The 284322-nt window shown below is 42.8% G+C and overlaps 1 protein-coding gene across 1 annotated transcript; it reads left to right on the forward strand.

The window, feature by feature from the left end:
- The first annotated feature begins 36423 nt into the window (after positions 1 to 36423).
- LOC130492892 (multiple PDZ domain protein-like) lies at positions 36424 to 239295 on the forward strand. The gene is made up of 48 exons (XM_056866653.1): positions 36424 to 36444; positions 37898 to 38064; positions 53795 to 54016; positions 54704 to 54843; positions 63211 to 63424; positions 65020 to 65148; positions 71845 to 72048; positions 76304 to 76307; positions 81035 to 81148; positions 81996 to 82084; positions 85149 to 85344; positions 97066 to 97155; positions 100203 to 100285; positions 102801 to 102947; positions 119998 to 120147; positions 122407 to 122595; positions 124554 to 124763; positions 129146 to 129262; positions 136332 to 136493; positions 139790 to 140071; positions 155252 to 155375; positions 156866 to 157064; positions 162891 to 162995; positions 169686 to 169781; positions 189614 to 189791; positions 191864 to 191974; positions 192752 to 192835; positions 195637 to 195738; positions 202402 to 202558; positions 203083 to 203279; positions 206679 to 206770; positions 207065 to 207146; positions 207469 to 207549; positions 210213 to 210302; positions 210399 to 210473; positions 211223 to 211406; positions 213542 to 213687; positions 213902 to 213985; positions 214146 to 214339; positions 216773 to 216920; positions 218349 to 218435; positions 219878 to 219974; positions 221110 to 221153; positions 224876 to 224998; positions 227585 to 227689; positions 232005 to 232117; positions 238160 to 238283; positions 239126 to 239295. The coding sequence occupies exons 1-48, from the start codon at positions 36429 to 36431 to the stop codon at positions 239270 to 239272; spliced, it is 6294 nt and encodes a 2097-aa protein (XP_056722631.1). The 5' UTR covers positions 36424 to 36428; the 3' UTR covers positions 239273 to 239295.
- The last annotated feature ends 45027 nt before the right edge of the window (positions 239296 to 284322 follow it).

Genomic DNA, 284322 nt, shown 5'->3' on the forward strand with positions numbered 1-284322 from the left:
AGTGTTGATGCCTGGCCACCACACATAATGTCATCCTGACAATACCCGGGTGGCAGGCATGCAGGGACTCCAGGACTCTAGTGCGACCTAGCTTCCCCAGAGGGGACAGCCCTTGTGCACCAAGAGTTTGTGCTGGCGGGTGGCAAAGGGCACGAACTCTGCATCCAGCTGGCCTACCGGCCACCCCCTCCACACCCAGTTCAGAACGTGGGTGTCATAGGTCAGCCTGCTGGGGCTTCCTCAGATGAGGAAGACCTTGAAATTGAAGGCTATGAAAGAGAAGAGCAGCCTCAGGCAGAGTACTCCCTATGTCTGCAGCCACCTAGGACTGAAGACTCACCTGTGTCAGAGGTCCAACCACAGGCAGGGCCACCAGAGAGCCCCCCAAAGCCGCTGGAACACAGACACAAGAGACTCAGGGCACAGATTCATGAGAAAAGAAGTGCTAGATTGCAGGCCCAGAAAGGTACATTCCCTGCCGGCAGCAATGAAGATAATGAGCTTGACCAGGCAGGGAGTGCTGAGATGGGATAACCAGCAACAGCTGGTTCCCCATAGGCCTACTTTAAGTCATCAAGTAGGCTTGGCTGTTGTGCAAGCAACTTGTCACCAGCCTCTGTGTATCAGCCTTGTCCCCCTGATATACTTTGGATTCCTGGTATCCTGACTTCTTAGACTGACTCTGACTAACGCCTTGGACTGCCCTTGCCTGTATTGATATCGTGGAATCTGCCTGAACTGTGAATGACCTTGGACTGCTTCCCAGACCACGCTTCCAGCCCTCACTCCTTGCCTGCAACATGACAGCGGGCGAGGAGGTGATCTTTGGCGGAGTGGGCTGTGATGTTAGACGTGTGCAGCGGCGGCTCAGGTAGGGTCTCTAGGAGCATAACGTCATGAGCCGGTGACAGATCAGTGTTGGAGTAAGCCACAGGCAGGCGGCTGAGGGCAACGGCATGGCTGATCCCATGGCCGGGCCGGTGGTGAAGCTCGAATGTGTAGGTGTTCAGGAAAATGGACCAGAGCATGTGGGGAACAGGATCTGCGGCATCTGGCAATCCAGAACAAACAGGCCCAGGAGAGGCTTGTGGTCAGTGATGATGGTGAATGGCCAGCCGTAGATGAAATCGTGGAACTTCTTAACCCCCGCATCGACCACTAGTACCTCCTTATTGATCTGGGCGTAGTTGCGCTCAGTCAGAGATAGGGTCCGAGAGTAGTATACGATCGTGACCTCCTGCCCGTCTGGTAACTTCTGGCTCAAAATCACACCGATGCTCATTGAAATGAACAAAGAGGCTGGACGAGGACAGCAGGGCCTTGGCGGCCTCGAACGCGCATTGTTGTGGCTGCCCCCAGGACCACGGGACTGACTTGTCGAGGAGCCGATGCAGGGGCTCAGCAACAGAAGCTTTGTTAGGCAGGAACGCATGATAAAAGTTCAGGAGGCCTAGGAAGGCCTGGAGTTCCTGCTTAGTTTTGAACATCGGGGCATTATGGATAGCCCTGACCTTGGCGGGAGTTGGTTGGATCCCGGCAGTGTCGATGAGGTACCCCAGGAACTCCACTTGTGGCATGCCCAGCTGGCACTTCTCCTGCTTCACCGGGAGGCCGGCATCTTTGAAATGGCCGAGGATTTGATGGACTGGACCCAGCAGTTCCGCTTCCGAGCTGCCTGCGACCAGGACATCATCGAAGTACGGGATGACTCCTGGCAGTCCCTTGAGGAGGTCTTCCATGAGGTTTTGGAAGATGCCCGGGGCCATGCTGACTCCGAACTGTAGGCGATTCACCCAGAGAAAGCGAGAAGGGAGTAAAAGAGATGTGAATGCAGAGAGACCTATGTGGTGAAAGAATATATTTAAAAATGTCATATGGGAAGAGATCTGCTTGGGTACAAAGTGAAAGAGAGCATCGTGTGATGTGGAGAGCAAGAGAGGGAGACAATGTGGGGAAAGCAGGAAATGGAGTAGCTAGAAAAAAGAGAATAGGTTTCAGAGAGTTGAACGTGATTTGAGAAATGTTACCATTCCTATGGCTGACTTGCAAAGTTATGAAACACTAACCTAGAAGCACTAGAGGGAGGTGCCTATTACAGGGGAGGCTGGGAAAAAAGGTTTTGGGCCTGGGAACAAGAAGAAAGAAAGGAGGGAAGAGGACTCCAAGATGGAGGCGCAGCTAGAGGAGAAGCTGGGTTTTTTTCCCTCCTGATGTTATGGGGAATTGAGAGAAGAAAACAGCCGGGGACAAAGAGAACACCAGCTGGCAGAAGAGTGGCCATCTTCTGGACTGAGTCTTTAAGTCAGAGTGTCACTGGGACTTTGCTGTGACTGTGAGGAAAAGTGGTTTCTCTCAGGAACTGTGAGGAGAGTGGAACCTGTCTGCTGCTTGTGAGTCAGAACTCAGAGACTAAAGAGACTTCCTCCCCTTTGCCCACTAAGAGGCTTATCACACCAACAATTTACAGCCTATTATCATCGAGCTCGGTGTGTGTGTTTTGGATGTGTATTCTTCATTTCCGATTGCACCGTGCCTGTTAAGACTGCTCCCAAGTCTGTTTATCGTCATATCGCAAGGAGGAGCGTGGGGGAGCACTGCGTCATGTCTATGTCGCTGATGCTTCCCTGCATTCCCTCCCCTTTTTTTCACGCATGTGCAATATCATTGATCCGAAGGAGCCCTGTACGCCATTAAGAATTGCCTCATTTGCACGGCAGGGAAACCCTAATCACAACCTATGCAGGCATTCCTCCCCCCCCCCGGCAAAAAAACCCCCAAAATGAGCCGTTACTTGCACAGTGCTAATCACAAAGCTGCTGTCTTTTTGGGTATTGGTCCAACGATCTTGCATTTTTTTGTTGGGACGAGCACATTAAAAAAAATTTTTGAGAGCAGGAAGGCATACGGGAGAAAGGGAGGAACAGGCAGGGAGAAACTTTGTGCCGGCAGGAGAGCCCTGACGTGTGTGTGTGTGTGTGTGTGCGGGCGCTCTATCCCTCAGTCTCTCTCCCTTCCTTCTCCTGCTGCTTTTCCCTCCCACATCTGCCGCTCACAGCAATTTCGCTACTTTTCCAACCCTCGCCCTCCTCTGCATTTCTTCCCCCTCAAGCCCACGAACCGTTTACAAAATCCACTTCAAGGACATTCCATATGAGGGAAATGTTTGATTGGGACCCTGCACAAATAAAAATAATTGATCTAATGTTCAAACGTTCCTGTGTTCCTTTGTAAGACCACAAGCACTTGTGTGTGTGTGTGTGTGTGGGGAATTAAGTAACAATAATGATTGGTGGATGCAAACAGGAGGGGAGGGGGAAGGTGGGATGGGAGAAGAAAGGCTTTTCATTGGGTGTTGCAAAAAGAGGGGATGAGAACTGAATAGTGTATGTAACTGAACGCACCCCTTGGATTGCCGGTTTTGAAACGACATAACGAAATACAACGTGGTATAGGCGTTTTGGGAAAAAACAGATGCCTGGTGCTTCCAAAGCGTTTCCAAAACGAAATGGGAGGTCTGAGGTGCGATCTAACCTGGATAACACGTTTTTTTAAACGTAGTATATACTGAGTGCGTTAGGCCCCAGACTATGAGATGGGTTAATATAATAGTTATTCTTACTGTTTGTTTCACACTTCTAATTTGACTTTACTGTTCCCCTCCCCTCTCAATAAATGTTACTTATTTAAGTATTCAAATGTTTCAGGTTTTGAATGGGGCATCTAAAATCCTGTGGTCACTAACCTGGCCCTTTTTACTACAAAAAGGGTTACAGGGGAAAAGCAAGAAATGGAGTAGCTGGAAAAATGAGAATAGGTTTCAGAGAGTTGAAAGTGATTTGAGAAATGTTACCCTTCCTATGGCTCTGACCTCGCGTTCTCTGTGGCTTGGATTTCTTGGGACCTGCATCCATTAGCCCCCTTTCCCTGCTCTTTCCCAGGGATGCCAGATGATCCAAAAAGCAAAGCAGTGTGGATATGCAGACATGTTTTACAGCATGCAGATTAAAAAAACACTTTGTAAGATCTATAGATCTACCTGTTCTTAAATAAGCAGGAACTGTTATTTTCACTCTCTCTTAATCTCTGAATTGCCAATTTACAGATCTCTTTGCACCTTCATCTTTTTTATAATTTTTTTTATTTTTATAACATAAAACAAAACAAATACAATAATAAAAAGAAAATACAAAGAAAATACAAAAGAGTATCAATTATATGCTCTAATTAATACATTCATTGTAACTTTGTAGCACCTACATCTTTGACGCCCCCTTCAGTTTCTTTGTTTTTGCTGTTTGTTTTCAGCCCCTAGCTCTTCTATCTTATCTTCTCTCAGCACAATAACAAATAAATGCACCAAAAGGCTTTAACTCTTCTAGTTCACTGCTAAACATCAACCTAGATGAAACTCAAGAGAAATTCATGCCATTTGGATTGCTGATACTGCTGCAGGAAATACCCATGCCACATGGGAGATAACCCTGGAGAAACAGTGCTGCAGAGGAAAAAGGCCATGTTAGGGCTTCATTTAGTGTCCAGGTACATTATCTTTCCAACAATAGTCAATTGTGCAAAGGCTCCTAAGATTTATCACCATCTAAGTAATCACTACATCTAATAATAGATGTGCTGACCTCTGTGTGGATAAAAGCTGCACAATAGGATGATCCATAGACAAGGTAGGGGTCTCCACCTATTCAAGAGATTCCCCACGTACGCAGGAAAATATGACAGAACAGGTGTCAGTTAAAAGGGAACGGGAGAGAAAGAAATTAGCCTGCTCAAGCCACTGAGAGCTGGAAATTGTGTGTGTGTGTGGGGTGTGTGTGTGAGAGTGGCTGGGGAAATTGTATAAACAGCAACGCCACTCCAGAGATGGCTACATCAGTCCCAGGATTTCTGTTCATTGTCTTGTGATTTTTAAAAGAATCAGAATGTAGAATTCACAACCAGAGTTGTGAATTACTGTGTTTCCTATATACTTATATATTGAGCTCCCCACTTAAGTACTCCCCTTAATAGAGTGGTGAAACTTAATTGTAATTGTACAAATTCATATTATAAATCATATACATTTTATTGTTACGGCCATTGACCGGCACAAAACAACAGAGCAGTGCAAGTACCCATACAACACCAGTAAAAACAACAATAAAAAGGGAAAACAAAAATATATTATAAATCATTGCTATAAGGTTTGTGATTTTGATAGGTAAATTATACTCTAAATTGTAGTCTACCTTCTGTCTGTGTCTAGTTTTGCATTTTTGTACACACACAAACACACTTTGCAACGCTAGCCATATCCCAAAATCCAGGTCATTGTGAATTCCCTTGATCATGTGATGTCCTCAGTTTAATCTATTAGCTGCTTGCTTCGTCATCCAAGCACCATCTGTTTCTCAACTGTAACAGGAAGGCTGAGTGTGGAGAAGGAATGCATCTATGAACCCAGAAATGACTATTGCACCGATGAGCCCCATCATGTCACATGTTCCACCTGGACTATGACCCTTGAGCTCTTTCTGGAGAAACATTTTGAATAGAGCAGTCTGCAACTGGAGCATGACAAATCTGTGGTCACCTTGGAGAAAGCAGGGCTGTTTTTAAATTAGCCTTAATCTGACCAAACCAGACATTCCTTTTAGGTATTTTGTGTCTGAATGATCTATGATAATGTTAATAGGTTTTGTCACTTATTTGGATACACTACACTAGCCAAGGACAAGGCCTGTGGTTTTATACAATCATGTTTGGTATAAAGAAATTCTCCTTTATTTTTCTGAAATTTCTAATTATTTTGTTTTGCAATTATAAATAATTAACATCCCTTTAATGTTTGTTTTGCACTACCTTAAGGGCTGTATTTTTTTTTAACCCCAGGCATATGTGTAACCTCCAGCAGAAAATTAAGAGATGTATCCAGGGGAAGCTGTGTTCCTAAAAAACCTCTTAAAATGCAAATCTATGCAATACTCATGCCAAACTAGCTGCTTCAGTAAGTGAAACTAATGTGCTATACTTGCCATTACAATAATCCCCAAAATGGAATGTATCCCCAAAAGCAAAGTTCTGAATTCTAACTTATCATGGCAGTAAAGAAGATACTACCAAAATAACAAACTTTTTGTAACTATTAAGCTGAGTTTTTATGTGAAAACTGAGAAGACTGCTACTAAATATAAATTTCTAATTTTGTAATGCAAGTGATCCGAGATATTTAAGGATGTTTTTACAGCACGTGTGTCATTAGAGTGAAACTGAACTCCATTGTCTCTTGGCTGAACCAGAATGAACTCACATCAGTCATCCCTATTGCAAACTACACATCTACAAGAACCAGGTCTGTTTAATCAGTTGAATTTGATGGTATGGATGTATTCCCAAAGTTAGCACTGCTGTTACCTGAAAATAATGGATCTGCCTTATAACAAGGCAGACCATATACTCCAGCCCAGCATTGGGCGTTAACGCATGGCTAGGTCGTCATTTGTTTGTTCCTGTTGTGTCTCATGCTTTCCAATCCCGCGATCAAAAAACTGAACGCATGGGGCAACAGGGACAAACAAATGACAACCTAGCCATGAAGAAGGTGCACCTTCCCCACCGGGAGAAGCCACTGCGCGGCTCCGTCGGCAGCAGCAGCAGGGGCACCTTTCCACCCCCCGGACCCCGCGCCTCTTTCTCTCCCCCTGCTCCTGTGCCCTTCTCTGCCTCCCCCTGGGGTTTCAGCCCACCTTCTAGCAGCCTGGAGCACAGAGCCCCACCATCAGAGGCGGAGCAGTGGCGGATCCTTCCGGTGCCAACGACGCACACTTCCAGCCACCTCCCCCTGCAGTCTTGGGGAACAGAATTGTTTTGGCCTGGTGCTTAAAATAAAGCAACATAGGTGCAGGGTGAGGGGGAGCTCACCACCTCTCTAAGCAGCTGATTCCATTGTCAAACAACTCTTACTGTAAAAGATTTTTTCCTAATATTCAGCCGGTACCTTTCTGCCCTCAATTTAAATCCATTATTGCGAGTCCTACCTTCTGCTGCCAACAGGAACAGCTCCGTGCCCTCCTCTAAGTGCCCTTCAAATACTTAAAGAGAGCAATCATGGCCCCCCTCAGCCTCCTCTTCTCCAGACTAAGCATTTCCAACTCCTTCAGCCTTTACTGATAGGGCTTTGTCTCCAAGACCCTAATCATCCTTGTCGCTCTCCTCTGCCCCCGCTTGATTCTGTCCACATCTTTTTTGAATTGAGGCCCCCAGAACCGCACACAATACTCCAGGTGCGGCCTGATCAATGCAGTATACAGCGGAGCTATGACATCTTGTGATTTGGATGTTATGCCTCTGTTGATGCACCTCAATATCGCATTAGCCTTTTTTGTCGCTGCATCACACTGGCTGCTCATGTTTAACTTATGGTCCACCCGTACCCCAAGATCTTGTTAACACACACTGCTACCCAGCTACAAGGGAAGCAGCAATTTCAGCAGGAGGGTCCAGAAACTTCCACGAACTTCCCTGTTAAGGAGAAGTAGATCTGGGTGTCATTTGCTTATTGGTGCCACCTTACTCCAAATCCTGATGATCTGTGCTAGAAGCTTTGTGTAGATGTTAAACAGCCTGGGGGACAAGATGGAACCCCGAAGCAGCCCACAGCATAAATACCATGGGGCTGAGCAACAGTCCTCTAGCACTAACTTCTGGAATCAGGCAGTCAGGTAACAGCAGAACCACCAAAGCACAGTAGCCTCTGCTCTCAGCTCAACCAGCTTCTCCAGAAAGATACAAAGATCAATGGTATCGAACGCTTCAGAGGTCCAGGAGAATCAACAAGGACACACTACCCCTGACACTGTCCCAGAAAAGATAATCTAAAAAGGCAACCAAGGCCGTATCCACCCCAAACCCAGGCCTGAATCCTGACTGAAGTGGGTCTAGAGATAGTTAATCTCCTCCAAGATCACCTGAAACTGTGTGGCCACCACCCACTTGAGAATTTTGCCCAAATATGGAATGTTGGCCACTGGGCGGTAGTAGTTCAGGTCAGTGGGATCCAGGGATGTCTTCTTCAGAAAGGGTTGCACAACCCTTCCTCAGACAAGTGTTTATTACCTCCTGGACCCAACTGACCAATTCAGCCTGACTCAATACCTAAAACCATGTAGAATAAGTGTAGAGACTAGAGGTGGTGGGATTCACACTTCTGAGCAGCTTGTCCACTTTCATCAGGCCTCACTATGGCCAATGTTGGACTATTGTTAAGACATTTCTGTCCTGTTATCACTTGAAGACGGAAAATATTTCCTACCAGAAGAACAATAATGTGCACAAAGTATCTAGTTATCTTTGGCTTGTGTGCCAGTTGCATACCTTCGTGAAAGAGCCTTGGTTACTCACCGTGAAGGCTTCTTCTGCTCTGGGATACGGAGGCCATCTTAAGAGCGGGTGTTTCCTCTTCCTCTTGTTCCGGGAGGCAGGACCTAAAACTTTAACTGCCTATCCCTGGAGGGAACGCCCCCGCCCTTTTCAGTCAAAAAACTTTCCGAGCAAGGAGCTTAACCGTTAAAACATAGAACAGTAAGTAAAGAACAGTAAACAGATATAGTAGAAATGCATTAGTTGTAACTGTAACTATAATCATGTTAATAAAATTTATACGTAAATCTAACTTGAAATCTGTGCCAATCAAATTTTATTCGTGCTAATTTGTATAGCATTCTCCCTAATTTACTTAGACGTCTGGGCGGGCAAGATGGCCTCCGTATCCCAGAGCAGAAGAAGCCTTCACGGTGAGTAACCAAGGCTCTTTCTCGCTCTGGGAGAGGAGGCCATCTTAAGAGTGGGACTTAAAAGAGCTGTCCCTGCCCGGGTGGGATCAGACGTCGTGGAGAACACTCTGAAGAACCCGCCTGCCAAAGGCGGCATCAGCTGAGGCATAGAGATTTATTTTGTAATGTCTCACAAATGTAGAGACAGAAGACCATGTAGCGGCCTTACAAATCTCCTCTAACGGAGCTCTGCGGTCGAAGGCTGCTGATGTGGCTGCGCTTCTGACTGAGTGGGCTGTTAGGCCAGCAGGTACTGGGATTTTTGCCGCTTTGTAAGCCTGAGAAATGCATTGAGTAATAATGCGACTGATGGAACTGCGGGACATGGGTTTACCCTTGTTTGGAGCTGACAGATTAATGAAGAGGGCATCAGATACTCTGATGTGTTCTGTACGGGCAATGTAGATGCGCAGGGCTCGTCTGAGATCTAAGGTATGCCAGATTTTCTCTTGTGGCGCTTTTGGATTTGGACAGAAAGAGGGAAGAACTACATCCTGATGTCTGTGAAAATTGGAGTTGACTTTAGGGATAAAGGAAGGGTCAGGAGCCAGGACTACTTTGTCTTTGTGGAATGTACAAAGACCCGGTCTGATGGATAGGGCCCCTAATTCTGAGACCCGCCTGGCTGACGTGACTGCTGTTAGAAATAGAGTTTTCATTCTTAGACAGCTTAAAGTGACAGACTTTAGCGGCTCAAAGGGGGGTCGTGTAAGGGCCGTTAAGACCGTATGTAGGCTCCAGGTAGGGAATCTATGTTTAACCGGAGGAGAAACCAGAGTAAGTCCCCTTAGAAATGCCTTAATATGTGGATGTCTAGTTAAGGTGTAGCCTGATACTTTAGGAACAATAGTGGCAATTGCTGACAGCTGACGGCGTAATGTGGCAGGGGACAAGCTCTGTCTTCGATCATCTTGTAAAAAGGCCAATATTTTAGAAACGTGTGGTTTGATGGGGTCAACGTGCTTCCTCTGGCACCATCTAACGAATGCCTTCCACGTGGTGTTATAAATTCGTTTTGTAGAAGGTCTTCGAGCAGCAAGGATAGTTTCTGTTATTTCTGTGTCGTATCCCAGCTTTAGGAGGCGACTCCTCTCAATACCCAGGCGGTCAGCTTGTACCAACCTGGATCTGGATGATGGATTGGTCCCTGAAGGAGGAGATCCGGTCGAAGTGGAAGCGTCCATGGTTTTGTGATGGACATTTCTAGCAGAGTGGGGAACCATGGGCGACGCGGCCAATAAGGAGCCACCAGGATGACTGTGGCTTGAAGCAGGTTGATTCGCCTGAGGACTCTGGGAAGGAGTGGGAATGGAGGGAAGGCATATAGCAGCCCCGATGGCCATGGTGCTGTGAGCGCATCTGTCTGTTCCGCTCCTGTCTGGACATATCTGGTGTAATATCTTGGGAGCAGATGATTTTTGTTCGACGCAAAGAGATCTACTATGGGCGTGCCGCACTGAACTGTCAGTAGTTGGAAAACTTCGCGATTCAGGGACCACTCTGCTTCGTTGAGATTTTGTCTGCTGAGCCAGTCTGCGTCTACATTGAGGACTCCCTGAATGTGTTCTGCTGTTATGGAGCATAGATTGGTCTCCGCCCAGAACAGAATCCTTAGAGCTTCTTGGTGTAGCGTAGATGATCGAGAGCCCCCCTGTTTGTTCAGGTGAGCTTTCGCCGCCACATTGTCCGTTCTCACCAGTACGTCCTTCCCTGATAGATGATGCTTGAAGTGCCGGAGGGCATAGTAAATTGCACGGATCTCTAGAGCGTTGATGTTCATCCGCTGTTCTTGTGTTGACCAAGTGCCTTGAGCTGGAATACTCTTCAGGGTGGCTCCCCAGCCTTTGAGAGATGCATCCGTGAACAGCTGAATTGGTGGCTGTCGTATGTAGCAAACCCCTTTCTGTAGATTTTCTGGAAAGGTCCACCACTTGAGACTGCGCCTTGTCGCTGAGGAGAGAAGCAGGGATTTGTTCCTCTTTATCAGGATGTCCTTCTGGTAGATTTTTAGGAACCACTGCAGAGGCCTGGAGTGGAGGCGTGCCCACTGCACTGCAGGGATGCAGGAAATCATCAGACCCTGTAGTTTGGCCAGGGTCATGAGGCGGACTGTGGTTGCTTGTATAGTTGTTTTCGCCAGAGTGCAGATTTTTTGAATTTTGTCTGGAGGTAAGACGAAGGAGTTGTTGTTGGTGTCGATGTACACTCCTAGATGTCGTAGATGACGAGTGGGTTGGAGATGGCTTTTCTTTTGGTTGATTAGAAAGCCGTGGTTGTGTAATAGTTGTAGAACAATCCTTGTGTGTTGGACGCTTTGTTCTTCTGAGGACGAGCAGATTAGGATGTCGTCGAGGTAGGGATGGATTCTTACGCCCTCTTGACGTGCTAAGGCGACCAAGGTCACCAGGACCTTGGTGAAGACCCGAGGAGCTGAACCTAACCCGAAGGGAAGTGCCTTGAACTGGTAATGGCGACCGTGGTGCAGGAACCTGAGAAATCGTCTGTGATCTGGATGAATGGCGATGTGCAGGTAGGCCTCTGTTAAGTCCACAGAGGACAGGAAGTCTCCGGGTCTTAAGGCTTCTGCTATGGAGTTTAAGGTCTCCATCCTGAATCGTCTGTATGTTACGTGTTTGTTCAGGTACTTCAAATCGAGGATGGCTCGCCATCCTCCGTCTCTCTTTGGCACGGTAAAGAACACTGAATATATGCCCAACGATTGTTCCGATGGGTCCACATATTCTATTGCCTTTATTTCCAAAAGGTGCTGAATTGCTGCCAATGTTCTGAGTCTCTTGTCCGATTGACGGGACACAGGGGACACCACCAGCCGATCTCTTGGTAACTTGGAAAACTGAATTCGGTAGCCGTGGGTCACTATCTGTAAAACCCAATGGTCTGGATGGGAGGTAGACCATTGGTTGTGGAATAGGCTGAGCCTGCCCCCCACAGGTTCGCGTTTGGCGTCACTGTCTAGGTTGACGAAAGGACTTGTCTCCTCTGTCATTTTGAAAATTGCTAGATCTGGAGTTCCTAGAGAAGCGCCCCCCTCTACGAAAGGAACCCCTGTTGTAGCTCCACTGGCCTCTTCTCTGTTCTGGTCTGTATCTTGAGTACGGGTGAAAGGGACGAAAGGAAGTATGATTAGAGAATCCCTTAGAATCCTTACGTAGGCTTCTGGGTAGGTACTTTTTCTTGTCTTTAGATTCGACTAATATTTCTTCTAACTTTTCCCCAAACAGTTTCTTGCCCTGGTAGGGGTATCCCATCAGTACAGATTTGGATCTGTGTTCGGTTTGCCATGGCCGCAACCATAAGCCTCTCCTAGCTGCATCTGCAGTAGCTAGTGCCCGTGCTGAGAAGCACATAGTGTCAAGAGTGGAGTCAGCCAGGAAGGATACAGCCTTCAAAATTCTAGAAACTCCTTCCATAGCACTTCTGTCTTCCTCTGGAATGAGCTTTGCTAATTTTCTAGTCCAGACTATAGCCGCTCTGGATACTAGGGCGGATGTGATGGATGAGCTAATGGCCAGAGCTGAGGCCTCATGGGATTTTTTACAGGCCAGTTCAGTCTTTCTATCAGCTGGATCCTTTATTGAAACTAGGCCCTCTTCTGTGACTGCATCAGAAGAATGTAAGGCAGTAATGGGGCTTTCCACTAGGGGGAGCTTTAGTAACTCAGAAGCAGTAGGGGCCACATTATATAGCTTTTTAGTAATTGGAGGGAATTGTTTCCCCCCCATTGGTTTCTCCCATTCCCCCTGCAACAGAGATAGAAAATAATCTGGCACAGGAACCACTCTATCAGTAACATTATGCATATGGAAAAATTCTTTTGCCCCTTTTTTCTTTTCTTGGGAAGGATTTGAGTCATCAGTCAGGTCAAGAGCTGCTAATGCTTTTGCTAAGAAGGGTTGAAATTCCTCAGCCTCAAAAAGTCTAGTCTGCTTGGTAGGCTGGGGCGTAGGATCTTCCCCTTCAGAAAACTCACCCTCCTCCCTGTCTGAAAGGTCATTATCAGATGAGAAAGGCGAAGTCGCCTGTTCTAACTGTTGGGGCTGAGAGGTAGAGTTAGCCTTTAAGGCTGCTTTGGTGGGCCATCCGCCGCCAGCCTGTGACGTGCGCGGATTATTTTGCTCCCCACCTCCCGACTGAGTAGTTGCCCGAGGGTCAGGAACCTTAAGATTTGGGGCTTGTAATCCGCTGATTGAAGGGGGGGGAGGGGAGTTGAACTGCTCTTAGCCCATCTGAGAACGCGTCTCTAATTAAAGACGCCAACTCCGCTCTTAAAAGAGCAATTTCGCTTGCCACCGATTGGGAGGGTAAGGGGGGGGGAGTACATCACCAGTCTCAGGCGCGGCCAGCACGGGATTCTTGGGTGGCGAGACGCCAACAGCCTCATCTGCGGATCGTCCGCTTGTGGAGGGGATAGCGGCCGAAGCCGTTGTTTTCCCCCGGCTGTTCCCGGCTCCGGAGCCCTTGTCTTTTCCTTTCTGTATTGCCGCAGCCGCGACCGATGCGCGGGCACGAGCGGCGGAGAGGAGGCGTTTAGCGCTGCCTTGATGAGAGGAGCCTCTCTTGCGCTTTGTAGAAGATTTCTTTGATTTGCCTTTTGAGTCACTAGAGTGACTGTTTGAAGGCAAGTCCCGGTCAACCGGCATAGCCTGGAGTAATTCCGGGACCAAATCCCCCTCAGAAATATAATTGTCCGATTGTTCGGACGCCATTTTGTTTTGGCGGGAAGGAGCCACAAAAAACTGTTCTGCACCTAGCCTCAAGAGAGACAGAGACAGAAGGAAGAAAAGGTTTTTTTTTTTTTTAATAGGTTAGAATTTGAAATAGAATAGGATAGAAATATAGAAATTAGAGATAAGAATTTTTAGAAATAGCTCAAAGGAAGAGAGCCGTGATTACACTGCTCTCCCGGACGAGGCAGGAACAAGACTGAAAAGGGCGGGGGCGTTCCCTCCAGGGATAGGCAGTTAAAGTTTTAGGTCCTGCCTCCCGGAACAAGAGGAAGAGGAAACACCCGCTCTTAAGGTGGCCTCCTCTCCCAGAGCGAGAAAGAACCTGATCTTGCTACCATCATTAATGCTTTGGTAATATTACTGCAATGGGGTTTCCTATGCAAAGCACTCAGAAATGTCAAGGGTTCAAAAATGGTGTCTTGGTTGTTAACATTGTATAGCGCTCACTGTATTCAGCCTGTGCTGAAGAATATGCATAGTACTGGCTTGTTTCTGATTGTAACCTAAGCAGTCTGGGACCATCAGCTGCTATCTGGATCTACTTGTGTATTAAAATAATCTGTGCATACCTTCCTCTTGGTAACTGCCACTTTCAGAAAGAAGATGGATACCAGGCACAACCGTGCTGTCTATATTGTGGAATTATTTTTCTATGTACATTAGTTTAGCACTGACATAGTCTTTTAAAGCATTTATTACAAATTTACTTTGGTGGCCCCTTAAATTTTATTTTATTTTGGAGGACTGCACAGTATGTGTTATTTCTGAGCATTCGTATTTTTGGTGTTTTTTATTTTAGTAATGCTGCTATTGTGTTTTTAAAATGTATTTGTGTTTTAAGTTTCCAATGCTGGCAAAGAGGTGGGATATAAATGTTTTAAAATAAATAGGTGGAAGTTGTCAATTGTTAGAGAGCATTCCTATCCTCTTCAAGTATGTTGGACAGTTTCCCAGATAATCAGACAGAGGGACAGGTAAAGTTAGGTTGGCTGTTTGGTGAGAAGGAGGAAGGGGAGAGGCTATGCGGGATTTCAGGGAAAGGAAAGAGGAAATAGTTGGGGGAAATGAAACGAGATGCCCCTTGCAAGTCCTCGCAGGTTTCTACTTGTTGCTGGGTACTCATTTTATCGACCTCGGAAGGATGGAAGGCTGAGTCAACCTTGAGCCAGCTACCTGAAACCAACTTCTATCGGGATCGAACTCAGGTCGTGAGCAGAGCTTTTGACTGTGTGCCACGAGGCTCCTATCTCCATCAATGGTCATTTCTGCATGGGCGTTTTACCTGACGTTCGTTGCTCGCTGGACTCACACTTTCCTATTGGGAATTTCTGCACTGGCAGCCTCCCAGGCTCAAATCAAGTCCCGCCCTTTTGAATGCTGCTCTGTAATTGGCTCACTTCGCCCAGCTCGCTATGAAAGATAATCACCCCCCCAAAAAACCCAACTGCCGCATAAAAAAGCATTTTAAGAATGAAAAACAAAAAATGGAGAAATCTGAAAGGGGAGGGGAGAAATCCAAGCCTCGTTTTTAAAAAGCCTTTTTTTTTAATTTGCTCAGAAAGAGCTCTGAGGTAGCAGGAAGCACTCAAATCCCTGCCTCTTTACATGCTGCTTCGTGATTGGCTGTTTCCTCTGTTTTTCCTTCTGCACTGAGATTTGAGCCGGGCTGAGCTCAGGCTAGAGGGAAAAGTTGGATTAGCAGAGGAATGGAAAGAGCCGGACATTGTTAGGGCTGGCAGCGAGTTCATGTCTCATGGAAGGAAAATACGTGCATAATTCCAAGGAATATCCAAGTCAGACAGGGAGTGAACATGAGTCCAAGTACCCATGTATAATAGGCCAATAAGACATTTTTATTGTGGGGCTATCACCATTTTTCCAGCACTTAATCTATACCATCAGAGACTATGTGAATCATAGTTATAACGAGTGTTTAATGTTGTTATATGAATGCCAAAAAGACCTATTAGATGGTGCCTCTGATATCACTAGTAACAAATAACACATCTTTATCATTTTGTGATTGAACATTCTATTTTTAAAAAACATTTTAAAAAATGTCTTTGGAGGCTTAGTATGAACTCCATTAAAAAAATTTTTGGCAGCATATGCTTTTGTAAAGCCGTAGCTTCTTTTAAGGCTATGAATCACCCCTCTCTGACACCTGAGGTAGTCATGTCTTTGAAAAACTGACATGTATATATACCGGCATCCTCCCTGTGCCTGATATGAAGACAGGCTATTTTTGCCATTAGTACTGTATTAGGACAGGTGTATGTAGCTATGTATAGCACTGAAGAAAACATCAGTTTTATTTTCATAATTTGAAAAGGCCCTCAGTAGCTAGCCATTTCTTTCATAGAATAAGAGCAGATAATAGTTTTTTCACTTCCTCAAAATTTCTATGAGGCATCATTTGTGGTGTGCTCTCAACCCAGTATTTATTTATTTATTTCATTTATATGCCACCTTTTTCCCCACTGGGGAACCAGAGTGGCTTACATCATTCTTTCCGCCATTTTATCCTCACAACAACCCTGTGAGATAAGTTAGGCTGAGACTGCGTGACTATAGCCAGGTTTCAAAAACTCTTTAAAAAAGGTATGCCACTAGGACAAAATAAATGTATGTATAAATGGAGAGCAAAAAAAAAGATTCCATCAAACCAAGGCCTATCACAAGTGGCTTAACAGGTTTTAAATACTCACTTTGGAGCCCCGTGGTGCACAGTGGTAAGCTGCACTACTGCAGTCAAAGCTCTGCTCAGGGCGGAAGTCGGTAGCCAGAGCAAGGTTGACTCAGCCTTCCATCCTTCTGAGATCGGTAAAATGAGTACCCAGCTTGCTGGGGGTAAAGAGTAGATGATTGGGGAAGGCAATGGCAAACCACCCTGTATACATAGTCTGCCTAGCAAATGTTATGATGACATCACCCCAAGGCTCAGTATTGACCTGGTGCTTGCACAGGGGACTACCTCTACCTTATTTTGGAGCTGTACCTAGTTTTTCTTCAAGTACAGACACTTTTAAGTATGATTTAAAATTATTCCTCATTAGGTGTCCTGTTGGATCAGAGCAGTGATCCATTTAGCTCAGCATCCATTTTCATATGATGGCCAGCCAAATGCCCTGGAGGGCTAACCAAGAGGGCACAGAGGCCAATATATTCTTCTGATGTTGCCTCTTAGCACTGGCTTTCACAGGTTCCCTTTAGTCCCCAAGGTTAGTAGCAATTGATTTTAGCTTCCATGAATCTGTCTAATCTCCTTTTAGAGCTGTCTATGCTTGTGGCTGCCACTACATTCGCTGGCCGCAAATCCCACCGTTGAATAACTTGAGTGAAGAAGCCTTAGGATGACAAACGTAACATATGTAGAAAAGGGCAAGAGTCCAGTAGCACCTTAAAGACTAACAAAAATATTTTCTGGCAGGGTATGAGCTTTCGTGAGCCACAGCTCCCTTCTTCAAAATCAGCTAGAACGTGAATCCATCCGTCTTTAAGTAGAGGAGAGTGAATTCAGACAAGCATCAGTATGTAAATGCTAACAGTATGTCAATGTGAATAGCAGGCGCGATGGGATTAGGTGCGGTATGCAGAAGAGTCTGTGATGTCCAGGGGAGAGATGGGTGCGGAGAAATCAGCATAACATAACGTCACGTCAGTCGGGTCGTTGGCCCCAAACGGTGTGCTGCATCTTTCCTCGCTCCTTTTCGAAAGAAAGAAAGAAAGAAAGAAAGAAAGAAAGAAAGTCGGTTAACTTTCCAAGGTCTGTCTTGTCCTCAGCCCGAACAGCTAGCAATTGGTAGGGCACCTTCTGGGCCCCTCCTGCCGCCGCTCGCTGCTGCTGCTGCTGTTGTCATGGTTCCTCCTTTGCTGGCAGGTCTCACTCCCGCTGCTGGGCTTGGCTCAAGAACGTCTAGCAACTGGAAAGGGGTAGGCGGAGGGGGGTTGGCGTCCAGCCGCCTGAAGGCCGGGCAGGATTAAGTTTCACGCCCGCCTGCGTGTTATCCGGCAGCTCTCTTCTCAGGGCCGTTACTCGTCAGAAAGGGAGGAGGAAACAGGAGGACGCTTCGCTCCAACTCAACCGATTTAGAAACATTGTTAAGAGTAACGATTTAGATTTTAAGAACTGCAATCCGATTTCGGCGCGAAGCCTTGTCCTGGATTAGAAATCAAACGCCGAGGCGACAATAAAAGTTATCCAAAAAGATAAAAGAGGAGGAGAGAGGGGAAGTCAACGTCACTAATACGAACCAATTAGGTCTATAGAATAGAGAAATATGGTTGATCTCGTATCATTATCTTTAATGAAGGATGGAAACCACTGTACTATAAAAAAACAATTAAAAAATGCTATATAAAAAAAAGGGGGAGGGGGAAAAAGGCAAGGGGGGGCCTCCCGCCAAGACAGTATCGCCTCAGCTTCTTCTCCACCCCCTCAAAGAAAGGAAAAAAAGCCGGAGGGGGGAGGGGGTTCTCCTTGGAGAAACGGCCCAACCGGGTCAGTTTCATGCGGCAGAGCTGCGAACCCGAGGGGGGCGGGGTACGAGGGGGGCGGGGGGACCGCTCGGAACGCCGAGCCACCACCAGCAGCAGCAGCAGCCCCAGCAACGCGAGAGGCTCCTCCCGGCACGAGGCGCCCAGACCGCCGCGCTCTCTTTTGTTCCAGCTGCTGTGAGGCGCTTTGCTAACCCCTTTTTCTCCCCCGGGAGGGTGCGGGAGGTGGCGCTTGCGCTCCTTTACCCCCCCCCCTTTTACAAAGGCGACGGTATAATAATAACCACCAGCCTCTTCCACGAGTCGCGGGGAGGGGCTGCCCGTGGGTACGCCAGGCCTTGCATCGGGGTGTGTGTGGGTCTGGGGAGGGGGGTGAGCTGTTTGCTGGCTTGAGCTGCCCGGATTAGGCCGCCTGTTGCTGCTTCTTGAGCTGGACGTGGCAAAGTTCCAGCGGCGGGTTCTGCATGCTGGGGGCGGGGGAGTTGTGGGGGGGGGGTTTAACTCTGCGTACTCACTTGACTGCTGCAGGAGCGCAGGGAGGGCTGGTCGGTCGGTTCTGCTTCAGCGCCGGCCTCGGGTAGGAAGGCGATGGATGTCAACCAAAGCACTGTTTCCACTGGCTGTTTTCCTGTGTGTGTGTGTGTGTGTGTGGCTTTTTATTATTGCAAGGAGTCTCTGCTGCTTGTAGGCTTTCCCATCTAGCCCGCCTCCCTCCCGTGTGGCCCCTTTTTTAAAAAAATTACTTTTTATTGCTTTTTCCGTAATAACACAATCCATCTTATTCAGTATTTCATAAAGCTTATCTTTCCATATGTTAGTAAATAGCAATATATAGCTTAATGTATACTTTTATTGTTAAATACATCTAATAGTTTGGACTCCCCCCAGCTTCCTTTTACCTATTCATAATCTAGTCACTCCTTTATATTACAAATTTTCTATTCTTACTAGACTAGTATATAATTATTTATAATTTTCTGTTTATTCCTACTATCCATTATACACCCACTGTCATATATAACCTAATCGCTACTATTGTCAATTGAAATTAAAGAAAAATTAAAAATGCTAGTAGGTTACATAATAACTCCCGAGAAAAGGATAGATCTATAAATTCTTTACATTGATAAGTAATTGTTATTCCCCCACACCTCCCCTTTCTCCCATCATTTCAGTACCCTCCAACCCTGTAACCCTTCTTGAGCGACTTTTTCTGTCTAGGATTTCTGTTGTTTTTTTCTTGCTTTCTTGGTATAGTCTCTTGGTGACCATGGTTTCCAGTTACTGCTTCTTGCAAACTTGGGTTTTCATCCTGTCGTGCTTGGCCCTTTTGTGTCCCCGGTGCAAACAGCTCCGCTCATGCTCAGCCACCCCCTGTGTGACACGCAACTTTCTTTGCGTTGAGTTTTTTGGGCAAGGCTGGGGCGGAGAAAAGCATCTCGCGCTGGCCTGCCATATAGTCTCAAGCCGATGGGAAAGGAGTTGGAGGTTTGAGAGAGGAAGGTGGTGGGGGAAGGGACCACCTTGCATGCGCAGTTGCCTGGGGAGAAGGCAATGAGGCAGAAGCATAGGAGCATCCTCCACAGGCACAAGAGCCTGGCTGGCCTACCAGTCTTGTTTTCTCCATGTAGCAACTGCAGAGAAGTAGATGGAGCCAAGAACTCCATGCTTCAAATCAAAGCCATGGAGCATTTCTACTTTGGGCAGGAGCCAGTGTGGAGCGAACACTCCATTTGCGTCAGAGATACACTTCACAAGCTTTACTTCTAGTTTCTTGTGCTTACAATTCGCTGTTAAACAATAGCACAAAACAGAGTTCACTTCCTTTCCTCTTTAAATACATGTTTAGCAGTATAGTTAGGATTCTAATTTGCTATTGCAGAAAATTAAATCAAGGAGCTGACAATTGTACCAGTTTTAATTAGTTCAGAAAAGAATGGGGTGAATTTGTGGATGCAAGAATTAGGTTAATGCTACATACATGTGTTCCTGAGCTTGCACACTGTGATAATTCACAACAGCAAATACTGTCTGATCTCTTATTGACAAGGCTCAATAGATAAACTCTTGTGTGACAGTGTAAATGAAAAAGTAGGGAAATCAATTTTTATCATACTTGAAGCAATCATATTAAGTATTGAGGGTAACTAAGTTGTGTTAAATGATCATGATCTGTACTTTTAATTGTCTATCCAGCTCTTATCTTTGTTTACAAATCAGCTGGTTATTATATATAAAATCATTCTCATGTAATGAATATTTATATAGTATACATCCCTTCCACTGGACAAGGTGCAAAATATCTTCCTAATTCAACAGTGGGATAGTATAAGCAATCTATGCCAAGTATTTTTTAAGTTTTTTAAGATAATTGCATATCTGTAGTAAGAACATAGGCCCCAATTCAGTACAGCAATAAGTGTACATATGCCCACTGATTTTAGAGCACTTAACTTTTGGGGGTAGATTGTGATTGTTGAGTTTAAGTGGAATGCACAGTATGTCATAATCATCAATGTCTTCTCTTTTTGAAAATTCCCGTTAGCAAATTTCAGTGCTGTTCTCTGGAGATGATGTCATTGGAGTGTTAAACATTCTGTAGAAATAGGATGTTGCTAACAAGTTCACATATTTGGCCATCTTCTTGGTGGGTTCAGAATAATTTATAGGTTTGCCAATAAAGGGTGGACTCTTTTCTCGACTAACTCTGCAGATCCTGTGGGCATTTTGTGTAAGACATTGAAAATTATGTTGTATGTGGCATTTTGTTTCTAATTGTTGTAATTCTTAATCTAGTTAAAAAAACCTCTGCATTGATAGACAGTTAGTTTGAGAGAAATAGCTGTATTATAGCGAAACCAAGAAAGATTCATGTGGCATGTTAATCAGAGAGGTAGTGGACAACCCCCAACAGGAGAATGCTTCCTTTCCCTCCCTCCTCCTTTTACACAAGATTCAACAATTAGTTGCTTACAATTTCATGGCATACCATACTTTTTATTGTGCCAAAATCACTGTTCTCTTACCTCCAAACCAGGACTAAAATGTAGTTTGGAACCCTGGTTTGGAAGGAGAGGCATAAATCATAGTTTGTGATTTAAACAACATGTCAAATTATGATTTGCTGAAAAGGTTAAAGTAACTAATTTCTGAGGTAACTGTGAGAGTAGAGGAACAAGGGGGTGCATGAATCTGGGGATTTCTAAGGCTTGTCATGGAAACTTTTCATTTTGTTAACATGAGAATCTTCCTAGTTTATCTTCCTAGTTTCATCAACTGCTGCAGTGAAACAATGACATATCTTATTAATACAGAAGCTTGTGTTCCTTTGGTTGTTTGTTTCTCTTTTATTTCCAACAGAGCAATAAGCATTTATATTTATTCTTATTTTTCTTAATTGATAAATGTGCTCCTCAAACCTTGCATTGTAAGTATTGACACATTTCCCCACTGTGAACTGTAAATCATTTTCCTGTCCTGAGTTAAAAGAGAAATCTGCAGAAATGTCATGTCAGGGAAAGAATAATAGCACTGATTTAAATGCTAGTATAGCTAACCTTTACTAGCATTTAAATAAGTATAGGTAACCTTGCCCTGACCTGGATGGCCCAGGCTAGCCTGATCTCGTCAGATCTCACAAGCTAAGCAGGGTCAGCCCTAGTTAGTATTTGTAAGGGAGACCACCAAGGAATACCAGGGTTGCTGTGCAGGGGAAGGCACTGGCAAACCACCTCTGTTAGTCTGTTGCCATGAAAACCCCAAAAGGGGGTCGCCAGAAGTCGGCTGCGACTTGAGGGCACTTTACACACACATAGGTAACCTTTACTTTCCCTCTGGCTCGTTACATTTTTAGCATCCATATGCAACAGATCAATGAATTCTTTCTATGATATATTAACCAGAGTTATATGTATTAGGTTAATGTCTAGCACACACAGGCCACACTTTAATCATTGAATTAAAGACAATTATAAGAAGTTTCCCCGGTCCAGGCTTTCAAGAATAAAGTTCAGGTATTTATGGGTTTATAGCAGCGTGTGTTATGGCATTTGTTAATTCAGTTGAATTCTGTAAATCAGCTGATTAAATATTTTTAATGTCCATTCCTCTGATGTTTTATTATTCTTTTCTGATCTTAGAGCTTTTATCAGCAGTGTGTTGTGAAAGTGTATCCTGGATATAACTTCACTTGTTTTGAGGTATTTTTTATTATTGGTTTAAAATATTTATATGATGACCATTTGATTGGTCAAAACATTATTGAAGAGTCAAATATTGTTAACTAGTGATCAACCATTGAAAGTATTAGAACTGTAAGAGAGTTATGATATTGGTAGAAATCTAAGTTGGCTTCCTGGAAGCTATTAACATAAATTCTGAACTGTTATAATTATTGTTAGATGTAAATAATGCTTTGCAAATATAAATAACATACTAGCCATACTCAAGTGATTTATTGGTATGTATTTGGAAACCTCACCTTTAAAGAGTTACAGATTTTGCACATCTATGTTCAAAGACAAAAACTAATTGTTAAATATGATTAAACTGTAGGTCAGGGTGTGTGTGCATACACCATAGAGCCTACATGACTGAAGAGCCTGGAGCCTTCACTTCATACAGCTTTTCACTCCATGGAATGCTTTCTCATGTTCAAATATTGTCAATTTGTTGGCAGTATCTGACAATTCAGTTCATCAGCACTCCAAACCTGCCATTCTCAAAGCAAATTGATTAATAAAAAAGTAATAATTATTATAAAGCAAACTGTCACTAAATAACAAAAATGTATTTCCTTTTATTTGTATTTACATCTTGCTATGATAATTTAAGATTTGACAAGTTAAGGGACCAAATTGTAGTGCCAGATGGGAAATAATTAGCTGTACAATGCCAGCGCTCATGAAAGGTTACATTTTTGTTTGCTTTGTAAAAGAACATTCATCACTGACAAAAAGTGTCCTTCAAAACAATTTAGCTATGGATTGTAATATATAATTATTTGGGCTAATCATAATATTTTATAATTACTACTGATAGTTCTGGCCTGGATGGCCCAGGTTAGCCCAATCATGTCAGATCTCAGAAGCTAAGGAGGGTTGGCACTAGTTAGTATTTGGATGGGAGACCATCAAGGAATACTAGGGTCACTATGTAGTGTCAGGAAATGGCAAACCACCCCTCAACATCTCTTGCCTTGAAAATCCCAGGGGTTAACACATACACATAAGCTGCCTTCTACTGAATCAGACCCTTGGTCCATCAAAGTCAGTATTGTCTACTCAGACCGGCAGCGGCTCTCCAAGGTCTCAGGCAGAGGTCTTTCCCATCACCTACCTGCCTAGTCCCTTTAACTGGAGATGCCGGGGATTGAACCTGGGACCTTCTGCATTCCAAGCAGATGCTCTACCACTGAGCCACGGTTGCTATAAGTTGGCTGTGACTTGATGGCACTTTTAACCACCACTAATTGTTGCATGATAAGAAATATTCTAGTATACTTTTTGCAGATTTTTGCGATATCTTTACCTGTCAAATACACTGTATCACTTGTAGTATAGGTACACAACATTGCTTTCTATAGGATGCGCAGTTGCAGGTGTCTCCTGGCATCATTCTGATGCAACTAATCATGCATTAATACATTTTAGAAGTGTAACTTGAGATGAATTGGGGAAATAATGTAAAACATGGATATGAAGATCTTTTGAGAGCAGTTGCATTAGGGTATAAACGTATAAGCTAACCATTCCCCATTCTTGAATATATATTTGTCTTTTTTAGCATTATATTTAGTTGATATTGCAATGATATTTGCAAGTAACAGAATGTTTTACATAGTCACTAGTGAAAATCCCTAAAAAAAAGTTATTAACGAAAAAAACAAGTTTTTCTATTATAAGAGGTTTTATAAGTTTTACTAAATGTAACATTTACTAAATGTTGTAAATGATCCAATGGGTGTATATTATTATTTTCTACATGTTTATATAAAGCAGGGTGTATTTGATTTAAATCACTAGTCAGTAAGACTTGATTTAAATCATGGTTTTTTTACAGAAAGACTCATTCTTGCTGGTATAATAATATTTACAACCAGATGAAAGTTTCATTTTTGGAATAATAAATTTTCAGAGTAGTTTTTACAGTTATATCAAAAATTACTGATTTGGTTATACTATTAGAAATACATAGACAGATAATTATAAAATTATTGCGAGGAAGAGGAACTTCATCTTCGGTCTTCAGTGCAGCCCCACATAGGACTGCGCCTGCACACAGGCGTGCCACTGGCCTGATTTTCTAGCGAATACACTTTTTAACAACCAGGGGGAGCTCTTCTCCCCATCTCCACGACGCTGCCCCCCCACAGCATCACATGGCTAAGGGAGGAATCTTCCCCTGTCCCTCAGTTCCTTTCTTGCCACCTCCGTGTCTGGTTGATCTCTAGTGCGTTCTAAGCAAATATCGGAAAAGAAAGATTCTATTTTGTACAGACTGAGGCAGTACATTGACCTAGTCTGCAGGATTGCAAGGTCGCCGGTGATCCCTTACGGGGATGGCATTGGTTCCAGTATTCTGAGCCAAATCAACAGAATACCCAAGGATATGGCCTCTAAGGCCCTGTTCAAGAAATGCGAGGAATGTTCAACTAAGATGACTCACACAGATGAGCATCAGTTGTGTCTAATGTGACTGGGTGAATCACATAACGTGCAGGCTTGCAAGGTATGTGTGAACTTTACCCCCAAGGCCAGAGCAGACAGGGCAGCTCGCCTCAAGGCAGCCCTCTGGCAAAGGGCAATGATGCCTCCCACCCAGAACGAGACAGTAGCTGGACTGTCCTCACCGCAGTCGGCCCCTCCGGAGGTCAGGGGTGGTGAAGTGGCATCTGCCCATTCGGCCGGATCGACTAGGGCGGTTCCGGCCTTGGTTCCGGGGGAAGGGCCCACCACTTCTGTGCAACCCCCCCATGGCCACTTCGAAGCGTAAGGAGAAACAGGGATGAGTCAGAGCCGGTTCCTAAGAAGCACCGCGACAAGAGCAAGCACAGGGAAAGGACTATTAAAAAAAAAAAAGACAGGGGAGCCTCTCGTGCGGACCCCATCCCTGAGATCGAGCTTACCTTCACATTCGTTTTTGGTCATGGTTCCGGACATCCTGTTTTCCAATGAGGTGGAGCCAATGCCCATTATGCTGGAGCTGACAGTGGAACCGATAGCCCAGGCCCAACCCCTCACCCCAGTTCAAATCCAGGACTGGATTGAGTTCTGTTGGATCCAACAGTTTGAGAGGTCTGCAGGACAATTCCAGCGTCCTTTGCCTCCTCCCAGCAGGGGATTGCATCCCCCATTTACTCAGCTGACAGAGTACAATGAGTCGGAACCGGACATGGACAGACCATCCATCCTTGGTTCCGAGACTTACTTGGGTGCATCCCCAGATGACGGGGGGGGGGGGGACCTGGCTTCACCCTAGCTAGTGAGGACATTAGGTTACATACTGAGCAGATGTTGCGTATGGCAGATGCCTTGGATATCAACATTTATACATTCCAAGAAAAACCCAGGGATAAGATATTGAGCAGATTGCACTCTGAGGCTCCCGCTGTAGAGTCTTTCCCGGCCCTTGAGGGGCTCACGGAGCTCAAGGACACTATCTGCAAGAGGCCAGCATCAGCCCCTCCATCTTCAAGGAAACTGGAAGGCCTCTATAGGATCAAGCCGGGGGCTGCAGATTTCCTTTCCGCCCACCCCCCTCCCTCATCTGTTGTGGCCACAGAAATGCAGGCCAAGCAGAGAGTGGGACAGCACTTGTCCCCAGCAGACAAGGAAAGCAGGCACCTGGATTCCCTGGGTCGCCATGTCTACACTGCTGCAGCGTTGAATTTCAAGGTAGCCAATTATCAAACTATAATGGCAGGTTACCAGCTCTTTCTGTGGGAGAATGTGGCTGCACACCTCCATAACATACCAGAGGAATTCAGATCCTCTATACAAACTATTCAAGCAGAAGCTGCTGCACTCTCTAAGCAGGAGATCTCCGCGAGAAGACACTGTGCGGAGGTGGCAGTCAGGGCACTAATGGCAGGGGTAACGATCCACCGACATGCCTGGCTTCGTACCATGGCCCTCCCGCTACACACTAGGGTCCAGGTGGAGGATCTGCCGTTCAAAGGGGAGACCCTGTTTGCGACCTCAACAATGGAATTCCTGAAAAACATGACGGAGGAGAGAAAGATGGCAAGATCCTATGGTGTCCTGCCATACGGGCAGGGCAGGGATAAACAACCGTACAAGCAGCAAGGCTACAGCAAATCGTTCTTTAGGGGAAGCAAGTTTCAACGCCCTCAGGTACCATTCTATCAGTATCCTCAGCAAAGGTTTTTTCAGCAACAGCAGCAGTTCTACCCTTCTTACCACCAGCAACAAGGGGGTAGACGCAAAGGAGGTGCTAGGCCTAGATCCACCCCTCCCCCTCAACAAAACCAGAAGGAGCAGGGGCACAATCAGAGATTCTGCCTGTACCAATTGGTTCCATTGGAGGAGAAGCCCTTTGGGTGTCGGCTGGTCCGTTTATATTCCCAAAGGACCAAAATCTGTTCTGAATCATGGGTGTTACAAATTGTAGCATCTGGTTATCGTTTAGAGTTTAAACATGTTCCAGTGTTGAGTCGGCCCAAGACAACTCCCTTCCAGAGCTAGCAGCTCCATTAAGGGACCTGCTAAGTAAAGGGGCAGTGGAAAAAGTTGAAAGTTATAACTCTGGCTAGGGTTTCCATTCTAGAATGTTTGTAATAGAGAAAAAAGATGGGGGATGCAGAGCCATCTTAGATCTGACAGAACTAATTAAATTTTTAAGAATTTCCAATTTTAGAATGGTTTCCCTCCCTGAAGTTATTGAGTTACTCACGGAAGTTTCTTGGTTTGGGGTGATAGACCTCAATGATGTATATTTTCATATAGCAATCCACCTGGGCTTTAGGAAGTATCCGAGATTCAGGTACAGTATGGGCAGGACACTTATCAATACACGGTCCTGCCTTTTGGGTTATCCACAGCCCCGTGAGTGTTCACCAAATGCATGGCGGTGGTAGCATACCTGAGGACACAAGGTTGCTGTCTGTTACCTTATTTAGATTATTGGTTGCTGGCTGCTGATTCAGCAGAGGCTCTGAGTAAGCAAATGGATCTGGTGGTTCAGACATGCACTAACCTAGGGTTAATGATGAACTGGGAAAAATCGAGACTCCAGCCCCTCCAGAGAATACGTGGGTGCAGTCCTAGATTCGAGACAGGCCCGAGCATTCCTACCTGGAGAGAGAGCGATAGCCCTTAGAGGCTTAATTCGCTCTATCAGCCCGGCCGATTCAACGCCTCTTGGGCTTAATGGCCTCCACAACAGCTGTGGTAGAAATGGCCAGACTATGAGGGATCTCCAGAATTGGTTTGTTAGAAGATATAACCCCAAGGTTCTCCCACAACATCATCACTTATCAATCCCCAGATCAGTAGTAAAATCACTGGACTGGTGGTTGGTTGATGAGAATTTGTTCTCCGGTGTTCAGTTCGGGGTTTGGTCCCCACACAGTATGGTGACCACAGATGGTTCCCGGATGGGTTGGGGTGCACATATGGGTACCAAATCGGTGCATGCACAATGGGAGGAGAATGTCAAAAATCTCCATATTAATGTGTTGGAACTACATGCGGTGAGGTTTGCCTTAACTTCCTTTACAGGTATGCTTCGGGGCAAACGAGTGTTAATCCAAACAGACAATACCTTAGTGGTATACTACATCAACAAGCAAGGGGGGACAGGGTCACTCCCCCTGTGCAGGGAAGCGCAGGCTACCTGGCACTTAGCTCTATCTTACCACATGAAAATCAGGGCAATTCACATTGCTGGGGTTCAGAATGTCCTAGCAGACCGTCTCAGTCGCTATTTTCGCACAAATCATGAGTGGTCTATCCGCCCACATTACCTGGAGCTGATCTTCAGTTGCTGGGGTGTCCCAGAAGTAGACCTCTTTGCTGCCAGGGGCAACAGGAAGGCAATTCATTTCTGTTCCATAGCGGGACACGACCCAAGATCCTTGGGCAATGCATTCCAGATCGCTTGGGAGGGAAAATTATTCTATGCCTTCCCTCCTTTCCCCCTAATCCCCAGAGTCTTAAGGAAGATAGTAGCAGACCACTCATAGATCATAGTGGTGGCCCCATCATGGCCTCGACAGGTTTGGTACTCTCTACTCCAGAGGTTGGCAGGCCCAAACAGATGGGAACTTCCACAAGCTCCAGACCTCCTGGAGTGGGAGGGGATGGGCCATCACGAGATATCCCAACTGCACCTCACGGCCTGTCTGGTGGATCTCCAGCTATAGGTCTATCAGCAGCAGTGCATCAGGTGCTGCTGCAATCTCGGAAACCCTCAACCAGAAAGTCCTATGAGAGGAAGTGGCAGGGGTTCGAAGAGTGGGCACAGGAACCATTTACCTGTGAAGTGGGTAAGGTTCTAGACTACCTTCTATTGTTGGCGAAAAGGGGGTTAGCGGTGTCTTCAATAAAGATACACTTGGCTGCGATTTCGGCCTCGCATGTAGATGTTGAGAGAAAGACCCTGTTCTCCCACGCATTGGTTAAGCGTTTCCTAAAGGGCCTCTTTAACGTGTACCCCCTGAGACCTAGGATAGTTCCACAATGGTCTTTAGTGCTGTCCAAGTTGCTGTCAGCCCCTTTTGAGCCCATGGTATCCTGTTCCTTGAGTCACCTCTCCATGAAAGTGGCATTCCTAGTGGCGATTACATCAACCAGGAGGGTTGGAGAACTAGCAGCCCTTAGGATTGATCCTCCCTTCCTCAAGATATTTCAGGACAAGGTCACCTTGCACCCTAGTTGGGATTTTCTTCCCAAGGTGGTATCTAGGTTTGATCTAGCCCAGGACATATCCCTCCTGGTATTCTGCTCACAAGGTTGCACTTCTGGAGTATTCTGCTCACAAGGTTGCACTTTCATTTTTACTGCTTGCCCCTCCCTCTTCACTCTTAGCTACTTGTGCAGATCTATTCCACTTCAAACAATCAATTCATTGAACCTCTTGGAATTTAGCACTTAAGAGGTAAGAGGTTAAGTGTATATAGAATTGCAAAGGAACAATGAGATTAAGATTTTTTCCTTAACTCTCTATGTTTATTTTATAGCATTTTTTGCTGTGAAGAAGAGGCATCTCTGCCCACACAAATTCACTTTTGAGAACTGCAAAAACAAGCATCTGTGATGATATCTTCTTGTTAGAAAAACTGCCCCAAATAATCCTACAGAAACCTCTGGAAGAGCATGACACTGTGGCCATTTATGCTTGGTAATTAGCAGCGCGTTCCAGGCTGAATTGCCCGCATATTTTTTTGAATTTTTCATGCGGAACTGCCATTTTGGAAGTGACTGCAAAGCTGGCCCCTTTAACATGACCTTTGGTGTTTGCTCCGCCCCCACCGCGAAGAACCCCCTGAGGGAACCATGCAAAATAACAGTGGCACGTTAGCTATGCACATGCTACTGGCTATGCAAACAGGAATGAAGGAAAGGGCGAGTGGGATGTGTGGAATTTCTCCTTTTGTGTTGGGACTGTGAATAGGCATTTTTGAAGTCACATTTTAAAAAAGCTTTGAGCGAGCATCAAAATTGACCATGCATAAATGGACTGTGAATGGATTAATGGAATTCATTTACCAAAAAATTTAAACATTGCATAAATATAAAGCCTCATGCTACATAATTAAAGACTAATCCTTATTTCCTGATGAATAGCCTTTGGACTATAATGTATCATTAAAAGAAAACTATCTTTAGATAGATTTTTCCTCCAAATCATTTTATTTTAAAAAATCAAATTTAAATTAAAAACCCAATTTTTAAATTTTTAAAAAATCATTAATTTTTTATGCACCCTTATATAAAGTAGGCAATGGGGTTAGAAGGGTGTGCCTTTGTTAAGGATTGCCTTGTGACACTATAAACTTCTTATTTACACAAAGCAATTAACATTAGAAAAGAAGTAGCATGATACACTGCATTTTTGCATTGCTTTTTATGTTGCCCCTGTAAAAATACAGAAGGCACAATTGATTGGTTTTTATTTATTTAATAATTTAAAATGTTTCTATGGCGCCTTCCAGATTACAGACCAGATTACAAAATTCTTAAAGAGACGGGACATGGTGGTCATGGGAGATTTTAATTACCCGGATATCTGTTGGAAGTCCAACTCTGCTAAAAATGCAAGATCCAATAAATTCCTGACTTGTCTCGCTGACAACTTCCTTTTCCAGAAAGTGGACAGGGAAACAAGGGGATCTGCTATCTTAGATTTGAGTCTCACCAACAGGGAAGAACTGGTTGATGAGGTTAAAGTAGTAGGCACTTTGGGTAGTAGTGACCATGTAATCTTGGAATTTACAATCTTGGAGAAAGGAAAAACTCTGTAGTCAGACATAGGTTGGACTGTAGGAGAGCTAATTTTAACAAATTTAAATTTATGCTGGGTAGAATCCCATGGTCAGAAATACTTAAGGAGAAGGGAGTTCAAGAAGGGTGGGAGTATCTTAAAAATGAAATAGTGAAGGCGCAATCACTAACCATTCCTATGAGAAAGAAAAATGGTAGGAGCCTAAAGAGGCCAGGGTGGCTCCATAAACAGCTTTTTAAAGATTTGAGAAATAAAAAAGGCTCCTTTAGGAAGTGGCCTTATAACCAAAGAGGAATATAAACAAATAACTAGTGCTTGTAGGGAGAGTGTTAGGAAAGCTAAAGGTCAGTATGAGCTTAGGCTAGCGAGAGATGCTAAACAACAAAAAAAGGTTCTTTTCCTGTGTGTGGGTGTGTTAAGTGCCGTCAAGTCGCTTTCGACACATGGCAACCCTATGAATCAAAGTGCTCCAAAATGTCCTATCTTTGACAGCCTTGCTCAGATCTTGCAAATTGAGGGCTGTGGCTTCCTTTATTGAGTCCATCCATCTCTTGTTGGGTCTTCCTCTTTTCCTACTGCCCTTAACTTTGCCCATCGTATGGTCTTTTCCAGTGACTCTTCTCATAATGTGACCAAAATACGATAGCCTCAGTTTAGTCATTTTAGCTTCTAGGGTCAGTTCAGGCTTGGTTTGATCTATAACGCACAGATTTTTTTTTGGCAGTCCACAATATCCCTAACACTTTCCTCCAACACCACATTTCAAAGGAATCTACTTCTTCCTATCAGCTTTCTTCAATGTCCAGCTTTCACACCCATACATAGTAATAGGGAATACAATGGCATGAATTAACCTAATCTTGGTGGCCAGTGACACATCCTTACACTTCAGCATCTTTTCTAGCTCCTTCATGGCTGCCCTTCCCAGTCTCAATCTCCTTATTTCTTGACTGCAGTCTCCTTTTTGGTTGATGATGGAGCCAAGGAATAGAAAGTCTTCAACAATTTCAATTTCCTCATTGTCAACCTTAAAGTTGTGTAAGTCTCCTGTAGTCATTACTTTTGTCTTCTTGATGTTCAGCTATAGTCCTAATGTGGCACTTTCTCTTTTAACTTTCAGCAGTAGTCGTTTCAAATATTCACTATTTTCTGCCAGTAATGTAGTATCATCGGCATATCTCAAATTGTTAATGTTCCGCCCTCCAGTTTTCACTCCACCTTCATCTAAATCTAATCCAGCTTTCCTAATTATATGTTCTGCATATAGATTGAAGAGATAGGGAGATAAAATACATCTTTGTCTAACACCTTTGCCAATTGGAAACCATTCCGTTTCTCCATATTCTGTTCTAACCATGGCCTCTTGTCCAGAGTACAGGTTACAAGTCAAAACGATCAGATGTAATGGCACACCCATTTCATATAAAACCAGCCATAGCTTTTTGTGATCCACACAGTCAAAAGCTTTGCTGTAATCTATGAAACACAAGCTGATTTTCTTCTGAAATTCTCTGGTTTGCTCCAGTAACCAACGTATATTTGCAATATGATCTCTAGTGCCTCTTCCTTTTCTGAAACCAGCTTGAACATCAGGCATTTTTCGTTCCATATATGGTAACAGACTTTGCTGTAAGATTTTGAGCATCACTTTACTTGCATGAGAAATTCATGTGATGGTCCGATAGTTGCTGCAATTTTTCATGTCTCCTTTCTTGGGAATTGGAATGTAAATGCATCATTTCCAGTCTGTGAGCCATTGTTTTGTTTTCCATATTTGTTGGCATATTCTTGTCAAGATTTTGATGGACTCCATTTCTGTGGCTTGGAATAGCTCTATTAATCTGCTCCTGGTGCTTTGTTTCTCCCAATTGCTCTCAGTGCAGCTTTCACTTCACTTTCTAAAACCGTAGGTTCTTCTTCAAAAGATTCTTCTTGGAAGGAATCTCATTCTTTCATCTTTTCTGTATAATTCTTCATGGTATTGTTCCCACATTTTCTTTATTTTGTCTGGTTAATGTATTTCCATGCTGATCATTCAGCATGCCTAACCGTGCTTTAAATTTCCCTTTGATTTCTTGGATCTTGTGGAACAGATCTCTTGTTTTTCCTTTTTTGTTCTCCTCTATTTCTTTACACTGGTTATTATAATAGTTTTGGTTGTCTCTACGTGAGAGTCGCTGGAACGTTGCCCTTAGACTTTTGATTCTGTTTCTGTCACCTTCTACTTTTGCTTCTTGTCTATATTTGACAATTTTAAGAGTTTCCTCAGACATCCATCAAGGCTTTTCCTTTTTTTTGGCTACAGGAATAGTCTTTGCACATTATTCCTTGATAATATCTCTAGTTTCTACCCATAGTTCTTCTGGTTTACATTCACTTGAACTCAGTAATGCAAATCTGTTCTTTACATGGTTTTAAACTTCAGGAATATTGCTTACATTGTATTTTGGGGCTATGAACGTTCTGGTGTTTTTCTTAAGCTTTATCTGGATTTTCGATATTAACAATTCATGATCTGTACCATAGTCAGCTCCTGGTCTTGTTTTTGCTGAAAGAATACAGGTTCTCCATGTTCTGCTTCCAATTATGTAATATATTTGGATTCTATACTTTCCCTCTGGTGATGTCCATGTATACAATCGTCTATTTGGTTGCCTGAAACGTGTTTGCAATGAACAAATCGTTGTCTTCACAGAATTCTATGAGTCGTTCTCCTGCTTCATTCTGTGCTCCTAGCCCAAACATGCCAACAACATTTGATTTTGCTTTGTTTTCTACTTTTGCATTCCAGTCACCTATGATTATCAGCGTATATTGTTTAGGTGTGTGATCAATTTCTTCCTGAACACTTGCGTAAAAACTTTCAGTTTCTTCCTCATCAGCATCTGTAGTTGGGGCATAAACTTGAATGATGCTTATGTTGATAGGCTTTCCCTGAAGTCTGATTGATATTATTGGGTCAGACTTTGCATTATAGCTCCTCACTGCCTTTGCTACATCTTGCCTCACTATTAAAGCAACTCCGTTTCTTCTGTTTTTGTCATTCCCTGAGTAAAACACACTGTGATTTTCTGATTGAAAATGTCCTAATCCAGTCCATTTTAGTTCACTTACTCCCAGAATCAAAATGTTTAAATGTTCCATTTCTTGTTTTACAATTTCAAGCTTACCTTGATTCATGCTTCTCAAATTCCATGTTTCTGTTATATGTGTTGAATAGCTTTAGACTTTCCTTTTGCATCCTTTTCCTATGTACAGAGTAAGAACAAGGACAAGATAAGCCCATTGAGGGGACAGGAAAGTGAAATTATAACAGGAAATGAAGAGAGGGCAGAATTCCTCAATTCCTACTTTTCTTCAGTGTTTTCTTGCAAGACAAGTGGTGCTCAACACAGCATGAACAGAACACATGATGAGGGAAGGGATTTGCAGATGAGGATTGGCATTGGGGTAGTGCACAAACACCAAGTTTCTTTCAATGAAACAAAGTCCTCAGGGCCAGATGAATTGCATCCAAGGGTACTCAAAGAACTTGCATGTGTAATTTCTGAGCCTCTGTCCATTATGTTTGAGAATTCTTGGAGAACCAGTGAGGGGCCAGAAGATTGGAGGCAGGCAAATGTTGTCCCCATCTTCAAGAAGGGGAAAAAGGAGGATCTGAGTAACTACCGACCCATCAGCTTGAATTCTATATCGGCAAAGGTATTTGAACAAATCATCAAACAGTCAGTCCTTGAGCTTTTAGAAAGGATGGATCTGATTACTAAGAGCCAGCATGGTTTTCTCAGGAACAAGTCATGTCAGTCTAACCGTATCTCCTTTTGCTGGATCAGGGGATGCTATAGACATAGTTTATCTTGATTTCAGTAAGGCTTTTGGTAAGGCTCCACGTAGTATTCTTATTGACAAATTGGGAAAATGTGGTTTAGATCCTATTTCTGTTAGGTGGATCTGTAACTGGTTGACAGATCGCACCCAAGGATTGCTTGTTAATGGTTCCTCATCCACTTGGAGAAAAGTGACTAGTGGAGTTCCTCAGGGATCTGTCCTGGGCCCTGTGTTGTTCAATATCTTTATAAATGATTTGGATGAAGGAATAGAGGGGATGCTTATTAAATTTGCAGATGATACAAAATTGGAAGGGGTAGCAAATATGGTAGAAAACAGGCAGGATGATCTTGACAGGCTGGAGAATTGGGCTATAACTAATAAAATGCACTTCAACAAAAATAAATGTAAAGTTCTGCATTTAGGTAGGAAAAATCAAATGCATTATTATAAAATGGGGGAGACTTGTCTGAGCAGTGGTGTGTGCGAAAAGGATCTTGGGATCTTAGTAAACCAAACACTGAACATGAGTCAGCAGTGTGATGTGGTAGCTAAAAAGGCAAATGCAATCTTGGGCTGTATCAGGAGAAGTATAGTGTCCAGATCACGTGAAGTGATGGTATCACTTTACTCTGCTCTGGTTAGACCTCACTTAGAGTATTGTGTTCAGCTTTGGGCACCACAATTTAAGAAAGATGTAGACAAGCAGAAATGGGTCCAGAGGAGGGCAACCAAGATGGTGAGGGGTTTGGAGACCAAGTCCTATGAGGAAAGGTTGAAGGAGCTGGGTATGTTTAGCCTGAAGAGGGGATATGATAACTGAGGAGAGGTGGTATGATAACCATCTTTAAGTACTTGAAGGGCTGTCATATAGAGGAGGGAGAGTGCTGAGTTATTTTCTGTTGCTCCAGAAGGTCGGACCAGAACCAACGAGTTGAAATAAAATCAAAAGAGTTCTCCCATTGAGCTCGGAGGACATCTTCATTGGCGGGAGTTTTCCTTCCTATGCTCAGGGAGGCAGGATCTAAAAGCCTTTGCTTCCTGTCCCCTGGGCTAGGACCACCGTCTGGTTTCCAGTTCTCCTCCTGCCTCAGAGGGAGAAGCAGTGCTAGGAGTTGGCTCCATAGCGACTTTCCTTTCTCACTAGCAAATTCTTTGTCTGTTCCAAGTTTAGTATCTCTTTCTTCCTGTCCGTTTGTATTCTTCTCTCTATTTGGGTCTTCTGGTCTATTCCTTTTGTGCCCGGCAGCGCTTCTGTGACCTGTGAAAGTTAAACATTAAAGTGTCTGGTAATGAAGCATACTGACGCTTCTGGCTAGACACTCTTAGACACAAAAGAATATTCATAGTTGTTAGAGGACAGTTTTCAAAGCATGTTTCCTTTTTGAAAAAATAGCTGGAATGGTATATAATAGGTAACATAACCACAAAATACTCAAAATATAAAATTTTATTGTTAGAGGTCCCTCAGCTGCTCTTTGGGAAGAGACTCCAGTACAAAATCTTGGCCAGAGAGTATGGGTACCTCAGTTCCACACCACTTCTCTGGATCCTTATTAATAGCCCCTTCTATCCATTTACATCTTCCCCAGCAGCCATCTTCCTGCAGTCCTCTTTCCATTAGGCTTTTGCTCCCTGTTTTGGTAAACTGGAAATGGCGTTTACAATACCAAATGGCCTAATGTCTAGTAAAGGAAAAATAAGCCATTGTTTAATTTTTCTGTGCCAGCGCAGAGCTTACAGTAGGATGCCAGAGCAGTCTCTCAAAATGTAGTATTATAATGCCGTTACAGTGACATGAAAACAACGCAAGTACTTGGGATCAGGTTGTAAATTAGTTTGGTATAGTTTACATTTTTCTATGCAAAGAAGCGCATGAAGTGTAACTGAAATAGATTCTGCAAGAACTGGGAGCCTTGAATGCAAGTTTGACAGAGTAATCAGTGGTTTTCAGTTCTGTTTTTAAGGTTTAATTTTTAAAATCCTTTCCCCCCCTCTTTCCTTTATTCTAGAAAGACCTTTGTATTGACAGCCATTTGGTGAAGTGGAAATTGAGCAAGTGGAAGCCATGTTGGAAACAATAGGTAAGACTTGAAGTTAAAAGATATATTTGCACACTTAAAGTCAATTTGATTTTTCATTTTAAAGGTCTGTGCTGAACTGCATTGCCTTATTTTTTAATTTAAATTAAAGAGAGACATGAGATATTCATTAGTAAACATTATACTGGCCGACTGCTGTAAATAAAAGTATCTTATCATTAGTAAACAATTCACTGAGTCCAGTAATGCAAATTTCGTAGTATGTTATAGAGGATCAGGCTGTTCAACTATTATTATTTTTATAAGCATTTTATTAAATTTATTGTTAACAAAATTACAATAAACAAAATAAAGAAAAAGGAAAAAATAAAAAACACAGACGAAAATATGCTTCTGTTTTCATTTGTATTGAGTATAAATCTAATTAAGAAATTACAACCTGTTCTCTAGCTACATATACAAAATTATTTTGAATAGCTGTTCAACTTTTAGTTGCATTTGTACAACTAATTTGAAAATGCTGTAAATTAAATTAACATCGAAGTGTTGTATGCAAGTCTTATTTTTATTACTTATACTTACAAATTAGATATAGCTGTAAATTAGAAAATTATGATTTCTCAATAATTTAAATAAAAGATTAGATCCTGCCAATTATTTTTTATGTACAACAGGGGTGATTTTTGCCAGTTCCCCATTTCGCAGCAGACCTCCAACTTCCTCTTTGTGTTATTCCTTGAAGTCCCCCAGCCCCACAGCAGCATTTTAGGGAACATTTTGTGCTGCAACAGGAGGGAAAAGGCAAACAAGTCACACTCCATTGATGGAAATCCTTCTGTCCGGAGATTTTCATTGGGATCCAAACTAGTTTTTCCTGTGCTTCACTGTGTATGCACTAATTTTTACTGGTATGGCTCAGTTCTGTCCTGTCTTATGGTGGCTTCACTTTATCACTGTTCTCACTGCAAGAAAAAGTGGGTGTAAACAATATTGACCTTGCTCTAGTGAATGGTTCAACATACATTAATTGTGGATCAGAACAATTTGGGAGAGCAACAAAATCTGGATTGCCATGTTGAAGCAATGGGATGTTGTCCTTTGCAAGATCAGGAATGGACCTAAAAGAATCAGGTCCATGTAACCTCTGTGTTAAAAGGCCAAGGGAGATAGTAGTTGATACTCAATATCAGTGTCTAGATAGGATTGATGATTGAGCATAGTCTCTGCTATGGAAATGGTCTAAAACAGGCAACCAAACAATGGATAGGATAAGGTGAAGTCAGCCTTACTGGGACATCAAGATCCAAAATATGTGATGGAAAGCCAAAGGGCCAGAGCATAAGTTGTGTTCTGTAGAGCTGTTTATATGTATATAATGGATTTCTGAATTGTTCAAACAATATGATAGAGAGAAAGTTAAAGTAACTGGTCATGTCTTGCAGCATATACAATTATTAGAAGAACAGGGCACTAAGTAAAATGTATATTTTGACAGATACTCACCGGGCCCTCCAGGCAGTGGAGCGCCTACAAGCGAAACTGCGGGAACGGGGTGATACGGCAAATGAGGAAAAATTGAGTTTGCTGAAATCAGTGCTGCAAAGCCCTTTGTTCAACCAAATCCTGAATCTTCAGGCTTCACTTCCACAGCCAAGAGATCAGGTAGGACAGCAGCATCTCCGGGGCAAAGGAAATGCTGATAAGAAGTTGTAAACCCTTTTATCTGATAACTGTCTGTGTCACCTTAAGCAGGCAAAATGGTTGTTAAGCAGCAAAAAAACAAATTTCTCAGTATGAAAGCTATTTTCCAACGTTTCCATTGAACTCAGTAAATTTTGCTATTTTAGAAAAAGATAGGTATGCAGATTTCTCCAAGGGTTTTGATTACATTACCTGTGTGAGTACTACGGTGTAAGCATAGTTATGATACCTTTCTAGTGCTGTATTTTTACCAAACTGTTTTGGTCAATAAATAGCTTACAGTACACATTTTTAAGTAGTTCTAGACTTACAACCCATTCCTCTGTGGGGTGGTTAGACGGTGCCTGGAGGCGGTGCAGTTGTGCTGCCCCCAGAGCGGCTAACTGCCAGTGCAGCAAGCTGAAAAATGAATTAAAAATTATTGTTAGCAAAAAAAACCTGTGGAACTTCCTGTAGAGTTCTATGTGGCTGCACCACGATTTTGCACGCATAACTCGCCACCTGCAAAATTGCAGCTCCTCCGCAGGAATACCTTCCAGGACGCTGGCATGAGCAGTTGCGTCAGACGTACGCTGCCAGGGAGGTGGCGCGGGTGCAGGAGGCTCGCTCTGCTGTGCCCCGGGGCCGGCATAAGTTGCCCTGTGCCAGCATCTGTGCCAGTTCTCACGGCGCAAGTGGTATGGACGCTGGTGTAGGGATCAGCTAGTTCCTATGTGGCTCCGCCCCCCCCGTCAGGAGTGCCTGTACGTCTAAGCAGGACTATTTACTGTATTTCAAGTGGCAAAGTGTTGTCTGGTGCGAGTACTTGCCATGTTAATATTAACCTTCAATGCATGAATGAGAAGATTTTTCTTAAAAAAACAACTTTTCCCCAGCGCTCTGGAGGACTTATCCCATAAAGCTTGACAAACTTCTTAAAGGAAGTTGTAGAATTCAACACTTTTAAAAGAGAACTATAGACATAAACAGCTAGATAGCCTCAATAATTTTTAGATGGTTTGGAGTCAGAACTCTAAGGCCAGTCAGTTCTGAAAGGAATACAATGCAAACATAGAATCAGCATTGCTGATTGCTACCATAGCCCACCGGAAGAAGGGGCTTAAACCTTCCCTCCATGTCATTTTCCCTGAAATAGCCCTGGTGCGTCACTATTTTCCATTGGGGGAACTGACAAGTAGCCATATGCACTTTTCAAAGCGACAAATAGCCACTTTCTTGGGGTGTTTCAAGTGGGGGAAATGGTATAGAGTAAGGTTCAAGTCCCTTCTTCCTGAGCACTGCAGTCCTGAACTAAATCGGGGGCACAGAGCTCCGAGATCATGTTTGTGGCCCAGCTTGGGGATGTACCCAGGAAATATATAACATATAGTTAGTCCCTCAGGAGACCATTGTATCAAGAGCAAATGGAAAATGAAAGAGATCTCAGGGCATGGCTTGGGTTCTGGACTATGCACTGTGGTACCTTGGTTAAACCAAAATGCTTGGGCCACTTGATAGTGGAAATGCAAAAATGTCCTAGCAGTTTTGCCCATCACTCCACTACTTTTGTTTCCTCTGCAATGGTCTGGAAAGGACTCTTCCCTTTACTAGTCCTTGGTGTGTAGAGAGGCTTCATTCCTAGCTCGTACCCTGCCAGAAATTTTGTTAATCTTTAAGGTGCTGCTGGACTCTTGCTCTTTTCTACTGCTACAGGCAGACTAACATGGCTACCTATTGTGAACTAGTACATTATGTGAGCTTTGTTCAGTGGCCAGAACTTTTAAGAAGATACTTTTGTTGACATTGTGAGAGGAGTACAGTCCATTTCTTAATTTTGCCACTACAGAAAAAAAATGAAGGCTAATATTCAGTCCTGCTTGCATATATCACGTGAAACAAATAAATATGTGTCTGCATGTTCGGTATCTAATAGGGCGTGTTTTAAAAGAGAAAATATACATAGAATCATAGAGTTGGAAGGAACCACCAGGGTCATCTAGTCCAACCCCCTGCACAATGCAGGAAACTCACAACTACCTCCCCCCTACACCCCCAGTGACCCCCACTCCATGTCTAGAAGATGGCCAATATATATTGGTCAGTGGCCATCAGCAGACGTACAGATGTGGTTAAATCTGGTCCACTGAAACAAGTAAATTTAAGGCATACTTAGCATAATAGCAATATACATCTTGGCCATTAACTACCTTTCCAAAAGTATAAACATTAAAAGCTCTATTGTTGCTTTTTTGAGGATGGGTAGTGTTAGAGGCTATGGCTTTTCCATATCAGCTGAAGAAAGAATTGCTTTATTCTGAGCTCCTGTTTTCACTATTACAGTTTGCATTTCTATGCTATCTACTTTCTGTTCTCTTTTATATTTATTTTGGGATTAGTTAGGAAAGAATTTCTTTCGTAGACATGGAGTTCCGTCACCTAAGTCCTAAGTGTTGGAAAAATCAAAGCTTTTGTATTTAGTGGATTGAATTTTATTTTTGTAAATGCACTTCACTTCCTTATTGATTCTCTGCATGTTTTATTACCTGTGCTGAGATGCCTATTGATAGGTGCCTTGTAAGCTTTTTCATTAAATAAATGAGATTTGTTGCTTATGTTGAGAGAGCTAGGAATGAAGCTGAATCGAATCAATGCCCTCTTTCAGAGTGAGAAAGTGGTACCCTGCCTTCAGTGTTCATTTGCATGTCAGTATACTAAAAGCAAGCCCATATTTTTTCCTCTGCGTATTGCTATTCTTTATTGGATGTTTGTTTTCTAACTCTGATGCCACGGCAAAAACCCGGTGTTTGAAGATAAGGGAGCAAAAAAAAACAAACACCATTATGCTCATGTGAACATCTCAAGTCTTAATTTTATTTTTAAATAATTTAAAATATTTAAATACTTAAGCAGTACTCACTCAGTACTGGCAAGCCACCCTCCCTCTATCAGTATTTGTTTCTCTTTTCTCTATAGGAAAAGCTCAAAGCAGTGCTAATGAGAAAAATCCCTTTCCTTGGCTGGGCAACATTCTTCAAATTTTTTCTTGCAAGTTTGAAGATAGATTTTTACAGGGTGGAAAAGTACTGGCTGCAATGTAAGGGCCTTGCCAGCTTTCTTATGCATCCCTTTCAACTCCTGTTTTTACTTCCTTTGTTATTTTTGTTAACTATTTTATTATTTCATAGTCTCTACATTAAGAATTTCATTGAGACTTAACCACATTTGCTTTTTCTTGATTTGTAGCCAGTGCACAGTTTATTGAGAGAAAAGATTCAGGCTTATCCTATATTCCTTTTGTGAAGAGAAAAACGAAAATCTGAAGAATATTGTATTTGAAAAGGACACTCTAGCCAGTTGGTTTTGTTGGAAGACAGTTCAGAAATTACTCTAAATTGTAGAACTATATGTGCTACCTTTGTAATAGTAGTTAAACATGATGTGGTACAATCTAACTTGGGTCATGGCAAATCTCTACAAAGAGCAAAATGTGACTACCAGCAACTATAATATAAAGATAATAAATATAATTATAACCATTCTCATAGTGTAAGTTTTATGCTTTCTTTCCCACCCAGTCACAGGCGGATTATACTTCTTCCACAGGGAGATCTGCCTCTAGCTTTATAAACCATGAGTTAGATCCATCAAAGAGAAATCAATCCAAGTGTAGTTTTCAGAAAGTAGTGGGAAAGCATTTTAAGCTTCCAGGACATTTTGGATGTTGCTGATCTGAGGGTTACTGTTCTTCTACAAAAGATGTTCAAAGGGAGAATCCAATGTGAAAGTGCTGAATTAGGATTGATCAAGAAGCTCTACATTAAGTCTTCTCAAAGTTTGAAGAAAAACTTGGGTTTCTTCATTCACTATAGGTGCTAATAGCTTAATAATAGCTTTCCAGGTGTTAATTAGTTAAGTTATACTTTTTTAAAGTCTCACTAATGCCCTTACTGGGTCTGTTCTGATGTTTCTCACTTCACTTCCCTTGATTAGATCTGATTTTATGTTAATCCTCCTCTGTCCATCTTTCAGCAGTAGGAAGTGTTCCTTTCCCCACTCTGAATAGACTGACTTGGCTTTGATTGGCTATTTCTTCTCTTTGTAACATTGCCCTACTCCTGCCTTTATGTTGCTTGTGGACTCTAATATGGAGAACCATTTTTGATTCCCCACTCCTCCACATGAAACCTGCTGGGTGACCTTGGGCCAGTCACAGTTCTCTCAGAACTCTCAGCCTACGTGGAGGCAGGCAATAGCAAACCACTTGCAAACATCTCTTGCCTTGAAAACCCTATGGGGTCGCCATAAGTCAGCTGTGACTTGACGGCACGCCCCCCACATACAAGTGCCACTGGACTTCTGTTTCATTTTGAAACTGCTGGAAATGCTACTAAGTGAGGGTGTCTCTACGGGGTAGCTGTGGCTTGAAAGAGCTGATCATGTAGAGCATCTGCACCAGCACCATACATTGCTTGTGGTGGCTACTTGAAGATTGTTGAGAGTGTTGTGGAGGTCAATACGGTGATCAGCTCTCATCAGACTCAGAAAAGCAAGGGAGCTGCTGCTACTCAGAACTGTTTCTATTTGATGGTTGAGACATGGGTGCTTCTTGCGCGGCTTCTGGCAGCCACAGTAGTAGGAAAAAGGTGATAGTATTCCTGTTTTACATGGAGAAGGTAGTTGCATCATCGTGTTGTTTTTAAACACAAACAGGAAAGCAAAAAGTTTTAGAAATAACCACTAATGCTGATTTCTGTTTCCTAAAATGCTGACTTGCAAGAAATGCAATTGAAGTAGAATTTTTAAATTAGGTATCATTTCAAACAACCAATTGAAAGTAGCATTTGATTGCAATATAGATTTAACTGTACTACCCAATGTACATTTTATCCTATATTGTGCCATCAGAGAATTTTTTTCAATTTCCTGCTAAATTATGCCAATATCACAGATGCTATATACAGTAAAGGGGAAAGCAATTGTGGTTAATTAGCATAAAGCAGTATATAAAACAACGCAATATTCTCTTTATACAGTACTTACGTAATCACATTCCTATAAAGCTGCCTCATGATACAGTTATGGTGGCTTTATTGGTGTAAAACAGAACAGTTTATATGCAGTGAAAAGAAATACTCCTTATAATTGCAGAAAGCATCTTTGTATGTAGCAGTGAACTTCAAACTACTTTGGATGTGTCGTGTCAATGTGAAAAACACTTAAGATAGTCCCGGCTATGAGAACTATCACTGACTACTTCAATTATTCACTCAGTGTTCTCCTTAGTAAACCTCCCCACCAAACCAGACTGGCCTAAAGTCACAGATCTCCTTTCATGTTTAAAAGACAGACAGGTGTGCATGGCCCTAAAATGGGGTGAGGACAGGTTTTTGAAATCTATCTTGAATGTGCTAATAATGCAAGGTTGGGTGAACCCAATCCCAGAGCATGTGGAAGTTCATTCATTCATTAGATTTCATTAGGCTTCATTAGATTAGATTAATTAGATTTGAAGAGCGGAACATGCTCTCTCCTTTCTGTGTGGCTCAAATCTGAACTGGAACTGCATGCTGCTCTTATTTAGCTTTTAGACAACTGAAGATCTGTGGTCTTTATCATGTTAATATTGGCCCTTTATTTACTATAACACAACTGAAATATTATACCAGGGGAAATTAATGGTATTGAATATACATTTTCAGGTAGTTTGAATTACTAGAGTTATGTAAATTTGAATCAGACGTGCAGAAAGGAAGTTGCAACATTGATGAACTACATTACTATAATTTATGTAAATATATCTGTTTTATTATTATGGTTTTATTATCATTGTGTTAAAAACACAGGGCCTACAATGTAGGCTAGCTAAAAACAATAAACATTAACATACAACACATTCATAGATTATCTATATCTCTATACAATGACCAAATTAAGACCAGACACATTTTGGCTTTATCTACGCCTTCCTCAGTGGTCATACATAAAATTATTATATAATACACACCCTGACATCTCCATTAATGTAATACAAGGTTAAAATATGTAAACCACTTTTGGAAAGAGAAAAACAAGGATAAAAATGTCAATTAGTATATGTTTCATAAAGATTTTTCTTTTTATACAAAACATATATTTTTTTAAAAAAATTGTTGAAATTACATGGTTACCTTTTAGTATGTGTGGCTTTGTGTAGGAATGTTTATTCCATGTGTATTATTACATGGCCCACAGCTCACACCTGGATCAAAACAGATATATATTGAAAAATATTATTCTGAAAAATATTAAATTGTACTGTCCATAAATGAATATTTTATCTGTACCTCCTCCCTTTCCTTAGAGCTGTCCCAAATTTCCTATTAAAACAGACCTTGTGTATATGATGTCAAGCTTCTCAGGATGTGTATACATCAACAAGCATGAAAAATAAAATGGCACAATCACTAGTCTGTTCAGTTAATATGCCCCTGTAGAGGATGATGCAATCACACCCCTGTATGGCCTTATGCCAGAGCAGTGAGGGATGGGGGGCGGGGGAGAAGGAAGAGGGAAGGAGAAACATGCAAGAAGAGCAATTTTTTTTTTTTGCAGATTCATCGACTTAGTTAAATACAACATCTCCAGTTTGCTGACTCATTCAGACCTTCTGGTGTAATTGTCTGTAGGTGATAAATCCAGAAAGTTTCCTTTCTCAGTAGACTGTGTTTAGAGTTGGAAAGAAGATGGCAAAATGAGTTGGAAAGATAAGATGTCTGTAACCCAGAATCTCAGTTGCTTCTCTGTGTGTCCTGTTGTTATGAAGTGCTTAACCGATGGCGTATTCATTTTCTTAGTTCTAATACAATATCTATGCTCATTCACCCTTGTTTTTACATTTCTAGCTGTCATTCCAACATACATCAAGTCACAAGAACATTTAATAATGTAAATTACTCCTACTGAGTTACAATTGTAAAATGAATTTATATTATAAGTCCTACTCTTGCTGGAATCTTGAAACATTTTCCTTCTTACTGCACTCTCACATACGTAACAATGTCCACATGGAAAAAAAACCTTTTGGTGTTGTCTGGGTTATCCCATTTATCACTACCTGCTATATCTGGTATACTTAATACTAATTTATCTCTGACGCTTTTAGCCCTTCTGGTGGTAAAAAGAGGGAGGTTGTTACATCTCGGGTTGTTAAGCCAAAAGTGCCAGTGCTTAAATATAATATTCTGCACTGATTTGTATGTGGCATTATATGTTAGGGGGATGATCATCCTGTCATTCTTACGTTCTGTGCTTTTGGGGGTCAGCAAGGTTTCCCTTGGTGTGTTGCTAGCACAAAACCATGCCCTTTTCAATATTCTTCATGAATAACCCCTTGCTTCCAGTTGTTGGAAAAATATCTTTGCTTGCCTCTGGAACCCTTCTTCCATACTGTAATTCCTTTTGATTCTCAATAATTGTGAATAGGGTAGGTTTCTTTTTAAAGGATGTGGGTGAAAGCTGTCTCCTGCTAGATAAGAATTAGCGTCAGTGGGCTTTCTATACACCTCTGTCTGTAGGGTGTACCCCATTCTAGTAATTTTCACATTCAGGAAATGAATTCAGGATTTGTCAAAGGTCATCTCAAATTTAATGATATTGTGGATGGTGTTAATCTATTGGCCAAACTTAATAAGGGATTCCTTGGGTCCCTCCCATATACTTCTTACATAATGCATGGGGTTGTTTAGTTGTCTATAGGCCTCTGTGATGTAGTCCTCTCTACCCCAGATTACTATAGCTCCTCCTTTGTCTGCTGGTTTGATAATAATTTCTTTTCTTTGGCTGAGCTGTTCTAATGCCTGGCCTTCAAATTTATTCAAATTGTGCCAAACTGGTATATCTCTTTGCTCCAATAATTTTAATCCTTCCAGTACCAGCTTCTGGAAAGCTAATATCCTAGGATTGGTAGTAGATGGATTAAATGTAGACTTAAATTTCAAATGTTCTCCTTTTTTATCCATATCTCCCATTTCTTTGTTAATGTTTTTAAAAAATCTGCCAACCTAATTTTTCTGAATAAACTATGAATTTCAACCATTAATTGAAAGTTATTCCATGGGGGTGTGGGAATGAAAGAAAGACTGTTTCTTAATACTTGGAGTTCCCATCAGTATGTTAAATTTTGGAAAGGTGAACTATCTGTAATTTCTCAAATTCCTCTGTTTGTATCTTGTTCTGGATTTCTGTCGTTTGTATCTCTTTCCTGATCTCAATTCTCGGCCCTAAAAAATTATTGTGATGATCATTCCTCCTGAATGAAGAATGGTTCCAGTTATGCTGGGGAGATGTATTTATATCTATACTGGTCCCCTCCCCAGATGGACTGCTTTTATCAAGATCAGAACTTATACTAAGGGTAGTATCAAAAGAAACTGTTCTTTTGTATGAACTATGCTTCTGTGATGGCCATTCATAAATTCTACCTTCCTCGTAGTCCCTCAAATCTCTTTGGATTTTTAAAAATTTAATCTCTTTAGGTTCCAAAACTTATTTGTGATTATTTATTTATTTATTTATTTATTTATTTATTTATTTATTTATTTATTATTTCCATATGTTACCCCGCTCTTCCTGGCCAAAGCCAGGCTCAGTGCGCCTTACAGAATATAAAAGTCATATTAATCAATAAAAGCAGTAAAACATTTTAAAATAGCCCTATAAAATCATAATCAGGCCCTGCAGAACTCTTTGAGGTCCCACAGGGCCCTGGTCTTGCTAGTGAGGCTATTCCACCAGGCAGGGGCCAGAGCAGAGAAAGCCCTGGCCCTGGTCAAGGCCAGCCGGATGCTTCTCGGGCCGGGGACCACCAAAAGATTGTTATTAGCTGAACAAAGAGTCCTCTGGGGAACATACCAGGATAGGCTGTCCCGCAGATATGAAGATCCCAGACCGTGTAAGGCTTTAAAAGTATTAACCAGCACCTTGAATCTGACCCGATATTCCAGCTGGAGCCAGTGCAGCTGTTTAAGCACTGGAGTGATATGAGCCCGCGACGAGGACCCAGTAAGCAGCCTTGCTGTGGCATTTTGTACCAGCTGGAGTTTTCGAGTCAGCCTCAAGGGCAGCCCTATGCAGAGCGAGCTACAGTAGTCTAGCCTGGAGGTGACCGTCGCATGGATCAATGTAGCTAAGTCAGGGGGGGAGAGGTAAGGCACCAACTGCCGGGCCCGGTGGAGATGGAAAAAAGCTGACTGGGCAGCAGCTGTGACCTGGGCCTCCATAGATAAGGAGGCATCCAAGGTCACACCCAGACTCCTGACAGCGGGCACAGGTGTTAGTGGCACGCTGTCAAGAGCCGGGAGTTGGCACCCCGCCCCAAGGCCGCCCCGGCTGAGCCACAGGACCTCCTTCGATGGATTTAACTTCAGCCGGCTTTGCCTCAACCACCCCGTCATGGCATCCAAGCACCTGGCCAGTGGGTCTGAGACAGAGTCTGGATGGCTGTCCATCAACAGATAAAGCTGGGTGTCATCAGCATACTGATGACATCCCAACACGAAACTCAGGACAAGCTGGGCAAGAGGACGCATGTAGATGTTAAATAACATAGGGGAGAGGATTGCACCTTGCGGCACCCCACACACCAAAGGACGTGGCTGCGACACCTCCTCCCCTAGCATCACTCTCTGTCCCCAACCACGGAGAAAAGAGCTCAGCCATTGAAGGGCTAAGCCCAATGTCGGCAAGACAGTGGTCTAGAAGATCATGATCGACCACGTCGAAGGCTGCTGATAGATCCAATAATAGCAGCCCCGCCCCGCCCCGATCCAGCTGTCAAAGGAGATCGTCTGTGAGGGCGACCAGAGCTGTCTCTGCCCCATGGCCAGGGCAGAAGCCAGACTGGAATGGGTCCAAAACTGATGCTTCATCCAGGAAGACCTGGAGCTGCTCGGCCACCGCTCTCTCAACTATATAACCAAACTTTCTGTCTTTTCATTCAATTCTTGCTCAGTAAAGCTTGCCCTGATTTTATCCTTTTGGACCCGAAAATATTGATCTTTTCAATATTCCTGAAGTCCAATACCAATATAATACTCAGATTCTGGTTTTTTGGGGTGAATCTGAATTTTTTTGGGGTCCATTACTCCCTATGGGGAAATTTTCCAGGTGGCTGAAGGTGTTGTTTTTGAAGGTACAGGAACCAAAATGCCAGCAGATGTGCTGGTGCCTGTTCTATAAACAACTCTGAAATTTCAAGTAGATTAGACCCAATTCTATGGGCCCCTAAACAAGGTGTCTCCAGCTGTTGCCCATTATTTCTCACAGAGACAGGACATGGTGGTCATGGGAGATTTTAATTACCCAGATATCTGTTGGAAGTCCAACTTTGCTAAAAATGCAAGATCCAATAAATTCCTGACTTGTCTTGCTGACAACTTCCTATTCCAGAAAGTGGACAGGGAAACAAGGGGATCTGCTATCTTTGATTCTCAGCAACAGGGAAGAACTGGTTGATGAGGATAAAGTGGTAGGCACTCTGGGTAGTAGTGTCCATGTAATCTTGGAATTTACAAGCTTGGGGAAAGGAAAAAATGTACAAAGTCAGACATATAGATTGGACTTTAGGAGAGCTAATTTTAACAAACCTAAACTTATGCTGGACAGAATCCCATGGTCAGAAATACTTAAGGAAAAGGGAGTTCAAGAAGGGTGGGAGTTTCTTAAAAATGAAATAGTGAAGGCGCAATCACAAACCGTTCCTATGAGAAGGAAAAATGGGAGGAGCCCAAAGAGGTCAGGGTGGCTCCATAAACAGCTTTTTAAAGATTTGAGAAATAAAAAAAAGACTTAGGAAGTGGAAGAAGGGCCTTATAACCAAAGAGGAATATAAACAAATAACTAGTGCTTGTAGGGAGAGTGTTAGGAAAGCTAAAGCTCAGTATGAGCTTAGGCTAGCTAGAAATGCTAAACACAACAAAAAAGGGTTCTTTTCCTATGTACAAAGTAAGAATAAGAACAAGGACAAGATAAGCCCATTGCAGGGACCAGAAAGTGAAATTGTAACAAGAGATGAAGAGAGGGCAGAACTCCTCAATTGCTTCTTTTCCTCAGTCTTGCGAGGGAAGCGGTGCTCAATATGCCATAAACATGAGGGAAGGGATTTGCAGCCGAGGATAGGCATTGGGCTAGTGCACAAATCCCTAATTTCTTTAAATGAAACAAAGTCCTCAGGGCCAGATGAATTGCAACCAAGGGTACTCAAAGAACTTGCAGATGTAATTTCTGAGCCTCTGTCCATTATTTTTGAGAAGTCTTGGAGAACAGGTGAGGTGCCAAAATATTGGAGGTGGGCAAATGTTGTTCCCATGTTCAAGAAGGGGAAAAAGGAGGATCCGGGTAACTACCGACTCATCAGCTTGACTTCTATACCGGGAAATGTTTTTGGACAAATCATCGAACTGTCAGTCCTTGAGCATTTAAAAAGGATGGATCTGATTACTAAGAGCCAGAACGGGTTTCTCAGGAACAAGTCATGTAAGACTAATTGTATCACCTTTTGCTGGTTCAGGGGAATGCTGTAGACATAGTTTATCTTGATTTCAGTAAGAATTTTGATAAGGTTCCCCATAATATTCTTGTTGACAAATTGGGAAAATGTGGTTTAGATCCTATTTCTGTTAGGCGGATCTGTAACTGGTTGACTGATCGTACCCAAAGAGTGCTTGTTAATTGTTCCTCATCCACTTGGAGAGAAGTGACTAGTGGAGTGCCTCAGGGATCTGTCCTGAACCCTGTGTTGTTCAGCATCTTTATAAATGATTTGGATGAAGGAATAGAGGGGATGCTTATAAAATTTGCAGATGATACTAAATTGGGAGGGGTAGCAAATACAGTAGAAGACAGAACCAGGATACAGGATGATCTTGACAGGCTGGAGAATTGGGCTAAAACTAATAAAATGCACTTCAGCAAAGATAAATCAAATGCCTAATTATAGGATGGGGGAGACTTGTCTGAGCAGTAGTGTGTGTGAAAAGGATCTTGGGGTCTTAGTGGACCAAACACTGAACATGAGTCAGCAGTGTGATGCGGTAGCTAAAAAGGCAAATGCAATTTGCGCTGTATCAATGGAAGTATAGTGTCCAGATCACACAAAGTGATAGTATCACTTTACTCTGCTCTGGTTAGACCTCACGTAGAGTATTGTGTTCAGTTCTGGGCACCGCAGTTTAAGAAAGTTGTAGACAAGCAGGAATGTGTCCAGAGAAGGGCAACAAAGATGTTGAGGGGTCTGGAGACCAAGTCCTACGAGGAAAGGTTGAAGGAACTGGGTATGTTTAGCCTGAAAATGAGAAGACTGAGAGAAGATATGATAACCATCTTCAAGTACTTGAAAAGCTGTAATATAGAGGATAGTGCCTAGTTTTTTTCTGTTGCTCCAGAAGGTTGGACTAGAACCAATGGGTTGAAATTAAATCAAAAAGAGTTTTCAGCTAAACATTAGGAAGAACTTTCTAACAGTTAAGAATGGTTCCTCGGTAGAACAGGCTTCCTTGGGAGGTGGTAAGTTTTCCTTCTCTGGAGGTTTTTAAGAAGAGGTTAGATGGCCATCTGTCAGCAATGCTGATTCTATGACCTTAAGCAGATGATGAGAGGGAGGGCATCTTGGCCATCTTCTGGGCATGGAGTAGGGGTCACTGGGGATAGTTGTGAATGTCCTGCATTGTGCAGGGGGTTGGACTAGATGACCCTGGTGGTCCCTTCCATCTCTATGATTCTGTGATTCTAATACTGTCACTAATGTGCAAGTTGCCTAGGTATGACACTTAAATAATGGTTCACCATTTAAGAATCACTAAGGTCCCTTCCAGCTCTATGATTTCCTATGGAGGTTGGGGGAAGACAAGAAAAAAGAACCCTCCAAGCTGCTTCCAGGCAAAAGCTATGCCTCCAAGCAGCAAACACTGGTCAAATCATGCCTCCCATGGAAGAACCAACGCCACAAGCCCAACAGAACCATTGCAGAACCCAGTAATCCTACTAGAACCATAAACTCATGTGCCAAACCAAATGGAAGCAAAATCAAACCAGAGAATCTCTGCAGTGGCAACTCCTGGTGGTGGGCACTTTTGATAGCCCAACAAAATCTAGGGCAGTGTACAGAAATCTAGCAGAACCCAGGGTCACTGTGACAGTGCAAGCCCAACAGAACCAATGTCAAACCAGAAAATATCCACCATAGAAACTGAAGGTGGAGGGGGACTTTTGAAAGACTAGCAAAACCAATGACAGTGTACTGATACCCAACAGAACCTAGGGCCACTGTGGCAGTGCAAGCCAAGCAGAATGAATGACAGTGTTCAGAATGCCTAGCAGAACCCAGGGGCAATCTGGCAGTGCAAGCCCAACAGAACCAATGTCAAACTAGAGAATCTCTGGAGTGAAGGTGGAGGGGCACTTTTGCAATCTCAGCAGAACAAATGACAATGTACACAATGCCCAGCAGAACCCAGTGCCACTGTGGCAGTTCAGGCTCAACAGAACCAAAGAGAAACCATAGCAGAACAAATCCAGCCACTGAGCCACTGTGTAAAAACTGGGAAGGGGACACAAAGCAACTCTTGCAAAGAAAAGAAAAACCTCGAAACTGACAAATACACCTGGAACCTACAGAAGCAGCCTGGCAAGCCTACAGTACTTGCCCAAGATGCAAAAACAAAGGGGGGAAAAGAAAAAGAAAAGAAAAAACAGTTCCCGGGAGCCTGCAAATGCTGGCTCCCAATCAGCCTAGTAAATTCCAACTGATTCTGGGCCATTTTTTCAGTTCCCTGAAAACTCCAAGATATATTTGGGAGACCCTGGATATACCTGAAAAATACCAATAAAGTAATTTTGGGTATATTTTCTGCTCAGGTGTATCCAAATGCACACCCCTACTTCCCATGGTATGATTCCATGTCACTGCATTAGGTGGGTAAATACTGCAGCTCTGTCGGTGGGAGCAATGCAAAAGGCCCTTTCCTCTTCATTATTCCCCCCCCCCCTTGCCAGTTGGTGATTAGCTCTACTCTCATGGTCCTTATGTTCATACATATACTGGGATGCACCAAAGGTAAACAGCTCCGTTGCCACTGAGAGTCTGTGTGATTATGCTAAAAAGAATCAGTTTGGGAGGAGGCTTTTTTAGAGGGTTGGGGGTGGGGCTGGAGATGTCAGAAGCATATGTACCATTACTGATAAGTTAACTACCAGGTCACCTCTCCTCATGCTACTGAGCACAGTACTAACACAGCAAGAAAACAGCAAGAAATGATTGACTGATTCTAATCCTTGTATGGTTTATGGAGCTCATGGAATAACCTTGTACCAGTCTCTCTAGAAAATCCTGTAGAAATAACAATTGAGTATGCATGTATCCAGGGATGCACACTCTGTGAGATCACATCCTTGTACATATCTTTAGTTACTTACCATTGCCAAAAAGATGCATTCATATATATAAAGTTTGGTGTGTGTGTGTTTGCGTGTGTATATATATTTATATAAAGATTGTTGAACTATTTTTTTTTGTTTTGGCTGGTTTTATTGCCCCCTTCTGTGCCCTACAATTTGTGAGCAGAAGCCAGAAGCCACTTTGCCTTTGTCTTTTTACATTAAGCTAATCCCCTTTGAATTTGCAACTCAATTTATTTAATTAGCTTTAAAAATAAAGATCATTAGAGTGGAGTGCCACTATAAATTACTATGGACAGGTTAGTAGTCAATAATACATCAGTATTCTGCTATAGTCCATACCAAAGTCTTTTAAAATGTCTTTCAAGACTTGTAATACTCTAGACCTGCACAATTTAAGATTTTGCTTTCATTCCTCTTTTTTATGACTGATCAGAAGTTTTACCAGGATGCTAAATGCCTCTTCTTTTCCTTTAGGTTTTTGAAGGTGCAGGAAGAGATGTTTCTTCTTACTAAAGCTATTTCTGTTTTTGAATTAGCTGAACTGCTATGTTATTTCCTAAAAGAAGAGAGAGACATTACTTAATTAGTCATCAGGGGTTGTGATTTGTTAAACCAGCGAAGACTTGTCTTTATTTTCCATTCCAAAAAGGCAGCTCTTAATCTTCTTAAGAGAACATTAAGCCATCTTGCCTAGTATTCTGTCTCTGATGGACAGTGAGACCAAAAGAACCCCCAGGTTGCTGTGGAATGACCTTTCCCTCTTGCTGATATCGGTTTTTATGATATTACATTTCACTAGTCCTGGAGACAGTCCAGCCCAAGTTAAGTACCTGTAAGACCCTTTGATTTTATTGGGATTTTTTTCAAGCTGTAACTTTCCAATATAAATCAGTTGGACTTAAAATACTTTAACTTGAATAGATCATTTCCTGTCCCCCCCCCCGTAAGTATAAAAGTAAACAGAGACACCAAGGATGCTTGTGTTTGTAATTTCACAAAGGCCAGACTGATAGGAGTGTACACTTGAGTTTCTGCTTGTCCAGTGGCCAAACTGCCCCTAATATTGAACAGACAAGGGAAGCCCTTCACAGACAGGACCTCCTGTCTGCACGGTGCCTGTAGAATTTGCTGCATCTGCAATTAACACTTATGCCACTACTCTGAACCATATTTTGTTATGCAGTGATTCTGTGAAGTTTTAACTCAGTTTGGAGGGGTTGATGATGGCTTGTTCTTCTTTGCTTCCCAACTAAAATACAACATTTCACAACATTTTTAGGTAAACATTGCACCTTCAGTGCCCTCATCTGGTGAACTCCTGCAGCTTCCCCATCATAGTACTATTGTGGGTTCTTCACTCCATAATGAATCCTATCTGTTGGCTCAGCAGAATGGCAACCTTTCTAGTGGGCCAGGAGTAGCTGCACGGTCCACCACCCCTCAGATTAATGGGAAGTCCTCTAGTGATGAATTTGAATTATTGATCAGAAATATGGCGCAGGTAAGATGTTGTACCTCAGATTAATTAATTGTTTGGCACTATGCCCTGGTGCTCAACTGTGACTGCTCAACTGTAAGGTGATTGACAACATCCCATGAGTTTGCATCCTCCTCTTCTTTCCCTTATTCTCCCCTCTGTGATTAGTGTTACATCTGAACTGTTGTTAATGGTAACCATAGATAGTCCAAACCACAGGTGGCAAATCTGCATCTAACCATGATGGCAAATTTTGGTTTTTTAAAAGCTATTGTCAATATCAATGAAGGATGCTGGGGTAAAGCTAATCATTGCTCTGAAAAGGAAAGGGAGGGGGAAAACACCTGTACAAGAGGGGAAAGAGTGTCTATGAGCCCATGGGACATCCTATTCACTTAACCATGGAGATGCAGGAATTGTTTGTTAGTTTGCATCAACCTATTTTATTTGTTATTTGTTTCTTGCATTTTTATTTTTCCCCATATCCTGTTCTAACATCATATTTTGAGTCAGTCATCTTGGTGTGGTTTTTCTGTAGAAAGATGACCAGGAAATTTGACATTCAAATTATTGAAGGAAATGATCTCTGTATAACCTGTATTACTTTAAAGAGTTTCATTGAACATGCATGCATTTTTCAATCACTTCCCTTGAGGTACATTTGAATTTATTTCAAAGTGGTACTTTCTTACTCATTGTGTTTGCTAACAGGGCCGCCTTGTTGAGACTATAGAGCTTGTGAAACCTCCAAGTGGTGGCCTAGGCTTTAGTGTCGTTGGCCTGAAAAGTGAATACAGAGGTGAACTGGGCATATTTGTGCAGGAGATTCAAGAGGGGAATGTGGCACACAGGTAAGATTGCTGATTCATACTTTCCAAAAGAGAAGGAAAACTACACCAAGCAATGTGTCAGCAAACCAAAAAACAAAAAAAGGTCCAGGGTGACTGGTAACATCTTTATTGTCATGTACAGCTCCTACATGTTTTGCTTTTAAAGCTTCATCGTGGAATCAGAGATAGAATAGAATAGAATCATAGAGTTGGAAGGAGCTAAACAGGCCATCTAGTCCAACCCCCTACTCTGACAAGCCTCTTGTTATCGCCGCTGATAACAACCATAAATCTCTCTGGGAAACACTAGAGTAATATATGTCAACTCTGATGGATAAATATTCTGAGGCAGCTCTCCTTATGGGTGGAGATTTTAATGCAAGATTGGGTAGCAACAACAATAGTTTGGGTAAGATCATGAATTGAAATGACGAGGATTCTACACCGCTTCCTTTCAAGACAATCAAAAGATCAGGTCATTAATCAAGCCAAGCAGCATTCAGCAGATTGATGCTCTAGTTTTAATCTTGACATCTTAAATGGTTCTAGCCAATATGATCCACAAGGGGGAATATACTTACGTCTCGCCTCGTGGTTGCAGTGTCATAGATTATATCATTATTTAAAAGGAGCTGAGGGACTTCATTACCAATTTTACAATAGGCGATCGAACGGAAAGTGACCACCTACCAATCTTACTGTCCCTTAAGTTCGATTATGATCCAGAAAATTCCTCTCCTTCCCATTCAGATATTCCACACCATCACAATCTTAAAAGGATGAAATGGACATCTGACTATCAGATCCAAATTAATCAATGGCTGTCCAGTAATAGCGCTTTACAGCTAAATCTTAAGCTATCTAGCGCAAAGAGCATGACAGAGGCTCTCCTATCTTATAACACCATTATCACAAACTTAGAGTGCTTCTCACAACCCTTTAGAGATAACTCCAAGGGAGATAAGGTTTGCCCTTGGTTTGATAGAGAATGCTCTAATGCAAAAAAGGAACTACGTTTATTGTTCCACCAAATCCGCTCTGGATCATGTACTTGGCCTATCTCTAGATACTACAAACTGAGGAAGAAATGTCAAGCCCTCTGAATTCAGAAGAAACACACCTACTCTTTAGAGAAATGGTCCCAACTTCATAATGCACATAAAAGCAAAAATGATAAAGAGTTTTGGACCATGATATCTAGGCCACGCCTAGTGGGAATTCTAATTTCCACACGCATCTAGTGGGAATTCTAATTTCCACACGCATCTAGTGGGAATTCTAATTTCCTTATATCAGCCCAGAAATGGGTCTCTCATTATACTACCCTTTTTAACGACCTACTTTCTGTTGGTCTCGATAGAGAATCACTTGACTGCCCAGATATACCTGAATGGCCGCCTGTCTCCTCAAAGGAGATATGTGATCTCATAACTAGCCTTAAACCAAACAAAGCCCCGGGCCCCGATGGTATACCCGCAGAACTTATCAAGAATAATATAGATTGGTGGGCTGATCCCCTTGCTCGACTATTAGATTCTTGGCTAAATTCTATTATAATACCAATTTTTTAAAAAGGTATTCTGACAGCTCCTGAGAATTATCGGCCAATAAGTTTACTCTCCATATTAGGGAAACTGTATTCCAAACATATGCAACTAAAGCTATCTGAATGGATGAGCGCTCAAAATCTTCCAGGGAAAGAACAAATTGGATTGGGGGCGAATCATTCGACCTTAGACCACTGTATCACACTGTCTTTCCTGGCTGAAAAATACCTGCACTTCCCCAAAGGGAAGTTATATGCTACCTTTATAGATCTTTGGGGCGCTTTTGACTCTATTATCAGGCCTGCCCTTTGGGAGAAATTGCAAAAACTGCTAGTAGATCGACGCCTTTTATGGCTACTGCGTAAACTCCATCTTTCAAACACTTGTCAGGTTAAAGTGGATAATAAAGGGTCTCTGACTAAAAAGATTCCGGTAACAAAAGGAGTGAAGCAAGGTTGCATTTTAGCTCCAGCCCTGTTTAATCTATTTCTTTCAGATCTCCCCTCGCATATGTCTAGTTAGGAAAATCATCCCCGAAATTGTATTGTATGCGGATGACTCATACAATAGAATGGGAACGGATAACGCATGCTTTCCTATACTAGAGTAGGTATGAAGCGATCTTTGCTACCTTTTGCATCTTACTGCAATATAAATTTTTTAAATATTAATTATACCAAAACTAAAACTCTAGTTTTCTCCAGATCATGGAAACGGGCAGTCTGGAGAATTGGTGATAAGGAAATCAAACAAGTTAAAACATTCAGATATTTGGGGATTCTTTTCTCTGATAAACTGAACTGGTCTATACATAGGGAACAGCACCCTTGTCTCAACTAAGAGCAAGCTGTCAGCTATTACCTGATTTTTCTATCAAAAAGGAAACCAATTTGTACCAGCTGCTAAAAGAATATTTCAGGCCACGATAATTCCACACCTATTGTACTCTGTGTGGATTCAAGCTTTTAACAAGGGGGTGGAATGGACAAATCTGATTTTTTTGTGGCTCATACTTGGTATTCCCAACTCAGTTGGATACCTTACACTCTGTGTCTTCATCTTATTGAATCTAGAGCCTGGATTTCTACCATTAAGTTCTTTTCGTGCTCCCTCAAATAGCCTTATAGCTGGTTTGGTTGCAGATCCTTATGTTTCCAAATGGTCCCAATTCATAGAAAGGAAAATCAACTCTTTTGGCATTGATATAGAGGCATTGGCAAATTCTAAGGAAGCTCATATTCTTCGGATGATCACAGGGAGAATTTGGGACATGGAATTGCAGGAAATAAATGTCGAGCGCATTAAAGAGCTTGATTATAACAGCACTACTTTTCGTGCTCACCGCGTTTGTTCATCCCAGTTCTTCGGAATACCACCACCACGTGGTTTGCCTGCTTATACATATTATTTGACAACTCCTCATCTTTCTAGAGCCTTCTGTTTAGCTAGATTGAATGCTAACCCCTCTATGGTTACTCAGGGCAGAATTTTGAATATACCATATCCAGACATGACCTGTCCTTGCTCTTCTGGCTCTATCCTTGCTCTTAAGGGCTCACTAGTTCATGCCCTTTTGGAATGCCACTTTTTTGTCCTCTCTTTTCCAAAAAGAACAATGGCTGAATACTTTTCCGACTTGACCCATCCCTCCCAGCGCAGAGCCTTTATGTTAGCCAGATTAAACACATTCCCATCAGCCATAGTTTCTGGTAGATATCGGGGTATTCCCCAGAACAAAAGACTTTGCAACTGTCAGTTGAGAGAATCAGAATCAGTAGAGGACATTCTTTTATATTGCCCCCTGTATTATAAACAACGTCTAGAACTAATTAACCCTCACATTATGTCCTTAAAAATCCAGCATATTATAGGATCAAATTTTTATTAGCGGACAGGACACCTGTTGTTTTCGAACCTGTGGCAGAGTTTCTGGCGATTGTTATTAAAAACAAAAACAAAAAACAAGAGGGTAAGGAAATAAATAAAACCAACTGAGACAATTTATAGATACTAGGTACCAATACATAAAAGGATGCTAGTGTTAGTTGGAATTAGCTGTGGTTCTTATCTGTTGTCTGGAAGAATGTATTATTACAGCGTTTAAACTGAAGAGTTTTAATTTGATAGTCATGCTTTAGTTGGATCGTTGTATATGAGACCCTTCTGAGCGAGATGGAGTACATTTATGCACTCTTGTTATTATTGTCATGGCAATAAAGGTTACTGAAACTGAACTGACAAACCTTTTCTTAAGCCTCTGTTTGTCCAGCCTCTGCTTAAAGACTGCCAGTGAGGGGGAGCTCACCACCTCTCTAGGTAGCTGATTCCAATGTCAAACAACTCTTACTGTAAACATTTTTTCCTAATATCCAGCCGGTACATGTCCTCCCGCAATTTAAACCCATTATTGCGAGTCCTATCCTCTGCTGCCAACTGGAACATCTCCCTGCCCTCCTCAAAGTGACAACCCTTCAAATACTGAAAGAGAGCAATCATGTCCCCCCTCAACCTTCTCTTCTCCAGACTAAACATTCTCAAGTCCCTCAGCCTTTCCTCATAGGGCTTGGTCTCCAGGCCCCTGATCATCCTTGTCGCTCTCCTCTGCATCCATTCAATTCTGTCCACATGCTTTTTGAATTGAGGCCTTGAATTGAATTGAACTGTACACAATACTCCAGGTACGGCCTGACCAATGGAGTGTACAGTGGAACGATGAAGGAGAAGAGTTGGTTTTTATACTCCGCTTTTCTCTACTTTTAAGGAGTCTCAAAGCGGCTTACAATCGCCTTCTCTTCCTCTCCCCACAACAGCCACCTTGTTTGTTTTGGGTTTTTAAATGTTTTTTTAAAATGTCATTTTATGTATTTCATAGAAGGGATACAGAAGGGAAAAATGCAGGGATAGGGGAACCGTCTACGGATAAAATATGTATAAAAAATTACAGCATAATTACCACTTTTGTTTCTCTGGTTAATCAAATAGAGTATCCTATAACATTATCTTTTGGTTTTTCTACTAGGAAATAACTTTACTGTGCTTTAACCAATGTTTACACCTTTTAATCTACTACTGTTATTATAGGGTTTCAGCTATTAGTTTTTATATATCTATAAAACAGTTTCCATTTTTCACTAAACTGAGAGTTTCCTCATCAGTTGTATTCATCATGTGTGTCAGTTTAGCCATTGTGGCATACTCCATCATTTTATCTTTCCAATCGTCTACATCTGGCAAAGTTGGTTGTCTCCACCTTCTTGTGAGAATGACTCTCGCCGCTGTTGCAGCATATTTGAATAAATCTTTTAGTTGCAAGGTCAGTTCCGATGGCATTATGCCGAGTAGGAAACTCTTGGGGTTCAAAGACTGAATTTTTGCTGAAGCATGTTTTGCAGTTCATTATGGATCTTTTTCCAATATGATTGCAGCTGTGGACAAGTCCACCAGACATGAAAGTAAGAGCCATCTGCCTCCTGACATCTCCAACATGCTCCTTGTTTTCCTTTGGCATTGCCCATCTTTTGGATTGTATTAGAAGTGAGGTACCATCTGTAAAACGTTTTATACCAGTTTTCTTTTACTTCTTGGCTAGAGGTGAACTTCAGGTCCATTGTGCATAATTTCTCCCACATTTCCATTGTTACCATTTCTCTGAAGTTCTGCATCCATTTGATCATATTTGTCTTTACTTGTTCCGTTTCTGTGTCATATCTTAACAACAGTTTGTAAATCTTTCCAAGAAGATGATCGTTGTTCATTATTATTGTTTCAAATTCCGTTAATGAGCTCATCATACCCATTTTCAAACAGTCTTCTTTAAGCTTGGACCTCAGTTGAAGATACGTTAGCCAGGTCAGATTGCTAATTTATTTTTTAAGCGTTTGTAAACTCTTAATTTCTCCATCTTTGTCGACCATATCCTGATATGTGAGAAGAGGATTGTTCTTCCAAACAAGGTCTTCTTGATATGCCTTAAGTGGTAATATTATAGGAGGCAGTGAGGGACTAATTTTTTTTTGTAACTGTGCCATACTTTTAATAATGCTGGTAGCTCTCCTCTGCATCCACTCAATTCTGTCCACATGCTTTTTGAATTGAGGCCTCCTGAACTGCACACAATACTCCAGATGCGGCCTGACCAATGGAGTGTACAGTGGAACGATGAAGAAGAAGAGTTGGTTTTTATACCCCGCTTTTCTCTACTTTTAAGGAGTCTCAAAGCGGCTTACAATCGCCTTCCCCACAACAGCCACCTTGTGAGGTAGGTGAGGCTGAGAGAGTTCTGAGAAAACTGTGACTAGCCCAAGGTCACCCAGCAGGCTTCATGTGTAGGAGTGGGGAAGCAAACCTGGTTCACCAGATTAGAGTCCGCCTCTCATGTGGAGGATTGGGGAATCAAACCCAGTTCTCCGGATTAGAGTCCTCCGCTCTTAACCACTATCCCACACTGGCTCTTGCGATTTGGATGATGTGCCTCTGTTGATACACCCCAAGATCGCATTAGCTTTTTTGTTGTTGCATCACACTGGCTGCTCGTATTTAACTTATGGTCCACCCGTACCCATTCACACACACTGCTACCCAGAAGTCTATCCCCCATCCAGTATGCATGTTGCTCATTTTTGTTACCCAGCTGTAGAACTCTGCACTTATCCTTGTTGAATTGCATCTTGTTCACATCCGCCCACTTTTCCAGTGTGTTCAGATCTCGTTGAATTCTATCTCTATCTTCTGGTGTGTCTACTGCTCCTCCTAATTCCCAGCTCAGCTGGTGAAGAGGAGCCTTGTAATTCAAAGTCTTACAGCCCCACCTCTCAACAGCCAACAGCCGAGGGTGGAGCCAGCAATCAACCCCAGGCAAACCCCAGGCAAACAGGCCCTCTTAGCAACAACTCGCCAGCAGCTCTGTCTCCTGCTCTAACTCTCAGCTCATCTGCCTCAGCTGTGACCCAGCAATTTGTTGTGGAAAGGTTCAGCAAAAAGAACTCTGTTCTCCCTGATCAAACTTTAATGGCAAAATGCATAAGGACTGTAAATGACAATGAAAATGTCACCAGTCACCTTGCATGTTTTTTCCTTTTTTGGTTTGCTGATGCCTACTTTCTTCATGTTTTGGGGAAGGGAACAGCTTATAAAAGGAATGCAACTATGAGTCATGAATGAGGGAAAGAGATTGAGAGTTGGTGGTCCAGCACATACTGTGCATGCGGAAGGTGCCGGATTCAGTCCTCAGCATCTCTAATAAAAGGATCCCAGGCGGGAGGTGTTTCAGAAAGATCTTTCTGTAAAACTCTGCAGAGCCAGTACCAATTAGAGTAGGTTGGAGCAGACGTTTTCATCGTCTATTTACATGGTTTACTCGTATTATTTAGTTATTTATATTCATCTATTTCCATGAATATGAGAAAATAAATTTTCTGGGCTGGGCTATAAAATTTTGTTTCCATGCAAGCAGTCTGCATTCTTGTGTTCAGAACAATAAACAGAAATACATTTTTATGTTTGAATAAGATAATGATGGACCCATGTTAAAAAAACAGATTTGCAGTGCATTCTTGAGGTGAGGGGCCAAAAGTTACTTGGAGGCAGCGTGACCCCGCTGCCAGCATAAGTGGCCTCTTATCATGGAATAAGACACACTTATGCTGGCAATGGGGGCAGCTCCTTCGGCGCCTGGGTGCCTCGGACCTGCACGCTGCCCCTCTGATGCTGCAGTCTCTCCAGGACTTAAATCTCAGAAGGGATATGTGGTGCCAGCATGGGGGTGGGTGTTCCTGGGGCATTCCTGGGGGCGGAGCTGACAGTAGTCAGCTTCCAAAGCCCCCCCAGCCCGGGAATGCCCCCTCCAGCAACAACATCACTGTTTGCTATGGGGGGAAAAATCCCCATTTTCTTTTTAAAAGGCTTTTTGAACCCTTGTGATAGCTGGGAAACCCCTTCGGAGGCGCCGCAGCAGCGCCTCGGCTACATTGTCCCCGGCCACCACAAGCCTCAGGAATGAGCTGTTGGTGTAGTGCTGTTAGTGTTGCTGCTCTGCTGGAGTCAACAAATTGTATTCATCCTGCAGACTAAACCAAAATATTTTGCTGTCTTGCCACATTCATGGACACACTTTCCCCCATTCTAGTTGGGAGAGAGTTCAGCATGACCGTAGCTCTCCCACGCAGCACATGAGATTTACCTTTGACTGTTTGTGTCCAATGTGCTTTACATTTGTACATTCTGAAAATTTAAGCTATTCTCTCCTTAAAGTAGCACAAATTAGACTCACAGCTTGATTTAAAGATTTGACTTTACATGGTATGATTTAAATGTAAAGGAGGAAAATGGCTTTGTAGCATAGGTGCTTTATGGGTAATAAATAATACTAAAGATTTCCCCCCCTTCTTTATGGCTCGATGAAAGTTTTCTTGCAAGTAAACTTTGCAAGTGAACAATGAATATTCAACATTTTTATGCTGAACAGAGCATAACATTTGGCAGGCTAAGCAGCAGGCTCAAAGTTTAGGGTACTGTTCCCAGGCTATATGTGGAGAAAGCTGGGGGGCAATCTACATGTAATATGCTTATTCTCAGGTGGGGGTTGCAGAGAGCAGGAGCTAGCTGTGGGGTGAAGTCTGGAGAAAGTGGCAGTGGGATTAGCTTCAAAGGGAGCTGATTGCCAGGGTGCCAAGACAGCTGCTTACGGAAGAACTGCTGGGAAAGATTTTTTTAAAATAGCTGGAGGAAATAGAAAAAAACAGGATTAAATGAAGCCATTGTAGAAAAAAACTCAAAAATTGTTGTAATTTTAAGTGGCAACATTTACTGTTTATTTCTTTACTTTTTGCATACCTTGTAACAGAGATGGAAGGCTGCAGGAAGCAGATCAAATTCTTGCTATAAACAGGCAAGCCCTTGATCAAACAATTACACATCAACAGGCTATTGGCATCCTACAGAAAGCAAAAGATAGTGTCCAGCTGGTTGTGGCTAGGGGCTCTTTGCCTCAGCTCATCAATCCTGTTGTTTCTCGGTCTCCGTCAGTTGCTAGCACAATCTCAGCCCACTCCAATCAGGTGAGTACATCAGACACACAGGGAAAATGAGTATATCTTCTTTTTATTCTCAGCTTGTGGGTGGTTGCAGTTTAAGTGCTACTCTTTGTACTTTTGCAGATTAATGGTTCTTCCTCAAGTTAAAATATTTTTCACAATATCTTCTTCCTGCATTTTAAGCAGACAGTTAAGTTGCATCTGCAGAGAAAACCTCTGACACACTTGGTTTTGTCTTTCAACACAGATCCAGGATCATGGGAACTATTCAAGGCCACAGTGCAGGCAGCATGACTGCTTTTGGTAGAGGTGACGTCCTGCGAGGGCCATAATGTTTTTAACGGGCTCCTCATAGCGTCATCCCCATCACTCAGAAGACAAAATGCTGGGGTGGAGACATTCCATGTGCTTTGCTTTGCCACATGAGTAGAATCATAGAGTTGGAAGGGACCACCAGGGTCATCAAGTCCAACCCCCTGCACAATGCAGGAAATTCCAAACTATCTCCCCGCCACACCTGCAGTGACCCATACTCCATGCCCAGAAGATGGCCAAGGTGCCCTCTCTCATGATCTGCCTAAGGTAATAGAAGTACCTTTGCTGACAGATGACCATCTAGCCTCTGCTTAACAACCTCCAGGGAAGGAGAGTTTACCACCTCCCAAAGAAGCTTGTTCCACTGAGGAACCGCTCTAACTGTTAGAAAATTCTTCCTAATGTCTAAGGAAAGCCTTTGTGACATAGATGAGGCTTTCAATGGCAAGCAGGCTGCCTGCCAGTAGATGTGACTAGTGCTTTGGATTTTTTTTTTTTACCAACATCTTCCTTTCCATGTATGGATTGTAGCACTTCGTACACAGCTGAGGTTCTCCATATTTAGGATGCAGTCAGGCAGGGGATCATGGTGGGTGGTGCACAACGCATTGGTCTAATGTGCGGTGAATTAGTGCATTTCAGGCAAACCCCCCCCCCCCCCCCGTTTCACTATGTTTCAGGGCCAAACCAAATTACATACTGGGAATTTGTGATCAGAGATCCCAACTTTTTGTGTGTGTGGAAAAAATGCAGCTATTAGGGCCATAGCACCCCAATTCTGATCTAGATCACATTGCAAGGAGAGATGGGTTTAAGCCTTTCTCCTCCTGTGCTGTTTTTCTGACATGAAACAGTCCTGGATCTGTTTCAGGTTGGAAATACGGCACTGGGGAGGGAGGCTTAACCCCACCCCACCCTTGTGTTGTGGAAAATGCTTGTGGATTTCTTTTCCATTGCAATGAAGTCGGGTTTTTATCTATCTTTACTGAAGCAGGTGATGAGGGGAAGGATCATTCTTATCAACAAAAATAAATGTTGATTCCTGGACCCCATACTATGCTGAATTGTTGGGATCTTAGATACTATTTGATCTGCTGTTGAATATAGTTGGAATGGAGAACCTACCACAATGATTGATCATGGGTAAATGCAGGAAGCTGGGCACATAACACTGAAATATTTAGTATTTGGTATGTGCAAATAAGCCTTGATGAATGTCTGCGTTTCCATAGCACTAGAAATGGGGTAACTTTAATGTTCTCTTCAGTGTTTCATGAGCTTATTTTTAATTTCTGTCTTTGCAGGTTCACTGGCAGCATGTAGAGACCATTGAGTTGGTGAATGATGGATCAGGTCTGGGATTTGGGATAGTTGGCGGAAAATCAACTGGAGTGATAGTTAAAACTATCCTTCCAGGAGGAATAGCTGATCAGGTACATTCCAGCTGTTCTTGTTTACTGTGTCAGTGATAGAGATGTGACTGGTTCCAGGGAATAGTCTGAAGGGACATAGTCCTATAATCTAGTTGAAATTTAATAGATCTTATTGCCTCAGTGGAGACTGCCTGTGTGTACTCCTTTGAGTTGTAAGGAATCAAATCAGAATATAAATGTAATAAATCAAATGGGGGTTTCCAGAACATTTTGACTCTGATAACTAACCAGACACATTGTAAAAAATTATCTGATACTCTAAATCAGTGGTTCCCAAACTTTTTGAATCATGGAGCATTTTTCAGGAGAGAAATTAGTCACAGAGCACTAATTTTCACCTAGAATCTATGTACTAAACCGAATGACAGTAGTATTTTTCTTTCCAATTTATTTGCAGAGCACCAAGTGCTCCATGGAGCACAGTTTGGAAACCGCTGCCCTAAACCAACTGGGATCTGATTTAGAAAATAACTACATTATAGCCAAAAAATATTTGAATTGAAATATTTGACTACCAAAAAAATCGCTAAAAAACAATGTGTGGGATTTAAATAGCATAGTGAAATAAATATAATTTTTTTGCTCTGAGGAGGGCATTATTGGGTTATTTCCTTCTGTTGCTCAGGGAGGCAGGAACAAAAAAAAACTCAACACTTCCTAATTCCTGAGGTAAATGACCCATCCCTCCGCCTTATCTCTAGTTTGTTTCCTGCCTTGTATAGGGAGAGCAGCTTGCACAGCCCTCTGCTGTGCTTTAGGATTTTAGGAAATTTACCTTATCTGAAGACTCCAACCCTCATTCTGCTGACAAGTTAAAAAGATCTAAGGAGTTCTTTCATAGGCACTCCACCACTTCAAGGGCAATCCCAGTGCCAGATTATTTCACCACCCTGCTGAAGGGGGAATGGGAGAAGCCCTTGGCAAATAAAACAATTTCCAGCAATTACAAAGAAGTTTTACTCCTTATCCAATACCACCACACAGTTGATGCAGGTCCCCCTAGTGGAGGCCCTGGTCACAGCACTCCACTCCTTTGATCTCATTGCCAGAGATGTCTTGGGGACCATCAAAGATCTGCTGGATAGAAAGGCAGAGCTCGCCATCAAAAGGGCACATGAAGCCTCTGCAATGGTGATTAGTGCCTCCATCACCTCCACTCTCATTTCCAGAGCCATCATAGTGTGGACATGCAAGTTGGGTCATCTTATTCCTGAGGGTAATAACAGCGTCTTAGAAGGAGTCTCTAGGGCAGACTCTACTCTCAACACCATGTCCTTCTCGGCACAGGCACTGGCCACACAATCTGCAGCCAGGAGGGCTTTGTGGCTTTGCCCATGGCAAGCCGACCCATGATCCAAATCTGAGCTGATGGGGTTCCCCTACCAAGGTGGCAAGCTATTTGGGGAGCTGCTGGAATCCATACTTGTGGAATCTGATAAGAAGAAGTCCTTACCCAAAAGGGTGTGAAGGGAGTACAAGGTTTACTCTTCTCATTCCTTTCGCTCCTCCCACTCTCTCCTCCGATTCTGCAATGATCAAAGAAGGGGCCAATGGGCGCCCTCCAGAGGATCCTTTTGCTGGGGAGGCCGTCTTTCTAGAACAACACGCTACTCCCAAGTCCAGACAGATCTGCCAACAACTCCCATCCAGCAAAGCAGTGGCACCACTCCACCACCAGTAGGAGGATGGTTGAGCCTCTTCACCAGCTGTTGGGCAGCTGCCCAAGCAGACATCGGGTACTCCAGATAGTCAGTCAAGGATATCTAATAGAATTCTCCCATACCCCTCCATATCACCTCATCCCTTCCCCCCAACCTCTCAAAAGAGACAAGCTTCTTTGCACCACCTCTGCAGTACAACACATGGACATTCTGGCCATTGAATGTGTCATTCCATCAGAACGTTTCTCAGGCGTATACTCCGTGTTTTTCATGGTACCCAAGAGGAACGGGAACTGGTGTGCCATTCTGGATCTGAAGTTCGTCAACCGCCATATCAGCCAGAAGCGCTTCAGGATGGAAACTCTACAGTCCATAACAGAGGCTCTACATCCAGGTTCCTTCCTCACATCCATCGATCTCACCGAGGCGTACCTCCATATCCCCATCCACCCCAGTCACTGTAGATTCCTGAGATTCCTCTTTCAGGAGAAACATTTCCAATTCTGGGCATTACCATTTGGACTTTCTTCAGTACTAATGATCTTTACAAAGGTCCTTGTGACTTTGGTGGCTCTAATTTGCAAACAGGGTGTCAGATACGGGTGTATCTGGACAACATACTAATATGTGCCTGTTCCCGGGACCAGAGGTACTCACATACACAGCTAGTTCTGCAACTAGCTGCTGGAAGATCACGGGTTCTTAATCAACTGGGACAAAAGTCATCTGGAGCACTCTAAGGCTTCTCCACCTGGGAGTCCTGATAGACACAACCCAAAACCCCATCTTCCTACCACAAGAGAAAGTAGACAAAATTTCTTCCATAGCCAGATGGACTTGGAGGTCACAGACTGCTCAGCTCATGGCCTTTGCCAGGCGACAGGGTCTTATGATCTCCTGCATTCCTGCGGTCCCTTGGGCTAGGTTCCATGCGTGGCCCCTGCAGTGGCTTCTTTGACCACATCAACTGGACATTCTAAAAAAGAAGAACAAGAAGCTTCTCCTCTCCCAGGAGACACGACAAAGCCTCAGTTGGTGGACCATCTTGAACAACCTATCCAAGGGCCTCCAGTACCTGGACAACTCTCCGAGTCAGTTATTCACCGACGCAGGCCTATCAGGCTGGGGAGCTATCTTCCTGGACCAACTGGCACAGGGATTATGGAGCCTACCAGAGAAAAGTCTGAATATCAATGCCCTCGAGATCAGGGCCATTCTAAAGGCACTTCATCACTTTGGGCCTCAGCTCTCAGGCAAGCACCTGCTCATCAAGACAGACAACGTGGCAACAAAGGCCCACATGAACAAGCAGGGTGGATCTCGCTCTTCCATCCTTCACAAGGAGGCCAAGCTAGTCCTCTCCTGGGCGGAGAACCATCTGGCCTCCATTGTGGTGGAACATATACAGGGAGCCCTGAATGTGCAAGCGGACTGGCTAAGCCACCAACATCTGGACAAGGCAGATTGGGAAGTGAATTCAGAAGTCTTAAATCAGTTAACACAAACTCTCTGTTCTCCTCTGGTGGACCTGTTTGCCTCATCACACAATCATCAACTCCTGAGGTTCTTCTCCCGCTACCAACAACACGACACGGAGAAGACAGACACGCTCTTGGCCCCATGGCCTCTGGGACTTCTTTACGCGTTCCCTCTGCTCCCCCTAATTCCAAGGGTATTCTTTCGCATTCACCTCCTCAAAGCCACAGTGCTACTGATTGCTCCAGACTGGCCAAGATGGCCATGGTATCCAGCCCTCTATGAAATGTCCTTTCAGAATCCCTGGAGGCTTCTGGTGAGGCAGGACCTGCTGCTCCAGGGACCGAGTTGCCATCCAGACCCAGGGTGGTACAAGTTGACCGCCTGGTCATTGAGAGACGAAGGTTATTATCGCTTGGGTATGATTCCAACATAAAGACGTCCTTCCACTCACCGCATTTATAATGTCACCCGGAAGGCATATGTCACCTAGTGCCGTAGCAAGTCGATAGACCCACTTAAACCAAAGGTGGGTAACATTTCTGCCCTTTCTCCAGGAGGGCTGATGACTGGACCTAAATGTCGCAGCCATGCGTAGACAGCTGGCGGTCATTGCCACGCTGGTCCCTCATGTTTTGGGATACCCTCTGCCAAAACACCCTCATATCAAGGCATTCCTGTGAGGAGTTGCAGCCACTTCCCCAGCAGTGGTTCATAGGTTTTCCACCTGGAAGCTTCATATCATTCTCTCAGCTCTCACGAGATCACCATCCAAACCTCTTTGTACAGTTGACCTCAAGTGGCTCAGGATGAAGGTCCTGTTCTTAACAGCTATAACTTCGGCATGCGGAGTTTCAGAATTAGGAGCCTTATCCATCAGGCCCAGCCTATGCATGTTCCACAAGGACAAAGTGGTCCGCAGACTGAACTCCCACTTTCACCTGGAACAGGAAATCGTGCTGCCATCCTTTTCTCCAGACCCTAGACTGGTGCGGGAAAGAGATTGGCACTCTTTAGACCTCAGAAGAACTCTGTGTATATATATTAGGCAAACACAAACCATCAGAATGGCAGATTCTTTATTTATCACACTCACGGCTCCCAACAGGGGAAAAGCCATGTCCAGAGCTTTCATCAGCTACAATGTCAAATGCTGCATAGCAGAGGCTCACAAATACAGCAGCTTGCTGGTTCCTCCAGGAATCATGGCTCACTCCGTTAGAAGTGCAGCCACCTCAGCCGCATTCTACCACCATGTATCATTGGAGGATATATGTCATGCGGCTACGTGGTCGTCCGTTTCAACGTTTGTGTGCCACTACAAAATCCATCTCCTTTCGTCTGCGGATGCTTCATTTGGAAGAAAAGTGCTGCAGAGTGTGGAGGGAAGTAACTAGACCCACCCGGGCATGGGATGGAGCTCTTGTAAGTCCCAATCTGAAGATGCCCCCCTACTCAGAGCGAGGATGAGCTTTGGACTACTTGCAGTGAAGGCTCCTGCTCTGCGGTATGGAAGGCATCTTCCCCTCCCAACAGTTACTCACAGCAACCAATTTTTTTAAAGTACTGATCTCAAACTCATCTACACAGGTTACACAGTATTTAGGAAGGACTAGGCAATGTCATGTTTCCCATTCGTTCCTTAACTCTTTCAACTAAGTTCTTGTTCTGACTTATAGTTCTCTAGATGTTGTATGTTTAGAAACTTCCATTATTGCACGTTTAGGGTCTTCTGATTGGACCCATGAAGTTCTCTGTTTTTTGCCTTCCTGTCTTTTATTAGTTATCACAGCTCGGCAACGTCTGGAGCTAAGGCAGAGGGAGGGGTCATTTTACTCAGGAGACAGGAAATGTTGAGTTTTTTGTTCCTGCCTCCCTGAGAAAGAGAAGGAAATAACCCAATAATGCCCTCCTCTGTACCTTAGAGCAGAAGGGGCCTTCACGGTAAGTAGTACAAGGCACGTTTTATTTGGAAATGTAGTTTATTGGAATACATGTTTCAAGACATGACAGCTCAACACTTTCCTTAAATAATTTACATCTGAAAGAAAAAAACAAAACACTGAAAACATAACTCATTTTTAAGAGTTGCATGTGTTGGCCTTTGATGTACTTCAGGAATGTTTACCTTTCAGCTACCCCAACAGGACTGGTATTGTTTCCATTCAGTATATTGTGCATAAATTTCATGAAACACTGCAGTTTTAGTTTTCCTCAGAAAAACTATAGGAGATAACATGTTACACAATGGAGATTTTGTATTACATACAATTAATTTTCTGTTCCACATCACTGATCAGTGCTACGAAATTATGGAAACATTTGTGAATAATGTGTGTTTTTTCATCCTTTTTGGGGGAAAATAGGGGGTGCTAGTATGTTATATGGAGAAATAGTTATCTTTATGATGGGTGATGCCTATCCACTCAGAATGCAATTGACTGTTAATTCCTTGGGGATGACACTTAAACTTGTGAAAGTCCCAGCCAGACTCAGTTTAGTAGCATTACACACATGTAATTGGTGACAAATATAAATGTTGTATGAATACCATTGGAAATTGTTAGCTGTCCCTTTCTCACACTCAGATTGCCCAGGTGGTATGGAAAGAATAGGAAAGAAAAAAGAGTGGCTTGGATCCTGTTATCTGCCAGCAGAAAGCACTGATGGTCCAGTAGCTTTCCTGTCCTCCTCTTCCTGGGAGGCCTTTCTGGCCCTGGGAAAGTTTATTCCCAGGATTGAAGGACTCATGTGCATTAAAGTTGTGCTGGATGGATAGCTGTATTGGGAAGCGGGGAGGAAATGAGATTGCCTATTCTGCTTCTTGTGTGAGTGGAACTTGGCCTATGGAAAATAAAGGAGTTGTTTTGTCCCTTCCCCCTCCCTTCTGCAGCTGCCTGACCCCTCCAAGGGGAGGGAAAAGTGAAGAAGACCCTGCAATCCTCAGGGTTTGCAAAAAGCTGCACCCCCTTCCACTATAGATTTCTGATTCATCTCCCAAGCTGTTTCTGGGGTTTCTCTTTCCCACAGAAGCAATATTGTGGGGGGATTTTGGATTGCAGTTGGAGGGGTGAATCTGAGAAGCCCTGGTCTGCATATGGAAATCATTACCATTTTGGGGATCCAATCCATATATTGCTCTGTTGCTTGCCACCGGGAGATTATTTGCCTTAGGCTAAGTCCTTTTTCTTCTGCCCTATGGAGGCCTTTTCTTCCTCTCTATTAATCTTGCTTATTGTTATGCATAATGTATGCATAGTGAGCTGGGTTGCTAGGTATCCCAACAGTGGAAGGTAACTTGGTTTGCCATTCTGTGGGCTTGTGAATTGCTACACATTCATCCTGGTTGCAACATGAACCCCTTCATACATATACTTATGACTGGGTTGGGGAGTTTCCACACCAAAGGCTTTTAGTAAAAGTAGCAAAAGTGGCAGAAACAAAAACCTACACAACATGTTGTCACAATTAACATACTGTACAATAGTAATTCATTCTAGTAGATCATTTGACTTCCTTTATTGTCACTCGTTAAGCAATTGGCTTCTTCCCAATCCAGCATGGTAGGCTCTGCAGTGGAGACCACATCTTGAAAATCGGTGATACAGACTTGGCTGGAATGAGCAGTGAGCAAGTAGCACAAGTCCTGAGACAGTGTGGGAACAGAGTGAAGTTGGTTATAGCCAGAGGTCCAGTAGAGGAGCCAGTGCCACCAGCAGTCCCTCCAGGCACCCCAGTACAAACTTGCATGCCAGATAACCAGGTAAGAACAGACAAGATACATTTAAGGAAATTCTCTGGAAACTCAGAATCCAGTGGTGGTTCATTGTTATGTGGGTGGCCGTATTCGTACGTAGACCTTAAACATGTAAAAGGAGGGTAATTTACCATCATACAATTTAAAAATCTTTTCCAGTAGTCAGTAGGAAGTCTGTGCACCAGCGACTTTGGGAGCCAGACAAAGAAATATGCAAATAATTTCTAACCCACTAACCTCAATGTGCTACTTGAATGGTGCTTTAACAGAAGCTGAGCAATCAGTGTATTGCAACACCTCCCACATACTCTGTGGCAGCTCTTTAGCTCCAGATGGATTATTAAAACTGTTTCTCCAATATGCATTTCTTCTCCTGCTTCCCATATTCACCTCAACCTCCGCGGAATCCATCAGGCAGCTGCTCTCAGTGCCAGCCGGCACACAGCTGCAGCTCTTCACCTAGGTCAGCTGCCACAACCTCAGCTGCTGCTAGCCATGTGCCAACTAGCCAGCTGCCATCTTCATTGGATGCAGTACTCTTCATTTCTGTTTTTCTGTGCTGGCTATCTTCCTTTACTCCCTGAAAAATGCCCCTTATTTACCAAAGCCCTCTACCTTCTGCCTGCTCCTGAGTCACAAATGACTCCTTAACATTCTGAAAAGACACCAAGGGCAAATGTGGCTAATAATATAGGAAATGAAAGAGGATTTGGGGTTGGCTGTGTGTGTGTTTATACAAAGAAATACAATTGAGTAGAATAACGCCGATATTCCTGCATTTGTTTAAGAACATATCCACCCCCATCAATTCTAACAACAGCCTCAGTGTTCTCTGTAGTTTATGTGACAGCTGTTTGGTAAGACACTTCAGTTAACTTGATTTTATTTGGTGGAAAGAGGTGCTCTGCAGTTGAACTGTAATAAGTAAAGGAGGTAAAGAAAGAATACATGACAAAAGTTTTTGCCGGTGGCATAATTTATTTCTGTGGCTTTATTAATTTTTATTTTAAATTTCTTTTTTTGTCCTTCCTGATTTCAGGCATAATTCTCCATACATATCAAATGCATTGTTTTGGGGAAACTAGCTTGCAAATAAGCACTCTTTCCTTAAATTTCACATTGATTTTATACCAATTGCTTTTCCAAGGCAACCTAGTATCTTTTCCTATTTGATTTTCATGAAGTAGTTGTAATAATCAAACTGCTGTTAGTTCCTGGGTCATTTTTAATTTGACATTTTAGTTTGCCAGGATTTTGCCCGTCTTCAGGATTTAGTCTTTAGCTCAACATCTGTCAGCAATGCTAATTTTATGACCTTAAGCAGATAATGAGAGGGAGGGCATCTTGGCTATCTTCTGGGCATGGAGTATGGGTCACTGGGTGTGTGTGGGGGAGGTAGTTGTGAATTTCCTACATTGTGCAGGGGGTTGGACTAGATGACCCTGGTGGTCCGTTCCAACTCTGTGATTCTAATACTGTCACTAATGTGCAAGGTGCCTAGGTATGACACTTAAATAATGGCTCACCATTTAAGAATAACTTCTTAAAGCAAACTATGTAAAGGTTTGGGGAGAAATTGAAAAAGATTTGAATCGTTGGATAAAGATGAATAATTCATGGTTGGGCAGAGTATCAATAATGAAAATGAACGTTTTACCAAGACTGAACTTTTTGTTCAAAAATATAAATTGGTTAGCATACCTCCAGCTGAGGTCAAGACTGAAAGAAGATTGCTTAAAAACTGGAGCTCTGAGAGAGCAGACAGTTTGAAAGAACAATAACGAAACACAGTGACCATTTATTAGGAAGAATTTACAAACTGCTAATAAAATATGACTCAGAAATGGAACAAGTAAAAACAAATATGATTAAATGGATGCAGAACCTTGGCGAGATAGTTCCGATAAAAACAGGAGAAATTATTCACCTCGGATTTAAAGTTCACTGTTAGCCAAGAAGTGAGAGAAAACTGGTATAAAATGTTTTACAGATGGCATTTGACTCCCAACATGTTACAGAAGATCAACAACCCAAGGGATAAAAAAGGAGAATGTTGGAAATGCTAAGTATCTGACGGCTCCTACTTCCATGTCTGGTGGACCTGTCCAAAAATACAACAATACTGGAATAAGATCCACAAAGAGCTCCAGGGCATATTTCATGAAGACTTTAATATCGATCTGAAATGTTTCCTGCTTAGTATAATGCCACTTGACCTATCCTCACTATTTAAAGATATATTCAAATGTGCCACAATGGCGGCGAGAGTTGTGCTTGCAAGAATATGAAAACAAACAAGCACGCCAGATATAGACGAATGGAAAGATAAGATGTTAGAATATGCAAATATGGCAAAAATGAGTTTTATGATGAATAAAACAGGATGAAACTATGGACCAGTTCAATGAAAAATGGCAACCATTTCATAGATATATGTCAGTAGTGAGTTAAAAACAGTACAAATAATAAGTAGCTATTATGACTATAAGCTTGTTACAGAATACTTTTTAATTACTGAATCCGGTATCCAATCATAGTTAAAAATGATTAGTTACGTTTTTAAAAGGTTAGTACAATACTAAAAACAGTATGTTTAGGTACTTTCTAAATGTATAACCAATCTATATATCCATTATTGTATCAACCAAAGGCTTTGTTTGAGTAATAATTGATTGTAGATGGGACCCCCCCTCCCTTCCTTTTTACCTTTTGTATCCTATACCTGAAAAATAATAAAACTCTATAAAAAAAATAATCACTAAGGAAATAAGAAATAAAGGAAGGTGGCATTTTGGTTCAAATCAGAGACTTTAAAATCTGTGCTTCTAATGGGGAAACTTGCCAAATAAATTGGAACATTTTGCATCCTCAGGATAGTTTTTTGAAGTGTTCTCATAAGTCCATACTTGCGGTTCTAAGGGCAGGGGCAGCACCGTAGCGGAAACAGGAGAGGAAATGAATACAGTGGCACAATGAAATGGGTTAACAAAGGCCACAGCTTTATCAATTACAGCAGATAGAGCATTGGTGAAGCATAGGGCATGGATCCATGCATCGGGCAACCACCCTGTTGGTTAATGAACAAATCCAGGCATTGGGCAACCACCCTGTTGGCTGATAGACATCACCAACCTGAGTGTTGGGAGCAAACCGGAGTGGCGAACCAGTGGTTCCACTAGGGCGCAGACCTGTAAGTGGTACTTTTGCCACACGGGAGTGGAGTCAACAACAGCCCCCCGAACTGGGCATCTGCAGTACGACTCGACCCCAAGACCCCTTATGTGGGTCCCCAAACGGGGAAGGCAGGCACGCCGGTGCAGCCTCTCCCTAAATGGAACCTGCCCAATGCCAAAACCGACAAAGAGCAGGACAACCACCCAGTTCCCTCCAAAGCTCCTACTGCTGCAATCAGCAAAGAAGAGAGTCCTGCATTCGATGAAGCAACAGGTCCTGATCCCACAGGACAAATGAACGTCATCTGGCTGGTATAATGCAGCTTGCCAGAAAGAATTGTCCAGGTAACCGATCACCAAACCGCTGATCAATTTTACAAAAAGGCCTACAGCCTTGCACACCTTTCTCCAGATGAAGTCAACTGTTGCTGGAGCATCAGTGTTTCGGCAAAGTTGCCACTCAAGAGCTGAAATCAAATCAGTCAGGTGCCTGGCAGCCTGGGGTGTAACTCCCAAAGGGCAGCCACCATAGCCAGTAAAAGGTCAATCCCCTTACAACCAGGCAGGTCATTCTCCTGGGTTGAATTATGAGGGTATCGGGGGGGGGGGTAATGTGTGACATTGTACATGACAGTAGGCTTGAAGGAATCCCAGAGTATGCCATGGCAACTGATCCAACTAATTTGTACCTGGCGATCTGGGCCCAAAGAAACACCGTAACTGTAGCATAGCAGCTAGCCCAATGGACTATGCTAGGTCCGACAATCCAAACCGATCTCAAAGAACTTGAGAAGAAAACAAAAGGAGCATGGCAGCTTGTGCATTCAGGTGCTCTTTCAAGTGGATATAAGCCTTGTTTGCAGAGGCCCCCAGCAACTGATCACTGGGTGACAAACTTCTCCCTGCCACCAAGGTGGCAGCCCCAATCCTGAATGAATGGGCCCCAAACTCTTTAGAAGAAAAAGGGGAGTCCTCCCAGCCCTGAATGGCAGGCTGCACAACAAGGGGCAGAGTAGCCATGCACCTTACTGTAGCCACAAGGCGCAATGCCATGGTCCTGGCCGAAAGGCTCTGTTCCCTCAAAGAAGCGGGGTACTGGAGGACCGTGTCCTGAGATCCTGGCCAGGAAGTGCTGTGGCAAATGCCATCACCTTCCCAACGTCCTGTAAGTACAAGTGCAGTGCTGATGGATCAATTGAGTTAAATACGCTGCAAAATCAGCTGTTGCCAAGGGCACACAGGTCCTCTGGGAAGAGGTCCGGGGGCTGGTTCACTTTTGGGTGTCAGTGTTCAAAACCTCACGTCCTGAAAGCGAGGCAACAAGTCCGCAATGTTATCGAGACCTGGAATATACATAGCTGAAAACGAGGTGTTATAGGGTCAGGCATGAAAGGACAAACCTGTGCACAAGGCGCATGAACAGCTCAGAGCATGGGGACTGCCGGTTAGTGATTCGGACCACGGCCTGGATACCACACCAAAAAAAGACCTTCGGGTCAGAGAGGGCGTCCCCGCATATGGTAACTGCAACCCAGCTTGGAAACATTTTGAGAAACGTAAGTTCCTGCAGCATCCCTGACTGCACCCGTGCCACAGGTCACCCTTGAGAACACATTTATGTCCAGAGACATAAACCCCTAATTGATGCTTCCCCCGCCGCATCAGAATGAACCTACAAGGAAGAACTGAGATCTTGGAGTTACTGCCATGATGAAATGCCATTGAAATTGGCCAAGATTGACTGCTCAAACCTGTAAATCCATTTTTATGCCTTTTGTGATTCTAACATGGTGATGGGGAGACCTGGCTCTGGCTATGGACTTGGCAAGCAGAGTGCAGATGCCTGGCCTGGCCGAACCATTCTTACATGCAAAGTTGAGGTGTCCTAAGAGGACCTGTATCTCCCCGAGTGTGCACTTTTCTTGGCTAAGACCAAGGTAATGAGGGCCTGAAGGGTGGCCAGTTTTCTATGGTAACTTGAGGTGCCTGAAACGGAATTGAGTAAACTAGGCGCATGCTGGGGCCCAAGTTATTCCAGGAGCAAGAGATACCCTTCACTCGCCCACCAAGACCTGGAAGGCCAAGAGGAAAGATTCGCATGCCACGATATCCGCAGGGCCCCAAATACAAAATCATCCAGGTAACGTGGTGGGAGTGGGTGCACACTTTAAAGGCCCACTCCAATAAGGTGCTAACAGCCTCAAAGTCAGCACAAGAAACAGAGCAGCCCATCGGCATAGCCTTGTCCACATACCATAGGCCATCAAGCTTGAAAACCCAGCAAGTAATGGTCAACCAGGTTCACTGGCAGTAGCCGGAATGCTGACTTGGCTCCCCACTCCACATGACCTCATCATGATTCTGCATGAACAAGTGGTGGCCACCGTACAGTGAAAAGTCTTGAGGTATGGCATCATTGATAGAAGAGCCCCGAGGGTAGGACAAGTGAGGTATTAGTCTGTACTCTCCAGGGATCTTTTTTGGAGCCCCCTATAGGTGACACCCTAAGGTTAGGAAAGGGAGGGGTCTGAAAAAGGGGGGTTTGGCAGCCCCCAGGTGGTGCATTCTTTAGCTTCCTTGTCTGCAACCTCAGGCAGCTTGTGGGCTGATTGCAACTTGGTAGAAATGAAAAAGGTGGGGGGAGGGCCAGGGAAAACAAACCTAAAAACCCCAAGGAAAACCAAGGGGAATGTGGCGGCTGAGCCAGAAACAGAGAAGTTTCAGACGAATGCACAACGTAAGACCAAGGGAGATTGGAGGCAGGTTATTCACAAGAGCCAGTGTTGGAAGCTGAGGCGTAGCCTGGTCCCCTACCATCCCACTGTTATTAGGAAGGGGGTCACCCTGAAGGGCAGCTGGCCAGAATGAGTGTGGGGGCAGGATGGCCTGAGCTGGAGGCTGAAACAGTTATCACAATTGTGCTCATATTGGCACCATGGTGCTGGCACTTCTTGTGATTATATTCCCAGCACAACTTGCAATTTGCTTCCTCTCTCAACGCGTTCCTGACCTGCCTGCCAAGTGGGACCATGTGTGCTTGCTGAGCAATGCACACTTCTGAAAAGCCTCTAGAGAAGTTTGCATTGTCTACCTACCATCTATTTAATTTCCATTCCACTCTGTAGGGTAGCCAGCTGCCTGGAAAAAAATTATCCTGTCTGTTTAATGGAGGGCTAATGTGTAGAAATGGGCAGTTGAACTTTTCATAGCATGAAGGTAAATAATATTATCTAGGAAATAAGGCTGTAAAATGCCCTGACCTGGATAGCCCAGGCTCAGGAGCAAGGCAGGGTGGCCCCAGTCCGCACCCAGATGGAGCCCACATGGAAACACCAGGATCATCAGGGAGTGCCAGGCAATGGCAAACCACACCCAAATGACCCCCTCCCCGAAATCCCACAGGGTCACCCTGTGAGAGAAAAACCAGGCTGTTTTTAACTCAACCCTGCCTCAACTTATATATACTTATAAAGAGTGACTGGATCAAGAGGAAGGCCATGTGGCTGGGAGTTTGCAAGCAATCGGAGCGTTGCTGCAGGAGGCGAGGTGGATTGGGCAGGGGCATGGGCCGCAGTTTTAATCCTACATGCAAGCAGAACCACAGGACTTAATCCCCCTCACACACTTTTTTCCAGCCTTCATGTCTTCCTCAATCCTCCATTTGGGTTTTTTGTTTTTGTTCTTTATTTATTTTGTGATTTATTTATTCCTATGTTCTATGGCTTGATTGTCTCCCTTGCAGTTAATAGCACACAAGTTGTCATTTCTCCCCCCCCCCCACCACTTTTTTTTAATCTACTCTATTTTATCATCTCCGATTTATCTCCTCTTTGGTTTTGTTTTGGGTGCCAGATCGGCTCACTTGCAGTTAAGAGCACACAAGTTGTGATTGGGGCTAGCCCCCACACCCCAGCCTTCTTATTTCACTCAATCCCTCCATCCTTTGTTTGGACTTTGGTTTTGTTTTGCTGTTTGATCATTTCATTTGCAGTTAATACCACACAAGTTGTTGATGGGGACTGACACCCCCCCCCCCCCAGCCTTCTGCATGACTAGATGTTGTTGATGATCCTGTTCTGCCTATGTTTTTCAAGAGGTTGCAAGTTTTTTTACGGTAAATGGTTAACAATTACTGATGACTCATGGGTTTTGAATATTGTGCATTTTGTTTATTTGATCCACTCTCCTCCCTCTTGTGGATCAGACGGCTCCACAAGAGTTATTATGTGAGGTGGAGGAACTGGTCTCTAAGGGTGCTGTCCAGGTTGTCCCACCCACTGGTCAACTCTACAATTTTTACTCCAGATATTTTCTGGTTGATAAAAAAGATAGTGGTAAACGCCCAATTTTGGACCTTAGAGCACTAAATTGACACATCCACATGAGGAAGTTTAGGATGCTCTTGCTACAGGAGGTGCTCCCTTTACTATCACATTGCATGTGGTTTGCAGTCCTAAATCTTAAGGATGCTTACTTTCATGTATCCATCCATCCTTCCTGTAGTAAATTTCTCAGGTTCCAGTGTGATGGGAAGATTGATTAATTTAATGTTTTGCCTTTCGGCTTGGCTACAGCTCCCCGTGTCTTCACCAAGGTGGTAGCAGAAGTAGTTGAGTATCTAGCTACCAAGGGATGCACTATTTTTCCCTACCTCGATGACTGGCTACTTGTAGGGGAATCCGGTGAGGATTTGTCGGTTTCCATTGACCTGGTCCTGAACACACTGTCATCTTTGGGTCTGGTAATTAACCGCAAGAAGTCTAGGTTGACTCCAGTGAGAAGGATAGACTTTATTGGCGCAGTCTTTGATGCGGACACTGTTTCGGCCTTACTAAATAACACTTTCCCCCAGTTATGGCCCCAGCTCCCCCATGGAGTCTTAAATTCGTTCTTTCTCAGTTGATGCTTAAGCCCTTCGAGCCTATGGCTTCATGCTACCTTGCCCTCTTATCCTACAAGACCACCTTTTTAGTAGCGATCACTTCGGCCCTCAGAGTGAGTGACCTGAGAGCACTCAGATTCGACCCTCCTTTCACCAAATTTTATTATAACAGAGTGGTCCTGAGGCCTAGCCTGGAGTTCTTACCTGTGGTCTCTAAATTCCATCTATCACAAGATATAGTTCTCCTTACCTTTTCCCCCGAGCCCCAGTCCTCGTCCAGAAGGCAGCTACACTCACTGGATGTACGTAAGGCTTTATTGTTTTATCTGAACAGAGTTGAAGAGTTTAGACGAGATAATAACTTGTTTATTTGTTGTAGTGGTGTTAATAAGGGGAAGGCAGTCTCCACCCAGTCTTTATCTAGGTGGGTGACATCTGCGATAAGGTTGACGTATGAGGGGGCAGGAGTCCAGTGTCCCATCCAGGTCCATGCCCACTCTACAAGGGCACAAGCTTGTAGCTTTCTGGTCTTGAACAATTTCAGTTTCCTCATTGTCAACCTTAATTCTCCTTTAGTCATTACTGTTGTCTTCTTGATGTTCAGCTTTAGTCCTTCTTTGGTACTTTCTCCTTTAACTTTCAGCAGTAGTTGTTTCAAGTCTTCGCTATTTTCTGCCAGTAATGTAGTATCATCGGCATATCTCAAATTGTTAATGTTGCTCCCCCCCAATTTTCACTCCACCTTCATCTAAATCTAATCCAGTTTTTCTAATGATATGTTCCGCAGCATTCTGGTGAGGAATGTTATCTATGCAATTTGTCTGCTTGGATGAGATGTATAACTACTATTGTCAATTCATGTAAAGACTGGCTTTAGAGAACATAACAACAGTTAAAACTTTATATATTTTATTCTTTTTTTTTTCTAAGAGCGAAGAAGAGACAAATGTTGGAAATGACACAGATGGAACCACATTTGATGTGGAGCTTACAAAAAACATCCAAGGATTAGGGATAACTATTGCTGGCTACATTGGAGACAAAATCTCAGGTAATATTAATAGTAGATCGCAAATATAACGCTGATTTTCCCATCCTTATACCCTCCTAGTTTTCTACATTGGCTGTTTAGCTAAGTCAGTGGGCTTGGAACTGTGTCTCTTTGTTCAAGATTGCACCATGAGTTTTTGAAGTGATGTTCTAACAGTGCAATTCTAAGCAGAGTTACACCCTTCTAAGTTGATTGAAATCAGTGGACCAATGGTGTAACTCTGGATATGATTGCACTGTAAATCTTTAAAAGTACAGAAGGATTTATGTGGAGTCAGATTTTTTGGGGGAAAAAAGGTTTTTTTTAACTGATGGTTGTGCAGATTGGAATAGCTTGATGCATTGTTCATTTACTTTGTAAAAAACAAAGGGTTCTGCAAAAATCCCTGCTTCTTTTGAATGTTCACATTACCTCTTAGTAACTAGAAGCCTTGGGGTGACCTCCTCACTCATAGTATTTGTAGCATGTAGAAGTTGTCCAGGCACTAGAACTGTAATGTATGAGTGAGACTAACATATTTTGAAGGATGCGTACATTATCATAATAAATGTACATAAGCCAAGGAGCCTATGGTTGGAGTTTCCTGCCTGCAAATGTTTAAAAGTATATATTTGCCCCCAATATTAAGACTTTAGATGAAAGTGGCTTCAGTGAACCTGCACTGGCTGACATTATAGTACTTTAGGTTAAATGCTCTGATGAGAATATATCACACAGTTGTGGGAACCAAAGTTGTGATAGACTGTTGAGTGGTGGTTTACAGACACAGGGCAATTGGAGGGTTATGCTGATATAGTAGTGGCTCAAATGTAGTATTCATTACTTGACCTTTAATTCCAAATCACAGAACCTTCTGGCATTTTTGTAAAGAGTATCACAAAAGGCAGCGCAGTTGAACATGATGGTAGAATCCATATTGGAGATCAAATTATAGCGGTACGTAATCATGTCTATATTGCTTACTCTTGCAAATGCATGGTTGTAGAAAAGTATTTTAAGAGATTTTTTAATATAACTAGACATTACCTATTTTGATGGACTGTGTACCCTATCGTATACATTTACTAGCTGGAAAATAGAATTATGCCTTCACTAGTCTTCAAAATTGTTTGCTCAATAAAAGGTTAAGTGCAGCTGTGGTATTTAACACTGCAATCCTAAACTGTGCCTGTCTGACTAAATTCTTTTCTTCAATTGACTTAAGAGGGTATAACTTTCCTTTGGATTCCACTGTTATACATGTGTAGTACCTACATTGCTAGATACTGTTTGTTACAAGCATAGCTGTCTTTCTTGTGCTTTCTACTGCTAATATGCTTTTTGGAAACTAATGCAGATGTTAATATTAATTGTACTCCTATATAGTCAGAAATGTAATTGCTCTGTTTGCCCTCTACAGTTTTTCCTGTAGATCATTATTTTATTGTTACAGTAGCCACTGATAACTAGGGTTGACAGCTCTAGCTTTGGAAATACCTGCAGATTTTGGGGTTGGAGCCTGGGGAAAGTGGGGTTTGTGGATGGGAGGGACCTCAGCAGGGTACAATGCCATAGAGGCCACCCCTCAAAGTGCCGTTTTCTCCTGGGGAACTGATCTTTGTTGTCTGTAGAGATCATAGAAACATAGAGTTGGAAGGGACCACCAGGGTCATCTAGTCCAACCCCCTGCACAATGCAGGAAATTCACAACTGCCTCCCCCCCACACTCCCAGTGACCATGCCCAGTAGATGGCCAAGGTATCCTTCTCATGATCTGCCTAAGGTCATAGCATCAGAATTGCTGACAGATGGCCATCTAACTTCTTCTTAAAAACCTCCAGGGAAGAAAAGCTTACCACCTCCCGAGGAAGCCTGTTCCACTGAGGAACCGCTCTGACTGTTGGAAAATTCTTCCTAATGTCTAGCCGGAAACTCTTTTGATTTAATTTCAAGCCGTTGGTTCTGGTCCGACCTTCTGGAGCAACAGAAAACAACTCAGCACCATCTTCTATATGACAGCCCTTCAAGTACTTGAAGATTGTTATATTCCCTCTCAGTCTTCTCTTCTACACCCAGCTCCTTCAACCTTTCCTCATAGAACTTGGTCTCCAGACCCCTTACCATCTTTGTTGCCCTCCTCTGCACCCATTCCAGCTTGTCTACATCTTTCTTAAATTGCGGTGCCCAAAGCTGAACACAATACTCCAGGTGAGGTCGAACCAGAGCAGAGAAAAGCAATACCATCACTTTGCGTGATCTGGACACTATACTTCTGTTGATACGGCCCAAGATTGCATTTGCCTTTTTAGCTACTGCATCACACTGCTGACTCATGTTCAGTGTTTGGGCTACTAAAACCCCAAGATCCTTTTCGCACACACTGCTGCTAAGACAAATCTCCCCCATCCTATAATTAGGCATTTGATTTTTCCTACCTAAATGCAGGACTTTACATTTATTTTTGTTGAAGTGCATTTTATTAGATTTAGCTAATACAACTATTATTATTTCTCCAGCCTGTTAAGATCATTCTTTATCCTGGCTCTGTCTTCTACCGTATTTGTTACCCCTCCCAATTTAGTATCATCTGCAAATTTTATAAGCATCCCCTCTATTCCTTCATACAAATCATTTATAAAAATGTTGACCACACAGGGCCCAGGACTGATCCCTGAGGCACTCCACTAGTCACTTCTCTCCAAGTGGATGAGGAACCATTAACAAGCATTCTTTGGGGGCGATCTGTCAACCAGTTACAGATCCACCTAACAGAAATAGGATCTAAACCACATTTTCCAAATTTGTCAACAAGAATATTATGGGGAACCTTATCAAAAGCCTTACTGAAATCAAGATAAACTATGTCTACAGCATTCCCCTGATCCAACAAGGTAGTAACTTTTTCAAAAAAGGAGATAAGATTAGTCTGACATGACTTGTTCTTGAGCAACCTGTGCTGGGTCTTAGTGATCAGATCCATCCTTCCTAAATGCTCAAGGACTGATTGTTTGATGATTTGTTCAAAAGCTTTTCCTGATAGAGAAGTCAAGGTGATGGGTCGGTAGTTACCTGGATCCTTCCCTCATAATATGTTCTGTTTATGCCATGTTGAGCAGCATTTCACTCGCAAGAAAAGACTGAGGAAAAGTAGGAATTGAGGAGTTCTGCCCTCTCTTCATCTCCTGTTACAATTTCACTTTCTGGTCCCCGCAATGGGCTTATCTTGTTCGTGTTCTTATTCCTACTCTGTACATAGGAAAATAACCCTTTTTAAATTGTGTTTACCATCTCTCGCTAGCCTAAGCTCATACTGAGCTTTAGCTTTCCTAACACTCTCCCTACAAGCACTAGTTATTTGTTTATATTCCACAGACCTTGCATGTTACAGCCTCAGCTCCCTCACTAGCCACACTGCTTTGATCCATTGCTGAAGTTGTTCAGTGACTTTCCTGCACTTCCCTGATAGTTCCCCTGACAAACTGCCTCTCAAGACTCCCTGCTTCAGAAGCAAAAACACCCAACAGATATAAAATGTAGAAACTTGTCAACTGCTATAGGGCCCCCAGGCCGAACCCCCAGGCTAAGAGCCACAGTTGTAATAGTGGGAGATCTCCAGGCCCCACCTGAAAATTTGCATCCCTACTGATAACATGACCATGTCAGACTGCTATTAGCACATGGTCAGCTATACCACGATATTATTTATCCAACAATAGAAACTGAACTGTGGACTGATAAGGTTATGATGGGAAATATGTATGTAAACTCAGCCTTGTGAGTTATAAATACTGAAAGCAGAATAAATCAGAATGTGGTTTTTAGCGGGAGATACGTATATAATATTTCAGAGATGTGACAGTAGAGCAATGGATTTTAAAAAAACAGGTAGCTGGAGATCAGAACAAGAATATTTTGCAGATGGCTCAAACGGGGTTTGGCTCATTTTGAATGACACAGTTGTATATTATTTTCCCCTTCTTCTAGTAGGCTGTGGGAAATTATCATATGTTTAATCCTTCAGGTGGATGGAACAAATCTTCAGGGTTTTACTAACCAGCAAGCTGTGGAAGTTCTGCGGCACACTGGCCAAACAGTCCGGCTCACATTGATTAGAAGAGGCCTTAAGCAGGAAAATCACATCCCGCCCCATGAGGACTTCAGTGCTGCTGCTGAAAAGGATTTAATTTTCCAAACTATGGATATTGGCAAAGGAAAAGGTAATTAAGATTGGCTTTGCTTTGAGTGAGCTGGATTTTATTTTCTCTTCTGCAGCATGTAAAACTGGGGGTGGGAACCAGACCCTTCCAGACCCGTACTTTTTAAATTTAAGCTTTGAAATTAATACAGTATTTCTATAAAGTTTTTTTTTTAATTTCCCCGGATTCTTAGAGCCAAAGAAAGTGTCAAGAGGGAGCTCATAGTTTTGTAGAGGAGGCAAAGAGTTCTAGCTGGAGGATCAGAGAGCTGGAGATCCTTCTTTCGTTCACAGTGCAAACACAGTCTTTTAGGTAGGGACATAGCTTAGTAGGGGAACACATTTTTTACAAGCAGATCTCAGACACATTTTTTGCAAGCAGAAGATCTCAGACTCATTTCCTAGAATCTCTGTTTTAAAATGGATCTCAAGTAACAGGTTTGAAAGATGCATTTGTCTGAGACCTTCAGAGCTGCTGCTACTCATTAGGCTATATGGACCAAGAGGCTGATGTTATTATTTTTTTAAAAAAACAATTCTATTATTTTCCATAATATCATATTCAGGCATTTCAACAATTGATAACAATCATCAACAACGAGAAAAAGAGAAAATATAATATTGTTGAAAATACATTTTATCTTTAAATAAAAATTGAAACGTCCCCTTCACCCCCCTCCATCTTATTATAAATTTATGTACTCTTTTTTATAAAAATTCTAATCCTAATAGTATTTTATGTAATTAAGTATAGATTCTTGTTTACTATTGATTAAATTGTAATTAGGTACAATTTAAAAACATAGATTTTATTATTTCAGATTAACCATAGTATAGTAATTATAACAATTAATTATTAGGTATTATTTATAATAGTAAAAAATGGATTAGATCAATGAATAACCTTTGAGCGTCCCCATTTGAAACTCATTTTCACAGTAAACCCTCCACGCCTCCCATTCACCCATAAATTGTACATTGTCTTTTTGGTTTATCAATTCAGTAAGTTTTGCCATTTCCATCAATTCTAACATCTTTTGTATCCAGTCTTTTTTGTCTGGTATTTCCATTGTCTTCCATTTAGCTGCATATATTAATCTTGCAGCAGTGGTGGCATAAAAGAGGCTGATGTTATAAGCCAGCTTCACATGTTCATGTTTAAGCACTTTTACACTATTTCACTACTAACAAGTGCATTGCTCACTTAGCAAGACCAGGTTTCTGTAGTAGTGACGTTGAGACTGGAATATATAATGTGCTGTGAGAATTTAGGCTTTAATCAAAATATCAAGCTGGAGCCTTGTATGGCTTTTTGATGTCACCACAAGTAAACTTTTACATGTCGTTTTCTTGCCAGTCCAGTGCCTAATTGAGTGAGGGGGCTCCTGAGCCCATGACTTCTACCCCTGCCTGGACGCACTTGTGTAACCCACAGAATGCGTACGCTAAGAAACAACACAGTGACTCAACGTTGGGTGGAATGGCCACAAATTTATTGATTGTAGCAGCAAGGCATTGGCATGGCATGGGGACGTTATCCTTCCCATCGACCTTCCCATCTGCAGGCTGGTGTGCTTCTCCCAGCCTGAGTGCTGGGCCAATTAGAGATGGCAGTATCTGAGACACACGAGGACGGATGCCAGCTGTGTGGTCCCCTGCCACTTGGTAGGAGCCCATCCTGACAGCCCACAGCAAGGCCTGCCCCCCCGACAGCCCTTGAGCTGGACTTGTCCCTGGCAGCCCCCAGCTTGGCATGTCCTCTTCAGGCCTCCCCCAAAATCTTTTAATGGGATCCTTCACATGGGGAAAAGGGGCACGTAGGCCGGCTTTCCCCCCCAAACTGGATCCTGTCCCGATGCCAACCGCCACAAGAGCCGGACGGGACCTCCCCCAGGCCCCGGCCGACTCCCGCCAACGCCTAGCACTGCAACCAAGTCTGTAGGCCATGGCGGATGTTGTGCAGCCAAATGTCTGTCCCCCAAGAAGAGGTGGACCCCATCCAAGGCGATGCGTAATGTCTGGATGATGTATCACTTGGCCTCCCAGAGCAACGGCCTCCTTGCCAATAGCTGACGTGACCTTCTGCCTGGCCCTATACACTTTCTCAGGATGCACCGCACCTCGCCAAGACCATCTCTCCAACAGGTCAGGCCACAGGAAGCTAGTGCTGCGCCATTCTGTCGCCAGGGCCCTCAGGTCACCTGCAGCCGCCGCTCGCAGGTCATTGCCGCATCTCGTTCCCAAATCGTTCTTGCCAAGCTGAGTAACCAGGGTGTCAGGAGGCCCACCAGCAGCTGCTTTTCTCTGGATCGTAGGGACCAGTGCTCCCCACTTTATGCCACAACATCCCAGCCATGACACGCAGGTCCTCCATCCCTAAGTAGCATCCCCATCTGGACGATTCCGTGTACTTCCCAGCCCAATGTACGATACTGTGCCCACAAATCCAAACATGGAGAGCTCGTCGTGCTGCAACTTAAACAAAAAAGGCTGCAACTTAAAAACAAAGACAGTTAACCAGCACCCCACCCTTAAGGTCTGATGTAAACCTTTCATGCGCCAGAACGCCACCTACCAATGGCCATGATCGCAGACTCTGTCAACCCCAAGCCTGCTGCTGTTGTGGTGGCCTCAATCCAGAATGAATGAGGGCTGTACATCCCTGAAGGAAGCCCAATCTTTGTCAGACAGGTGCGCAATACACTGGCAAATTGGTACTGCGTCAAGGGTGACCCATCAGCATACACCAACAGTGGCCCACTACCCCAAGGCCGCACAGCCATGAAGGCAGTCATAGATCGCGTGGGACACGGTGCATGCGCAGGTGCTGCTCCCAGCTTAACCACTGCCCCCCAACCCTGCTGGTCGGTCTTGGACTATCTGATGCCAAAGTGTATTTCCCCACCCTTAAACATGATGTCTGAAACCTTCAATGCTTGGCCAGAAATATCCCCCCGGGAACCCGCCACCAGTTCCCCCACCCAGAATGCTCCATAGAAAGCAACCACAAATGCTACTTCTAACAAGTCTGCTTCATAATGAGACCTGCTGACTTCCTGGAGAGCACTAACTATCTTGGACAGGAGGGCGTGATAGGTCTGCGCAAATCAGGCTGGCGAAGTGATGTACGCCGCTACCCCTCTACTGCCCTTCTAGTCACAAAGGAAGCACAGGGGTCAGGGTGACCATATGCCCTACTAAAAAAAAAAAAGATAGCTGCCATATGGCCACTAATTGTTCTAGGTGCCGTCCCCTGCTCCCTGAGACTGGCCAGGTATCTCAGCATGATCTCCTGTGACGCTGGCCAAGTGGGAGACCCATCATTCATAGCAGCAAACAACAAAAATGCAGAGGCAACTGAGGTATACAACTTTAGTGTGGCCGGAGCTATAGACTGGAAGACCCCTTCCATTACAGTCTGTCGTCAATGGTCCAAAGCTCCTCCTGGAAAGGATCCAAATGCTGGTTTGCCTCTGGGGCCAGATTGCGGAATCTCTCTTCCTGGAGGCAAGACAAATTGTCTGCTAATTCATTTTCCACCCTGGCCACATGCCTAGCCGTGAAAGTGATGTTAGCCTCCAGGCAGGTCAAGACAAACCTACACATGAGGTGCATCGCTCTATCAGATTTTGAAGATTGTTTGTTAATAGCATGCACTGCGGCCAAATTATCGCACCAGAACAGTACCTTTCTATTGTGGAACATGTCTCGCCAGATGACCACTGTAACCAGAATAGGAAACAGCTCCAGGAAGGTCAAATCCCTTGCAATCTCAGAACCTAACCAGTGTGTGGGCCACGGCTGGGCGCACCAATGCCCATTAGAATAAACCCCCAAACCCACTCCTCCGGCCATGTCGGACTGTACCTGCAATGCCCCCCCCCCCCAAATCAAGCAGCATTTGCCAAATGGACACCCTGTTGAATTTCTGCAGGAACAAACACCATACCCCAAGATCCTCCTTCACCCCCCCTCGTGATTCTTACTTTGTGGTGCGGCCATGACGCATGTGCCTGGTAAGGCGTGCATAGAAAGGCCATCCCAGTGTCACTACGCAACAAGCAAACTTCAGATGCCCCACCAGGGACTGCAATTCCCTCAAAGTGCACTTATCACATACTAAGAAAGGGAGACCAAAGCCTGCAACGCCAATAACTTGTCCTCAGGAAGGCGTGAAACCCCTGCCATGGAATCGAGTTCTGTACCCAAATAAACCAGTTTTGTGGTGGGGCCCTCCGTTTTCTCCTGGGACCCCTAATTCCTCTGTTACCTTGCGAAAAGCCTTCAGAACGCTTGCACATGCTTCCGTGCCCGCTTCTCCCAGAAAAAGAAAATCATCCAGGTAGTGCATGATGTGCAGGGAGCCTGCCCTGTCCTTAACTGCCCATTCCAAAAAGGTACTGAATTTCTCAAATTCCGCACAGGTTACAGAGCAGCCCATTGGTATCGCCTTATTCATGTACCGCTTGTCTCCCACCTTAAACCCCAGCAAACAAAAATCATCTGGGTGTACCGGAAGTAACCGGAAGGCAGCTTGAATGTCACATTTGGCCATGAGAGCACCACGCCCGCAAGCCAAGGCTAAACGGACCGCTTGATCGAATGAGGCATACAGCACCGTATTCTGGGGGTATGGCCTCATTCACTGACGCTCCACGTGGATATGACAAGTGGTGGATAAGGCAAAATTCCCCCAGGTGTCAAGCCTTGACATGAGTAAAGGCTCTTGACATGAGTTAGACCAGTTCCTGGCTTCGCGTCAAGCTCTGGTTCTCATGCCAGTAGCATCTGTGTACAGTTTCGTTCGTCCTGTTTGCCCCACAGCTGTGCTGATGTTTAGTCTCTCTTTCCTGGGAACCACTTATCTCCGGGCTGCTTGCCCATGTTTACTTTCTCAGCCTGTATTGCATTTAAATATGTAACCTGTCTATATTCCCCCATTACCAGCCTCACCTTCATATAAGCAGTCAGTTCTTCTATCTGTCTTTTTGCTCCTAATAAAAGTATTACTGCTTCAGGAATACCTGCCTGGATGAGCTTGCTTATGGGATGCTAGGGACAGACGCCTGATCCTGGCATTAGGCTGGCAATGGGGGATCCTGACACCGGGAACTTCTTGGGAACCACCCCCAGCGGAGACACTGTAAGGTTGGGTAATGGAGGCTCCTTGAAGGGGCCCGCTACCCATCCAGCTGCACATTCCTTTCTAACTTTTCCCTCCACCACCCTGGGCATCTCCCAGGCAGATTTCAAATTACCAGGGTCCATGGCAACCCTGGGGCCTGTAAATGGGATTCTGAAACCTTGCGTGAACCCATCCCAAATAAACTTAGTGGAAGCCCTGAAGGGGTACCCAACCAACCTCATCCATAAGGCCTCACGCTTGATGGGGGTCTCAGGCAGGCCTCCCAAAGGAGTTACTTCATTTTCCCTCCCCTGCAGCTCTGCCAGCCCCCCTTCTTTCTTAGCGGAGGGCCGGCCTCCCCGAAAGGGCTGTGACTTGGAGCAGGATGCTTTTGAGTGATGTGCTGCACAAAGTTCACATGTGTTCATATTTGCATTTAGCCCGACTACAAGAACCCCAGCTATATTCCCAGCAAATTTTCTTAGAAGCCTTCCTCTTAGAGCCCCATTTCCCACTTTTTGCAACATCCGACTTGCCCTTCATGTGCGGATTAACCACCAAACTCCAAATACTATTATTAACCAGATCCCAGCGCGTCTTCGCATTATAGGAGGCCTTCTTTCTAAATTTTTTGTCATATTCCAGGGCAGCTGCTTCACCGGCTATCTCAGCAGCCCTTTCAATATACGACGAATAGTTCCAAAGGTGCCATCCCCTTTTTGGGTAGGCCATAGTGACTACTCCCGCGTACACCCCGAAGCCCTTGCGCCATCTTTTTAGCGTCTTCTCGCCAGGCTCCCCTTTTTGGTCCTTTGTGGCTGAGCTGTCGCCCCTCCCTTTTACTGATTCTGGCTTGATACATCAACATAAAAACCCTCTAGTATTTTTTCCCAAACCTTGCAGGGAAGGTGCAGGCCCAGAGGGTTATTGTCTTCCTTAAATGTAGATTTGACCTTGCCCTTCCTCCCCTTGTTCTCAGGTTCCCAAACAGCTTTTATCCCACCTTCGCTATCTGAGTCCTCCTCCAACCTCCTGTGCCAGGCCCAAGCCGGTAGGCCAGGCACATCTGAGGCAGTGCGCCAACTGGAGCGCTGTCAGATTCATCCTCAGATGATGACTCACCTGATGATCCACCGCTGTCTGATTCACCACCAGGCCTCTTCCCATTCTTTCTGCTCTGACGCCTCTTCTTGCCACCCTTCCTGCATCCCTGCTTACACCTTTCCCGTGAGTGCGACTCACTGGAGCTGCTGGAGCAGGAACTGCTAGAACTGCTGGAGCTGGAGGATGAATCCTTCCTTTTTCTGTGGCGAACCCCAACAGGACGGCTTCTGGATGCCCTGTCCTGTATGCGTGCTGTATCTGCTGCCGTAGCTAGGAATGTTTGGGCCTTGAGCTGCCCAACTTCATTGACCATCTGTTCCACCACCTTGGTGAGGCCTTGAAGCGAACGCCCCGGTGTCTCAGCAGAAGCCTCAGCCCGTGAAGCGGCACTGCCTTCTCCCAAAGCAGGGGGTCGTCGTGCCTTGGGGGCCAGTGCCTCCCAAGGCTTCCTAGGCTTCCTGAAGCGGGTCAGTGCGTTTCAGTGCCTATGCTCTTAGAATCGACCCCTTCCTGAGAAGAAGTATGTTGTCTTATTCAGTTAGACTTCTAATAAGCAGGACTCAACTGCTTTCTTACCGAAGTAAGCTTTTTATTGAATTGCTTCAATAATATGTAAAATATATAAAATATGTACAATTTTAACATAATGTAGTATGTATTTATGTAGATGGTTACAAAGTCTTAAAATGTTACAAAAGTTGAGACATTATGAGTCTTAAACATGTTTATGTTGCAAGCCATCTTAAACAATCTCTATTTTATATCTCTATTTGAGAGTATCAAACCTTAAATGATAATAACATATTATTCATATTCATCATTCAAATAATATAACAGTTACAGAAACTTGTAAAAATGGTTAGTTCAGTCAATGAGATCTGATTTAGTTAAAAGTATCTTAATTAAAAATAAAATGACTAAACTGAGGCTATCGTATTTTGGTCACGTCATGAGACGACAAGAGTCACTGGAAAAAACAGTCATGCTAGGAAAAGTTGAGGGCAGCAGGAAAAGAGGAAGACCCAACAAGAGATGGATTGACTCAATAAAGGAAGCCACAGCCTTCAATTTGCAAGATCTGAGCAAGGCTGTCAAAGACAGGACATTTTGGAGGACTTTCATTCATAGGGTCGCCATGAGTCAGAAGCGACTTGATGGCACTTAACACACACACACACACACACACACACACAAGTAGGCATACTTTACCCAATCATATCATCTGTGAAACTCCCCAGTACAGCAGGATTAGAGAGTTCTGAGATCATGCTAAGATATGGTAGAACTCTAAGACACTCCATTGTTGTTGGAGTCTCTGAGAATCTCTGGTATATGTAAAGACCAGAGAAATCTCTGAGTATTCTCTGAGTTCATGTAAGAACTGAGTCTAGGAGTCTCTCTGTTTTATGCAAAGATCAGAGAGATCTGTGTGTGAACCCCTAGTTCAGTCAAGAACTAGAAAGCTCCATGAACCTTTAATCCATGCAAAGATTAAAGAGTTCTGTGTAAGACCTCCTAGCTGAGAGGCTAGGAAAGTCTAAGAACTTCCTGTCCATAAGAACTGGAGTGCTCATGCAAGGGCTAGATAGATCTTAGTGAAAACTCCTTAATCCATGCTAGAATTAAGGAGATCTCAGTGTCTCCATACAAGGGATGGAGAGATCTATCAGAAGTGAGCTAGGGAGCTCTTAGAACCTCCAAGTTTACACAAAGACTTGGATCTAAGCTCCTCCAGTCCATGGGAACTGGAAAGCTCTAAGAGCCTCAATCCACACAAGGATCAAGGTCTGAGAGCTTACATCCCATGCAAGGGATGGAGAGATCCATAAGTATCCAACCTACGCAAAGGTTGGAGATCTATAAGCTCTCTCTTTTGGGCTAGAAAGCTTCTTCTTGTATATGTTTTTGAGATCTGGTTTTCCTGATTTTTCTTTTTATTGATATACTTCTAGTAAAATATGTGTAAATGCAGATTATCTAATCTTTAACACTTCTATAAAAACTCTTATAAAAATACAATGTATGTATTACAATGTATGCAGTAAAAGCAAGCAAGTCTTACATACTATTCAGTTTCAAAATCCAACTTCTAAAATATAACAGTCAAATTATTCTGATTCAGTTCAAAGTATCTAATTCATAAAGTCTAGAGTAAAGTATTTAAGCCATACATACCATTCAGCCTTTTCTGAGAGCCTTTTGGAAGGTTCTGATTCTCTAGCTGTACTGTGGCTGTATTTATAGTGTTTCAAACTCATTAAGAGTGAAGGGAAATCTTTTATCCCCACTTTCAAACAACATTTTTATCTATCAGGAGGAATACCTTTTATTCCCTCTATCAGATATACTGAGCAGTGCAGTAATGTCTTAGTTGCAGCTGTTCAGTTCTCCATAACCATATATGGGCTTCCTTTCCTTTCAGTCTATTTTGCTTAAAGTATAAACACTCATTTCTGAGTTCCATGATCACGTTATATACTTAATTTTTATATCATCCTCTTCGTTAGTACAATATGCATTAAATGAGACCATTTAGAAATCTGAAGCACAATGTTTAACTATATAACTTATAAAACACAATTATTGCTTACATTGTCACTTTGTGACCATCTGTTAGTAACACACAGCCTTGAGCAGATTACAGAAGGCAAGAAAGCATATTACTTGATAGGACTGCAGGAACCTTTAATGCCTTTAAGTTATAAAAAGCACAGTTTAAGCTATTAATGCACTCTTAGTACATTAAGATATCTTGAGACCTTGAGAAGGGCAAAAGTGTTCTGCTTTTGAGATTCTGACAGCTGGCAACTGAATCAGAAAAGTGATTTTAGTTACATCTTACTGATAGATGGAAGGTGCTCTGCTCTTCCCCCTTCAAGGACAAGATCAGAGTGACATAGTTAGTTAGCTCTTAAAAGAGCTGACCTTGAGAGAATTCTGTCAGCCTGTACTAAGGACATTTGCATTACACAGGCTTTTCATTATACATTACACAAAGCTCTGCAGTATGTGGCTCAGTTTGCATGTTATATTTAATCTCTATATGGAATTAATTCTGCACATGTTCACAAAATACCATAATTATGTCAGAGACCGTGACACATTCTTCTGTAATTCATTCATATTTAAACTTAAAACCCAATATAACATTATGCAACACTGTTTGATAATGTTTTCAGTAATTTACAGCTCTATACCGTCATTGTTAGTGACAGCTTGGATTCCGGAAACTTAGTTTCTAAGAGTCTCTTGGCCAGTATTCCAAAAGGAGTTACATGGTCAGACATGTCTAGGCTTGCCTAGTTTCAAATGAAAGACAAGCCTCTAATGGTGTTTTAGTAACTTTAAATAGGAAAATTCTACAAATCCATCTATTCCATGTGTTTCTATAAGCTTCTATATGGCATATATGTCCTGGCCTATAACACCCCCAACCCAACCTCGAGTGTGAGGAGGTGAAGGGTCTTTTCTAGATGCCTTCTTAGTAGCCTTGGTCTTCTTAGGTGGCATGGCAACAAGGTGGCCTGATTTCTCCCCCAAAAATTGTGAATCACCTTGCTGAATAGTCCAGCCAGGCAGCAGAGGTAACCTACCATTTGAGAAGGGAAAAACAAGGTAGGCGAACCCCCCCAAAGGGAAAGGCTCACAAAGTAGCGATTCAGCAAAGACATGGTCTAGCCCTGCGCCTATGAGCCCTTCCCCCCAGTGTGAGGCTCAAATTAGTGATTCAGCAGAAGGCTGGGAGTAGCCCTGAGCCAGAGCCCCAAGTGTAAGGCCCGGCAAGAAAACCAGTGATTCAGCCAACAGGCGGGGGTGAGCCCAGCACCCTAAGCCCCCACCCCCACTTGTATGGTTCGCCAAAAAATCCCTGTGCCTTCCCTTCTTTAATGCCGGGGGGAAACTGCTCAGCAAAGCAGCCTGTTCAGGCTACACTGAGGTAGAAGGAATCCCAAGAAGAGGGGGGAAACAAGCCCACCCCCGATGCAGCCGGCCGCCCTCGTTGGCAGCCCCTTATTGGTGTCCTGCCAAAGCTCCAAGTTCCATTGCCGCTGCTGCACTCCTGCCGCGCCTTCGTCCTTTCGCTGCTCCTTGATGCTTCTTCTTCCAGTGCCTTCGGCCCTTCAGGCCAGTGAGATCAGCTCTTCTCGGCTTCACAAGCAGAAGCCGACTGAGAGCTGAGCTGTGCATGGCCTCCTTATACACAGAGAAGCCGGACCTGAGTGAAAACACCCAGGTCTGGCTTCCAGGAGGCCTGCCCCTTTGGGAGCCTCAGTCTGATTGGCCCGTTTCAAACCAATGGCTGCCCATGCGGCAAAGCACGCGCCGTCGGTGCTGAGCTGCAGCATTCGCACTCTGCCGGCAGCCTGACCCAAACCCTCGGGGGCCCCACTCTGGCCGGCTTCCCTGCACTCCCCTGGAGCTCCTGCAGCCACCAGCCTCCCCGGACCTTCAGCTCACTCGCCCCCCCCGGACCCCAGCCCAGGCAGGCAAACTGGGGCTCTGCAGGGTAAGTCGGAGCCTCACTTATGCTGACAGTTGCCTCATGATATTTACTTAGAATACTTCATCAGCTTCTGATGACTACAAAGTGGTACATTTTACCAAGTTGGGGAACAATTGAAAAAACATGTTCCTTAAGAAAAAAACGGCAGATGGAACTAATATGATTTTTTAAAATCATATTACAAATGAATGTAAAAATGTAGCTTCAGATAATGAATTTCAGTGATGTTCCCTCACAGGGTTTCTTACCTTCTAGCTTGGGGCCCAAACACATGTGCTTCAAAACTGACCGTTAAGACTAAGGCTGTTATAAGTAGAATTCTTCCCATTCTGGCCACCATTGAATGATTCATGTGCAGGACAAGGGCCAAATTCTAGACTATTTGATATTTTTTTCCTATATCTTTGGGTGACTGCTCAGGAGATCACCCACTCTGGAGCTCCTGCATAGGCTGGAAAGGGAGAAGCATAAATGTAATAGCTACTTTTGTATTCTTGTATATTTTAATCACAGTGTTTGTGTGGTGGGGTGGAAGAATAGCTTTGTTTCCATTTTAGGAGTCAACTTTTAGATGTGCAGCAGTTGCTTATTTATGTTGATTATACTGTCAATCCAAGGCATAGCTGCTTATTCCTTGTTAATCTGCAATAAAGGAGTTTGACTGAATACTTTTCTTTCTTTCTTTCTTTTTGCATTTTTACCCCACCCTCCCCAGCCCAAAGCCTCTTTTAGGGCTTTGAGGTTGAAAAAACTTCCTATTGTGTTGCAAATCAAGAGGACAGTTTTTCTTTATATATAATGGTCTTGTATATATCGATTTTTTAATTCTAAAAATCTTGCATTATTTGATAGCTTCTTCTGTACATCTGTTGAAAAGCCCATTCATAGTTTGATAGTTTAGGGAAAAGCCAAGAAGTTCCTATTACCAGTGAAAGCACACAACACATTACATTTCTTATCACAGAAATCCTTATTATGGAGCTGTTGAGGTTCTTCTTCTTCTTTTCCAGAAAGCTATGAGAGAGAGAAAGAAGCTCCATTATTGACATGCAGTACCAGTGTGGTTCACATTGGAGAAGATGTTAGTCCACAGCAATCAGGTCTGTGTTAATGACTTCTAGTAGCATTTTCCCTTTGTTGAAACATACTGGTGTGTGACTCCTGGCTCTTGCCTTGCTTTTTTTCTTCTAGATATGTATTAAAAGGGCACAGTAGCAGTCTCAAGAGTTTATCCTTTGTCTTAAAAATCTTGGAAAATTTGTGGTGAGGTAAAATGTGCAAATCTGTATTGGAAGGGTGGGGGCTGAAGACAGTTCTAGAATTCCCCATACATAGTTCTTTGCCTGGAATAAACAATATGTTCCGACACTAGCTATTAGTGTCTTGTAGTGGTTAGTAGCTTGTAGTGGTTAAGAGCGGTGGTTTGGAGCGGTGGAATCTGATCTGGAGAACTGGGTTTGATTCCCCACTCCTCCACATGAGCGGCGGAGGCTAATCTGCTGAACTGGACTTGTTTCCCCACTCCTACACACGAAGCCAGCTGGCTGACCTTGGGCAAGTCATGTTCTCTCAGCTTCATCTACCTCACAGGGTGTCTGTTGTGGAGAGGGGAAGGGAAGGTGATTGTAAGCCAGTTTGAGTCTCCCTTAAGTGGTAGAGAAAGTCTGCATATAAAAACCAACTCTTCTTCTTCTTCTTCTTTTAAAGGGTCATTTAAACATAGAAGCAGTTTCTGGAATATTAAAAATAGTCCTCTGCCCACAGTTGATAGCTTAGACACTTCTTTGTCAATAGGCGTAGTGGTTAGATCCAAAATTTCTGCTCTGCTGGCATTATCTTAGTTACACTAGTGGAGCGGTATTTAGCAGAGGGGGGTAATTTTTTCCAATTCCCCCCTTTCTGCTTCAGACCCCCTCACTGTTTGTTTCCAGATCCCCAGGAGAGGAATTCTAGGGGCCATAGTAAAAGGCAGCCCTGACCTCGAGGCTAGCCTGATCTTGTCAGATCTCAGAAGGTAAGCAGAATCAGCCCTGGTTAGTATTTGGATGGGTGACTACCAAGGAATTCTGGGATTGCCATGCAGTGGCAGGCAATGGCAAACCACCTCTGTTAATCTCCTGCCTTGAAAACCCTATGGGGTCACCATAAGTCAGCTATGACTTGATGGTAAAAAAAGAAAAAGAAAAAAAAAAGTAAGAGGCAGCAGGAAAGTCCCACTCCATAAGTTTTGGTCTGCTTGTGTGACTTCAGATTTCAGTCCGATAATTACGACTGTTAAAAATATGTTGGCTGAAATAAATTCTGCCTACTGCTGAAGCCATTGGGAAAACTCTCATTGATATAAGTTGCTTTAGTAATCACTTATCTCTGGATAGCTAAAGCAGTTCATGTCTTTCGTCTGAAGCATGTATACCTAATATGTGACACATCAAACTGAACTAACCACCAGCCATGAATAGCAGCCCACTAGATATGAAGTCTACCTAGCGATTGTCTGCCTGAGTTTGCAAAATCATGCACCTATGGACTGTGTTTGGCTTGGTGGGTCACCACTTGCATGGGCCTGCTTTAAAATATAAAATTCTTATAGTTGCTTAGGTTGCTACATGTGTGCTGACATAACAATAGTGTTCACATTTTCTGCTCTTTCTCCACTTCTGTGGTATTATCATTGTTCTTCCTTTATACTTATTTTTCATTCATTCTTCCTTGTATTCTTCATCCTTGAGACAAACCACCAGTCGCTCAGGTTTACCATTGTGACTGGGCACCTCATTATGTTTCTCACAGCATTCTCCCTCTCTCTTGCTGTCTTTTCTAAAGAACATGCTTGTTGTACATTTGGACAGTGTGTTTCTTTCTTGTGTTTTGGATGAGCTAAATCTATCAGAAGTGGACCTATACTCACAAACTTGCATTCTTCCACTGCCCTCTAGGGACCATATTTTAACATTATCCTCTGAAATGGAGGGCATAGTTTTGAGAGGGAAAAGCATAAATTGGTCATGCATATTGAGACTACTCAGTGTGTCCTTGCAGGTAGCTGTATTTTGATATTTAGGCATGCCAGTTGTAAACATGGTTACTTTGATTTGCCTGTGTCTCTCAGCAAAAAGCCATGTTCGAAGCCTATTAATTATTAAGGACATTTGGAAAACTCCATAACCATAACACACAGCAGTTAATAAAGACTGGTGGTGCTTTGGTGATTTTACTCCTGTAAAAATCACACTAGCAGTGCCTGACAGCATGCTAGTGTTGTGTTATAAAAATTATGCAGCAGTTCTAAGTTTTTGTAAAAAAAATAAATTGTTTTTGATTGCCATCCTTAGCTTTGCAAAAGCCAGAAATATGTTAAAAATTGTACTGTATCTTTTAGTTGCTGGGTCATATTTCCAATTGAAAGAGAGTGTAACAATTAAATGTATTGAATTGTCTTGTATTTTTAAGTAGTATAAAAATATATAATAAAATAGTTGTTTAGAGAATGGTTGTGCCATAGGGAAGACAGAAGGTGCATATAATTTCTACATTCACAGAAACAAGAAGGAGCAGCAGAGAATAGCCAGAGAGAGACCTACTTATTCAGGAAGTTAAGACTAGTTCAATTAGCATTCTTTGGAAGAGAGGAGATGAAAGGAGATCCTTGAGGTAATGCAGCTGTGAATAGAATAGCCATGGTAAGTGCTAAAAGGCTGCTGCTTGATGTAATGCAACTCTGAAATTGAATAGCCAGGGTAAGTGGGGAAATGTTGTTTGGGTTAGTGTCAAATGTATAGACAAAGTGGTGGTTTAGGAATCCTCCTAAAAGAAATTTTATGATCAACTGCTTATCTTGTGACTTCTTAACTGCTGTGTAGGTCTTGAAAAGAACCAATTGAATCCCAAACATGTTTTAGACTTCTGAAACGCTGCTTAGATTGATTTGTGAAAGTGCCGCACTGGTGCAGCAGTGTTGTTTTCGATTTTCTAACAAAATCCAATAAGGATAAAGGCTGTACAGTAGACACTTTTTTCATTGTACATAAATGGGACAGATACAAAGGAGAAGCAAAGTCCAGCACAATCCAACCATTATCTGAACAGCACCAACAAGGTTATGAATGACATATTTTTAGTTGCTGAACTTCTTAACTGCATTTTTCAGGTTTTCAGCTATTTTCCACAGAAGAAGAAGAGGCATTGCAGAACAAGTGGCAGAGGATTGTAGGGACAAATTATGAGGTTGTGGTATGTAAACTCAGGGTCTTGCTGTATTGTTAATAAGTTCTATTTAGTGCTTATAGGGAGGTCTCTCATTTTTTTTAAAGAAGTTTGCATTAGTCTTTTTAAAGTTTAAACTTGTAAAACAAAAATCCTAACATATTTCTGTACAAACAGAAAATAAAATAGAGGGTTTCAGGCAAAACAATTTGTACTATGCTTCTTTTGCTAATAACCCTTAGAACGTTACTGATTTAGTGTAAATCTGGTGTGTAGATAGCAGGTGTCTCAAAACAAAAGAAATGGGAGACCTCTTTATTTCACTACATGTATACCATATAAATATGTAGTGGGGAGTCAGGGCTCCTTGCAGCTTTCATATATGTTGGAACAAATTTACATCTGCCTTACCCTTTACAGGGTATCTATAGCTGATAAGGAACTGGCCTCGTACAATTTTTTATATAAGATTCCACAAAATGTATTTGAGACTCTAACTCATTATTTATATCACATAGGACTATTAATGGGAGATTTCATCCCCTGTTCATCCCAGAAAAATCACGTATAAATTTTACATTTCCATTATGCCTCATATACTTTTTAGGCCTCTTAATGTGAAAATGCCTTCAGTTTTGCAAAATGTACTTACCCAGACTACAAGTTATAGAGAAGTCTATGATGAGGCCTCCCAATGTTTCCATTAATGCTCAACACGAGCTACAAGGGGCCTGTTTTCCATTGGGACCACAGTGCTGGGTACAGAAGCATTTAACCCTTTCTCACCATGATGATTCCCTGACAGCAATTGGGTCTGAAGCTGCTCTTAGCCAACGTAGGGGACAAGCACTTGTATTGTCTTTATATTTTTTCCTGCCACTTCTAATAGCAACTTGGGAGGGAGGATTCCTATTGGGGAAATGCCATGGGAATTCCTGTGTCCCAATGCCATGGCTCTAATCCATATCAGCCTACCAATCACAGATTGCTCAAGTAACATGTCATTTGACCTTCAGACCTCTGAATTGGTATAAAGAACAATAAGACAATGTAAACATACCAATAACCTGAAATTTATCTTCCTTTGTATCAAACTGATACCTATAGTTTGAATCTAAAGTGATCCCCTTCCCCAAGGTCAATGGTGCTTAAAGAAAGCGTGTACTGGATTTCAGGCAATGGGTTTAATTCTGAGAGATTTACAGTCTTTATACTGTTTTTCACAAGAGTAGCATATGAGCAAGTATGGTCCTTCCACACAAGGAAAGTACAGAGAAAAACAAATGAGACTGATAGTACAATTCTAAGTAGAGTCATACCCTTTTAAGTCCAGTGAAGTCAGTGGACTTAGGAGGGTGTAACTCTGCTTAGGATGGCTCTGTAAGCTTAACTTTGATTTAAATATAATATTATGGATTCTGACTATGAAATTATTAATAGATTGCTGAATCGAAAAGGAAAAGGGCATTCAAATTAAGCAGTATTCAAAGTCTTGCTTTCTAGAATTCCATGTCCACAGTAGCTGCTTTAAATGTGTGGATTGAGAATGGTATGGTTGAAATTGAAGTGGGACCATTGATCCACTAAACTCCAATTTTATTTCTTCACCTACACACTCAGACCAGCCTGTGCCATCCAGGCCATAGTGTGCCAGAGAGCTAGTATCCTAGCGAAATTGTCACAGCATTGAACATCCAAGGTGACTCACACTAAGTAGGCAATCATATCCCTTATTTAGCTGTTATTTTACTTGTAGTTGAGCAACAGCCTATCCTTTGTCTAGCTTGTGTGGCGCATTTTAGAATTTATAGCAATTCCTGTACTTGGGCCAAGATGGTCCAAGTAGCATCTGTGGTATTATGACCTTGAACATACCCAGCATTCCTAAGAAGGGCATTTAAGCATAATTCAGTGGCCAGGGTCATTGCTACAACTCTCTTTCACATACTAGCACAGATGTTTTTTTCACTTGGGAATTAGCAACCCATAGAGGATTATATTGCCAGATGTGCATCCTGTGTGTGCTTCACTGCTTCCAGGGGGGTGATGACAGTGTGCAATATTGGTGTCGAATGTGCCATCCAGGGCTTTTACGATACGTTGGAGACATTTCCGTTCCATAATACTGTATTTGTTAGTCATTGTTTCTATGGCACCCATGGAAGCTGACTTCTGCTGTAGCGGAAGGTGTGGGGCCTTTGTGGATTTGTTCCATTTATTTGTAACTTCCTCTGACTACCTTTCATCTCTGGGGCAGCTGTAGCTACCAGCATCAGTTACCCTTTGCAAAGGAGAATGGGACGTTACAGCTGGCTGCTCCCTTTCAACCTACATTGTGATTCAATCTTGTTTTGATGTGAGAAATCAATGAGAAGGGATGGTGTTTGAAAGAAGGGAGCTTGTAGCTTAGGAAGTCAAGCATCTGTGGTGAAATGCTATGGTTGATGCTTTGAAATCTACTGTGCCCTTGTATGTGTGACTGTAATTTTAAAAACAACAGACTTACAGCATTCTGCTGATTCATTATTTGTACTCTTTCCAGGTAGCTCATGTGAACAAGTTTAGTGAAAGCAGCGGACTAGGGATAAGCTTAGAAGCAACAGTGGGACATCACTTTATTCGATCTGTTTTGCCAGAAGGACCAGTTGGACGATGTAGCAAGCTGTTTAGCGGAGATGAATTACTGGAAGTATGAAAACAATTTCTGATTTACTTAAACTCTCTACTTACAACAAATTCTGCTGAACTTTTGTGTTTCTGTTATTTGTGCATGTAGATATTGGTGTTTCTTCAAATAGGGAGCTGGTGGAGGAAAAATCTCGCTAGTGGTATGAAAAAGACTTCTCACAACAATGGTGTGTGTGCAGATTCACAATTATGGGCAAGAAGGTGCTATGAACTTCTGTGCAAAATGCATTCATATGAATGCAGTTTGTAAAAAACAAACACCCACAGATCTGTCGAAGGCTTTCACGGTCAGAGTTCATTGGTTCTTGTAAGTTATCCGGGCTGTGTAACCGTGGTCTTGGTATTTTCTTTCCTGACGTTTCGCCAGCAGCTGTGGCAGGCATCTTCAGAGGAGTAACACTGAAGGACAGTGTCTCTTGACACTGAGAGACACTGTCCTTCAGTGTTACTCCTCTGAAGATGCCTGCCACAGCTGCTGGCGAAACGTCAGGAAAGAAAATACTAAGACCACAGTTACACAGCCCGGATAACCTACAAGAACCAACCCACAGATCTGCTCTCTTAAACAAGTTTCATTCAGTGGTACTTGAGGACAAGAAGTTCCCAATGGATGATGACAATGGTGACAAAAATTCAAACTGAGTTTTAGAAATCCCTTCTGTGTATTTTTGTTACATGCCTCTTGTGCTGCTGCAGGGTCTCAGCAATGCTTCTTGGGGCACCATATTTTATAAAGTTGCCCTGGCTCATGCCTTGGGCTGCAAGGAAACCAAAATATATGACAGTTAGGGGTTTCATTTTGTTTTTATTTATTGGGAGGTTTACTGTTTTACAAAAATTAAAATTCATGTTGATCTTATAAGTAATAATTTTGGCTTGAGAACTGAAGATGTTTGTGAACTCTCAGTTCGTCCTCTTGTTTCATTCACTGGGAGCACAGTGGGGGGTGGTAGCTGCGCCATGGCCGGGGACTGTGCAGCCGAGCCACCTCCTAAGCAGGGAGGTTCTCCCAACCCCCGTGGAACTGCTGTATGCAGCTCAATGGGCTGCGCGTACTTTTTCATTGGTGTAAGTTCACGCTGAAAGGGCTCAGGGAACTGCCAGCCCCGCCCTGGGGATGCACCGGTGTGTGCGGTGCCCATGCGTGGCTCCACTGCACCACTCCCGGTGCCAGCATAAGTGCTCTGGCATCGTCGTAAATGCCTCTTACACTGGCACAAGTGGTATTTATGCCAGCACCGGGGTCATGCTGCTTCCTCAGCACTTTCTGCCCCCCTTGTGGATTGTGCTGTGGATTGGCAATGTGAACCAGCACTGCCCTGGTTTGAACTGGAGAAGATGAAGCAGACAGAGAACCTCCAGGCTCATCTGTTCTTGAATGTATGGTGTACAAAGCAAGGAGACTTCAGATGATGCACAGGGCATTGATTTCAATGCATATAAAAGGGTATAACTCTGCTTAGGACTGCACTGTCATTGTTGTACAGTGTCATGTGAATAGAGTCATAATGAAGTTATTCATTCATTGTCAAGTTTGTTCACCTTCAGTTAAAGGCAGGAGGATTATGTGTAATATGCTTGGTTTGGCATCAAGATTGCTTAGAATATTGACTTTTATTTTAAAATGTTTTTTAATGAAAAGTTTCTAGTTCTCAAGAATTGCTCAGAGGGGAAGAATATTTTACTGATTTTACTAAGCAGTTGCAGTTGCCTCACTGCTCATAGCCAAAACTTTCCCTTGTTTGTTTGTTTGTTTAACCTGAAAATGGGTAACAGTCAAAATACATCAAAGCACATTAAAATCATGCTCAACGTGTTCAGTATAAAATATATAAATAAAACTATAGAGAACACCAAATTAACTGCAGCAACAAAAACAGTTTCAGGAATTCCCATCTGTTATCACCAAATCAAATAATTCCTCAACATATTTTTAATGACCTCTAGATTTGTACAGTTTTGGCATTTCAACAATGTGCTTTGCATAAAATATTTACTTACTGACTTCATTGATAGACCACATTTCTCACTCTCTGAAGGTGCATTACACACAGGAAAACATTAACAATATATAATCAAGCAGTATAAATACAATAAATGGTGCCACAAAATGGGATTAAAATTAGAAAAGTTTACTAAACAGTATATTGCATACAATAAAATAGTGTAATATATATAACAAATAATGAAACAAATCATAATAGAGAAACAGTGTATACAACAAAAAATAGCAATGAAAGCTAGGTTGAGTATGACCCAGTTCCCTATTCAGAATATGAGCAGATCATAGACATTTGGCTGCTTTTCCCTGGCCATATTAATTAGGCCTAGTAATTAAATACACTTTCTTACATTATCTGAAACAAGGCCACAAACTCACCACTAGAGGGTCTTTTCACCCTCTAAATGTTTTTTGGTTTTAAAATGTTGAAACAAACTCAGCCTTTTACTTTGTGCTGTTTTGTATTTTTGTACTGTTCGCAGCAGTCATTTCCTGAATCAGCTGCTCCTTTTGACTACAGCAGAGTTTCATTTTTGTCACTTTGTAATCCCAGAAAGTCAAGGACTGCACAGCAAATGTAATGGTATGACAGAACTTATCTACATGGTGACATTAGTGAAGGCAAATGAAACCATATTGCCCTCAGTTTGAAATCTCAGTGCAGTACTAGTTACACCAGAATAGGGTCGTGTGGAAAAAAAAACACTCAGTAAATTTCGGGTTCAGGTTTATTGGGCCTAATTTTTCCATTAAACCCAGGATAAGCTGTATACCCATACCGGTAAAGGAGTATTTCGTCTTTATTTCCGGGTTTACGAGAAAAGAAATCTCCAGTCCATTATAGTGTATGGGGATTTTTTCCCAAGCTCCTTTGGGGGCATCAAATTTGCAGCATAGCTGCAAGAGACTCTCCCTAGATGGACTCCGAAGTTTGGTGAACGTTGGGACGGGGCTCAATTTTATAGGTCCGTAAAGGGGGTCACCCCCATCCTCCAGGCATTTGCAAGCCCAGCTGTCCATTGGTTTTCAGGTTGAGAAGTTGATCTTCGTGGCTTCTGTACGGTCCCGCATGGGATCTGCACTTGCACAGTCCAGCTGCGGAAAACAGACTAGAAAGCTTTTAGGAGCTTCAGAGCACCTGGAGCGCTCCCCCTCTCTCCGTCCCAGGCCAAGAGCGAGCCAGCTTCCCGCCCAATGGTCACGTGACGGAGGGGGGAGGAGCACTCCTCCCTCAGTTCTCTGTTCGTCGCCTTGGAGAGAGCACAAGCTTTGTTTCAGAGCATCTTTTCTGTTACCTCAGGAAAAAATTCTCTTTAGGATTTTATTTCTTTTTTGACAATATGGTTTTATTTTAACTAATGTGCCAACTGTAGAAATACTGTAACACAGCATAATGACTGTTGTTCTGTTTGAGAGATTTGTGCCTTTTCTTTTACTTCAGAAAGGTTTTTTTCTCTTCAGGATTTTTTTTTTTTTGCCAATATGGTTTTATTTAAACAAATGTGCCATCTTGTCACCCTCTCATTTTTTTTATAAGTCATTCATGCTGTGTTGTGAGAGAAATCAATAACAGTGGTCAGTATTTCTTCATAAGGACTTGGTGTTCACTTCAGAGACCCCTGTCAAAAAGATGAACAGCCATGTAGTCTACTCTGATGTCACCTCGGCGCTGTGACTTGCAGTCTCCAGTTTGAATGTCTATGAGGAAACCCGGCTTGAGTATAGTCCAAAATAATAATGGTGGTTCTGTTTGAGAGATTAGTGTCTTTTCTTTTACTTCAGAAAAGTTTTTCTCTTCAGGATTTGATTTCCTTTGTGCCAATATGGCTTTATTTAATAAATGTGCCAGATATAGAATGAGTATGACACAAAATAATGAATGTTGTTCTATTTAAGAGATTCTCTTTTTTTTGCCAATATGGCTTTATTTAACAAATATGACAAGTGTACATTGAGTATGGCACAAAATAATGATGGTTGTAATGTCTGAGAGATTTGTGTATTTTCTTCTACCTCAGAAAAGTTTTCTCTCAGCGTTTGATTTCTGTTTTGGCCCGTATGTCTTTATTTAACAATTCTGCCAAATGTAGAATGAGTATTCCACAAACTAATGGTCTGTTTCGGATACTTATTTCATCTTGTCACCCTCTCATTTTTTTACAAGTCATTCAGGCTGTGTTGTGAGAGAAATTCGGAGACCCCAGTCAAAAAGATGAACAGCCGTGTAGTCTTCTTTGATGTCACCTCGGCGCTGTGACTTGCAGTCTCCAGTTTGAATGTCTGTGAGGAAACCAGGCTTTACTAATGCAACCCTTTTTTACAGTTGCACTAGGGGCTCTGTCCCCAGTTATGTGCATGAATGACATCTCAAAGTTGACAGGCTCCATGGAAAGCCTGCTAGTCTACAGCACTAGGGGATGAGTCCCCCATGACGTGCAGAGAGGAGGTCACGAGATCAAACAATTCCAAGGACGGTTGACTCCGTCAGGCCCAACGGATTGTGCTCAATGCCGATCTGAGGCACCATCTCTTCAACGTCTATCCACATTGCATGACATACAGAGAGGAGTTCTCGAGGTCGAACAATTCCAAGGAGGTGGGAACGTCTATCCCTTCTCCGGATGAAAAGCCCCTTGACATTGGTTCTCCTCTGACACACCAACACGATAGCCACCTGGCTCTCATTGACGTCATACACCAATGCCTCCTCGGTGCTGAGAGTACCGTGTCATCGCCATCATACATGGATGCCTTCTCAGTGCCTAGACGACCATGTCTTCGACGTTATACACCGATACCTCCTTGGTGCCAAGATGAGCATGTCATCGACGTCATACACTGATGCCTCCTCGGTGCTGAGTGGGATAAGCAGGGGTCAAGCTTAGGCTGAAACATTGTCCAACATGTGGGGAAGGCGTCTCAGCCAGTTTGCGTCCCCCCATGTCGGCAGAGCCATCTTTTCTCCCTTCTTGGGTTGCTTGCTTAGGAATCCAGACACCCATGGGTGCATAGACACTCATCCCTTCTGTGACAAGCATCTCCCCCAACCCCAAAGTCGACTGACATGCCCACCTTGACATCAGGGAGGGAGGGCTTATGGGCCACATCATCTAAATGTGCAGCCCAATTTGATGGATTCCATCAGTGATCCTGCGTGTCCCACCCACAGGGTTGTTCAGCTCTATTCAAAGCAATTAATCTGGAGGCATAGGTTTGGAAGAATTGATACTCTCCCTCAGATTTGAAGTTGGATCTGACATGGGGTGTGTTATGCAAAGTCTATATGGTATACATTTGGCTTACCTCTTTTTTATAGCCAAACTTTCACTTAGAAGGTGGGAAATGTATATAAAGCTAAAGAGGATGCTGGATTCCTCTTACAGTATCCCTCACCTAGTTCATGGTTGCTGGGATACTTCTATCTTAATAGGGCTCAGGTTCCCAGGTTTTTTTTCCTTGAGTTGCTGGGGCTGCCCTTTTTGAGTCTGGGCAGGAATTCTGAATCTTCCTGTTAAGGGCAAAACACTTTTCAGTGTTAGGACTGTAATTAGCCTAAGCAAATTATATACACTTTCTGGTAAGTCCTTGTACACATTGTGTTTACCCAGCATCAGGGGAGACTCCCCCAGCTCACAGGGTGTTATGAGTTTCCACGGATGTTTCATACAGGGCATGTTACTGTTATGTGCTGAATGGTGTTCTTCACCGTCCAAGGCGCTGGGTTCCTTCCATTTGAGTTCATTGCAGCTGAGGCCTATTGCATTTGCTCCCTGCTGTCAGCAGGTGGTGCTGTGGATCTGTAATTGGATTACTGGTGTTAGGAAAATTCATTTTACCAGTCCTGCAGGTTTGTCTGCCTATAGTCTCCTGATCTCTATGCAGCGTGGGTTTGCTAGTTGATCTTGTGTAATCCCAATTGCTACCTACTCGAGTGATAGCATTCTTGGCAGCTACTTTGAATGTCTTTTCAGTTAAGCCATTAGCAGTGTAATGGCCCATGACCTTTTCAGTCTCTGGTAACTGCATGATTTATCTGCAAATGTATATAAAATCTTTAAAGGAATTTTTTGCATCACCATTGCTACTGGACTTGGTGCTAGGGTATCTACCTAGTGTTTTAAAAACAAACAAACAAACCCTAATGGTTTCACCTTGGTTCCGAAACTGGGGAGAATACCGCTCTCTGTGTATTGTGGATCATCGGTCTAAGACCATTAGACCTCTATTTGCCGAGTTTACAAAACAGGGGTTTCAAGAGAACATACAACAACATCAACAACAAAAATGCTTTCCCAGTCTTTGTCCCCTAGTACAGTTGGGATTATTGCATATCCCTTTGGTTCCTGCTCCTTCCCATACTAATGGTACAGATCCTGGCTGATAGGGCGAGTGTTATACTGATATCACCTCAGGGCATAGTCTTCCTATATCCAGAGCTATGTTGTATTCTCTCTGGTACTGAGGTTCTCACAGCACTTGTTTAAAGGCTGGCTGTACAGGTGGTGGGAATAGTCTACTCTGTTACAGATTTCCCGAGCAGACAGGTTTTGTCAATCCACAAGTAGTTCCTCACACTTTGTGCCCTGTTTTCCCTTTTAAGGGAATACAGTTTTTTTCTGGTGGAGTCCTATTGTCGCAAGTGCCGATGCAAAATGTCCCTGTCTTACTCCAGGACACTGGCTGCCATGAGGCCTTTGGGGATGATTTCGTGTTATGCTGGTCACATTTTCTATTGCTGCTGCCTTTTTCTTGTTTTCCCTGGCTCCACAGAACCAGGGCACCAGTGATGCTCACAGGTCCCTGCTGGTCAGAATGTTTTTCTGTTTCCCACTCTGTGGATTACTTCTGATGGAGACTTGGTGTACTTCCTCAAGAAGAGGATCTGATCATGGCATGGCCCCTACTCTGTCACAATTTCCCTTCACTACATCAGGCAGCGTGGTGGTCCCAACAATCAGATGGGACCTAAAATTACAAAGGTTGTTGATGGCATTACGTGTACTGCCCACTTGACCGTCTTATGCTGCCAAGTCAGCTTGATTTTTGTATGATCAGGTTCAGATGGCCTGCAACCTCATACTCCACTATTATGTGGGGTGTATTATTACTCATACTCATTAAATTATACTGGTCCGGCTGTTACTTCCGTAAAGCACATTTGGCGGTCAACTCAATCCTCTATGTCCTGATTAATTCTTGCTCAATATTTGTAGCACTGGTGTGCTAATGACTTTGAGGGGCTTGGCTAGTCATTTTTCCTACGCTAATGCCCCCTATTCTTCTTTGAAGTTTATATAGTGCTGTTGCCAGTTATGCATAAAACTTTCAGTCCAATGGCAATGTCTAACCTGGTTTTCTTTCATCCTGCAAGGTGCCATTTCTGGTTGCTATCATTTTGACCAAAATGATGGGGACTTATTGGTCTGTTATCACTTTCCATCTGGTTAATGTGGTATTACCTAGCTTGGAATTCGACCTAGGGCAGTGTTCCATTTCCATGTTCGGGACATTGCCTAACCTCTTTTCTTCTGAATTCTCAGTTGCTAACTGAGCAATTGCTTCATTCACTCAATTCCAGAAGACCTTGTCTTTCAGGTTCAGTACAGCTGTTTACGGTGCATAGAAGGCAGAAGCAGCTGCTTCTTTGGAAACTGCTTCTGAGTGGGTGGGCGCTGTAAGACTTTGTGTTGATAGCACTGCTGAACTAAACTGTCCTCTCCATGTGGAGGCCCCTTGCAACAGCGCTCATGTCTCTTTCACTGCTTTCTTTGCCATGACTGATCTCCGAGATTTCTGTAAAGTGGCAACCTGGTTCTTCCATCCACATTCCTCTGGCATTGCCCTGTAGAGGTGGATTCCGGGGGGAAGCAGCTGTTTGGGAGAGTTGTCTTTTAATTTGGTGACAAGCCCACACCAGCCTCCATGGTAGGTGAGCTTTCTATTCTCCCATGCAGGACTGCACAGAAGCCACGAAGATGAAAAACAATGTTGCACTTACCTGTAACTGTTGTTCATCGAGTTGTCTTCTGTGCAGCAACGCATCCCTCCCTCCTTTCCCTGCTGTGGGCTACTGTTTAGTGGCTATTGTGGTCTTCCATGGCGATGAAAAGAGAACTGAGGGAGGAGCAGTCCTCTCTCCCGTCATGTGACCATTGGGCAGGAAGCCAGCTTGCTCTTGGCTTGGGATGGAGGGGAGGGGGAGTGTTCCAGGCTCTCTTAAGCTCCTAAAAGCTTTCTAGTCAGTTATCCATGGCTGGCCTGCACAAGCGCAGATCCTATGTGGGACTGCACAGAAGACCACTCGATGAACAACAGTTATAAAGCCTCTACTCGAGACGACCTTCAGCTTGAGGGCAGGTTTTCAGGGAGGTGGTGGTGACCAAGGTCATGACTAAGGCAGCTCTTGTGTTTTTTAATAAAGATTTTTATTTTTTCACAAATAAACATGAAAAGAACAATACATAGATTTACATAGACCAAAGAAAAAAACATGATAACAAGACTACATAGACCAAAGACAAGAAGCCATGCATGAACTTCATTTGCTAACCCCAATGGGGGCATCACTGCATTCCATTAAATTCTCTGCTCATTGAAACACAAAATATTGGTTTACCTAATTAAATTACTTATTTTACAGTCAGAGGTTTTCCCGAAATGAAGTAACAAAGTACCCAACACCTTACTAAATTCTTCCTTCACCTTACAACCTTGAATTACTCTGATAATAGAAGTAATTTTTTCCAAAATCATAAACATTCTTATTTTCTGTCGCCACCTGTTCAACGTAATATTTTCTGCTGTTTTCCAATTTGCAGCAATTACCAACCTTGCTGCTATGAACAAAAAAACTTACTAATGTTTTCTGTATACAATTCCCATTTTCGTTCAAAAATAGATTCAAAAGAGCAATCTGCACTGTGGGTTCTATTTTTTCTTTGATAATTGCCTCAATTACCTTAAAAATTTCTTTCCAAACTTTTTGTGTGACTGGACAGTCCCACCACATATGAATAAAAGTACCAATTTCCTCACATCTTCTCCAACAATTCCTATCTACTTCCTTATTTATAAGATGTAATTTTTGTGGGCTAAAGTACCATTTCTGCAATACTTTTATACCATGTTCCTGAATTTTCATGGATATTGATTTAAAAGGGGGTCTTTTAAAAATTCCCTTCCACTCCTCATTCAAATTTATTTTTAGCTCCCCTTCCCATATCCTCTTTAATGATGATGCAGTTTTATTTTTCTGATCGATTAATATCTTGTATATTCTTGAAATCAATTTCTTTTCCTTTACATCAATCTTATCAACTAATTCCTCAAAGTCATTCAATGGCTTTTTTCATTTGTTCTTGTATTTCCTTCTTACTCAAAAAAGAAGTTATTTGATATTTCCATAACCAATGGCTTTGTTTAGGGAGGAAAGCCATTAAATCGAAGCCCATTAAATCTCCCTCCTCTTCTGTCATTTTCTTGATGTTTTTTTAAAACATCCTTTTATCAAGAATCCTTTCAAATTCCCTTTCCTTTTTTTTTTAATTTTTTATTGAGTTTTATAATATACAAAAAAAAATTATAACAACAAAAAAAAGGGGGGGAAAGCATAAAATAACAATAAAAAAAGAACCAGAAGTATCAATATATATTCATTAATACATTTTTTTTAAATATAATTTTTGAATCTTATAAGATACCCCCTTTCCCACCACCCATCCCCTCGTGTGACCCTTCACCTGACTTCCGCAGACGTGTCATATCAGTTTTAAAATTACAGTTATGTATATAATGTATAGATATTAAAAAGAAACCTATTTTCTATAACTCACTAAATAGCTTTATAAAATCCGTTTTTGCCAGTTTATCCCAATATGTGGCGGCCTTTTTCCACGTATTTTTAAATTCTTCCATATCCTTTCCATGAAGGAATTCCGTTAATTTGGCCATCCTCATATAAGTCCATAATTTCTCTCTCCAATCATTTATTGAAGGTTTATTCGCTTGCTTCCAAATTTTTGCAATTACAATTCCTGCAGCAGCAAAACTATATTGACAAATAATTCTGTCATTTTTATTCAAATTTTCTTGTGGTATTCCTAATAAACAAAATGCCGGCTTTCTTTTTACACTAATATTAATCAAATTATTAGTTTCTTTTACAACTTTTATCCAATTTTTTTTAATTTTTTTGCATGTCCACCATGCATGCATAAAGGTACCTCTTTCCTTACCACATTTCCAACATAAATCCGTCTCCCCTTTTTTCATTTTAGCTATCATCACAGGTGTAATATACCATCTATAAAACATTTTATATAAATTTTCTTTAATTTCATTCGTAATTGTAAATTTAAACTCCCTTTTCCATAATCTTTCCCAAACATCCAAATCTACATTAAATCCTAATTCCCTCATCCATTTCACCATTACTGGTTTAATTCTTTCCTGTTCCAAATTAATTTCACTTAATAGTTTATATATTCTACCAATCATACCTTTATTTCCCTTCTCTAGTATTTTTTCTAAATTAGATTTAGATTTGTTAAAACCCAATTGCTTATCTTTATTAAATATATCTTTTAATTTGTAATACATGAACCAGTCTTTAATATTAAGTTCTTCCTTACTTTTTAACTCCCATTCTCCATCTTTAAATTTTATAATTTCACTATATCTATCCACATCTAGATTTAAATGACTTCCTCTCTTCATATATGCTTCTATTGGTCTAATCCATCCTGGAGTCCTAACTTCCAAAACCCTTTTGTATTTATTCCAAATTTGAAATAATCCTTTTCTAACAATATGTATATAAAAATCTTTATTTATCTTTTGCTTTTCGTACCATAAATATGCATGCCATCCAAAACACAGGTTAAAACCTTCCAATTCTAAAAGTTTAATATTATCTAATAATATCCAAGTCTTTAACCAAGTAAAGCAGGCTGCTTCATAATACATTCTTAAATCCGGTAACCCTAACCCACCTGTTTCTTTTAATTCAATTAAATTGTTATAGGCAATCCTATGTTTTTCCTTTCCCCATAAAAAATTTAAAATGTCTCTTCAAATTCTAAATATTTTAACCCCTTTTATAATTGGTAAATTTTGAAACAAAAAAAGCATTCTAGGCAAAACCATCATTTTAACCACAGCAATTCTTCCCCATAGTGTTAATGGTATCCTTCTCCAATTTTCTAAATCTTTAGTAATTTGTTGCCATATTTTAACATAATTATTTTTAAATAAATTTAAATTATTTGAGGTTAACCATATACCCAAATATTTTATTTTCGATTCAATTGAAAATCCCGAATGTTGTAATAGTTCTTGCTGCTGCAACAACGTCATTTTTTTAACCAGTATTTTCGTTTTATTTTTATTTATTTTGAATCCTGCAAGTTTTCCATAAACCTCCAAAGTTTTATTCCATTCATCAATTTGATTATTAGGATTAGATAAAAAACAAACTATATCATCAGCATATGCTTTTACCTTAAAATGATTTTTCCCAACTTTGTAACCAGTCAGTTTTACATTATTTCTAATCTTATTCAATAAAACTTCTAATACTAATATAAACAATAAGGGTGACAGCGGACATCCCTGTCTTGTGCCCCTTTGAATTTCAAATTGTGACGTCATGCATCCATTAATTAACAATCTAGCTGTTTGATAAGTATAAATTTTATCAATAGCTATTTGAATTTTTTTACCAAAACCCATATATTCTATTACTTTTTTCATAAATTTCCAATTTATATTATCAAATGCTTTTTCTGCGTCTAAAAAAATCATTGCAATAGATTCAGTAGTAGATTCTGTATTTTCTATAATATCTAACACCACTCTTACATTTTGATTAATTTGTCTACCTGGGAGAAATCCAGCCTGATCTTCATGTATAACCTGATTCAGTACAATTTTAAGTCTGTTTGCTAAAATAGCTACAAACAATTTGTAATCATTATTCAATAAAGAAATTGGTCTATAATTTTTGACATCCAACAAATCCGTGTTTAGTTTTGGTATTAACACTATATTTGCTTGTTTCCAAGTATGTGGGATGGAACCCTTCTGCAAACATTGATTCATCACTTTCAGCAAATGTGGAGCCAATTGTTCTATAAAAGTTTTATAATAAATTGCTGTAAAACCATCTTCTCCTGGAGATTTATTTAATTTACTTTTTCCAATAACTGTTCTTAATTCCTCCATTGTTATATCCGAATCTAATAAATCTTTATTTTCTTGGGATAACTGAACCCAATCAAAATTATTTAAATAAACATCTATTTCCCTCTCTAATTCTACATTCTGTCTATATAAATTTGAATAATAATCCCTAAATGTTTCCATAATTTTCTGTTTATCACTTGTTATTTTCCCATCTTTCTTAATTTTCAGTATTGGTAATTTCCTCTCCTTAGATTTAATTTGCCACGCTAATAATTTACCAGGTTTATTGGCGTGTTCAAAAAATTTATGTCTGTTAAACATAATTTTTTTCTATTTCGGAAGTTAATAAAAATTCATATTGAAGTTGTAACTTTTTTATTCTTTCCAACTGTTCTTTCTTTAATACTTTATCTTGCAGTTTTCTAAGCTGTCTCTCTCCTTGTTTAATTTCTTCTAAGATCTTTCTTTTTTGCCTCTCCTTCTCTTTAAACCATCTTGAATTTTGCTGTATCAGAAGTCCTCTAATTACTGACTTACTAGCATCCCACACTATTTCATCTGATACATCTTTATCTACATTTTCTAAAAAAAAATTCTGTATATCTACCTTTAACTTATCCACTATTTTCTTATTTTTCAGTAAGTATTCATTTATTGCCCATGGTTTATTTCTTCTATCTTCGAAATGAATTCTAATCAAAAGTGCATTATGGTCAGACAATACCTTAGGTAAAATTTCCGGAGTTTCCGACCAACCTGTAATACTTTTAGAAAGCCAGAACATATCTATTCTTGAATGAGAAGAATGTCTAGATGAATAAAAAGTATATCCCTTTTTCTTACCATTTAACAATCTCCATATATCAAACATTTCCCATTGTTCAATAAGATTATTAAAAATACCTGGTAGCTTACCCTCACATTTACCCTTTTTCTTCTTTGAGGATCTATCCAACCTAGGTTCCATAACCCCATTAAAGTCTCCCATCCATATCATTTTATCAAACGCATATTCTGCTAGTATCAATGCTAAATTATCATAAAATGTTTTTTGATTAATATTGGGTGCGTAAATACCAACTAACAAATTTTTTTGGATGCCAGCGACAATTTCCACCAAAAGGACCCTCCCTTCTCTATCCGTAAATACCACCTTGGGCTCCATTAGTGAGGGGATATACATTGCTAAACCATTTATTTTTTTGTTCTCATTACATGATGTAAATAATTTGCCAAGTTTTGCATGTTCCAATCTTACGACATCCTTTGGTAAAATATGAGTTTCCTGTAAACAAAAAATATTAGCTTTTGATTTTTGTAAATGATAAAAGATTTTTTTCCTTTTGTTGGGAGAATTCAAACCATTAACATTCCATGACATTATTTGTAACATTTCAATATTCACTCGAACCCCTTTCTTTATTCTTTATTATTATTCTATAACCAATCCCCTTCATACCCTCCCCCTCCTCCTCCTCCAGTAATTTCACTGTTCAGCCATCTTCTTCCTCCTCCGGTGACGATGTTTCACCCCCCCACTTGCTTCTGTTGCTTTTTCTTCTTCAGGAACCTCTTTTCCAACAAGTTCTTTCGTTGTTTGTTGTGGTGGCTTGCGTAGATCCCCTCCATATCTTCTCAAAAATTGATCCGCTTTGACAGTGTCTGTGATCTTGAATCTTTTGGCTTTGTACATAAATGAGATGCCCTGTGGAAATTCCCATCGATGTTGGATTCCATTGTATCTGAGTCTTTCCACAATCTCTGCAAACTCTTTTCTTTTCCTCAGCAGTCGTCCCGGGATCTCCTTCATCAATCTCATCGGTATATCTTCAACAGTAAATGGTGTCTGATAGTGTTTATTCAAAATTAGATCCCGATGACTTCTGGAAAAAAATTGCACCAAACAATCCCGTGGAACTTTGTATTTGGTCGCGTATGCAGAGTTGACTCTGTAGGCTGTTATAATCATACCTTCCACAATCTCTTCCTCCTCCTGAAGAAAAACAGCACACAGTCTTTTCAGATAATTTTTTAAATCTTTTCCTTCAATTCTTTCTCTGAGCCCACGTATGCGAATCCAACTCTCTTTTATCTTCAATTCTAACATTGCTGTGTGGTCATCTCATTTTTCTTTTCTCTCAACACCCGCCTCCATTGCCATCTCTAAGCCATCAACTCTTTTTTTAGTGTCTTTATTATCTTTTGAGTATTTCTTAACTTTCTCTTCCAATGTATTCTGTCTTACTGTCAAAGTTGATATGGAGTCTTGCAGCGCTGAAATAGCAACAGTATTTTGCCCAACCACTGCTGTATTTTGAAGCAAGCCTTGTTTGACTGATTCCACCTCCAGCTTTACAGATGTCATATCTTGTTTTAATGAAGTCATTTCCTGCTTCATAGCTGTCATCTCCTGGAGGGTCTTTGCCAGCAACTCTTGTATAGAGTTCAATGTAGCATCAGATTTTTTTGCCATCTTTGCTGTTACTGAGACCAATGTGGTTGGTGAAGAAACTGGTGAAACCACTGGACTAGGGATGGAAGCTCTTCTGTAAGGCAGCAGTGATTGTTGAAGCTGCAGCTGTTTAGGTTCTTTAATAAGTCCTTTGGGGTGTTTTTCTGAATCTTTTTTTTCTTTCTCCTTTCCTTTCTCCTTTTCCTTATCTCCCATTCCAACTTGCAACGGCTGTTTATAATCCAAAAGACAGGTAGAGGGGGAGAGAAGCTGTAATTTACATCCTCGTCTTAAGAGTCATTTGCCACTGAATGGTTATTCATTGCTCAGATAATTAGCACATTAGCACAAACTTGTTTATTCAGCTGTTTCCTGCCAGATTTAACACCTTCAAAGCTTTGCTTAGCTCAGATCAATCCGTTTGCCTGGCAAATCTGAATGAGTTTTAAGTGCGCAACAGCTGGCAAAAATCCAAGTTTCACTTTTAGCTCGTTAGTGAGTCTAGAATACAATCCAGCTTGCTTTCAAACTCTTCTTAACACTGACAGACACCTCAGTGTAACTTATTTAAATTTGCTTCATAAAAGAAAAAAAGGAACCTTTAAATGAATCCAAGCCTCCCCTCCGTGCCGGCTCTTTAAAATGGCGCTCGCTCCTCCGCTCTCTCGTCCGAGCATTCCGTCGCCGCTACAGAGGCAACGGCCGCTCCCAGGATGAGGAGCCTGCCAGCGCGCCGATCAGCATCCCCCTCTTCCCCGGGGGCGCCGTGAGCCCGGTGTCAAGGGGGGAGGTTTCCCTCCCCCCGGGGCTACTTTCGAGCCGGAGGCTGCTTTGAAGGCTGCTTTGAAGGTTCAGCCAGGATCCGGAAGTCTCAAATTCCCTTTCCTAACCTCTTAAGACCTCAAAATATGGATGGAAGACAAAAGGTATTAAGGGGGGGGGGAGGAAGCCGGATAGAAATTCTTTTTCCATTTGTCCCAACACATAATCGGGCTATATAACGTAGACCAAGGGGTTGTATTTAAATTCTTCCCTCTCTTATTTTGAAACAGTGCTTGAAGGCCACCTGCTTTTTCTAAATAATACAGATCCATATTTAACTTACTTCATTCTTTAGATAAAGAGACCAATGGAATACTATGTCTTAATTGATATGCTGTATAATATAATGTAATATTTGTTATACCCCAACCCCCCTTACCAGGTGCGCTATATCTTAACAACTTGGCAGATCTTGGATTTTTAACCTGAAAAATATAATGGTCAATTTGTTTTTGCCAATCCCTCAAACTTTTCTCCTCTATATGCCATGGCAGCGCATAAAATAAATATGATATCTTTGGGATGATAAACATTTTAACCCATGTAATGCGTGTGAAAATACTACTATTTTTCTTTTCCCATTCCTTCAAATCATGATTTATTTGCTTCCAGAGTACCCTATAATTATAATTATATACTTTATTCAAATTTTGTGGGATAGTGATCCCTAAATATTTAAAACTTTTTTTGCACCAGGCAGCTCTTGCAAAGGAGATTGCTCATCCACGTGGGTGAGGAGTTTTCTTCAAAAGCCCCATAAGTAGCTGTAGCAGTGGGTGTTTTTTAATTGGAGGGTATATCCATCCAGATGGGACTGGATAAATCCCATTTTTTAAAACAACCCTTCCAGACTAGTTTGGTCAGACCAAGTTGGCTCTGATTACACGACCCCTACCTCAAAAGGGGTCAAAGATAGAAAAATGGCAGAAACCAGTCAAAGATAGAAAAATGGGAAAGCCCAGAGCTGTGCATCTGAGCAAAGATGAATAGCCGAAACCTGGAAAAACTGAATATCACCTATTCAGCTTCGGGCAGATTCCCAGGTTTTGGTATTCGGTTGACCTAAAACCTGAATATTGCAAAAAAGGCTAATTTCGGGTTTATTTTTGTTTGGGTATATCAATATGCACAACCTTACACCAAAATGCACATTGGATTATGGCTTCCTATGGACAATAGCTGCACTTGGATGTGCATCCAAATGTACATTACAATGTGTGTTACAGCAGATGTGCACCATCTTATTATGCCACTGTGGTTTTGTTGCTGGAACACCTGCTGATTGGCAAGGTCATGGAAATGCAAACACTTTCATGTTATTTCAAGCAGCCCTTCCCCCAAAATTACTTTTTTGAAGCATGTGAAAAGATTTACAAAATTTGGATCCCTAGTATGACTGATCCCTTTTCTTTGTTACGTGAAATGTTTTTTCTGGTCCCACCATCTACATGTGTGGTATGTTGTGTATCCCATTGACAGAAATATATACACATATTCACAGTCTGGACTTTATTTTAGCATATATTGACTGTGTTTTTCCTTTAAAAGTGTCTCCTTAATGTCTTTATTAAATATTTTGTTTTCTGTCCACAGGTAAATGGAATATCTTTGCTTGGAGAAAATCACAAGGATGTTGTAAATATTTTAAAAGAACTTCCCATCAAGGTAACAATGGTGTGTTGCCGTGCAGCTGCTCCACCTATTAGTCAGTCCATATTGGATGAATCTCAGATGACAGAGCAGGTAATATAAATACATGTGTTGTGTGTGTGTGTGTGCTGTGCCTGTTCTATAGATTGGCCTATTGGGGCCAAACATGGATGAGCAATCAGGAGGCTTCCACAGAGAACAGGTGAAATCTACGCTTATTCTGCCTGTGAGTGCCCGAGCTGGTACGTACTGTCAGAGCCATTCCAAGCACTCACCCTGCTCTGGCTTCTCCTTCTCTTATGGCCCCAACAAGGGACATAATTGCAAGGACATAATTGCCACAACAAGGACATAATTGCCACAACTCACTCCAGAACAGTCACTGGATAGCTGCCTTGGTTGTGTTTCTTCTTGGTTGCTTCTCCGGAGAGAAAGTGGGATCTTACAGCAAAGATACAGAGAAAAAATACAGTGATAAGCTTTTCGCTCATAAGTCAGCTGCAGCCTTGTGACTTCTTTGCATTTGTAAAATGTGAACAGTGAAGAATCTTGTCAACTTGTAAAGACATTTTTGTGTTCTCCTAACACTTGTGTCAGCTATTGGTTATATTAATAAACATACCAGTGTGGATTCCAATCATCTTATTACTCTGGTTATAACAAAAGCTTCATTTATTATTAAATGGTTCAACATCAGTGGTAGCTGGTTGGGGTGGTGGCGTGCGGGAAATGGCTTCTGTCACTTAATGTCCCCTGTTCTGCTTCGTTGCCTCAGCAGCCATCGTTGCTTGAAGGAAGCCATTCTAGAGCGTAAAGCCTTGATGTAATTTAAGAGTTAATACCATTTATACATGAGCCCTGTGGTGCAGAGTGGTAAGCTGCAGTACTGCAATCTGCTCATGACCTGAGTTCGATCCCAATAGAAGTTGGTTTCAGGTAGCTGGCTCAAGGTTGACTCAGCCTTCTATCCTTCCGAGGTCGGTAAAATGAGTACCCAGCTTGCTGGGGGTAAAGGGAAGGTGACTGGGAAAGGCACTGGCAAACCACCCCATAAACAAAGTCTGCCTAGTAAACGTTGGGATGTGATGTCACCCCATGGGTCAAGAATGACCCAGTGCTTGCACCGGGGACCGTTACCTTTACCTACCATTTGTACAGAATAACTACAGTGGAGTATCCAAAAAACAAATGGTGGGAATGTAGACATCTTTGAAGTAGGGAAAAATAGGATCAGAATAATTCAGATAAATAGGGTTTTACTTTTTTAAAGAGTGAGTCCAAAGCACCATCTGGAGTCTTACATTTGGGCTTGAATTTGGAATGCTTGGTTTAAATCCCTACTTTAGATTCACAGGGTGACTTCAGTCAAAGTACTGTGGTTATTTTAGAAGTTCCCAAGGTCCTTGGTAGGCCCAGCAGGATTTTTTCCCCCTTTGAATGCCAGATCCATCTATGCTTTTGAAGCCCCCTTCAGTTTCAAAGCAGTTTGGGAGGCTGGCATTGAAGAAATTCAAGTGAAAGAAGGGCGTACTGAAAAAGCTGTACACTTATTCAGATCTAGACCAGTGTCTAAAAATAATAGTGATCTCCCTCCTAGTGTTTTTTTGTGAAGACAAGCAAGTTAGAAATTGTCTGGCATTTCGTGGAGCAGAACTACTGTGCAAACAATAAATCATAATGAATTTGGTTGCTGCAAAATACTATGGACGTAAATATCTAATTGAAAATAAAATAAAAATGTACATGTGTGTCTGCAGAAGTTTGGAATGCAGAGATGACTGGAAGTACAAAAACAAAACACTCTTCTGCTTCCTGTTCTCCACATATCTTTATGACATTTGAAATGAAATTTGTTCATGTCTTTTTTCTTCACTGCTTATTAGTCTATTCATACAATGAAAGCTTGTATAGTTGATGATTTCAGATGATAGAAAATGTGTAGGGAAATCACTCAAGGCTTCCTGGTTAGCTTTTGCTCAATACTCAGATCCACATTTAGTCTGCAATACTGGGGGGGGGGGGGGATTAGTCCCAATGATTCAGTAGGATTGATGCCTATTTAAATATGTTTGAATCAGTTTGCTGCATTCTTTTTGGGTCTTTTCTTTGAAAATGCATATTTGATGTAGAAGTTCTGGATGGAGAAGTGTTATGTGATACTTTGACTCCCACATATTTTATAATATAGTAACATTTAATGCAATCTCTTCAGATTGTATCCTTAAATACTAATGAAATATAATCAATAATCTTTTCTAAGAAGAGTGGAATTTGTTGTAAATTTCTGTAAGTATTATTCTTACATATTTTTAACATATTTATTTCTTACGTATTCTTCTTAATTTTTTCTAGCCTCACATAGATCTTGGTGGACTACTTGGTTCGTCAGAGACAGATGATGTTGATTTGGAAATGGCTAATATAGGCCAGAACACTGATGATGCTCAGGGATCTTCTTTGGCAATGTGGGAAACTGAAATACAGCAAATTGAGCTAGAGAAAGGGAGCATGGGACTTGGCTTTAGCATATTGGATTACCAGGTAATTTTTGAATTCTTTATTTCACAGAAAGGAAATACATACTTCAGTATATTTTGTCCCCTCCAAATAAAATTTGGAGGCAATGTAAAGACCAGATCGTATTGCCAAAACTGATTTTTGTTCTTTCATTCCAAATTGATTGTCTCATACCATGGATAAGAAAAAAAAATTGTGCCTGGAGAAAGCCCGTTATATAAAACTGCATTAACATCCCAGGCCTTTGATAATATGCATTTCATTAATCACCTAATAGTAGCATAACTCTTGATAAGATGACTATACTGAAGAGCATATTATAAAAAATTACAGTTGCCATGATAATCTTCAGTATTTAATTTCTTTTGAGGATAAAGTAATCTTCTTGGTACTAGTATCCTATACCCTACCCTTCTTATGACTGATGCTGTCCAACTTGATTTCCATCAAGGTGGGGCAATGGGTGGGTGGTTGATGGCTAGATGGGCTTTTCTGCATGCTCTACACCTCTGATTTTCTTGGCAGTCGATCCACAATCATTGGAATCAGTCTGGGTTTGGTTCTTCCACACATCTGCCCTCTCTATGCATTTTCATAGTTGTGGAGTCAGTTTATTGTCTACTTGCCTTAAATAACCAGGTTTTTCAAGGGAGGGTGCTGTCATCATTAGTGTCCTCATCAGTGGTGCACCACACCTCCCCCTTTTTATTTTTTGTGCATACTTATATCAATATATTGATAGCATGGCTGCATTTTGTAAAAGGCACTAAAATATTGATATATGGGTATAGTGCTGTTCAGCAGGTTCTTTGAATTCCCAGCGCTCATTTTAAAAAAGTAAGTCTCTGGACCTTTCCCTTGTAGATAAATGTCTTTTTCCTTATATCCCTGCAAGGTAAGGGACTAGAGGCTTACTTTAAAAAAAATGAAAGCTGGGAATTCAGAGAACCTGCTGGACCTGTCATTAAAAAGATATAGCGATATTTTAGTGCCATTTAAAAAAGAATAAAAAATGAAACCATTTGTCTTGAGGGGGCTGGAGAGGGAGTAATTTAACAATGACTACTATCTAATCAGCAAAAAGTGGGCTGGAGGTGGGTGGGACAAAGAAAGCCAACAGATGCCTTACACATGGGGGAAATGGTGTCTCAATTCAGCTCCCAGAAATAGTTTGGGGTAAAAGTGATCTCAGAAGATCTGAAAAAGGGAAACAAACAAACAAAAACTAAGTGAAAACTAAGGGCACAAAAATGTGTGTGGAAGTAAAGGGATAAACTGAAGTAGTATGGTGCCAGAATCCATAAAAAACCCTTGCAGAAAAGCCCAATGTGTAAACTATTAGTTTAGTCTGCATTATTTATTATGGACTTAGGGGTGGACAGTGTAATGTATGGGACTATATTGGAAAGAACATGTGGAGTGTTTTAATCACAGGTTTATAAAAAGGGCTTTGTAGTGCTTAATTCATAAATGGAGGGTTTTTGTCATTGATCAGTAAGTTGCTTCTCAGATGCACTTGAAGTGCTTTTCCACAAATGTTTTAAAGCTTAAATGACGTATTTTTACTGTTTTTTCAATGTTATATTTGGGTATGATTAAGTATTAATTATAGGGAGGCACTTATCACGAGAAGCCATTCAGTTAATCACTGCCTGGAATTGCCAGTCTTTCAGCATACCTGAACACTTTCATATGCCTGAGTAGGGCTAGAACGAAGAAATGTTTCACATTATTTGTCACAGTATGTTATTTAGTTCAACAGATAATACAATTTTAATTATGTTGTGTTTTCTTGTGTGCGTGGGAGCTCCCATGCAAGAATAGGATCACCAGTAATATTAGTGTTTGGGGAAAGTACATGTTTGCCTTGAAAGAAAATGATAAGGACCTTAGACACTGTCTTTCATGGTAAATCTTTGCGCATATCTTTACATTGAACGAATAACATTGGTTTTCTTCTCCTTTTACCCTTCTTTAATAAGGACCCAGTGGACCCTGCCAACACAGTGATTGTGATCCGCTCCCTTGTTCCTGGGGGAATTGCTGAACAGGATGGCAGGCTCCTTCCAGGAGACAGGCTCATGTTTGTTAATGACATCAACTTGGAAAACGGCAGCTTGGAGGAAGCTGTGCAAGCACTGAAAGGAGCACCTGTGGGAACAGTTAGAATAGGAGTCGCTAAGCCATTGCCTGTAAGGATGTTAACTTTATATGTGTGTATTTTGCTGTAGAAACTATACATGACACACACATCACTTTCTTACCAGTCAGTGACTCATCACTGTATGTGTGAACTGTGTGTCTGCATAAAGGGCAGCTGACTTATAGCAACCCCTTAAGGGGTTTTCAAGGCAAGAGACTAGCAGAGGTGGTTTGCCATTGCCTTCCTTTACATAGCAACCCTGGAATTCTTTGATTATTTCCCACCTAAATACTAACCAGGGCTGACCCTGCTTACCTTCCAAGATCTGATGAGATTGGGCTGGATTGGGTCATCCAGATCAGGGCTGTGTGAAGTGACTCCATTGAAAAAGGCTGAGTTTGAGGTGATGTGAAGTTCTGTCTGTGGTGAGTCATCAGTGACAACTTACCGAAACGTGCAAGTCACTTCTCGATGCTGCAGTTTGAAGCGATGAACATGTATTTGTGAACTAGTCCACTCTACCTCTAATTAGGGCTGTCGATTCGGTTCGTCCCAAACCGAAAAACAGCCGAATTTCCCCTGATTCGGCAGTTTTTAGTTCAAATGGAACTGAACTAAAAAAAAACGGGAAAATGGGGAGCCAAATTCAGCGAGTTTGGAGTGTTCGGCGAATAAATTCAGCAAATTCGGGGTTCGGTGCAGCAGCATAACTGTCAGTTAGTAAGCAGCATTCTCCCGCGGCCAATCGGTGGCCAAGCTGGGTCTTCTTCTTCAGTCACGATTGAGTGCATGAGCCCAGCTGCTGTGCGGCCCGGGGAGAGAAAGAGAGAGAATCTGTTTGTGTGTGAGAGAGATCCCCGTTGGGGGGGGGGTGCGTGTGCACATTCGAGCCATTCCGTGGCTGCAGGGGGCGCATTTTTGGGGATAGAGCCCCCAAACTTTCAGCATAGCTTCAGAGGACCCTTTTTGCAAGAACTCCCAAGTTTTGTAAAGATTGGATCGGGGGGGCGAAATATGGGGCCAGGAAGGGGTCCTTAATGTGCATCTCTGACAATGGGGGTTTGCAATTAGCAGAGCTTGCCTCCCACGCCCAAAGCTCCCAGCCCCGACAAACAGCTGAGCTGCGGGGAGCAAGGGCGGGGCAGGTGCGAAGAAGATGGAACAGAAGACATCCACAGTAAGACCCATTTTGGGGCTTTTCTCTATAATTTTTCTCCTGTGTGAGTGTGTGGGTGGGGGGAGGCTGAGTCTGTGTATGTGTGGGGAGGGAGCAGTTTCTGTGGGGGGGGAAGCCAAAGGGGGTTTCGCCCCTTCTGCCTGGGGGTGTATGCCCCCTCGAGTCTCTCTCCCTGGTTTGAGTGGGGGGGCTTCAGTTGTGTGTCCTCAGGTTTTCCCTCATTCATAAGATCGGTTAGGTCTATTTTGATGCTTGCTCAAAACTGTTTTTCAAATTGTGACTTAAAGAATGCATTTGCCTGGTCCCGAGTCCGATGCAAAAGGGGAAATTCCACCCCCTCCTGCTCCTTATGCATAGCTAGCGTGCTTCTGTCCCTTTCCATGGTTTGCAAACTCCCAGGCGTCACGTGTTGCTTTGCATGGTTGCAAACGTGTTGCTTTGCATGGTTTGCATGGTTGCAAACATGTTGCTTTGCATGGTTTGCAAACTTCTTCGCACCTGTCCCGCCTTGCTTTCCCAGCTCAGCTATTTGTCGGGGCTGGGAGCTTTGGGAGTAGGCGGCAAGCTCTGCTAATTGCAAACCCCCATTGTCAGAGATGCACATTAAGGAGGGGGGACCCCTTTCGGGGCCCATATCTCAGCCCCCCAGCCCAATCTTCACAAAACTTGGGGGTTCTTGCAAGAAGGGTCCCCTCAAGCTATGCTGAAAGTTTGGGACCTCTACCCCCACAAATGCCCCCCCCCCGGAGCCACGGAAAGGCACGATTGTGTTTTTAATAGCTTCATTCGGCCGAATTTTTCCCTGAACTCTGGATCTCATGCTGAATTGCACGGACCTGAAGCAGGGGAGTTCGGACTTCGGCATTTCCCAAATAAAAACGGGCCAAATTTTGCCGAAAACGGATTTTACTGAATTTTTTTTTCAACAGCCCTACCTCTAATTTGAAGGGGGAAAAAACCTCTGAGATTTATGGAAACAGTGTTGTCATCTAGTAGCATATTGTTCTGGCTTGGGAACAAGCTTCATTGGGAATGGAAATGTTAAGGTTCTCTTTCCCTCCCCAAAATTAAGAAATCTTACCTTTGGGGACACTTTGGTTCCCCCCCCCCCTATTTTTGTTGTGCTTCCCTTAGCTTTATAAGAATAAACTGAACATTCGTATTTCAAAAACATGAATGTATTATTTTTTCAATAGCTTCTCTACAAACATGAGATTCTTGACTGTGTGCATGATACTGCTAGTTTTTATTTTAAAAAGATACATAATCCACATGTGTGAGAATAGATGAATTGTGCAGCTGGTTTGTTCTCGCTCTGAGCAAGGAGGGCATCTTGAAACATTGGGTTATTCCCATTGGTTGCTCGGGGAGGCAGGAACAAAAACCTTCAACTTCCTGTCTCCTCTTGAGGGAATAAGCCCCTCCTCCTCCTCAGTTTTGTTTCCTGCCTTGCATGGGGAAGCAGCTTTTCAGCAGAGCTCTGCTACTTTTGCTTTCTTTCCGGAACCTCACCTTGTTCTTACCAGAAGACCTCATCGTGGGATTGCCAGTTGAACCAGTATATACATGTCATCTAGTTATCGAAAAATATCTAAAAATTCACAGTGAGCACTGTTGCAGTGAAAGTGTTGCAAAATGGATTTCCTGTATTCTTGAGCCATCATCTTTACAAAAAAAAAAAGTTGAAGTAAAGCAAAGGAGAATGTTCTGATTGCGTAGGATTCTGGGAATTTTATTTATTTAATTTGTATTCCACTCTTCTTCCAAGGAGATCTGGGTTGTGCACATTGTGCCTTCCCTCCTTCTTTTATATTTTAACAATGACCCTTCAGTATAGGTTAAGTTGAGAGATAGTGGCTGGCTGAAGATTAATTTCTTGATTATGGAAGGATTTGAACTCAGATTTTCCGTACCAGTCCAATATATTAACTACTATACCACAATGAGATTAGTTTTAAACATATTTTTTCCAGATCTCTTGTGAGCCTACTCTGTAGCACCTTGTGTATTAAAAATACTGATATAGGCCAACAGATGCAATCCTTCTGAAAACTACTAAGCCTTGATATATAGTAGTTTTTGAAAGAGTTGAAGATGCTGTGAGAATGGCATTGAATCTCATGGTAGGTGGATGTGTGTACATTTCTTTGTCCCAGTGATGGCCTATTCATAGATTACCCTCCTAAACAATTTACCCAATTTCCCTTTATCCCTTCCCCAGCAGTTCTTCTTATCTCTATTCAGTTCAGAGACAATTTCTTATAAATTAGTGGTCTTCAACCATGAGTTGGGGCCCTTAGTTTCGTTGCAGAGCCCTGCCTGCTTAGTTGCAAGCTCTTCAAGAGTCGGTGTTGTTTGCTACCGTTTGGAAAGACCAGCTTCTAATATGCATATGTAGAGAGCAAGGGCACCATGGCTGTTACTACTTTTTGCACAAATGTTGAGAGGAATAGCAGGATGGTGAGATGGATTCATTTAGTGATGGAGAGGATTCCTCCAGGGCTCTGACCCTTGCCTTGTTCCTCATATGGTATTCCTCCTGGTGTCAGCTCTCCATATTGTTTCCTGTCCCATGGTCTGTGGGTCTGCTGCCCATAGTCCTGGTTTTGACACTGGTGACATAATAATTCTGGCTTCCTGTTTTCCTGTCACATAACTCTGATGTTACGTATTTACAGCTGGTATAGAAAGATTGAAGACCTCTGTTTTAAATGAGTCCATGTCCCACATTTTATGATCTCCACGTTAACTCCATTAAGCAAAACATTGTTATAAAAATAACGGAAACAAGGATTATGCTGGACCAAATATTTTCCTACTTTATCATGTTTATAATGAAAATAGCAATGATGGGGGTAAAAAGCAGTTTGTAGCAGGTTTATGTTTAGATAACTTTCTCAACAGCTAGAGTCATAATCTTGTTGGGTAGAGCTATTTATAATTAAGCTGGTTTATACTTTATATTAGAGGTAAATGTTAATGATTTCAATGGGAATTACTTCCAAGCAATTGTTTTTAGGGTCTGGGAGTAAATTCACTGGCACTAAATAGGGTTAAGTCCATAAATAGGGTTATATAATTTTCCAAGCCATTCACATTATTGTATATGCCTAGGACTATAATATCATTTCCAGTGATCTGTCCTCTTGAGTTTCACAAATCATTCTTCTTTCTAAAATTCCCTTAATATTACTCACTTTGCATGTCCTGAATACTGGCCATCCTCCAACTCAAGAGCTTCATTCTTTCTGCAGCTTTCACCAGAAGAGGGCTGTGTTCCTGCTAAGGAAGATTCCTTTTTCTACACTGCCGAGTCCTTTGAGGTGGAAGGGCAAGCTGATTCAGCCCTCTTCCATGCTGAGCTGGCTCTGGTTAGTGGCCCCTTCCTTACCATGATAACATGTGCAAACCTTTGAAATCTGTGTCTGTGAATTGTTCAGTCCTTTGTCTACAAAGTGGGAACAGTCTTCATTCTGTAATGTTAAGATGTATTTTTAAAAGTTAAACTTTGAAGATTGTGGCTTAGTGGGACTAGATGCTGATAATAGATGTTTTCTTGTACATTAAGAATGGATGCTCTGGCCAGTGACATTTTATCTAGAGTAAATCTAGAGTAATACTTCAGATTAGGTTTCGAAAGCTAAGATAAATGCACATTGCTCATTTTGATAAACCTGTTTCTGTACACAAGAAGCAAATTTAGGCTGCAATACTGTACTCTTAGAGTTCATTGCTGAGCCTTGGGGGCTGAACGTTTGCAAGCAGGGACAATGCAAAGTGCGAGCAATTCTGCTCAAGGGCAGCCACAGATCCCTTCTCTGTAGGAGATGCCTTCCAACTGGATTGGGGAGGGGTCTGGTGTACGCATTCCCCCCAATCCCTCTTCTATCAAGGATGGTGGGGAAAATTGGGACAGCCATCCTGTTAGCACCCATGTGGCCAAGAAGACCATGGTTCCCCATACTGTGGGGCCTCTCCCACGGGAACTTCATTCGCCTTCCTCTTTGCCCAGACCTTCTGTCTGTAGGCCCAGTGAGACATCATGACTTAGAATCATTACACCTCACAGCCTGGCTCATCAGACAGTGACAGAGTTTTATGAACAGGTGGCAAATGTTCTTATTTTGGCCAGGAAGCCCTCCACCAGACAGACGTATTCTCTTAAGTGGAAAAGATTTCTTTCTTAGTGTCACGACAAGGAGATTAACCCCTTTTCTTGCCCCTTGGGAAAGATCTTTGAGTATTTGTTGGTGTTGAAAAACATGGGTCTGGCTAATTGCTCCGTGTCACTGTTCACTTGTCCCTGGTCCTAAATGTCATGCTAGGCAAACCATTTGAGCCATTAGCCTCATGTGACGAAACCCTTCTGTCCTATAAAGTGGTATTTCTGGTAGCTGTCACATCATCTACATGCACTTAGACCTGACCCACCATTTCTCCATATCCACCCTAACAAGGTTATCCTCAGGACTAGTTTGCACCAGCTCCTTAAAATTGTATCCAAGTTTCATACCTCTCAGGAGGTTAACTTACCAACCTTCTTTCCGAACCCAGGGTCAGCTAAAGAAAGGCAACTACACTCACTTGATGTGAGGAGCTTTATTGCTTTACATAGACAGAACAGGTTCATTCAGGCAAGATCCTAACCTGTTCATCAGTTTTAGAGGACCAAATAAGGGTAAAGCAGCTACAGCGCAATCTTTGTCACACTTGATTGTCAAGGCCATATGATTGGCCTATCAGGTGGCTCACTGAGAATGTCCGCTGGAGATCCGTGCCCATTCCACCAGGGCATTAGCTTCTTCAGTGCCTTTCTCTTTTTCAGTTGACATCCAGGATGTTTGTAAGGCTGCCACATGGTCCTCACCATTAACGTTCATCAGGCACTATGCCATTGATGTTGCTGCTTCTTCCTATGCTTCTGTAGGGAAAGCCGTTTTACAGTGTGTGTTAAAATGAAGTATTATGTCAGTATAAATAAACTATTTGCAGTCTCACTCCCGCCTCCTGAGTGTTAGCTTGCTATACTCCCATGTGGGACTGCACAGACGCCACAAAGATGTAAAACAACGTTGCACTTAACTGTAACTGTTGTTCATCGAGTGGTCCTCTGTGCAGGCACACATCCCTCCCTCCTATTCCGCTGTGGACTGCTTCAGACATTTCCTTGGAGCTCTCCGCAGCGGCGACGGGAGAACCGAGGGATGACCGACCCCCTCCCCTTTGCCACGTGACTGTTCCAGCGGGAAGAGCTGTTGCTGGGCAGAGAATGGGCGAAGGGGGGAGGGGAGTCATCCCTTCCAGAAGCTTTCTACACAGAAATTCTCCATACCTGGCCTGCGCATGCGCAGATCCCATGTGTGCCTGCACAGAGGACCAGTAGATGCGCAACAGTTACGTTGTTTTTACTGTGCTGTTGCACTGTTCCATTCATTAAAACAACAACAACCATGCAGTAGAGGATTGTCCAATAGCAAAATTTGTTATTTTGTTTATACGTGTTTTATTTCAATGTTTTGGAAATTTAGAATTCATTTTCAGTCTTCTGTGCAGTTCCATATTTGGGACTATGCCTGCATAGGCCTACAGTCGGCAGACTTTTTCTAGCCTCCTACATACAACAGGGGCGCCCCTCCCCCTCTGAGCAAGTGGCATGGATTTTCCCACCAAAACCGTCACGTGCTCGGGGGGGGGGGACCTCCTTCCTCTCAGTTCCTTTTCTGCCACTGTTGTGTGTGGATGTTTCTCTCTAGGTGCTGTGAGTTTTTGCTCTTCGAGTGATTTATTTCTCTTGAATTTTTTTCATCGTTGTGCTTGTTGGGGTTTGCTCAGGACTGTGCTAATTATCTCGGTTGAGATAGCTTTGGCTGACCTAACTTTCCGTTCCCCGACCTCTGATCCAGCCTCAAGCCTTCCGATGTTATGGCCTCTAAAGCACTTTTTAAGAAGTGTAATCAATGTAGCACTAAAATGCCTCATTTGGATGAACATGAGGAGTGCTTGCGCTGTCTGGGGGAAGAGCACAATGTTCAGACCTGTGCTGTCTGCTTGAAGTTTACCCCCAAAGCCTGCTCTGATAGGGCTTTCCAGTTGAAGGCAGCGCTGTGGAAAACGGCCTTAAAATTGGTCTCTGCATGGGTTGACGCTCCACAGAGGCCAGCTTCTGTCCAGTCGGCTCCTATCCAGTCCCCGTCTGATGTGATGGCTGAATCTGTGTCAGTAAAATCGATGTCAACCTCATCTTGGAAGCCAACCAAGTGGCTTGGTCTATTGGTTCCAGACAAACCATCAGTTCCAACGGTTCTGGGGACGTTGCCATTGGCTCCGACGGTTCTGAGTACATCTGCCTCGCTTCTGATGGTTCCAGGCCCCTCTGGTTTGGTTCTAAACATTATGGCTCCTCTTCAGCTGCACACCACTCTGCTGAACCTTCTGCAAAGAAACAGGAACAAAAATTAAAACATAAGGAGAAGGATAGGTCCTCAAAGAAGAGGAAAGAATCCACACACCTAGGACACCTTCCCTCTGTTCTGATTCGCCGGTTCATTCCCTATCTGATCTAGAGATAGAAGGCTCTATACAGGAGGTCATGGACCCCCAACAGGTGCTTCCACTGCAGGGACCACAACCTGATCCACCTTCTCAGACTCCCTCAGTACTCCTTTCCCCATCTCATATTCTGGGGTAGATAGAGTTCTGCCAGCAGAAGGGGCTGGACTTGGCTGGAAGACCTCTGCCACAGGTCTCGTTAGGGGAAAGTTCCCCTAATGAGAAGGTGGGTGACAAGGAACCATCCTCTCCTAATCAAGACCCACATCTTCACAGCGATCAGATGATAAGGATGGCCAAGGATCTTGATATTGACATATCTACCTCTGACATCAGGCCCAAAGACAAAATCTTGAGCAGGATATACACAGACTCCCCAGGTATTGTAGCATTCTCTCTTCTGGAGGGTGTACAGGATATCACTGTGCCTATTTTTTTTAAAAAAAACAACAAACCTTCATCTACGCCTGCTACAGTATGTAAAGTGAAGAACCTCTATAGAATCAAGCCAGATCCTACAGATCTTGCAATTCATCCTCCTCCGTCCTCTATCATTACTGAGGAGATGTAAGTGAAACAACACCTGTCTACAACCATGGACAAAGAGAGCAAGCCCTTGGATGCCATCGAGAGGAAGATCTACTCCTTGATGGCACTTAACATTCGGATCTCCAATTACCAAGCAATAATGGGGGCTTATCAACTTTTCCTGTGAGAAAAGCTTTTTCTTCACCTCGATAACCTGTGAAGGAGTCCAGGGCTGCAATTCTGCTGGTCCAGTCTGAAGCCATCTAATTGTCTTTGCCGGAGATTGCTGCTGATGTAGCGACTTGGACCCTAGCCTCTGCAGTGACCCTGAGACGGCATGCCTGGTTGAGGAATACAGCATTACCAACTGAAACACGGGCGAAAATTGAAGATGTGCCTTTTGAAGGTCTCACCCTGATAGTAGCCAAAACAAATGAGTCCCTCAAAGAAAATCAAACAAACAGACTATGAAGTCATATGGATCATTCTCTCTTCTGCACCCTTCAGAGATCGCTTTCAACCTTGACAACAGGGATTCTCTGCTCCATTCTACAGGCCATAGTTATCAGCATAGCTACATCAACAACCGTATCCTTGACAGTATCAACCTCCATACTTCTCAGGGTGGCAAACGCAGGCCAACCAACAGGCCCAGTTCAGGTTCAGCACCTCCTCCTCCCAAAGAGCAACATCAGCAGGGGTGAAAATTCTGATGACCATCCAGTCTCAAGGAGAATCCCCCTTTTTTTGGACTGGCTGAGCTGCTTCCTTCTGAGTGGAAGACAATCTGCACTAATAATTGGGTGTTACACATTGTTTGTCACGGTTACTTGTTGGAGTTTAAACAGTTCATTGTTGTGGCTTTTGTGCAGTCCCTTCGCTCAGGCAACCTTCTTGCCCAAACGGTCACATGATGAAGGGGGAGGGAGCTCTCCTCCCTCAGTTCTCTTTCTGCCGCCACAGGAAGAGAACGTGCTTCTGGTAAGCTCTTCGACTTACCTCACAATCGCTTCATTCGATTTGCCTTATATCGGGCATGGAGCCCAAGAAAAGTGAGAAAGTTCCTTTATTTAAGAATTGCCACACTTGTGGCACTAAAATGGCCAAAAACAACAGTCATTCTGATTGCCTTCTTTGTCTTGGAAAGGGGCATATTCCCTCTTGTAAGGCCTGTGCCAAGCTTACAGCCAAGACACTGCAGGTCCGATCTTTGCGATTGAAGGCCCATTTGTATGAGGAATCCCTTCAGCCAGATCCTCCTGCCAAGTCCTCTAAGCGCCCGCTTTCGGCAATCTAATGACTCTTATCCTGTGGACACCATTATGGACATCTTACATGCCTCAGATGCGGGCTCTGTAGCTCTCCCTATGATTAAGAGCATTCTTGATATTGTAAATGCTAATTGGGCAAAACCAGCCTCAGTGGCATCGACTAAGAAGGCTGAAAATCTTTATAAGATAAGGCGTGAAGGGGGTCAATTCCTCTATCATCATCCCCCACCTAATTCTATGGTGGTGGAAGCGTTGCCCGGGAAATACAGGTTAGGTTCGCACTCCTCCCCTCAGGTTAGGGAGGGCTGCAAGTTGGATTCTCTAGGCCGCAAAGTGTATACCTCCAGTGCCATTGCCTTGAGAATTTCAAATTTCTTGGCGGTTATGGTGCGCTACCAGTACTCACTGTGGGATAGGATACTCCATTCTTAAAAATTTTCCCTGAGAGAGTAGTGTTACATCCTAGTTTGGAATTTCTCCCCAAAGTTGTATCTAGTTTTCACTTGGTCCAGTACATCACTTTGACAGTGTTTCCCCCTCCCCTTCTAATGAGGCCAAGAGGGTGTTACATGCCATTGATGTAAGGCGGGCCCTTCTGAACTATCTACACAGGACAAAGGCATTTAGGTTGGACAAAGACTTGTTTCTTTGCTATGCTTGCCCCAACAAGGGGAGATCTGCTTCTGCTCAAACTATTTCCAGGTGGGTTGTGGCTGCCATCTGGTCTACATACCGTGCTGCTGGAAAGAAGTGCCCTTTGGAGGTTAAAGCCCATTCTACACGTGCCCAAGGGTCATTGGCAGCGTTCCATCATAAGGTTCCTCTAGTGGACATCTGCAGAGCTGCTACCTGGTCAGATGGTGATATATTTGTCAAGCACTATTCTCTTGACCTGCAAGCAAGGAAGGAGGCTGATGTGGGAAAAGCAGTGTTTCAGTCTCTGTTCCAGTAAGATCACCTCCCCACCTCCTACTGTGAGTAACTTGCTAATATCCCAAATGTGGGGCTGCACAGAAGACTGAACATGAAAACAGAGTTACACTTACCTGTAACTGTTGTTCATCAAAGTCTTCAGTGCAGACACACATTCCCTCCCATCCTGCCCCACTGTGAGCTCTCTTACTGAGTTCTTTTCTTTTGTCAGGAGCTTATAGCGGCACCCCCCCCCACTCAGAGCACGTGAGGGTTTTGGTGGGGAAATCATCCCACTTGCTCAGAGGGGTGCCCCTGTTGTATCTAGGAAGCTAGAAGAAGTCTACTGACAGCAGGCCTACACAGGTACAATCACAAATGTGTGTCTGCACTGAAGATTTCGATGAACACCAGTTACAGGTAAGTGCAACTCTGTGTTACATTCATGGCCTGCAAGCCAGCTCTATTAAAGTGTATGGCGTGACTTCAATAAGAGTAGGTTTGTACCTGTGCCATTTTGGGTTGTTAGGAAATTTAATGGGCGCAATGCTGAGAAATGATAAACTTGTAGGTACTGTGCAGGGACATATGCAGGAAGTAGTTAAATACAATTAATCATATCACATACTGTTTAATAAATTAGCAGCAAATGGCACCTAGCCTGAAGTTGTTCAGCCAAAGTGTTAAATATAGGAACTGAAACAATCTGCAGTCTGTAAACCACTTGCAATATCAGATGTATAGATCGACAACGTAATAACCTGTTAAATCTTTACTACATTAATTTACAGAAACCTTAAAGGACACACAGCATTTCTATATTCAGTCAGTAGTCAACATTTGAGGTTTTTTTAATCTGCAGAAAATTAAATGAAGCCATTTTTTTTAATTTTTGGAATATTAGATGCTGACTTTGAGATTTGATATACTTTCAAAATCAGCTTTAAACCATGCTCTAAGATTCATGCAGTATTGACCTTATTGTTATAGAGAAACAAGGTGAAAAAAGAAATGGGCTTGTTGCACATCAAATATTTTTTGTGTATAAATAATTGAAAACAAAAATGTTACAAAGCAAAGTATCAGGAAGTGTATTTAGTCACAGATTTGTAAGTGTTTGGAGCTTATGTGATACGAAGGTAGCAGATAGCCTGACTGATTAAATTGCCTTTGCTGTTAGGTGGATTCAAGTGAAGCAGATCTAGCAGAGGAATCCACCTTTGAGTCAAAGTATTCCCCGGACAATGCTGGTACCTTCCAGTCTTCAGTTTCAACTCTGCATGGCAGCAACTACTCAGATGACCTGAACTATAACCTCTCACTACCCTCTTCAACTCCCAAGGTAAAAAAGGGGGAAAATATTATTGTATTGTGGGTGATAAAACAAGTTTGAATGGGAAAATGTTTGTGTCCAGCTACTGTTTTAGATGTAGAGACTCTTAAATGTTGCCACTGTTTGTTTCATGTATTGATGGGTTTTTATTGCTGGATTACTGAGCAATTTCATTTACGCAGTGTTGACTGAGCATTTTTCAGACTTCAGAAGATGAAATAATCAATAGGCTAATGATGTTTTATATTTTTTGGGGAAAAGAATACAATACAGAAGTGCCTTATAAGAAAAAAATTGGAATTTGATTCAACCAAATCCATATCACAATGAGAGTTTAGGTGTATTTAAGAGCAATGTAGTATTACTACGTATATAGCAGTTCAGGAATGAAAAAAAAACCTCATTTTTTTCTTAATAGCAAGCAGTTAGTTACAATGGCTTAGAAAATAAGCTCTCAAAATGATGCTAAATCAGCACCAAAATAGCAAAATAATGAAATTTAATGTAGTTAATCATTAAAGAACAAATTTCTAAAAAATACTATAAAGCTTAATGTGTGTGTGTATAGAACCCATACCCATGTACAGTTCCTTTAAAAAAAAAAAAAAAAAAAGCTTGGTGTCTTCTGCTTTCTCTCCCATTTTTTTTTGCCCTCCAATTCTTGTCAGCCTGTGAATTTTTTAAAGCTTGAATATATTCCATGTGTTTCCTGTAATACTCAAGGTGGGCCCAACATCACTGCTGGTGATGTGGAGTAATTTTCTTGGTTGATTTGTTGTGTATATTCTTGAAAAGAGGAGCTGCTCTTTCTTTCACACCTGAGATTCTCCAGCTGGCAGTATTCCTTCTGGAATGTATTTCTGCCTTTACAGGGCATGAGGCTGACAGCCAGAGTTTATCTCCTAATGGAATTTCCTAATCCATGACAGAATGTACCTTTGCTGAGCCAATGAGACAGATTGTATTGTTTAATTTAGTAATTGTTACTTAAAGGGATTAGACAAGGTGTATGCTGGGAGATGCACATTCTGCGATACATCTGGTCTTTTAGAAGGTGTCACGTTGGCATTTCCTAAAGTCTCTCTTTCATTTTCATTGAGGAAAAAATGAGAATAAAGTGGAAATGTTCAAATCTGGTGGCTTTTTATATTTCATTTGGAATTACAAATAGATGTGCAATGGGCAAAGAGTTGTACCAGGAGCAAGTAGTCAGTAATTTAGTTGTGATGTACTGACTTCTATAAATACATGGAGGGACTTCTTGAAACTGAGGAATATGTGTGGTAGAAAATATCTGTGTTCTTCCTTGGGAGTGGAAGTTCTTCCATGCATGGCTGTTGTTCATGTCAAAAGAAGATGACTGCAACATAGTAACGAACCATCATATGAAAGGCATAGTGCACTTTTGATAAAGTCATTAAAAAAAATCTTACAGTGCAATCCTAGAAAGAGTTACACATTTCTAAGCCCACTGACTTCATTGGACTTAGAAACGTATAACTCTGTTAAGGATTGTACTAATAAAAATTGATATAACACACAATAAAATTTAGGTTTGTTTTGGAGGCAAGGGAAGAGTTTTATGATGAAAATCATTTTAGATTTCTTTTTATATTACCATTCTCTTGGATGCCATGGAAATGTTATCCTGCTAATGTCTTCAAAAATTGGATAGTACTCCAGTTTAATTCCAATATTGCTAGATATGCAGTTAAATTTGGCTTCAGAAGAAGCAGCATGAGACCCTTTAAGTATAAATGTCTAAGGCTGGAAAAGCAGGTGCTGTTCAGATATAAATAAAGATGACTGAAGTGTCTCCTGCTCTTGATGAGATTTAATTAATTGCATCATGCTGATTAAAAAGAAGCATAGCATTTAGTCTTTGCTCAGTTTACTTGCCAGGTATTAAGTTGAACAGACACACATAAAATGGTTTTAATGATTTTTTCACCCCTCTGTAATAGATTCCTTTTTCCCTGTTAATACACCTTTTCAATCATAATGATGATTAAGCGTATGGAATAACTACTCTTCTGAAAATATATCGATGTAGTTAGCCAATAGAAAGTAGACATAATGTGCACCATCAATATATGTCTTCTTATTTCTGGAAGGGTAATGCAGGGGCATATCACATGTTATAAAATTATTATTTTGTACTATTTTCAAGCTGATATAATATAAACATTGTCTTTCAGATAGCTTTTAATAAGAAATGCTTGTACTACATCAGAAACATTGGGAGCATATCCTATCAATTTCAAATGAAACTACATATTTGTTTATCATATTTTTATCCCTAGAAGGAGCTCAGGGTGGCATACATGGTTTTCACCCAACTCCATTTTATTATAAGAACATATGAGCAGCGATTATGGATCAGACCAGGGGTTCATCCAGTCCAGCATCCTATTTTACACAGTGGCCAACCAGGTACTCTTGGAAAACCTATAAGCAGAACATCACATCCAAAGTCTCCCTCCATTGTTGCCCCCCCCCCAGCACTGATATTCCAAGGATTATTGCCTCCAAACATGGAAGCTCATAGCTAATCATGATTTTTTTCCTACATGAATTTGTTAATTCCTTTTCAAGTCAACTAAATGAGTGGCCGTTACCACATCCTACTGCCGTGAATTCTGTGAGCAGCTCTCTCTTTATATGGAGTTCTTCCTTTTGTCTGTTGTCATGACAACATTGTGGGGTACGTTAAGCAGAAAAAGAATGAATGGCCAAGGATCACCCTGTTTGCTTCATAGTGAACAGGGATATGAACCCATGTCTGAAAAGGCCCAGTCCTGTACTCTTAACTACTGTCTCGCACTAGTTGTTGCACCAGCTCTCACATTAGCATTTGTAAAATGAAACCCTTATCAATTTGGACAAAACTTTGATATTTGAAATGCTTGGCGCCATCTTCAGATACTTGCCTGTTTGCTTTCATATTAATGAGTCTTAATAACCAGAAAAATATTCATAGGAACAAATTACCTATACTGCAAAGAGTAATGATTAATTCATTTACTTCCTATAGCAAAACAGCCTAATTGGTCCAGGGCAAGAAAGTGATCTGCAGGTAAGGATATTGTAGCAGGACAATAAGTACCTTTTGGGTGAAGATGTTATAATGTTCATTGTTTTTTTTAAAAATACATTCTGATACTATCCTAATTAGTCTGATCTTCATAATGTAAATAATGTTCATTATTTCACAAGAGCCATAGAATAAAATGCACCTGACTTCTGAATAATAGTTAGTGTCTTATTTTGACAAAGGTTGAAATTATTTTTGTCTTTTTCTACAGTGTATTGGCGTAGACTCTTCAGATGCTTCAATCGCTTACAGATTATCTGACCCAAATCTGTACAACATGGATGTGATACAGAGAGGGGGAGAGAGCAAATCCTCTGCAGAAGTATGTATGGAACAGCCTGAAGGGTTAACAAGAAAAGATCCAACAGTACATGCATCTAAGAAACTAGTTGAATATGAAAACACAAGCGCTTGGGGAGAGCCTCTGCTGACAGCTGAAGTCACACAGAATGCAAACTTAACGTCCAGGTTGCCTCATGATTATTCTGGAAAAGTAAGAGTTTCACTGTACTTTAATGGTGCTACATAAATATATTGGGGTGGATCCAAGTCTTCTTCCAAATTAAGAGGCTTTCGCTCTAGCAGAAGAGCCTCTTAAGTTGGAGGAAGGCTCCTTAGGCTGGAGGAAGGATTCAAACTCTGCTTAGTGGAGTGGTAGGATAGGGGTAGGATCCACCTTACTAATAATGATGATTTAAATTTGTGAATTCAGTTGACTTAATGAAAACAATATAGGATTGGGCTTTCCTTCGGGATTATTGGATTTGTATTGATTTCAGAACGCTCACTATATTCTTGCCAACCCTAATGGTTTGACTGTAGAATAACAGGGCTGGTCCTCATCATTAGCTTGTACTTCCCAAGTGTCTTTTCTGAAACCTTCATTAGCATAGTCCCCTCATTTTCAGGGGAACTGGAGGTAACTAGGTGCTGATTAACATGACAAAGCCCCTGTGGCTACCACAAGGCCTTTGTATCAGATGCACAATAGGAGTTCTGTCCCTGATGAAATTAAGTCCCTCGTTGGTCGCTTACATTGGCGGAAAGCCCCAGGTTCTGATTGAATCCCAAATGAACTATTTAGAGTGAACCCTTGCTGGTGGGCTAAGATTCTTGCTCCTGTTTTTTCACAGAGCAGTGCTTCGGTAGCTATTCCAAAATCATGGAGTTTCCAAAATCATAATAGTTCCAGTCTTTAAAAAGGGTCAGCATTCTGATCCAAGTTGTTGTTGTCCAATCAGCCTATTATCTTCTTTGGGCAAGCTGTATTCTTTGTACTTGCTTAGGAAATTACTTGATTGGATTGGGTGAAATGATGTTCGTAGTTGGGAGCAGATAAGTTTTAGAAGAGGATGGTCTTTTATGGTACTTTCACATTTAGCTGAGAAATAGTCTTCCCCTCCCAATGGTGCTCTATATGCTGGGTTCATGGATCTTAAAGGAGCCTTCGATTCTATTCCTAGGGCAGGGGTGGGCAAACTCATTAGTCAAAAGAGCCAAATATCAACAGTACAACGATTGAGATTTCTTTTGAGAGCCAAATTTCTTAAACTTACATTATATAGGTAGCTACACTGTTTATTAACTTAATAAACTTTAAAGTTTTAAGTCTTAATTAAACTATAGGTACACTGAATAAAACTTGTTATCATACTTAATAGTGATCTTATTTATTGATAAAAATTTAATTGTAAGTCCCTGCCATTTCCCCGTCCCCATCCGGAGTCCTCATCTGGAGGCCTGGTCTACCGCCATAAAAGCCTATTGGTAGACCTGGCCTCCGGCTGAGTCCCATTGGGAGGCCAAGTCTACCCATTGGCTTTCTTGGCAGTAGACCTGGCCTCCGGAGGCCCTTAGAAGCTAATTGGTAGACCTGGCCTCTGAAGGGGGACTTTTTCCCCTCCTCGGAGTCCAGGTCTACCAATGGGACTCCCAATGGGACTCAGCCGGAGGCCAGGTCTACCAAGGGAAGCCCGTCCCGCCCAACAGCTGATAGGCGGGGGAGGGCAGGAACTGCCGAGCCGCCCGCCCAGCAATCATGCGGCTAGAGGGGAGGCTTTAGCCTCCCAACCATTGAGGGCAAGGGAAAGGGGGACCCGGCCATTCTCCACGGCGGGGGGTGGGGAGAGACAGTGCACCCGCTTGCCCGCTCTCTCTCTCTCTCAGGCGCGCCGGCTCCGCAGCCCGGCTGCCGGCGTGAGCAGGCACAAGAGCAGGAGCTCCGAACCAAGTTCGGAGAGCCGCACTCAACGGGCAAAGAGCCGCATGCGGCTCTGGAGCTGCAGTTTTGAGACCCCTGTCCTAGGGAAAGACTCCGGAAGAAATTATCTAATTCCAGCATGGGTAGAAGATTGTTATGGCTCATTCAGCAATTACATATGAATCTTACAGCTTAGATTCGATGTGATGACCAAGGGGAATTGACCGAGCCTTTTGACTTGGTCAGGGGGATTAGACAAGGTTGCCTTCTAGTCCCTTTATTGTTTAATTTATATATTTTTTGTTTTTTAAAGATATTTTATTAACATTTTCAAAAGCAAAGATAACAAACAAACATATACAAACACTTCCATTCATACATTTTGAGCTTACTTCAGGTTATCAGTTTACATGAACATTGTACAGTTATTATGATATTTACTTAAACATTTCTGAACTTAACTCTGTTTATACTAAAAAAAATTATCTTTATTTACAGCTTATTCAAGAATGACTATTATTTTCTATCTCAATTACATTTTTATTCTACAGTTTCCAGTTAGCATATTCAAAATAACATTCCCATTTCTTCAACGAGTCTTCAATCATTCTTTCTTTCAAGTTGTTAGTTAGTCTGGCCATCACCGCATATTCTTCCATTTTTTGTTGCCACTTTTCTAAATCCGGAACAGTCTCTTGTTCCATGATGCTGCCAGTACTATCCTTGCTGCAGTCATCAGATATCCAAAATGTTCTCTATGATTATTTTCCAGATTCTCTGGTGCCATCCCCAGTAACATAATTTCCGGATTCATTGGAAATTTGATTTTCAGAATCTTTTGCATTTCTTGATGAATCTGTATCCAAAATTTCCTAACCTTTTTACAAGTCCACCACAGATGAAAATAAGTTCTGTCCTTATCTTTGCATTTCCAGCACTGGCAATCATATGTTTCAACCACTGCTTTTGTCACCATATTGGTCATTGTTTCTGTTGGTTGACCTTCCAGCTCTTCTTCAGTAGATAATTTGGTTTTTTTGTCATCCTTGCCTTTTCTCTTTGTATTTTGTTGTTGCGTCTGGCCTTCCAGCTCTTCTTCACTGGATGATTTATCTTTTTTGGCACCTTCACCTCTTCTCTTTGTAACTTGTTGTTGCCTCTGTTTTTTTCTTCTTAATTGCATGTGATGATACAATTTTTCCATACACTATTAATCATTTATCATAATTAATTCAATAATAGTTATACATCAAATTTGAACCAACATTAATCATTCATCAGATTTAAATTAATCAATCATTAAATATGACCAACACTTTAAAAATGGTTAAATAGATTACATAGAATCTCCCTGATTTGACATTCAATAATTCATAGATAATCCCATTGTTGGTATCAAATTGTGTGTAAAGTACCATCAAGTCGCAGCCGATTTATGGCGACCCTTTTTGGGGTTTTCATGGCAAGAGACCAACAGAGGTGGTTTGCCAGTTCCTTTCTCTGGACAACAACCCTGGTATTCCTTGGTGGTCTCCCATCCAAATACTAACCAGGGCTGACCCTGCTTAGCTTCTGAGAGCTGATGAGATCAGGCTAGCCTGGGCCATCCAGGTCAGGGCTGGTATCAAATTAGCAGTTAATTAAGTAAGTGATTAAGATATTAGTAAAAATTAATTAGAATTATTTTGACTATATTAATTCATTAATTAAGGGATAGTGTCTATGGTATTATATCTCATTAGTTAGCAGAAGATGCAGTAAAGATATTGTAGTTTTGGGTGGGGTAATAGCACTACTTGATGTTAGGCAACAATTAAAATGAATAAATCAAATCAAATCACACCTTTATTGGCATAAAAGTAAATACATATTGAGGTTAAAAGGATATTTATAAACTTTGAACGGACATCTCTTCCTTACAACATTAAAAAAAAACAACTTTAATATAAGTCTCAGAAAGCTAGCAACCCCTGTAGTAACCTGGGGATAAATACCACTTAAAAGAAATCGAACTAACTCCTTATCAGTGCCACCTGGGCAATCTGTCAGAAGGGGTTCAATAATCTGTTCCCCTAAAGGTGAGCCATGCTTGCAGTGTAGTAGAACATGGGCCACGGTTTCAACCTGTCCAGAGGCACAAGAACACAGCCTTTTCTCATAGGGGACTCTGGCATATCTGCCTGTGGTCCAGGCCGTGGGGAGAATATTTAGACGGGCTTGCATAAAAAGATGTCTCAAGAAAGGGGAGGTCAGGGTGCAGAAGTAGCTAGGTAGTGAGCCCAGAGCCAGATAGATACCAAGGGCTAAGGGTGAGCAAGAGTTTGTAGCTCTAGCAAGGAGCGTTTGTTTTTCAGTGCCAGTAATCCTTAGTTCTAGAGTTCTAAAGGCTTGCACCTCATTTAGGAGGAGTAGCGCCTCGAAGGATACCCCCATGGATTTGATTTTCTCACTGATATTCCTGCTCCAGGGTGAAACAGAGTGATCCGATAGCATATGCCACGTCAGACTCAGGGGGGTGGCTCTATAGTGAAGCCTTAACCAGAACTTAAAAATAAGTAACCAGGCCCTAGTTTCTAATAGACCTAGCCCTGTCTCTAGACAAAGAGCGGGGTACGGGACACAGTTGGGAATTCCCAATATTCACCACAGAAAGGAAGACTGGGCTGACTCTAGCTTCTGGTTGTGGGTTACCCCCCAAGTGGGAATTCCATAAAGTAACAAGGGAAGCAGCTTCGCTTTGTAGATTCTAAGAGTGGCTGGCACATATTGACCACCCCTGGAATAAAAAAAAATTGTGACAGCACCGGGTCAATGTCTCATTGCATTAATAGCCTGATTCATCTGGCTATTCCATTTTAAATTGCTCTGGAAGTTGACACCAAGGTACTTGAACGCTTTAACCTGCTCAATATTATTTCTGTTCAGCACCCAAGACCAGATCTTATGGGACTTAAAGAACACTAGAATTTTTGATTTGTCAAAATTAATTATTAAGGAGTTTTCATCGCAAAAGACTGCAAAAGCCTGCAAAAGGTGATTTAGGCCTACTCTAGTGCGGGATAAAAGTACTGCATCATCTGCATGGGGAGAAGCATGGGGATAGCCTGGCCATTTAAAATAGGGGGATGACCATCAACTTTCTCCAAATAGGAGGCAAGGTCAGCTAGATACAAATTAAAAAGATGGGGAGCCAAAACGCAGCCCTGTTTGACTCCCTTGTTATAATTTATATGGGAAGTAAGCTGGTCGGACCTATTATACCGAATTTGGCAGCTGTTAGAGAAAGTACAGGTTTTGAATAAAAAGAAGTAGGCGTGGATCAATTCCCATACCAGCCAATTTGCGCCAAAGGCGCTCTCTGGGGACTGAATCAAATGCACTTCTCAAATCAAGAAAGGCCACATACAATTCCCCCCCCCCTTTTTGGTGGCTGTACTTACTGGCCAAGTGAAAAAGAACAGCACAGTGGTCTAGCGTAGATTTCCCCTTGGAGAAGCCTATTTGTTCCCGGCCTATCTGGGAGGGGGACCAGATAAGCAACTTAAACAATAAATTGCTGCCGTATAATTTGCCATCCACTGAGAGCAAACTAATAGGGCGAAAATTTGATGGATTCATTGGGTCCCCTTTTTTAAAAATTGGGGTCACAATAGCCGTAGTCCATTCCTCAGGTATTTGGCCACATTTATTGATTTTAGTAAAAAGAGCGGCCAAAACTGGGGCCCATCTCTCTGGGAATACAGAAAATGTTTCGCCAGGAAGGCCATCGGGACCCGGGGCCTTCCTTGGTTTCAATTTAGCTATCAGGGAACTAGTTATAGGTTAGCACTGCTGTTGACTTTAGCCTATGTTATTAGATGGGAAAAGAAAGTCTTGCAATATTTTTCCAACTTTGGCTACAAGATGGTGCTGTCGTTTCAGATGTCGTCCTTGTCTAGATCAGCACTCAGCTTCTAGGTAGGAGATAGAGTTCGGTAATGAAGGGGGGGCTTTGAAGTTTGCTTTTTACTTTTGGTTCGAGGGGGTATTGTAGTTGTCTGCTTTGTGGCTCTGGTTAGGAGTCGGTGATCTGCTGAAATGATATGGGGATGAGGGACGATAGCCGCTTGTTGAAATCACAAAGCACTTAGCTTTCCATAATGGCGCCCGTCTCTCCGCTCACCATCCGCTTTTAGTTTCGATTTTGATTTGCGGACTTAAGCTGATTTGCCTTATCTTCTCCAATATTTCCAGTCTTCCCCTCTCCCCTTCACCTTTGTTAGGAATCCACCTATGCTTTTGTTATAGTTTTGGGGCCGTTTAGAACGTTTAAAACGTTTTTGAAGTTATCCCCCCCCCTTTCAGTCGCTCCTCCCGTTCAACTCTGTTTGGCTGTTTGCCGCTTTCCCCGCCGTCGCTGCAATCTCCCCTGTAAATTTCTTCACCCCCCCCTTCTTAGTTATTCCTGATAATCCTGAAGTAAGCCAAATTTGGCAAATCTTTGAGGCTTGAATTTTTTTCAGCACTCACCCATCTCTCATTCACACATTTACACAAAGATGGTGAAGGCCAGCCTGGTCGGTCCTGCTGCTACCCCCCGCGCTGAAATCACTGGATGGCTCTGAAAAAGTGCGCTCGCCAGTACGCCTGGCTCTCTCGAGGAGAGGGGGAGTTCCCAGGAGGGGTTCTCACCCGGCCCCAATCCTTGGGGTCCCAACTAGGGGGGGCCAATTGAGGAGCGCACTTATGTAGCACTCCCTCTGGCTCGCCAACCTCCACCCGAAGTGTTTAATTTGTATTTGAATGATTTAGCAGTGAATTTTCAAGAGGTTTGTCACCCACCAAAGCTAGCAAACCATAGTATTCCAATATTGCTTTACGCTGACGACGCAGTTCTTTTGTCTCATACAAGAGCTGGGTTGCAAAGATCATTACAGTTTTTTCTGAGTATTGCTTTAGAGAAGGTCTTCCAATAAATCACCATAAATCAAATATTATGATCTTCTCTAAGAAGAGACAACTGCTTTCTTTCTGTTGGGTACTAGATGGTATTGTTGTTGATCAGGTTAAGGAGTTTGTTTATCTTGGTATTCTCTTTTCTTATAATCTGAGCTGGAACTTCCACCAAAAAGCTGTATCTAATACAATCAAACCTTGTGTTGGGGCAATTGTTAATTGTTTTTATACCAAAGGTGGGAAATGTATCCCTGGAGCTATTCAAGTGTTTAATCTAAAAACTATTGCAATTATTATTTTTGGTGCTTCTATTTCATAGAATCAAAGAGTTAGAAGGGATCACCAGGTAAAGCGGGTCAGTGCGTTTCAGTGCCTATGCTCTTAGAATCGACCCCTTCCTGAGAAGAAGTATGTTATTTTATTCAGTTTGACACCTAATAAGCAGGACTCAACTGCTTTCTTACCGGAGTCAGCTTTTTATTGAATTGCCTCAAAAATATGTAAATATGTATATGTATGTACAGTATATATAATATGTATGCATGTAGATGGTTACAAAGTCTTAAAAATGTTACAAAGTTCAGACATTGAGTCTTAAACATGTACATGTATGCAAGCAATCTTAAACAATCTCTATACCTCTATATGAGAGTTTCAAACCTTAAAACAGTAATATTTCATTCAGAAAATACAACATTTACAGAAATCTTGTTAAAATATCATAAAATAAGTTGGCATACTTTACCAAATTATGTCATTTGTGAACCTCCCTAGTACAGCAGGACTAGAGAGACCTGAAAGTTCCCAATCCATGTTAAGGATGAATAGACCTTTAAGGTCCTCTATTTGTTATTTTAGTCTTTGAATATCTTTGGTGTATGCAAAGTCTAGAGTAATCGCTGATCATTCTATGAGTTCATGTAAGAACTGAAGTCTATAGAGTATATTTTCAGTCCATGCCAGGACCAGCTTCATGAAACTATAGAGAAATCTGTGAGTGTTCTCAGCCTATGAGAGGCCTCTGATCTATGCTAAGATCAGAGAGATCTGTGTGTGAATCCCTAGGTCTTGCCAGAACTAGAAAGCTATGTAAAGTTTAAAGCCATGTGGAGATCAAAGAGTTCTGTGTAAGACCTTAGTCTGAGGGAAGTATTCTGTGTAAGACCTTAGTCTAAGGGAAGTCTTAAGAACTTCCATGCCTATAAGGGCTGGATAGATCTTAGTGAAAACTTCTTAATACATGCAAGTATTAACTAGATTTCAGTACCTCCATACAATAGATGGAGATATCTATAGGGAGCTCTTAGAACCTCCATGTCTATGCAAAGACTTGGAAAGATCCAAGCTCCTCCAGTCCATGAGGACTGGAAAGCTCTAACAGCCTTAATCCACTCAAGGATCAAAGTCTGAGAGCTTACATCCCACTCAAGGGATGGAGAGATCCATCTAGGCTAGAGGGTTCTAACCTGTAAGATACTCTCTCTCTTCTGGCTAGAAAGCTCCTCCTTTTATATCCTTCAAGATCAGTGTCTCTCTGCCCTTGGCAGGATTTAGTTTTATGGCTTTATCTGAGCTTGAGAGTTTGTGCAAAACTGCACGTGAAGTGTATGCTACCTGGGGCAGCAGTTCTTCTGTGCTTACCCATATAAGGAGTTCCTGTCCACATCAGGTCATTTGCTGACCATAGATACTCATACTAAACAGTCAGTTTGTGTCTTTGTTATGTTTCTATAATGGTTGGTTTTACCAGCATTCTCATATTCTGAAGAATACGATAAAAATGAATCTTACCTTGACTATATAAGACCATTTTGTTATATTCAAACTGTTACAGGCTTTGACTTATTAGAGCACATGAACTATGGTATTAGTGTTGTACATATGCAGAATTATTCAATATAAAACCCAATTACACATACAAACTGCAAATTATAAAGCAGAAGCTTTTAATTTCCTTTTAAAAGGAAAGAGAGCCTGGATTAGGGCTGTTGAAAAAAAATTCGGTAAAATTCGGATTCGGCAAAATTTGGCCCGTTTTGATTCGGGCCGTGCCGAAGTCCGAACTCCCCCTGCTTCGGATCCCCGAAATTCGGGCGAGATCCAGAGTTCGGGGGAAAATTCGCCCCCCCGCGCGCCTTCAGGGGAGTCGGAACAGATATGTGCCTCCCGGCCGGGAAGCACAGATCTATTTAAAGCTTCCCCCCACGCGCCTTCAGGGGAGTCCCAGGGGAGGCGCGTGGGGGGGCTTGGAATAGATTGTCTCCCGGCCGGGAGGCACAGATCTATTTAAAGAGCCCCCTGCGCGCCTTCAGGGGAGCCCCGTGAAGGTGCGGGGGGAATCTCGAATCTGCCAAATTTATTTGCCGAAACCCCGAAGTCGGCAAATTCGGCTCCCCCGTTTACCGCCTTTTTTGAGTTCAGTTCATCCCGAACCGAAAAACAGCCGAATTGGGGAAAATTCGGCTGTTTTTCGGTTCGGGACGAACCGAATCGACAGCCCTAGCCTGGATATTCTTTGCCAGAGGCTTATGCTCTTAAATGTTTCAGAGTCATTGCAATATACTAGCAGCACATTCTGGCTTTTTCTATGACCTTTCCCAGCCTTTTCAGTGGCTGATGAGAAATGCTTAGCAGCACTTTCTATAATTCTTGAGTTACAGAAATGTGTGCTTGATTCTCGCCTTTCCAGTGACTTCGAGTGCAGAAATGCTATCCATTCCAAGGGTATTATAGGTTGACTAAGATGTAATGATGTAATGTAAACAATAATTGTATATTATGATTTAAACATGAAAACATGATGCTATTAATTAATCAATGGGTTCAATCTCAACATATTTTTCTGGAGATGAGAATGATGATAAAATTGATTATATAGAGAGATGGCAAAGCTCAAAACTGATTGTTTAAAGTTTAGCAAAATAGCCTGGTGAAAGAGGAAGACCTTATTTGGTAATACAATGGGAGGCCACTGAGCATGTGCAATAAAAACGTCAATTGCTCGATCGTCAGAGTCAACCTCATTGAAGGTGATTGAAACAGTATACATACAGGCAAGGAGAGGGCTACTACTTCAGACCTCTCTCAGAGGGTCTCAGAAGATGGTTTTGGTATGTATGGCTTTACAAATATATTATTCTAGAGTGTGAATTAGATACTTTGAACTAAATCAGACTTCTTTAACAGTTATATTTTAAGTGTTGGATTTTAAAACTGAATGGTATGTAGAACTTGCTTGCTTTACTGTATACATTGTTATTGAATATTAAGACTTTGTAATACTTGCATATACATATATATATACACAATTACATTGGAGTACATCAATAAAAAGACTTACTTTTTAAGTGAGTAAAGTAGTTGAGTCCTGCTTAGTAGGTGACTAGTAGGTGATCATTAGGTCACAGTCAGCAGAAAATACTGCCAAAGTACCAAGATTTGGTCAGAGCAAAAGTATTTCTGAAAGAGAAAACATTTGAGGACAGAGAGTGCAGACTGTAATTCTGGCACAAGAGTACAACAGTACAAGTCCTTGGCAAGAGAATGTTTAGGCTTGTTCACTTTCAAATGAAAAAAGCCTCTGAATGGCTGTGCTTATGGACTTTAAATAGGAAAATTCTACGAACTCTTTTATAGAATAGAATAGAAATTTTATTACAGTCAATGACCAGCACAAGTAAAATAGGTAAGTTACCAATTTACAGTCGTCTAAAAAAACATCTGAATAAAACATGCTGGTTCATTAGTTAGTTTAATGAATGAACCACTTGGTAAGTAAAGGAGAGCACATATAATATAACTGTTTGCCTTCATTTTCAAATCTGCTGGTTAGCACAGCCTCTCCTCCATTGTATGTCAGTTGCAGCGGCACAGAATCTAGCAACTGAATATGTTATATCTGAGTTGACATCCATTAGCAGGGATGACATATGGAACTGTTCATACTGGCTGGGAGATTTATGAATTAGTGGTGAGATGAACCTTTCTCTGATAGCTGTATAATATTGACAATGGAAATAACTCTTTTATATATTCTTGCCTGCAACACTGGGTCATCTAGTCCAACCCCCTGCACAATGCAGGAAATTCACAACTACCTCCCCCAGTGACCCCTACTCCATGCCCAGAAGATGGCCAAGATGCCCTCCCTCTCATCATCTGCCTAAGTTCATAGAATCAGCATTGCTGACAGATGGCCATCTAGCCTCTGCTTAAAAACCTCCAGGGAAGGAGTTTACCACCTCCCAAGGAAGCCTGTTCTACTGAGGAACCGCTCTGTTAGAAAATTCTTCCTAATGTCTAGACAGAAACTCTTGATTTAATTCCAACCCATTGGTTCTGGTCCGACCTCCTGGGGCAACAGAAAACAACTCGGCACCATCCTCTATATGACAGCCCTTCAAGTACTTGAAGATGGTTATCATATCCCCTCTCAGTCTTCTCTTCTGCACCCAGCTCCTTCAACCTTTCCTCAGAGAACTTGGTCTCTAGACCCCTCACCATCTTTGTTGCCCTCCTCTGGACACGTTCCAGCTTATCTACATCTTTCTTAAATTGTGGTGCCCAAAACTGAACACAGTACTCTAGGTGTGGTCTAACCAGAGCAGAGTAAAGTGATACCATCACTTCACGTGATCTGAACAATATACTTCTGTAAATTCAGCCCAAGATCGCATTTGCATTTTTAGCTACCGCATCACATTGCTGACTCATGTTAAGTGTTTGGTCTACTAAGACCCTAAGATCCTTTTTGCACACACTACTGCTAAGACAAGTCTCCCCCGTCCTATAATTATGCAGTTGATTTTTCCTACCTAAAGACAGAAATTTACATTGATCTTTGTTGAAATGCATTTCATTGGTTTTAGCCCAATTCGCCAGCCTTTTACTGAGGCAGTTGCTGGTGTTGTACTTTGTTCGGAGTTTGGCCAAATGTCTCTTGAAGCAAGGGCATGGTTGTTTTCCTTTAAGCTACAATTCAGGCTGGTTTGAGACATGACTTGTATAGATCCTCATGGCAAAAAATTTTTGATTAGAAATTGTCATTGATGGGTGTAGTGTAGGATATGATTGTTGAGATAGTCAAGATCTAAATTCAGTCATTATAGGGTTAATGTAAGTTTTGAATCACATCATTCTGTTTGAGCCGGTTAACGAGCTTTATTTTCTGGAAACAAAGCTAGATAATAGCTGATTACTTTCACTGTGCTAGAGAGCGAAAGCCTGACTTGCGTGTGTGTGTGCTGCGCCCTGCTCAGCACCTGTATGCCTTAATTGGTAATGTAACTTAATGTTTTCTATGTCGACTATGAAGGAGATAGGATTTTATTGTTTTAATAGGAACGTCCCGTTTACCTTTCCCTAAGAGATTTGATAAAGCTTTGTTGATAATAACTTCGGCCTCAGCGTTCTTATTTTTACAACAATAAGAGATCTTGGGAAATCAGAGGCCTTCTGAAATTAAAAGCTATTAAAAACATTGATTCTGTTAGTGTATCGTTTTGTGCTTGTCGCGTTTGCTCGCCTCAGTTTTTTTGAATTCCTCCCCCACGTTGCTTGCCTGGTTATACCTATTTCTTGACAACTCATTTTTAAGAGCTTTTTTTTCTTGCTAGACTGAATGCTAACCCTTCTATAGTTATGCAAGGTAGATACATGAACCTACCATATTTGGAAAGGACCCGCTCATGTTCTTCTAGCACACGTGCTTCTGGAATGTTTTTTTTATGAGGATCGAAGATCAAGATCTATTATTCCTCTTCTAACAGATCGGACTACCCTGACCTGGATGGCCCAGGCTAGCCTGATCTCGTCAGATCTCAGAAGCTAAGCAGGGTCAGCCCTGGTTAGTATTTGGATGGGAGACCACCAAGGAAGTCCAGGGGTTGCTATACAGAGGAAGGCACTGGCAAACCACCTCTGTTAGTCTCTTGCCTTGAAAACCCCATAAGGGGTCGCCATAAGTCGGCTGCGACTTGACGTCACTTTACACACACACAACAGATAGGACTAGTAACTCTGTGTCTGAACTAATACCCTATTTATTAAATGATAGGGATCATACGGTTACATTGGCAGCCCAGAGCCAGCCAGCAGCATAGTGAAACCTCATTTTGCATGAAGCCTGTGTGCCCTTTGCTTCCCTCTCTGCCTCCTCGCTTTCTTTTCAGCCTGAGGCACAGTAGCTCAGGTGACGGAGTGAGAATGCCAAGGCACCTGGAGGAGAACAGGGAGTAAAACCCTAACCACTCCACTATGACTACCTTGCTCTTTTCACCAGTCTTCAGCAACACGGTTTCTGAACCTGAAAACCAATGGACAGCTTGGCTCGCAAATGGCTGGAGGGGCGACCCCTTTGTGAGCCCATAAAATTGGACCCCCTGTCCCAAAGTTCACCAAACTTTGGTTACCATCTAAGGAGAGTTCCTTGCAGCCACACTGCAAAGTTGGGGACGCTGTCTGAACAAATGCCCCCACAGGAGCTTCGAACAAATCCCCGTAATGGACTTGAATTTTTCAGTAAGCTGAATACCGATGTGGGTATTTGGCTTATTCCAGGTTTATTGGGGGGAAATGGAAACCTGAAATTTACCAGGTTTTTTTGGGTTTTTTTTTTTTGCACAACCCTAGTTAAGACCAAAACTTTGAACTTGATATGGAATTCAATCTGGAGCCAGTGTAGCTGGTGGCACACCGGCTGGATATGTGATGTCCTTGACGTTCTAGTTGGGACCTACACAGCCGCATTCTGGACCAATTGCAGTTTCCAGAACAATCTCAAGAGTAGCCCCACGTAGAGGGAATTGCCATAGTTTAGCCTAGGGCTGTTGATTCGGTTCGGTCCGAACCGAAAAACAGCCGAATTTCCCGCAATTTGGCGGTTTTTCGGTTCGGATGAACCGAACTCAAAAAGGGGAAGCCGGGGAGCCGAATTCGCCGAGTTCGGGGTGTTCCCGAATAAATTTGGTGAATTCGGCCCCTTTAAACAGAGCTTCCCTGGAGGCGCGCGGCGGGCCCTTTAAATAGTTCTGTGCCTCCCGGCCGGGAGGCATAGATCTGTTTGAAGTCCCCCCGCGCGCCTCCAGGGAGCTTCCCTGGAGGCGCGCTGTGGGCCCTTTAAATAGAGGCACTGATCTATTTAAAGCGCAGAGGTGCAGATCTATTTAAAGCGGGAGGCGCAGATCTATTTAAAGCCCCCCCCAGCCCTGCCGGGAGTCCCGGCAGGGCTGGTGGGGGGGGTCTGGAAACCCTCTGCGCTGCCAGCGCAGACAGCGCAGAGGGGCTTGTTTAAAGGCCCCCCCACGCGCCTTCAGGGAATCCCCCTGAAGGCGCTCGGGGGGCCGAATTTTCCCCCGAACTCTGGAGCCCCCCGAATTTCCGGGGATCCGAAGCGGGGGAGTTCGGACTTCGGCACGGCCCAAATAAAAACAGGCTGAATTTTGCCGAAGCCGAACTATACCGAATTTTTTTTTCAACAGCCCTAGTTTAGCCTATTGGTGACCATCTCATGGATCATTGTGGCTAGGTCAGTACGAGACAGGTAGGGAGCCAGCTGCCAGGTCTGGCGTAGATGGAAAAACACTGCCCTAGCATTCTGCGTGACTTGGGCCTCCATAGATACGGAGTCATCCAAAGTCACCCCAGACTCTTAACAGAGGCAGCCAGTTTGAGCTGTACTCTGTTAAGAGTGGGAATTTGGAAACTCCACACCATGCCTCATCGACCCAGCCACAGGACCTCCGTCTTCAGTGGGTTCATCTTCAGGCAACTCTGCCTTAGCTATTTCGCCACAGCCTCCTGATAGCTGGGTGTCATCAGTGTATTGGTGACACCCAAGCCCGAAACTCTGGACCAACTGGGCCAGGGGGTGCATATAGATGTTAAAAGCATTGGGGAGAGAATTGCTCCTTGTGGGACTCCGCACACCAATGAGTGGTGTGCGGAAAGCCTCTTCCCAATTGCCACCCTCCTTCCCCGGCCCTGGATAAATTAACACAGCCATTGAAGGGCTGTCCCATTCACTCCAATTCCAGCAAGGCAGTTGGTTAACAGCTCATGGTCGACCATGTCTAACGTTGATGTGAGATCAAGCAACACAAGCAGTGCCGACCCACCCTGATAGCTATGTGCAGATTTCCCAATTAGAGCAAATAGTGGCATCTGGACAGGATCAGGAGGGTCTATGGCTTGGCAACACCATAGAGCTTGGCATAGGCTCCTGCCAATTCTATGCTGCTGCCAGCAGTGTAGGAAATTGCTATTTTATCATGTTGCCTCACTGCAATGGAACTTGTGAACATGCTGATGTTTTAGCAGTACACCACTATCGTAGCTTATTTTTCCTTTAGCTCTGTATGATGAATTTAAAAGCTTTCTAAGCAACAAGAGCTTTCTAAGCAAATTAGAAATGTTCAGTTCTTTTATTACATGAATACCTGGCAGATTGGGAACCATCTGTAATTTCTAAATTGCACAGAATCCAGTCATGTTTTCCAGATTTTTGTTGTTATGAACTAACACTGTTTTCCTTCTTATTAGGATCAAGTGTTTTTGATGGGAAATAGTAACCTAACACCTGGTGAGAGGTGTTCAACAACCCTAAGTACAAGTAAAAACAAATTTGAAAAGACTATTACTATTGCAAAGGGCAATTCAAGTCTAGGTATGTATCTTACCTGCTTGCTGCACACACATTTTTGTTGTGGTTTTCCTCAGTTTTCCTAGATACTGCATCAACCCTTATTTGTTTCAGCTGAAAAATTCTAGATTTGCTTCACTGCTACTACCTCAGAGCTCCTCATTCAATTCAGTGCTCATACTAAGCTGCATGAGCAGCCCTTTCCCTTCGTAACTGTCGAGGGTGCACCTATGCAGTGTCACCCTTTTGCAAACATGGAGTTGCTCCTGCTATTGAAATGAGTAAAGAAGTCCCTGAGAGAGTTGGATCTCTGTGATTGCCTGGATCTTCCATATCCACAACAAATAGGATTAGAGAAACTATGTGAAGGAAGTTTGTACATTCTCCTTTCCACCTAGTATTATGTGAAGGGAGGACATGGACTCTTTGTGTGTTTGTGTGAACAGTATGCTTTTCTCTTCCTTAATGCACACACCAATCGTTTTTGCTCATTCTGTGATTTACCACAATATGCTTTGAGCTTTCACTAGATCAGCTACCTTGAATCTACATAAATGCTTTTAATTTAATCAGTAGTTAACTTTGAAGTTTGAACTTTAATTTTCAAATGTTGCAATTTGTATGGTTAGAATTAGTTGGAAAGGCTAGAGTAGGCTTAAAAATAAAACTACATATTTCTAGTTATTAGATTATGGTATAGAAGAAGAAGAGTTGGTTTTTATATGCTGACTTTCTCTACCACTTAAGAAGGAATCAAACTGCCTTATACTCACCTTCCCTTCCCCTCCTCACAACAGACACCCTGTGAGGTAGGTGGGGCTGAGAGAGCTCTAAGAGAACTGTGCCTGGCCTAGTTTACCCAGCTGGCTTCATGTGTAGGAGTGGTGAAACCAACCTGGTTCACCAGATTAGCATCTGCCGCTCATGCAAAGGAGTGGTGAATCAAACCCGGTTCTCCAGATTAGAGTCCACCGCTCTTAACCACTACACCACACTGGCTCTCAGTGTATAGTATAGTATTCCAACCCAGTTTGATAAAAGATGTGTAAAGGACATTTTGCATATAAATCCTTCTCACCTCCTAGTATTGTATTCTTATTTCATGTATTATATTGTTCTCATCTTCTAGAAGAAACGTAACAAGACTTGCCTTTATCTTTTAAGAGACTAAGGCCTTCTGAATCTCTCCCATTTATGACTTGAGCTGAATGAACATTGAATGTTGCCCAATCTATGTTACAGTGCATAATTGTGTAGGCAGGGAAGTCTTGTTCCCAGATGTGGAGAAAGTAAATATCAAATTTGCTTGAATTGAGGCCATAATAACTGCTCCATTCATAGGGTAGCAAGTTTATAACTGAGTTAAATGAGAGGTGACTTATGTACTTATTTATATATTGACAAAAGAACCACTCCACCTTTATAAAGCCTAAATTGAATGTGGTTCAGTGCAGGTTATCATCATATAATAGTAGCTGTATATTGATCCCACCTGTGTTTAATTTTTCTTAAAGGGATGACTGTAAGTTCCAATAAAGATGGCTCTGGAATAATAGTCCGCAGCATTATCCATGGCGGTTCTATAAGTCGTGATGGACGGATTGGTGTAGGAGACTGTATACTGTCTATTAATGAAGAACCTACCACTAATTTAACAAATGCGCAGGCACGGGCCATACTGAGAAGACATTCTCTCATTGGACCAGATATAAAGTATGTACAGTGAAATATGATTATAGTTGGCATTCAGGAGTACTGTGTGGCAGGTTAATATTTTTTTAATGAAGGAAAAGTTTATATTTTCTTAAAAAATCATTAACTTTGAATTTAATTTTCGAATATAGGAATTACTGTGCATAGAATAAGTATGGCCAGAGTAAGGTTAATAAGAAAGAATCACACACTTGTGTAGATATTAATGGGCATTCAAGGATTTCATGGTGATACTCCAGAGGTTTGTAACCTTATAGGCTATCATGAAGCTGCCTAATACTGAATCAGACTGCTGGTCTATCAAGATCTGTATTGTCTGCTCTAACTGGCTACAGCTTTCTAGGGTCCAGGTAAAGATCCCATTACTACCTGATTGTTTTAGCTGGAGATGCTGGGGACTGGGCCTGGGACCTTCTGCATGTAAAGCAAATGCTTTATCACTGAGTCTTGGCTCAGTATGGAATCCACCCACTTGTAAGGGTCACCTTGTCATTTCCAGGGTGCAGCTTCCAGTTTCCCCAGCGTATTTTATTTTTATAGGTGTTACCTTTTTCAAAAAAAACCAGACAGTTCATAAAGTTTGCACACAATCTTCCCAAAAGAACACATAAAATGTTTAAGTAAAATCTAAACATTTTAAACGATCATTTAAAATTATTCACAATTTTACTGAACCCTCAGTGCCTTTTTAAAAAAAAGAAATTGCATTTTTTTCACCTGATTCCACAATGCCAGGACCACAGCTGAAGGACTGCCTTGCCTTTCACCCTTGTTTAATTTACAAGACTAACATACACAAAAAAGGTAGTTCAAGTGGCTTATTCTCTGATTATTTTAAAAAATGGATTACTCGTATGGGAAAAGCAGTCTCTGAGACATGCACGTTGTAGCTCGTGAAAGATACATAGAACCGCCTATCCACTGAAATGATTGAGAGTTCTGTTTTGGGAAAAATAATTTGTTTTCTCTTCATCGTTGCACTGTTTGTATTGAATATTTAGTCAAGAACAAATGTTTGCAACCAGTTGTGGAACACAATCAGAATTAATACCCACCATGAGTGCAATCATGATCCTATGCAGAGTGCAGAGGGAGTGGCAAGTGATAGGAGAGGAGAGACTAGATTTGGTCTACTGATCTCCTTCCCTCTCTTTCTGATCAGTGATGGTATCAGGCGTACAAGCTGCTTTCACTGAATGGCAAGTGGCGGGAGGTGATGGAGTCCAGTCTACCACATTTCTAGTTGCCAGATGCTTCAGTTCATGGCTTCCATTCCTCACATGAGGCAGTGAGCAGCCCAAGCGCATGCAACTTATTCTTGCCCTGAAAAGCCTAGTGTGTGCACATGTGAGGCCTCAGTCACTGGGTGCCCCAGTAAGATGACAGAAGTGCTCATTTGCTGTGTTCCTGTTGCAGCAGGAATCTCTGTATTGTACCCTCCATGTACACATCATGTGACTGAAAACTTCTTGTCAGACAGATCAACTAACAATCCTAGCTGACATTTTCATGGCTGATTTTTCCTTACCAATGATAATTGACTTTGAGGAATATCTCTGTGGTAAAAGTGTAAATATTTCTGTAAAAGTGGTTGAATACAGAAAGTATGACACATGATATTAAGGATAATGTTCAGTACATCTTTGATTAAACATCAGGAAAACAGTTGTTTAAAATGGGTACATAAGAGAATTGTCAATTAAAACCATATTGCTACAAACATTTTTCTGTTGGCATTTGCAAATGAATTATTGTTTTAGTATAAATCAGGATTCCAAAGAATAGGTGTATTTAATACATTTCATTGTATTCCATAAGTTCCCCTTAATTTCAGGGAAGGAAGAATTTGATTTATTTGATATCTTTCATAATTAACAGGTTTAATCTACAACTGTTAAATCCAGGGGTAGATCACCACTTGTTTAAATTGCATGCCTATTGTCTTCTGAGTTGAGTCAGCCTGACAAACATTTACAAACAGGTAGATTGCTCAAATGCTCCCAGTTAAGACCCACATGGTGGTTTACTTCCTGGGAAGTCTATTTAGGATTCCAGCCTATGAGTTCAAGAGCAACCTCACTTTCATTTATAGGTTTCATTATCTTATCTACACACATTTTTTCCTAAGCATATGTGTGGCCTCAACACAATATGTAGCATCACTTCTCAAACCACCTTACATTTCTATAAGAATAACATCCAGGGTTTTGCTTTTAGCAGTAGCAGCAACAGCTGTTTGTAACATCTGCCAGATAATTACTGAGCTGTTTCAGAATTCACCTGCCTTAACCGAACATGTGGAGATGAATCTCTGATCAAGGAATAAAAGATTGATTGCAGTTCTATTTTTCATGCTTGTTAATAATCACTGCTATACACTCCAATAAAGAGCAGATGCTTTCTGGGATTGGGAGGAGGTGAAAATAGAATGGAGGTGAAGAGTGGAGAAAGAAGGAAGAAAATAGGGAGTGCACACTTTAAACTATGTGTGCACACATCTCACATTCAGCACAAGTCACTGACATTTGTTAACACCATTGTAAAAAGATGCTGCGTCGTATGCTTCACATTCTAGATCTTCTCCAACACCTGCTGATGATCAGGCCCCCTTTTATGTGTGAGTATTGGTGATTCAAAAGCTCATTATAGCTCTGTGTTCCAACTTGTCTGTTAAATCATTTATGCTTTCCATAACATTCAAAATAGCCGGGATATATCCAGATATAGGTACAGTGCTATATATCATATACCATACATCATGCTCACAGATGCTTGCAGCCATTTAAAGTGCATTAACATAATTGATTAGCTGATTCATTACCCAATTAAATTAAACATTACAATGTTCCGGTAGTGTCTTGGAGACATTTAACAAAGATAGCAGTGGTGTTGTGGTTAAGAGTGGTGGTCTCTGATCTGGAGAACCAGGTTTGATTCCCCACTCCTCCACATGAGTGGTGGACATTAATTTGGTGAACCAGGTTGGTTTCCCAACTCCACATGAAGTCAGCTGGGTGACCTTGGGCTAGCCACAGCTCTCTTAGAGCTCTCTCAGCCCCACATACCTCACAGGGTGTCTGTTGTGGAGAGGGGAAGGGGATTGTAAACTGGTTTGATTCTTCCTTAAGTGGTAGAGAAAGTCGGCATATAAAAACCAACTCTTCTTCTCCTCTATCCAAATCACATAGTGTTGGATGGAATTTGTCTTTAAAGGTATAAGGTGATTTTTAGGAGTTGTACACTGATAGTTTATGAGATCTCCCTTTCCATCATGGGTCCTTTTCTAGTCCATTGAGTACAGAGTCCATCTAATATGATTGGGAATCACTATATTAATGTATATTAATATATCACAGATTGGGAATCACTATATTAATGTACTCAGTATGATTTATAATATGCCTTATACTGGGCATGTATTGTTCACTGCACACTAGTAAGGATACTTGCACCTGACATATGCTGATTTCATGTATTCCACCCCAAACACTCTTTCCTAAGATTATAGGCACTGATATAATCATAGATGTACTGATATCTGGATTAATCTCACTGTCATATTTTTTGTTGCACTAATGTTTTATTTCCTTCACTGTATAACCTCCCCCCCCCCCCAAAAAAGTCTATTTATTTATTAAGCTTATGGGCTGTGCTGTAATTTGTCCTGAATGTGATCACACATTGCCTTATCTGATACATTTCCTGTCTCAGTATGTGCGGCAGGTTTCTTGTATCACTGTCAAATCATGCATGCAACTGACATTCCACTTGTTTTGCATGCTGCATCACATTTACAGCCATCTTGTGACTTTGTTTTGTGCCGAATATGAATCTAGCTTTACATCAATGCTTTTTGAGTGCAGGGCTGACATTCAAATAGTCCAGTCCTTCTCAGATTTAGGTTTGCATTCTGTCACAGCAGCTGGGGAAATACAAAGTGCATGGGGCAGGAACTTTTTTGCCCTTTTACCAGATCCTTCTTCTAAATTCTTTTCCACCAAGCAAATACCCTGCGATTCTGAGCAGCTGGCCCATTCTGCTGCTGTCTTCTGGTTTAGTCAATGATTTAGAATTTGTGACAACTGCCCCAGGAAGCTAAAAAGGTAAAGGTCCCCTGTGCAAGCACTGGGTCATTACTGACCCATGGGGCAACGTCACATCCCGACTTTTACTAGGCAGACTTTGTTTTACGGGGTGGTTTGCCATTGCCTTCCCCAGTCATCTTCCCTTTACCCCCCAGTGAGCTGGGTACTCATTTTACCAACCTCGGAAAGATGGAAGGCTGAGTCAACCTTGAGCCGGCTACCTGAAACCAACTTTTGTTGGGATTGAACTCAGGTTGTGAGCAGAGCTTGGAAATTATTCTTCTACTAATGACTTCCTATACCTTGGCTACCAAAAGGCAATCAATTTTGGTTTGATTAAAGCAGTAATTGTTTTGATTATTTTGTCACTATGATGCAACTTTCCCTCCTTAAAAGCAAAACAAGATTATAGTTACTTCCACTTTACTTTGTCTTTCAATTATGTGTTTTCATTGCATTGCATATGTTATAAGGGCTCTTTTCTCTCCATATCTATTACCATCCCACTTGTCTTATTAATTATTGCTTCAGTCTCCTACATAAGCCCCTTAAGGACAAAAACTACATTTTAGCTGCAAATAATATTTTGCACATGTTGTGCATAATTTCACTGCAGTTCAGTTGATACAAGCACCAGTGGTTTGACCATGGGCCAAAGGAGACATAGAGGCTGATCAAAGTCTGCAATGGGGTAGAAAAAAGAGAGAGATCATTTTCTTCCATTGTCAGAATATGAGAACCGGGGAAGGGGTGAGGTTAGTGAGCAGCAGATTCAGGAAATACTTCTTCACTCAATGAGCAATTATTTATGGAATTCCCTGCCACAGGATGTAGTATTGGCAGCTAATTTAGATGGCTTCAAAGGGGGATTAATTGAGGATAAAATTCAATGAGAATAAATTCATCAGGGGCATGATTACTAAATGGAACCTTCATATTCACAGGCAGTAACCCTCTGAATACCAGGATTATAGAGGGAACAATGGGTGGGAAGCTTTGGTCTCTGTGCACTACTTGTAGGCTTCCGAGAGCAATTGGTTGACCACATGGTGAAACAAGATGCTGGACTAGATGAACCATTGGTCTGATCCAACAGGGCTGATCTTGTGACATAAGAAAGGCATTATTTTTCACAACTATAAATTTCCTTTCCAAATGATCCAAAAAACAAAGACCAGATCCAGTTAAAATATTTCAAAATATTAAAACGACAGTGAAATCCAGTAGCATTAACTGTCAAAGACATTAGATAATGTGAAGGCTTTAATCGAAAAGCATCAAGCATGAACCTCATGCGCTTCCTTAGAGAAGTTATTCTAAAGTTGTGGGGCCGCTGTTGAGAAAGCCCTACATCAGGTGCCAAACAATCTAACCTGAGAAAAATGGCATTGGGAGCTCAGAATAGTTTAAATCATGGGGACTTACATGTGGGAGAAGAAATTCATGCAAGTTAACTAGACCCATGTAGAATTTCTTTTCTCACACTCTAAATGTTAATTTTTGCTGTGTCTTCCAATTAATACAGTCCAGTATACAATCCAATTAAGCCCTAGAATTTAAATAAATAGTCTGGATTTTTTCTTACTCTCCTTGAGTTCAAAGAGAATCTTGTTTGCTTAAAAAACAAACCATTTTGGCTGAACTGGGTTATTGATCACAAACGTCAGACCTCAGTTGATTGCTGAACCATTCTCCCAGACACCTGCAGCATCTTAATTACATGTTATGCTTTGTGTTGCAGCATTACGTATGTTCCAGCAGAGCAATTAGAAGAGTACCAGGCCAGCTTAGGGGAGCAGCCAGAAAGGATATTACAACTAGACATTTTTCCTTCTCACACTGTCAGGTAATTTTCTGTTCTGTTATTATAATGAGTTCAGCCCACATTGTATTTACTCTGTTCATCTACATCCCATTCAGAGAGACAGAAAGACAAATACATATCAAGGTTATATTAGCAGATACTTCCTGTAGTATAGTTCTTTCAGTTCCAACAAATTTAATTTGCAATTTCAGTTGTTGAAGCACATAGAATTCCAAGACATAGAGCTGATTGTCATTACTGCCTCTGGTAAGGCGCCTGCTGCTTGGCTAACTCTAATTTATATCAGCTTGTAGCATCCAGTGGCTGGGATCCACCTGTAGTTTCCACAAATGGAAGGGATTTCTGTCTACAGAGCACAACTTCCTCACCTCCTCCTGCTGCCCCCACCAATGCTGCTTCTGATGGATAGAGGAACCACATGAGGGGGAGTCAGAGGTCTGCAAAAGGAGGGGAAATAGGTGAAATCCTCCATTGGGCCCAAGCCACTGACTTCTGCATGTCATTGTGACCACTTGTAATGATAGCTCCACAAGCATCCATTTGTTAATATCTGGTTTTCACCCAGATTTCCTGTTTTTAGCAATGATAATTAGCCAAAAAAGGCATATGGAAAGTAGATAATGTGTTTCTGTTGGATCTTACAAAAGTATTTGTTAGAAACTGATTTAGAGGTTAGAATTATTTATTTTGTTGTGTTCTTACCAGATTACTCATTAGGGTGAAGACAGGGTGATATAATTGCAAGAGATGTGTGGTATCCAAAAATCAAAGCATCCTAGAACATTTTTTTTATTTTGAACATTTCAACATTATTTTTCCCATTTGTAATGACTAGGCATTAAGCCTCGTCTCTATTTTTCCCCCTGTCAAGTCACAGCTAACTAATGGTGACCCCATAGAGTTTTCAAGGTAGGAGACATTCAGAGGTGGTTTGCCATTGCCTACCTCTGCATCACAATCTTGATTTTCCTTGGAAGTCTCCCATCCGAATACAAGCCAGCGTTAGAGCTGAAAGTAGGTGACTGGTCCAAAGTCACCCAGCAAGCGTCCATGGCACGAGTGAAGATTTGAACCTGGGTTTCCCAGATCCTAATCTGACATCTTAACTACACAGCACAGGCTCTCTTCTAGTCTCTATATTAATACAAATAATACTGAAATGTTAACAATTAAAAAGTGACCTAGGGTGCTTTGATTTTAATGCTTAACAAGCAAATCACAGTAACCAGAACTGAGTATTTATTTTGCAGAACAGACACCAATTCACTTAATTACTACTTCTGAAACTAAGGTTATGTGTTTGCTGGTTATTTTGACATGTGTTCATTTTCAAACTGGTGACTGGTGTGTCTCTTGGCTGAATTCTCATGTTGGAGTAGTGGGTCTGCGTTAGGAAATCAGTTGTTTTCTAATTGCATATTCTATTTTCAATGCTTCTGTGTATGTTCAGTAGCTAGGCTTCAAAATTCTATGGGAGGTGTTTTGGACATGGATGGGGTGGGGTGGGGCTTTTCAGCAGATGCTCCAAGTGCCCTCTGAAGCCTCCCCCACAGGTGGGGATCAGCGCCCCTTAAGGTATGAGCAGTTGCCACCAGAAGAATATGTTGCTCCTGTGCTCATACGCTTTCTGCTGATGCATGGTAAATGTGCATGTGCTTGTATCCCAGCTACCCTGGTTTGCAAATTCTTTTGGAAAACATCATCTAGACACTTAGGCCTTTTATGCATGGCCTGTGTCTGCTGGACCTGCTGCTCTGCACAGTATTTGCAGTCAAATTCTCAAAACACTATGCGCAGGGGCTTTTTGCCCCAAAGAAATTCCAGGAGTACCTCGTGATCAATTATGCATTCCCAGCGAAAATAAACTTAACATATATTTGGAGAGTGTTACACCCAGATGAGAAAAAATATACAAACTTTTTTGACAGACATCAATCATATTCAAGAATAGATATGAGCTGGATATCAAAGACAATTATAAATGTAGAAACAGCAGAAATATAACCAAAAACCATGGCAGATCATATCCCTGTAGAAATGTTTAAAAAATGAGGAGAAAAGATGGAGATGATGCATTGCTGCTACAAGATGAGATAAAACAAAAATATTTTAGTCTAAAGAACACAAATGAGATTATAGCAACAAGAACATGGGAAGCAAGTAAAGCCTTTGTTAGAGGAACTTTACTGGCAATAGCTGTTACAAAAAAGAAACAAGCGATAAAGTAAATAACAGAGAAATTAAAAATTGTGGAACAGGAGCACAAAACTACCAGAAGTTAAAAAAAATTGAAGGAAAGAAACAGTCAACTGGATTTATTGAAAAGAAACGCAGAAAACAAGTAGGTTTTTAAAAACAAAGACATTCTGAATGAGCAAATAAACCTGGACGATATTTAGCATACTGATTGAGAAAAGAAAATGAAAAAAGAAGCATACCTGGAATTAAGAAGGAAAATTAGGTTGTCTATGAGGAATAAGAAGTAAGACAGCAAATAAGATTTTTTTAATGAATCTCTATTAAAAGAATATAAATTCTAAAGGGATAGAGAAATATTTAGCAGAAATACTAATTAATTTTTTTTCATCTGAACACAAACAGATTTTAAATTGAGCAATACCAATGAAAGAAATCAATTCTGCCATTTAAAAAAAAACTTAAGGACAAAGCACCTGGACCAGACAGTTTAATGGCAACTTATTATAAATGCTTTGAAGAAATATTAACAATTCCGCTACAAAGAGGAATGAAAGAAATTCAAGAGAGAACAATAATACCACCCACTTTGCAAGAAGCGAACATAACTTTAATACATAAAGAAGGAAATGATCCTTAGAACATAAGAAAGGCCATGCTGGATCAGACCAAGGTTTCATCAAGTCCAGCAGTCTGTTCACACAGTGGCCAACTAGGTGCCTCTAGGAAGCCCACAAACAAGACAACTGCAGCAGCATTGTCCTGCCTGTGTTCCAAAGCACCTAATATAATAGGCATGCTCCTCTAATCCTGGAGAGAACAGGTATGCATCATGACTAGTATCCATTTTTACTAGTAGCCATGAATACCCCTCTCCTCCATGAACATGTCTGCTCCCCTCTTAAAGTCTTCCAAGTTGGCAGCCATCATCACATCCTGGGGCAGGGAGTTCCACAATTTAACTATGTGTTGTGTGAACAAATACTCCCTTTTATCTGTTTTGGATCTCTCACCCTCCAGCTTCAGCAGATGACCCCATCTTCTAGTATTAGGAGAGAGGGAGAAAAGCTTCTCCTTGTCTACTCTCTCCATACCATGCATAATTTTATATACCTCTGTCATGTGTCCCCTTAACCACATCCTTTCCAAGCTAAACAGCCCTAAGTGTTTTAACTGCTCCTCATGGGGCAGTTGCTCTAGTTCCTTGATCATTTTGGTTGCTCTTTTCTGCACCTTCTCAAGCTCTGCAATATCCTTTTTTAGGTGTGGTGACCAGAACTGTACACAGTGTTCCAAGTGTGGTCTCACTACAGATTTGTGCAAGGGCAGTATGATAGCAGCAGTTTTATTCTCTATTCGTCGTCTAATAATGGCCAGCATGGGATTTGCCTTTTTCATAGCAGTCACACACTGGGTTGACATCTTCATCAAGCTAGCCACCACCACCCCAAGATCCCTTTCTTGGTCTGCTGCTGCCAGCACAGATCCTATCAATGTATATGTGAAGTTGGGATTTTTTGCCCCAATATGCATAATTTTACACTTGCTCACATTGAATCTCATTTGTCATTTTAATGTCCATTCGTCCAGTTTGAAGAGATCCTTTTGGAGTTCTTCACAGTCCATTTTTGTTTTAACCACCCTAAATAATTTGGTGTTATCTGCAAACTTGGCCATTTCGCTGTTAACCTCAGTTAATGCTCCCCAGTAGTTTTAGGAAAGGCAAAAATCAGCACTCGCCTCACCTTTCCAGCAGCTCTCCCTCTATCTTCCAACCTAGCCCAGTTGATTTACATTCAGCCTCTGGCTAGGAGAAGCATTAGCAATTTAAATGCTCACAGTCCCCGCCTCTCACACACAAGCTCCACCCAGAACCAATCAAAAAACCCTGTTTAGAAGACTACGATCAGGCTACAAGCACCCACTCTCCCTCAAACACAGTCCTCTCACAGCAACCTCAGTTAATGCTCCCCATCAGTTTTAGGAAAGGCAAAAATCAACACTTACCTCACCTTGCCAGCAGCTCTTCCTCTGTCTCCCAGCCCAGCCGATTTGCATTCATCATCTGGTGAGGAGGAGATGAAATACATGAGGTTTAAACAGGATTTGTACCAAGAAGATATATGAAAAATAATATCATATTTTTATTTAATGCGATTTATTTAAATTTATTTAATGTAATTTCTCTAAGAGAAATAAAGAAAAAACTGCATTTATGTTTTTGGATGTAGAGAAAGCTTTTGACAATGTGTCTTGGGTGTTTTGAAGGTTCTGCAAAATATGGACTGAACAGAATTTTTGAATTGGATGCAAAGCATTTATGCAAAGCAGCATGCTAGAATATTAATAAATGGATCCTTAACTGGAAAAACTGAAATAGCAAAAGGAACACAACAAAGGTGTCCAATATCGCCAATCCTATTTATATTAGCAATAGAAATATTAGCTATAAAAATCAGACAAGATATAAGCATATCTGGTATAAAGAAAAATACAAAATGAAAAGTTACGCGGATGATGTTTTAATAACAGTAATGCAACCGATTAATTCTTTAAAATATACAATGGAGCAAATAAATAGTTATGGAAAATTTGGGGGATATATATTGAATAAAAAGAAGACAAAGATAATGTTTTTAACAGCAACTAAAGAGGATGAAGTGGCGATAGAAAAAAATAACAGACTGTGTAGTTACAACAGGGCAAAATGGCACTGTTTAAGGATAACTATATCTGGAGAGACATTGAAGAAGATAATACAAAGATGGAAAAAGTTAAAAATTTCCTGGTTGGGAAAAATATCTACAATCAAAATGAATGCATTGCCAAGACTGGTTTTTCTATTTCCAATGTTACAAATTTTATAGAGCAAAAAGCTCTGAAAACATGGCAAAGAACAATAAACAACTTCATGTGGAGTGGGAAAAGACCAAGAGTAAGGTTAAAGATATTACTAAATGAGAAAACAAGAGGAGGGCTGGTGATTCCAAATATCAAATTATATCGTCAAGCAGAAGTATTGACATGGATAGCAGATTGGATTACAGATCCAAAACGTAGAAATGTGAAAATGGAATTGATATTGTAGATGGAATTAACAACTATTTGTGGCTTAAGAAATCTTTAAAAACAATCCAAAAGCAAGCTGGGGAACATATTATGAGAGATGGACTACTTAGAATAAGGTTCCAGTGTAGAAATAGGATCAGTCCCCCAATTTCACCATTGACATTCCCAGTGGATGCATACTGTGATAATGTTATACAAAGAGAAACAGAGTATATAATCTTTGAGAATATCATGGATAAGATAAAAACTTGGCAAAAAATTAAGGATGAAGGAAAAGGCTATCATCAAATGGTCTCAATAATGAAAGAACAATTAAAAAAGGTGAACCTTTAAGATGAAAAACCTTTGAGCGTTTAATAATGAGAGATTTTGGACATCTTTTAGGGAAAATCTATAAACTGTTGCTACAATAGGAAACAGAAACAGAACATGTAAAGGACTGTATGATAAAGTGGACGGAAAATCTTGGAGCAGTTACGGATATGACTCAGTGGGAGGAATTATAGTCAAATGAAATTAAGTTTACAGTGTGTCAAATGCTGAGAGAAAACTGGTGTAAAATGTATTTTAGATGGTATATATCACCTAAAGATATTGCAAAGGCTTGTAAAGGTTTTGATTGGAAGTGTCTAAGTGTAGATGCAACATTCTACCATATGTGGTGGACTTGTAAAAAAGCAAGAAAAAATTGGAAAATGATTCATGTTGAAATGCAAAAATATTGAAAATTAAGTTAGTTCCAAAACATAGATGCAAAATATTCTGCCAGATAACATACCAAAAATACATAATGAACTATTTAAGTATGTGGAGAGAGCAGCAAGAGTGTATTACACAAGAAAGTGGAAAGCATAAGATTATTCAGATGCAGCTGAATGGGCAAATAAAGTAGCAGAATATGCAACTATGACTAAACTAACATCTTTAGTGCACAATAGATCAACCTCTGAGTTTTATGATAAATGGAAAGTATTCTTTGATTATATAGCTGTTAATTAATAAAAATAACAGAATGTAAGAATTTATGTAAAAAATCTTTTGCAAAATATGAAAACATAATAATCCAAAGAATGTATAATCGAATTGAAACTATAGAGTATGTTCCAGTACAATATAAGAAACTGATGTGTATGTTTGTATGTTTTGTTTATTCATTTGAAAAACAAAATATATATATAAAAAATACTCCAGTACTCTATGATTATGGTTACTTTTTGGTTTATCATTTTATGTAATATTTTAAATGGTATAATTTGATACATAGTCCACATGAATTCAGAAATCAATGTCTGAGGTCATTGAAAGGTATTCATTTTCCAATCCAAACTTCTAGTTCGGGGGAAGGGCTCTTAGGTTTTATGTGGAATACATTCTGACATTGCATTCATACTGTGGAATAAGTAGAGGTGGCGTCAATAAGATTCTTAAAAAGCTCTTGTTTGTTAGCAGAGAAATCCCAGAACTACCTGAACGGGAAGAAGGAGAAGGAGAAGAAAGCGAACTTCAGAATGCTGGCTACAGTAATTGGAGCCAGCCAAGGCGGTCAGTGTGGTTATACTTCTTTGATAACCCTCTCAACTCTTTAATGTAGTTTTTTAGTGGAATTAGTGATATATGACCAGTTTCCTTTATTTGAATGATCTAAAATCTGTTTTTAATAACACATTTCCTTTTTTCAGTATTATATCAGAGTTTATTAGTCTTTGACTGTATATAAATTTGAATTGAATAACTAGAAATTAACATTGCTGGACATTTTATTGTCAGAACAAGTGGTTACAAGGGCAACGAATATGGATAATTTGGATAGTATCACTGCAATCCTAAGCACTTCATGATTTTTCAGTGGGACTCACTCCTTAGTATGTGTGCTTAGAATTGCAGCCTATGTCTTCTAATACATACTATTGAATCATGATCAGGAGATCAGGAACCTCCATGTGCTCCTCTCTCTTCCATGAGCATTCCCCACCCCTTCCTTTCCATTTCAGAGTTAAATATGGTTACCATTAGGGCTGTGCATCATGAAATTCCTGAACTGAAAATATATACAAAAATGGTTGTTTGGTGTTGTTACCATGATTTCCGGAATGATAAACACAAATCTGGCATTATTAAGCATTATGAAACACCTTCATCCCCATCCATTTTGTTTTTCGTGTTCAGGTGTTTACCATCAGCAGCAGCAGGTGTCTTGTTTATCTGTGATTCTCCTGTGTTCCTGGGCAACTTCATTTTCCCCTTCCAGTTGGATCTGTGCAAGGGATCAGGCGCACTCCCAGCCAGTCACTAATTGGAGACAAGTCCCAGAGAAGGAATTTTTAAGACCCACAGCTGGTGCTCTGAGCCAGATGACATTTTCAGAGGAATGACAGACCTACACACTTGGAACTCCTTAAATAGTAGTAAATAGTAGTAGTAATTAAAGTACTTCTACCATGGATGGCCAGTGTGAAGACATGTATCTCAACTGTTGAATGATTGATTCATCAAATGCAATTACACACACACGTTCTATTTTTTAAATTGAACTGTTTTCAAAGATTGCAGTGATGGAGCAGTTTTCTGCAAAGGTAACTTACTTTGGGAAAAGAGACAATGTACCACAAGAGAGGATGACAAAAAGCAGCGTTTTAAGCAGAAAGGTTAAAAAATATTGTCGGTCACTGTAAAAGTACATAAAGAAAGCAGATGCCAGCTCCTGATGCTCACCTGCCATCTTTTGGCATTTTCCTCCATAGGGGTGGAGCCAGGGCTGAGTTGGGCCCGGATGTGGGGGAGGGTAGGCCCAAGGTTCATAAAAAGGGAAGCTCCTAGAGTAGGCTGGGGAGGAAAGGAAGGACTGAGCACATGGAGCAAGAGAGAGCAGGAATGAGCTAGTCCTGGGAAGGAAGAGGAGGTGGATGATGGACCCTCTCTCCTTTCCACTCTGAGGCCTGTGGGGGAGTTTGCCCGAATCCAATCAGGACAGCAGAAGGCAGGAGGACTGGGCTGGCATGTGAGGAGCCCCACACATAGCATGTAAGTCTACTTTTAACGTTGCTGGAAACTCTAGTTTCATATTGTAGTAAGTGAAAAATGGCTGTACAGCATAATGTTAACCATAAATACTTCTAAAAATGAAAGAGAAGAATTGCTTGTGCAAGAGTAGTGGAGCATTCCCAGTCAACTAACCATAGGTCGAGAGAACCATATACACAACCCCGAGCTTCTTAGAAGAAGGGTAGGAGATATGTTTAATAGATCAGGCAGCGTTACATCTCCAGCAAGCCCCTTTGGTTTCCTTTGACTTCTCACTGATCTGTAGCACGTACAATATTAGCAGATTGGCACATATTTAAATAAAATGTAATGCAAAAAATGCTGGCCATATCCCACTTACTTTTTAATATACTTTCAGGTTTAAATTGTCTAAAATATGAACATGAATATAGTGAAACATAATTTGAATTATTACAATTATATTGGCATGTTGTGACATTTCTTTTGATGTTATGCCATCTTTAATGTTTGCTGGTACCTTTCAGAATCCTTCTACAGCAGAAGCTATAATTTAGTATAATTTATTGTATTTTTTTCATTAAAAATATCATCCCACATATTAATGTCATTCTGGAGGTGGAGAACAGTTGTCAGTACATCGTGAACTATGCAAAATACATGCCAGGAGAAGTAGCAAGCAGTGGAAATATAAGAATAGGCTTCTCAAATGTGAAGTGTTGTTGACAATAATAGGAGAGAGAGGGTCCAGTAAAACTGTTCTACAGCAATGTAGGAGATGACCAAAAATTCATTTCTCTTAAGGAAAAGAAGTGCAATAGAGCAGCACAATGTGGATGGGTCTAAGTTTCAAACTTTTCTTCCTCATGAAAAATAAAACTTCCAGCACATAAGAAGCATATTCTTTATCATTGATTGATGATAGACACTTCCTGACGAAATAAGAAATACATTACAAGACTTCAGTGTGAGCCAATTTAAATGGTGAATATTCCAGACTACACCACTAAGTGACAATGGGCCACACAATATAGAAGACAAATACTTTTCAGCAAACCATTATATGTATTTCAGGATGTGTTTCTAAAATGTGGAAATGTATATATGACCACTGAAGAAGGCCCCAATGACCAAAATGGGTTTGGTTGTCTATTGGTCATTTACATGATCATCAACCAATGTTTGTAAATTAGCAATTATCTTTTTAGAACTTTTTAATCTTTTTAAGAATATTATGTGGAACCTTATCAAAAGCCTTACTGAAATCAAGATAAACTATGTCTACAGCATTCCCCTGATCCAGCAAGATAGTGACTTTCTCAAAAAGGAGCTAAGATTAGTCTGACATGACTTGTTCTTGAGAAACCCATGCTAGCTCTTAGTAATCAGAATAATCTTTTCTAATTGCTCGAGGACTGACGGTTTATTTGTTCAAAAACCTTTCCCAGTATAGAAGTCAAGCTGATGGGTTGGTAGTTACCCAGATCCTCCTTTTTCCCCTTCTTGAACATGGGGACAACATTTGCCCGCCTCCAATCTTCTGGCACCTCACCTGTTCTCCAAGACTTCTCAAAAATAATGGACAGAGGCTCAGAAATTGCATCTGCAAGTTCTTTGAGTACCCTTGGATGCAATTCATCTGGCCCTGAGGACTTTGTTTCATTTAAAGAAACTAGATGTTTGTGCACTACCCCAATGCCAATCCTCGGCTGCAAATCCCTTTCTTCATTGTGTGTTCTGTTTATGTCATGTTGAGCACCACTTCCCTCGCAAGAAAAGACTGAGGAAAAGTAGCAATTGAGGAATTCTGCCCTCTCTTCATCTCCTGTTATAATTTCACTTTCCAGTCCCCGCAGTGGGCTTATCTTGTCCTTGTTCTTATTCTTACTCTGTACATAGGAAAAGAACAGTTTTTTGTTGTGTTTAGCATCTCTTGCTAGCCTAAGCTCATACTGAGCTTTAACTTTCCTGACACTCTCCCTACAAGCACTAGTTATTTGTTTATATTCCTCTTTGGTTATAAGGCCCTCCTTCCACTTCCTAAACGAGTCTTTTTTATTTCTCAACTCTTTAAAAAGCTGTTTATGGAGCCACCCTGGCCTGTTTAGGCTCCTCCCATTTTTCCTTCTCATAGGAACGGTTTGTGATTACGCCTTCAGTATTTCACTTTTAAGAAACTCCCACCCTTCTTGAACTCCCTTCTCCTTAAGCATTTCTGACCATGGGATTCTACCCAGCATAAGTTTGTTTCTTCAAATTAGCTCTCCTAAAGTCCAACCTATATGTCTGACTTCGTACATTTTTTCCTTTCCCCAAGATGGTAAATTCCAAGATCACATGGTCACTACTACCCAGGGTGCCTACTACTTTAACCTCAACAACCAGTTCTTCCCTGTTGGTGAGAATCAAATCTAAGAGAGCAGATTCTCTTGTTTCCCTGTCCACTTTCTGGAATAGGAAGTTGCAGGCCCAGCCTGAGCAGAGGGCCCAGAGGCCCAGCCATCCCAGGGGATTCCCACCCCCCACTCGTAGCACCATAACCTAAACAAGTGCAAAGTAAAGCACCCCACAAAAACACAAATACAACATGGCTGGATTGAAATCAGGCCACAACTTTATTGATTACAGCATTAGGCATTGGCAAACACAGGGGCGGGATCCTGACATCAGGTGACCTGAATGCCAGCTGATGGATTTTGTGCCCAGCCCGCCTGCCTGGCACAGCCTGAGATGGCGGTATGCAGAACCCGCTTGGACAGCAGCCACTGTGTGGTCCACTGCCACTTGGGAGGAGGCCATCCCCTCAGCCCCCGACTGGGCATGTCCAGGACTCCCCCAAAACCCCTTATTGATGTCCCCAGTATGCGAAAAGGGGGTACACAGGCCGGCTTTTCCCCAAACAGGATCCAGCCCCGTGCCCAAAACTGCCACAAGAGCAGGCCGGAAGGGTGTGAGCTTCCGGATGACTCCCGCCAATGCCTAACACTGTAACCATACCCGTAATCCATGCCAGACGTCTAACGACCAAATATCCATGCCCCACGAGAACAGATGCACACTGTCTGGGCGAATGAAGGCCTCCAAGTGACTCGACAGGTCCAGGAGGTGGATAACCTCCACCCAGGGCTCCTGCCGCCCTACCAATTGCAAACTTCGCCTTCTGCCTGGCACGGCCAACCTTTTCTGGGCACCCTGCCCTTTGCCAGGTCCGCCTTTCCAGCATGTCCGACCATACCATGGTCACCCCTGGCCATCGCCTCCCAAGTCTTGCCAATCACACACTGCTGCTGTCTGCAAGGTACTGCCTTTTGTTTTGCCCAGGTCAATTTCACCTAGTTGTGCCATGATGATGTCCGGCACTCTGTGCTGCACGTGTGGACTCCCCAGTGGACCCACGTACACCAAGCCACTGCACTTTGATCCAGTCGTCCAGGCCTAAGTGTCTTCCTCAACCGGGGGTAGGAGCACCAGCACGACATGGAGATGTATCCAACGACAGGTGACCTGTAGGCCCATGTAGCACCATCCCCCGGGGGGGCAGTGCCAGCCCAGTCCTCTCCAAACAGCCCGGGGGGGGGGAACGCAGAGTAGCAAGCCCAGGGTCACCCAGTGGTGAGCAACAGCCAGCCGCCCCCGATCCAGACATGAGCATGAATGGCTCAATTCCTAAAACTCCTTAAAGGAATCATCAACATGTGAAAGCAGGCTCACAGGCACCTGCCCCCAAACAGATCCAACTTGATGTCTAGACTACCTGCTGCTGTGACAAAGCAGCCAAGCATAGAACAAGGAATCCTAGGGCCACCTGGCCCAGCCCCCTGCCCAATGCTGGGAGCTTACCTCCACCTGGTGAACCCCTGCTCTATGCCCAGAGGAAGGCGAAAAACCTCTGGAACCCCTGGCCAATCTGGCCCCGGAGGAAAATTCCTTCCTGACCTAGAGTGGCGATCGGCACTACCCTGGGCATGTAAGCAAAGGCCACGAGATGATCCCACGGGTACCAGAAGCTTGCCAGTCATTAGAAGCTGCATACGCTCCCATCCCACACACTAGGTGGACTAGGTGTCCATGGTCCAGGCCCCAAATTTTGCCAACGTGCCAAAACTAAGAGACAGGTTAAATGCGGCCACTTTGGGCCAAACGCATGCCTGGCCAGCCATGAACCACCACCTGCTAATGGCCTCCACTTGCCAATGGTGGACCTCTACCTGCCAACAGCATAAACCCGGGTCTGTGACTCCAGTGGTGGCTCCCGTCCTAATCAAATGGGGCATGAACACCCTGAGTAAGAGGCTGCGCCATGCCCAACTCCTCATACTGATTATATTGTCAGGAGGATGGCCGGCATTCCCTGCCCCCTCTGGGCTCGGAAAACCTGGGAACTTAAGGGAGAAGCCCAGGTGAGTGAAATGAGATTAACCCAAATGAACTCAGGCAGTCCTCCACTTGCCCCAAACCTCCTGCAGCGAGATAGCAAACCAAACCTTCACAAGCAGAAAGTCAGCAGGCATTGTCAACATCCACTGGTGCCCGGTTCTGCAAAGTCCCTCAGTCCTGCTCTTCTCTCTTCCATCTGCCGCAAGAAAACAAGTTAATGTCTGAAAAATTCATTGATAGGAAGGAAATCCAGGTCCCAGGTCCTCTTCATGCAGCAAGCCAATAGGCAGTGACTAAATCAGATGGCACCTGACTCCAAAAGGCCCCATCACTCTCCTGTGCTTCTCCACCATCTGGTACGTGAAAACAAATTACTCGCCAAGAAAGACCAGAAGAGAAAGAAGCCCCTGGGCCTCCTCCTGTCCGCCAATCCCATTTCATGCCTCAGTGTTCAGCCATGCATCAGCCCACTCCGAGAGAAGCATCTACCAGAGAACAAGAATGGCTCCCCTTGTTCAGTGGCTCCCATATCAACCAGATTTGTTGTAGCAGATTTTCATGGAAGGAGTTATGATTTTTCACACAAACTATTCCCACTCAGGAAGCTTGAATGGCAGACGTATAAATCATACAAGAATTGTCGATCCAGCTGCCCAGTCACCTAAGGTGGCATGCCCCTTTCCGAAGGAGGGGGGAAGGTGTGGCAAGTGTCACTATTATTGATGACCCTCCATGAAATGACCCAGAAACAGCCAAGGTTGTTCCCCCCAGTTATCCCGGCCAAGCTTGTGTCCTCCTGATTGGTCATATACAGACAAAGCTGAAGAAATCTTTATTAATAAGCACGGAAGATACTCAGTTATTAGGTGACAGAACTTACCATTTCAGAGGATCAGTATATGCCCAACCCTCATTTCACAGTTTGGTTGAACTGCACAGTTACCCAACACATTATATTCCACATTGTTTAGTTGTAGATACATGCTAGACCAGGGGTGGGGAACCTTTTTTCTGCCAAGGGCCATTTGGATATTTATAACATCATTCGCGGGCCATACAGAATTATCAACTTAAAAATTAGCCGACCAAGCCCCAAGCAGACAGCTGTCCCAGATGACCCCCCCTTGCGCGTTGGCAAGTAGGCAGGCATCCAACCAGTGGTGCACTCGCCCACATGGTGGCACAGGATGGTCTGTTGCACCAGCTGGGTGTAGCCGTCCAGCCGCACACCGGAGTTGCTCCTGCTTCGCATGGTCAGGGCCAGATTCTACAGCCATCTCCTGCTACCTCCGCCTGCAGGGATGAAATGAGGACACACTGGCTAAGAACTCCCCCCCACGTGCATTCTGGCCCTGCCTCCTTTAACCCCTCCATGGTCGCCACTTCCGCCCCCAGCCTTCTTGTAGTACAGAGGGAATACGTTTCTCCATGGCCCAGGTGGGAAAGGGTCAACACGGCTTCTTGGGCAGTCCTAGCAGCTCCATAGCTAACAACTCTTCTGCAAGGGGGGGGGAGGTTCCTTTTCTTGGCAAAACAAACTCACATCTGCCTTGAATAGAGGCTATTCCTGTCTGCGGGAGGGGGCGGATCACCAGTCTTAGATCCTTCTGAGCTAGAGATCTGCCAGGACCCATGAAGGGCCAAACCAAATGGTTTCGCAGCCTTAAACGGCCCCCGGGCCTGACGTTCCCCACCCCTGTGCTAGACTTAGACTGATCTTCCACCAATAGAAGATGTGGGGCAATTTCCCCCAATTGCCCTTACTTGCTGCATAACCTAAATTTAGCCACTTATTTATTAATTAATTTATTAATCATTTCATTTGAATACTTGCCCAGCTTTTCTCCACTGTTCTGGATACTTAAGCCCAATACAAGTTGTTGCAAACTACAGTCCTCCATTCTAAGGCTGGACTGGCTCCTATAGAGGCCAAGTTAGCATCTCCAGTGTCCACTTACAGTGCACAAAAATTGACTAACAGTTTTGCCCCTAAAAAGGCGGAAAATATAATACAGTATGCTCCAGAACATATTAAACACATGAACCAATGAGCACTTGAAGCCGCCTTGTACTGAATCAAACCCTTGGTCCATCAAAGTCATCATTGAAGACTCAGACCGGCAGCAGTCCCCAGGTCCTCAGGCAGAGATCCTCACATCACCCACTTGCCTAATCCCCCCAACTGGAGATGCCAGGGATTAAACCCGGGACCCTCTGCATTCCAAGCAGATGCTCTACCACTGAGCCGCAGCAGACTAGACTCTCTTAGAGGCCGAGATCCTGCATTAATTACCACATATAAAACAATCGATAACCATTTATTTAAAGTTTAAAAGTAATAGATGCCTGGCAGGATATTTCAAACCCCTAATACTTTATAGCAAATAGGGGTGCTGGGATATACTCACCCCTAGTGGCTCTGCATTAGGATAGTAAGTTGAATAGTTTCAGTGTCTGTAATTGTTTGTAACAGATTATGATAAACTGATGACAAGATCTTTCCCCAAACAATCCAGATATAGAAATTTATACTAAATTTCTCGGCACCTGTGGTGACACAGGGAAGGAAATGCAGCCCTTCTTGGCAGTAGGAACAGCCACATATATGGCTCTCTTATTTACATACACATTGATCTGAAGAAGTGAGCTGGGACCACTGCAGCCCACACCCCTCCAGAAATTCGTGTTAGTCAGAGGAAAGTGGTTTACGGTAATCACCTAAACACTGACCTAAATCCAACCCCCCAGCCTTCTTCTAAACACACTCTCCCTGCTAGGACAACAATGATGTTCTGGAAAGAAAATGTTAAACTTTGCAGCAATGCCCCCAATCCCAGGAAAGGGGGGGGGAGTGAGCCGCAAGAAAAGCTGAGCTCTTTCTGGAAAAGCACTACCCATACACACAGCTGGGTTGGGAGGGAAGTTCCTGCCAGCTTCTACTCCTGCCTTGTGTGCTGTGTCCACAAGGAAAAACAACAAGAGGCAGCAAACAAACCCATAAGCCCCATTTTTTAAACTGCACAGCCCGGAGCAACTGCACTCAGGTCCTCAGAGAAAGAGCAGATAAGGCTCGTAACCGTGTATCTACTCATGTATAAGCTCCAATTTCCTCCTTTCCTCCTCTCACAAACTCTGAAGAAAGCTACAACCCCATGGTCTCATAGCGCGCAGTTGAGCTGATCCTTCCTGCTTGGCTGTTGCCTTCCCAAAAGGATGGGGGGGTTCCCTCCTCACTCCCACCCCCGAAGTGCTTATTTTGCCCAGGAAAAACTGAGATAGGTAACAGCATCCCCACATGCCACCAAGCCTGCACACCCAACAGCCAGGTCCCAGAGAACTGTAACTGTGTGTGTGGGGGGGAGGGAAGGGGCTCAGATAAGGCACGAGTCTGCTTGCGTGCAAGGCACGGGTTTACTTGTGTGTAAGGCAAAGCCCTCTGCTCCGCTCCCTTCTCGTTGCCCCTGTGCAAGCCATGCCATGTGCTGAAGTCGGATGGATCAGCTGCTCCTCTTCCAGCTGCTGGCACCAATTCCCTCTCCCTCCCCTTGTACTCTGATGACACATGGAAAGGTTGATGCAGGCTAACCCGCACACTGCCCCTCTTCCTCTCCAGCCATGTGCATCAGAAGAACAAAGTAAGCGGAGAACCGACCGGGCTCATGGAGAGGCCGGCAATAAGTGCCCGGCCGGCAGCCTGAGTGCAAACCTCAGGCCCGTTGCTGCAGGCCAGGGAGGGGAAATCCCTGAGGGCCCCAACTGGCACATTCAGAAAGTGGGCGGTGCTGAGGCCTGGCGCGCAGTAGGCCGCCCCGCTGGTAGCCCACATTTCCTAACGTTCTGTAAAGGCACAGGGCAAACCAGGCTGCTCCCAGCCTGCCGCTGCCGTGGCCGGCCACCCCTGGCCTGCTGCTGCCACAACCAGCCTCAGACAATGCCGCAGCTGCCGGGAGCCAGTGGGGAGGACCGCCGCATGCGACCTTCACCTGTACCCCCATCCCCAATGGACACAGCTGACCTGGCTGGACCTCCAGCCCCCTGCGCGGGACCACAAACTCAGCTCCTGGTAAGCAGGGGAGCCATTGCTTGTCAGCAAGACAAGTCAGGAATTTATTGGATCTTGCATTTTTAGCAGAGTTGGACTTCCAACAGATATCGAGGAAATTAAAATCTGCCGTGACCACCATGTCCCATCTTTTTGAGAACTTTGTAATCTGGTCTAGGAGTATCTCATCCAAGTCCTCTGCCTGGTTTGGTGGCAGACCCCCACCATAATATTATGATTATTTCTTACCGTATATACTCGTGTATAAGCCGAGTTTTTCAGCCCAAAAAAAGGGCTGAAAAAACCAAACTCGGCTTATACGCGGGTCAATACGGTAGAAGGGGGGAGGGGGAGGGGGGAAGAAGGGAAGAGGAACTTACCGCCGCCATGCCTTCTGTGTGGTTTGGAAGCGGCCAGCGGGGCCTGCCTGCTCGCAGGCAGGGCCCCGCCGCCGCCCCCGCCTGCTCGCAGGCAGGGCCCCGCCGCCGCCCCCGGCTCGCGCGCCCTCTGGGCGGCCTGGAAGCGGCCAGCGGGGCCTGCCTGCGCTCAGGCAGGGCCCCGCCGCCGGCCTGCGCGCCCTCTGGGCGGCCTGGAAGCGGCCAGCGGGGCCTGCCTGCGTGCAGGCAGGGCCCCGCCGCCACCGGCTCCAGCGCTGGAAGGGCTCCGCTGCCGCCTCCAGCTGATCAGCGGGCCTCCTCCTCCCACCTCTCCCGGTAAGTTGGGAGTTCAGGGGCTCTTCCCCCTCCCCCCCCCAGGGTGGCGCTGGGGTCGGGGTGGGTCTGGAGGGCCTGGGAGGGGGTGGCACTGGGGTCGGTCTGGAGGGCTCGGGAGGCCGGGCGGGAGGGCGACCCGTTGTATAAGCCGACCCTTGGCTTATACGCGGGTGCCTAATTTTTCCCCATTTTTGGGGTGAAATCAGGCACCTCAGCTTATATGCGGGTCGGCTTATACACTAGTATATACGGTACTCCTTTAATTTTACCCATAGACTCTCAACTGAATTTCCATGCTCAGATTCACGTACTTCTTCACAAGTGTACACACGTTTGACATATAATGCTACTCCTCCCCCCTTCCTTATCTGTCTGGCCCTTTAAAACAAGTTGCACCCCTCAATCTTAATATTCCATTTGTAAGTGATATCCCACCAAGTTTCTGTAATGCTTATTAGGTCAAAATCCCCTTCCTCTATTAGCTTCAAGTTCTTCCTGCTTGTTTCCCATACTCTGCGCATTAGTGTACAGACATCAGAATCCATGGTTTATGTGCCCCGAGGTTGTCGTTTCTGAACTTACCCGTGAGTTTGTTACCTTGCATACATGGCACTCCTGCAAATCTTTATTGTTCTCATCTCCAGTTATTGTCATTATGCTAGGCTTTAAGTTCTTGTCACATTCACCCATAGGATTTAGTTTAAAGCCCTCCTTATCAGGTTGGCAAGGCTCTCACCAAACACATTTTTTCCTACCCTCGTGAGGTGCAAACCATCTGCTGATACAAGAACTTCATCTTGAAAGTGTAAGCCATGGTCCAGAAATCCAAACCTTTCTTGATGACACCATCTACACATCCAGTCTGCCTTAACGTGGAGGCATAACCAGAATTTTACAGTCATGAGCCATGCTTTTGTTTCAAGTAGCATTTGGCCAGTTTCCAAGTACAATGTGGCATATGGGACACAACAGGGCATACCCATTATTTTTTTGAGGAATTTGGCTTGGGTGCATTCCAGTGGATAACCTAGTGCACTAATCCAGACAGGAATACCATACAGTAATTGCGCGTTGACTTTGGCGTTAAAGACCTTAAGGGCAGCAGGAATATATTGATTCCCTCTATTGAAGAAAAAAAAAGAATAATTGCTAATGAGCTAAGTTCTGCTGATTTAGTTGCAAATTGATAATGGGTTTTCCACGATGCATTATGATGAAAATAAATGCCTAAATATTTAAAATATTTGACCTGCTCAAGTGAGTTGCCACCAATTATCCATTTAACCTTAGATTTTGCATAGTTCTACACCAGTCCATTTGCAGTACAATACTCATGGCACCGGTTTAGTAATCTCTTTAAGTCAACCCTTGAACATGACTACACATCCAGTCATTAAATTCTTCTTTCCCTTACTAAGCCACGACCTTCGACAGGAAGAACTGTCAAAAAAACAACTTGCACCCCCAGGTCATTCACCTTCTTACCCAGAGCTGCATAGTCTCTTTTAATATGTTCTGGGCTGTGTTGGGCAGTATCATTTGTTCCCACATGTACGAGCAAGAAGGGGTAATAATCTGTGGGCTTGATGAGTCTTCCTAACCTTTCTGTCACTTCATGGATGTGTGCACCTGGTAGACAGCAGACCTCTCAAGATGACAAGTCTGGTCGGTACACTTTAGACTCTACCCCTCCCAGTAGGGAATCCCCAATCACCAGAACACGCCTCTTTCTAAATTGGGGAGCGGAAGATTGAGTCCTCTCATGTGCAGGAGCCTGAGAAATTTCTTTCAAGCTTTGGGTGGGGGGAGCTTTTGTTCCAGTGGTCCAGAATCAGTGTCTATGGGGAGATCTTGGAATTGATTGCTGAGCAACAGAAGATCAGAATGACCCCTGATTTTTCAGTTCCTGTGGGTCACATTCTTCCATGCACCCTCCTCCTGTATTGCTTGCACCTCCATTTGTTGAGAATCCTTACTCTCCTCCTCCGGTTGCCCCCTAAAGAGTGCTTCATGAGTTCACGAACTCTTCACCTTCCTTTATAAAATGGAGTGTGGACAAGCATGCCTCAAGTCCCTGTATCTTCTCATACAGCAGGGCTACCAACTTATACTTGCTGCAAGTGTAATTATTGTTACCCTCAGGTAAAAATACAAACACGCCGCAGATCTTGCATGTTACTGCCTCAGCTCCCTCACTAGCCACACTGCTGTGATCCATTGCTGAAGTTGTTCAGTGACTTTCCTGCACTTCCCTGATAAGTCCCTTGACAAACTGCCTCTCAAGACTCCCTGCTTCAGAAGCAAAAACACTCAAAAGATATAAAATGTAGAAACTTGTCAGCTGCTTACAGGGCCCCCAGGGCAGGAGCCCTTTAGCTCTCGCCCTTTGACTGATGCCTCTGGAGAGAGGAGCCTTCTTAAATACTCTCAGCTTAACAGCTGAGCAATTAACTTCAGCCACACCAGCTACAGCTGTCTCTAAGCTCCTCCTCTGTCTCACAGCCCAGCTGCTTCAGCCCGGCCTCTGGCGAGAGGAGCCTTCTTAAATACTCTCAGCCCCACCCCCAACAGCAGAGCAATTAACTTCAGCCACAGCTAGATAAAAGAACAAAGAGAACCACTCAGAAACCCTTCTCCAGCAGGCTTCAAGCACCTATTCACTCTCACACACAGCAACCTCAACTGCTGCTCCCCAGCCACTGAGGAAAAACAAAACTTAAAAAATTTGTTTTGCACTGACCTGTCTCTAAGCTCCTTCTCTGTCTCTCAGCCCAGCTGCTTCACCCAGCCTCTGGTGAGAGGAGGCTTCTTAAATACTCTCATCCCCATCCCTCAACAGCCAACAGCAGAGCAAATAACTTCAGCCACACCAGCTACTGATGTCTCTAAGCTCCTCCTCTGTCTCTTAGCCCAGCTGCTTCAGCTGCACCTCTGGTGAGAGAAGCCTTCATAAATATTCTCATCCCCACTCCTCAAAAGCAGAGCAATTAACTTCAGCCATACCTGCTACAGCTGTTGCTAAGCTCCTCCTCTGTCTCTCAGCCCAGCTGCCTCAGCCTTTGGGCTTTGCAAACAGTTACTTGGTGCTTTGTATCCAGGACATGGATGGCACATAGTGGAAAGATTTGTGTGGTTGTAGTAATGTTTAGACTTTTATGAAAAATTAATCCATACCTCAAAGTGTAAATTTCAGCAAGAAAATTAAAACTCATAAAAGTAGGTTCATCTTCAGTCTTCGGTGCAGCCCCACATGTGGGACTGCGCCTGCACGCAGGCCTGCCACCGGAAACTTTTATTAGCCTTAGACCTTTAAGGGGGATGCCCCTCCCCTTGAGCAGCGGGCCAGCTTGGCGCCAAAACCACCGCGTGCTCCTGGGCGGGGCATCCCTTCCCTCCTCAGTTCCTTCTTTGCCGCCGCCAAGAACGGAACTTTTCCACCTGACCTCAGAATTCCTTCGTCATTCTACTTTTGATTTGTGAGTTTTTCTACATGGGGCTGCCGCTTGGATCCTCCCGACCAGCCCACCGACCTTTACCGATCCTCAATCTACCGTACTACGGGTGAGGAGAGCGAGAAAGCCCTGTTTCCCCGGTTCCCTCGGCTGCGTGCTGAGTCCCGGGATGGCCCCCAAGACCCCGTTTAAACTGTGTCCCAAGTGCGCTACAAAGGTACCGCACACGGACCAACACGAACTGTGCTTAATCTGCTTGGGCGAGGGGCATAACGTATCGGCTTGTGGCATATGTCAGCGTTTTTCCACCCAGGCTCGCAACGCCCGTGCAGACCGCTTGAACGCAGAGCTCTGGAAGAAGGCCCTGATGGCTCCTTCCCCTGCGACCAGCTCCAAATCTCCTAGGAGCACACAATCCGTCTGCTCTGCTCCAGCTTTGCAGACACCCGGATCCGGCCCAGAGGCTTGCCTTGGAGGGTGATCTGGCGATACCTGCAAAAATCAATCCAGTCCTTTACTAGCTCTGGAGAGATGGTAGGCTGAGTAGACAGGCTCTGAAGAGGTCATGGAGTATTCCTTGGAGCCGGGGGGGGGAGTCGGGGATCCAAGGGAGTCGGATCCGAGAGGTTCGGATCCGACAGTAAGAGTGGGTCGTCTAATGGATCCAGTTCTACATCGGAGAAGCATTGGAGAGGTGAGCCCGAATGGAATGACGGGGTCCTCAGTACTGGGAGAGGCGCTTGTGTAAGGGGCCTCGAATCCAGGAGGGTATGCGCGAGGGTAGCCGGTTTTGAGCTTGGGCCGGCTGGATCCGGCGCTCTTTTGCTTATGCTTCATCTTGTGCTTGTGTTTCTTAGAGACGTGTGTCGGATCCGAGAGGGTGTACTCCACGACCTCTTCAGAGCCTGTCTACTCAGCCTACCATCTCTCCAGAGCTAGTAAAGGACTGGATTGATTTTTGCAGGTATCGCCAGATCACCCTCCAAGGCAAACCTCTAGTACTCGAGACCCCACAACTCCCCTCACCCTTCACTCCTCTGACTCAACAGAGTCCTAGGGTCGAGTCAGATCCAGAGGATTCAAAAACAAGAGCCTCTGCAGGAACGTCGGAGGAAGTCTCCGAACCTTCCCCTGACGAGTTAGTAGGCAACACAGAGGCAGTGTCTCCTTCAGAGGATCTCAAGTTAAGAATGGAACAGATGATCAGGATGGCTGAGGCTTTGGATATTAACATCTCCACATCAGACAACAAGCCTAAGGACAAGATCCTCAGCCGCTTGTATCCAGATCATCCAGGAATCACTGCCTTTCCGATTCTGGAAGGTCTCTCCGACATCACCAAAACGGTCTGGAAGAAGCCATCATCCACTCCTCCGTCCACCAAGAAGATAGAAAATCTCTATCAAGTAAAGCCAGACTCAGCAGAGTTCCTGATGGTGCATCCTCCCCCATCCTCCATTGTCACGGGGGAGATGCAGTCTAGACAAAGACAAGGGCATCACTCCACCCCTTCTGATAAGGAGAGCAGACGCCTAGACCATCTGGGTAGGAAGGCCTACACCTCCTCGGCATTAAACATCCGTATCACCAACTATCAGACCATCATGGGGGGCAGGTATCAATTGTTCCTGTGGGAAAAGGCCAGCCCTCACATAGACTTACTGCCGGAAGAGTCCAGGTCGGCCCTAAAACTCATCCAAGCTGAAGCAACTCGATTGTCGAAGCAGGAGATTAGTGCGGACAAACATGCAGCTGAAGTGGCAGCCAGATCCATGGCCACAGCCATTACCTTAAGACGCCACTCCTGGCTACACACAACGGCCCTCCCAGCAGACACCAGAACCCAGGTCGAGGACCTCCCCTTCGAGGGTGATACCTTGTTCACCTCAGGCACCACTGAATTCTTGACTAATATAAAGAAAGACCGTCAGACAGCAAGATCTTTAGGCATTACCACGGCCTTTCAACCCCACCGGGATAGATTTCAGCCTCGAAACCAGGGCTTCAACTCATCCTTCAACAGAAGCCAACGGTATCAAAGGTTCCAGCCGTATCCTCCCCAGGGCAAGTTTCATCAGCTGGGGCAGCAAGGGCAACGCAAGCACAATTTCAAGCAAAGAACCAACACTGGCCCTCAACAGAGGGACCAGAGACAACCCAACCAGAAATTCTGACTACCCTCACCGGCCAGTCAAGGGGACTTTCCGTTCCTGAATAGATTGGCCAGATTTACAGAGGCCTGGCGGTCCATTTGTTCGGACTCTTGGGTCCTCTGGATCGTTTCAGAAGGCTACCGCCTAGAGTTCAAGTTTTTGCCCACCTGTTTTCCCGCCAGTTCTGCACGGGACAACCCATTTCCAGATTTTGCTCCACAGTTAGAGGAGCTGTTGTTGAAAGGAGCGGTTCAAAAAGCCTCCCCAACCTGTTCTGTTTTTTTCTCCAGGATATTTATGGTGGAGAAGAAAGATGGGGGCTCCAGACCCATTATTGACCTAAGAATTCTCAATAAATGTTTACAGATCTCTAAGTTCCGGATGGTCTCACTGACTTCTGTGATGGAGCTGATCACTCCCAATACATGGTTCGCAGTGCTAGACCTTAAGGACACGTACTTTCACATGTCTATACACCCAGATCATAGAAAATTCCTCATGTTCCGCTATGGTATGGAGGTGTTCCACTACACGGTTCTACCATTTGGACTGGCCACAGCCCCTCGAGTTTTCACAAAATTCATGGTGGTAGTCATGTCATACTTTAGGGACAAGGGATGCAGTATCTTCCCATACCTTGACGACTGGCTCCTGACAGCCGACAGTCTTGCCCTTTTGTCATCTCACCTTGAGCTGGTCCTTTCCACTTGCACTGACCTAGGCCTCTTGGTCAATGTAAAGAAATCTAGACTAGACCTCTCCCTCCAAGCCCGATTCATTGGGGCTGTGCTTTACTCCAGCACAGGAAAAGCTTTCTTACCACAAGAAAGAGTGACAACAATTCAAAGCCTAGTACAACACTTCTTGAGGTGCAGTCACCAACCAGTAGTCTCCATACAAAGACTTTTAGGCCTCATGGCCTCGACCACAGCAGTCACCCCCTTTGCTAGATTGCAGATGAGGGAACTTCAGAACTGGTTTCTCGGGGCATTTAACCCTACCCGTCACTCCCAGCTGCATAGACTCTATCCCTAGAGGGGTGTTAAGATCTTTGCATTGGTGGCTTGCTGAACCCAATTTATTGAAGGGTATACCCTTTGTTCATTGGGCCCTAGATTTTACTCTTACCACAGACGCCTCTATGGAGGGTTGGGGTGGCCATTGTAACGATATGTCTATTCAAGGGAGGTGAGAACCCAGGGAATCATCCCTACGCATAAACCTGTTAGAATTACGGGATGTGCGTTATGTACTTATTTCCTTCACAGATATCCTACGGGGCTCCAGAACTCTCCTCCAGACAACACCTGCATGGTATTCTACATCAACAAGCAGGGAGGTACGGGCTCCATCCCCCTGTGTGCAGAGGCTTAGAGGGTCTGGCTAGTGGCTCTCTCGAATGACATCCAATTGAGAGCCATACACATAGCACAATACCTGGGCAGACTCCCTCAGCAGGAAATTCCTTACCAGTCACGAGTGGGAGCTACAGGAGTGTTTCTTGCAACCGATATTCTGAGACTGGAGGGTCCTTCAAGTAGACCTGTTCGCCACCAGGGAGAACAGGAAGGCAGAGGGGTTCTGCTCGCTGGCAGAGAACGACCCAATGTTCCTAGGGGATGCCTTTCATATCATTTGGTCGGGCTCCCTCTTCTATGCCTTCCCCCCGTTTTCCCTCTTAGCAAGAGTACTGGGGAAAATCAGATCGGACAAGACCTCGTGCATCCTGATAGTACCCATGTGGCCTCGCCAAATATGGTTCATGGAACTGATGCGTTTAGCAGAAGGTACCTACAGACCCTTACCCAGTCACCCGGGCCTACTCAGATGGGGCAGTCTTCTTCACCACAACGTGGACAGGCTGCACCTAGCAACTTGGAGAATCGTGCCCAATCAGGGATGGGCCTGTCCTCCCCAGTACGGGAGGTAATCCTTCAAGCCAGAAAACCCTCCACTCGATACTCATACAATAGGAAATGGGAAAGGTTTGATAAGTGGTCTAAGACCAAGGGCCTTTCCCCCTTTTTCTGCACACTCCCTCGAATCCTTGATTACTTTTTGGATCTAACTAAGACAGGCCTCACTGTCTCCTCGGTGAGAGTACATCTTGCTGCGATTTCAGCGTTCCATGATAAGCTGGAGGGGTACACTATTTTTTCCCACCCTCTTTCCAAGCGTTTTCTTAGAGGGCTTAATAATGTGTTTCCCTGTGTTCCCTGTGTTTTGTCACTACTCTCAGCCAAGGTTGCATTTTCAGTTGCAGTCACTTCAACCAAAAGAGTTAGTGAGCTGGCTGCTCTCAGGATAGATAACCCGTTTCTTAGAGTGTTTAACGAAAGGGTGGTGCTACACCCCAGCCTCAAGTTCAAACCTAAGGTGGTCTCTAGTTTTCATATGTCGCAAGACTTGGTATTACCAGTTTTTCCCCCAAAACCAACTTCCCCTGCGGAGAAGACCCTACACAAGTTAGACCTTAAGAGGGCCATACTTTACTACATTGATAGAACGAAACATTTTAGACAATCAAAATCTCTTTTTATTTGTTTTCAAGGCCCCAAAAAGGGGAAGCCCGCATTCCCCCAGTCCATAGTTAGGTGGGTGGTATCAGCAGTAAAACTTGCTTACAGGGAAGCAAAGGTGACATGTCCTTTGGAAGTCAGGGCTCATTCCACCAGAGCCCAGGGCTCCTCGGCTGCGCTTCATAGAAGGGTCCCCGTCGGTGACATCTGCAAGGCGGCGACATGGGCAAGCGGAAGACACATTTGTCAGACACTACGCACTGAACCTGCAAGCCAGGAGAGACACGGAAGTGGGAAGAGCAGTCCTTCAGACGTTGTTTTCCTAGATCGACACCCGCCTCCTGTTGGGTAAGCTTGTTAAAATCCCACATGTGGGGCTGCACCGAAGACTGAAGATGAAAACAGAGTTGCACTTACCTGTAACTGCTGTTCATTGAAGTCTTCGGTGCAGACACACATCCCTCTCTCCGACCCCGCTGTCGACCTAAAAAAAAAGAAAGAAGAAGAATTAGTAGAAGAGGAATGTATGTTACGGACCAGAGAGATGGGGTTAATCATCCTACTCTTCTGTACCCAGTCCTGGCCCTATTTTCAGGATCACTGGGGAACCATCTACTACATTGGCTAAGATCGGCGGTGGGCGAGGAACTGAGGAGGGAGGGGATGCCCCGCCCAGGAGCACGCGGTGGTTTCGGCATCAAGCCGGCCCACTGCTCGAGGGGAGGGGCATCCCCCTTAAAGGTCTAAGGCTAATAAAAGTTTCCGGCAGCAGGCCTGCGTGCAGGCGCAGTCCCACATGTGTGTCTGCACCGAAGACTTCAATGAACAGCAGTTACAGGTAAGTGCAACTCTGTTTTCCTTCCAAATTCTTCATTAAACAACCTGACAGATCCTTGGAAAAATTGCAAAATCTTGCATCTATAATATGGATGCCATGCAGTGTAGTAAACATAGTGACTAGAACTTGAGAGATCTAAGTTCAACTTCTGATTTAGCCAAAGGGTTGTTAGGTTGTGCTAGTAACCAACTTAATATACCTCACAGGATTGTTCTGCGCTCCTTGGAGGAAGGGTGAGATAAAAATGCAATAACAGCAATATTTCTATTTGTTGTTATAGGGTGGAACTCTGGAGAGAACCCAGTAAGTCCCTGGGCATCAGCATTGTTGGTGGACGGGGAATGGGAAGCCGTCTGAGCAGTGGTGAAGTTATGAGAGGAATCTTTATCAAACATATTCTTGAAGATAGCCCTGCTGGCAAAAACGGAACCTTAAAAACAGGAGATAGAATAGTGGAGGTATTACGTTACTTTTTATCTTTTATATTATAATCCACAGAAATTTCACAGATTTCAGTAGATATGTTGATAAGGAGCTTCACTTCCAGAGTGGGATACTTGCTATTGAAAATATAATTGACAGTGTAGGTTTATATATGATGGGATTATTGTATGTTTGCATAAATGTTCTGGTTTGCTTTCTTGCGCTTTTGGTTTGTATCCTGTAAACACCATTGTTTAAACTTCTGGAAGTTTGTAAACTCAAATATTCCTGTCTTGAGTTCTCAAATATTTGTCCTCTCCATGGATGGTTTATTCTCAGACAACCTATAAGGATTAGAGAATGAAATGTTGCTCTTCTTATGAGATCTAGTGCAACTAACAAATAGCACAATATATCTTTGCTTCTAGATTGTCTAGCAGCACATATGTGTACAGCTTTCTAGCACTTACATTGTAAAACCTCCTTTCCTTTGGATGTCAAAATTGCTGTCCAACGAATCTATACAAATGGAGGCTTCGTTTTAGGAAATTAGCTATTAGTGTTCTTTGGTAAAGCTTTATTTTGAAGCTCAGAGGGCAATGTAAGTGGCAGCATCCTACCCATTTTCCTTTCATCCTTTAAAAAAAATGAACATTGTACTTCATACAGTGCTCTTCTTCATGTGCTTTATAAATAGGTTAATTGAACCTCACAGCAACCAGTGAAACATGTAAACACCATCTTGATTTGGAACAATGAATGATTTATTTACAAAGTATTTGCAGAAATCGGTTCTTGTAGGTTATTCGGGCTGTGTGACCGTGGTCTTGGTATTTTCTTTCCTGACGTTTCGCCAGCAGCTGTGGCAGGCATCTTCAGAGGAGTAACACTGAAGGACAGTGTCTCTCAGTGTCAAGTGTGTAGGAAGAGTAATATATAGTCAGAAAGGGGTTGGGTTTGAGCTGAGTCATTGCCCTGCAAAGTATCAAAGGTAATGTGCTAATCTAAGTATCAAGATAATGTGCTAATGAGGGTGTGGTATGATAATGTGGAACCATTGTATCCTTTAGTGATCTGTTAACATGTGGAATCCAAAGCTAATCCGCATGGCTATTGTGGACTGTAGTCTTTGTTAGTCTGGAGGTTTTCAGGAAAGGAAGCCAAGCCTTATTCTCCAGACTAACAAAGCCTACAGTCCACAATAGCCATGCGGATTAGCTTTGGATTCCACATGTTAACAGATCACTTCCGGATTCAATGGTTCCACATTAACATACCACACCCTCATTTGCACATTATCTTGATACTTATAGGACAATGATTAGCCCATTACCTTTGATACTTTGCAGGACAATGACTCAGCTCACGGTGAAAGCCTTCGACAATATTTGCAGAAATGTTTTGGAAACTCTGTTTGCTCCTTGCACAGTATGACTCATCCTGAGACTGCAGAGAAATAAGGTCACATGTAAATACAGATGGTTAGCCTGTTTTGGGCTAACAACACTTTGAATTTATATAGAGTTTTTTGAGTGTTCAAAAGTGGATTGCATACCTTAGCTCACAAAGCAACTCTGTAAGGGAGGCCAGTATCATTCCCAGGTTCTGAATTTACTGGCTAAAACCATCTTCTGTGTTGAGCCTGAGGTGAGATTTGAACCAGGAGTTTCCTGGATTACACTATTAGCTACTACACTCCTCTGTGTTGAAATTTTTTACATTATCGGCATCCGAAACTAAATCTTAGATTTCCAAAGTTAATGCCTAATAAAGGTAATGAATGAATGAATGAAGATTTCCAAGGCTGATCACAGGCATTAGCAGTGATACGAGTTTGGGTGCTTAAATATGATTCTTAAAATTTTGACAAGGGTGCTGCCAAGAGATTAAAAGATTTCAGTTTTAGGAATCCTGGCCATCATGTGGTCAAAGTGCCATTACCTGATTAATCCTTTAAACAGGATAAACTCTCATTCAGAGGACAAAAGTCACGGCAATCATTGACAACTGATTTGGTGGGAGGGGGGGTGATACAAGAAACTCAAGATGAAATTTTTAGAAGTTGCTGCATGAACCATCATGTTAAGCTTAGGCCTTCCGATTTCAGGTGGACGGGATTAACCTCAGAGATGCAAGCCACGAACAAGCTGTGGAAGCCATACGGAGAGCAGGCAACCCAGTAATCTTTCTGGTACAAAGCATTATAAACAGACCAAGGGTAAGCATGTGTACTGTGAAAAAGATACGCAGAGTCAAAGGAAGGAAGGAAAACTGAGCAAACATCCAAGGTGATGTCCTTATGGAGCAGGCAAGAAGCTTTACCTTGCAAGCCCCATTTCCACTAAACTAAGAGTGGGATTCAGTAAGGTTTGCATGTAGCCCCTTGACTTTAAAATGGTTTGAAAACATATTTTCAAAAATGCATTTGGTGGAGGGGTAATGGAAGCTTCTGACTCAATGCAACTGTTGGCACAGACATCATGGCTAATTTATTCATGCAGAAATTTGACAAAATGTTTACATTTCTATAGATGCGGAAAAATTAAAAGAACTCTCCCATGTGCAGTATGTTAATTCAGCACATCTGAGACCTTGCTGGCTACACAGCACCCATGCCCATCCTGCCTTCATCATCTCCCCGTTTTAACCAGACAGATGTAAGGAAATGCAGGGTGTGCTTGGGCTGCAGTCCCCTACCCTTCCAAAACCTGAATACATTTTCTTTCAGTACTTCCATATGCATTTCTGGTTGTGCTAAAGCACGAACTAAGGACAAAGGAATCTGTCTTTGAAGAGCCACCCTACAAGTATTCAAACAAATATCTTTGTTGCTTTACACTTGCAGCCACTGCACTGCATGAGCCACACAAATACTTGCAAAGTAGTTTATATTAATATAGTAGCTTACACCACTTGAAACTAGACTTTCCCCCTGTAGACACGCTATAAGCTGCATGTTTGATTCACTAGTTGTTTCACAACTTTTGTTTCCCAGCCAGAATCTCTCTATAGCTCTTTATCGTCCTCTGCTCCCATTGGGCAGAAACCTAATAATCCATTTTACCATCAGCCATCACAGGTAAAGTTGCATGGTGTCGCTTTGCTGAATGTTGGTGGTTCATATGCAAGATGCTAATTAAGCCTTGTGCATTTGCTGTGGTATGGACAAAATCTACCTGCTTAATAAATGCTTAAGAGTCAAATGCTGTGCTTTTAGCTTGTGATCTTTATTGTTTGAAACTTGCAGCTGAACATGTGGAATAGGATTTCCAGTGCTTGTTGAAAGGCAGTCATCCAGAGAACTAACTGTTTTGCACTGAGAGTTAATTTTAATATGCTTTCACAGATAACCAAAAATTTAGCAGGTAGATAGCTTTTTCACCACTGCATGCTGTGTTAGAATGGTTAGAATATAGCCCAGGAGATGTGAATGAACACTGTACAATCTCATTTGTCCTTTGGAGCAGTTCTTAACTTGCTTATTCAATAAGAGTCATCTGCTCTGGTATGCATATTTTTTTGTAACTTATCTGCAAATGATGGAAATCCCAATGACAAGTATATGCAGATTTACCGTTTATTGATTATTTCCTTGTTAACTATAGAATCATAGAGTTGGAAGAGACCACCAGGGTCATCTAGTCCAACCCCCTGCACAGTGCAGGAAATTCCGAACTACCTCCCCCCGACACCCCCAGTGACCCATACTTCATGCCCAGAAGATGGCCAAGGTGTCCACCGTTTCATGATCTGCCTAAGGTCATAGAATCAGCATTGCTGACAGATGGCCATCTAGCCTCTTCTTAAACCCTCCAGGGAAGGAAAGCTTACCACCTCCCGAGGAATCCTGTTCCACTGAGGAACTGCTCTAACTGTTAGAAAATTCTTCCTAATGTCTAGCCAGAAACTCTTTTGATTTAATTTCAAGCCGTTGGTTCTGGTCCGACCTTCTGGAGCAACAGAAAACAACTTGGCACCATCCTCTATATGACAGCCCTTCAAGTACTTGAAGATGGTTATTATCTCCCCTCTCAGTCTTCTCCTGTAATTGCAGTGCTTATGAAAAACCATTTCTGTTGCCCAACTATGTATGACTGGAAGCAAGTACCACTGAGTTCACTGGAGCTTACTCCAAACACTGGATTAGTTAGGAGATGGAGAGTGCCCTTTGGGCATTTTTCCTCCCCTCCTCTTTACTCCTTGGGTTTGTGGACCCCTTTCCTCCTTGAGTTCGTGGACCCCTCGCTCCATTCCCCTCACATGTGTATTCTTCCTTCCCTTGGGCCATTTATGCAGGGTCAATTTTGATGCTCTCTCAAAGCACTTTTTAAAAATGCGACCTTTAAAATGCCTATTCACGGTCCTGACGCAAAAGGAGAATTTTTTTCAAAAAAACCCACTCGCCTGTTCTTTTGTTTCTTCCATTAGCAAGTCATTTGCATAGCTAAGGCGCGGCCGTGTGATTTTGCATGCTTCCTTCAGGGGATTCTTTGAGGCGGGGGCAGAGCAAATACAAAAGGTCGTGTTAAAGGAGCTCTTAAGAAATGCGAAGCAGGTATGCACCGGCTTTGCAGTCACTTCCTGAATGACGGTTCAGCATGAAAAACTCAAAAAAATAGGCGGGGCATTTCAGCCTAGAACGCGCTGCTAATTACCAAGCATAAATGGCCTTTGAGTTTCAAACCTGACCATGATCTCTTGTTGATTTACCCTGGTGCCAATCTTACTTAGCTCAAAAAGTGTGGCTTGGAGCTGGGGTTGCAAACTCTGGGCTTGGAAATTCTTTTGGGGTGTGGAGCCTGGGGGATGGTGAGGTTTGGGGAGAGGTGGGATCTCATCTGGGTATAATGCCATAGAGTCTATCTTCCAAAACAGCCATTTTCCCCAGAGGAACTTATCTCTGTTGCCTGGAGAAAAGTTGTAATACCAGCAGATCTCCAGGCCCTACCAGGAGGCTAGCAACCCTATTGGGAGCTACCCCTAGTTCATGAATACCAGTGTGCATGTAATTGTCCTGTGGTTAGCTGCAAGACAGACTTCACATGAAACAGGAGAGGAGGATGAACACATGAGACTGAATTGCTTCTGATCTTTTATCCATGGTTAGGGAATTGGGAAGCATGATATTTGTACTAGGCCTGTGTTTCTGCTGTCTAGGGCTGCTAACACCACTAAGAGGTAAGTCATTCCCATTGTAGTATAGAAATAAAAACGCGTGAACACATGAAGCTGATTTATACTGAGTCAGACCATTGGCCTATCAAGATCAGAATTGTCTACTCTTGAGTGGCAGGGGCTGTCCAGGTAAAGGTCTTTTCATAATCTGCTGCCTGATCCTTTTAATTGAAGATGCCAGGGATTAAACCTGGGACCATCTTCAAGTCCTACCACTGAGCCACAGCTCTCCCCAGACAATGCATATGAATGTTACAATTGCTACATATAATCTAAAAGATTGCTGATTTGACTATGACAGTTAAGCTTAAGGAGTCAGAGTGTCAATCTTGCCTTTGTAATTTGGACTAGTTTCAAAGATATTTGGAAAGGATCCATCTGGGCTCCATGTCTGTTCCAGATGGTTAAGAGTTATAGAGAGGCTAGATAAACAAATGGAGTAAGGACTGATTCACACATGCATGTAAATCACTTGTTCTCCTGTTGCTCAGTGACTCTGCTTGAACATGTGAACTGCTTCCATTGAAATGCATGGTTTGTGAGGTGAAGTTTGTGAAGTTCTCTCTGCAGTATTTGATCTGTGACTAGTGTTTCATGCATGCAAATCATCATTTGTTGGTGTAGTCACCAAGTGATGTGGTGCATGTGTGAACATGCCTTAATACAACCTGCCTTGTAGCAAGTCCCTTTCTGTTTTTCTTGTAGAACTTCCCTATGCCTTACCTGCAGTACAATCCTTTCAGTAAGCCTCCTGCCTACAGCAGCACTAACCCTTTTGTTGATCCTCTTCAATTCAACACTGACAAGGTTGGATGATGCCCGAGTGTGTGTGATGGATTCAGTGAACATATATGTGTTTCTCTCCCCCACCCCCTATTAATATTTTAACAAATTGGCAAGAGCAGATGTTTTCCAAGTGCAACAAATGGCCTGTAATACTGATCTAAGCTGCCTGGACCTCTGGAAAACCTTTCCTCCACCCCAAAATTTGTCTGTCATTTTGTTGTGACATGGTGACAGCAGGAAACTTGGGAAAGGCCTTGGTGGACCAGTTGTTGACCGTATGCAAGGGAAAAGTCTTGGTTGACCAGGTGTGGACCGTATGCATTGCTTTAAGCTGTGCAGATAATTGGTATACAAACTGTGTGTGAGTGTGTAAAATGCCGTCAAGTCGCAGCCGACTTATGGCGACCCCTTATGGGGTTTTCAAGGCAAGAGGCTAACAGAGGTGGTTTGCCAGTGCCTTCCTCTGCACAGCAACCCTGGACTTCCTTGGTGGTCTCCCATCCAAATACTAACCAGGGCTGACCCTGCTTAGCTTCTGAGATCTGGCGAGATCAGGCTAGCCTGGGCCAGCAAACTAAGAAATCCTAATTGTAGTGTTTTTCACAAGTCAGTGTAGTTCAGGAACTGGATAAAACATTCAGCCTAAACTGATTAACAGCATGACTGGGCATGTAACGATTTTGGAAAGCATGCAAAAAAAAATTTCCTTCTCCTAATGTATTATATTTAAGAATTATATGGAAAATATAGAATACAAATGAAAAAAATTATGAAGCCACCAGGTTGTATTTTTCCCTGGTCATGGCAGAGTTCTGTGCTGACAGAGATGTCAGCACTAGCTATTAAGTCAGTTGGGACAATCTTGCTGTTTTCTGTAGTTTCATGCCAGTATTTCTTGAATGGGCCCCTAAATTGTGGGCCCATAAGTGAAAACTGACAAAGTAAAACTGATAAATGGCCCATTTTTTGCAATCACCTCTTTGCTAATATTGTAACTCAAAAGTCAAGTTTTTCAAATTTGTTCAACTTTAAATTCAGACTTATTCATAGTTGCTTCTTTGCTGATTGTGAGGTAATTTTTAATTAAAAAAAATTCTACTAAGGGAAATTCCTACTTGTAGTATTGCATTTACAAGAAGTTATCAGGTAGTACCCATGGCTGATGTGTTCCCTTATTAGGCCCTTTAGGTAATTTTCTGCTATAGTGAAGGAAACTTTCTTTATAAATACTCAATTAAGACACCCTGTGAAACCATGGTTTGATTGTCTGAAGCTAGGATTTCAAGTAGATTTATTAACTACTGTAAGTTTTAACTGTGGTTTCTGTGACGTATTTTATTTATTTAAAACATTTCTATGACACCTTTCCACCCAAGTAGGGGCCCCAAGGCAGTGAACATTAGAACATTAAAGCAATTCAATATTAAAACAGCATGTTATAGATTTCAATATATTGATTATAGGTATTGCTATATTATGGCTTTAAATGCATTTAAATCATTGTTCTGAGTTCTCATTCATGTTTTGGCTGCGTAACTTAACAGTTGTCTGAGACAGTAGAAACAGCTGTGTGACCACAGAGCAAGGTCAAATATCATATTCCCAGATATTGTATAGCCAAAACAAAGTCAAGGTTTTTGATAATGCCAAGTAGTGAGAACAAGTTTATCTTGTGAATAACAACTTTATTTGTTTTTTGTGGCTAATAAGCCTTGAAGATGAGAGTGTGAGAATAGAAAGCTATTTTGAGAAAGGATGTTTGGGTCATTCCTTTGGCATCTGTTTGTCTGATATGAGATCAAAGGTTGGGAAAGGTGTTCGTTAAAGGGATTTTTTGTCTTATTGATACAAGTGATGTCTTTTGATGTCTGGGAATTTGGCAAGATTCTCATAACAATTTCTTGCTAAATCTCATTGGTTCTTAAAACACCAGCCTCCAAAATTGTATAAAAAGGGCTTGAAAAGTGAGAGAAATTGGGACTTTATCCCCCAGACTTGTTGATAACAGTCTGTAAGGGACATTCTCCTCCAGACATTCTTGCGTGGGCATAGATCCCTGGCATAATTATTGATGCGCTGGTTACTGACTGGTAACTGATTTGTAACTGTATTTCATATTAGATCTGTATTTTGTTATATTCTGTTGTATATATTGTGCATATATCTGTGCATATATCTTTTCATTTAACTATTTTCTGAAGTATTTACAATAAAAAGGAATTGTTTTACAATTCAAAATATGTTGTATCATCACTTATAGTGACTCGTTAAATAAGGTAATGTGGTTTTTAGTGTATCACAAAATCTAGTCACAAAAATACAGTGATTGACTACTTCAGGCATATAAAATATATAAAACAATTGAATAAAAACGTATAGACAAACACACAACACCAAAGCCAGGAAGGAGGGCCATATTGGGAGTATACCAAACCAAACAAAAAAGTCTTCACCCACTTGCAGAAGACAACGATAGAAAGAGACAGATGAATCTCCCTGGGGAGAGAGTTCTAAAGATTTGGTGCCACGACAAAGAAGGCCCTGTCAAGGAGTGCCAGTTGCCACAGCCCCTGGAGCTTGCTTGTACTACAGGAGGGCAAGCATCCGAGTTAGCAAGAAACCCGAGCAGGGAGTCCACCCTGCTCTTAGGTAGCCTGCCACCACTCTTGTACTGGGTTCACACCAGGCTAAGGCCAAGAGACACCCCAGTCTGCCCTTTACAGTTACAAAACCAAACACTGACCCTGCAGGGTAGTACACCTGCAAGGTGGGGTTACACTCACAGAAGTCTTATTTTGTAAGGTTGCTGCCTTAACCAGGCCAACTGGATTTAGCTTAAAGCCAGCAAAGGTCAAGAAGCAAGTCACAAAATATAGTTTAAGAATTTATTAAAGCTTGTACTTAGTTCCAGATAAAGACATACATGAGCACAGCAGAAAATAATAAAACTTAAGGCAAATATCTGACTACACAGTAGAGGTTTGGTTTCAGAGAGGTTTGGCAAAAAAAAGCAGTTACCAGTTCACAAAAGGTTTCTCATGGGCTTCCCCCCATATCAGCATTCAAGATATTATCCAAGGTTGTGAGAGACAGCATCCTGTCCTGCGAGAACAAAATGCAAACAGAGGTGGTGATGGCCTCCATGCAGTCTAGCATGCCGAGAACCACACACTGACTAGGCCCAAATCAGGTGATCTTATCCCTGCAGACTCAGAATGGGGAGAGCTCATGACCCAATCAGGCTCTGCAAAGGACTATAGCCAGGTGTTGTAAATTATGCTGTCTCAGGGTTTCAAAGCTGCCCCTTTGAAGTGCGGTTGTGAAGAATGGCGGCCTTCCATCCATCACCTCCCCAATCTTCCAAGTGACAGGCGAAACTCCCTTAGTGAGCAAAGTTGTTTCTCTAATTGCTCTCCAGCCTTCAAGGCCGGAAGTAGGATAGCTTGGGATTACTCCCAGTTGGTTGTTATCTGTGAGGTGCGAAGCCGTTCCCAGGGACTTCAAATACCCCTTGCATACCAAACAACCTCTGAAATGGAAATCAGGCAGCCCAGGGCCCAAGCCTGAACCAAAGATTGACCAAACAAGGAATTGTGGGTGATCTCAATTCCTTGACAGGCCATTTCTCAGGTTACCACACATCTAGCCTTAGATGGTGGTGGTCACCTGAAGCAGGGCCTCCAAAGATGACCAGAGTGGATGAGTAGGTTCATATGGGAGAATGCAGATAGCCTGGTTTAATCCTGGCTTGTTCTCCAGTGACATCCTCCTAGTGTACAAAGGCAAGGCAGTGAAACCAACGTTTGTTTTGACAGACCAGCACTTGAATTAGTGCGCACTGAATCCTGGTTTCAAACTGTGTTTAAAATAAAGCATGGTTTCACATATGCCTGAACCCAGCCCTAAATTCTTAATCTATCACTGAAGTAAGAGTTTCTTGATGTAGCATTCCATAAAGGATGCTATAATAAGCAGCCTGCTATTTTCTATTATCATAGGATATGCAGAATACAGTTAGATTTACCTCCAGTTGCTCACCATGTAACCCCTTTGCTCCTACACCATTTAAGGTTTGTCTTAATTTGTAATCATTGCCTTAATCGATATGTATATTATACTTCTTGTGCATTCTCTGTCACTCCCTTACCTCAACCAGCCATGAAAGGCCATTAGTTGATTCCTTATGTAGCTGCTTCTTTGAAAGTGCGGCTGTTCTGTGTTATGTGTGTATATGTACACATATGTATTTATGCTGTCTACCAAAATACTTGTCTGTGCAAAAGGTATTTTGTATTTTATAGGGCATAATTCAGAGAAGGTCTTGAGTCTTTGCAGTAAATGCCCCCAGTTCTGTTAACCAAATTCAACCATGCTTTTCAATTGACTTTTTAGGTAGCTTCCCTTCCCACGTTAACTCAGTAATATGACAGAAGTTTTCCCCTGGTAAGATCTCTTGCCTCCAGCAGAAGCATATGGGGAGGTCCAGTTGCTAGTTCTTTCCAGCATAATTGTTGTCGTCCTTCTATAGATCTGGACATGATAGTGTCCAGGTGGGAAAGGCCTCATGATTGGCTCTTCTCACATTGCTCAGTGTATGCTACCTTACTACATTGAAATGACATCTTTCCATGGGGAAGCAGCTCCCATGGCTTTGAGGTAACTTAATGAGGGACCCATAACCTGTGAGTTTTCTGTGCCTCTTTCACCTCTATTTTCTATGCAGAATGTAGCAGACTGGTAGCAATAAATAAACTAGTAGTAGTAGTAGTAGTAGTAGTGGAAAGATTTGATTATTTATGTGGATTATTTGAGTTATTTCTCCCTACTCATGAAGTGTCATAAAATGGCTCACTTAACAACGTTGGAAGCATCTGATTCATTAGATGTTCAAGGTATGAATCAGATATTGATGTAAATTGAAAGTCAGCAATCCCTGAAAATCTGTTGACTAGCCTCTGCTATGTCCAAATAAGGGATAAGATAAACAGTAGCAAAATTGTACCAGAGTAGGACAAACCCGAGAACTTCATACTGACTTTTGCACATCATGGGATGATCAGCATGGTCCATTTTTTCACCTTGGAATACCTTGCATATATAGTCACCAGTCATCCCTGGCATAACTTGGGTTTGTGGATAAATGAATCTCTAGCTTCATCTGGGTTGGAATTTTCCAACTCTTATTCTTTTAAATCACAACTTTCATCCTTGGAACTGCATTGATTGGTTAATCTTGCATGGAACTAAGTAAGAAATATGTTGACATTATCAGTCTCATTCACTTTAGTCTTGAAGAAACAGATTTAGTTCATCACTTAAGGTGGCCAGGGGAAAGTGCAGATACAGATAACAAAATACTACAAATGGTTAGCAAGAAGGAATCTGGTCACATAGATCACTACATGTGATTTTGAAGTGTCAGCTCCTGTGTGAACAGTGACAACCACTCTGTGGGGCAAGACACAAAGTTGGAAGATGGTTTTGCATATCTGGAAGAAGTCCCAAGTATACAGAAAAATGCAACTTCTCCACTTAACTCCCCAATTGTGGCAAGAATTGTGGCAAGACAGATGGTGTTCATGTGGCCTGCACATGGACCTGGGTTGCATTGCAAACTAAAATGATTGCAAAGGCAGCCTAAATAGAGTATGAAGTTTTGCAGGACTTTCAACACCATCTTGACACCAGGCAATCTGTAGACAAAGTGGCTGTTTCTGTGGGACTCCCCAGGCACGAAAATATGCTCCAAGACACAGGAAGCCGATAGCTTAGCCAGTTAATAGCAACAAACCAACAAATGGACAGGAAAATTAGCCTACTAAAATCCTTGACAACTTACAGATCCTGGAGCAGGAGCTTTCTGCATGCGGATGTGTGCTGGGGAATTTCCATATCATTTATCTTCTCCTCCCACCCCCTATGCAAATCCTTCCAGGATACTCATGTTGTTCCTACTAATATCAAAGTCCACAGTCAATTCCCTATCAGGAAGTACATGAAATAGGTTCTTTCAAAAGAAGGTACAGAATTCTACATACTTGGGGCACTTCCTAGGTTTGCCGAAAAGTATTAGTTTGTAAACTGCAGAAAACGGACTCTCCTGTCTCACAATGACCCGATAAATATATTACATGAGTATTGCTTTAAGACAGTTAGGAGAATCAGTTAAAGGAAATCATAACAGAGGGAGAAGAGGAAAGTGCTTATATTATCCTGGAGAGTGAAATTTGAGTTGAAAGGAGGGGAATTCCCCAGTTGATTATCTCCCCCCAGGATTCCTTGCAGTCCCTCAGCTTGTCTGTGTATGAAATATGGTTATTGCCACATGTTCTCCACACACACACACACACACAATTTCAATCAAAGGGTCTTTTTTATATGAATCCCCCAAATCCTTCACCTTACCTGTTTTTACTTTGGGATCAATATAGCTGTATTTTGTTTTCTTTAAAATTAACATAAATTCAGTCTTGGTATTTGTCCTGATAGCTTAAAATGCATTGGTGTCCTCTTACATGTTACTATTATTTATCATCTGTGATTGCTTTTCTATTCCATGTCATTTTAGAATTCTAGTCTTTTTAACTTCAAAGCTACAGCCCTTGTTTTTCATCATTGCATGCTTATTTGCCCAGGATCAGCCTGCAATGTTTTCAGTTGCTGTATTTTTTATATTCTCCACAGGCATCCAGCCACTCAGATTCAGAGCCAGAAAAGACTTCATCTTGTAACTTGCTGTTGCCTCCTTCTTCAGCATCTCCAGGAATGAGAGTTGAAGATGTACAGCAATCCTGCAGCACAAACCTGGAAGATTTGGAAGATGAGTTTGGATACAGCTGGAGTAAGTTTGACTATCGACGTAACCTTTCAGGACAGTGTATAGTCAGGCAGAATTTTTACATCTCTTTCTGTAATATAATCTGATATTTATATATTAGTTTTTTGTTTGGTTTAGTAAGCTGACTTTGTGGTTAGAAGGATAATTTTTGCTGTCTATTTTTCAGGTTCTAGCCAGCCCATAGCCCATGTTAAATCCATTATTATTTGGTGGTTGTTTCACTTAAACTCTAAGAGGAGGGATTGTTACTGTTAGAAAGTATTATTATAACACAAGGCACAAAAGAGATTACATTTTTATATACCATAATAGGGAGAGTCTTTACCCTTTTGTGTTGGAAAAAGAAACCACTAGAGAAATTCTTGCCACTTACAGAGAATGTCAACATAAGCATGTAGTTTTCCTCTGTAAACTGGCCGAGATTATAGGTTTCTGATGGTGAATACTGAATTCTAAAGCCTGGTGCCCGCAAAGTTGTCCGAGATAACTTCTATCCATTATTTTCTCTCTTCTAATCTTATGATTAGAAAAGATCACTGAGCGTTATGGGAACCTGCTGGGAGATCTGCACATGATAGAGTTGGAAAAGGGGAAAACTGGCTTAGGACTCAGCCTGGCTGGGAACAAAGACCGATCCAAGATGAGTGTTTTTGTAGTGGGAATTGATCCAAATGGAGCAGCTGGAAAAGATGGCAGGCTGCAGATTGCAGATGAGTTACTGGAAGTAAGTGGTTAGTAATTATGCCTAAAACTAAACATGCTGACTCTCAGGATAGAAAACTATTCGATTATTGGTGCAAAATCCAGCCTTTAATTAACCATATATTCTTATAATCAGTATGTTCTTTCTTTATAATTATGCTGGCTTTTCTCTTTGAATTTTGGTACTCTGACTAGTACTTACTGCAAAAATGCTATCAGTACCTATGATACTCGTGATAATATTATGAGAGAAATATGGGGTCTGATTTAACACAACAGCTGACATGATAAGCTGAAACTTCTCCCTTTAGTTTTTTCTGGTTTAATTGTTCATTATGTTATCTTAACCCTATTTCCAAAGATACTATGATCACTGATGTTACAGAAGCAGTAGGGTTGTTGGTGGCATTAGCACCTCAAATTTTAGTTTGTGAGCCCCAAATGATGAGATATAAAAAAATTGATTGTTTATATATTTTACCGTATTTGAGTTATTGGAAGAATATGGAACCTTTTGAGTTAATTCTATATTTAGAAAGTTAACATTAGTTACAAGAATGTAATAGCATGATAACATGATAAGCTGAAGCAAGGTAGATATTTAGTCCAGGGCACATTTAATCCACCATTCTTTCTAATTCCATCAGTGGAATCTACTCTAGAAGCTCACAGGCAGGGCATGAAAATGAAAAACATTCCCTCTGTTGGTTCTTGTAGGTTATCCGGGCTGTGTGACCATGGTCTTGGTATTTTCTTTCCTGACGTTTTGCCAGCAGCTGTGGCAGGCATCTTCAGAGGAGTAACACTGAAGAACAGTGTCTCTCAGTGTCAAGTGTGTAGGAAGAGTAATATATAGTCAGAAAGGGGTGGGTTTGAGCTGAATCATTGTCCTGCAAAAAGTATCAAAAAAGTGTCCTACTTTTTGCAGGACAATGATTCAGCTCAAACCCACCCCTTTCTGACTATATATTACTCTTCCTACACACTTGACACTGAGAGAAACTGTCCTTCAGTGTTACTCCTCTGAAGATGCCTGCCACAGCTGCTGGCGAAACGTCAGGAAAGAAAATACCAAGACCACTGTCACACAGCCCGGATAACCTACAAGAACCAATGAACTCTGACCGTGAAAGCCTTCGACAATATTCCCTCTGTTGTTTGTTGTCAGTATGAAGGCTTAAATAGATGTTATGATGAGAAATCTATGAAAAGATGTCTCCATTGTTTTGTGAACTGCAAAGAGATGCTGAGGTGGCACTTCAGTTCAGCAGCACAAACACAGACACCAGCAATTTCACAGTCTCAGTTACACGCACACACACACACACCATCAGCTCTTATCTGGTGGGTAAAACTGCTATCATACAAATGTGCCTATGTTTTCCCCAGTGTGGCAGATCTTGTTCTTCTCTTGTAGGAATGTCAAATTGGGTTAACCACACAATTACTCCCATGGACCCAATTTGAATGTTTAAAACAGGTAGCACTAAAGGATGTTCTCTATTTGCAAATAGACAAGGGTTTATCTTCCTTAATGATCCTGTTAGATTTATTAGCAGTCTTTGAAACTGTTGACCATTCCGTCTCCATTGAGTGACATTTAGATCTAGCTGGACTTCATTTTCTCAATTCAGATGTACCTTCTTTCCAGAACACAAATGCTGGAATCTAATTCCTTCAGCAGTTAAACAAGTTGCATGTGCCATCAGCATCAATTATTATTACAGCTGGCATGAGAGTCTGCCTCAGGGGTCCCCAACCTTTTTGAGCGTGTAGGCACATTTGGAATTTTGACACGGCATGGTGTTCACAGTAACAAAATAGCTGCCACAAAAAGGCTGCAGCAAGAGGTGGAGCCAGACACAAAATGATTGCCATAGCTTAACTTCAGTAACACAGTGTAGATCCTTATGCTGTGGTGGCAGCTGCTGCCAAAACAATATTTAAAAAAATCTGTACAGCCAATCAAATCTCCAGTAGTCCATCAGAAGTCTTGCTGGTCCCACCCACTTCTTAAAACCATTTGGTGGGCACCAGAAAAGGTGTCAGCAGGTGCCATGGCCCTCATGGGCACGTTGGGGTCCCCTAGTCTACCTTTTTACTCTTTAACTGTTTAATTTTGCAACATCTGCCTGACAAAGGGTTCCTATGAACGGAAAAATATGCACAATATTTTGTATAATTGATTTGCCCTAATAAAAGTTATGGCACGGATTTCATTTCTTGTCCTATGTTAAGAATATTCAGTTATGTTCACTGTGACCTTGGGAAATTCATTATTTCTGAGCTTTGCCTGTGACAAAATAACCATTATAAAGCACTTCATAAGACAACGATTATGTATGATGCAAAGCAGGGAAAGTAGTATGGGAGTCATAAGAAAATCAGATTTAAATGGAAATGAAAAGTTTGATAGGGTAGCAATGAAGAAGTTCAAATTGCCAGTGTATTTAGGAAAATCATCCTTCTGGTTCCCAAGGGGTGAAAGGCTCTACCTATGCTAGTTACCACAGAAAGGGACAAAGCCAACGGCTTGAACTCCTGCTTCAGAATTAGGCCGTGATTTGATACACACTAGAAACCAAACTGCATAGGTCGAAGGAATGAACTTTGCCTTTCATCCATGTATAATAGGATAGGTCTTGTTTGCTTTAAAGGGTTTTAGCTGGGAAGGAAAGGTCAGGGTAAGGGCCTTGTGGGATTTGGCTTTTTATATTTTTCAAAAGTAAACCCATGCTTTTAGGTAGTCTTAAGCAAATCACTGTTGCTTAGCATCAGATGCCAATCTGATAACAACAGTACCTTGCAGAGTTGTTGTAAGGATTATGAAGAAAATTTATGCTAAGCACTTTGATTACTCAATTATGTATATTAAGTATTAGTGTTTTTATATGTAAATAAGTAGGTGCCTTTAATGTAGTTTCATGATTATCTTAATGAAAGTATGCTGTTATCCTTGAGAATTTGAGTGCACTGTTGAGACACAATCTGCAGTCTAATTTTGCTAGAGTTCTCATGCACTGTATCAAGGAGGACTGTTGCCACATAGCTGATTTTTTAACCTTTCCTTGTTATTAGCAACCTGTTTCCATGCCTTTTTTTTTCATTTGACAAACAGTGGGTCATGAGATGATCAATCAGTAATGGAAATAGATTATCATGTTCCCAAAGTCAGCTAGCCTACTTTAACCTCACAAAGGACATTTCCAGGCCAATGAAAGAGCTGAATACAAACAGCTGGTGACGGGGGAAATGATTGTAATGTAAAAAAGACACAGTGTATCACAAAGGTTGGAAAGTAATTTTAATTAGTAGATATGGAAAAATCAAATTTATTTTGTGTGGAGGCACACTCATTTTGGATGAATTAAACTGGTTCAAATTAGCATTATCACTATTTACGCCCTTCTGATTAATCTAGATAAATGGACATGTTCTCTATGGAAGGACTCACCAGAATGCATCTTCAATAATTAAATGTGCACCTTCTAAAGTAAAACTCATATTTGTGAGGTAAGCAGTCCCTAATGTTTATATATCTAACTTCACCATTTTATATCTGTATTATCTAAATGCAATTATAATAGCATGTTTTTCATAGAAACATTTTTCAATGTTGGTAGCATTCCTAAAAGCTTCCTTAGATTGTATATTTTCATTGTTGTATCCATTATAGGTACACATTTATTTATTTGTTTGTTTGTTTGTTTGTTTATGGAAGCTATCACTTTAAGTATCAAAAAGTTTAAACTATTTGCTAGAGTCAAACCCTATAAATTCAAAATGTGTGTGCTTCATATATTGTAGAAACAAAGATGCTGTCAATCAGATGGCAGTTTGTCCTGGGAAATCAGTAGAGGCTTCTTGTGGAACACCTCAACCTGAAGAGGTATAATACGGATTTGGATATTCTTTTATTTTGATAGTATGTTTAACACTTATGGATGGATACAGAAATATAGATTTGTTTGTTACATTTCAATCCCACGCAGAGCTGCTCAGGTCTAAGCCCCTTGATTTCAGTGCCTTAAATAGGAGTAACTCTATATAGCTTTGCGCTGCAAGTAGCCTAAACAAAAATTAAGGTGGATTGTAGCAGAATTTAAGCAGATATTGAGTATGTAATTCTACAATGCTAAACATGGACACAGTATGTCTTCCCATAAACCGGTGTCTTTATTTTTATATATTTTTAATTTTATTTCTTTAAGGATGAAGTGAATATTCGGTGCTCTAGTTTACCTATAGATTTGAGTTTATATACAAATATTCAGGATATAGAACTACCTAAGGTAAGTCCGTATGGATATTCTGTGTTGGTGCCAGTCTCCATTTATTTCTAAATAGATTTCTTGTTTGTGACTTGAGTAGTATGACATGGCAGTGCCTTTTTCCTCCTAAAAATTAACCCAAAATTGCACACCCTATGTCATTTTTAACCATATTCTGCACATTCTGGAAAACCCAAGGTGGCAGTGCCATCTATACAAATTCATATATCTTATATATAATTCTGAACCTGCCCCTCAGACTGTGGAGGAGAAAGTCAACAGCAGGTAGAGGGGAGGAGCTTTCGACAGCAGAAGGGTGGGCTGGGAAGGAAAAGGGCAGAGATTATGACAGGGAGTGGAGGAGGTGGTGGCACAGTGAGGGGAAGAAAGGCAACATGGGAGGAGGAAGAGGCAGTGGGGGGCAAGATGGAGAAGAATGATGAGGGAGTGAGGGGAAGAAAGGAAAAGGATTAACAAGTTGGAACCTGTGAGGTAGGTGAGATTTCTCTTCCCCATGAGTCCTCATAGGACCCCCTCTTCTAGATACTTAATTTGCACATTTGCAGAAAATAGTTCCTATATTTTTTTTCAAGCATAGGGGAAAATGTCAATCATAGAACATTATAAGGGAGAGGAAGTAGGAGACAACAGCTGTGTAATGACTGAGAGAAAAAAAGAGGGGGAAGGGCTGGAGACCAGTCTAAGAGATTATAACCTTGTAGGATTTTGACTGATGTTGTCTCTGGTTTTATAAGCTTTCATGTGAAATGGAACATAAATTTCAGTTTTCTTTCATCTGCACTGAGACTACAAATGTCATTTTAAAATGTCTGATGTTGAAATTCACAGGGATTGTCAGATTATGTAGTAAGGGCTGTGCAATTTGCAGCTTAATTATGGCTCTGCATATGATTGCCACTTAATTGTAGCTGTGCGTATTGTATATCCTCTGACAAGCAGCCATGAATATTTTGTCTCACAGATGCCTTTTAAATGTTCTCCCCACTATATAGGAGCCACTTACCCACGAGGAGCACCTCTGTGGTAGAAACAATGTGTAAATCACCCATGCAGATGAGTGGGACCTGATTCAGGACAAATGGCATAGGAAGAGGCTATGTGAACAGACCCTGTTCATATGGTCTGTATCATTTGCACATTTTAGAGCTGTGCCAAAGCTGCTGATAGAAAAGCAGCTTCTGTGCTGGTTGAAGAACATCTAAAGGCATCACAGAGAAATACGAAATCAGGGCAACCAAAGAGTTAGAGTAACCCATAAAGGATCATCACTGGACCTGGCTGATTTGCAAAGATAAAGATAGTATCCTTGTGGTCGTGGTGCCATTTCTCCTAACCAGAACTTCCTTGACCCTAGCGGTGTGTTTTCTTGGGGAGCACAAAACAAATATAATATATTCGTACTTTTCTTTCTACCTAAGACAATCTACAGTGAAAACACTTTTGACTGAATCTTTCTTTAATGTTTAGCTGGAACAGCATCAGATTTAATTGGTTCTTGTAGGTTATCCGGGCTGTGTAACCGTGGTCTTGGAATTTTCTTTCCTGATGTTTCGCCAGCAACTGTGGCAGGCATCTTCAGAGTAGTAACACTGAAGGACAGTGTCTCTCAGTGTCAAGGGTGTAGGAAGAGTAATATATAGTCAGAAAGGGGTTGGGTTTGAGCTGAGTATTGTCCTGCAAAAGTATTGTCCTGTAAGTATCAAGATAATGTGCTAATGAGGGTATGGTATGTTAATATGGAACCATTGTATCCTGAAGTGATCTGTTAATGTGTGTAATCCAAAACTAATCTGTATGGCTATTATTGAATGTTGTCTTTGTCTGGAGGTTTTTCAGGGCAGGAAGCCAAGCCTTATTCATTCTTAAGAATGAATAAGGCTTGGCTTCCTGCCCTGAAAAACCTCCAGACAAAGACAACATTCAACAATAGCCATACAGATTAGTTTTGGATTACACACATTAACAGATCACTTCAGGATACAATGGTTCCATATTAACATACCATACCCTCATTAGCACATTATCTTGATACTTACAGGACAATACTTTTGCAGGACAATACTCAGCTCAAACCCAACCCCTTTCTGACTATATATTACTCTTCCTACACCCTTGACACTGAGAGACACTGTCCTTCAGTGTTACTACTCTGAAGATGCCTGCCACAGTTGCTGGCGAAACGTCAGGAAAGAAAATTCCAAGACCACGGTTACACAGCCCGGATAACCTACAAGAACCAATGAACTCTGACCGTGAAAGCCTTCGACAATATCAGATTTAATGTTTGGATTGATCTAGTAATATCAAGAAATGTTCTTTCCTACAAAGGGCAATTAGTCACTTAGTGGAAAGGGACAATTGAATCCAATACTGTTTGTTGAATACTGACAATTGAATCCAATACAGGCCATATTCAGAGAAGCATCAAAAATTTAACTTTCTAGATTGTGTAAAATCAGTAACCCTTTTAAGGATGTAGATTCAAGATAAAACGGATGTAGATTCAAGATAAAACTTTAGAAGAACTTTAGAGCCTTGGGAAAGTTGCTGATGTGTAGTATTTGTTGTAATGTGGAAAACTGTAAATTTATGGAAAATCCAGAGTGTTCATTGGTCTGCTAAGTTTGTTCTTTCTAACTGAGGATGTGTTTGGTATTTGTTAGGATCAAGGCATAGGTATTGCCATCAGTGAAGAAGACACAATAAATGGCGTGGTTGTCAAAAGTTTAACAGAATATGATGGAGCTGCAAAGGTAAGGCTTATGAACAATGGAAAGAAGATGATGAGAAATCTAGTGCAGGTGGAGATGGAACAAAAGCTAATCTTGACATCTTTATTTTTATTTTAGGATGGCCGAATTAAGATTGGAGATCAGATCCTGGCAGTGGATGATGAAGTTGTTGTGGGATATCCTATAGAAAAGGTTAGCAGTAAATATAATATACAGCTGATCCATCCCTGGGTCTTCAAAGAACTTAAATATGTAGATGTTTAGTGTTATATTTAGGTATTTAGCTAGGTCCTTCAACAGCCATGTTAGTCTGTTTTAAATACTAAAAGACTAACAACTTTTATTTCAGTGTGAGCTTTTGTGAGCCAAGGTTCACTTCCAAGAGGAATGGGCATGTATAGAATGCACGGCTGGAGTCAGAGAAACACAGGGATCTGTAGAGTAGGTCCATGACAGGTACAACCTGTAAACAAGAGTGTACATACATAGGCTTAAAAACCCTGGCAAATGTGGACACCCAGTTGCATGTATAGGATCTAAGTGTGTACAAATATATGTATACAAGTTATACCAAACGCACACAGGGATGTGGCTAGTGGGCACAATTGTGTTTCCCTCTGAACTTTCAGTCCCTCATCGTAACTTGCAAGCTTCTCTCTTCTAGGTCTACAATAGTTCTGAAAATATAACCTCTTTCCATTTAACAAAGAGAGGGTGAAGATTCCCCAGTTCCACTGTGGGCTTCTGCTTCACCTCTCTGTGCTGATCTTAAGGGTCTACTGTCTCCCAGGAACAAAACTGGGAAGGTGGTCTCAGAGGATTTCAAGGGTGAACGGAGTAGCAAAGTTCAGTTCTGAGAAGTCTGCGGTTGATTGGATACATGCCAGTGTAATCCAAATTGGTTGTGACTGAACAGTTTGCCGTCTCTTTTTCCCCATCAGTTTATCAGTTTACTGAAGACACCGAAGGCCTCTGTGAAACTTACAATCAATTCAGTAGAAGAGGAGAGTCAGCCAGCTGCCAAGCCACAAACACCGATTTACCACACTGATTTGGGTGAGAGACTTATCCAACAACCAGCAAGCATTCCAACTTCTGATTCACCAGAACCAGAATCAGTTAAAAGTAAGCAGCTTCCAGTTATCTCTGAACTCACAAACACAATTAAATGAAGAATACAAATGCTGAATTAGTCAAAACTCTTCTAGGAAGAGCTACATATTCTAAAATTACAAGTTCCATAATAAAATGTTGCAATGTGCATCCCAGCTCCTAATAGGAGTACTCCTGTTGAGGGCTCCAGTCAGTCTTCTGACATACAACACTACGCAACACTCCTGTTCTTGGCTTGGAGGGGAATGCTGTAGGGCTGTTGAAAAAAAAATTCAGTTCAATTCGGATTCGGGTTTAAATGGCCTTTTTTAATTTGGGAAATCTCAAATCCCGAATTCCCCTAGATTGGTATAGGTAGGAATTTGGGTTTAAATTCGGGATTCCCGAATAATTCTGCCATTTAAACACATTCGCGGCTTTCTGCGGCTCTGGAGGGGATTTTTTAAGGTAGAGGCCCCAAATTTTTTGAGGGTAGCTTGAAGGGACTCTCCTTGCAAGAACCCCCAAGTTTGGTGACGATTGGGTCAGGGGGTCTGGAGTTATGGGGTACAGAAGGGGGCAACCCCTTTCCCTGATTAGAAAGCATTGGAGCCGGCTCCAATGCTTTCTAATGAGGAAATGGGGTCGCCCCCTTCCAGACCCCATAACTGCAGAATCTCTGACCCAATCCTCACCAAACCTGGGGGTTCTTGCAAGGAGAGTCCCTTCAAGCTACCTTGAAAATTTGGGGCCGCTACCTCCAAAAAGCCCCCCCCCCCCGCCCAAGACCTGTGAAAAAACAACTACCATAGCCTCAGACTTTCCTAGCCCATTTTCTTCTACCCTACGTAACAACTAATGCAGCCTTACACAAAGTTAAACACCAGACAACATCACAAACAAGGCAGCTACCTAGAAGCAGAACAACCAACAAACACAACCACACTGAGAAGTCTATGGAGCTGAGACTGTTAACAAAAAACCCTGGTCAGTGAAGTCACCTCACCCAGCCAGAAACCAGGCAGAATCCCACCAATCTTATCAAATAATAATTAAAAAAAAAATACAAAGCACAGAGGGCCAGGCCAAGCTTAACAGAGACTCAGTCAGTAAACTCCAGGCCACAGCAGGAATTAGAAAGCCAAAGTTGGGAACAGCAGCACAGGCCAGAAATCACAGAACACCAACCCAAAAACCAACTTTCAAATAAAGAAACACAGGCCAGGCCACGTTTAGGCCTATGCCAACTCCAAGCCACAGCAGGAATTAGAAAGCCGAAGCTGGGAACAGCACTATAGGCCAGAAATCACAGAACACCAACCCAAACACCAACTTTCAAATAAAGCGGGCCAGGCAGGCAGAAGCCTGGTGCTTGCCCCAAATCAATACAGCAGAATCTGCTCCCCCCCCCAGGAATAAAGTTATAAAGAAAAGCCTCAAATAAAGTGAAATAAATAATAGGGTCAAACTGTGGATGTCTTCTCTTCTCTTCCACAGGATTCAGGCAGTCAGAGAATTACAATCCAGTTGGATAGATCTGATTCCAATTCAGCAGGTTGGTCAGTTTAGAATCGCGGCAGCAGCAAAATGGAAGGAACACAGACACTGGGGAATTAAGTTCTTTCTGCTGGCCAGGTCAGAAGTTCAAATTGTAAATTGCCCTAGAGGGGAGCTTTCTTTGTTTCAATTTTGAAACAAAGAAAGCTCCCCTCGAGGGCAATTTACGATTTAAACTTCTGACCTGGCCAGCAGAAAGAACTTAACTCAATTGAATCAAAGGAAGCAGGAAGGCGTGGGGGATTCCCCCGAACTTGCCGAATTTAATCAGTGTTTCCCCAAAGCTGCTTAGTTAGGCTTCGGGAATCTCCCGCGGTTTTTGCCTTCGGTTCATCCCGAACTTGGAAGACAGAGAGAAGGCATTTGTTGTAGCAAATCAGCGTAACTGATGTTTTTCTGCTACACATATAAATGTTACCTTGTATCAGTAAGGTTATTTTTTCCCTTCTCCAGTTTTTACAAAACAAGTATGGCAAGCTCCTGAAATGTTTATAACTTGGATACAATATTTCTTAATGTTGTCAGCAGTCCTTCAAATTAGTATCATAAAATGTATCGTATAGTGAATTCTTTTAACTAGGCTGTTAATTTGCTTTTCGATTTGTTTTTAGATACAAGCAGGTCCTCAACTCCAGCCACATTGGCCTCTGACCCAGCTACTTGCCCAATTATCCCAGGCTGTGAAACTACAATTGATATCTCCAAGGGACGTACAGGTCTTGGCTTGAGCATTGTGGGAGGAGCTGACACTTTGCTGGTTTGTAACAACATGATTTCAAAATTGTTAGACTATACCAAGCTAATTCTAACATGAAAAGAACCCCACTTAGGCTGGAATGCCAAGAACTCTTTTTTGTTATTCTTTTAAGGTGCCACAAGATTCCTGTTCTGTTTTGTTTATAGGATAGTTGGAGCAATGTGTCAGAAGTTCCATGAATGTTCATTGGGGTTTTTTTTTGCTTTAAATACAGGGAGCAATTATTATTCATGAAGTGTATGAAGAAGGTGCAGCATCAAAAGATGGAAGACTCTGGGCTGGTGATCAGATCTTGGAGGTATAACTTTGCATATTATATGATACATCCTTGAATTGCATGCATTCTTCTATATTTAAAGTGGTTGGAGGAAGAGTGGGGAAGGTTGAATTAAATACATGCTGTCTGTTCTCTTGAACTCAGAAAAGGTGCCCAGTTCTGACATCTGATTACATTCCAGGTGAATGGAATTGACCTAAGGAATGCAACACATGATGAAGCCATAAATGTTCTCAGACAGACACCTCAAAAAGTCCAACTAACTGTTTACAGGGACGAAGCTCAGTATAAGGAAGAAGACATGTATGACGTGCTTAGCATAGAGCTACAAAAGAAGCCAGGCAAAGGTCTTGGTTTAAGTATTGTTGGGAAAAGGTAGGTACATAGAGCTTTTGATCCTGTGTTATGGCTTTGACGTTTAAGTTCCTGCCAGAGTCGAAGGATGTGATTGCATGAGACCAGAAGGCAAAACAAGAATCATTTTCCTTGGATCTGTGCATGTTAGGTCTCCACCATGATCAAAAGCAGAAAAGAATTGGATTTTGACCTAGCTTTAAATCCTACTTCCTCAAAGGGGAATTCGCTGCCCCATTTGTGGACTTGGAATATGAGGAGGGATGTGTGGATCCTCTCAGTTCCTCTCCTTTGTTATTCCATGGTTCCATTATATTTTGGGGGGTCCCCTTTCATTATCTTCCAATGACAACAGAGAATTTTGTGCAAAACAGAATTTCAGATTTATAAATCTGGCTTTAAAAACTGGATTCCTTGAAAGAAAATGTATATATTTGTTGCCTTTTCACAGAGTTCCAGTGCCATAAAAACAGCATGAAAATAAAACTCTTCAAGGCTTTAAAAACTATTTTTTGTTTTGTTCTTATGCTTTTTAATGCAACATAAAAATAAAAAATTATTTCAACCTATTTTTATTTTCTGTTCTTTTAGTTTCTAATTTAAAATAAGTTTTAAAAATCAGTTTTTGTGTTGCATCCAAGTGCGCTTGGAACTTAAAAATGTGACAAAAAATCACTAATATCAGCTTTGGTTGGATTTTTAAAGTTACTTTTTTCATTGTATGCATTCCTGAAGTATAACTCCAAATGAAATCTGGATTCCAGCATTACGAGACACACACCTGGAAATGTTTCTAGTAGTATGGGTGCTCCAAATCCGGAGAGAAATTCATCAGAGGAGGATTTTGTTGCCAGTGATGCTTTTTGTGGTCCCATTAATAGATCAATTTGGCATAAATTGCCACAGTACTACTTCTCATTTATTAACATTGTTACCCTTTCAGGATTTGCTACCAAACAGGATTACTGAGATGATAAAAGGGATAAGGAAATGTTATTACATTTGGGTAGGCTATAAATGCTAGCTTTTCTGTTGCAAACAGGCTCCAAGAAAAGTGAGGATCTTTTTTCTTTTGTATGACTGGAGAAGCAAGACTTCCTTGAAGCCTTAGTGGAGTTTGACTGCGGCTGGGAAGCGAAAGTGAGATCCCCGCCACCCAGCTTCTCTCGACTTTGGAGACGCCTGGTGGCAGGAATCTGCCTGCATGTCAGCTCCAAAGGTCCAAATTTTGGGTCAGTTCGGATTTTGGATGCACGGTTAGGGGCTACTCAACCCGTATTTAATACCTGCAGCATTACAGCTTGACACCTTCCCCCTTCTCTGGTGCTATTATTATTGTATAATTTTTAAAAGTAAACGGATTGATCCAGAATACTGCAAATTGAGAAAAGCTTGCAGAATGGGAATCTCTCACCTCCCACTGCAACCTATTGAGCTCTCCCAAATTCTGTTCCTGGGCCTTTAGAGACCCGCATTAGCAGTGTTTGGGTGAAGTGCAAGCCTACCCTAGGAAACAACAAACATCACCTCTCCCTCCTCTGCCAACAGAAATGCCTTTCCACTAGCATAAGGGCTGTTACATTGGCAGAAGAGAACCTTTGGATCCAACCCAATGGTTTTCATGGTGAATGAAGAAGATATTTTAAATGCTAATAGTCTGAAAGGGTTACTCATTCTCTGGCTGCATTTCTATGGTTCAATGAGAGGGGAAATGCTCGTCTAGCTGTATGAAAACCACTGCCTGTTAGAAACTGATGGTGAAGTACTGCAAGGCAATCACAGTATCCTCACAGAATTTTCCTTCCATTGCTACCCCATACCAAATTGTGTGTGTGTGTGTAAAGTGCTGTTCAGTTGCAGCTGACTTATGGCGACCCCTGGTGGGGCTTTCAAGGCAATTGAGGAGCAGAGTTGGTTTACCATTGCCTTCCTCTACAGAGTCTTCCTTGGTGGTCTCCCTTACAAGTACTGACCTTTCTTAGCTTCCAAGATCTGACAAGATCAGACTATACCATGCTGCCTTCCCTCCCCATACCAAATTATTATGTAAAATAATACATAGTTGTTGATCCTGGATTGGGAATAGTGCAAGGTTCTTAAAAGGAGGATTTTGTTTTTTTAGATTTGAAAATGTGAACATACTCAAGCTTGTCAAGGCCTTTTAAACCACACAACCCATTACATTCAGCACAGTGTTGGTCTTAATCTAGCCTTTATGGCGGTGCAGATATTTGAAAGATGGAGTAATTCTGTTTATGGTATTGTCACCTTTGCCTCTGCATATGAGAAGCTGTCCTGTTAGGTTGTGTGTGTGGTTACAAGATCAAGAAGAGAGTTAGAATATCATGGAACTAGCACAATTTTACTAGATTAAAAAAACCTCATTCTTAACCAAGTAGATATGTAATTAATACACTGATATATGCTTAATATACATCAATGTTATGTTTCCAGAAATGACACTGGAGTGTTTGTGTCAGACATTGTCAAGGAAGGAATAGCAGACTTGGATGGGAGATTGATGCAAGGAGACCAGATATTAATGGTGAATGGAGAAGATGTTCGAAATGCTAATCAGGAAGCTGTTGCTGCTTTGTTAAAGGTAATAGTAGAATTATGGATAAAACCATACTGCATTAATTCAGAGATGGAACTAGATTCTCTGTTGCTTGAACCTTCCCTCCCCTTGCTTCATTCAAGTTGCATTACTTCAGGTCGTTATAGAGATACACCAAAGCACTACTACTGAGATTTTCTTCAACCGGAGAACGTTTTGTTCTTTTGTTACATTTAACGTGACCACATTTGGATTTCCCATGTCGTACATTAAAAGTGTTCATAGTATTATTGCACAACCAACACGGAAGAATGCTACTGTGTTTTCTTGTTTCTGCCAACCATTGTTAGTCTTTTTAAGTGATGGGTGTGCGTTAAATTGTCCCCCCACCATGGCTGGGGATGAACAAACAGTCTTGGAATTGTGCTTGTGATACTCTGGATAGGACAACAGTTATGTTAAGAGTATAATCTATGCAGAGTTACTCTGGTCAAAGTACATTGACTTCAGTGGCCTTAGACTTTGCATAGGATTGCACTGTGAGTGGAGGTATGTACACTGGGATCACTCAAGACACAACAGATGTCCCTCTCTGGGGGCTGGAAGGGCAGGGGTGGGCCCCAGCTGGGAGCTGGAAGGGCGGGGGTGGGCCCCAGCTGGGAGAGGATGACCAGGGGAGCTGTGGGGAGGGATCTGGAGTTGTGGCACTAAGAAGGACCACTGTGGTGGGAATATGGGGCACTGTCTTGCAGGAGTTTGCACCCCCGGGTCAGCACCCCGACCTGTAGTTGCACCCAAGCACCACACTCTCCCTTCTCGGGACTGCCAGAGAAGCTCATGCGGAGCCGGCAGGAGCCCTATTGCTGTGCTTCCTGTGTCCCCTGTTATCTGGGGCAACCGTGCAGCGGCCGCAAGGGCTTCACCTGCTGGCGACTGCGGCATTGGGGATGCCTCGCGCCCGCCAGCAGCCTTGCCAGGACCGCAAGTACAGGGAGAGTGTCAGGACCCTCTGGCTAGTGCACAGGGAGGGACTGGAGCGCTTTCACCTGCACAGGGCAGTCATCCACACAAGACGCAAGGATGTGGCCACCGCACGCTCACACCCTTTTGCGGGGCCATCTTTGCCTGCACAAAGTGCTGCTGTCCCCGCAGTTTCTGCCCACTGGCACCTTCCACAGAGTGCTCCCGGGTGTCAGTCTGCCAGTGGTTCATAGTGTGAAATTCAGCTAACTACAAACTTACTACTGTAGATGTTTCTTTCCATGTCCATGTGCCCAACTGGCAGACATGGAGAAAGTGAAATCATCACTTTCCTTTGAGCTTTTAGAATTCATGCACACAGTATCCAGTACATTCAGAATTACTGGCTGGTGGTTGCCTGAACCAGGTCTTAATCTTGCCATTATCTAACAGATGCCTTTAATGATCCTAGGTTAAGGAATCTGTGTCTTATAAATAATGCCTGCTCTCTAGTGCTCATTAGGTACAGTCAGACTAGAAGTTGGAAGAATAAAGGCAGGCCCGTTCCATTCGGAGAGGAGAACGTCTCAGAGCAGCCAGGTTTGTAACTGCTTGCAATGGCTTCATTTGGAACCATTACAAGCGCCGTTAAATTATATAAGTGAATAAAAGGGAACTGAATTTGCAGCAGCAGTGATTTTGCTGCTGCCTTATCAGAAAAGAATAAAACCCAAGGCCAAGAACATGTTAAAAACATTTGTTTCATATACTGATTTTCCTGTTGGGTTTATCCTAGTTTATGTTTGTAATGGCTTGGATCCGTAAAGATATTGTATAGTAAATGGCCATGCTTACCACAGGACAAGGCTAACAGGCAAGGTACATCGACCAAAATAATGAAAATGTCTAGTGATGTTTGTGTGTGTGAGTTTTGCTGTCACAAATAACATTTAGAGGATGGTCCAGTTCTCAGTCACATCCTTCCTATGCCCTCCTACATGGACAATTCTGTGCTTAGGAGTCAAACTGACCCAGTAAGCATACAAGCCCCCTCCTTTTGCAATCAGCAGTCCTCCTGCATAATGAGTTCTACACATAAGAGGCTTGTATGCTTACTGGGTCAATTTGTATAGGGGACTGACTTGCTCATCCTCTTACAACCCATTCCTGAGGGGGGGGGGCAAAACCTCTTAGGAGGCGGACTGACCCCGCCGCCGGCGTAAGTGTGTGTAATCACGAGATTACATGCACTTATGCCAGCGGGGAAGGTGGCTCCGCCGGCGCCCAAGTGCCGCGCCCAAGTGCCTCTCTACTCCACCAGCGCGGCCTCTCTGTGGCGCCGGCAACAGAGTAGAGAGGCCGCACTGGCACAGGGAGGCATTCTGGGGGCTGGGCAGGGGGAGGAGCCGCCGGTTAGGCAGCTTCCTACTCCCTTTAGGCCACTTGCGCCGGCAACAGGAACAGCGTTCCTGGCCCTGCTATTTTGCAGGTGCAGCCTCGCTGTTTTCAATGGGGCGAAAAGCCCCAGCTAAACATAAAAAAGCAGCGAAACGGCTTTTTTTTGTTGAACGGCGTAGGGGTAGATTAGGGTGAGAGATAGTGACTGGCCCAAGGTCACCCAGGGAGCTTCCACGGCATGTGTGGGGATTTGAACCTGGGTCTCCCAGTTACTAGACTGACACGCTTAAATATTACACCACACCGGCTCTCACTGGTTCCATTGCATAAAATGGGACTTACTTCTGAGTAGATCTGCTTAGGATTGCCCTCCAAGTTATGGAAAGAATGCTTTATCTCACTGTTACAAGTTCATTTATTAGGTTTTTTTAAGCCACTTCTTTGTATGGGTGTGTAGTATTTTTCCACCAGTCAGTTTGCTGAGTTCTTAGTCTTATTGTTCTAATACACCAAAGGCTATAACAGTGCTTGGAAATGCAGGCAAGTTCTTTTGCAATGCCATTTGGGGTGATCCTTGAGATGTAGATGACTTTGAAATAAAGCTCAAGGACTTGGAGTAATTCTCCTTTATGCATCCTTTTAAGGTCAGTGAGGGAAGTGGCAGCCTCTCCTCATTCAGTTTTCCAGGTTCTGGATCCAACCCATGTGAAAGTTATGAAAGCACTCTGAAGAAGAATTTATGTAAGTTTCAGTTGCTATTTTATAACTAAAAGTTGTGCCTATGTTTTATTAAATAAATTGGGGTGGGGTGGGGAAATTTGTGGCTTTTCAAGAGTATCATTTGAAGCAATACAAACCCCAGGTCAATTTCAAACGCACCTGCAAAGCTTGTAGGCCAGCAATTCAGTCCTAAGAGGAGTTGCAACTCCCAAAGCTTTCTAAATCCATTGAAGTCTGTGGGTTTAGAAGGGTATAACTCTTCTTAGCATTGCACTGCAAGACACTGTGGTGGAATACAAAAAATGGGTGTGTATGCAATAGGCTATCAATGCCATTTCTAAGTGTTTTCTAAGCTGTCTAGGAATTCCTGCTGCCCAAACGATCCTCTTTTTGTGACATTTACCAATGTCCTTAAATCATGGTTAACACAGAGGGAAACAGACATCATACTGAACTTTTCAGAACTGACCTTATCCATTTTTGAAATAGAATTACCAACTGTCCAGAATCTTACTACAAGATTTTTTAATCTGCTGTAATGTTTTTCCAGCACTTGAAAATATTAGCAAGAGTCCAGTAGCCACTTAAAAGGTTAAGCAAATTTATTCCAGCATAAGCTTTTGCAGGTCAGAGTTTACTACATCTGATGCATAAAGCTGTCGCTTTTAATACAAAAGCATCTTCTTAAAGGATGCACATTTCAGTGCATCTGATGAAGCAAGCTCTGACTCACAAAAGCTTAAAGGTAAAGGTAGTCCCTTGTGTAAGCACTGGGTCATTACTGACTCATGGGGTGACATCACATCCCGACATTTACTAGGCATACTATGTTTATGGGGTGGTTTACCATTGCCTTCCCCAGTCATCTACATTTTACCCCCAGCAAGCTGGGTACTCATTTTACCGACCTCGGAAGGATGGAAAGCTGAGTCAACCTTGAGCCAGCTACCTGGAACCGACTTCCGTCGGGATCGAACTCAGGATGTGAGCAGAGCTTTGACTGCAGTACTGCAGCTTACCACTCTGCTGCTATAAATTCTTCAAGGTGCCACTGGACTGTTTAATTTTGAAATTATATAGTTTGATCTACACGAACAATTAAGAACTGAAATGAAAAAAACATACTAATGTGATTCTTCCTTTTTTTTAAAAACAGTGGCATCTGAAATACAAGGACTAAGGACAGTTGAAATAAAAAAGGTAAGATGAGCATTTTCAGAGTTTCTAACGGGAAACAGTTTGATATTGGCTACGCAACAGAAGCATGATTACATCCTAAATCAGTCAGTCTAGTTTGTTCATTCCCTCCCCCCGTCAATTCCCAGCTGACTTGTGGCGACCCCATAGGGGTCTTTCAAGGCAAGAGATGTTCGCAGGTGGTTTGCCATTGCCTGCCTCCGTGTCACGACCCTGGTATTCTTTGGAGGTCTACCATCCAGGGTCAGGGCTGAGAGTGTACGACTGGCCCAGGGTCACCCAGCAAGCTTCCATGGCGCGAGTGTGGATTTGAACCTGGGTTTCTCAGGTCTTAGTCTGACATCTTAACCACTATGCCATGCTGGCTGTCTAGTTTGTTCATTAAAAGACTTTAATCAGGGATTTTATTAGTGATGAAGCTAATGATTTAAAAGCACTTCACTAGATTATTTCATTTCAGTTAAATATGGTAAATTTATTTTCTAAAATAGCAAAAATTCTCAATGTACATTTTGTGATAGTTAATCCATTTTACAAAAGTGCTTTCCCCCTCCTCTCCACTTCAAAAACATTAATTGGTCAGGCCATCCAACCTGCCACCCAGTTGCCCTGGAACATTCAGCTGTGGGAGAGATATGTGGACTGGTAAACAACTTTATGCAGTAGTAAGCTTTTGAGACTTTTTAAGTCTGTGTTACAATGGAATAAGGAAGTAGTTTGCATTTCTGCGGGCACCAAAGATTCAATAGCAGTTCTTTTATCTCTCAACTGCTATAAAGCACTGCACTGTCCCACATTACCATTTGATACATGAGGACCTATGCAGCACATATATATACTTCACTGGGACTGGGAAATTGTTAGTTGGTTTGTAATTGTGAAAAAGTTACGCTTTGTGTGTGTGTTTCTTTTGGTTTTTAAACTTTCTGTACCCACTTTAATGGTACATTTTCACTTAGTAGATGATTGCCTATAGTCTCATATTTTGCTGTGTCAGGTGCATGATAAAATCTTCAACATTCCAGAAGGCCCATTCTCAACATAATTTCTGTGGTTATTAATTAAATAAAATTGTTGTGCTTTGTATATCATCTATGCCAGCTCCTTCCCTAAGATGGGATAAAGGTAAGGTAAAGGTCCCCTGTGCAAGCACTGGGCCATTCTTGACCCATGGGGTGACATCACATGCCAACGTTTACTAGGCAGACTTTGTTTTACGGGGTGGTTTGCCAGTGCCTTCCCCAGTCATCTCCCCTTTACCCCTAGCAAGCTGGGTACTCATTTTACCAACCTCGGAAGGATGGAAGGCTGAGTCAACCTTGAGCCGGCTACCTGAAACCAACTTCTGTCGGGATCTAACTCAGGTCGTGAGCAGAGCTTGGACTGCAGAACTGCAGCTTACCACTCTGCGCCACGAGGCTCAGAGGGATACCATATACTGAAAGCACTTCCAACGGGCACCTGCCCAGCTTGTCCTTCAGATTGTCCAAGGAATGAGATTTCCAGTGCAGTCCTGGGCAGAATTACATCCTTCTAGGTCAACTAAAGTTAGTTGGCTTTGAGGGGTATAATTCTGTTTAGGTTTGCACTGTTCGTGGCCTCTTGTGTAGTTTCTCTATCTGGATTGCTGGCCTTGCTAGGAAGATTCTCACATATTTTATCTAAATCTGCTCTCCTGTCATTTAAACTTTTGTCTTGTCTACTGATGCTTAGTGGATAGGACAAGAAGCAGCAACCACTTTCTGACATAATACAGACTGGCAAGTGTATCCTATTCCTCTTCACCTGATGTTCTTCACCTGATGTTTAATACTGATGTTACTTGCTTGATATTCAGAAAGTTTTGTTATGTAACTTTTACTGAAGTTACTTCATTATTTCAGCTAGATTCAAGTCCAGTAGCACCTTAGAGACCAACAAGATTTCCAGGGTATATGCTTTCAAGAGTCAAAGCTTATACCCTGAAAATCTTGTTGGTTTCTCAGGTGCTACCTGACTTGAAATCTAGCTGTTCTACTGCAGGCCTCTGAAACTATCTTCATTATTTCAGTTATATAAGTTACTTTTAAGAGTTTTTTTTTAGTCTGGGTGGTTTTGTTTTTATTTGTCTGAAATAATATTTTTAACAGGAGAAACATTGACTGGGATTGTTCAATTATTAATTTTAACAAAAGGAATGATTAATCACCTTCCCCACCTTGTGTTCTGTGGAACAAAAGTAAATCTAAACACTCTGGTTTCATGCTGTAATCTCAAATTGTTAGTGTAACAGTACACTAGAAGGAGCATGGTTTTCTTTATATAGCTGTAGCACTTTAACTTCCAGAAGAAAAAGGCATTTGAATGGCAGCTGCTGTTTTTATTTTTATAGTGGTTCTTCCTTTTCTGGTGTTGATCGAATGGTTTCAAAAGTTTAGGCCACTGAGAAAGAAAATGGAAACCATCTAAAACTGAAACGTGGCCCAGCTCTCTCTCTCTTTTTTTAAAAGTTTAATGTTTGTGAAGAACAGTTCATTTGCCTGATGATTTCTATAGCGATGTCAGTGTTAATATGAGACACTGTCCTTCAGTTTTACTCCTCTGAAGATGCCGGCCACAGCTGCTGGCGAAACGTCAGGAAAGAAAATACAAAGACCACTGTTACACAGCCCAGATAACCTACGAGAACCAATGAACTCTGACCGTGAAAGCCTTCGACAATATTCAGTGTTAATATGTTTGGAATTCCTGTCTTGTGAATGGACAGAAAGCCAGAATGGTGTAGTGCTTAAGAGTGGCAGACTCTACTCTGGAGAACCGGGTTCAATTCCCCACTCCTCCACATGCAGCCTGCTGGGCGACCTTGGGCCAGTCACAGTTCTCTCAGAACTCTCTCAGCCCACATGGAAGCAGGCAATGGCAAACCACTTCCAAGCGTCTCTTGCCTTGAAACCCCTAGGGGGTTACCACAAGCTAGCTGTGACTTGACGGCATTTTCCACCATCAAATGAATTATGTCTCTTTCCATCAATGTACCAAAAGAGATGCAATATTGTTAAAAATGCTTATTACACTGGTTGATGACACCGCTTATGTCTTGTATTTTTTTCTTTTTAGTTGTCTCACTTAGACTGTGAGCATTTGAAGTAAGATCAGCATCCCTTTTAGGTTTGTGAACTAGGTTTCCCACTAGGTGCAGTTGTAGTATGAAGAGTATAGCCTTAAACCTAAGAATAATAATCTTGGACACAGTAGATGATTTTAAGTATCTATGTTATGCAGAGAAACACTAATTGCATTTTGTACACACTGAGCCCTCTGATAAGAGGGGCTTAGTGGTATTGGAGGAGAGTTATATGGATACCAGGGACCACCAAAAACACAAATAAAGAAGACTCACTGGAAAAGACAATAAGGCTAGAAAAAGTTGAAGGCAGCAGCAAAAGTGGAAGATGCAGCAAGAGATGGATTGACTCTATAAAGGAAGCAATGGCCCTCAGTTTGCAAGACATGAGCAAGGCTGTTAATACTAGGCTGTTTTGGAAGACATGAATTCATAGGGTCGCCTTAAGTCAGAAGTGACTTCATGGCACTTAACACACACAACACACACTGTGAGTCTGGTTTATGTCCCCAGGTTCATCAGCCAGATATTGATTTTGCCCAAAAGCTCCGATAGTTTAATATTGGACAGAGAGAATATAACTTTCTTTTTGTTGTTTGCTTTCTTAAATTTGTTGTAACAGGGCCCTTCAGATTCCTTGGGAATTAGCATTGCTGGAGGAGTAGAAAGCCCTCTTGGTGATGTTCCTATCTTCATAGCAATGATGCACCCAAATGGAGTTGCAGCCCAGACTCAGAAACTGAGGGTAAGAAGAAAGTGTTAAAAATTACAACAAAGTAAAAAAATAAAAATAAAATAAAAATAAAAAAATATATACAAAAAATGTTTATTATGAAAATAAAAAAAATTATATTAAAAATTACAACAAAGTGTTTGAATGGACATCATGTTAATCATGTAACGAAATGTCATCTTCCTCTGATAATTCATTTATGTAAGCTGTTTAGGTGCTGCCTTTCCTAGGCTCAGAGCAGTTTACAAATAGGGATAGACCTGGGTGCAGCACACCTAATATTGCAGGTGCAGACCTCAGCTCTCTGCATGAAGATGGCTGAGAGCTCCCATAAGAGCAGTTAAGGCTGAACAAGTCTGTTATGCTGCACAGAGTTTTTGTAGAGAGCAAAATACATTGCTTCTGCAATTCATTCTGTTCTGTGAGTCCACTGCTTTTTTCCTTACTGCTTGCCTGCTGCATCACATTCATTCCCAGGGTAAGGTAGATCTCCTGAAAGTCATTCTCACCTGATCAGAGACCTCAGGCATTGGGATGGAAGTGGGGCATTCAGAACAGCTCAAGATTCCCATCGATCTCTGATTTAGCAAGGGCTAGGGTCCTTTAGCCTACCTCTCACTGAATCCAAAACCTTCCCCCATGGAATGTGGTGCTGCATTAGATCCCTGCTGCATTGCCAACAGCAGCATAAAGTGAAAAATAAAAGCATTTTTCCTTCAGTGATGTCAGTGTGCTTTCAGATCAAGCCTCCAGGCCCACTGGAGAGCAGCAAGTTGTAGGCCTACTCAGAAATGCTTCCACTCACCCCCACCCCAAACAAACATGGTTCTGGCCCATGATTTCAGTGGGAGCAGAACGCCATCTCCTCCTTAGTTGGAAATTCAATAAAGCAATATAAAGCCATAATTTAATATAAAATAAAATAAAACTTAGACTATCACAACAGCTATCTAAGTGTCCAAATGTAGGGACGCCACCCGGACTACCTCCCTCCAAGTCCTCTCTCTCCAGGCTTACCTGGACAACGACCCTTCCACCTTCAGAGCACATGGAATGCCTCACAATGACCCCCACCATAGCCAGAACCCCAGTTGCTCACCCGAGGGCTGGGACAACGAGGGAGACCACATTGCCAGCTCGGGCCAAACAGATGACGTCATCGGGCTGCGACCTGAGGCCAGAGCAGAGCTCCCAGGGAATCAGCCAGTCTCAGGAAGAGGCTGCCCGACATGTTGCGCTAGAGGTGCAGCCGTCTTCTCCGCCCTCCTTGTTGGGAGACACCAGCCCAGGTGGGGAGGGTGTGGACTGGCGGGGCTTGGCCAGGCTCCTCAGAAGTAGGAGCAGTCTGGCAAGGGAAGGCAGCAGCTGGTTACGCTGAATCAGAAGATAGGCTGAGTGGGAGAGGAGGATCAGAAGGGGTTGATGAATGGGATAGAGGGAATATAAGGCAGTTATCCTGTGAAGGCCAGGGAGAGGAAAAAAGCTGACACACCCTGGCTGTGGTGGGTGCTTGACCAGCTGAGAGAGGGAGGAATCAGATGATGCAACCCCCTTCCCTCTCGTTCTGAGGCTTGAGGGATGCTTCTGAAGGGGAGACATCACAGTGGACCTCCTGGCCAGCAGGGTAAGGAAGGCAAAGCACGACACTAAGTCTATTGTAAATAAAGGGGTCTTGTAACTTTTAAAAAGACTAAAGGTTCTGTTTTCAGCAACTGAGGATTTCACTGCACATAGTGAGGATACTTGGAGCAGAGCTTGAGTAGAAGATCTTAAAAGAGCATAAGGGTGAAGCAGTCTTAGAAATGTTTGACCCAGGCCATGAAACTCTTGAAGGGTAAGCACCAGCACTTTGAATTAAGCCAAGATTTTCAAGCTTACTAGCAACTCCGGGGTGTGTGTGTGTGATTTTTTTAGCAATGAAAGATTTACACCCCTCTCCAATGCCATTTATGTGACATCAATTGTGCTCCCAGAGCTTTTATTTGCCTCTTGGATGTATTTGTTTAGTTATTGTATTTAGATTCTAAGGATGTCTCTGCCAGCTGCTGCATTGGTCTTCAATCCATGGGTCGGGGCCCTCACATGGATCAGAGACCCACACTTGATGGGCCACATCAGAGATTTTTTTTCTATTTTGCTGCTTTTTGAATGGGCCTGTTGCTAGAGTGCATGTGTAGGGAGCAAGGGTGCCTTCTGCCTCTCTTTGTATGCATCTTGAGAGGAGCAACAAGATGGCCAGATGAGATCACTCAGCAGTTAAGAGGATTCCTCCATGGCTCTGTCCCTTGGATTGTTTGTCAGTCTCTACAATATACCCCCTGGAACTCCCATGGTAGAAGGATCACGGGAAGAGCAAGTCTTTGAGACTTCCTTTGTAATGGTATAGACATAGCAGTGCAGTTATCACTGCTTATTCAGTGCAGGGAAACATGAAATGGAACTTCTCTGTGGGTATAAATGAAACTGTGATGCTTTGCTTGTGCTAAAGAAGTAGTTTGAATCCTGCGTTGTAATGCAGACAGATATCAAAGTCCTTCTTCACTAGTGTCCTTGAAGTGTTACCTTGTAATAATACTGATATGCTTGTTAATATTCCAGGTTGGGGATAGGATTGTTAGCATTTCTGGAACATCCACAGAAGGCATGACTCATTCCCAGGCTGTCAGCTTGCTAAAAAATACTTTGGGCACTATTGAAATACAGGTAAAAATAAAATAAGGTTTTGCCTGAAGCACTTTTCAAAACTTAGATTCCTGCTTTGTTTTCAAGACTACTAATGTTGGAGAAGATTTTAATTTCAGTGGCTGCAATTTAGACACATACAAATACATATATATTAACAATTAGATGCTTATAACCAACCGGTCTGTAGCTTTGGGTTTCAGTTACTGCCGTGAAGCCTAAATGAAATAAGTGAGGAAATAAATACAATGAATCTTCACAGACATGCAGCCTGAAAGTTGGAAATGAGTTCCACTGCCACCCAGAGATCCTAACATGATCAGACGTTCGAAAAACCAGAGGTACAAAGAGAAGCTTTACAAATTCGACCCATTAGCTTCATAGTCATTTTCTTCGTGGTTAGCTTTTGTATTACATACAGGGTAATCTATTAAGGGTGCATCCAGATGTATGCAGTGGTGAGTCAGCTGTGCAGTTGCATTCACCCGAAGTTGGCTTTCTGTCTTCTCTTGCTGAGTTCAGTAGAAACTCATTGTGACCCCTACCCAAAAGCAACCCCTCTCAGACTCAAGAGACGCAGGTAGATTAGGCAGTCACAGATGCCACCTGTCTTGTCCCTATTTATTTTTATGAGAGTCCTGATCCTTATACACATCAGGTCCCCGCTCTTTTTCCATGACCAGACAGGGCAGCCCAATTTTTCTTTTTAACCACTCCTCACCCAGCTATTTCCCTAATCTGTTGAGTTAGGGAAATAAATACTGCTTCCCTTTCAGGCTGCCACCATTCTCTTACGTACATACATGCATATACATACACATACCAAGGACTAATCGGTTTTTGCTTGTAGTTTCTTCCCTTAAGGCAATTTGCTTTCAGTCAGCAGGGATGAACAAAAAGCAGTTTAACTTTTATTCAAAACTTTTAAACAATGTTGGAGTTCTATAAGTACATGGTTATAATCTTTTTCAACACCTGAATTTTTGATGCCTCTCTTTATTCTTCCAGTCCTCTCAGTTACAAACTGTCTTTCTTACAGCCAGCTTCTGACTCAGGCTCTTTTCATTCAATCCCCTCTTCCAGCAATTTAATAAATTCTGCTATCTGGGGATTTTTTTTTCTTATCGCATGTCCTGGATAGGCTATATGACTGCTGCCATGAAGCTAGCATCTGTGCACTTAGCAGCCTTCCTGAGATTCTTTCAGACCTCAGGAGGCAATTACAGTATATACCAACTACTATCCAGGCATTTAAGGCTAAGGTAGCCCCATTATTATTTGGTGTACCTTTGGTTATTGCCAAAGTTAATGAAAAGTATGATTCCTGCTCAATTTCTTTTTTATGCTGCTTTTCCAACTTGTCAACATGTATTTCTGGTACAGCAATTCATTTGGAATTTGTGGAACGATCTTTGGAAGCTAAAGCTTGGGTTGCAACATTGACTGTTACATTAAAAATTATTTGTTCTTCAGAGGGGTGCTATTTGCATTTACTTGCTAAAGATGGCTTTCAGAGTTCATGGCAAAAATTAGTTGATGTACTATCTGGGCCTCCCCATTCCAAGGATCCTACCTGCTTATTGTAAATTTTTAACTGTCCCCAAATATAGAATACTTTTGTCCCAGGCCAGATTAAATGCACTGCCATTGGGGGAGTTAGCAGGGAAGTTTTCAGGGATCCCCTTTTCTGAATGATTTTGTTATTGTAAATCAGGGGATTTGGACCCTGTTTGGCATTTTTTAATTGATTGTAAAAAGTATGATCTTGCCAGAGATAAATGGATCACAGTATACATCCAGAAGTGGGGACCTGCCCTGAAGCAAGAGATAGTTGCAAAGCTATTGGCTTATACTGATCCTAGTGTAACCCTCGCCGTGGCAAAAATTTTATCTACAGCTTTTAATGATACTTCCTTTTAACTGTATACCTTAGATTTGGTATTTCTGTATGTTTGGTTATTTCTGTATTACTGAATTTATTAAATTTGCTTTGCTCATGACCTGTTGGTCTGCAAGCATAAAGAACAGAAATAAAGGAAAGGAATCCCCTCTTCCTCTCACACAGCTCTTTCTGCTCTAACTGTCCTAACTGCCAACTGTCAGCCTTCCCTCAGCATTCTGTTGGCTCTCATTGGCTGAACTCTAAGAGAGAGAGATCTGGACTGTGTGTCACACTTCTTGTTCTTGATCATAGCAAAATATTGACTGGCTTAAATTCAAGAAGCTCCTCCCCTTCACCAAAAGAAGAAAGGGACGTTTTAATTAGATAAATATCCAAAACACTTGATTTTTTTTTTTTTTTTGGAAAAGGCAAACAGTCCTCCTGAAGGCCAGAGTAAATCAGCACTGTATTCTGAATATATGAATGATTTGAGAAGTCCTGGAAAGTGAGGAAACTTGACAGCAGAAAACACACCAGTCTTTGTTTGCGAGAGTATCTGTACTCAGTCTAGCAGAGTACTCTCTCAAAGTTCTGATGGCAGTAAACCACCCAGAACACACAAACAAATCTGTCTTCACCCAAACAAGAAAATGATCAGAACCATGTTTAAGGGGATCTTCTAGAATTATACAGTCTAGAGGTGCATTTCATGGAATGAACAAGAGAAGTCACAGATGCTTAAAGTTATCTATTCCACACCATGTCCAAGACGGGAACCTGAAGGAGGCTCCCATGCATGTGACCCACCAAGTTAAAGTGGGATACTAGGGGAGTGGCCGCCGGGGTCTCCGTCATTTTTGTCATTTTCGTCACTCATGTAGGATTGGCTGTGGGTGAAAAGAGAGTTGGCTAAACGGCGCATGTCCCCCCCCCCTTCACTGTTTTCAACTTTTTCCCCCAATTTTTTTTTTTTTTTTGCTAAGACACTAGTATGCCGGTATACCATCATCTCAACCAAAAAAAAAAATTACCTTCTGGCGTGCCACCTTCCTATTGATTGGCTGTTTTTGTCAGGTTGTTGTCACTTGCCACCCACCAAAGCCACCCCCCTAAACCCCACATGGGAATTTTGACCTGATTAAGACGAGCGGCCATTTTATGCTCCATTAGAGGCAGCTGGGCTTTAAAGCGAATCATGTTTGGGAGGTTGTGGGTGGGCGAGCAATGCCACCCACCAGGCCACTCCATCTCAGGCGAATGTTACTTTTTATGGCACAGCTGCTGAATGGCTTTCAATCCGCTATGCCCTTATGTCCCCTTCACATCATTGCAACACACCATCCAATGGCAATGCGCGGCCACACTTTCTAATTTCTGAAAAACATGCCACGATACCAATAAAATGCTGCATGGGGGGTGGATGGCAATTGAGATTAGGGGGAGATAAAGGGAAAGGCAAAACAACATGTTTTAACGTCATTATATTAAGCAGGCTTTTTTAACTAGCAATGATAGATAGACTGGCTAGAGCCATGTATTCATTACATAGGGCCGCTGGTATACCCACATTACTGAACTAATGAAAAAGATAAGTACGTGAGGATGAGCGAGAGGCGATGGTGGAAACTGGCCGAAAAGGCGGCCATTCCTGCTGGACAGAAAAAGGGGAAAAATGTGGAAGAGGCATGTTGTGATGAAAGGAAAGTTGTGCCGGGTATGCCACGTGCTGACACGCATGGCCATATATTGGAAATATAGTGAAAGTGGAATCAATTTCAGGACAAAACAGGACTTGGAAATCCCATGTGAAATTCACACAAAAGATAGGTAGGACACGCAGACAAAACACAATCATGCGTATGGACTGCGGAGATTCGCTACATTTGAGGCACAATCGCAAGACAAATAGCCCATGTGTTAACGACCTTTGTATGTCTTGCTCCTGCTTTCCCTGCTGGTGTCTAAAGCAAGACGCTATTGGTCTGGCTTGAGAGCCACAATTAATCTGGTTTGTGAAACATCACTGGTCTCCCCCCTCCCCTCTCCAGTTTTATATTGTTTGTTCTATAAGGAAATAGATATTTCTGCATTTTGCATAATTTACATGTGAAAGCCTTGATCAACATCTGAAGTAGGGACTTCCACCCTTTTCATACACATGTATCTGAAGGTCATGCATCTCACTGTGGGAGAGATGCACAAGTCACAGCTTTGGATGTTACAAAAAACAAGTGCGAAAATTGGAAGCACAAGCCACTAGCATTCCATAACCTCCTCCATCTCCCTTCTTTCTTTGTAATGTTTGAAAGAGCTCTTGGGATTATGCTACTGTTCTCAGCATGCTGTTTCATATGATAATCTGGTTTCTCTTCAGATTGTATAAATGTTTTATCTTTTACTAAGGATATGATAATCCGTTTACTCACTTCCTTTATATTTAAAATGAATCCGCAGGTGGTAGCTGGTGGAGATGTCAGTGTCATAACTGGCCAGCAGCAAGATCCACCACCTTCTAGTCTTTCATTTGCTGGACTGACATCAAGCAACAGCTTCCAGGATGATTTGGGGTGAGTATCCATATTCCCATTTAGAATCTTAACCTTGCGTCTGTTCAGGTGTGATTACTGCTAGAACCACTGTAAGATAATCTATTCAAAATCTGCACAGAACAAAGTGACTGTTCAATTTAGCTGTAATTTCTGCAGTGAGGGGTACATGTGAGAGTCATGATCAGTTCTCCCATCTCTACTGGGAAGGTGGAAGGACAGGATTGGGACTACAGTCCTGGGAGGGTTGGGGTTAACGTTTTCCTTTTAACCATTTTCCAGTGAATACCCACACACATACACACACTCGAGAGCAGCTAGTCATGTTGATAAGTATTTTACATGGAAGGTAACTCAAGAGAATTGTACTGGGAGTACAGGGTATAAATAAAAGAAATATTTGCTATGCTGGGAAAAATATTTTACTTGCAGTTGTAAGTGCTTTCAACTTGTAGTTGGAAGGAGACCCAACCCTTCTCCCCTTTAGGCTATGGAAAAATAAATTTATATTGATTGAAGACAAAGATAGCACAAGACTGTTTGAATTGAGCTGGTTAACCGAACTGTTTCAGATGCTTAGTGGAACTGTAGTGTTTGAGCACCCATATGCTTTTATGTTTAAATGCCTATTTGGTATGTTAATAATTAAGGCTTTTTAAATGATTGTGGTAGACTTTGAACACATAGGAAGAACAGTTTCATCAGCGTGGCTTCTGTGCGGTCTACACTGGGACTGCACATGCGCAGGCCAGTCACGGATAGAGACTGTCAGCTTCTAGAAAGATTGGCAACACGGAGCGCTCCCACTCCCCTTCGCTCATGTGACTTTCCCGCCCAAACGATCACATGACGAAGGGGGAGGGAGCCCTCCTCCCTGAGTTCTCTTTCTGCCGCCACGGTGGGAGAACGTGCTTCTGTCGGCTCTTCAATTTACCTCACTGTTCTTAGCATGGAGACCAAGAAGGGTGAAAAAGTCCCTTTATTCAAGAATTGCCGTACGTGCTGCACGAAAATGGCCAAAATGATGGCCATTCAGACTGCCTTTTGTGCCTTGGAGAGGGGCATATCCCTTCTTCGTGCAAGGCTTGTGCCAAACTTACAACTAAAGCACTGCAAGTCTGCTCTTCGTGGCTAAAGGCCCATTTGTACAAGGAATCCCTTAGACCGGACCCTCTTGCCGGGCCCTCTAAATGCCTGCTTTCGGCAGTTTCGGTCCCGGACCCCTCAGTTCTCACAGGGGAGTCTTCTTCTGCAACGACACAGTCCCTTTCAGTTCCAGTAGAGAAAAAACTTCACCAGAAAGCTTCGGACAAGTCAAAAGGTAAATCCAAATTGCCTAAATCTTCCAAGAAGACCAAATCTTCGAAGTCAGCATCTTCTAAGTCTTCGATGTAGACGTCTTTGACGTCTAGGGAGTTGGTTCGTCATCGTTCCTCATCCAAGTCCCCTCGGCGCCATTCCCCACAACAGGACACTTCCCCGCAGCAGCAGGATGCCACACAGCGGCAGGGAACGCCATCGCCAATTGTATTGGATGATTCGCCTCTGCATAAGATCTTGGATTCCCCGCATGGAACCCGCTCGAAGTCGAGGAGTGTGAGCCCGGTTGGGCGGCATCTTCCTATTGATCAACTTATGGGCCTCTACCAAGACATCATTCCTTCCCAACAAGATCTCGGCCAAGAGGAACCTCGACGCCATGAATTTCCACAGCTTTTTAATGTTGCTGAAGCTCGATGTCATGACTCTCCAGGGATCCCTTGACAGCATGATTTTCCTGGGACCCTCACCTGAGTCGAGGTTCGGCGACCTCCATCGCCCCGGGGATCTTCCACTCTTGACCTTGAGTGGCATTCATTGTCTTGGCGCCGAGAACATCGCAGGTGCAAATCACCTACCTTTGACCACGAGGAGCGTTCGTCCTCTTGTCACCCGGATTGGCGCATTGACCACGAGGAGTGTTCATCCTCTCGGCACCGGGATCGGCGCACTGGCTGCGAGGAGCGTTCATCTTCTCGACGTTGGGAAAGACGCCACCATGACTCGCTGGACTGTCACTATCCTCCTCGATGTCGCTCTCCAGGGAGGAGGTCCCGCTCATGGAGGAGCTACTTGTTTTACTCTTCAGGCGATGACGAAGGTTCCACATCCAGAAGCCGACGGTGGGATCGCCGGAGTCATTCACCTCCTGCTCTCTGTTGGTGCTGGGATTACCAGCACTCTCATCGGAGTCGTTTGCCTTGTTCATGTCACCGGCACCGGTGTTCTCCCTATAGCCTTTGGCGCCGAGATAGCTCCTCTTCTGCCGAGCCTCCTCGAGACCAGTCTTCTGCTGTTCTGCCGAGACGTTTCCTTTTGCCTGTGAGAAAGCCAGCACACTCAGACTCTGACAGGGGTCTTTTGCAGGAATCTGATGTCGAGTTGCAGGCCTCTCAGCCCTCCCCTGATGTTGTGGTGGGGGACACGAAACCCATCTTCCCCACAGGGGATGTTAAATTGTATGCCAAGCAACTTATTTGTATGGGAAGAGCTTTGAACATTGACTATTGGGCTGATGATTCTGGTCCTGTGGACACTATTATGGACATTCTGCATGCCCCAGACACGGGTTCTGTAGCCCTCCTTATGATTAAAAGTATTCTCGATATTGCAAATCCTAATTGGGTGAAACCAGCGTTGGTGGTTTCCTCGAATAAAAAGGTTGAGAACCTTTATAAGATAAGGCGTGAAGGGGGCAAACTTGTATATCACCATCCCCCACCCAACTCTATGGTGATTGAGGCACTGACCAGGAAGTATAGGTCAGGTGTACATTCCTCCCCTCAGAATAGGGAAGGCCTAGGATTCCCTAGGCCGAAAAGTCTATCCCTCCAGTGCCATTGCCTTGAGAATCTCTAATTTCTTGGCAGTTATGGCGCACTATCAATGCTAGCTGTGGAACAGGATTACTAGAGCATGTGGCTATCATTATGTCCACCCTTGATAGCCTGGGCCTCTTGGTTAATTACTCCAAATCCCAATTGTGTCCAGTCAGGTCTCTTGAGTTTATTGATGCCCTTTGGAACTCGGTCCGGGCCAGGGCCTACCTTCCAGTTCAATTCATTAGGTCCATCCAGAAATGGATACATTTGTTTTCTACCAATTGGTACCACAGAGCCATTAGAGTACAGAAATTGTTAAGCCTTATGGCCTCGACAACTGTTGTGGTGCTCTTTGCTCGCTTGCACATGCGTTCATTGCGAAACTAGTTTTTGTGCTCTTTTCGGTTGAATATCAACCCGCAGCATAAAAAGCTGTCTATACCCAGATCTGTAATTAAGTCCCTCCAGTGGTGGTCTTTGGAGTCTAATCTTTCTGAGGGGGTACCGTTTCACACACCTAGCCCCCAGATACACCTTTTTACCAATGCATCCTTGTCGGGTTGGGGTGTCCACTGTGGAGACCTCCAAGCACAAGGGGTTTAATCGGATGCTGAGTCTGCCCTACATCTTAACTTACTTGACTTACGTGCTATTAGACTTGCTCTCTGTTCCTTTGCAGGGACCGTGGAAGGTCATCTGGCGCAAGTCCCACAGACAGCATGACTGCTCAATATTATATAAACAAACGGGGGCACAGGGTCCATTTCTGTGTGCATGGAGGCTGTCAGGATCTGGGAGTGGGCCACATCTCATCATGTCACCAATTCATATTGCCAGAAAAAGCAATGTTCTAGCAGATGCCCTCTGTCGTCGCATGAATGATACTTTCAGTTCAGGTACCTTTATTGGCATAAAAAACATTTCGCTAAATACAGTTAAACACATAGAAAAGCTGTTATAAGGCAGAACGGATTGCAATCATACCAACAAAAAAGTTAGCCACGGTTTCAATAATATTAGGGTCCTGATTGTTAAGAAGAGTGAGAACCATTAAATAATTAGGAAATTCCTCAATCTGAGTCAAGATAGGATTTAAAAATTTAAAACATAACGTTTGATAGAAGGGGCACAGAAAGAAAACATGTTGGATAGTTTCAACCTCTTTGTTGGAGCAAGGGCACAATCTATCAGAAAGGGGAACACCAAGATAACAACCAGTTAATAAGCTGACAGTAATACATTAAATCTGGCTAAGGAAAAAGCCTATATTGCCAGAAAAAGCAAAGTTCTAGCAGATGCCCTCAGTCGTCGCATGAATGATATTCACAAGTGGTGTATAAACCAGGCTTATCTTCACCCAATTTTCAACATGTGGTGAAGATAGACCCACATAGACCTTTTTGTGACTCACGGCAACACAGTCTGCTGGAGTTTTTGCTCCAGAGCGGCCATAGGCCCAGGTTCGATGGGGGACGTGTTCCAACTGCAGTGGTCGGGAGCTCTCTTTTATATGTTCCTTATGTTCCCCCTATTGAACAGAGCCAAGATAAAGTCGGACAGGTCCAACTGTATTCTAATTGCCCCTTATTGGGCCAGGAAGACCTGGTTTGCGGTTCTCATGATTCTGGCCAAGGGGAACTATGTACTGTTTCTGCCAAACAACTATCTGCTCTTGGGGAATGCCTGCAACCTAACCAACATTCAATCGCTGCATCTAGCAGCGTGGAGGATACAGGCTTAAACGACTGGTCTGATAGGGTGACGGAGATCCTGCTCCATTCCCTTAAGCCCTCCACTAGAAAGTCGGAAGCCTCTAAAGTGGAAACGTTTTACTGTTTGGGCCACGAGTAGAGGGCTCATCCCTGATAAGTGTTCCCTGTCTAATATCTTTGATTATTTGTTGTCCCTTAAGGAAGCTGGAGTTTCAAATTCCTCGATTAAAGTTCACTTGTCAGCAATTTCAGCCTTTCATATCAATTTGGACTCGGGTACTGTGTTTTCTCACCCACATGCAAAGAAGTTTTTAAAGGGTTTAGTTAACCTTTACCCCCCTGTGACTCCACCTATTCCCCAGTGGAGCCTATTCTTGGTGCTAGCCCAGTTGATGAGACACCCTTTGAGCCTATTGCCACATGTGACTTGGCTCTTTATCCTACAAGACAGCATTTTTGGTGGCTCTTACTTCGGCCAGGAGAGTGAGCAACTTGGCTGCGCTCTGCTACCAGCCTCCTTTTACTAAGTTTCACGCGGACCGTGTGGTCCTCTGACCGAGCCTCACTTTTCTCCCCAAGGTTGTATCACCATTCCACCAGTCCCAGGACATTGTCCTCCCTGTTTTTTCCCAGATCCCAAGTCGGATGCAGACAGAGCCTTACGCTCCTTGGATGTGTGTAGGGCTCTCTTGTTTTATTTCAGAAGGACAGCTGACTTCAGGGTGGATAACAATTTATTTATCTGTTTTTGTGGTCAGCATAAAGGCCAGCATGCTACACCCCAGACTTTGTCTAGATGGATTTCCTCGGCTATTAGACTGGCCTACGAGAATATACATTTTGACTGTCCACCGATGATCAAGGCGCATTCTTTCAGAGCCTATGCTGCTTCCACCGCCTTCGGTTCCAGAATGGACCTCAAAGACATCGGTTGGGCGGCAATCTGGTCCACACCATCGACGTTCATTAAACACTATGCAATTGATGTGGACTCCAGCAAGGAAGCAGCTGTGGGACGAGCTGTTCTGCAATCATTTTTTCAGTGACTTGTCCCACACCCACCATCCTGGTATGTGAGCTTGCTACTCTCCCAATGTGGAACTGCACAGAAGCCACGCCGATGAAAACAAAGTTGCACTTACCTGTAACTGTTGTTCATCTTGTGGCCTTCTGTGCAGGCACACATCCCTCCCTCCTTGCCCGCTGTGGGACATCTCCCCGACATCTCTGGAGACGGTTCCATGGCAGCAGGTTGGAGAACTGAGGGAGAAGCGCTCCCTCCCCCTTCGTCATGTGACCGTTTGGGTGGGAAGGTTGCATGAGTGAAGGGGAGGGGGAGCCCTCTGTGTTGCCGATCTTTCTAGAAGCTGAAAATCTCTATCCATGGCTGGCCAGTGCATGCGCAGTCCCAATGTGGGACTGCACAGAAGACCACTAGATGAACAACGGTTACAGGTAAGTTCAACTTTGTTTTCTTTCTTGTATTACAGGCCTCCGCAGTATAAAACCATCACTCTGGATCGAGGACCTGATGGGTTGGGCTTTAGTATTGTGGGAGGTTATGGAAGCCCTCATGGGGATCTGCCCATTTATGTTAAGACAGTATTTGCAAAGGTACGTGTCAGTTTGGAATAATATTATTAGTATTTCATATTAGCATTTCGGAAGCAGGTCTCTGATCTTTCACTAAAGCAATCCTGCTGTCCTTTAAATTATATATAAGCTGCTTTTTAAACTCTGAAAAGTTTAATGTTCATTGCCTTGGAGTCCTGAAGCTGAAAGGAAAAGTTGAAAGGAAAAGTGATGATGATATTAAATTTCATTGTATCAACCTGGGATCAAGCCACACAGCATAGGAGAGATTGATGAGGAAGTTCTCATCCTAAAAACAAAAACCCAAAAAAAGCTGGTTAGCATCGTCATGCAACTGCTTTGAAAACTGGGGAAGAGTCTCTGGGGGAGAAGACTTCAATGATTGAAAACACTCCTCTCAAGCTGTGGTAGGGAGGGAAAAGACATACGATCACAGTATATTCCCTCCCCCATGGAGCTAATTTCAACTTCTGAGGTGTTATTATACACATCCCATTTATCCTTTGGTAGATTTATAGACAGTCTTCCATCAAGACAGCGATTGCGTGAGATCTACTTAATTTTAATAGTGTTGTGGCATGTGTTCTCTGACCATTTGGGAGGCCCCGGATGCTCAGAAGCAGCACTTGTACAATAGTGGCCCATTTAACATCTTAGCTTATTAATTATAGGGGGGGAAATTCCTTTTAGAGTCCATCTAGGCTACCTGTAGTGCAGTCATAAACAGAATTCCGCTCTTCTAAGCCCAGTGATACCTAGGCTTAGAATGACACTACTGGTGACTCCCTTTTTTGTCAGCTTCCAGACAAAGTGCTCTAGCAAACTCCTCTGTGAGCCAATACTTGGTTACTTTGTCATTGCAGGGTGCAGCAGCAGAAGATGGACGTCTGAAGAGAGGGGATCAGATCATTGCTGTCAATGGGCAGAGTTTGGAAGGGGTCACTCATGAAGAAGCTGTGGCTATTCTAAAAAGGACAAAAGGAACTGTCACGCTCACTGTTCTCTCCTGAACTCTCTATCCAAAGATTTAGGGTTAACAACGGTAAAATTCGGGTTTGGGTTTATTGGGCCCGATTTTTTTCATGAAACCGAAATATGCTGAATCCCTATTCTGGTAAATATGGGAATTCAGTTTATTTTCGAGTTTCCCAAAAAAATTCGGCCCAGGGGGGCATTTTTTGAGGTAGAGCCCCCAAACTTACAGGGACTCTCCTTGCAAGAACCTCCAAGTTTGGTAAAGATTGGGTCGGGATCCGAAGTTATGGGTTCAGGAAGAGGTCACCCCCTACCGCCTCCATACACAAGGTAAGAGTAAGAGTCAGATTCTCTGTTCGTTCGCTAATCGGCTAATGCTTGTCTATGGAGTAGGGAGGGGGCGACCTCTCTGGAGCCCATAACACTGGACCCCCCTGACCCAGTCTTCACCAAACTTTGGGGTTCGTTCAGGGAGAGTCCCTGAAAGCTACCCTGAAAATTTGGGACCTCTACCCCCAAAAATGCCCCCACAGGAGCTTTGCAAAAAATCCCCTTTGTTTGCTATTGTGGGAACTTTCAATCAGCCTACTTCCACAGGTTTGCATCTATGTAGCGAAAGTAGGCTGATTGAAAGTTCTCACCACTAAAGTCTATGGGGGGGTCCAGTGTTATGGGCACTGGAGAGGCCGCCCCCTCCCTCCTCCACAAGGGGTACAATGTGGGGATCTGCAGAAAGGGAATCAACAAGAATTGCTTTCCCCCTCCCACTGATTTATGTGCTGGCAGAAATAGATGTAGAATCCAACTCAGTTTGATTTTTGAAAATGCATGGCTGTAGAGAAAGAAAATGGTAATGTGGTTGCATTTAATTTCAGAATGCAAATATAAAGGCAAAGGTAATAAAAGCACCTGTTCACATTATTATTTGGGTACCCTGAAAACAGAAGCATATAGTGCTGTTGTTTTTTTCAAAAGCCTACGTCATCACTTCTTCCAATAGAGAACTTCAAGGTTTTCCAGGACATCTGACCAGGACTTCCCTAAATCTTAATCCTGTTGTCTAAGATACTCTAACTGGAAATAGCAAGTATTGGAACTGTAGCCATCTTCAGGCAAGATGTACATGTGCAAAATTCTGCTGTAGTTACAGCATGCCTACCCAAAAACCCTTGTGTTTTTTCAAGGCAGATGTCAAAGACAACCAAATTGCCACCACCAGCTGTGGGGAACAGGAAAACTGCTAGGGCACAGCTAAGCTGAGGATTCAGATGGCTATCTGTCTGCCTGCTGTTTTGTTTTGTTTTTAATGTGGTGTACATGAATATTCTGTAATTAGCCAGTGACGCTGTACCTCAGCTTAATTTCTATTCCTGATCACTGCTCTACTGGGGAAAGTATTTTAAAGCTTTCTTGCAATTGGTCTGGACAAATACCAGAAAGCCTCTTGTTGCAGTCATTGCCCTAGTTGGGGAGGGGATTGTTTTTCATTTTGTATTTTAGTATCGTGTATTTCCAGTTCCAGGTAAACCAACCCAATGAGTAAGACATATCTATGTGGGAGCAACACCCAACAAGCAGAACTAGGAAGGCAAAGAAGAAACAAAATAAACATACAGAATACAAGTGGGGTCTGATGCTGATATCTCCTAAGGAGGATAGAGAAGCTGCTACACTGTACATTGTCACTGCATAAGCATTAACATACAAAGCTGTCTTATACCTAGTTAGTCCATTTGTCCATCCAGCACAGTGGTGTCTACTCTGTCTGGTAATGGCTGCCTCCTCCATATGTATCATCATTCAGACAGTGGCAGCAACACTCCATTACAAGCCTTACTAAACGAATATCAAGCTGCTTCAAAGTAAGGACAACACCAAGTCAGGAAATACTTCTCTTACTTAGAACTAGCTTTGTTTACCCTCTCTGACAAAGAAATTTGAGTGGTTTGTAGTGCTATCATTTTAACTAGGAAGTAAGTAAAAAAATGGCCCTAAACTGAGCTATGAATGGCAGTGAACCAGCCCACAAAATAAAAGGCTTGGGGATCTTGCAGAACCTGTTCCCTACCCTCTTTTTCATAGTAAAAATGTTTGCTAAAAATGTGGTGAAGAATTTCATCAGCAAAAGCAACTTTTCCAATAAGAATTACGAAATCTAACCAATATGTTAGATTTTGCAAATTTTATTTTGCTGCTGAAATTTTGGACTTTATGCCTGAAGCTAAGTGGTGTGTTTTTGATTCGTTGAAGGAAGTTGAAATTCTTTGAAGTTAAAAAAAATGGCATAGAATCTTCATGGATCTTGAGAGCACAGGTGTTCCTTCCATTAATGCTCTGCTAGTTTCATTAGATCTTCCCTATTTAAATACATTCTGAAATGTTTGGGGTAGGTATTTAATGGTTGCTGCTCAATTTTTTTTAAGTTAGAAAAATGTGAACACAGCTTTCCTTCAGATTGAGACACAAATAAAGTAGGAATTTTCTTTAGGTGTTCTAGAAAGATATCTCAGTGCATGTGGGTTAATTAGAAAGACATTCTTGATAATCATTAATTACTCTAACATGCTACTTCGATGTAAAGTACCTTAAAGTACAATAACTGGAAGCAGTCAGCGTTGAATTATTGTCTTGTCTGCACTAACAGTTTAAAGTGTGATATATCCTCCTTAGAGTATGTGCAGGCACTTGAGATACTTTTTATATTTGTTAACAGATGTAGTGTACGAATATTTTATTACTGCCATCATGTCTCATGCAAATTTAGATCAATAAATCTGAAGCTATTGGTGGAGACAAAAGGAAATGTTCAGTGTCTTTATGGTATTGTAGAGTTGGTGTTCCCATCTGTAATGTGGGTTAACACCAGTGTTATCCATCTCAGTTTACAGCTAACTATGTTCATCACAAGTGGTTGTGATTATCTGATTCATATGGCTCTCCATGACTGGCCGCATGATTGTTAAAGACAATACTTTTGTTAATTATAGATATGGTAGTGTAGTTTTATCATCTTGTGCTTAATAGGAAAGTCCTAATATAATGGGGCCTAGATCTGATTCCAGAAGTATGAAAGTGGTTACATGAATGGTGAGTAGATTCATACTGCAAGCATCTTTTGAAACATTTGCTCTCATTACTAAGCAAATAACATATCCATATGGCACTAAGGACCTGCTCCTTTACTGAAGGCCACTAGAAAAAACTAGGGAGCTTGTAAACTGATTGCTGCAGATTACTATTTGCATGAACAGTATCCACTGCAGTGCCAACAGCTATTGGGAAAAGACTCCTTCCGGTTGGATAAATGGTGCTGCTAAGTGGCTTTCATACTTAGAAAGATGGGTGTTAAAGACAATATTGTTACTGAGTAGAAAAGAGTAGCCAAAATGATGATACAGCTAGAACACCTTCCCTGTGACAAAATGGGGGGGGGGGAGTTTTGTGCTTTCCATTTTTGAAAAAGGATGACAAGCAGAGGCACTTACTATATGCAGTTGGTCTTGGAGCTGAGTGCTCTTTGCAGCTGGTATATGCACTTTGTGAACCAGAGTACTTATAGTTGCTGTAATAGAATAGTCTGACATTCATCACTTATTAACTAGAAGTTGAACTTATTAACCAAAGCAAGCTTTACTGCAGATTTAATAATGCAATCTGCATTTAAGAAGTGCTACTGTTTGTTTTGTAAAACAATACAACCATACATTCAATTTACTTCACTGTTTAAACTTCAAAATAATCTGAAATACAAATAGTTTCAGTTTGCAGGCTTTAAAGTGAAGGTTACAAATAACCACTGATAACATAAATGTATAAAATAAAGACTATATTCACTGCTGTATACTGCCCATTTTAAGCTGATTCTTGGAACCTTTAAAAAAAAGCCCCTCAGATCTCAACTATTGATGAGCAACAGTTTCTGTCATCTACATAAATGCATCCCAAATGTGATGATATCAAACTTAAATTTAACTTGCCTCTTCAGGCATTTCTTTTCCTTGATTTTAAATCACCTTCTCATCTGTGCTCTGCCAGCTGCTACTTTACATATGTCACTGAGTTGAATGAATGCACAGGAGATCCATGCAAGCTGATGAACATCAAGAGTGAAAGCTGAAATACCTTGAGACAATTGTGTGAGTGCAAATGTTTAATCATGCTGAACTCCCTTTCAGCATCAATCAATGGAGTAAGTGTAATATCCTCTGAGGTGTAGTGGATAGAGGTAAGTGTAGCTTCATCTGGTTGCAGCACGAAAATGCCCCAGACAGACGAGCACGAGAGCTGCGTCTTATGCTTGGGTGAGGCCCATAATGTTTTGGCCTGCAAGATCTGCCAGACTTTCACCAATAAGGTCAGAGGCAATAGAGAGGCCCGTCTAAAGGCTGAATTCTGGAAGAAGGCTCTCAGCTTCTCTCCCCCAGAAGCCTCCCCCGGCTAACTTACCTTCGGGTTCCATTCCGACCCTGGTTTCCTCTGCGGTTCCAGCGGTGTCATCGGGCCCATGCCCGGGTCCCTCGGATCCTTGCTCTTCCTGACCTGCGCCTTTTAAGGGAGCAACACAAGGATTGGTGACTTCTAAGGCTTCTTCGGCTCAAAAATGCCAGGCAGAGGCAAAACACCCCACTGAGGGTTCCTTCTCTAAGAAGCGCAAGCAGAAGCTTAATTATATCAAGCAGCCCGTTCCAACATCGGTTCCGTCAGGCCTCAGAGTCCAACTAGGACCCCCTCCATGGGCTCTTCATACCCCCATCCTTTTTGGAAGGGGAACTGGAGTATAACCTAGCCCGATTCAGCTGGGGACCGTTTGAATCTCAGGATTTCTCGCCTTGGCAGCAGCCCCCTGAGAACCCATTTTCCTACCTGGCTCCAGAACACTTACAGGACTGGATAGAATTTTTCCAGTCAGCTTGATTTAGCGGGCAGATGGTTTGAGCAGTAGGCACCTCAACCTCCCGTCTTGCACCCACCTTATGAATCACAAGCACTCCCCTCCACCTCAGCACCATTTGGTTCCGGACAGGGAGCTTACGAACCAGAGTTGTCGGTGTACAGTTCTGAGAGTTCATCGGAATCATTGCCGGATGACAAGGTGGCTGATCCGGGCTCCAGTTCTCCCACTGATGACTCTAAGCTACATGTAGAGCAAATGCTCAAGATCGCCCAGGCATTGGATTTGGAGGTTGCCACATCGCATGACAAACCCAAGTATAAGATCCTGAATTGATTATATCCGGACTCACCTTCCTTTGTGTCCTTTCCCCTTTTGGAGGGACTGGCTGATTAGGCTCTCCCAGTCTGGAAAAAGCCTGCCTCGGCACCAGCATCCTCAAGAAATTGGAGGAGCTCTATCGCATCAAACACGAGACAGCAGAATTTTTGGCTTTGCACCCGGGCCATTGTCCATAGTTAGAATCATAGAATCATAGAGTTGGAAGGGACCACCAGGCTCATCTAGCCAACCCCCTGCACAATGCAGGAAATTCACAACTACCTCCTCCACACGGCTAAAAATTAACTTCAACCCTAAGGGTCTTCTCCCACTGATCCTTTGTGACACCTTTAGGTCAAAATGGGTGATAGCCATAGAAGACAAATTAAATAACTTGGGTTTTACACTCCTAGCACTACTTCAGTTAGGGTGGGAACAAGCTAAGTTAATTATAACCCAATGGATTAAAGACATTGAGAGACACAGATTTAGCAAGGGTGCCTCTATTTATGGCACCCCTTTATTCTAAATACTTCCTAGCACCAGCAGTCTATCTCCACTATTTAGAGATAAACAATTATAGAAGGGCCTTTACCCAGACCAGGTCTGCAGCCTTACCATCTGCTATGCTAGAGGGGAAATTTAAGAAGATACCCTGGGAGGAGAGATTCTACCCCTGCAAATCAGGGGACTTAGAAACTATTGAGCATGTCCTCCTGAACTGCAATTTTTATACGTTACCCCGTTCGAAGTTTATTGAGCCCCTTTTATCGAGTATGAGACCTGACAAGACAGGAGAAAGGATTGAGGCGCTCCTACAAGGGGATAATCCTTCAATCACTCTTCAGGCTGCGAAATTTTGCATGGCAGCAGTGAAAATTCGATGCCATAGAACAGTCTCTTAGCCCAATTGACAGGTGTGTCTCGGTTGTAATTTTTTACTTTTAAGTGTTATAAGACTCGGACTGTAATTTTTTGCTTGTAAGAGTATTTTAGTCCATGTATCCTGTTTTATCTTGTTTTATCTGGCTAAGGGCCGCAAATAAATTATCTATCTATCTATCTATCTCCCACACACACACAGTGCCCAGAAGATGGCCAAGATGCCCTCCCTCTCATGATCTTCCTACGGTCATAGAATCAGCATTGCTGACAGATGGCCATCTAGCCTCTGCTTAAAAACCTCCAGGGAAGGAGAGCTTACCACCTCCCGAGGAAGCATGTTCCACTGAGGAACCGCTCTGTTAGAAAATTCTTCCTGATGTCTAGATGGAAACTCTTCTGATTTAATTTGAACCCGTTGGTTCTGGTCCGACCTTCTGGGACAACAGAAAACAACTCGGCACCATCCTCTATATGACAGCCCCTCAAGTACTTGAACATGGTTATCATATCCCCTCTCAGTCTTCTCCTTTTCAGGCTAAACATACCCAGCTCCTTCAACCTTTCCTCATAGGATTTGGTCTCCAGACCCCTCACCATCTTTGTTGCCCTCCTCTGGACACCTTCCAACTTATCTACATCTTTCTGAAATTGTGGTGCCCAAAACTGAACACAGTACTCTAGGTGAGGTCTAACCAGAGCAGAGTAAAGTGATACCATAACTTCATGTGATCTGGACACTATACTTCTGTTGATGCAGCCCAAGACTGCATTTGCCTTTTTAGCTACCGCATCACACTGCTGACTCATGTTCAGTGTTTGGTCTACTAAGACCCCAAGATCCTTTTCACACACACTACTGCTCAGTAGTAGAAAAGAGCAAGAGTCTAGTAGCACCTTAAAGACTAACAAAAATATTTTCTGGCAGGGTATGAGCTTTCTGAAGAAGTGAGCTGTGGCTCACGAAAGCTCATACCCTGCCAGAAAATATTTTTGTCTTTAAGGTGCTACTGGACTCTTGCTCTTTTCTACTACTGCAGACCCTAACACGGCTACCCACTGTGAATTAACTACTGTTCAGACAAGTCTTCCCCATCCTATAATTATGCATTTGATTTTCCTACCTAAATGCAGAATTTTACATTTATCTCTGTTGAAATGCATTTTATTGGTTTTGGCCCAATACTCCAGCCTGTCAAGATAATCCTGTATCCAGGCTCTATTTTCTACTGTATTTGCTACCCCTCCCAATTTAGTATCATCTGCAAATTTAATAAGCATCCCCTACTATGGAGATGCAAGCCCAGCAGAAATTCAGCCAGCACTCTACCCCCTCTGACAGGGAGAGCCACTGTATTGATACCTTGCGCAGGAAGGTTTATACTTTTCCTTCTCTTAACTACAGAATTGCTAACTACCAGGTTTTTATGGCAGGCTACCAACTGTCCCTTTGGGAGAAGATTGGTCCCCTCCTTGACCCCTTTATGGAGGATTCCAGAAAAAAGATCCAGCAGATTATGACAGAGGATCTTAAGGTCTCCAAACAGGAGATGGCAGCAGGAAAGCATGCAGCTGAGACCTCTGCCAGAGGAATAGCTACAGCCATCACCCTCAGGAGGCATTCCTGGCTGCGCAATACAGGTGTTTCCATAGATATTATATCACAGGTCGAGGACCTTCCTTTCCAGGGCTATACACTGTTCTCTTATGAGCACTTCTGTGTTCTTGACTAACATTAAGAAGGACAAGCAGACTGCCAAGTCCTTAGGAGTGTTTCCCTCGCATCAACAGCATCAACCCAGGGAGCATTTTGGTCAACGACAGCATGGGTTTGCCACCCCGTTCTACCGACCCCAGCGCCAGTATCACCCACAGTATCCTCCTAGGCAGTCGGGGTATCAATCCAACTTTCAACAATCCTTTAAGAAGACCAAGTCCCCTAGTGGACGTAGGTCCCAATATGCCTCCCAAGGAGGGTCAACAACAAGGCCTGCGTTTCTGACTATTCCTACCTCCCCTGGTGAAGCCTGCTCAGTTTGGGGATAGGTTGGTAAAATTTGCCCCTGTTTGGGCATCCATCTGTTCAGATACCTGGGTTCTCAGTATTATCAGGTTTGGGTAAGCTTTGAAGTTTACCTGTTTGTTCCCCTGCCCAGTTGGCCAGGGATAATCCCTTCCCAGAGTTCACCACCTTGTTACAGAAGCTTTTACAGAAGGGAGCAGTAGAAAGGGTGCCCCAAGAGACCCAACACCAAGGGTTTTTTCCCAGAGTGGTTGTGGTGGACAAAGAGGACTGAGGCTTTAGGCCCATCCTGGATTTATGGCAGTTGAATAAATGTTTGGTTATTAATAAATTTAGAATGGTTTCTTTACCAGCTGTGATGGAGCTCCTTACCCCAAGGTCCTGGATGGTCGTCTAGACATCAAGGACGTGTACTTTCATATTTCCATTTGCAAGGACCATAGGAGGTTCTTGTGCTTCAGACAGGGAGCTCAGGTATTTCAATACAACGTCCTACCCTTTGGCTTGGCCACAGTCCCTCGGGTGTTCACTAGGTACATGGCAGTGGTGGTAGAGCATCTCTGCTCACGGGGTTGCACTATTTTTCCATACTTAGATGACTTGTTGACTGCTCAATCACGGGAGTCTCTCCTGGGTCAGCTAGGCTTAGTGGTCACCACATGCCTCCAGTTGGGCCTAGTTATCAACTGGAAAAACTCAAAAGTTGGTGCCCTCCCAGCGGGTTTAGTTCGTGGGAGCAATACTTGACTCCGTGAAGGCAAGGCCATTCTTACCCCCTAAGAGATGCCTGGCCCTGAGGTCATCTATAACCGTTTTGCAGCATAAACGCTTTCGGACTGTTAGGTTTATTCAGAGGTAGGGCTGTTGAATTTTTAAAAATTCGTTTAATTCGAATTCGGGGTTAAATTGACTTTTTTTTTTTCAGGGAACCCCTAACCCCGAAATTTTTTATATCTGTGTAGGTAGGAATTCGGATTTAAATTTGGGATTCCCAAAAAATTCGGCCATTTAAAGCCATTTGCGGCTTTCCGTGGCTCTGGGGGGGGGTCTTTTGAAGCTGGAGGTCCCAAATTTTCAGGGTAGCTTGGAGGGATCTTCCTTGCAAGATCCCCAAGTTTGGTGAAGATTGGGTCAGGGGTTCCGGAGTTATGGGGTCTGGAAGGGGTCCCCCCATCCACCCATAGGAAACAGTGACTATTAAGAGCCTACAGATACTATAGATTTTAAACAGATTTTATAAACTTGCATGCCTGCTCTGCAAACTGTTTCATCCCATGCAAGTGGCTTGGATTTTAAAAGGACATTTTCCTGTGTTCTTGAAGCTGGCTAAATCTGCATATGAATCGCAAGGAGATTGCCTATTTTGCATTTGTATATGTCTCCAGCTTACCCTCTGCAACTAGCTATTGAGAAACTGCCTTCCAACTAGCTGAAGAAAGATGAGGCAAACAGATCTCCCTGCAGTTTGAACACACTACAACTTTTAATTCACGAGAAGAGACCACAGGCCAGGCCTAACTCTGGCCTATGCCACCTCCAGGCCACAGCAGGGATTAGAAAGCCAGAAGTCTTCTTCAGAGACCAGTGTCCACTGCCCAGCCCAGCCCACAGACACAGAACACAGAACAAATCCACACACTGCAACTTTTAAATAAAGAGAAGAGACCACAGGCCAGGCCTAACTCTGACCTTTGCCAACGCCAGGCTACAGCAGGGATTGGAGAGTCAAAAGTCTTCAGGCTGGTCAGTTTAGAATCACGGCAGCAGCAAAATGGAAGGAACACAGACACCAGGGAGTTAAGTTCTTTCTGCTGGCCAGGTCAGAAGTTCAAATCGTAAATTGCCCTCCAGGGCAATTTACGATTTGAACTTCTGACCTGGCCAGCAGAAAGAACTTAACTCCCTGGTTAAAAGAAAGCAGGAAGGCGTGGGGGATTCCCCCGAACTCGCCGGATTTAATCAGTGTTTCCCCGAAGCTGCTTAGTTCGGCTTCGGGAATCTCCAGCAGTTTTTGCCTTCAGTTCATCCCAAACTTGGAAGACATGAATCAAACTGGATTTGGCTGGTTTCTAGTTCGGGATCAACCAAATCAACAGGCCTATTCAGAGGGTCTTAGGCCTGATGGCCTCCATCACAGCCATGGTTCCCGTTGCCCGGTTGTATATGAGACCTTTGCAGTTATGGTTCTTGGATTGGTTCAACCCTAGTGTGCACTTGGCCCACCTTTTTTTCTTGGTTCCGAGAAATGTGGCCAAGACCTTAAGTTGGTGGTTGCAGACTGACAGCTTGGAATGTGGAATCCCCTTGGGATACTGGTCCTCCCAGTTTACTGTTACCACTGATGCTTCCCTGCTGGGCTGGGGGGCTCATTGTGGTTCACAGAGCGTTCAGGGCCTCTGGGATGGGGTGGCCACTCGCCTACACATCAATGTATTAGAGCTGCGTGCCATCAGGTTGGCCCTTATCTTGTTCTCAGATATGTTATGGGGCTCCTGGGTTTTGGTTCAAACAGACAATACTATGCCCATGTTTTACCTCAACAAACAGGGAGGCACAAGCTCCAGGGTGCTTTGCCAAGAGGCCATCACACTTTGGTGGGCAGCCTTAGATCAGGGCATTTCTCTCAGGGCCATTCACATAGCAGGGATACAAAACCCCTTTGCGGATCAACTCATTCGTTCCATCCAGACCAACCACAAATGGTCTATCAACAATGAGGTTCTGGGACCCATATTCCGGCAAGGGGGTTTCCCCCAGATAGATCTGTTCGCCACATTCCAAATCAGAAAGGCCAAGCTGTTTTGCTCCCTGGCAAGAGGGGACCCTGGGCGATGCCTTCCAGTTAAGTTGGAGGGGCTACCTTTCCTAAGCATTCCCTCCTTTCCCCTTGCTTCAGAGAGTGTTGGGCAAGATAGCTGCAGACAACATGGATTGTATTGTAATTGCACCCTTTCGGCCTACACAGTTCTGGTTCCCGGAACTACTATGCAGATCACAGGGGCTATTCCTACACTTTCAGCCGTGGGCAAACTTTCTGGTTTGGGAAGGCATATTGCATCACGATGTGGAATGTCGACACCTCACATCATGGTGCATCAGGCCTCAGAATTAGGCCTATCGTAACAAGTGAAGGAGGTCATCCTCCAGGCTAGAAAGCCCTCTACTAGATATTCATACAAAAATAAGTGGGACAGGTTTTTGAAGTGGCTAGAACCTAGGTCCTTATCCCCGTTTTCCTGCCTGTAGCCTTGGACTACTTACTTGAGTTAGCCCAAGGTGGCTTGGCTGTAGCTTCAGTCAAGGTTCATTTGGCCACTATTTCGGCATTCCATGACCCCATAGAGGGCTCATCATTGTTTTCCAATACCGTGGTGAAACTTTTTTGAAGGATTTAAATAATGTTTATCCCCCAAATCCCAGATTGGTCCCGCAGTGGTCCCTTTCCTTGGTGTTGGCCAAATTGCTAGGGCCCCTGTTCAAACCTTTGTTCTCATGTGACTTGGCTACTCTTTGACAGAGGGTCGCATTCCTAGTGGCGGTAACTTCCACAAGGAGAGTGAGTGAGTTGGCTGCACTGAGAATTGACCCACCATACCTTAAATTCTTTAAAGAGAAGGTGGTGTTGCATCCTAGTTTAAGATTTTTACCGAAGGTAGTGTCCACTTTTCTTCTAGCACAGGACGTCACATTGCCTGTATTTTTCTCTGAGCCTACATCAGAGGCTAGATGTAAGAAGGGCCCTTCTGTACTATATTGATAGGACAAGACGCCTCAGGAAGGATAAGAGGTTGTTTATTTGTTATGTGGGGCCCAAGAAGGGCAAGGCTGCATCCTCGCAAACCATCGCCAGGTGGGTGGCGGCTGCGATTGTTTCTTCCTACAAGTCTGCAGGGAAAGCTGTGCCCATTGGAAGTGAAGGTTCACTCGGTACGTGCCAAGGGTGCTCAGCTGCATTCCACAGGAGAGTCCCATTAACGGAGATCTGTGGGGCAGCGACTTGGTCCAGTGGGAACATCTTCATTCGTAATTATGCATTGGATCTGCAATCCAGAAAGGAGTCGGAGGTTGGTCATGCAGTACTGCAGTCTTTGTTCCAGTAGAGTCGCCACTCACCTCCTATAAGGTAATTGCTTACTGTAATCCCAAATGTGGGGCAGCACGATACCGAAGATGAAGAATCAGTTGCACTTACCTGTAACTGTTGTTCATCAAGGTCTTTGTGCAGAGACACATTCACTTCCTACTACCCTGCTTGGCTCCTCTCCTGTGACTATGGGTCTGGTCCAGCAGCAGTAGTGAGGAACTGAGGGAAAGGGGAGGTGCCTCCCCGGAGCATGGGACGTTTGGGTGGGAAAGACATCTTCTGGCTCCGGGAGAGAGCGCCTCCTGGTGGCTAGAAGCTAAAAGTCTATCCGGTGGCAGGCCTGTGCGCAGGCGCAGTCCCAAATGTGTATCTGCACGAAGACCTCGATGAACAACAGTTACAGGTGAGTGCAACTGATTCTATCAGATCACCCTACAGTCCTGCTCAACAGCCAAAACACTGGTAGCTTTGATAACAACTTATTGCTTCCAACTGGGAGGGAAAAGTTATATATAAAGAAACTAAGACACACACTGGAAGCCTGCAATCAACATACATACACTGTGAATTACATACATACAGAGCAAAACCTAAATGAGGTCCCTCCTATAGAAGTCTTGACGGAGGAAACAGAAACTGGTTCTTGAGGGCTTGCTTAAGGATATACACCACAGAAAGGATATATTGCAAAGAATGACCACTTGAAATGTACATCATATAGACTCCTATAATTGCTCAAAAATTCAGATGCAGTGACAAGTGGAATTAGAAAGGTATAAGTCTGCTTAGGACGGTACTGTCAGTGACCCTAGGGCCATTCTACGCTTATCTCTGCTATAACTGCAGGCAAAATATGAACTGGATTCTTTGAATCTAACAAGAAGAAAATTTAAAACAATAATCTGAGACTATAGAATCTCATTAGAAAGCAAAGGCTTACATGAAGATGTCAGAAGAACCATATTGGTTGACAAGGGTCATCACCAGCTTCCAGCAGAAAGGAGATCAATATTTGCCATTGCAAATACATGCAATTGCTATCCCAACCCAAATGCCATTGAATTTTAATTATATTTACAGGCTATAGAGTATTAGAGTGTAGGCTGGTTGTTCTTCACAGTCATTATTGAACTACCCATCAGTGGTTTTTGACAAGAATTTTTTCTCTCTTTCTCAAATATGTTGTAACCTTGTGTTTCTTCCTTCTGTTTGATATTTGTAATAAACATTAATAAAAGACCAAGAGTTCTGGTCTGTGAGTGGACTGTCTTAGGAACTGTGCATGGTCCATATATATGTGCTCAAAAATTAACAAGAGGAAAAATCCAGACTTGCCTCAATGAGCTTTACACATGTATTTTAAATACTGAGCACTAGAGAGCAGTAGAGAACTAAGCTTTGCAGATGATACAAAGCCATAAGCTTGTTCCTTACTTTGGCCTGCAGATTTAAACCAGGCACAAGTGACAGAAGGTCATTTTGCTATCATTTGGTTTATCAAATTGGTATATAACTCTGTTCCCAACTAGAGAATATATCCTATTTTAGAGATGACTATAGTCTTCCTCCATGTATTCTACTTCAAAACATCCCTTAATGCTCATTTTGCTTACCATGAAAAAAGCTGCTTGAAAATGACTGCCTTTTTAAGAGACTGAAAGCACACACAGGATACTTAATGTTTGGCATTTGTAGAGTAGAACAAATCAATTATACTTTTAATACTAGAAGCCTCCAAATCAAAACAGGGAATCTTGAGTACTTAGGGCTAAAAGAGACCATCAATAATAAGAGAAGGATTGGAATGAAGAGAATCAGTGTGATGATACTATGATTCTGCAATATTAAATAGAACATGGAAGAATATATAGGGAGCGGTAAAGCTGCAGTACTGAAATCCAAGCTCTGCTCACAACCTGAGTTCGATCCCGACAGAAGTTGGTTTCAGGGAGCTGGCTCAAGGTTGACTCAGCCTTCCATCCTTCTGAGGTCGGTAAAATGAGTACCCAGCTTGCTGGGGGTACAGGGAAGATGATTGGGGAAGGCACTGGCAAACCACCCTGTAAACAAAGTCTGCCTAGTAAACGTCGGGATGTGACATCACCCCATGGGTTAGGAATGACCCGGTGCTTGCACAGGGGACCTTTACCTTTTAAAGCTCTATAACTCAAAGAGGGCATAGAAGCAAAGTTATATAGAAATTTTCAACTAGTTCGTGTTTCAGCTCCAAAATTCTCATTTCAAGTTTGTTTTTATGTACATCAATAAATCCACATTGTACATATGAGATGCAGAAATTATGTATGTTGTACTTATAACATGGAAGTGTTGTGCCCAGAATTTCCAGTTGGGACAATCCTGCTTAGCAGGACAGTGACTATATTAAAGACATTTTAATTGAATGATTATACAAATGAATTTATTCAGCTGCAAATGCATTTAGATTTAATCAAATAAATATTCAGAAATAAACCCTTTTAGATGATACACATGTGCCATAAGTGAATACCACTTTATTAAAGGCATTCCATACCTGGATGATATGACTTAATCTTCCAAGATGGGTAATTTTCATATGCACTTTCATTAAAATAATGATTTATTTAGATATTTATACCCCATTTTCTTCCCAATTGGGACCCAAAGTGGCTTACAACATCATAATATTAAACAAACAAACAAACCCTTCTACTCCCTAGTTAATTGTGAGGGGCTGGATCAGACTGGTGGTCCATCTGTTACCCTAATTAGATTAACTCCCCCTTTTGGTTGGGGAATTAGCTAAGGAGGCAGGGGTAAGCGGGATCTTTTACCCTTTGTATACAGAGAAATCCCTTTGAAAAACCCTTAATAAAGAAATTTGCTTTAAGATTAATATGATTTTTATTGTAAAAGCACCTTTAAACACACACACAGGAAAACAAAACCCGATACACTCAAGAACTAGGATATAAAAGATGTGGGGGGTGGACATAAGGATATGAGGTTCCCAGGAGAAAGTATATTCACTGATCAGAGGGGGCATTGTCCAGAGAAGGCAGCTGCAGGGAACAAGAAAAGATGAGCGTTTCTCGTAAGGAAAGCAAAAAGGGCTGTACATGCAAGTACAGGGTGCACATGTTTTAGATCCAAGTGTTGCGTACAGGCAGGGACCAGGCCGTGGTGCTTGGCCTCTGACCCCACTCCCAGCAATGGAGGAACTGGGTAGAGCAGAGCCTGTCACTGGTTTTACTCTTCCTGGTAGTGCGGGGCTGCAGGAGTACAGATGCAAGGTCAGCACTCTAAACAAAGGAACAAGGTCACTCACCGGCATGAGTTCCTTATCTCCAAGGTCTTGGCTAGGGCCTCCCAGGTCCCTCAAGAGTGCAGGTGCAGGAGCTGGAATCTGGCACCTAAACAGGAAAATACTACGCACAGAGGTTCCCAGTAGCGCGTTGTCATGAGGAATCCCAGCACGAGTGGCAGAGCTGGTAGATAACAACAGAGTTGTTCCCACAAAGGACCTAGTTTACAACCCAGCCTTTATTGCCCTTCATCTGAGCTCTCTTCCAGGGCCAGCTGTTTTGCATCACTCGCTGGTGTCCATTCTTGTAAGGACTTACGACCCTGGGCTGCTAATCGCGCGCTTTGTCCCCTTTCCTGTATGTTGAGCCAAGCCTTTAATCTTTGCCCGTCAACTGGCCAGGGAGATTCTGGAGGTGATAAGCTTCTCTGTTCTTTTGCTCCCTGCCAATATGAACAGCCTTCTTATGCAGCCGCCATCTTCGCTGGCTCAGAGCTAAGGTCCAGCCGCTCTGGTAAGTCTTCCACGGGTGCAGAACCCTGTTCTGTCATGCCTGCCTCCTCCTCTGAGGAGAGTTCAGGCTGACTCATGGCACCATCCCCCTCTAGCCTCCCCTCAAGGGCCCTGGAGGTCTGGGCTTCCGAGGGTGTGCTTGGTGGAATTGCCAAATCAGATCGAGAGCATGAAGATTCTCCACCGGTGCCAAAGACCTGTCCTCAGGCCCGTAACCTTCCCATTCCACCAGGTACTGGAGGTGCCCTCAATGTCGACAAGAGTATAGGATTCAGGCCAATTCGTACTCCTCCTGGCCTTCCACTAATACTGGTGGTGGGGGTGCAGCTGGTGTGTGAAGTGGAGGAAGGAGTGGTGAAAAACTAGGTGAATGAGCATGGTTTGGGGAAGATCTAAGCGGAATGCTACAAGGTTTATTTGTTCCAAAGTCTGGAATGGACCAATGAATCGGTTGTCTAACTTCTTAAAGGGCCATTGGCTGTGGCGATACCTGGTGGAGAGCCACACTGAATCCCCTACCTTCAGAGCCTGGTGTCGCCTGTCTTCAGCCTCCTTATAAGCGTGTTTGGCTAGTTCCAGTTGTTCCCTGAGTATGAGGTGTAGTGCCTGCAGCTCTTGTACAAAGGTGTTTGCAGTGGGGAAAGGTGAAGCCAGTGTGGTCTGTGGTAAGTATCAGGGGTGGCGCCCATACGTTGCCATGAATGGTGTTTGCCAAGTCAAGGTGTGTATTATGTTGTTATAGGTAAACTCTGCCATGGGTAGGAGATTGGCCCAGTCATCCTGTTGGTAGCTAACATAACAACTCAGATACTGTTCCAACATGGCATTGGTCCATTCCGTTTGGCTGTCCGACTGGGGATGGTGAGCTGATGACAGGTGTATCTGGGACCCTAGGGGTGTCTGCAGTGAGTGCTAGAATTGGGAAGTGAATTGGATCCTGCAGTCTGATATCAGATGCCTAGGGATCACATGCAGGTGGAACACATGCTGCAGATACAGTCAAGCTGTCTCCTTGGCCGACTGGGGTGTGGGACAAGGTACAAAGTGAGCTAGTTTGGTTAACAGGTCTACAGTTACCATTATGCAGGTGTGTCCCTATCGATGCGGTAGATCTGTGATGAAATCACAGGTTTCCCAAGGACCTGTGGGTATGGGGAGTGGCTGCAAGAGCCCCACAGGCCTCCCTGGCACACCTTTGGCCTTTCGACAGATCTCACAGGACTGCACATAGCAGGTGACCTTTCACTGCATCCATGGCCACCAAAGCTCTCGGGACAGGAGATTGGGTTTTTTTAAATGGCCAAAATGCCCAGCTGCCTGGGCATTGTGAGCCAGTCAAAGCACCTCCCCTCGTATCATCCCCGGTGCACATACAGTCACCTCTTATCGATAAATAGGTCTTGTTGCTGGGAGTACCTGTAAGGCTGGGTCCTGTAAGACTTGGGAGATCCGTTGATGGGGGTCTCCTTGCTGGGCCTTCCTGATCTGATCTTGTAAGGATTCACTGGGAAGTGTGGCAGCTATAGTTTCTGGGGCCAAGATCATAGGTGCTGGTCTTTCCTCCCCCGGCTTCGAGGCAAATTCTGGCTTTCTGGAGAGTGCATCCACTTGTTTATTCTGGGAACCTGGGACGTAGCGGATGACAAATTGAAAGCGGGAGAAGAATAATGACCACCAGATCTGTTGTTGGTTTAAAGCTCAGGCAATCTGTAGATATTCCAAGTTGCAGTGGTCAGTGTGGACAATCACCGGATGCCACGCTCCTTCCAAGTGGCTTCAAAGGCAACTTTAATGGCCAGTCGTTCCTGTTCCCAGATGGTGTAATTTCGTTCAGTGGCGGTGAACTGCCGGGAATAGTAGGCACATGGCCTCAGTGGTCCGTCAGGAGAGTGTTTCTGACCCAAGACTGCGCCTAACCCGTTATCCAATGCATCAGCTTCCACAACAAAGGGAAGGTCAGGATCAGGGTACACCAAAACCAGATTGGTGGTAACACTTTTCTTCAGGACCTGAAATGCATGTTGGGCTTCTGGCATCCACTGGGAAGGTTCTTTAGGCCGTAGCAGGCAGGTCATAGGGACCGTAAGGGCTGGCATCCCTGGAATGAATTGGCGGTAATAGTTGGCGAACCCTAGAAACCGCTGGACATCTTTATGGTTCCGCAGAGCTTGCCATGACAGTACTGCTTTGACCTTGGCCAGGTCCATACGGATCCCCTCGGAGGAGACACGATGACCCAAGAACTCAACCTCCGATTGATTGAACTCGCACTTTTCTAATTTGGCATAGAGCCCGTGCTGGCGGAGACGGGATAGAATTGACTGGACATGTTCTGTATGTTTGGCAGGGTTCCTGGAACAGATCAAGATGTCATCCAGGTATATGATCACATACTGGTCTAGCAAGTCCTGAAATATATTGTTGATGGACCACTAGAAGACCGCAGGTAAATTACATAGGCCTAAAGGCATCACTAGGTACTCGAACTGGCCATATCAAGTTCCGAAAGCGATCTTCCACTCGTCAGGGCTTTGGCCTGTTCTCACTTCCCACCGATTCTTGGGTATTTATGCTTTCGGTTTAGCCCAGCCAGGCACCTGGACTGTGTTGAGTCTTCGGCCATGGGAATCCTTATCTTTGGGTTGCCTGGGCAAAGCCGGGCCAGGACCCCAGAAGAAGTGCTTGTAGCCTAGTAACTTTCTTGAGAAAGTATTGCCTGCTTTGCTGCGCCTGAGAGCAGTCATGTCTTTAGTCTTAACCTGCTTGTCTTCAGACCACACCTGTCTGAGTGAATTCTTTGCATAGATCGAGAGGAAGACACCTGAGCTTGACACCCAGGCGAATTCGGATCAGGTTTTAAGCCCCTTGTAGATCTAGCTTAGTGAACCAGGATGCCCCCCGGAGGCATTCCAGCAGTTCCAGAATCAATGGCAGCAAGTAGCAATCCCAGATTGTAATCTTGTTCAAGCCTGATAATCATGGCATAGGCGTAACTCTCTTCCATTCTTTTTAACGAATAGGACTGGGGCCGAGGTAGGAGAGGTGGATGGGCAGATGAATCCTCCAGATTTTTCTTCAGAAACTCTTAAAGGGCTGTTCATTCTGGCTCTGACAAGGAATAGAGCCAACTGCTAGGTAAAGGAGTCCCAAGGACCAGATTTATAGCGCCGTCATAGAGATGGTGAGGGGGGAGCTGGTCAGCCCCCTTTTTCTCAAACATGTCCCCAAAATCAGCATACTGGTCTGGGAGCATGGGCGTTTTCTGGCAGGGGTTACCCCAGTGAGCACAGGGCCCTGAGTGTTTGACTGAACCAATGGGATCCAGACTATTTGTTGGGCCCAGTCTATGATGGGGTTGGTCTGGGCAACCAGGTTATTCCCAACACTATTGGGAACTAAGGCATATGCACCAAGTCAAAGTGGAGCCGCCCTTGATATTGCCTTATGCTCAGTCCAAGGGGTTCTATCTCCTGTGTAACTGGACCTGACTTCAGCAGACGGCCCTTAATGGTCTACACCATGGTGGCATTAGCCTTGGGCCACATTGGAACCTGGTTTTGGTGGGCAAAGCCCAGGTCTATAAAACAGTAGGTGGCTCTGGAATCAATCATGTCTAAGGTTGTTAGGCGTTGTTGGTCTGGCTGGCATAGCTCAGTGGGGAAGAAGAGCGGCCCCTCCCCAGAGTCAAGGTCCCCACTTGAAGCAGGTTCGCCCCAGCCCGGTTGGGCTGCCGTGAGCTGGGGCTGCCTGTTTAACGGGCCCTAGCAGCATGGGTTCCCCTTCGCCCATCTCCCTTGGTGCAGGTGGCACTGGCTAAGGAGGTGTAGACCATTTTGCTGCCTGACCTTTAAGCAGGCTCAGCACAAACCCCACTTTAGCGCTGTCATCAGGAAACTCTCCCGGGTCGAGCTTAATGTAGAGTTGACAATGGGCCAGGAAAGTGGGGAACTCCTCCACTTGGCCTGCAAATTTTTCTGGTGTGTAGACTGGACATTTGGGTGGCCGAGCTGGGGGAGCCGGCAGCTAAGGTTGCTGCTGGAGCTGCTGATGGAGCAAGGTCACCATATTTGCCAGCTGCATGACCAAGCCCTGCAGTGCCTGGTTTTGCTCAGCTGCCTCTCCCTCCATTTGAGGCCAGAGAGTAGGGGTGGGAACAATGTGTTGCATGCAGGCAGGGACCAGGCCATGGTGCTTGGCCTCTGACCCCACTCCCAGCAACAGAGGAACTGGGTGGAGCAGAGCCTGTCACTGGTTTTACTCTTCCCGGTAGTGTTGGGCTGCTCGAGTGCAGATGCAAGGTCACTCACCAGCATGAGTTCCTTATCTCCAAGGTCTTGGCTAGTCATCTCTGTCTCGCTTTACTCAGAAACAAGCCAACAATGGATGACATCCAGTTTAGAATAGTAATCTGAAGGGGGCCAGTATCAGAGGGCCCAAAAAACTCAAAATACTGGTATTTAGACCCTTCCCAAAATCTTAATCCAAAAAAATACCAATTTTAGGTGCACATTCTTACAAGAATCTTTCCTCCACTTCCTGCCCAATCTTACAGTGCAATCATAAAAAAGCTTTCCTGGAATTAAGTCCCACTGAATAGATCTGAGGACCATTTTGAGTAGATTTAGGATTGCTCCCTTAATTGCTTTTTTTTTCCCATGAGGAGCTGATGAGCAATCTCAGTCCACATACTGTATTTCACTGAAGGTCCTGCAAGTTTAAATAAGCTCAGATAGTATCTGTGGGCTTCTATTCAGTTTTCACTTTAGACCATAACCTTAGCATCTATAACCTGAGCAGCTAAGCTCCTTGATGAACAGTTCTAGTCTCTATAAAAGCATCAGGTCCTTCCAACTCATCCCACATATTTCTTAGCTGATTTGTACCAATTTCTGATTTCTCTATGTATCCTGAGAAGTACCCAATAAAGTGCTGATATGCTTTCTCATATGCATTGTCCCAGAAAAGGCCTCGGTATCCATCAAAATACCCTACCGACATATGTTTATACTTCATTTCTTCACATACTTCTTTATTGCAAAGAGCTGAGGAATTATTTTAAAAGAAATGCACGTCAATAGCATTTATGTGCTCAAAATAGACAGATGTACACAAGGCCAATGATGTATGCTGTGATTTGACAGATTACATAAACATTTCCAGCAGAGGTATGAGGCAAACTGTCTCCATGTTATATCATAACAGTGTATTAGAAATGACTGCATTAAACTGTCGCTGAATAAAGGACAGGCAAAGAATCCACACAAACACCAGTGTTTTTCTCCAGGTCCTTTGTTGGACAATTTGTTGGACAATATTGAATCCATGCCCTATGAGGAGATACTTAAGGAGCTAGGTTTGTTTAGTCTGGAGAAGAGAAGGTTAAGGGGTGACATAATAGCTGTCAGCTCTAGCCCTGTGATAATTTCATGAATACATTCCATGAGATGCTTAGTCCAGAAAATCAGGTTTATTCAGAAAAGTCAACAGGTTTCAGAAGCCTAAAAGTCAAATGGACTCTAATGCAGGCGATATGCAGTTACAGAAGATAAGTAGCAAAACGAAGACAGATAACAGGGCACCATGGTAACCGCCCCCCCCTCGGAGACCAGAGGAGACCCATGGGGCATTCGGCGCTTCACACGGCGCGGTCTAAACAGAGAACAAGGGGAGACCTTGAGCGAGAAACACAACAGCAGCTGCTCCCAACCACAGCATACCATTCCCAGGACTTGCTCCTGACAATAGCCATGTTTAAATATCTGAAGGGATGTCATGTTGATGAGGGAACTAACTTGTTCTCTGTTGCTCGAGAGACTAGGACATGGAGTAATGGATTTAAACTAAGAGAAAAGCGATTCCACCTGAACATTAGGAAGAACTTTCTGCCGGTGAGGGCTGTTCGATGGTGGAATGCGATGCCTCGGAGGGTGGTGGAGTCCCTGTCTTTGGAGGTCTTTAAGCAGAGGCTGGATGGCCATCTGTTGGGAGTACTTTGATTGTGGGATCCTGCATGGCAGGGGGTTGGATTGGATGGCCCTTGTGGTCTCTTCCAACCTTGTGAACTTGTGTGTGTGAATTTCTACATCAAGGATTTCTCATGAGTTGTCTTTTGTCCCATTTCTCTTTGGATGAGACATGCATCTTCCCACATTGATTGATTGAGTACTGAACCATCCTCCGTGTTCTTTGGCCTCACCAAGTGTTCACCTCAATCCCACTGTAATACCGTAATTAACCACTGAAATCCATGAGTAACCAAATGTCTTCATATCGGTTGTTGACAAAGACAAGTAGTTTGGGTTAACTGTACAGCAAGGATTGGGGATTTACACAGAATTCAGTTAAATCCAGATAGGTTTAACACCCCCATATCATATAGAGCCACAAATATATACTGGACATAGCGACCATGAAGCAAAGGCATCCTATATAATTTGGGCACATCAATAAGCTCTACTGTTTGGGGGTTCTAATCTCATCATAATAGGTTACATGAATTTAAATGGTTGTTCAAATGCTATACTGAGATGCTTTGAGAATGGAATGTGGATATTGTCCATCCTAGCACCTGTTTCTTTCAGTGGAGCAGCTTGAACCAAGGCACCAGTTCAACTTTTTGCCGACTGGTGACTTAACTCAAGAGTTCAAACCTGGAAATAGCTTTAAAATATACCTTTGCTTTATTCCCTCCAAAGCAGTTATTGCCGAGTCATACACTTAAAACTCCTTACAAAAGCCTCCTGAAAAACCTCTGGCTAAATTCAGAATAAGGATCAGGATTGCAGAAAGTAATAATTTTTGACATTTAGATGACCTGCTGAAGGCTCCCACTAACAGCCTAAAGTAACTGTAATAGGTCCATTCCTGACACTGAATCTAGGTCAGAAGTCAGCACAAAAGTTGTTTTTAAATGAAAAAAATTAATAGTGAACATCCTATATTCAAATCGATCTCGAAGAGAGTGTGAGAGACCACAGAAGAATATCAAGTACTGTCAATGTACTGTCTCACACAACAACAGTGACAAAGGAAAGTCATACAAACACTGAAATGTATTTACCACATTTTCTTCTGGCATGTTAAAACATATTTGGATAATGTACTTGGTGTGCTTTCTAACTCTCACCATTCACGGCCAACATCAGGCTTCAGATTCTCCAGTTTAGACTGCCAATTGCCCTGACATCTGGGTCTAAGGAATGGATGAGTATTCCAGAATGGCATTCAGATGCATCTTAATTTGTTTCATCATTATATATAGATAGAAGTGTAACATGCTTGAGATCAGCTACCCAAAGGATGTCACCCCCGAAAGCAATGCATTTTGCAGAAGAAACTGAAATCTACATTTATTTCTGCTTATCTCTTACATCAGTTGGATAAATAACAGAACTTTATGATCTAGAAAGAGCAAAGAATCATAGGGTTGTCTTGTTAGTGCTGCTCCTTACAGTAGCTACAAAAAATGTTTCAAAAACTATATATATATCGGTTACCTAAATGTGCATTGATGGGGAGGAGGCAGAACATAGGATAAAGTATTTTGTGACACAAATGGGTTCGTTAGGCCTTTTCACATGCAGAAATACTATTGTACAAGATTGTTCACTGATTTGTGTCTATCAGTTGGCCTGGTGAAATAAAATGGAAGTAGAAATGGCTCTTGAGCAAACCAAGCTGTGCGGCCCTTTTGGTGCTGCAAGCTAGCACTGCAAGCCACTCAACTCAGCAGTACCAACAATGGGCATTGGTTCATGCACTGCTTCCTCCAGAAATTGTCGACAGTGTGGGAGGAAGCATTTGGTGAACTGATATCAGTCATCCAAGGAAAGTGGCCCTGAAACACTGGCAGAGGTTCTGGAGCTTGACACCAGAGGCCCTTTAGGGCAGTAGTCTTCCAGGAAATTCCTCTGCAAGTTAAATGGCCAGTCCATCTCTGTTCTGTATAAGCTGTACATGTTTCCTCAATAGGAGCCAATTGGTAGGTCTGATAGTTGAAGGTAGGGACAGGTGTGTGCATAAAGAAAGAGCAGCTTTCAGTTTGTGAGATAGGTAGCGAGCTGTGAGTTGGCTGAAAGATGAAGCACCTTGGGGTCCAGAGTCTGTCTTTATGGAAAGATCTTGAGTTTGCAGTTTCAGAAAAAAAGAAGTGCGATTTTGGGAACTAGTCTCATGTGATTTAAAATGTTCGACCCAGCAACTTGAGGCACAGATTTCAGGTAAAACATGTTTTCTGTATTTCAGTAAGGTCTTTGGATCCGGTGTAACTTCCCCTTCTTTGGAAACTTCAAAATTACACTGTTTACATCCAGACATATCTGACCTCCCAGTTTGCATGCCAGTTTCAGAGTCCAAAATCAGAGGCCTGATTGCCTTGTTGCTGCTTGGAAAATCCCTTGGGGAGGTCATGATAATCCCTGAAATATATAAAGCTTTTCTAAACTGGTGCTAAGCATTGTTGTCCCCATCCACAAGAAGGGGAGCAAGACAGCGTCACAGAATTATAGACCCATAAGCCTGCTTGACATTGCAGCAAAGCTGTTTAGCAAGCACCTGCTGCTTAAATTGGAAGAGTCTGTGACTGAATGCACATTTCTGAGCTCTAAGGGCAATAGCCCTTAGGAGGCCAGGAAGGCGCAGTGCCGATGTTCAGGCCTCCCGTGCCGACATCCAGGCAACTTACGCCAGTGTAAGTGGCCTGAACACTGGCGGGTAGGCCCAGATGCTGGTTGCCAGGCACTGCCATGGCAGCGCTACTGTCAGGCCTGCTCTCTGCTGAGACAGCCAGACTGTGTATGTTTTGGTTCCACCAGGTGCGTTCCAAGGCCAGGCTTGTTAACTGTCAAATTCCTTTCGCTAACTTTGTGGGAACTGCTCTCGTAGAGAGGGTGGTTGCCATGGCTGCCAACACTATCTGATATGACCAATGCTCTTCCATATAGACCTTAGGCCGTGCCTGTAGTTCTCATTTGTGCCAATTTACCTGTTAGCTCTGTATACCTGTAGGTTTTCTAATAAATCAACTCTCTTGTTGTTTATGGGATTACCACGGGGACAAGTGCTCACAGCTACCTCGGGATGCTGACAGGACCTTCCACCGGTGTCCCACCGCCATCAAAGCCCGTGCCAGCATCCCAGGAGGCGTTCAAGTGCCAGGCTGGGGGAGGAGCTGCTTTTAAGTGGCCTCCAAAGCCCTTTAAGGCCGGGAATGCCCCTTTTTAATTTTCTCGAGATACGCCACCTTTTTAGGTGGCATATCTCCCGGGGAGGTTTCGGCCCTGCGTAGCCACGCTGCCTCCTATGACCGGCACAGGCATTCCTCTCAGGAATGCACTGTGAGAATCACATTCTGCACCCACACCAAGCAGGATTCATAAGGGGATTCAGCACAATCATTGCCAAGCGCTTTAACAACTTGCTTTTTCAGGCATAAGTGGCCCAACTAAAGAGCTATTGGTAGCATTTGTAGACTTGGCCGCTGCATTTGATTCCATCAATAGGAATCGTCTCTGGCCAAAATTTACAAGGAAAAACATTGATAAAAGGCTACTCTTTTTGCTGCGTGAGCTGCACATAGACATCTACACACAAATTAGGGTGGGTATAAATGGCTCTTTACCCAACAAAATTCAAATCTGTAAGGGAGTGAAACGGGTGCGTTTTGGCCCCCTTGTTATTTAATTTGTTCATAAATGATATTGTTGAGAGGCTGTCAGGTCCACATCTTGTTCCACCCTCACTCGGACACAAAAAATATCAGTCCTGTTATATGCCGATGATATGGCCTTAATCTCCCTTACTAAAGTTGGCTTGAAAAGGTTGCTGCAACAACTGGGCATATACTGCAAGGAATAGGCCTTAATATTAATTACGAGAAGACAAAAGTGATGGTCTTCAGGAAAAAGTCCAAACTATCAACTTGGAGTATACTAGGCTACCCAATCAAGCACTGTAGCTCCTTTAAGTACCCGGAGTCACAGTCAAGGAGACCCTAAATTGGAATGTGCACCTAGCAACAGCTAGGGCCTCTGCATTAAGGATAGTCGGGCCTATTTTACATTTTTTTCTACACTAAGGGAAGTTTCCTTATAGACCTTGTCCTAAAGCTATACAAAAGGAAGGTCATACCACACCTCCTTTATGGAGTGGAAGTATGGGGCTAGAAAGATGATATTCTTATCAGTTTGGAATATATTCAAAACTACTTTCTCAGGCGTATTTTAGTTCTCCCCAAGGGGACCCCCGCTGGCCTGATGAGGGCTGAAACAGGTCTTCCGTCGCTCAGGGTGCATGCATACCTAGTAGTATTACAACTATGGAAGAAAAACAGATTAGCTAGAGCAAAATTGTTTAGCAAAATCGTTCAATATCATGCTAACGAAAGATCCATCACGCCTAGAATTCTTAAATAAGATAATATCTCTGTACACAATTGCAGACAACCTTTTAGGTCTATCAGCAGACTATTCCCAACTTAAAGACTGGTTCTACAGATTTGATGCCCTGATTGGACAGAACACAGATTCTGAAATCAGGAACTGCTCCTTGGTTGAAACCTTTCAAAACTGACCATCTTAGAGTTTCTTGTTTAGCCAATATACCAAATCCAAAGCTTAGAGAAGCCTTTACGTCCCTACAGTTTCAAACAATACCAACGGCTATACTGACTGGGCGTTACTGCCGAATTCCCACAGACCAATGTTTTTGCATCTGTGGGACATCTGCTCTGGAGGATTTATACCATACGTATTTGAATGCCCAGGGCCAGCAACCCTCACCCCATACAAAGTAGGTGGGAATGAGTTGGACAGAACCTGCAGTGATCCTGCTCCTCACCTCCTTCCTCCAACTTCCTCCTTCCCTCCCTCCTCTGTTGGGGGGGATTTAAGGCCCTTTTCAGGCTCATTTTTGCCTCTCAGTCCACCTCTGCATCACATACCTATATGTTGTAATTCTTACAGCTGTCCTGTATGTGAGGCAGTATTATTATCCCCAAACTGCTGATGGGGAGTTGTGGCTTAAGGCCTAACAACACTTTACATTTCCCCCGGGTACATCCTAGGATCAGGTCACTGATGTGTTCTGGAAGCTCTGTGCTCCCCTGATGTGTGGGGACCCAGTTTGGATTGGACCTGGCGTGGACTAGACCTTCTCTCCTGACCATGTTCCTGACCCCACATGGCCCCAGGAAGCTGCTATTTACCCCATTGGGGGCTGCACATGTACCAATATAGCTACATGTCTGTTTTCCCAATAAATCAATAGCAGCAGGCAGCTAGATCAGGAAAATGGCATGGGGGAAAGATCTAAACCCTTACCCACACCATATGATACAATTCCAAACTAGCTCCTGCAAGCCTGGGAAGCACAAAACTCCCAGAATACATCTGTGACCCTAGAAAAGTTCAACAAAAACCAGCCAGGACACAGAGTTGGATTTAATACCTTACTGGCAAACATCCACAGATTTGATTATAATATCCCTTAATTCAAATAAAGCCTACAATTGTGCAACCATAAGAACTTCTCAACTGCTTGACTTCAATGGATTTAGAAGAGTGTAACTCTGCTTAGGTTTGCACTGTTAGTTTCGACTCACAGAACTCAAAAGAACATCAGTTCAATATCTGTTAGTTATGGTCACAGAGTAAATCAGCCAGCCATGTTTAAAAAGGTCACATTGTAAAGATCAGTGATCCAGAAGATGTCTTCTGAAACATGCTATCTGAAAAGAACATTGAGAAAAACTGGTATATCTAGACAGCCATATCCAAATCCTGAAAGAAGCCAAAAACAATAAATACATGACTATCAATGCACAGATCCTGGGTAGACAGAGTAGCTTATTAGGGCTGTTGATTCGGTTCGGTCCGAACCGAAAAACAGCCGAATTTCCCGCAATTTGGCGGTTTTTCAGTTCGGATGAACCGAACTCAAAAAGGGGGGGAAACCGGGGAGCCGAATTCACCGAGTTCGGGGTGTTCCCGAATAAATTCAGCGAATTCGGCCCCTTTAAACAGATCTGCGCCTTCCAGCTGGAAGGCGCAGATCTGTCCCCCCCCCCCCCCCCGCGCCTCCAAGGAGCTTCCCTGGAGGTGCGCGGCGGGCCCTTTAAACAGATCTGCGCCTCCCGGCCAGGAGGCACAGATCTGTTCCCCTCCCCCCGCGCCTCCAAGGAGCTTCCCTGGAGGTGCGCGGCGGGCCCTTTAAACAGATCTGCGCCTCCCGGCCAGGAGGCACAAATCTATTTAAAGCCCCCCCCCAGCCCTGCCAGGACTCCCGGCAGGGCTGGGGGGGTCTGGAAACCCTCTGCGCTGCCTGCGCAGACAGTGCAGAGGGTCTTGCCAGCTCCCCGCCAGCCCTGCTGGGAATCCCGGCAAGGCTGGGGGGGGGGGCTTTAAATAGTTATGTGCCTCCCGGCCGGATAAAAACGGGCCGAATTTTGCCGAAGCCGAACTATACCAAAAAAAATTTCCAACAGCCCTATAGCTTATGACCCATGACTGGAGACAACTGATGAAATGCTCGATGCATACCCTCTAGCAACATGTAAACTGTCATAATTACATACAGCAATACATGTGATAACTAGCCATGCTCTCCTGTATATTTATATGTTTCCAGAAATAAATTATAGAGAATTGTAATTCCAAATTCGAAAGGCTTCTAATTCTTTTCTTCTAAATTTCTCCCTGCATTTTGAAATTTTGAACTACCTAATCTACACCTCCATTTGCACCTAGTAGGTGCCATAGTTACAACACTGGACAACATTGGGGGTTCTGGCAACCCAAAATGCGCGTGCGTGTGTGGCAATGTAGTAACATCTGTACATGTGCAGAATATCACTAGGTGGGTTTCTCAAAGTTAATTTTTTAAATAAGGCCTTTCTGTAAACTTGGGGGTCCTGCACGTTTGCAGAACTCTAAATTACAGCTGTGGCTGATCTGGCTGTGTGGCTTTGCCTATCTGCATGAGGACCAACCACTGGTTATTAAGTACTGGGATTGTACTCTTAGTTGTATCAACCTTCTTGTTCTGTGATATTTTTCCAATGCCTCAAGCAACATCCAAAAAGAATCTTGATGCAAACATCCAGTCATTTTAAAGCATTTTATTAGTTTGCATATGCACCTCACTAAAGTGGAGCAAACAAAAGACACCAATAAACTTAAAGAACAGAAAACTGTAGCTAACTGTGCATCATCCAATGTCAGAACTAATTTGCAAAATTGCTCTTAGTTAAAACAGAACTCAAGAAGCAGAAGTCAGGGCAGAGTGACTCATGGAAAATAAAGTAACTGAAATGAGAAAATCTTACCTATTCCAAGTATAGCCATAAATGACGGATGCCTTGAGAAAGACACTGAGGAATACAAACTGATGCTCTGAATTTTGTTAACATGTAAAGTTCTATCAAATATCCAGGAAAGCTGGGAAGTGGTAAAATAATTCTCTTCATCACGGAGGCCATGTTCCTGTATCTTGGATAGTATAAAAAAGGAAAAATTAAAGGGGAAAAGCAATACTTTCTGAAAACCCTTCTTTGATACAGCTCTAGGTAGACCACCCCATTCTGCCTTTGCATTTGGTCATATTAGTTCATCATGACAGTTTACTAGCACTATTCAGATGCTCTGAAACTATATAGAATCAATTAAGAAGGGAGAGGAGGACTGGAATTGCAAATAGTGGTTCCTAAAGTTTATATACAACCAATGGGTGTAGGTTCTATATGCACAATCTGGCACCCTGCATTTTTTAGGATACCAGATTGTGTGCACACAAAAGTTGTACAAGTATAGACTATGTGTACAGCTGATCAACAGATGAAGGTCAAGGGTGGAACCTGCTGCCAGAATCCATATCTGTTTCTACATATGCTGATTCTACACAGTTTTAGAATCTCTGACTAGGTAACTATGTTTTATTCAGAAATCATCTTATAATATTGTATTGTTTTTATAAATTTAACGTTTAGCCCTTCCCTTTTTTCCCTGTACCCTCTAATTATATAAATAAAAAACTATTTTAAAAAAAAAAGATTCCCTGACTAGGGCTCATATTGTGAAATTTACACTGTGGTGAACCATGATTGGGGAATGTCATCCATATCCACCATTAATGCTGAGGTTTCTGTTTTGTTAGTGCAGTCCATTATGGTATCGCTTTAGTCTGTGATGGTATTGCTTTACTTTGCTCTGGTTAGACCTCACCTAGAGTATTGTGTTCAGTTTTGGGCACCACAGTTTAAGAAGGATGTGGACAAGCTGGAGGGCATCTTGGGCATCTTCTGGGCATGGAGTTGGGGTTACTGGGTGTGTGGGGGGAGGTAGTTGTCACTTTCCTGCTTTGTGCAGGGGGTTGGACAAGATGATCCTGGTGATCCTTTCCAACTCTATGATTCTATAAAAATGGGAGAGGGAGATAGTGGATATTCATTTCTGAATTTTTCAAAGTGGCATGAATTTCATCGAGGCCACAGCATCATTCCTCCAGGTCTGGAATATACATAGTCTTATGAATCATAGAAATTTCTATTTTTATGAAATATCATGAAAGTGCTGGGCTTTTCTCCTGGGATGCATGTTGCTGGATCTCCAGGCCCTGATAATGCATGAAAATTTCTATGCCTTCCTCCCAACACACTTGTGCACTGAACCTTGTCCTAGGCTTTGCTCTTCTCCTTCATCTTATTAAGTGCCAAGAACATACTTGTTTCTCCTTTCATCTCTCCCTCCCAGCATTTTTATCTGTATTCATGATAGAACCTTGAGCAATCTTCCTTTTGCATTCCTTAGATGAAAAGAGAAAGAAAGAGGCAATTGTTCTGTGAGCTCCCTACTACATGACATCTGTGGAACCCTATCAGGGTGGAGCTGTAGCCAAAAATGTCTTTATATGGTTAGCAATAGTACTCACTGAGTTGAGATTTAAACAGAAGAGACTGGGATGAATGGCAGCCCCAAAGAACATTGTCTAGTCCAAATTTTAATTAGAATTCCATGTTAAGCTGACATTGATTAAAATAGTTCCCATTTTGAGGGGAGACCATTAAAACATATTTTAACGCTACATGCGTCAAAGTAAATGGACACTCAGTATTGCCTAGTGACAGTCATTCAGAACTATGCTGGGATTGAAAAACTAGAGAATCTAACCATGAGTGAGAATTATCAAAGTCCTTCACCTTATCTCATCCTGAGAAAATGCATGAGAAAAAAACCCTCTCACTAGTAAGTCATTTTCCCAGGGAGCTCCTGGTGAAGAAGTTTGGCATACTTACAAAGAAACCAGAAATGTCGAAAGACAAACATGTTTAACAGGTGCCACAAGTATTTTAATATTAATGGCACCTTCTGGTTGCTGAGGAGAGTTAAATGACCCTTGGTGGTCCCCTCCTCTTAGCGGCAGAGTGAGGCCTATCTGTAACTAATGAAAAAAATTGTCTTCCAATTATTGATAAAGATGTGGAGACTTCTTCAAGTAAAAACATTTCTCCTAGAAGCAAAGAAAACTTAGTTGTCCATAACCTTTGACTAAGTAAACCACCATATGTTTATCAAAGTACAGCATGGCAGTAATTTTAATCAAGACTCTGGAATATGATATGGCGTTGCGAGGCCATGCTGTCTCATTGGGTTCTTTATGAATACTATATCATTCAAGCAAAAATTAAAAGTTAAGCTCTGTTCTATTTGTTAACAATTCATTTCCATACTAATTGGAGAGGCACTTCTAATAATGTAGCTGATATTTCTACTCTCTGAATAATGACTTGTGTTGATCAAATACCTCTTCAGTTTCAGTAATAAAATTTCTTAGATAAAAATCTGATGCACACAAATGATGGCCCGTTAATTAAGGAAGACACTTCCAAGTTGTATTTCCAGCTTCATTTGAAGATGCTCTTCAGTCACCAAATTAATCCTATACTAAACAAATTTATACAAGTATTTGCACAGACAGGGTTTGGGTGCATACATTCATCAGCTGTCTCCACCCACCCTTGATTTCCATGGTCTTGAATGACTGCAAACTAAATTTCCATTAAAATTATGGAAGAGGTGATATAGAATGAGATGACTGTACATTAAATAATGGCTTGCATGTGTGGCTGAGCCATTGCAGAGACAGAACACAACAAACAGATGCATCACATGAACATGTGAAGCTGCCTTATTATGTGTCAGGTCATTGGTCTATAAGCATCAGAACTGTCTACTCTGACTGGCAAAGGCTTTCAGGTACAGCAGTGGTTCTCAACCAGTAGTATGTGTACCACCAGTGGGACACAGAAATAGTCCAGGTGGGATGCAGGGTTTGCACAACAGTTGCTAAGATTTCTATCTTCCTCAGTTCCCATGTCTACCTGCTAATGTGACGTGTCATCTCTTGCTGACCTTAGCTGCCACCATGGACCCTACCTGCCCCCATCATGCTAATCATAACCTTGGACACTCAGAGTTTCTCCTAATCTGTCATCCCCCCATTCATCAGCAAGTGTATTTGATGTGCCACTTCCTGCTGACCCTTCCTGATAAGATTATCCATTGCGTCTCTAATTTTTTTATGCCCTTAAGATTTACCTTCCTTAAGTGTATTTATTATTTATTTATGAAAATTGTATCCCGAATTTCTACCCTCACAAGGTCCATCAAGGCAGCTAACAATTTAAAACATACATGATAAAAGACACATCATTAAAAAAATAAAAACTTAATTAAAATACATACAAGACATAAAACAGCAATTAAAACATGGTTTAGGAAGGAGGGATCACTGAAAGAATGTCAAATGAAACAAAAACCTCTTCACCCACTGGCAGAAGATGACAACAGAAGGGAATAGGCGAGTCTCCCTGGGGAGAGAGTTCCAGAGCTTTGATGCCTTGAATGATAAGGCCCTTCCTCGGGTTGCCTCCTGCCTGATCTCAGAAGTCGGAGGCACCTGAAGCAGGCCGGGCAGGTTCATAAAGGAACAGGCAGTCCTTCAGGTATGTTGGTCCCAAAACATATAAGACTTTGAAAGTCAAGATTAGCATGTTGAATCATGCCAAGAAAAAATTGGGAGCCAGTGTAGATGGGTCCAGACCAGAGTGATATGGTCCCTGCAACCCACTCCAGCCAACATCCTGGCTGCAGCATTCTGTACCAATTGAAGTTTCTGAACACTTCTCAAGGGCAGCCCCATGTAGAGCTCATTACAGTAATCTAATCAGGGCATGCACCATGGTGTCCAGATCTTGGCTGCCCAGGAAAGGCTGCACCAGGCTAACTAGTCAAAGCTGCCACCAACTTATCCAGCAGTAGACCTGGGTCCAAGAGCACCCCCAGATTATGAAGCTGTTCCTTCAATGGGAAGGAACCCCATCCAGAAAACCATCAACAATCGTCTGAAGCTGTGATTCACAAAAGCTCATACCCTGCCAGAAATTTTGTTAGCCTTTAAGGTGCTACTGGACTCTTGCTCTTTTCTACTTCAACAATCATTACTATTTCTATTAAGATTAGCAACCCTCACAAAGATGTCACTGATACAACATTTTACAAATATTCTCCCTAAATAAAGTAGAAATCGGGAACGAGGAACAACAGGTAAATAAACAGGACCAAACCCTCGAATCAGTGTTATAGCCTAAGGATTTCCTCCATTTTTTAATGTAACAAGGGATAAAATTACTTTTATTTTCATTCTGATAGGTATAATAAATTAACATTTTTAATTATGAGTTTTATTAAGAGTTATGGAGAACCTGAAAGCTTGTACGCTGTATTTTGTTAATTTGGTTGATCTTAATAACAGGTATTATTTCAGCGTGGTGTAGTGGATAAGAGAGGTGGTTTGGAGCAGTGGAGTCTGATCTGGAGAACCGGGTTTGATTCCCCACTCCTCCACATGAGCAGCAGAGGCTAATCTGGTGAACTGGATTTGTTTCCCCATCCCTCCACACGAAGCCAGCTGGGCGACCTTGGGCTAGTCACAGCTCTTAGAGCTCTCTCAGCCCCACCTGGCTCCAGTCCCCTCCTTATATGGCAGGCTACAGTACCTTTGAATTACCAGCACATGGTAGGGCTAAAGGGGGTCTAACTATCCTTGTCTCCACACATTTAGCTGCACAGAGTGAGCTGGCAGCAAGCTATGGAAACTTCACTATTGCTGTATTAATTTCCTTTCACCAAATAAAATTTTTATTCATTAATGCTTATTTTCCCCCAGGGGAAAAAAAGATATGATTAAGGACCTTTTGGAAGGCCTAGAGAGGTTTATAGAAAATCTAATGGTGCAACACCCAGCAGCCTCACTTGTAATTGGGGGGGGGGGGGATTTTAATGCAAGAATGGGTTGCGATGATCAATCATTATATGCCAGCTACCATTTATATGACCCAAATATAGAGAGCCTGGATGGCTTACCTAGTAGATCGTTTAAAGACACTAAGCACAATCTTGCAGGACTTCATCTAGCGCAGGCTATGCTTAAATTGGACCCAGCTATCCTAAATGGTAGGGTTATAACTGATTATCCTGCCGAGTTTACCTTCTGGGCAGGGGCTAAAAGAAGCACCATTGATTACATAGTGATCTCAAAAAACTTACTACGAAATCTGTGAGTTTTTGAGGTCTCTGCCTTTTTTGATGGTGATCACTTCCCATTAGTTCTCCACCTCTCAATATTAACCAACCAGCTTCGACTAAAAAAACATTACGTAGGCTTGACTCCGGATGAGTCCTGCTTTCCGCGTGTTATATGGAAAGCGGCCACTCTTAACTCTATTAATAATGTGACTAGCTCGGATGACTTTATAAAGAAAACAAATGAGTTTCCTAATAATGAGGATGTCTTTGATACCCTGGCAAGGTATGACAATATGGTCCATGACCTCCAAAGTGCGCTTGCAGCTTCTGTTTCTGCTATAGGCAGGCACCATGCCAAAGGCACTCATGAATAGTTTGATGAGGAATGCAGAGCACATTTAGAGATAAATACAGAGACAATAGGTGTTCCCCCTCTGATGTAGTAATGCACGAGATCAATCAGCTAAGACAAAAGTATAAACAGCTAATAAGATATAAAAAGAGAAAGGTTGTGTTAGCAAGCTGGGGGAGAATTGGAGATGCTCTTATAAGCAATAATCATTCACTATTCTGGAAACTAGTCTCTGATCCAACAAGAATATCTACCCCTTATACTGCAATCCCACATGAAATCTGGGGATCACATTATAAATCACTATATTTTTCCTTAGACCCTGAGACATCATTAAGGATAGACCTGACAATGCCAGCCAACTTCATCGTCAGAGATTTAAAAACGTATAGGCACTTTAAAACCAGGGAAAGCACTGGGCTATGACCTGATTCCCCCAGATCTAATTAAAAATAATGAGAAGTGGTGGACTCTGATACTAGCCAAACTTTTCACCCACATTGACAGATCAGTAAGACTTCCTAAAGGTTGGGAGATTGCGGTAATAGTGCCAATACACAAAAAAGGGCCACTCAACGACCCCCAAAATTACAGGCCAATCAGCCTCCTTAGCACGGTCGGTAAACTCTATGCAAGGCATCTTTATTACAAGCTAAGTCTCTGGTTGGAAGAAACCAATCTTCTAATAGAAGAACCGGGTGGTTTCAGAGAAGGCTGGTCCACAATGGACCATTGTGTTCTGCTGGATCATCTAATAGCTAAATACACAATAGGGAAGAAGTCACCCTTTTATGCCTCCTTTGTAGAATTTAAATCAGCCTTTGACTCCATTTTAGAGGAATCTTATGGGCCAAACTGGAAGTGTCAAACATAGATAAACGGCTCCTTTTTTTGGTCAAAACCCTATATCAAAACACCGGTATTAGGGTGTGGTGTAGCCCACAAGGTCACCTTACAAACTTGATCAAGACCGAAAAGGGTGTTAAGCAGGGATGCATACTTGCCCCACTGCTATTCAATTGTTCTATAAATGATATTGATAATCACCTTAAAGATCCCCAATTTCACCCCCCTAAGATTGGTAATAGGCATATTTCATTTCTTCTATATGTGGACGATCTCTCCCTACTTTCTAGGACACCGGTGGGAATTAGGAGGGCCCCAAGAGCTTTAAACCTATATTGGCAGAGGAAACCAGCTTGAAATCAATGTGGGTAAGATGAAAGTTATGGTCTGTGACAGAAAACCAAAGAAACATAGGTGGGAAATTAATCAAAAGGAAATTGAGCAGGTCCTACAGTATAAATACCTAGGGGTGGTCTTCCAGGCCACACAATCAAGAACCTCGCATATTAATTTGGTTGCCTTAATTGCCCAGAAATCCTCTGGATCAATTCAAAAATTCTTTTGGCAAAAAGGAGGGAGGCATATTCCAGGTGCAATTAAGATCTTTAGAGCCAAGCCATTTACCCAAATAACCTATGGTGCCCCTTTGAGCATTACTGGTAATACAGTCAGCCTGCAGAGAGTGCAATCTAAATTCCTCAAAAAAATCTTTCAGGCTCCAAATAACATCTCAAATGCAGCACTGAGGATCGAGTCTGGGATGACCACGGTCCAGACCAGTCTCTGGATTATCACCTTCATGTTCTGGCTAAAGCTATTAAACAAAAAAAGGGGGGGCTGCTAACCCTGATATTAACAGACTCTTTTGTAGCACCCTGGCAATTAGCTCTCAATTAAAAATTGGGCCACTATGAGCTCTCTCGCCAGCTCCTCTTATCAATGACTCATGAATTGGCCAAAGAACTTATTAAGACCAGAGTTTTCAAGGTAGAGAGGCAGCATGATCTGAATAAGATTCAGAATCCCCTCTTTAGAAAGGACCTGCTCATTAGGAACACCACTATACCTTATTTGCCAGTTATCACAAATCATGAATATCGTAGGGCTTTTATGCTCCTTCGATATAATGCTCTCCCTTCTAAGTTTCTTGGGGATATATATTAAAAGGCCAATGGATGCACAAAAATGTATATGCAATCAGGACGGATTAGAAACCACTGAACACGCCTTTTTGAATGCACATTATACAATCATATACGCACAGGCCCTCTGATTCCCTTGTTAGTGGATTGTCCCAGACCTCTCAGAAAACATCATCTAGAGCTCCTTTTGTCAGATTCAACACCAAATTTATCTGTGAGTATGGCTAGATTTGCCTGGCTGGCAAGTAAAATAAGACAAAATGCACTTAAGGCTCTGGAATAACCAATGTGTGATTAGAATCTCTACTGTTTTATGCATATCTTGGAGAATTTTGTCCCTTTATACCAGTTTTAATCTCCACTACATTTTTACCTTTTGTATTATCGGTCCATACCTATTAATGTATGTATTTAATTTCAATTTTTTAGGACATTTGATGGTCTATGACTGCAAATAAAGTCTGTTCTGTTCTGTATTATTCCATGACTTTTATTTGTGGTAAAAGGAGTTGTTTATTGAACTCTACATACTTAAATAACAGTTGAGATGCTAAAGCTATATTTATCTGGCATATGAAGGACATGTCATCAGGTGTCTATGACTGAAGTCTTAAATAATCCGAATTCTAGATGAACTCTGCTTCTTCTGTTTATGCGTTAATAGCTTACATGAAGAAGAGCAGTTGGGAATCTCAAAACCTTGACCATTTACATCAAGAGAACTGCATCTCAGGAAACATGTCATAGTTATTTTGTGTTAATGGTATGAAATTTTAGAAAAGAAAAGAGAAAACATGTTATAAACAGAACAATCATAAGAACACTTCCCTGGGAGTAAACCCCATTGAATAGACCCATGTGGGATTCTACATAGAGCTGCCTAGTACGGCACTGAAAATTTACCGTATTATGATCACATTGTCATGATGAGCATTATTCCCAAACTTGATCTAGGTAGCATCTTCACAAAGAACCAGCATTCCTCTAGAAAGGATATAACAGTTACAAGAAAAGGTCAGCCAATAGTGAATGAAAAAGCAAGACCAAATGGAGCCTGAAGTTGGTAGCTTAAAATCAAATTCCAAACAATTTTATGATACAAAGAATGGTACTATTTTCTATAGTAAAAACACACTTTGCACAACTGAACAAAGACAATGAATGAACATTATTCCCAGAGCTGAGGCATGTAACTTGTTGCAAGAAATGGCAAAGAGTCAGACCGCAGCTCTAGGACAATGGAGATCAACACACAAGAAGAATTCAGCACAGGCACTTAGCACAAACACATGCACAGAAATGGCCACTCATGAAGCAACTCTGTATACAGAAATACATATGTTTTTTTAAAAAAAACATGCATTTTATTTCATTGTTATACTATCATTCTTCCATTATAAAGCTCAAGGCCACTTACAGTGAAATCCCCCTGCCAGCCTCTGTCTGGGAAAAATCTGGCTGAGTTGCATGGCTGAGATCCATAGTGGCTGCTGGTGCTGGGCCATTCCTAGCTCAGCTGCACTGTAGCCTCCACTGCCACACTGGACCTAGTCCAGTTGAGTAAAGGCTGCCAGTACTGGGCTTAGCTTACTTGTGCAGTGGGTACCAGGCTGGTTGTAACCCAGTTGAGCAGTGGCTGCAAAGGGTATGCAAAAAATATCACAAAAGTTTTTTGTTTGTTTTTTGGATTCAAAAAATATTGGTATTCCTGATATTCCTGAATTCCAATACTGATATGATATTTGGATTTGGGTTTTTTTCAGGTTTCCAAATTTTTGGGGTCCATTATTCCCTATGGGGAAACTTTCCGGGTGGCTGGGAAGACTATTTTTAAAGGTACAGCCACCAAAATTGCAGAGGAGCAATTTTGTCTTTTAAATAACCACTATATTTAATGTAGATTGGATCAAGGGGTCTAATTCTATGGGTCCCTGAACAGGGTGCCCCAGCAATCTTCCATTATTTGCTATGGAAAGGAAAACAAACAAACTCCAAGCTGCTTCCAGGGCAAAAGCTATGCCTGCATGCAGCAATCACTGGTCAAATATCTCCCATGGAAGAAACAACACAAGAAGCCCAACAAAATTATTGCAGAACCCAGTAATCCCAGTAGAACCACAAGCCAATGTGCCAAGCCAAACAGAACCAGAATCAAACCAGAGAAACTCTGCAGTGGAAACTCCAGGTGTGGGGGGCACTTTTGAAAGCCCAACAGAACAAATTGCAATGTGCAGATGCCCAACAGAATCCAGGGGCACTCTGGCACTGCAAGCCCAAATGTCAAACTAGAGAATCTCTAGTCTGGAAACTCAAAATGGGTGGCACTTTTCAAACCCAGCAAAACAAATGGTAATGTACAGAATGCCCAGCAGAACCCAGAACCTCTGTAGCAGTGCAAGCTCAACATGTCTAGTGTGAAACTGGAGGATCACAGCAGAACAAAGCTAAGCAAGGGATGCATGGTGTTGCAAGCCCAACAGAACAAATGGCAATGTACAGAATGCCCAGCAAAAACCAGAGCCTCTGTAGCAGTGCAAGCTCAACATGTCAAGTGTGAAACTGGAGGATCACAGCAGAACAAAGCCAAGCAAGGGATGCATGGTGTTGCAAGCCCAACAGAACAAATGGCAATGTACAGAATGCCCAGCAAAAACCAGTGCTGCTGTAGCAATGTAAGGTCAGCAGGGCTAATGTGAATCCACAGCAGAACAAAGCACTGAGCAACACTGCAAAAACCGGGAAGGGAACACAAAGTAACTCTGGCAAAGGCCATTTATGCATGGTCAATTTTGATTCTCACTCAAAGCTCTTTTTTTAAATTTGACTTTAAAAATGCCTATTCACGGTCCCGACGCAAAAGCAGAAATTCCACACACCCCCACTCGCCTGCTCCTTCATTCCTGTTTGCATGGCCATTAGCATTTGCATAGCTAACGCACCACTGTTATTTTGCATGGTTCCTTCAGGGGATTCTTCACGGCGGGGGTGGAGCAAACACCAAAGGTAGCATTAAAGGGGCTCTTACGTAATGCAAAGCAGGTATGTGCCAGCTTCACAGACACTTCCGGAATGACGGTTCAGCGTGAAAAATTCTGCCTGGAACACGCTGCTAATTACCAAGCATAAATGGCTAAAGAAAAAAAACCTCTTGAAACTGACAAAGACACTTTAGATTGACAAAAAGCATCCTGGCAAGGCCCTGAGATTCAAAAACAAAGAAGGAAAGGGAAATAAAAAAGAAGAAAAAGACCCTAGGAGCCTGTAAATGCTAGATCCCAATCTTCCTGATAAATCTTAAATATTTCCTGGATTTTGGGGGCACATTTTTTCAATTTACCGAAAAATTCCTGGATATATTTGGGATGCTGAATGTACTTAAAAAATACTGGGTATATTTTTGGCATCGATGTACCCGAATGCTCACCCCTAGTGGCTGCTGCTAGACTAGGTCAATTCTAGTTGTCTAGTGGCCACTACTGGGCTAGGTTGAGTTACATCCTGGCCACTACTGGGCTGTGCAGTGCCACCACTGCTGGGCCAAGTTGCACAGTGGCCACTGCTACCAGGCTGGACCTTGTTATGTGGTGGCTACTGCTACTAGGCCAGGCCAGGCCCAGTTCCACAGTAGCTGCCACAGTACGAGGCCAGGCCTACCTAACCAAGTTGTACCATGGCCACTGCTGGACTGAACAGACTTGCATGCTGGCCACTGCCTGGCTCTGCTGAGCTGGGTGGTATGGTGGCCATCAGTGTATTGTGCCAAGTTGTGCATTGGCCACCACTGCAGATCCAAGTTGCACAGTGGCTGCTGCCACCAGGTTGTGTCAGGGCAACGTCACTCCAGCGAACACCAAAAAGTAACATCATGTTGTTGGCATGACAATGGTGTAATGCTCCAAATGTCAGACTCAGGTGTTTGTCCTTAGCCTCCTGCAAGCAAAACTCATCAGGCAAGGCTCTGAAGCAGTTTAGACTTTATTAGGAGCAAAATTGGACAAAGTCAGAAGCTGGCTGCCTTCGGCATAGAAGGCTACTAATGAGGAAGCAAGGCAAGGATACAGGGTAAAATACAGTTCAGACTTTGGAGATGGATAGGGCAAAATACACAGGCAGCTACAAAACATGATAAGCTTTTCCAGGATAGGTATAGACATAACACATTTATGCAGCTGGGGTGAATGTGGTAAACAGGATAGGCATAACACGCAGACACTGCACACAGGCATAGGAACCAGGAGCACATGACCAGGGCCCTGACTCTGAGTCAAACTCTGGCCTGCTTGGGTCAGGAGCCTGGGAGCAGTAGTGTTAGGCTATAGTGTCAGGCTAAGGGCCTGACACCAGGATTTGGGCAAAACTCTACGGTTTTACTGATGAGAGAGACTTGGCATTTCTACTAGGGCTTTGAATTTTTAAAAATTCGGTATAATTTGGATTCGGGTTTAAATGGCCTCCCCCCCTCTGGGAAATCCCGAATTCCCCTATAGGTAGGAATTCAGGTTTAAATTCGGGATTCCTGAATAATTTGGCCATTGAAAGCAATTTAAACATATTTGCGGCTTTCCGTGGCTTGAGGGGGCACTTTTGCAGGTAGATGTCCCAAATTTTCAGGGTAGCTTGAAGGGACTCTCCTTGCAAAAACCCACAAGTTTGGTGGAGATTGGGGGTCTGAAGTTATGGGATCTGGAAGGGGTCGCCCCCATCCTCCCCCATGGAAATGCATTGGCAAAGTGGCTGTGTGACTCTTTAATCTGATCTAAGGCTTTAAACAGTGGGTGGGAAAGTTTGCCCGGTGCCTCCATAGAGATTCTATGTGATACACTTTGTCCCTATGGAGGTGCAGGGTGAACCTTCCCACCGTTTAAAGCCCAGCTTCCCCATTGAGATACATTGCTAAGGTCACATTAAAGAGTCTGAACACAGCCACTTTTCCAATGCATTGCAATGGAGGAGGATGGGGTAACCCCTTCCAGACCCCATAACTCCGGACCCTCTGACCCAATTTTTACCAAACTTGGGGGTTCTTGCAAGGAGAGTCCCTTATAGCTACCCTGAAAATCTGGGACCTCTACCTGCAAAAATGCCCCGCAGGAGCTGCAGAAAGCCAGATATTCAGGAATGGCAAATTCGACTTTGCCAACCTACCGGATTTTGCTGATTCGGTATACCCAAACCAGAAATGTACCAAATTTGCATTTATTTGGTATTTTTTTGGTTTGGTTTTTACCAAATCAACAGCCCTAATTCCTACTGCTGAAGCTTGGTGAGGCTGGGGCCCAGTTGTACGGTGGCTGGCAGACTGGGCTCAGTTATGCAGTGGCTGCTGCTGCCAGACTGGGCTGAGTTGTGTGGGTTGTGAGTCTTCTCTGGGGAGTCCTCCTCCAACAGGGAATATTACAGGGGAGGGAGACAAGACTCTTTCCAGGGCTGTTCTGGCCTCCAAGTCCACCTCCACTACCCACATTGCTTTCCTTTACAGAAATCAAGGCTTAGAAGGCTCAGCAATATTGTTCTGGTTGCCTAGCACCCTCTAACATGGCAAGCTTCAGGTGCTGTTTCTAATGTTTTGAGGAGCTTTAATTTACCAGGTGTTTTTTTCTTTCTTTTTTTTAGATTTCAGATTTCCCCACCTACTATGAACATCCATTAGGTTTGTATAGGAATCCCCCCTATCTGCCCCTACCTTCATTCCTCTACGGTTTGGTACAGAATTAGATATATGACAAATGGGGGACCTACAAGGACTTGCAGGGGAGCATTTAATTTTTCCCTTCCCCACTATTTCCTCATTCCCTTTCCTGAGAGTCATCATGGTCCCTCCCCTCTTCCTGCCTCCTTCTCTCTTTTCCACTCACCAGCTGACCTACCTTGAAGTCCCCTCATCCTATTTATTTTACTTATTTAGAATATTTCTAAGCCATCTTTTCAGAGTCCTGCTCAAGGCAGCTTACAGTTAAAAAACACTATATTAAAACACAAGACATTGGACATAAGCAGCATAAAAACTAGCCAGAAAGCAGAAGTAGACTATTAAAAAGCTGATAATCCCTAATTGAAAGCCTAGATAAAAAGATGTGTTTTAGCCTGGCACCTAAAAGAAAGTAAAATAAGCACCAGGCGAGTCACAAGGGAGAGGGTATTCCAAAGGCAAGATGCCACCACAGAAAATGCCCTGTCTCTAGTGGACACCCACCTCACCTGTGTTTCTTTCAAATCCAAGCAAAGCAAAAAACATATACCAATAAGAATGTAGTTCCATGAACCTACATTCTGCTGTGTAGGATCTAATGGGGGGGGGGGTATTGTAGCTTGCTTGGAGCAACCAGATTCCATGAATCTATCCATAGCTGAAGGGAAATTGGTGCCACCACTAACACCACATGATTTGAAGTGCCACTGCTTTGTAGATCTGGAGTAGTATTAGTCAATAAGGCATTTGATTTTGTGCTTTCTCTGATGAATGTATGTTCCCCATTTTAATAGGATGGTATTTATATTTGCATCTGTATTTGACATTTTTATTGTAAACTGCCTCAAGAACCAAGTACTGACTGAGAGTGCTGGATTACAAATGATTAAAATAAATAATGTTTAAAGAATAAAGTATGGAGGCCAGCCTCACACTTTCCCTTCCAGAGGGAAAATGTTAGATCTAACATCCCTTCTCTTCCCTTTTGCAATTCACTCATTGTTTTAGGTTACTTAGAATGGAGACATTTTCGTCCTGTTCAGATGTTATATCCACACATACCCAGTGTCTATTAATGGGAATGTACACTACCTGTGATGCTACAAATATACTGTATATGGCCACCATTTTGTGTGGTTTGGTGAACATGCATATCAAGCATTGCCCATGGTATGCATGACTGTAACCTCTGAAAATGTCTGCTATGTAAATGTGATGCACATGCATGTAACCTTCCTTCTCAATTAATTTTTATTCTTTATTCAGCAACAGAAGTCCCCTCTTATTACCTTGTTCATGACTGCAATATGCCTGTGGGATTAGCTAGTTCAGAATCATTATCCCCATTTTGCAAACAATGTAGACAGACTGGTGAATAATTACTGTCCTCAAGGCAGCAAATGGATCCCTTGCTGCAGAGGTGAACTCACAACTACCCATTAGTCCAGCCCTCAGGATTTTTCTCCATGGCACTGGCCACGTAGATTTCCAGCTACCAGATGAAACAAGTTTCAGCACTATCTGATGGTGGTGGAAAGTGCAGTTAAGTCACACCCAACTTATGATGACCTCATAGGGTTTTCAGGGAAAGAGATATTTGAAGGTGGTTTTCCATTGCCTGCCCCTGAAAAGCAACTCTAGACTTCCTTGGTTGTCTCCTATCCAGGGCTGACCCTGCTTAGTTTCCAATATGTGATGAGATCTGCCTCGCCTGGATCATCCAGGTCAAGGCAGTTATGGACAATTCAAAAGAAACTCTCATGTTCATCAGTTCAACTCAAACCACATGTTTTGAATGGCTTCATTTAGATTGTGGTGAAGAGAAAGTACAACTAGACTTATTTGATTGCCTGTCCATGTTTGAACAGAAGCTGTTTTTTCTATTGTCTGTTTTTTCTCATTTGTGTTATTTCCCTCCCAATTCTTCACTTCCTTTGATTCTTTCTTTTATGGCTTGGGATGTCATTCTCACCCCCTTGTTACCCACAGACCCCTCCTTGCTGAGAAGCATGACTCCACAGAGCTCCCTAAAATCCCAGGGCCCTATGCAGACTAAGATACAAAATGACTCCATCTTGTACTAAATCAGTGAATAATTATCAGGACTATGTGCAATCAGGACTATGTGCATCTCCTGATGAGTCAGCTGGTTTCCTATGAAAGAAGTAGTTTTTTATACCCTGCTTTTCTCTACCTTGAGGAGTTTCAGAGTGGCTTATAATCTCATTCCCTTTCTCCCCACAACAAGCACCTTGTGAGGAGGTGGGGCTGAGAGAGTTCTGAGAGAACTATGACTGATCCAAGGTCACCCAGCAGGCTTCATATGGAGGAGTGATGAGCCAAACCCAGTTTTCCAGAGTAGAGTCCGCTGCTCTTAACCACTACACCATGCTGGCTCTCTGGAAAGCTGTCACACACCTCAATCAAGGACTTATTTTGTGACTCCTTGGGAACTCTCACACCCAGGCAAAAATGAATGAC

The sequence above is a fragment of the Euleptes europaea genome, unplaced genomic scaffold (assembly GCF_029931775.1).
Source record: "Euleptes europaea isolate rEulEur1 unplaced genomic scaffold, rEulEur1.hap1 H_1, whole genome shotgun sequence".
In the NCBI taxonomy this organism is placed as follows: domain Eukaryota; kingdom Metazoa; phylum Chordata; class Lepidosauria; order Squamata; family Sphaerodactylidae; genus Euleptes; species Euleptes europaea.

Excerpts from the sequence above, each read along its gene's own strand:
- LOC130492892 (XM_056866653.1), top strand. Across the intron at positions 120,148-122,406 it reads AATCTCAGATGACAGAGCAG|CCTCACATAGATCTTGGTGG; the intron begins GTAATATAAATA and ends AATTTTTTCTAG. Across the intron at positions 202,559-203,082 it reads TGAGTTTGGATACAGCTGGA|AAAAGATCACTGAGCGTTAT; the intron begins GTAAGTTTGACT and ends TCTTATGATTAG.